Genomic DNA, 288,358 nt, shown 5'->3' with positions numbered 1-288,358 from the left:
CACAGTCACATTCATACCCATTCACTCACCTGTCACTAACCCAGACACTTTCACTCATCTTCTCTCCTATTCACACACACTGCATTCTCCACAGGGGCACCCACCCACCCAAAACATTCACAGTCACATTCATACCTATTTACCGATCAGTCACCCACCCATACACTTCCTCTCACATTGACTCACACCCACCGACCCAGAACAACATTAAGTCACATTCATACCGGTTCACTCACCTGCACACACCCATACACCTTCTCTTACACTGCATTCTCCACACAGGCACCCACCCAGAACATGGGAGGGAGTGATCAGAAGTGAGAAGGGTGCATAATGTTTCATGCCTTCTGACATAGTGGCTATGGCATTGAAACCCAAGGGGGATTTGTTAGGCTCACATTAATCTGCATGAAGCTATTGTAACTTTGCATGCAGGATGGGGAGAATACAACTAAAGCCATACTCCCATTGCTCAACATATTTCTATGACAATGTATATAATGTATGGAAATTACTATGAAAGGCTAGTTTATTAAGTAATGTGGTTCGTTTACAAAGCATTGCTATACATAATTATGTTATATGTTATATTTATTATAGAAATAATAAGCACATGAAATGTAAAGCAAAACCATAACAAATATCTATATCAACTAAGCCTGGAAAGATGTGTGCAGTAGCTTAAATGGTCCCCATCCCAGTTTCACCCTTTAAGTGTGTGATCCTGAGAAAATTATTCATCACATTGTCCCTTATCTGCAGCTCTGTAAGTGATTCTGATTCACTTTAAAGCTTATGTTAATGTATCATGCTATTATAATGGAAAAGCCTAATAACTATAGCGTTGCGCCACAAATAACAAAAGTGCAATTTAGATATTTTGCACCACAAAGTTATTTGTCACTTTCCTATGGCAACTTATTCTAAAGTCACTTCCATGGTGCCTCTAAATATCAAAGACTGATGATGCTCCTTGTAATGTCCTTTCTGTGAAGTCACTTCTATTGGTGCCATCTATATGCTAATTAGGAAGTTTGCATGTATTTTGCCTCAGAGGGCTTGGACAGATCTCTTCAACAAACGTACACAAACCCAATTAAAAACAATTAATTTTTGTTAAAAGGTACCTCTGCTATGCTTTCAAATGCCGCCCGGGCCACGTCTCATGGTACACCGACCTAACCTCTTTGCATTCACACACCTCCAGACAGAAACCAGGAAGCTGAATGAACTTCCTCGTTCCTGTCTGTGTGTCACACGAACACGAAGCCAGAAAGAGATGCTCTGTGCGGGGGGCCCCCGGAAATGCTGCTGCCAGCATGACAGCACAGGCGCCAGGCCCTGCAACACCCAGTTCAGTACCCTGGCTGCTGACTTTGAGCGAAGGCAAGCCAGGGTGAGTGACTGAGCCACACAGGGCATACCAGCCCTGAATGTGTTGTAGGGAAGCTGCCAGGCATCTCTGCATTATGTAATCAGACAGCACAAGCCTTGCTGGGCACCCCAGCCAGGCTCGCGCTGTCCAAGTACATAATTGATGATTGTGGCCTCCCTGCCCTCCCTCCACTTTTGGGGGGTGGGGGTCAAAAAGGCATGTCACAGAATTTGGAGGGGACAAAACCCCCAAACCCCACCTATAATTACACCCATGCTTGGACTTTCAAACCAATCCCCCATTCTTAAGATATCTAGTTGTCGTTTGACCTACCATACCAAAGCCAGGGGATCCTATCCGTCACATCACTTTTGCTTGCATCTTCTAGTGTGCTCTTTTTTTGATACATCGAGTGGTCGAAGTGAGCGGGAGCGGTCAGGAGCTCCTCTACTTTTTAAATTACCTTTTACAGCTCCTATATTTTTATTTGAAAAAGAAACCATTCTGGATGGTTTCGTTTTAAAATAAGAAGTGTAGGAAGAAGCTGAAACTTGCACTTTCAGTGCCCTGCACTCAACGTTCCCATAAAAGGCAGGTGCAAGTGTCTGGTGTGTGTATTGCGTGTGGGAGGGGGCGTGGTGATGGGGCTTGTGTGGAGCGAGAGCAGGTCAGCAGGGAACATAATTCTACTACTTCTTTTCGTACACTTCGACCACTGGATACATCTGAGGGTTGCTCCACACTGAGACCAATATCAAAAGTGGTTTAAGTCTCAAGTAGTCTTTCAGATGCATAACACCCAATTTGAGATGTACAGAGAAAGATGGGGCCTCCTGGAGGGCCTTAAGTACTTTTCTTAAAAAGTTGTTTTCACAAACTCCCATTGGATTGAACTTTGAGTATCCCCAAGCACCAGTCCCATATGCCATGTTTTCCACAGATTTTGTTCCAATCACATATAGCATAAGGTTCACTGGTGAGTACCCAATGGTCTTGTCAACAACGAAAGATGTCACCATTCGTTTGCTTGATACAAGTGGATGCTCTTTCGATAGGAACCCCCATGCTAGAGATTTGGAGAAGGTGAAATCCAAATAGCTGAAGTTCTCTACCCATTCCCTCTTTTCCTTTTTACACCAAAAACCCTGAGTCTTCAACTTCCTCCCGCCCAGCCTCATCAGTTTGGATTTAGTGGTGTTCACTGTCAGTCCACGCTTACCCATGTACTCCACATATTTTTCAAAAGGATTTGAAGCACCTATGGGGTATGTGCCAGAAGTACTGCATTGTATGCGTATAGCAATAGTGGAAGCGGGCGACCAGCCACCATTGGTACGCCCCCTACTCCATTTAGGTCCAATTGTAAATCATGAATATATAAATTAAAAAGAAGTGGGGCGAAAACACAGGCTTTTCACACTCCTCTCTACATGGGTAAAGACATTGACACCTCACAATTAGGGCCATTTCTCAGTTAGATCTCTCACACACACAAACACACACACACGCGCACACACTCGATCTCTCTCTTCTCTCTCTCTCTCTCTCTCTCTCTCTCTCTCTCTCTCTCTCTCTCTCTCTCTCTCTCTCTCTTATAGACATTCACCCACCGGTCACTCACCCATACACCTTCTTTCACATTTGCTCCCACTGCATTCCCTGTGCATGCAATACCCAGGAAAGTCACAGTCACATTTATACCAATTGAAACACCTGTCACTCCCCCATATACCTTCTCTCACATTCACACACACTGCATTCTACCCACAGGCACCCACACAGCACATTCACACACACACACACACTCACAATCACATGTATACCCATTCAACCACCAGTCATTCACCCATACACCTTCTCTTCCATTCAGCCAAAATAAATTACCCGTCCTTGCACCCACCCACCCAGAACATTCACAGTCAGATTCATACCCATTACCTCACCTGTCACTTACCCATTCATCTTCTCTCGTATTCACTCGAACTGCATTCTACACATGGGCACCAACCCATTACATTTACACATGCACATAATCACTTTCATATCCATTCACCCACCAGTCACTCACCCATACACCTTCTCTCATATTCAATAACACTGAATTCTACACATGCACACCCAGAACATTCACTCATATTATATTCTCAATCACATGACAAGTGCCCTCACCACTGAAACATATATGAAACATTCACATGCATGCATGCATGCATACACACACATGCATAGCATTACATACATTAATACGCAATCGCAATCACATCAGAGAAGTATGCAGGCACATACACCATTTTTTTAAGGCTTCCTCATCTGTTACATTAAGTGCAGGTTCTATCTCCATTGTCTCTCTAGACCCATAGGTCCCACACTGTATGCAGACAGGAACAGGGGATCTTGCTTCCTGGTTCCTGTCTTACATGCATACAGGAACCGGAGGCAGAACACCTCCTCCTGCACTGCCAGCTGCAATCTGCCCCATCCCAGCCCTCTGACTGACAATGGTCAGGGTGAGGGCTGGGCAGGGACCCTCCCATGTACACTGGTGATGACAAAAAAGACAAAGATGAGAACCAAAGAAGACTTGCTTGCTAAGAGCTGTTGTTCTAATACTTCAAAAGCATAGCACAATAGTGCTGGCAAAGCCAGGAGAGCCAAAGAGGAATTGCACACTGGGAACTGTGGTTCTGATACTCCAAAAGACCAGGGCAGTGGCATTGACATATTCAAGAGGACCAAAGAAGAATGCCACTTTGTAAGTTGTTGTTCTAACACTCTAGAAGCCTAGTGACAAAACAAATCAATACACATATGTCTATTGAAGTTGGTCTTAAAGCTCCACAACCTAGTGAATTGCCACTGTCAGAGTTAAGAAAACCAAAGTAGAATGGCCTATTGGGGGTGCTGTGATTCTAATATTCCAAATGCCTAGTGCAGTGCCATTGCCAGAGTTAAGAACACCAAAGAAGAATGACCTATTGGGAGCTGGGAGCTGTGCTTCTAGTACTCTGAAAGCCTAGTGCCATAGCACTATCAGAGTTAAGAGAGCCAAAGAAGAATTGCCTGTTGCGGGTGCTGTGGTTCTAATACTCCAAAGCACAGTGGTGCTGATGAATCCAAGAGAACTTCCAAGATGGGAGGAGTGATTGTAATGTAGAGAGGGACTACTTTACATATGTAATCTGACAAAATACTCCATAGCTGAGTAGAGACGGTGCAGGAAGAAACACATATTTGTTAAACCCCCACAGCTGGGAGAAGTCAATTCAGACAGCCCTGTAAGGTGAACAGGTTGACACGTTCTCAAACCCGCCTCCATTTGGAGCAACTTTTATAAACATGAACCACACAATTCATATAAAACACATTTATGTATGAATTTGACATTTGTATAGTGTGCTGAACGCACGGGCGTCTGGGTGCTGATTACATTGCAGACATGATACAGTAGATACAGTCAGGGCAGAAATAAGCTAGGTGGTGACCTGTACCTGAGACATGCGTAGTTAGGGGAAGTGTCCTAACATCGAAGAGCCATGTTTTGAGGCTTCTGCGGAAGGTCCAGTGGTAGGAATCTAATCTTAGGGACAGAGGGAGAGCATTCCAATGTTTAGCAGACATGACTGGGAAGCTGCGACCAACTGCCTTTTCTCGTTTGAATTTAGGTATAGTGAGGAGGTGCGAGTGGGCAGCCCGGATGGGTATGTTGGATTGGGATTGAGCAAACTTGTTAGAGCGATATTTGGGGACAGTGTTTGCTAGGAATTTATGAGTTTTGAATATGATGCTCTCTGGAACCGGCAGCCAATGGGCATTTCATCTGGCCGATGAGATCTGCTCTTTTTTTTTTTATATTCAATGCCGCTCTTAGGACATTATTTGGATGACTTGTAATTTTGTGATGTTGCCCGCGGTTGAGCCTGCGAAAAGGGCGTTGCAATAATCTATCCTTGACAGAATCAGTGCTCTAGCTAACGTGATGCAACTTTCGGGAGTCAGGAATGGTCTGCGGATGTTAATAAGTTTGGAGTTGTGCAGTGTTACATTTTTGGGCAGGTCAAAGAAGGGAATGGTGGAACATCATCTGGCCCCTATGGTTCAAATACATTGGCCCTTTCTGATTGAGCAAAAACATTTCCTGACACCGAAACCCACAACACCCCATATGATGTCATAATCCTACCCCCAGCAGCTCTCAGTTACATCATTTAAACTGACCAGCAGAAACAGTCTTTGCTCTGGTTGGCTGGCAAAGTCCAACATACAATTGGATGCACAGCTACAAACTAATTGACCCTTTGTTTGATTGAAGATAACACTAGGTGAGCAAGGCCACGAGTATTGCAGTTCTGTCCTCCTGAATGGCTCCCTGACCCTCGACCCACAGCCTCCACTTTCACTGCTCAGTTTGCAAAAAACAAAACACAGGAGAAATAGTTCCGGGAGTTTAGCTCAGGGGCAGTGCGCTTGCCTTGGAAACAAGATGACTTGGAGCAACACCACGGGTCTGCGCTTAGAAACCACTGGGAATTAACGCGTCATAAATAACCAATTACAATGATATAAATGAAATCTGCAGCACCATCAGGTGGTTTACAAGACAATATAAAATATCAAAGCAGCAATCATGCCCCACCACTACTGAGGGAAAGCAGAGATGAAAGGCCCTTTTTGCACTTACACCATGAGTGGACATTGGTGCTCTATAAAAATACAAACAAACAGAAGGAAAGCATATAGATGTAACATTTGCTACATGTGTGTTTTTACCCACTACTGTCGAGCACTTCTACTTTGCCCAATATACCTACTTCATATAATTTCTATGTCCCTGCCCAAATATTTCTCTGCGTAGTACCCTGCTCCCTAAAATGTTGCCCTCTAGGTGTCATTTTTGTGCATCGTGATATCATCCAACAAGTGACGCTTATGTTGAGCTGGTACGCGCGCCCCCACCCCCCTTTTGGACAATACATTAACATTCTTCACTAATACTCCAAACATCTTACAAAGAGGCACTGACAAACAATGAGAGACAATTAATCATCACATGTTCACATAGGTCACCCAATACTCAATGGCATCAATCAGTAACAACGAGACAGAACCAGACTAATTATGGCCCAAACCTTTCATGAATATATCCTGCTGATTCTGAGAAGTGAACAACCACCAGCACAGAATTGCAAGGTGGTAGATATGGTTGAGATTCTCCCACTGTGCAATAGAGAGTCAAGAATAGGTCAAAGGAAAGCCCCAGAGAAACCACAGACTGTAAGTAGTGGTTCCAACATTTTGGGGATGGGTTGACCGAAGCTAGTTGGGACTAGCACTGCAATCCTCTATGTTTTGAGCAACCTGAACCTTTGCTCTTGAGGCTAAACCAATGAGAACATTGCCAATTGTTGTTAAACTTGCAAAGAGAGGCATGGTTGACATTATCCCAGAGTCTAGGCAAATTTGCTAAGCGTGCCTTGTGTAATCTTGTGATCAGTTCTACTGCTGGAATTCACTGCAACTTGTTTACAGAAAGCATGTGGAGTAGCCCAAGTGGTAAGTGTTGCTAGCAAGTCACTGATTCTGGTATGGGTCAGCCATATCTTGTTGGTTACTGGAGCTCAGACGTCTGTGCAGTGAAACAGGTGTGCCTGTGACCCACCTGGAGATTTAACTCAGATACATCAATGCTTTGATCCCTGGGGAGGCTGGACCTTTTGGGGTTCACATGATATTGCCTTGGGTGAGGAAAGCCACGTCTCATCATTGGTTGGAGCCCAGGATCTTGGCCATTGACCAAGCCATGACCTTCTCGAGGAGACTAGCATGCAACCTAAGGTTCATAGAACCCTAATTATTAGGATTATCGAGATTAATTCAAAGCTGAAATGGTCGATGGAGAAAAAACAAAACATTATTTTACAGAAAATAACTTCTGGTTTTCTCTCCCATGAACATTTCAGACTATCCCCTTGCCCCCGCCCCCTTACTTACCTGTGGAGGGCACACCTCCTTGTGTGCCGCCGTCTCCAGCCTACCTCTGCAACGCCATTTCCCTTCACTTGATTGTATGGGAACCGACACTGCAGGGCCCGTTTTTCTTTTTTTTAACTTTATTGGGACGGGAGCAGGGCACACTCCCACAACCCCTGCTCACATTACAGTGAACAAGGGTGGGGAAGACACCCCCGCAACCGCCTTTGCCCTTGTTCACTGCAATGCAAACAAATGAGCGACTTTGTTAAAATTTTCGGCCGTGCATAATTTTTGTACAGCCAAAATGTGGTCAAATCTCCCATTCTTTTTCAATAATATTTATGAATTCCTAATGATTGTAGAGAGCCCTAGCTTGCATTGGTGGCTGGAGTCTGGGAGCCTGGGCAGTGACCCAGGTGTACCCAAGCCCTTCTCAAGCTGATGAGGACTCAGAGCTTGACCCCCTGAGGAGGCTGAGGCTCCTCCCATGGTTTGTGGAATTCATTTCTAAGCATAGACTTAAGCCTCTGGTCTGTTGCTGAAGCCACAACCCAGGACTTTCCTTCCAATGTCTAACTGGAACCAAGGAAACTTTCTGGTTCGCGTTTCTGCTCCCTTCCTCATTTCCCACAGTAATCCAGAGGAAGGTGACTGGGCTTTCTGGTAATCTCCATACCCTAGGCAACAGAGAGAGCCTAGTCAGGCCAGGTATCCAACCCCCTTCTCATCCTAAATAGATACATATTTCAAATGAGCCTTCATTGGGACATGCATGCAAGCAGTGACCTTCTTGAATAACAATGTATTCCAAAGGCTGCTCATATCTGGGCCCTGCTTGTGTTTCTTATGGTACCGTGCCTTGTACAGGAGCCAGCTCTTGGCTTGGGATGGGCATGGACATCTCACTGGATGAAACACTTGTGTATAGGCGCGTTATAAATGCCATATATTTTTCAATTTAATATATTTATTTGAATTAATATAGCGCACAGGGGCCCTGGGGCATCGTGGCGCTGTTACAAAGACATTTCCTTAGTACAGGTTTAACATAGTTGGAAGATCAATGCATACAAGAAAGACAGCAGAAGGAATATGCATGTTCTGAGGTTACTGAAGACCAATAAATCAAACCAATGAGAGATACAGGTAGCAAAAGAAGCATACTTAGTTGAACAGTTTGGTTTTTAGCAGTTTGCGGAAGACAGAATAACATTTTTCATTTCTGAGTGCCGTGGGGAGGGCATTGCAGTTTTTGGGGGCAAGATGTTGAAAGTTGGAGCCTCCTGCTTTTGCCCTTTTGAAGGTGGGGACATAAATTAAGTTAGAGAGATGTGCTCTAATGGGTCTGGAGGAGGGGATTCTGGTGATTCTCATATCATATCATATCATATCATATCATATCATATCATATCATGCCTTGATAAGCCTTAGGTTCTTCACTGTCACTGGATGTCCTCATGCCCCCAGATGAACCTGTGTGTCTTGCGGAGACCTGGCTTGCTGGGCCTGTGACTCAATGTCCTGACGTTGACATGCTGGGGTACCTTCCGTGGGACACGGTCAGTCATGGCCTCTATTTAGGCACTTTGAGTCAGTCGGGTATGGCCATCTTGTGCAGGCATGAGACACTTATGGTCGCTTTACAGCCCTAACTTATCATGGAATGAGCCTTCCTTCCCAGATATACCTGGGTGCCTTGTGCAGGTCCTAGGCCTGCCCACAGGAGACCCCACACAGGGTGCCTGGAAGACCAGGCCACTACTGTCATAAGAGCTGCTTTTGTCGTAACCGCTCCAGCCTCCACTGACACCCGGTGACCTGGGGTAGCTCTTTGAACTCTTGGCATGGAGGAAATACATCCAGCTCCTCAAAGATTATCTGCGTGGCCCTCTGAGACTAGCCATCACCACAGAGCAAGAAAGATAAGGTCTTAGGATTGACTTATGTTAGTTCCCCAAGAGTGGAACCCTTCCCCCTGGGCATCACCTTTTACTGAATGGAGGCTTTTGTCGTTTACGTCCATTCTGCTATTTGCCGACCTCCTGCTCAGCCCCTTGGAAAGTAGACATCAGGGAAGTGCACCAGGCCTCACTCTGTGCCAGAACACCACCAGCGGGCCAACTCTGTTTGGGCATCTCTGCCTTTCCCTCCGCCCAAAAGAGGCCACATGGCTGTGAGAGGAAGCAGAGCCCGCTGGACACAAGGGATGAAACCCCCCTGTGATTGCAGGGCGGGACCAGCACAGTCCTGACTCGTGCAGGAAGGCCATGACATTGCCAGCCCCCCAGCTCCCCTTACTCCACCAACTGCGACTAGGTGGCTTTGGTGTTGGTTTAATACTCTGGCCATTGAATAGAAACACCTGGACACTCAGGAAGGCCTATGCACACTCTGAGGAAGAAAAAAGCTATTGTGCTTGACTTTTGGCAGTCTACCGAGGATGCAGCTCTTTTCCTCGAGGCCTCTCCTTATGAAGAGAAGGCCCATGAGGCGGCAAGACCGAGCCCTGGTCAGGGTTTCGACCTACTGACTTTATTAGACACCAGCTGATACAATCGGTCAGCCAGACAAGGGTGCCAAGGTTTCTCACTACCCATTCTCAGAGTTACACTCAAACCTCCAGGTGGAGAGGGTGCATGGCTCGAAGCATGACAAAAAAAGAAGGGCACCGGGCTGGTTTGTTGTCTTTATGAAGCATGAGGAGGACGGAAAGTTCCAGGGGAGAAGATGGTGGGCAACTGGAGCCGTACGCACAGGGTTCAGTCTCCAGTTATCTGGAGGAAGACGACTAAGCTTTCCTGTAATAATTGAAGCTTGGTGACAAAAGGGAGTTGTTTGAAGAAGAGTATGAACCACCTTATCATTTCAAATCCACCCTCAATGGGACCTCCATAATCACCCATCCATCTAGTTGAACCTTTTAATCCCTTGGCCAAATACCTGATGGCCAGGCTGAGAGCTGGGACTCCTGGCAGTGCAATGTATTTCAGTGCGTGGTTATGGGCATGAAACCATGTTCGCTGGCAAACATACGGCAGCCTCCCAAAACCAACAGGGACCCTTAAGCAATCCAAGATGTGCGCCAGGGTTTCTTGGAGCTCGAACTCTGACACAATAGAGTGTTACATTGTCTACCCAACCGGAGCCTGTGACTCCTCCCACAGTTTGCAGAATCGGGCCCCGGATAGGGGCAGCCATTTTGGGTCAGTGGCTGAAATGGATGGACAAGGGAGGGACACAGGTAGACAAGCAGAACCCCTTGAAGGTATAACTTGGATGCGACACAGCTTGGTTCCAAGAAGGTGGCTGCCAGTTCCCATTTCCAGTATGTTCCCAGTTTCACCAAACCCAGTAAAGTCCCATTTTGGACAACCCCAGTACATATCCAGTTTACGAATTGTCATATCTTTCCAATTGGCAATATACCAGTATATTTGTGCTTCGATTAGCCCAATAGGTGCGCACTCTGCACAGTGTCCTGGTGTGCACTGCTGCAGTGTTGCCTGAGCGTTTGCAAGAGTTCTCCATTTTAAATTTCACATTCCCAGTACAATCCCAGGTTCATAACTAAAGCAGGCTCCAAGTCATTCAACCCTATGTATACTCAGTTTCTGGAATCCCATTGTATTACACATGTGGCAATTACAGAAAACACCCAGTGCATTCCCAGTCCAATGAACCCAGTAAAATGCATTGTGTGCACTCCTAGTATATTTCCAGTTTGCAGAACCACAATATTCTCCAGTTCACTGTTTGAGCAGCCCAGCGCATTCCTAATACATGTTCATTCTGCACATCTTACCATTACACTACCAGCTTCACATTTCCTGTGTTCACTATCCCGGGCATTACAGTTGCCCTACCTTCCCATGTTCCACTTTGTCCATACTTGGTATGTCCCAGTTTGGCTAACCACATTCTGCTCCCAGATTGCAGCATCCCGCTTTGCACAATTCCAGCATATTCCCTGTCTGACAAGACCAGTATATTCTCACTGTGCATTATGCCAGTGTAATTAATACCAGGTGCACTGTTTCGGTATATGCACACTATAGGCACAGTCTGCTACTGCACAGTGTTAGTGTACACCCAACTTACCCCTTCACAAGTCTACTGTATTGAAAGCTTTGCAAAATGCTGATATTTTCCCCTTTCCTTGTTTACCTTTGACAGTATATTCACCAGTGCCAGTTTATACAATCACAATGCTCTCCCAGTTTATAATCCCAGTAATCTACCAGTCCACAAAATCAAAGTATAAATTTACTTTTCAGAATGTCAGTATGTTCACAGTTATGCAATTCAATGTTAATAGCGTATTAATTGAGCGCGGACATAGCTTATAAAAGCAACAGAACAATGTACAAGTTGTAGAGTGGAGTACATGGCGGGAGCATATTTGAGAGCTCGCGTGGGGAACTAACAACAGGGGAGGGCGAGGACTGTCAATATGGAACCAAGGCATATATTCAAACAGCCAGGGATGGGAACAAGGGGGGCCAGAATGTCCAGTCTCAGGTCAGTTGGGGAGTGGAGGAGGTGTGGACCTAGGTCTAGCTGTATTTTTCTAGCTTGGCAGCCAGCAGGAGAATCTCAGTCTGCACAGACCTAGTTGAATAATTCTCTTAGGTTGTCTGTGCATTAGAAAGCGAGCTTGCGCACTACCATCCACACCCTGAGACTGGGTTACAAGTTTGTGCATGAAAAGGAAACATTATCTGCGGACAGAGAAGTCACAGGCATTTTATCCTCACTTCCAAGCCCTGAAGCTGCCTGAATCAGTGCTTGTGCTTGCAGGTTACAAACATTTTAATGTGAGAAGCAGTGTTGTGATACATTAAATGAGATCCTAGGCTAGTGTGCATTATGTACTAAGTGATTCATACATACAACCCTTTTATCACAGACATATTTGTCAAATATAAAGCTCTGTGATCATTCTTATGCTCCCAAAATGCTCTTCGATTTTATCCAAAGATGGCTTGAAGCTTCATTGATGCTACGTGTCCCCTTCCCTTTGTCACAGGAGTATTTCAAAGGCACACAATAGGAGTGCACCCGACTATGGGCCTCATCACGAGTTTGGGAATAATTCAGGGGTAATTCCACCGAATTACCACCAAGCACAATAACTGTTTCTGCCACTTGGTTTCATGGGGTTACCACAGGAATACAAGTGGTGGTAACTCCCCATTTTTGGAGTTCATAGGACCGAATGTGAGTTTTGGGTAGATTTACCACCAGCAGAATTACCATGCAGTAAATCCACCGATTTGTGGATGCAAAGTGGAGGATTTACCTCCACCAACAAGCTGGAGGTGAATCTGTCACTTTTCCTTCAAATACTGGTGGATTTTACACGTAGTAATTCGGCTCGCAATAAATCCGCCAACAATTATAACAGTGCTAATTTCCTTTCCACCAAAGAAAGTGGGAGTAACGGAATTACTGCCACTTTTGGCAGCCAGACTTGTTATGATGCTCTATATCTTGGTATGATGACGACCTTCAATCTGAAAATACATTTTATGGTTATTCTAGGTTTTCGTTACATGTTTTGCTCATTAAAACAAGTGTAACATTCTTAATTTTCTTATTATGACTTCAGTATATACTATAAGTGAGTATCACAAAAGCAATTTTAATACATTAATACTATTAAATAATGTCCTTTTTTTGTTTAATGTCTGCTTTTCTTTCGTTTCCTGTAAAATATATGTTTTTCCCTTAGTTGTGCCGCTGTCAGCAACAACTGGGGTTTCTCTAGCAAACACGTACCTGACTCCCACCTACATCCAGAGGTGTCCCAGTTAAGGGCAGTACAGTGAAGGGTGAAGACCAGCCATTGACCAGCCTCTTTGCCTCTTCGACCATGAGCCTTTGCCTTCCTCCCTCCTGCACCTGTGAGTACTGCACAATTCCTAATTACTGTGCAGTCTCTCCACACTGCGCTACTCAGCTATAATGCATTAACTCCTGTTCTTACTATTCACCACTCCCTAACCTTTCTCCAATCCCATTACAACTTCCTCCTTTCCTATCCCTCTCAAAAAACTCACATCTCCAAACTCCCACTACTCCATCTCTCGTAGACCTACTAGCACTTGCTAACTCCTCTAACACCTACCACCACACCTCTCTTCTACTGAGACTCAACTTCTCTACTCTTCCTTACCGCATCAACTAAAGATTGCACTCTTCCAACCACCATCGCCTTTCCACACTGTGACCTCTCTTCACCACTAGCCTCACCTATTACTAAAAGGAAATGTGAACCTTCTGCCAATCCTTCCTTTCACTCTGACCTACAGTTGTCACTCTCCTTCATCATACCTGGTGCCTCTTCCACCAATGCGGCCTTCACCAGCTTTGAATCCCTACGATATGACTCATTCTCCTCTCATTTCCCACTCCTCTTATACTTCTTTCACTTCCCACTGCTTACTTTCACCAATACTTCTCTGCATCCTCAACCATGGGTCACCCCATTCATACAATCCTCAGAGACATGTGTTTGCTGCTGCGCCAATGAAGGCATATCCATTCGCATGAGGACCTCTCTGCCCTGAACTCTCTCAAGTCCTCTCTTGATGGAGCGAAAATTAAATTCCACCTCGCCCTCATTGACTCTCACACCAACCATCCATGCCGGCTACAGTCAAGAGTGGGCTGAAAGTAGAAGCAAGAGAAGGCGGTGCAGTTGAAAAATGGAGACAGTTGTTGAAGAAAGAGGTGGAATGTGAGTGGGGAGAAAGAGGCTGAAGAAAAGAGGACAGTTATGATGAGGTGAAAACTGAGGGACAGGGTTACACAATTTCCATATGGAAATCCCCTACGACCCACCTAATCCCCCATTAGCACAGATTGTCCACTCTAGGGTTGGGGCAATAGGATTGTCTACAGAGTAAGACCCTTTTACAGGACCTTTGCCATCTATCCTTGGCTGGAACAATTCTAAATCCTCTTGGGCCCAGAATCATAACCTTGGACTGACCATCACAGCACTTACCTCTCAGTCAAGAACAAAGGATGTTATTTAAGAGTGGGTTAATTGTTATTTGGTACCGTAATAAATTAATATATTATAATCTCCTAGGTCATGACCTTTTAATGGGACATCTCTGCTGACATTTACAATATCACAATCTCATATTCTGAATTGTTTTATCACCAATGCAAAATATTCACCCCCTTTTTTGGACAACTCGGGTCTCTCTCTCTCTCTCTCTCTCTCTCTCTCTCTCTCTCTCTCTCTCTCTCTCTCTCTCAGTGGTGGCTTGCACATAGAGGGGGCTAGGGCAATGCTCCTCAGTTAATTTTCAGGACCATCTAGGTCCCTAAACGTAAGCACATAATATGAATTTGCATTATGGAGTGAGTGATTTTAATTGGATTCATAATGATGCAAATGTATTGTTTGCATTCAAGAACTTGTAGTCCTTGTTTTACAATTTGGATATCCAGGACTACAAGACGACTGGACTGGATAATGTCATGTTTGACAAGTTTTCTTATGGTGGCATGGCATTTTATACTGCTGTTCAGAGCAGAATCAACATGAGTGTTCTTGCATGGTTCAGGGAGCCTTTGTGCTGCCAGCAAAGACATGTTTTCTTAATATGGCTTGGTGTTTTCCTTAATGGTGTTGTGGGCATAGCCAACATAATGAGCGTTCTTACCTGCCAGCAAATAAATGTTTTCTTATTGTGGCTTTTGCAGGTTGTCATTGTTTTCTGGTGTTAAGGGCAAAGCCAACATGATGAGAGTTCTTACGTGGCCATGCTAACCTATATTGGTGCAACCAGTTTAGATGGAATTTCTTACTGTGGCATTTCATTTGTAACTGGTGGTTTAGGCAAATCCAATGTGATGAGTGTTCATACACATGGGAGTACATTTGTGCAGCTAGCAAGCAAGGGTATGTTATATTACTGTGGCATGATAATAATAATTCATTGGGGTGCACTACTGGTATATATACATTATAGTGTCACTTTATCAAATCAATATTAATCCTTCAATAGACTTCAGGTGCCCTGGGTGGTCCCAAGCTACCGGAACAAAATTTATCACAAAAAAAACGCTTGTTAAAAAATGGAGTTACCCAATCAATCCAATGGGACAAAAAGAAAAGAAATTCCCCTGTTACATTCCTCAAAAGAAATGTATTAGTATAGGAAATGATTTAGCATGTATATTAATAGCAAAACATTTCTTTTGAATCAGAATGTTTTCATTTTATCACAAAACATGGTTTAAAGAATTAGAGTAAAGATCACGTTCCGGATCAACAACTCCACCATAAAGAAGAAGAAAGAAGAAACACAGAAACAATAATAAAAAGGTTACAATTAATTAATATTGTCATTTATTTATTTATTTTTCATTTGTAAAGCACCTAAACCCTCAGGGATTGGGGCACTGTTGCAGACCAGTTACATTATACAAAAGATTACTTCAGGGCAAGTAGTGCATCAACAAACAATGGGGCACAAGCCATCAAGGAACAGATTACATGCAGATCACGTTCCCCCGTAAAGCGGGGATTATGCAAATAGGCAAGTTTCCAGGGCTTTGAGAAGGCGCAATATGAGTCCTCTGCTCTTAGTTCTGAAGGGAGGGAGTTCCAGTGGTTTACTGCGACTGCTCGGAAGCTTACCCCCCCTCCTTTGGCTCTTATCACTCTGGGTATGGAAAATGTGCGGGCATGGATGGATCTTACTGGTCTGTTAAATTTAGATCTCTTGATTTTTTGAGACAGGTACTGTGGGGCAGTCTTGCTCAAACATTTGTGTGTAATAAAGAGAGTCTTTAAGATAATCCTTTCCCTGACCGGGAGCCGGTGAGCCTTTTTCCTGGTGGCTGTGATGTGGTCCTTTTTTGGGATGTTCAGAGCTGCTCTGAGGGCATTTGGAGGTTCCCGCAAATATGACATTACAGTAATCCAGTCTTGCACTCTTGATTGCTCTGGCAATAGTCATGCAGCGTTCTGTGGTGAGGAATTGTCTTGCTGCGTTGCTGAGCCTAGCTGTGTAAACTGCTGAAGAAGCAACAGCACTGACTTATTTCTTGAGGTAAAGAGTGGCATCCAGGTGTACACCTAAGGTTTTTATCACGTCTGATACCAGAATATGGATTCCATCTATCTGGAAGGATGTGAATTGTGGGCTGAGTTTCTTTAGCACTGCGGGGGAGCCTACCAGTAGAATCTCAGTCTTCTCATCATTTAGGCACAGGTAGTTGGTTGCCATCCATGACTGGATTGTGGAGTCTACTTTGTTAAGCAATAAAATTAAGATTTTAGTGGATTGATACTTTGAGCTGTGCGCTATTCACCCAACCCGTTGAGTTGAAATCACAGAAAAAACTATGTAAAATGAACATCCAGCAGCGGGAGTCTCACAATCTGAGAACCCTCCACAAAAGGTTCACACTGCAATGAGACTAAATTGAAAACTGTTGCAAGACTGTCTCCGCGCTTGGAACTAGTATTCACAATCTATGATCACTAACTCTATCCAATTTCATCATGCTGGTTAGCTCAAATAATATAGTCCACACATTAAATCCAGAATAATATTTTCTTTATGCTTTAGTTGTGCAGTGATGTAATAGTATAGCCAACACGTGTTTCGGACCCTGTGTGGTCGTTCTCAAGGCTATATGAATCCATATGAACCATATTCAACCAAAAAAAAAAAAAAAACCACAAATGCATAATCATTGCCATATGATACGAAGTCAATTCAATTATTGCAATGAGAAACAAATCATAGTTTACCACGTTAAAAGAAAAAAAAGTATTTTGTTTCAAACATACCACCCAGGTTGATGTGGGTTTGGAGAGTGCAAGCATCCATGATAATTTGTGTAGAGAATTAAAAAAAAACATTTATAATTAACAATGGCATTTGCAACCACACTGTTACTCAATAAATCATTTCCATGCTAAATGAATTATTGTGAAGCATCGTAGTTAATAGATGTCTGTGCTTAATTAGGAGATGCATGCAGCCAGTGCAGCCGTCCAACCGTTCAGAAGTCCCCAGAGTAGTTTCAACATATGCACCCTTGTGTTAGATGACTGTATCTGTGTCTCCTCTGCCCATGCTCACAATCCTCCAAAGTGTACTTAGTGGGTGTTATCGCTATAGTGATTGGGATACACTTACCCTCTTCGTGATTTATTCTCTGCAATCTATACATTTAAATATAGTATTTGCAGTAAGTGATGGCTATACTAGAATGATACCAATCTGTACTGAACAGTATAGTATACTCAGTGTGATAGCCCATCTTATATTTTATTCGGTCTACCATCCGCGGTTGACAAAAATCTTCTAGTTGGTCCAAAAATTGATTGGGATAACTCCCTGTGCCCTTCAAAAAATCAGAGAGATATACTCAGTGATGTCACAACTATTGGGATTCAAAGTTTTCATAAGGTTCTAATCCTCCTTACCAGTTGAATGCGGGTCAATCCCTAGAACAAAATCCTCGTCCTGAGTTCAGCTTGCCAGTTCTGTAATGCCACGTTCAAGTAAATCGCAGCAAACCAAAATGGGGATGACGTTTAGCGTGATGATGTAACCCGCAATGACGCATGTGACGTCACTATGTAAACAAACATACGTCATGTGAGTTAATTAATTTGTCCGTGCTCCTCATTGGTACCATGTCGTTTTGTTTGAATGCTTTGATGCCTGGGCATCAGTGTGTGTGTGCCCTGTATTCCCCAAAATTATTTAAGGCACTAGCAACTACAGCCTAAATGCTGCGTTATCTGGTACATATTAGCCTTTTGGCGTTAGAGCACTTTTCAAAAGGTATTCTAAATAAATTGATAAGTGACAACCCTCATGGGTTGTGACAATGACAACCATCACAAATGTTGTAAAAGATCAAATGCTAACGGCAATTGTTATTGGACCGGTTAGTCAAATGGCCCTGATGTACTGCAGGTTGATAAATGGTAAGTGAAGCAAATCGTTCAATTCATACACGAAAAACTCTGGGGTCTTAAACGGTGGTCAGCTGCGTCAAACTCAGGCTCCCCTACAGATATGCAAAACTTTGTTCAGGAAATAGGCTTCCATATATTTATAAAAATACATACATCTCATGGTCCGAATTGAGTCCATGCTCCGTAGATCTTAAAAGACAAATTAACTTTGCTTCCATTTTGCGTAATGCCAGTTTTATGTCTCCCCCCTCTTTCCTTTTTTAACTTTCATCAGACCCAAGAATCTTAAATCCTCCACATTGTCCATTTGATGCTCTTTTTGCCAATGTATGGCTAGAGGTGTCTTAGGTTCTGTGCTCCTCAAACTCAACAAATGCTCCCTAATGCGTATCCACAGCTGTCTGATAGTACTGCCAACATAATGTTTACCACAAACACACTTTATTAGATAAACAACATAACATGTCTTACAATTAATATGATCATCAATACGAATTTCATTACCAAACTGATCTTTGAAAATGTTATACTTATCCAGTGCATATTTGCATTGGTTGCAATGTCCACATTTGTGAAAGCCACCTCCACTTTTAAGCCAATTAGATGCCTCTATTTCAGATGTTACATACAAAAAGGGCGGACATCATTTTTTCCTAATAGTTGGTGCTTGCGTAAAGTGAATTTAGGCCTGTCGGTGAGAAAAGGTGTCAAATCTTTATCAAGTTTGAGAATGTCCCAATGTTTGGCTGCCATTCAATACAATGTACTGCTGTCCTTGGTAAACTGTGTTATAATAGCAATAGGTGGTGTTTGGGACTTGTCTTTCCTGCTGTTGTTGACTAGTTCTTTCTGTTTGGTGTGCATGTATTTGTTGGCTGCTAGATTAACACTTCTGGGCTGTGTCCCCTTTCAAGAAACCTTTTAGTAAGCAGTTTACATTCTTGCTTATAATCACAATCTCGACTGCAGTTCCTACGTGACCTGTAGAATTCACCCCCAGGAATATTGTTAATAGTTCTCCGTTGGTGACAACTGCATGCATGCAATACCAAATTGACCTCAGTGGGTTTGCGATACGTTGTGGTATGTATTGAATTGTCTAAAATAAAAATGTGCAAATCCAAGAAATTAATCTGTAGCGGACTGGCATATCCTCATGAACTGGATACCAAATTAGTTGTTGTTAGCATATTTCAAAAAATCCTCAAAGGAGTTCAATGTACCGTTCCACACTACAATAATATCGTCTATAAATCTCTTCCAACCAATAATGTTGTTTCTAAAGACCTGATGCTTACATATGTGTTCCTCTTCATACTGAGACATAAAAAGATTTTCCAAGGATGGCACAAATTTAGCGCCCATTGCTACTCCTCTCTCCTGTAGAAAAAATATATTGTTAAATAAGCAAACATTGTTCTTCAATGTAAAAAGTAAAAATTCTTTCAACATGTCCACATGCTTCCAATGTGAAGCAGAGCTATCCCTGAAAGTAAATTCTAAAGCACTAACTGCTAAATCATGTGCAATGCTAGTATATAGCGTCGTAACATCCAAAGTTGCTAGTAGATAATGTGAGTGCCATTCTACAGAGTCTAAGAACTTCAACACATGTGTGTTATCTCTAATATAGGATTGTATTTCTACCACAAATGGTTTCAGAACCTCATCCAAATATTGGGAGAGGCCCTCTGTGGCCCACCCTATGCCACTCATAATTGTCCTAACCTCTGGCAGCTGCTTGTATGCTTTGTGTATTTTCGGTAGTAAATATATGGTTGGCATCGTAGGATTGGTAAAAATTAGGAACTTTTTTTCTTCATCCGTTAGGAGTCCCATAGTATGCCATTTAGAAATCAGATTATCCAATTCAATTATTATATTTTTGGTAGGATTTGTTTTCAAAATTGTGTAGCAATGTGGTGTATTTAAATGGTCCATGCCCATTTGAATATAGTCCTTTGTATTAAGTACAACAACATTCCCCCCTTTGTCGGCTTCTTTGATAGTAATCAAATGATTCACAGATAGGGAATTCAGAGCTGTGTGTTCTGCTTTGGTGAGATTATATGTTGGTTTGTTAAATTTCTTAGTTTTGGAATGCAAACATCTGTCCATTGTGGAATGTATTTCTTTAATTATAGATTTGTGAAAAATGTCTATAACATTTTCAGTTGTGATTTGTGGGGTGAATTTTGATGAGTTTTTTAATTCCCTAGTTTCCAAATTTCTAGGATGCACTCCTAAATCCAAACATATTGAATCCAAGTCTGAATTCCCTTCTGTGTTGAGTGAGGTCAAAATCTCAATATTCTTAAGGTCTGACAAAGTTAAAGTACTTAAGGGTTCTGGTGTTTCAGATGGTATGAACGTACGTACTTGGGTTGCAAAATGTTTTGTTAATTTTAGTTTGCGCACAAATTTGAACAGGTCAATTTGAAAATCAAAATAGTTAGTGTTTGTTACTGGTGCAAAAGAAAGGACCTTATTGAGTACAGTAATCTCTTCCCTAGTCAAGTTATGGTCTGACAGATACTCTACTAAGTCTGGTGCTGTTGTTGCGCTAGTCTCTTCTTGATGGTCGATGTCGTCAAAATTCCTGGTCGGCTTAAGTCTTCGTCTGAACTGCCACTTCAGCTTGCATCCCCCCCCCCATGCCCCTTGAGTGGTGTTGGCTGTTGGCATAGAGGTGCCTAGAGGGGTTTGAAATCTGACTTGTTTTTGAAGATAAGTCCTCTGGTCTCCTTTCTTGTGTCTTCAAATTTCTTCTAAAAAAGTAAAGCCATGTTGGTTTATTGTCTCCGATCTATTAGCTATACTGCTTGCAGATTCAAGGTTTTCACCTTCTGGACTCTCCTCCTCTGAATCAGGGTCAGAGCTAGCAGGAGTTGTGTCGGATGAGATTTGGGGCCACTATTGTCATATTTGGTTTGAAAAGTGTATATTCGGTATAGTCTGTAATCTTTGTCATCTCTGAAACACTTCCTGAATGTTCTCATTTTGATCTCATCTTGGTATTCTCGAAGGATCTCATTAATTTTCTCAAAATTCTTTGTTTAGTTATTTCTGCATTGGTCATACTCTTGATTTCCTCTTTTACTTGATTAATTTGCTCGATCACTTTTTCATGTTCTCTGGTAGCATGCGTCATGAGTAATTCTAGCATGTTTTTAGAACTAGAACTCAAATTGTGCTCCCATTTCTCTGCTAGATCTGCATCCTCATCTTTATCAAAGTTCGGGAAGATCAGAATTCTTAACTCACGGGGAATATTATTCTCCAAATAATTGGCTAATGATGAGTGTTCCCAATATTTATTAATTTCTCTTTTAGAAAGTCTTTCTAGTTTGATGAATTTCTGTCTCAAAGTCTCTACCGAGCTGTAGTTGCTCTTGAATGTATTTGCCGTACTACCTCTAGGTGCAAAAAGTGTGGCCCTATCCTCATCCCTATTGCACATGTAATCTGTCATGTTGTCCGTTGGTGGTTAGCCGGCACAGTGTTGTATCACATAAACAATAAAATTAGGATTTTAGTGGATTGATACTTTGAGCTGTGCGCTATTCACCCAACCCGTTGAGTTGAAATCACAGAAAAAACTATGTAAAATGAACATCCAGCAGCGGGAGTCTCACAATCTGAGAACCCTCCACAAAAGGTTCATACTGCAATAAGACTAAATTGAAAACTGTTGCAAGACTGTCACCGCGCTTGGAACTAGTATTCACAATCTATATTCACAAACTGTATGCAATTTCATCATGCTGTTTAGCTCAAATAATATGGTCCACACATTAAATCCAGAATAACATTTTCTTTATGCTTTAATTGTGCAGTGATGTAATAGTATGTAACAGGTATTTTCGACCGGTGTGGTCGTTCTCAAGGCTACATGAATCCATATGAACCATATTCTTCATTCAGTCTTGCAACAATTTTCAATTTAGTCTCATTACTTTGTTAAGCATAAGAGAGTCTTTGGGCCTCATTACGACCCTGGTGGTAGCTGTGCCCTTATTAAGGGCATGGCTGCAGCCGGTAATTATGTTTTACCGGAGCCCAGAAAAAGGAAAATAACCGGGTCATGCCGACCTTGGCGGACCCGGTAATTGCCCTTTTCTGGGCTCCGGTAAAAATGAATCTGCATTCCCATTTGAATCCCATAGGGCTCAATGGGAATGGGGAGGATGCTAACAATGGGCCCGTTGTTAGCATCCTGGTCTGCTAGCGGGTCCCTCTAAGGTCGCCTGGTCTGGCCAGGCGTCCTGAGCGGGACCCGCATCAGACTTCGTAATGAGGCGGCCCGGAATGAACGGTGCCGTACCCTTACCGGCACCATTCAGTCCGCGGCCGCCAGGGTCCTAAAGATGCCCTTTGTCATAAGAGCCTGACAAGGGTAGGGGGACCCAGGTGTCGTCAGCATATTTTGTGTAAGATATTCCAAGGTCATCCAGGAGATCAAATAAAGGTTTGTATACAGTGGGGATACACAGGAACCTTGGGGGACGCCGCATGGGATGGGCATAGGCAATGCACTAGCTGTGCCTGAGAAAACTCTCATAGACCTGCCCTTCTAACAAGGATTGCTGAAAGGTCCAGTAAGAGGAGAAGCGCTGGTTTTCCCTCATCCCTGAAGGAGTCCATTTGGATCTTCAAGTCCAATAGTGCAGACTCTGTGCCATGTCCAGGTCATAACCCTGATCAGCGCATCCGTAGGATGTGATACGATTCCAGATAGAATTGGATCTGGTTGTAGGCTGCTCTGTCTAGGATCTTAGGCAAGAAGGCTAGTATGGTGATCTGGCAGTAATTGCTGGGCATCGTAGGGTCAAGTGATGGTTATTTCAGCAATGGGAGAACCCACAATTCTTTGAGGCATGTCGGTACCAGCTTCTTGGCGAACAAGTCATTCATGAATTTCTTGATGAAAGGGACTAGAGCTGCTGAGCAACATTTTATGATTGTTGCTGGGAATATGTCTCTTTTGCATCTGGATGGGTTTAGGTTTCTGAGAATATTTCCAGTTCTGAGACTTCCCTAAAGTGGAAGGTGGGTATAGCATGTTTGTTAGTGGTGGCAGGCAGGTTGATGGGGCTGGTCCTGGCTTGTTTTTCTTATATTTATTTCTGTACACAATCATGGCGTTCTGGATGTTGGTACACCAAGTTTCGTCTTTACTGATGGAGGAGGGTGGTGTGATATGGGTTTCAAGCACTTTATGTATTCTGAATAGTCCTTGCGAATTACAATTCGCTTTGACTATTCTAGCATTGTAGATTTCGGCTTTAGCAGCCGTAATCGCCTGCTAATATTCTTTCGCAATCTTGTTGAAAGCCAATTTGGGGAGTTCTGAAGGGTTTTTTCTCTAGATAGCTTCCGCTTTTCTTTTCTTAGAGCGCAGTGCTTGGAGGTCAGCGGTGAAGCAACAGTTACGGTGGTCTGTGGGTTTCGACTTTCTAGGGTGGAGTGGGGCCACTGAATCTACTGCTTTGTTCATGGTACTTATATAGATATCTGCTAGGTTTTGAGGGTCAGCTGAGGCTAGGTTTTCCAGGGCCAAGGGCGGGAGGTAGGGAGAGATCGATTCTTTAGAAATGTTCTTACTGCTTTGAGCCCAGGGTGGTGGCACAGTTGATGGTGTATGGTGATCACCATATAATTTTGTATCTTATAAAATAGCAATAAAGCAGTATCTCACTGTGACATGACATTCTTTCCCGACATTGATTAAGGGCAAAGTCAACAGGAGTTTTCCCTTCAGAGGCATATATTGGTATAGCCAGGGATGACATGTTTTCCAATAGTTTATTTACTTTGGCTGCATTTTCAGTAATTATGAGTATGTTTGAATATTGACATATATTGGTGCAGCCAGCATGGACCTTTACAGGCGCAGTCCACATTCAAATGTATTTTTAATGGATTATACACTGTGCAGCTTTTTACCCAATTTTTCATAGAAAGTTTGCTTTTTAAATGCACCATATTGATCAATTACTTAAAACATTTCTCATGGGAAATAACCCTGCTGAAACCCACTTGGTTGCTTCAGTCTCCCTTGCTATGCTCGGTCACTCCTGAATATTTATAGTAAATATGTATGCCCAAACCCCAAATAAAAACATTTACCTTCCATCACTGCTCTCTCAATGTTTCAGGTTGCACAGTTGGAAGTAAGAACTACATATTTAATTTAAATTGTGTGAGTTTTATTTAAAGATATACTACATAAATGCTGCTGTTCGTAAAAGAAAATAAAGTTATAGACCATGGCTCGTAGCCCCCTAGGCTGCACAGCGTCTTGCCACTTAGATGGTAAGAAATGGAGTGCCAAATTCAATTCACATACAGCAGCCCGCTTGTCATTTAAAAGAAATGTGTCTTTATGATTTCCCAGTGACAGCTAGAAAGACGGTAGTTTCTATTCCAACTGGCTGAGTAACACTCTTACATATGCATTGTGGTGTTTAGACACTTTTCATTATGTCCCTGACAATTTTTGTGTGTGTGTGCACTAAATTGCGATTTCACCTGCTTCAAAAAGCTTCCCCCATCTCAGACACAATTGCATAGATGCGTACCGCAAAATTAACATCTCATTCTAATCTCAGATTTAATAAGTTCATTTCACACGTTAAATGAAAGCAATACCATCACACTACACTCCTTTCAAAAGGGCAGACCTGCCTCAAATAAAGGGCATGGAGAGTAGGCATCAGTCTGTCCTAGCTCCCTGGGCAAACATCCTTCCAATATGAAAAGGTTTTAAAAAAAATGAATACAGCTGTGGTGCAACTCTGAATGCATGTTATCTGACGCCTCAGTTGACTGTGTCCTTACACGCCCTTACATTAACGATCACAGATGCTAGGTGCCACATACACACCTAATCTATGAATACCATACTCTCCTTCAAGAATTAACATGTGGATAAGCAGTCCAGCTCAGCTCACACATGAGCAAAAAGACTAAGGGGGTAATTCATAGTCTGCACCAGCCGCATGCGCCAAAACCCATTTCAGCACACAGCGTATTCATGGATTTTAACATCCATAACCAACCGTGGTGCAGAGTGGCGCAGCGACCCTGCAGCAGCGCCAGTAACGCCCCCAATCCCGCCCCATGCACCAAAAACATTGCACACATCTCCTACGTGGCACAAAGTCCAGGGGACCAGCATACAGCCCCCCCAAGCACTAAAACGTGTGTAAAAGTCCACACGCACCCCTCGGAATACACGTACCGCTCTCGCGCTACCGAAAACATGTGTAAAAGTCCATGCGCACCCCTCGGAATACACGTACCGCTCTCGTGCTTTCGTAAATACGTGGAAAACTCCCTGCACACCCCTCGGAATACACGTACCCCGCTCGCGCTATCGAAAATGTGTGTAAAAGTCCACGCGCACCCCTTAAAATACACGTACCACCCTCGCGCTATGGGAAACGCGTGGAAAACTCCCCGCGCACCCCTCGGAATACATGTACCCTGCTCGTGCTTTCGTAAATGCATGTAAAAGTCCACGCGCACCCCTCGGAATACACATACCGCTCTCGCGTTATCGAAAACACGTGGAAACTCCCTGCGCACCCCTCAGAATACATGTACCCCGCTCGCACTATCGAAAATGCATGTAAAAGTCCACGCGCACCCCTTGGAATACACGTACCGCTCTCGTGCTATGGAAAATGCATGGAAAACTCCCCGTGCACCCCTCGGAATACACGTACCCCACTCGCGCTATCGAAAACGCATGTAAAAGTCCACGCGCACCCCTCGAAATACAAGTACCGCTCTTGCACTATCGAAAACGCATGTAAAAGTCCACGCGCACCCCTCGGAATACACGTACCCCTCTGCGCTATCGAAAACATGTGGAAAACTCCCTCTGCACCCCTTGGAATACACGTACCCCACCCGCACTATCGAAAATGCGTGTGAAAGTCCACACACACCCCTCGGAATACACATACCCCTCTCGCGCTATCGAAACGCATGGAAAACTCCCCGCGCACCCCTTGGAATACACATACCGTGCTCGCGCCTGCCAAAACGCGTGGAAAAGTCTATGCGCACCCTCGGAATTCACGTACCGCATCCCAGGAAGAGCAGGTACAGAGTGATGGAAACCCACGTGGGACCTTCAACCCATGGTGAGGGAAACACCCGCGCATGTTACGTTACAGACGCGCTTAAGCGCTAAGGGCCTTTCCTCGAATTACACGCTGATGTGATGTGCTGTTTTTTCAAGTGCCAAATCACTCTGTATCAAGCTCGCCACGCAACAACACACGGAAGACCCCACTCCTGCCCAGACGGCCGAATTACTGCCCCCAAGAGCCCGAGCAGCCTCCCACTTGCCATCTGCTGCTGCCTGCCTGCTGGCCACATGCCCTGCGATTTGGTAGCTGCACACCAGCCATCTGCAGGGGTCCAGTTGATGTGACCACCCCTGCTGGAACAGAAGACTCCCGACTGGAGTTCCAACGCTCCACAGCCCAGCACCAGGACCCAGTTGCCCACCCACACCTGTCGAGTAGGTTGAGAAGGTTGGGGTGTTGTGAAGCAGAGACTGGTTCCCAACAGCAGGAGATGAGCTATGATATTATCACAACCCAAAGACCAGTTCCGGTAGGTATTGCATGTGACTGGTATCCTGTATTGTAGCCATTTTTTAAATATACAATTTGCATACAGAATTCACAGAAGCGTTGTATAATGGAAAAACCCTGATCTGTGAATCAGGGCTACAGTGTCTATGCGGTGTAGATCCCCTCTGCATTATTACAGCTGTCGAATCTTAGTGATATGTGCACAGCTAGAGCAGAAGCACAGACCTGGAGCTCTGTGTTCAGATGATGCAACTACCTGAATGTTATCATCCAGGTGGCACAATCACCACACCCACAGCGATTCGTGGGTGAAGCGGGCGAAGATGGTACATTCAGCAGTATTCAATCAGCAGGCTGCTTTTGCGAGAAGCGACCCAGGAATGTATTATTGGCCTGACGTGGCAGTGGCGAACCCAACAGCACCCATGCAGCTGGGCGTACTGCATGCACACACTATGCAGCACACCCCTTCCTTTCAAGGTCTGGCTACAGTGGTGATGGGGCGGGACTCACCGTCCTTGTGGGGAGTTCTGGGTAGTGAGGCCGGGCTTGAGGAGTGGCGGGAAGGAGCCAGTGTCAAATGAGTGATTGCAGAAATCAGCCAGGGGGCAATGTTGTCCTTGATAGTTCAGGAGGAGCAAGGGACCACCTGTTTGGAAGAGACTTTCATAGAGAGGACTTGTCGAGAGACCTCATCGGGTGATATGGATGAGAAAGAGAAGAGTAGTAGGGACGGGGTCAGGGGGGCCAAGGGAGGCCTGAGAGCACTTGATAGGGTCACTGATGCAGTGCATCAAAGGTCTAGGGGAAACTGCAAGCAGACATGTGCAGTAACTAGGAAACAATGCCTAATGTGTCCCAGATAAACTAGACACAACACAGGACACAGCCACTAACGTTACACATTGTGGCCTAGGAGAAACAGCATGGAGACCAGTGCAATGTCTAGGCAACCATGACTAAAGAGTCTCAGGTAAACCGTACATAGCGCTGAACACAACCACCCATGTAATGCATTGGGGAGTCTTAGAGAGCCGTAGGCAGACCAGTGCAGTGACTAGACAAGGAGTCTCAGATAAACCGTACATAGCTTTGAACAGAGCCATTGATTGAATGCATCATGGGTCTAGGAGAAACAGCAGGCAGACCACTGCAAAGACTAGACAACCATCAATAAGGTGTGTCAGGTAAACTGTCCATAGCTTTGAGCAGAGCCACTGATGCAATTCATCATGGGTCTAGGAGAAACAGCAGGCAGACCAGTGCAATGACTAGACAACCATGCCTGAGGTGTCTCATATAAACCATACATAGCTTTGAACAGAGCTAGTTATGTAATGCATTGGGAGGTCTAGGAGAAACAGGAGGCAGACCAGTGCAAGGGCTAGACAACCATGCCTAAGGTGTCTCAGGTAAACCACACATAGCTCTAGCCAGAGCCAGTGATGTAATGCATCAGGAGGTCTAGGAGAAACAGGCAGACCAGTGCAATGACTAGACAACCATCAATAAGGTGTGTCAGGTAAACTGTCCATAGCTTTGAGCAGAGCCACTGATGCAATTCATCAGGGGTTTAGGAGAAACAGCAGGCAGACCAGTGCATGACTAGACAACCATGCCTGAGGCGCCTCAGGTAAACCATACATAGCTTTGAACAGAGCTAGTTATTTAATGCATTGGGAGGTCTAGGAGAAACAGGAGGCAGACCAGTGCGATGACTAGATAACCATCAATAAGGTGTCTCAGGTAAACTGTACATAGCTTTGAGCAGAGCCACTGATGCAATTCATCAGGGGTCTAGGAGAAACAGCAGGCAGATCAGTGCATGGCTAGACAACCATGCCTAGGGTGTCTCATGGAAACCGCACATAGCTCTGGACAATGCAACTGATGTAATGAATCAGGGCTCTAGTAGAAACAGCAGGCAGATCAGGACAATAAATAGACAACCATGCCTAGGTTCTCTCATACAAATCATGCATGGCTCTGGACAGAGCCACTAAAGTAATGTAGGAGGTGTCTGGGAGAAATAGCAGGCAAAGCAGTGTGATGACTCAAAAACTATGCGAATGTTGTCTCTGATAAACCACACATAGCTCCACACAGTGCTACTGAATTCACCAGGAATCAGGAATAAAAAGCAAACAGACCTTTTGAATTGAAAAGATGGCTTCAGAGTCTGTGATATACAGCACAGTACAGTGGGCCTCAGTACAAGTGTGGTGGTATTCCAGTGGAAAATCTGCAGGAATACTGCCGAATGCAATTATCCTTACCGCCACTTGGTCCTGCAGGTTTACTGTGGGATTGCAAGTGGTGTTAGGTGGTGTAAATCCCCCCTTTTTTTTTAGAGTCCATAGGACTGACTTCATGGGGATTTCAGCAGAATAACTAACAGCGGTAATTCTGCTGATTTTACTGATTTTTTGGTTAGTGAGGTGGGTGATTTTCTTCCACCTTACTTTTCTTGTGGTAATTGGCCAGTAACAGAATTACTGCCACGATACCGGCATTTATTATCCACATCGTAGTACTCGTACTACAGTGTCTAGAATACCCTGTGTCATGAGTCTGCGATGAACAACCAAGTTCAGTAAATATGAAACCATGCCCTGGCAGTCTGGAATAACTGAATTAATATAACCAGGCCAACACAGGATAAAATAATGACGTGGCCGGCTATGGGCTGAGATGACCCCCAAACCCCATCCCAGAGTACAGGGCCCATAGATCACCAGGTAGGGCCAAACTGTTTCAACCAGTTGCCAATACGAATGCTCCTTATTACCCCTGGTCATCTTCCTCAGCCCCCCATCCTCATGCATGAGGAGGATTACCCTTCTATGTCATAAATCCCCCTCCTCATCTATTTCACCTGCCCCTTACCTGGAGTGTGAGGCCTGTCTTCTGCAGATCAGCCTACAGGCTGGCAGCGGGGTGAGCTGTTAATCCGAAGATACCAAATATGGGTCATATGCCAGGAGAAATGGTAATTTCAAGTATCAGGTGACGATCCTTGAGTATAGAGTCCAGGCAGGACTTGGGTTCTTGGCGGAAGAGGGGAGAGAGCCAAAGTTACATGCTGACAAAGCCCAGAGAAACCCAGACCGACCACTTCACTTTTCTGCCTTATCCCATTGATTTTATCCCATTCTAAGATTGAGCTCAAATGCAACAAGGAGCCATTTCCATGTAAGCAGATGCATAGACCATAAACATGAAGAAAAGATGTTAACGTTGTGCCAGGCAACACTTGTTTCAACTCAACCCTTGCTGCTTTCATTCAGTTGGCCACCAGGCTGCTTCCTCTTTAACTCTTTCAGTTCCTACCCTCAGGCCTGCATTCCTCCTATTCCCTGGTAGCTGGACTGAGTTGATGACTATGCCTGTGTAACAGGTTGCAGCGTGGATCACTTATGTTCCGCTCCACCTTTCCACCAGATGGCTGCAGGAAACACTCCTGTCCCCTGGGTCTTCACCAAGGTCCTCTGAGGTCCCTACAGACTCAAAAAGAAGTAAGGATCAGGGGCTGGCAGTAAGTTTTTGTATTTGAGGTTCTTGGTGTTCCATAGTTTACTTTCTTCTTCCCGTCCTGCAGGGCTTTGGGACTAAGACTAAGACCCAGTCTCCAGCTTTTCTTTTCTTCTCCACATGCCTGATGTCCTTTCAACTATTTCATAGAGTCTGAGGGGCAGGAGATCATGGAAGTTGAGCTTAGGGCCCTTGAGGAGCATACATATGCAATGGATGGGATCATACAGAATAATTTTGAGTCCAAATAACTGAACCAACTCAGGAAGATGGCAAAGTACTGTTTTATTAACAATGATCTAAAACAGGGAGTTACAACAAACAACAATGGATGTACGCTCAGTCTCTCAGTGATCGTTACACAAAGCATGGTTTCTATAACAAAAATATGTCAAAAACGACATCATACTATGTGGCAATAAGGAAAAACAGAACAAGGGTTGGGATTGGCTAAGGGGAACATCTAAGTATACTTTCTATAGGAGCTAGGATTGTGATTGGCTACCCACTATCAGGTGGACAACATATGCCTACCTCTCAAACATGTTCTCTTCAAAAACATTAGATACACAGTTTCTCATTGGTCTTCAAACTATAAGGTCCTTTGTTATGTGGACTACTATAATTGGTTGGCACACTGGTGCCATGTCTTGAACATTCGGTCATTAGCCAGCATGTAAACCCAGCCCAGGTGCAAGGAGATGGGGCATGCCACTACCTCCCAACCCTGTTAGCCCAGCATCTCTCATCGTCCATGCCTTCTGCCATGAAGATTGTCTTTGAACTTGGCCTTGCAAGTATCCTTTTCTTTGAGAATGCACGGGAGGGATGGCACTCACTATACTCTCTGGGACTCAAAGTTCAAACTGAATTTTCATTCTTGGCTCAGGTAACAGGAGACCATGATTTGGTCCATTCTGCAGGTTTTAAATGCTCTAAATGAATTGAACTTGGCACCCTTGGTGTTGTTACTTTGCACCTTAACAAGGGATGATTCATCATCCACACATTCACTCCTTTCCAGAATGTATAGCTGACCTTGGCTGCATCAGTCTTGGACTCCTGGCCAAACAACCTTGCCATGCAGCTCCAGGATTCTACTTATTCTAGCTGCAACACTGTTTTCCTTTCCTGCTTCATGGGCCCTGGCTTACTAAATTTATGATACCGATGTCCAGCTTCTATATTATGGCTGCTTCGCTTTCGTTCTATTCACTACATATAGCCAGCTTCTATAATGACTTAGGCTACCTTGCATTTCGGCATATGTACATTTATTGAACGCTTGATTTTCTGCAGCACTTCATGCCTGAATAATCTTCTTTTTCGTATTTAAACATTCACTTGATTCTTACTTTGTCATTAGTTTCTTTAGGATCTATACATTCTCTTCAATCAGTATCTCGGGATGTCGTTCATACTTTTTATGACATCACTAGCTTTGAATCTTTGCTCTGTCTCATATTCCTTCAGCGAGTTGCTCCCTTAGGTTGTCCTCACTTCGGGGATACATTCGGAAAGGTTGTCTCAACGGGTATCTTCTTTCAAACACACGTTGTGGTATTGGCACAACGGCTGGTGCCAAACACGGCATGGTCTCATGCCTCCAACATATGGGAGGAAGGGGGCAGGTTCTCCTGCAGAGGTATACAGCTGCTGCTCTACAAAGCTAGGGGGCTGCCATCAGTTTTACATATGCTTCCGATGTCTAGTGACCAGAGATCACACCCTTTTGGGGCTGTGCCCCACATCGAAAAAACACGGGGTCACAGGTGTGATGTTATAGATGGAAGTAGCAGACCATGAAAGGAAACAGGCCTTCTTGTAAAGCTGGCAGGATACATGGATGGCTGTTCACTGGTGAGCAGCTGTTGACTCACATATCAGCAGTTTAAAGCCCTGATTATAGACGTTGAAAAAGGCTGACTGACTGTCCCCTTCTGGTCTCTAAGAGAAGATCACAAGACAGAACTTCACCCGAAGTGGTGATATGAGTCCTTGCAGAAACAACGCAGTGCATGGAGCGATCTCCCATACTGACATATTTTACACTCACCTCTTTTAGAAGATGAGGCAGGTAGCCTCCCGCCTCAGGGATAGCGGTGAAAGGCAATCTCGTGGCAGTGATCCTGAGTGCATCCCAGGAACAAGCAGAACTACAGAAGTTGATGGATAACACATCAGCTTCTGCAATTACTCAAGCAATCCAGAACTGAGACCTTGAAAAGAGGGCAAAAGAGGCGGGAAAAGACGTAAACCCGGACAAAAGGGAAGATGCATTTCGAAGGAGCTAAAGCCAAATATCATAGAACATATAAGGAAGGGCCTTTACTTTCCTGAAGAAGAGGGGTCCCCTTAGGATGAGAAAGTTTGTTTAAGTAGATATGATATGCCTCCTCTTTCACAGCTTCCGGTGCTGAGATCAGTGCACAAGATTCTCAAAAGGGGGGACATCACCAAGATAAGATGCTGATACCCAAGAGCTACATCTGGTAAGAAGCTGACACCAAGATGCCAGAGATATAAATCCTTCAGGAAAAGGACAGGGACTTTCTGATATCTACCTGCAGGTCAGCACCAGGCCTTGGATACCACAGACCCCACCACACCATCTAAAATGGCCCATAACTCCAGGCAATTGCAGGGAGACGAGTCCCCCGCCAGCTGCCAGTGGGAGGGCGACTAAAGATCTTCGCCCAGGCATGGACAATGGTGATGTGATATCCATGGGTCTGTTAGTTACTTCCAGAATAGAATAGAATTCACAGCACTTCCCTCAGAAATGGGAGTTGTCTGGACATCAACCCCCACAGTCCAGAATAAAGAATATGGCTATGTAAAAGATACAAGACCCACCGTTGCACAGTAACGTCATCAAACATGTTTCCATGTCAGCGGAAGGAAGAGGGTTTTTCTCAACTATATAATCTTGGCCCCAAAGGCCTCTGGGAATTCTGTCTGATTTTCAACCTAAAAGCTCTCAGTGATTGGGTCAAGAAGATTTGGTATATGATGGAGAGGATTCAGAATGCATTATAGTGTGTAGAAAGGGGATTACGCAGAGTGTCCCTCGACCTCCGGGTTCTTACCACAATTTTCCTAATCACCATCATCATAAGATGTTTTTCTAGTTTGGCGTGTTATGCAGCAAATACCGGTACGTGGTAGTTCTGTTTGACCTACAGTCCACCTATTGGCTATTCACAAACGCGCTGGCTCCTGTAGTGCAGTTATTACCTGCCGAGGGTGTTGCCATTCACATGTACCTCGAAGGCTGGCTTATTCTGTGGGCATCTCACAAACAAGCAGCAGTGATGATGGAGAGGGTTTGCAAGCTTCTCATGAACATGCGCTCCTGAGCAATCATTGCAAGTCCAATCCTTGAATTTCAGCACAGCAACTTTGGCCAAACATTTTGGTGCAGTTTCCCTGCCCCCTGCCATAGCTGCCAAACTTTGACAGGGACTGGAGCCATTACCGGTGGCTTATTCAGCCAGTGCCAGTGTTTAGGTAAGATTCCAGAAGGGCACAGTGGCTACGGTCTTTCGGGTTCTCTGGGTAAGGGCACACATGAATCCCCTGGCATTGTATACCTCGTGGATCACTCGAATCCTCTCATATCGGCACAAATGCAGAATCCTGGTGCCACAGGGATTACAACCCCAACTGGTATGGTGGGCGAGGAAGGAGACCCTCGAAAAAGGGCTTTAGCTGAGTCCAGGGTTGCAGCACTGTCACGACTGATGCAATCTAAGGTAATGGGGTGTCACATGGAGAGACTTGACATTGCAAGGAAGAGGCCGGTGGAAGAAAGCAACATGCCACCCAATCAGAGAGAGCTTCAGGCACTCTATCAGGTTGATATGCCATTTCCCCAGGAAATCCTGAACCAGAATGTGGTAATAAGGACAGAAAACACCACGAATGGAAGGCCTTACCTGCATTGCCCATAGGTTTATTCATGAAAAGACCTTACCCTGTTCTTGCTGATTCTGGAAGAGGTATGTTCTGTTTATGGTGGTCAATTGAAGTGTGGTGCTTAGGTGCTCTCTCCTGGGCGCCACATGCACAGGCATGTTCCTTTGTGCTGACCCTCCTATCCTCACTCATTGGCCCAATCAACCTCTCCAAAGTAACCGTCCAACCCACCTCCCCCACAATCTGCCCTCGGAACTACTCTATGGAGTTTGTAAATATGTAAATACTGGCCCCAGGATCTCAAGGTGCAAAAGGTTGTAATGTCACCCAGTCCCCGTCCCTGGTTTATGTTCCTATGCACACATCCTCACCATCCGGTGTGCGTCATTCAATCCAAAAAAGCTCCTATGTCAAGGCACTTTGTCCTAGGCCTGTGCTTGCTCTCTGTTATCACCTTATTTTGAAATGACACCGTGTTCTCAAATAAATACAAAAATACATAAACCGTCAGGCCCACATGTCTGCAGTTTGAATGGCCCAACAATTGCATTTGCCTGCGCTTACAGGGCTCAATTGAGTGTGACTGGCTGGATGTCAGCATCTGGACAGTCCTGCTGCCACTCGTCCACGTGGATGCATCGGTGTGTTGACGAGCTTGCAAACAGGCATGACCCTTTGCCATAGTCATTTCTCCCATCACCCTACTTGCCCACTCTCGGTGCACTGAAATTCTGGGTGATGACATCAGGTCACATGACAGCTGCTGGCCATTCGGAATGGGTCACCTCTCTCTCCTCTAAAGAACCTGACTCTGTGGGAAACAAATGAGATGGCAGGGAATGTTTACTGCTGCTTTTAACAGATTCGGAAGGACTGATGAAATGTAGGCCTTGATGCCTTGCTATATGAATAGCTGCTGACCAATCAGGTGGGCCACATCCTTCTCCGTAGTGTGTGGTGCAGACCATGTGGGAGTCGGTTGGAGGCAGCAGAGGCTTCGGGATAAGGGATTTGTGGAACACAGCCAGGTGGAGAACCTGTCCCACGTATCCTGTCTTGTCCTAATTATCACAAATGCAGCAGACCTGCTGAATTAGAGGATAGGATCTCACCATGTGACCCTGTCAGGTGACCGACTGCATGCCAGTAAAGTCGTGACATCTACCTCTCTGTTTGTTGAGCACAGTAACAGCACAGGTCAAGCCTGCACAAGTGGAGGAGTCTCTGCCTTATTTCTTGAGAGGGGGGTAAGTCACACGCAGGCTAGCTGAGGGAGCAGATGGCAAGCACACCCAGCAAAGTGGCATGCTGGTCTATAGTCAATTGTTATCATCATGTTTGTGTTTTATGGTTTGTTATCATTGCATCTAATATTGGGGCAGGTCTGCAATGGGCACAGTGATGCAGTGGCACAGCATTGCCGGAAGGACTATTTTCTGGCATTTCTAGGACAATCTTGTAGTGTGCTGATTGTTTGGTCATTATAGAAAGAGCAAGTAAAAAAGTACCACTGTATCCCACAGCCAAAACCTCACAGACACATTTGGTAGCTCAAGAGTTACCTGCATTCAAAAGAACAATACTTCATTAAAACCAGGGTTTTCTTTAGTAGTTGAAATACATGTTCTAACTCATCATATATAACAAGCTGAATGCCATTCTCAGAGCATGGCTAACAGTCACTATACGATGGGCTCTTTAATATCTGGTGGTCTTTATGTCTAGTACTAGATGAATTTAGCGAGTTCTCAAGCTGTACTGTAAAGCTGTTAGGCTATTCTGAGACTTTATACTCATATTAGATTGCTTTCTGGTACTTATAGTCTTACATTCATAGAGGGAAAACAAGTACATTACAGGACTGGAATAATCATATGATTAAAACGCGAAGGCTTGCATAACATCACTTGTGAGCTCTGTCTGCATAATTTTTACAAAGAATTGTAATTAATCAAAGAACGATTGCTACACCCAGGACTCACTCCGAGTACTGGAGATAAGGGGCCTCATAGGGGTTAACGGCAACGGTAAGGGTGCCGTTGCCGTTAACCCCTTACCGCCTCATTACGAGGTCCCTTAGTGGGAGCCGCTAACGGACCAGGGAGCTAATAACGGCCCGCTGTTAGCGGGCCCGTTATTAGCTCCTTCACCATTCCCGTTGAGCCCTATAGGGGCTCGAATGGGAATGGGGAATGGTTCTCAGAATGGGGATTTACCGGGTCCTCCAAGGTTAGAATGACCCCGTAAGTACCCATTCCGAGAACACGGACATCGGTATGCGGTAATGGGGTAGCCATGGTGCTAACAGCACCATGGCTACCTCCTACCTCGTAATGAGGCCCAAGGAATTCCTCCACCTCATCCTACTCTTCCTCATGATCCTCATCTGTATCTCTGCGCCTGTTCCCCTGTCCAGGCCCTCCAGGTTGTTAAGGTGGTGGTGGGGGTGGTTGGGAAATGAAATGAATGAAAAATGAAATTATATTTTATTTATATTGTGCTCGTACACAAGTGTTTCAGAGCACGACCAGGCAAAAGGAGGGGAACAGGGGAGAACAAAAACAACGTTCTTACTAGGCCCAGTGACATTGAGAATGCTCAAGTGCATGGGGAAGGGAAAAGGGGGAAAGTGCATGGAAGGGGGGAGAAATTGGAAAATGCAGAACAGAAGAGAGGACATAATAAATAATAATAAGTAAAATAAATCAATATAGGCGATAAACAGTGATAGCGCAGCCGGAAAGTGGCAAAGTGCTTGGTTAGTCAGACAGGGTGTATCTGATAAGTGCAGAAGAAGAGTGGGGGGGAGCTGTATGGGTACAGATACAGGCCTCAGTGCAAATGATTGCCCGAAGGCAGTGCAGGAGGGTGGCAGGGTGAGCAGGTACCTAGGCCTGAAGGACAAAGGGTGGCAAGGTGCACAGTGCCGGGAGAGAAAGCAAATCAGCAGGGGAGAAGAGGAGCAGGGGCAAAGGCAGAAGCGAAGAGGAAGGTCTTGAGGTGCTTCCAGAACCTTAGATGGTTTTCCTTAAATTTCAAGGTGGCAGGGAGGCTGTTCCAAAGGGAGGACCCAGCCAAAGACAGAGATCTACCCCCAGCTCGTTTCTTTGAAAAACGACTCATCCTGATGGAGTTAGAATTAGAGGAGCGAAGGGCTCGAGAGGGGAAGTATTTATGGAGGGATAGTTGAAGGTATTTTGGACCCAGGCACCAGAAAGCCTTGTGGACAATGCAGAGGGTTTTAAAGTTAATCTTTGCATCCACTGGGAGCCAACGAAGGGATTTCAGAGCTGGAGAGATACGATCCCAGGGCTTAATTGCAGTCCTGTTCTCCTGTTCTTGATTAGTTGTAGAGGGTGGAGAGTGGAGGCAGGTATATTTAGAAGGAGGCTGTTACAGTAATACAACCTAGAGAGAACCAGAGCTTGGGAGACGGTGATGGGCTTAGCAGATGCCATTGCAGCAAGTGTTTCCCAAATGCTCTCTCCTGGACAACCAGATTGAGAATGAGGAAAAGTAATGGTTGGGTCCCTTCAGAGGAATGTGAACACTGACATTTGTGATGTCATCTTTGATGTCCAGGGTGCTAGTGTAGGCAGTGCATGGAGGTGGTGTGATTTATGGTCACTTAGCTTACCATAACTGGTGAATTTCAGGGGTTTTTCAGTTTTACTTGTAACCATAACATCTCTTTAACAATTTTTTTTCAGTGATTATTAACGAATTCTGTTAATGCAACTTAACCATAACGTCCCTTTAACAATGTTTTTTCAGTGAATATATACATATATATATATATATATATATATATATATATATATATATATATATATATATATATATATTACATAGCCTGTGGCTGTGTAGTTATTATTAAATTGATCAACTCATAGAAAGAGCGCTTATTGGGTGGCTTGTAACTTTGCCCCCTGTAAACAAATCCTCACCAAACATTGCAAAAAAGGTATATAGCTGGCTCGGAATGCTTGTGTGAAGTTTGGTGCGGTTTTGATAAGGGGGCAAATTTACAGGGGGTCCCAATATCTTTGAAATCCTCATAGACGCAATGTAAAAATAAAATGTGCTCGTGCCTACAGCACAAACCACATGACAGATTATCACCAAACTTGCGGCAGAGTGGCGACTTGGTCCCAAAAGTGTGCTTTTGCAAATCTGGTGTAAATAAGTCCATTCTTTTTTTGCAAAATAGCCAAAAAGTAGGTCAAAATAAATAAGTGATATCTGGAACCTGTCAGCTGACTAATTTCCTGATTTGGAGTCCATGGACACCTCTGTACCAATCAGGGAGAAGCGTGATGTTCGCGGATATCGAACACACCCGCTGTTTGCTCAGTTAAAAACATGAGCTGTGTCATGATTTTTGAAACGGCTGTTATGTTGGATTTGCAGACAGCCACTGTAGTCTGCAGACAGCATGGTGAGGGTGAGGAAAAAGTCTGGAAAACATATCTAGGGTTATTTTTTGGCCGAAAAAGGGCCTGCAGAGTGCGAGGGAGTGGAAAAACGTTAATAGGGAGCTGTTTTTACAGGTGAAGAAAAGCTTTGCAGGTGCAGCCAAGTCTGCGGACACTGCAGTAGTCTGCAGACACGCACATGCCATCCACGTCTTTTAAGGATGTCTGCCATCTGCTAGGGTGTTTCAGTTTCAACGTTTACACTTCTAGAGCTCCTAGACCCTTTCTTTGTTGATCTGTCATCTTTTTTACAACTTTACAAGGCCTTTTTTTGGCACGGTAGTCTGCCGACTGAAGGGGCCCATTCATTACTTTTAGTCAGTATCAAACTGGCACACCGAGAGAGAGCATCTTTTGACTGCTACCTCCAGGAGACAATAATGTGTTTAAATAGGTATAAAGAATCCTTATTAACATGAAAACATCCTACTCCACCAACGGGGATATAGATATATGTAATACAATAAAGAGCAAGATGATACGTGTTGTTTACTTGCCTCCAACCCCCTCACACAGGAACTCTATAAGGTTTTCCAGCATCACTAGTCCTGAAAAAATGGACCGTCTGCTATAACTGATTTACACAAATGTATAACAAGTTTATTATTCAAATAATTCAAACTGAATTTAAACAAAAAACACTACCCTCACCTAACACAGTGTACTAAACATTAAAAAACAAATATAAAACAATTATAAAACATCAGATAACTTATTTATAGGACACAGAAGATATCACATAACACACAAAAAAATCTCAATGTGTCACTAAAACAACAAGCATCCCAACATGTTTCTGTTCTTAACTGCCCAGTTCAGGCGAGCATTCTTCAGGGGATAAATTTAAAAGCATCCACTAATCTCTTCCACACCGTGTTGAAAGGGTACATTCAGGCACCCAAGAGGGTAAAAGGAAAACAACCTCCAAGCCTCCACCCTCTTGGGTGCCTGAATCTACCCTTTCAACACGGTGTGGAAGAGATTAGTGGATGCTTTTAAATTCAGTTTGAATTATTTGAATAATAAACTTGTTATACATTTGTGTAAATCAGTTATAGCAGACGGTCCATTTTTTCAGGACTAGTGATGCTGGAAAACCTTATAGAGTTCCTGTGTGAGGGGGTTGGAGGCAAGTAAACAACAGGTATCATCTTGCTCTTTATTGTATTACATATATCTATATCCCCGTTGGTGGAGTAGGATGTTTTCATGTTAATAGGGATTCTTTATACCTATTTAAACACATTATATATAGAGGCTCCTGGTGGTCTTGTAGGTTGTTAATATAAAGGTATTGCACTACACTGTGACAATCCAGTATTGTATCCAGAACCACATTATGGCGACAGCCGCAGACAAGTGTTTGGCGTACAGTGAGGATCATATTAAGAAATTACTAGACTCACTTTCTGTGCTAGCAGGGACAGGTGAAAATGAGCTTAATGTAAATAACAATGACCAATGGGATGAATCTATCCCATTGGGCCACCACCAGCACCACCATCACCATGTGAGGGGCCCGGACAGGGAAACAGGCGCGATGACAGTGACGCCACACTCGCACAAACAACGCGGTGTTCTGAGAAAGACTGTTCCTTTCCTGACACACTGCTCTGCAGTGGGAAGCAGTTTAAGAATGCTTTCGAGGCCGTGGTCAAGGAGCACAACAAACACTACAACCGACCATAGATTGAAGGCACGGCCAACATCTTCCCCTGTTTGCCCCTCAGTTTCTGTGGTTGGTGCCCCTTTCATGCCTTCCCTCCCCCACCTTACCTCCTGGCCTGTCAAAAAAAACAAAAGCTCCCAAAAATATTAAAGCCAGAAAGACAAAAAAAGGTTCCTTTAGGAAGCCTCTTCACGGTTAAAAAATAGAACTAAAAGTACAAATCACAGAACATTTTGCAGTCTGCATAGTCCGCAGACAGTACGATAGTCCGCAGGCATCTGGAATATTCCAGGCGTGGGGTGAGAGAATTAAAATTAATTAAGTTGTTTTCCGTTCAAAATGGTGGCTCTTAAAAGAACCTTTTTAAAAACATTTTTTGAGGTTTTATATACTGAACTACCAAATGTTCTGCTGAATTGTTTTAACTTTCCTAAAAAATGCTTCTAATTTTTTTCTGTTTTTAATTTTTATTTACTACAACTACTAAAAAAATACTTCACTGCACATTTCACAAGTTCACAAACATTGTTTGTGCATTTTGCATATTCAAAAGTAAATTCTTATTGCCGACATCAGTCAAATGTCAAATGCACTCAATCTCCTAGAAAAATAGGTCCGCCATCCAACTTGATATTTTTGTTCTCAAAATATGCCATTCCGTAAGCATATAAAAAAGCAGATACACCTTTATTGACATGCTGTCTAGGGATACAGAGAACAGTCTTCAAGTGCGGGGGTTGCCAAGAGGGCAGTGCAGGTGTGCAACTGGCGGAGAAGGGGACTTGGGCCCGAGATCAGAGGGTGGCCAGGTAACCCAGTGCAGTTTCAGTATCAGCCAGGAAATCAGTAGGGGAGTAGGAGAAAAAGCAGAAGCAAAGAGAAAGGTTTTGAGGTGTTTCCAGAACCGCAGATGGTTCTCCTGAAGTTTCAGGGGGGCAAGGAGGCTGTTCCAGAGGGAGGCCCAGGCCGAAGAAAGTGATCTACCACCAACACGTTACTTGGAAAAGCGACTGACCCTGAAAGAATTGGAGGCGGATGAGCGAAGAGCTTGAGAAGGAAGATATTTAGGAAGAGAGAGTTGAAGGTATTGAGGCCCCAGGCCCCAGAAGGCCTTGTGGACAATGCAGAGGGTTTTGAACTTAATCCTCGCAGCCACTGGGAGCTAGTGCAGAGATTTCAGTCCTGGAGAGATACGATCTCTGGGCTTGTGGCCAAGGACAAGTCTCGCAGTCCGGTTCTGGATGAGCAGCAGAGTGCGGAGAGTAGAAGCAGGCAGATTTAGAAAGAGGCTGTTGCAATAGTGTAGCCTAGAGAGAACCAGAGCTGTGGAGACAGTGAGCTTCTGGGGGGGAAGGAGAGGAAAGGAAGAATACCTCTGAGGAGGTGGAGATGTTAGTGTGACTTCTTAGAGACATCAAAGATGTGAGGAGAGCAGGAAGACGGCCAAGAAAGGCCAGCCAGAGAGTGACAGGAAAGGAGGGTTTGGGTGTGCCGATGAGGAGAATCTCAGTCTTGCTGGTATTAAGGCAGAGATCATTGGCGGAACACCACTCCTGGATGGCGGACAGACAGTCAGAGATGAGAGAGGGAGAATATGATTTTTAACACAATTTAAAAGTTCTTTAAAGTCATTGCTAAATCCATCCAATTTTGAAGACATGATCATTATTTAATTTTGTACAGTTGGGGTTTGGGACTGAATTTCTTATTGTTGGGATTCTGCATAATGAATCTGTGGTGTAGTTCCTTCATGTAAACAATGTACTATAACCTAAGAAGAAATTATGTTTTCAATGAGCTCTCCATAAATTACATTATTTTTTTATATTTTAAAATGTATTGTTTACATTAGAGATTTACTTTTCACTCATTTCTTTGGGCAATGTTTTCTTCTGGCCACTGAAGTGTGTTTGCTATTTCTGTCAAAAAAGGAAATATTCATGAAAAATGTTTAATGGTAATATCATCATTGGTTAGTTTGCTTAACTTATAGAAAGAAAGAGTACTTTTTGGGCAGTTTATAACTTAGGCGCTGTTCAACGACTGGTCACTGTGACGTCTTGAACAGAAGGCGCGCATGCGCGAGCCTCGATATTACCCGCGCATGCGCCGTATGAATAAAGACGGTCTGTTCGGCAGTTGCCGCCGGGGCCCTGTACAGCACAGACGTGTTCCTCATTGTGTCAGTGAGTGTGTGCGTGTATATGCAAGTATTATGGGGCGGCCCGAGGAACGGGTGCGCCCATCACATTGGCGACAAGGACGGGTGTGGAAAGGGAGACATTCTGACACGCGCAGGCGTGTCAATGGCAGATTTCTTCCCCAACACACCACGGATCCGACACGAGTGATGGCGGCCATTTGCAATCTCACGCCTGAGGCAGTAGCGGCCCGCAAGGGTGCTTGTGCGCTGCCCGCGTGCTGAAGGAGATACATATCTTCAATTTTTGGAACCCCTGTGGTTCTCCAACACAGAGGACTGCAGAGAAGACTGGTGAGGAGGGGCTCTTCATGTTGGAGCGTTGGAGAGGCCTTTGAGGCCACATCTTGGTGCCTGTGGCAGGTGACAAGGCTGATGCACACCAGGGCAGTGTAGTACACACGACAAGGTACGTGCATGTCCGCGTGAAGTCAGGTTTGTGGCCTCCAGGACAGTGGGAGGTGCCTGTGCGACCTGTGAAAGAATGACGGACAGCGACGGAGAAGCTACCGCGCCGCCTAGAGTGATGCGTCAGCAACATGGCTCTTTGCTGCCAATGCAAGAATTTGACACGTCTGGTCCACCCTGTCAGGCTGAGAGGTCCTGCATCCGCGGAAGCTGCTGAACCCCCGACAATCCCCCTGAGATGTATTTCCCAGAACTCGATTTCTATTCAGCTCTGTAAACTACACCCCAAAGGGAAAGGGGGAATGGGATACCAAAACAACACCAGGCAGACTGCGTCAAGGCTAACCAGAGCTGAACCTGCAGAGGATAAAAGAATAGCAGATACACTTCGTTAATTCACTTACTTAACCTTATGAATGGGAAGACATTAATCCTTAACTAATAATTAAGATTCAGACCTGGTTCTTCTCTTGAAATTTCTTAGAGAAGCTGATAAAGAAGCTGAAAATCTCTCTTACTTGAGACACGTGAAATCACAGCTACTTCTTACGTTAGGCAAACTGGAAGTTTTACTTCATTGTCTTTTTTCCAAAATGCTCTGGATGTTCAGATAGATTGTCTTTAAAATATTCTTTCTTGTTCTTTCAAACTTTTCAAACTATTTATAATTGTATTGAGTTTTTTAATCCTTGAAGAGAAAACACGTGCTAAATGCACACGCAGGTTATTTCCATTCAGATTATGATGAACTTCACATAGAATTCTCCCTGGTTGATGAACACGCGCAAACGAATGAAGACGCGCGATCAAAATAATCCACACGCGCAAAAAATCCACACGCGCAATAATCCACACGCGTTATAAACCACACTCGCAATAATGTTCTCCTGCTAAACACGCGAAATAAAAACACACGCGCTCTTTGTTCCATACGCGACGTATTGATACTCACACGAAAAAACGCTCGCGCTATGAAATACACGCGCACTTACATCGCACGCGACAAACAGATTCTTGCGCACTGAAAACCCGCGCTAGAAATCACACGCGCTCTTTATTTCTCACGCGGCGTATAGTTTCTCGCGCTAAGGATCACCCACGCTATGAAATCGCACGCGCTCTTTAGTTCACACGCGGCGTATAGCTTCCTCGCGCTAAGGATCACCCGCACTATAAAATCGCACGCGCTCTTTAGTTCACACGCGGCGTATAGCTTCTCGCGCTAAGGATCACCCGCACTATAAAATCGCACGCGCTCTTTAGTTCACACGCGGCGTATAGCTTCTCGCGCTAAGGATCACCCGCGCTATGAAATCGCACGCGCTCGGAACATCCACGCTAGAAAGCACACGCGCACTTGAATTCGCACGCGACAGTCAGATTCTCGCGCTATGGAACAACGCACTGGAAACACACGCGCACTCCGGGAGTTCAATAGTTTTAGTAGAAACACAACTTTTCACGAATTTTCAAGGAGAAAGTTATTATGATGAACAGAGTTACAGTAAAATAAAGTCACTTATCTCCTGAGCGAATTCATAAGGATTTCCTGCTTTTCCTGTCTTCACAAAACGAATTCCTGCCAGCTGATGACTTCTCCTGTAACCCCAAAGAAAGTAGCCGCTCAACTACTGATGTCTGAAGGATAAAATCCCCCAGGCCTAAGACTAAAGCAGGAGCAGCCACTAAACACGTCCTCTCAGATGGGGTTTTGATGATGAAAGGCACAGAGTGACAGTTTAGAATGTTCATTGTTGTGCAGCATTGTCTTCTAACCAATCAGGGCTGTCACTGTGAGGCTCCATCTTGCCTTGGGTCAGAACCAGGATTCTGAATCAGTAAGTTAAGGCCAAACCAACTATAATGGAAAACTTCCCACCCACACAAAGCTAATCTAAAAAGGATAAATAAGGAGAAATAATGAAAAGGAAACTTGAATAAGGGAAGGAAACCTGACAGTACACCCCTCCTAATGCCAGTCTCTGGGCCTATCTTGTGTGGGTTTTTAGCGTGAAACTTAGCAACTAAACGGGGGGCATGTACATCAACTGAATCATCCCATGATCTTTCCTCCGGTCCATATCCCTCCCAATCAATCAAATACTGCAACCTTCCCCTCACTTTCCTAGAATCCAAAATTTGTTTAACCACAAATTCCTCAGATGAATCTTCCAAAATCACAGGGGAAGGTGGTGTTCTAAATCTAGTTCCTGAACAAACTGGTTTTAAAAGACTAACATGAAAAGTAGGATGTACCTTCAACTGCTTGGGTAATTTCAATCGAACTGCCACAGGGTTGATGATTTTCTCTACCTCAAAAGGGCCTACAAATCGTGGACTGAACTTATTCTTCCCCTTAATTTTCAGGTATCGGGTAGAAAGCCAAACTAATTCTCCCACCTTATATTCAGGACCAGCTTTTCTTCTTAAATCTGCACACCTTTTATATTTCAACTTATTTTCTCCCAGAACCTTTTTTGCTCTATCCAAGTTATTTTTCATTATCAACAAATGATCTTCCACTCTAGGATTCCCTGAATCCTCCAACACCTCAAAACTCAGAAAGCGAGGATGAAACCCACGACCCAACAAGAAAGGAGACATAGAAGTAGCATCTTTTCCACAATTGTTGTAAGAGAATTCTGCCAACCACACCAAATCCACCCATTCCTCTCTAGCTTGTAAATAACACCTTAAAAACTTCTCCAATTCTTGATTTACTCTCTCCACTTGTCCATTACTTTCCGGATGATACCCAGAAGTCAAACTAACATCCACTCCAAGTTTCTTACAGAAGGCCCTCCAGAATTTTGAAATAAATTGAGATCCCCTGTCAGAGATAACTTGACTTGGGAGTCCATGTAATCGAACTACACCTTGCAAAAAACTATGAACCAGTTTTTCCGCGGTAACCTCTCCCTCCATTGGTAAGAAATGTGCTTCTTTAGTAAGAAGATCGACCACAACAAGAATGGTAGTACAACCCTTATCTTGAGGGAGATCAACTATGAAATCCATAGAAATTGTGTGCCAAGGACGAGGAGGAACAGGTAATGGCTCCAATAAACCATGCGGCTTCCCAACTTGACTTTTCGCTTGTGCACCGACTACACAAGTTTTAACAAAGTTCAATGTGTCTTGGCGAATTTTTTCCCACCAAAAATTCCTTCGAACCAATTCCAGAGTTTTTCTGAAACCAGGATGTCCTGCTAAAATGGATTCATGACAATTTCTCAAAACCTTTTCTCTTAACTTATCAGTAGGTACATAAAGCTTGTTATCAAAAAAAGGAAGATCGTCTTTCAACCTTCTAGCTGGATCCAGTCTCACCCACTCCTCCATCTTCTGCAAGGACATATTTTGACGAACTTCATTCAAAAAATCCATTTCTTTAATGGCTCCAGCTAACAAAAAACGTTCTGGAGCAATTATAGGTTCTGGTTCTCGAATCTCTTTCTCCTCACTTCCTGGAAATTGGCGAGATAACGCATCAGCTTTTTTGTTCTGACTTCCGGGTTTAAAAGTCACAATGAAATCATAATCTGCAAAGAATAAAGACCAACGAAGTTGTCGTGGAGACAAAAGTTCTTGCAGATTTTAAAAACAATACATTTCGGGGATCAGTAAGGACCGTTACTGTATGTCTTGCTCCTTTTAAAAAATGTCTCCATTCTTCAAAAGCGGACTTTATTGCTAACAGTTCACGATCAGCTATTGTGTAGTTCACTTCAGCAGCAGAAAACTTCCTAGAAAAGAATGCAACTGGATGTATTTGACCAGTAGTTTCATTCCTTTGAGAAAGCACCGCCCCCAACGCTAAATTTGAAGCGTCCGCCTCCACAAAAAAAGGTTTAGAAAGATCTGGATGAATTAGAATTGGACTAGAAGTAAATCTTTGTTTTAACTCTTGAAAAGACTTTTCTGCTTCAAAGTCCCAGTCAAATTTCACTCCTTTTTTCAAATGTCTCGTTATAGGAGCAACCAGCCGAGAAAAACCTTCTATAAATCTCCTATAAAAATTGGCAAACCCTAAGAAACTTTGTATTTCCTTAACCTTAGTAGGAGGGGGCCATTCAAGAACGGCTTGCACTTTTTTAGGATTCATTTCTAAACCTTTAGGTGAAATTATAAAACCTAAAAACTCCACAGAATCGGTATGGAATTGACTTTTTTCCAATTTGGCAAACAAATGATTTTCTCGCAACTTTTGCAAAACCAAGCGCACATGTTTCTGATGTTGATCTAGGTCAGAAGAGAAAATCAAAATATCATCGATATAAACGACAACAAAAATATCCAAGTATTCTCTAAAAACCTCATCAATAAAAAATTGGAAAGCCGCTGGAGCATTACATAGACCGAATGGCATAACTTGATATTCAAACAGCCCAAATCTGGTCTTAAACGCTGTCTTCCATTCGTCCCCTTCCTGCACACGTACAAGATGGTAAGCTCCTCTCAGATCTAATTTAGAGAAAATATTTGCTCCTTGTATTTGATTAAGCATTTCTGAGATGAGAGGAAGAGGATACCGGTTCTTAACAGTGACTTTGTTAACTGCTCGATAATCTATGCAAGTTCTAAGCGTGCCATCCGGTTTTGGTACAAAAAATAAAGGAGAGGCCGCCGGTGATTTAGAATGACGAATAAATCCTTTGGCCAAATTTTCTGACAAATATTCTTTTAAATAATCATTCTCTTTCTCAGTAAGAGCATATACCCTACTACTAGGCAAAATTGTTCCTGGCTCCAGTTCTATTTTACAATCAAAGGGCCTATGGGGTGGTAATTCTCCTGCCACTTTCTCATCAAATACGTCCCAGAAATCTTTGTAACACTGGGGAAGTTGACCCACTACAGCTCCCACATCATGACCTCCAATTCCAGTCTCAGCCAGAAAACTAGACACGGAATTACTTTGTTTTACCTCTTCCTCTAAAAGACTTCCTAAAAAGCAATTCTCTTTACAAAAATCGGATTGCATGTCAATTGTCCTAGCACTCCAATCAATTAGGGGATTATGGAGAGTAAGCCAAGGCATGCCCAAAATAATCTTCAACAAAGGGGCATCAATTAACTCAAACGAAATTATCTCTCTGTGACCTCCTGATAACTCCAAAGTTAAAGAACCAGTTCTATGAGTAATTGGACCAGAAGATAAACACGTACCATCAACAGCCCTAGCCTGCTCTACAACCTCCTTCAGAATAATTGGAATTCCCAACGATTTGGCCAGACCCCAATCCATGAAATTCCCAGTCGCACCAGAGTCAATCATTACAGGACCATTTCCCTTACACTCCAAATCAAAAAATAAGGATACATTTATGGTTATATGAGGAACCGCTGTCTGCACCGTATTGGCGATCTGTTGTACCTTGACTGCTGAAGAAGAAGTCTTCTTGGGAGTGTAAGGACAGTTTCCTAAAAAGTGCCCACCTCTTCCACAGTATAAACACAGATTATTATCTCTCCTCCTAGTCTTTTCCTCCACTGTTAACGGGCCTCTGATTCTTGGAGATGAATTATTCCCTTTGGGTCTACTCTCTATTTTAGGTCTATCTACTCTAACTATAGACTTTACATCACTCTGACCATGACGTCTCTCTGCCTTCCTTTCACTCAAACGGAAGTCCAATTGAATAACCAAATCAATCAGACCTTCACAAGTAGAAGGGCGTTCAACTACTCCAGACAAAGCATCCTTTAACTCATCTCTAAGGCCCCGATAAAACAATGAGGCCTGTTTAACCTCGGGCCACTTGCTTTCTAACACCAGGGACTTAAATTGTGTTATATAAGCAATCAAGTCTCTATTACCTTGTTTTAATTCTAAAAGTTCACCATCCACTTCCTGAGATAACTGTCTCCTATCAAACATTTTTCGGAATATCTCTAAAAAACTGGTATAATTCCCTAAAACCGCACTCTTTTGACTCACCAACAACCCAGCCCAAGCAGATGCCTCCCCAGAAAGATATGACAACATAAATGTTATCTTAGAAGCATCCGATGGAAATAATTCTGGTCTACTCATAAAATGTAATTCACATTGTGTTAAAAACACCCTAAATCTCTTGGAATCCCCATGGTAACGTTCTGGGGGCGCTAAAGGAACTGGCATAATTATACTCCTTACCCCTTCTGCCACGGAGGCGCCCATGGTATGTGTGGTAACTGATCTTCTCTTTCTAACTCAGGTGGAGAACCTGCGCCCCCTGAAACCTCATCCTCTCTCCTTTCTCCCCTCTGTTGAATTTGTGTAACTTTAACACTTAAGTCATCCACCTTTTGACTAAGTAAGGCATTTTCATCCCGAGAAATTTTCAACTCCTCCCGTAACTCCCTGATCAAAGATCCTAACATCTCCATGGATTCGTCGGGGTTCATGACAGCTCGGGCGGACAAAATTGAAGGCCTTTCATTCTGTCAGGCTGAGAGGTCCTGCATCCGCGGAAGCTGCTGAACCCCCGACAATCCCCCTGAGATGTATTTCCCAGAACTCGATTTCTATTCAGCTCTATAAACTACACCCCAAAGGGAAAGGGGGAATGGGATAACAAAACAACACCAGGCAGACTGCGTCAAGGCTAACCAGAGCTGAACCTGCAGAGGATAAAAGAATAGCAGATACACTTCCTTAATTCACTTACTTAACCTTATGAATGGGAAGACATTAATCCTTAACTAATAATTAAGAATCATACCTGGTTCTTCTCTTGAAATTTCTTAGAGAAGCTGATAAAGAAGCTGAAAATCTCTCTTACTTGAGACACGTGAAATCACAGCTACTTCTTACGTTAGGCAAACTGGAAGTTTTACTTCATTGTCTTTTTTCCAAAATGCTCTGGATGTTCAGATAGATTGTCTTTAAAATATTCTTTCTTGTTCTTTCAAACTTTTCAAACTATTTATAATTGTATTGAGTTTTTTAATCCTTGAAGAGAAAACACGTGCTAAATGCACACGCAGGTTATTTCCATTCAGATTACGATGAACTTCACATAGAATTCTCCCTGGTTGATGAACACGCGCAAACGAATGAAGACGCGCGATCAAAATAATCCACACGCGCAAAAAATCCACACGCGCAATAATCCACACGCGTTATAAACCACACGCGCAATAATGTTCTCCTGCTAAACACGCGAAATAAAAACACACGCGCTCTTTGTTCCATACGCGACGTATTGATACTCACGCGAAAAAACGCTGGCGCTATGAAATACACGCGCACTTACATCGCACGCGACAAACAGCTTCTTGCGCACTGAAAACCCGCGCTAGAAATCACACGCGCTCTTTATTTCTCACGCGTCGTATAGTTTCTCGCGCTAAGGATCACCCGCGCTATGAAATCGCACGCGCTCTTTAGTTCACACGCGGCGTATAGCTTCCTCGCGCTAAGGATCACCCGCACTATAAAATCGCACGCGCTCTTTAGTTCACACGCGGCGTATAGCTTCTCGCGCTAAGGATCACCCGCACTATAAAATCGCACATGCTCTTTAGTTCACATGCGGCGTATAGCTTCTGGCACTAAGGATCACCCGCGCTATGAAATCGCACGCGCTCGGAACATCCACGCTAGAAAGCACACGCGCACTTGAATTCGCACGCGACAGTCAGATTCTCGCGCTATGGAACAACGCACTGGAAACACACGCGCACTCCGGGAGTTCAATAGTTTTAGTAGAAACACAACTTTTCACGAATTTTCAAGGAGAAAGTTATTATGATGAACAGAGTTACAGTAAAATAAAGTCACTTATCTCCTGAGCGAATTCATAAGGATTTCCTGCTTTTCCTGTCTTCACAAAACGAATTCCTGCCAGCTGATGACTTCTCCTGTAACCCCCAAGAAAGTAGCCGCTCAACTGCTGATGTCTGAAGGATAAAATCCCCCAGGCCTAAGACTAAAGCAGGAGCAGCCACTAAACACGTCCTCTCAGATGGGGTTTTGATGATGAAAGGCACAGAGTGACAGTTTAGAATGTTCATTGTTGTGCAGCATTGTCTTCTAACCAATCAGGGCTGTCACTGTGAGGCTCCATCTTGCCTTGGGTCAGAACCAGGATTCTGAATCAGTAAGTTAAGGCCAAACCAACTATAATGGAAAACTTCCCACCCACACAAAGCTAATCTAAAAAGGATAAATAAGGAGAAATAATGAAAAGGAAACTTGAATAAGGGAAGGAAACCTGACACACCCTCAAAATTGGGCCCAGAATGGCTCCTGTGGATCAACAAATTGGACATGTTTTTCACAGCCACCGGAGAGACCGATGATGATGCAAAAAGGGCCACTCTGCTCTATTCAGCAGGCATGGACGTTCTACGCATATACGAGTCCCTAAATTTGCAGGTGGTGATGTATGCAGCTGTCAAAACGGCGCTCCAGAACTATTTCATTCCGTTATCCAATGTTGACTTCGAGAGGTTTCTGTTTTGTTGTGAGAAGCAGCACGAGGATGAATCTCTCGACAAGTTTTGCACACGTCTGCGGCAAATGGCAAGCACCTGCAGGTGGGACAACAATGAAAACATGATCCACAATCAAGTAATCCAAGGTTGCAGTTCCTGCAAACTGCGCAGACAGATTCTGCGGGAGCCAGGTATGACTCTAACCCAAATATTAGACGGTGACAGGGTGTATGAGCTTGCCGAGACGAGGGGTGCGGAGATGGATGTGGCAGTGCGCCCTGGAAAATGTGAGGAGGCGTTTGCAGTGGGGAGGTAGGCCCCGTTGAAAACTTGCTGGAGTCAGAAGTGCCAGGAATTGGCTCCTGCGCAAGGGAATGCTGCCATATGCCAATAATGTGGGTATGATCTTCCCCACTCGGAGGACTGTCCGGCCAAAATGAGAGTCTGTGGAAGGTGCAACACTCCTGGTCACTATGCCAGGATATGTCGCGCAGCTGCCCCGGTAACCACCCATCGAGGGCCGGCGAGGGCGAGTGGAGGTGGCTTCAGGAGGCAACGTAGCATCGCCTCGCTGGAGCAGGACACTCAGAGGCTCAACATCGCTGAGGAGGAGGAAGATGAAGAGGACATTTTCTTCATTTCAAACCTCGCGACAGGAGTGAAGAAGAGGCGACAGCCCACATGCATCGTGGACATTCAAGGTGCCCCCACCCAGGTTTAGATTGACACTGGGGCCTCTGTCTGCCTACTGGCCACTGAACATTACAAGGCCATCCCGGGCCCGCCCCCACTGGACGTGTCAAGGGCCAAGATATTCACCTTTGGTGGTGACACACCGCTACCCATTCAGTGTGTGTTCGTTGCACCAGTGACTCTAGGGGACAGGTCCATCAAGGCAAGATTTCTTGTCACTGACATCAGCACACGCTCACTCCTGAGCTGTGCTGCGTCAGAGGCGCTGGACCTCGTGCATTTTGCCCTTGAAATTTACCAGGTAGACACGGATCAGCTCCTAGACAAGTTCTCCAGCATTTTTCAAGGGGTGGGCAAGTTGAAAGCTCCCCCAGTGTGTTTGCACATCGATGACACTATCCGGCTCACGGCCCTAAATCATCGACAAATTCCTTTTCACCTCCGGGCACAGGTGGAGAAGGAACTGCAGCTACTCGTAGAGATGGACATTATTGAGAGAGTAGAAGGACCGACGCCCTGGGTATCACCCATTGTAGTGGCGCCCAAACCTAAACAGCCAGGTGCCGTCCGCATCTGCGTGGACATACGTCTCCCGAATGCTGACATTAAATGGGAAAGGCACATTACACCCACGCTGGACGACATTGTGGGAGAGCTGCAAGGGGCCAGGGTGTTCTCCAAGCTGGATCTGAGGTCGGGGTATCACCAGCTGGTGCTCCACCCAGACTCAAGGTACATTACAACCTTTACTACTCATGAGGGCCTCTATCAGTTTAAACACCTAAGTTTTGGCATATCCTCGACGGCGGAAGTCTTCCAAAATGCCATCAGGGGAGCGCTGGCTGGTCTCAAAGGGGTACTCAATATGAGTGATGACATTCTGGTTTTTGCGGAGTACCGGGCCGAACACATGAAGAGACTGGAGTGCACGCTACAGAGGCTGAGTGAGCTAGGCCTTACTTTGCATAGAGGGAAGTGCAAATTTTTCAAGGATTGTATTGGATTCTTTGGATTCATATTCCATGCCAACGGCGTTTCGCCAGACCCTGAGAAAATTACGGACATCCGCGAGGCGGCGGGGTCCCAATCCCCCACGGAAGTACGTAGTTTCCTGGGGATGGAGAACTACTGTGGGCGATTTACCAAACGTCTGACGTCCCTGTCTGAACCTCTGTGAGCTTTCACCAAAAACGATGCTACGTGGGTGTGGGACAAGAGGGAACAGGATGCCTTCCTGGAGATTAAGCGTGCCCTCTCAGATCAAGACACAATGGCTTATTTTGACCCCATGGCCGAGTCGGAGATTGTCATTGATGCCAGCCTGGTGGGACTGGGTGCGGTTCTTATGCAGTCAGACACCAGAGGGGGCATGCGACTCATCGCCTACGCGAGTAAGGCCCTCACGGACACTGAGAGACGCTATTTACAGATTGAGAGGGAGGCATTGGCCATCCTATGGGGCTGCCAGCATTTTCACCTATCCATACTTGGAAAGCCCGTCACGGTCGTGATGGACCACAAACCGCTTCGGCCCATTCTGGCGGGTGTGTCATCGAAGCCTCCCCCGAGGATCGAGCGCTGGATGCTGGCACTTATTGAATATGGGGTCAAGCTCATGTACAGGCCGGGGACAAATAATCTGGCAGATTACCTGTCCCGCCACCCGAACTATGGGAGAGCGCAGGGATCCGATGAGCTGGTGGAGTGCCAGGTATTCATGAACAACATGGTGGAGAGCGCGATGCCGGTGGCGCTGTTTCGAGAGGTAGTGGCTGAAGAGTCGTCATCCGACCAGGTATTCCACATTATACAGGCGGCGATAAGAAGTGGAGATTGAAAAGAGCTGCTCCAGAACAACGCCAGGCGAGATGTCAGGGCCCAGAGAGATCTCCAGGCACTTTGGAGGGTAAGGGACGAGATCTTGTTATCGGACGATGGGTTGCTGCTGCGTGGACGGCAGATTGTCATTCCGCAGTCACTGAGGGCTCGAGTTCTGGAACTGGCGCACACGGGTCACCAGGGGGTTGTGTAAACCAAGGCGCGGCTAAGACCCAAAGTGTGGTTCCCGGACCTCGAAAACCTAGTGGAACTAGTCTCATTGAGAAAGCTCCACCCATCAGCTCCATGGAAAGAAGTGAAAGCCCACGGGGCATAGTCCACGCAGACTTTGGGTCGACCGGGAGCGGCATGTACTTTTTGGCCGTAGTCGACCAATGGTCGAGATATCCGGAGGTGGAGGTGGTGGAATCAATGGCGAGCGAACACACCATCGTGGCTTTGGACAAGATGTTGGCGACCTATGGCTTCCCGGAGATCCTATGCTCGGACAATGGGCCGCCGTTCACAGGGAACCAGTTTGCGCAGTACCTGCAAGAAAAAGGAATACAGCACTGCAAGGTATCGCCACTCTGGCCCAGGGCCAACAGAGAAGCTGAAAGACTCTTGATTACCCTGAACAAGGTGTTCAGAATATCGGCCAAAGAAGGGGGTGACCTGAATAGGAAACTGGTGGAATTGCTTCGGGAATATCGAACCACACCCCACCAGTCGACCGGAATTGCTCCGACAGAAGCTTTGTTTGGACGCTGCCTGAGAGGCCTCAACCCGGAAGTCGAAGGCCGCGAGCCCGGAGTCATCGATAATGACAAAGTCCGAGAGGAGAGAGCGGCGCGCAACGAGAAAGAGACTGTGCGGAGAGGTCTGCAGGAAAAGGAGATTGCAGTGGGAGACTCAGTGCTGGTGTGGAACCGTCGGCCAGAAGGGAAGCTATCACTCCCGTATGAGCCCTTACCGTGGACAGTTACCCATGTCAAGGGCACCATGGTCACCGCGGCCAACGAGAGAGGGACCGTCACCCACAACCAGTCCTTTTTCAAGAAGGTGGATGTGCACCGTCATGAGGAGGAACCGGAAGAGGTTTCCCCGCCTGAAACTGGGGCTGAGAGCCTGGAGGTAGACCTGCCTGCGGATACGCCGTCACCAATGGATAACCCGCTGCCGACCCCCAGGAGCAGCAGCCGGTATCCTGTGCGACATGGTCGCAGACTGCCTGTTCGTCTCAAGGACTACGTCATGGACTCAGGAGACTGAGCCGACGTTGCAGTCAGGTCAGCGACCCCCGTTGGGTCTGTTTATTGTTATCCTGTTACATGGTTGTTATCAGTTGTTTTTCTGTTTAAAGAAAAGGAGGGATGTGACGTCTTGAACTGAAGGCGCGCATGCGCGAGCCTCGCTATGGCCCGCGCATACGCCGTATGAATAAAGACGGTCCGCGCGGCAGTTGCCCCTGGGGCCCTGTACGGCACAGACGTGTTCCTCATTGTGTCAGTGAGTGTGTGCCTGTATATGCAAGTATGGGGTGGCCCGAGGCACGAGTGCGCCCATCACAGTCACCAAGCTTTGCATAGAGACGCATGGTGATTGGATGTTTGAAAACGTGAGGTGTGGCATAATTTTAGAAACGGTCTCCATATTGGAAGGGTGGATCATGTAGGTGAAAAAAAGCTGTTCATGTGTTGCTGTGTCTGCCGTTAATTTTTCTTTCTGCAGATGTCATCTGGATTGGGGGGGAGTCTGGGGGAGCATTGGCTTTTGAAGATGTATTGTACATATTTGTTATATGGTTTAATTCTATTGTGGTGGTTGTGGCCAGTGACCACATACACTATAGTAATATGGGTATACTTATGGTATGTACTAAAAGGGGAGTATATCATATTTGTAATATGGTGGAATGATATAATTGAAGTGTATATGGTATTTATGATCATAATACAATTGAGGATAGTGCTCTTCGATCTCTCCTCCACCTTTGCCATGGTCAAACAATCTATCCCCATTAAACGGCTACATAATACCTTCGGCATCACAGATCGGGCACTGGACTGGCTGACCTGTTTCCTCCCTAACCACCCTTCCCAGCTGCAACTGTGCCATTTCTGCTCCACCACCTCACTCTTTACTCCTGGGGTTTTATCCTATTGCTGTGGTTTTTCATTATCTATTGTGTCCCTGTGGCTCATCTGATCTCCTTCTTCTCTCCTAATTTCCAGTGTTATGCTGAGGACATACATAATTAATTTGATATGTGATGTTATCAGTGATGTCATCAATGCCATTTGTGATGTAATCTTTGATGTCCTGGTTGTTAGTATTAGCAGTGAACAGTGGTGGCATGGTTATGGCTGCTGAGCTTACCATAACTGGTGATTTTCTGGGGGGTTTCGGTTTTACTTGTAGCCATAAAGTCCCTTTAACATTGTTTTTTTACTGAATTGCATAGGTTTTTATTAGTACAATTTACCATAATGTCCCTTTGACAAAGTTGTTTCACTGAATATATATATATATATATATATATATATATATATAATTATTGGTGACAATATTGCAGATGACACATTGTTCAAGACAAAAGATTTGACATTTGGACAGGATATGGTTATTTATAATGCGCTTAATACCCAGAGGTTTCTAAGCGCAGACCCGGGGATCGACCTGTGCCGCTCCGTGTCGTCTTGCTTCCAAGGCGAGCATGTTGCCCCTGAGCTATCCTCCCAACATGCAAATAACTTGCAGACATAGGCTGTCCTTTAGGCGATAACCCTGTATTTCTGGTACAGTTCTGTCACATGTCAGCCCAAAGTTGATTTTGTCTGCCCAATACAAGAAACTTAAAAATGGTTAGATGGTATAACATACAGTTGACAATGAACAAAAGCCAAACAACCGTAGAATTCCTAGACTTGGAATTGTACATAGAAGGAGGAAACATCCAAACCGATTTGTTTACAAAAAAAAACGCAGTCAACAGCATACTACATGCGGCCAGTAATCACCCTGCACACATAATTAAAACATCCCTATAGAGAGTTACTAAGAGTGAAAAGGAATTGCATCTCACCAGAGAAATTTGAGAACTCGGAGAACAATCAATGAAGTTGAATTTGATGTGTGGTACTTTTGTAGTCTAATAAAGAACCAAAATAATATAAATACATGAGTATGTATTCTATGAACAAGTATAGCTAGCATCTGCTTGAATGGTTCAGATCTGAAGTATAAAGCTACATGGTTAGAGGGTGTTTGGTTGACAATTGCGATCAAAATGACTTGTATTTCAATGATTCACATAGTGTTTATTAGAGATTTCCTTTGGTTTGTTCAATTGCATTGCATTGAATTAAGACCTTGACACGTGTTTCACCACCATCTAGTGACTCTTCAGGGGGATTTACTAGTTGTATATGTACAACTGACATGAACTTAAAATATAAGTCTATGTCTGATCAGTTATATCACAAGATGTTATCAAAGTATTACTAGACATGACTGAATACGTGTGTATGTGTTTCACTCAACAAAAGCATTATGAAGTCTTATCAGTTTGCACCATCTGGTGAAGAATCTGAAAAATAGCAAATTATATATAAAGTATTTTTCCCCAAATAACCACTGATAACCATTTATGACATTTGACTTGAGTGACACGTCCGTAACATGAAACAAGTCTTTGCAAACAGGATGGCAAACACATGAAACTCACTTTTAGGAGCACTCAGGGGGGCAAACTCTGGATAGATCGAAAGAAAAATGAGAGCACGTTTGTCCATAGAGCTCTTTACAAGTGCCCGCTGCAATACTCGCTTTCCTTGTCATGGGTTGCACACCACAGACATTTAACATACAAAAAATAGTTCATAACCCGGACAGTGCACTCAAGTCCTTCCACCGAATCCCCCCCCCCCCCCCCCAAGAAAAAAGTCGAGGTCTACAGTACAGTAAGTTCCGCTGGTCACATGTTTTTTTGAGGAAGTAGCAAGGTTCTAAAACACGAGCGTTGGTGGGAGTCTTGCTTCCTCTCAGCAGACGCACCACAGCAGTCGCTGTGTGCCCCCTGTTCAGACACTTGGCGGGAAGGTGTCTCTACTCATCGCGCTTGCCATGGCAGGAGACGTGGTTTACGCCGATGTAAAAGGGGGAGCACTACACACCGGCCCCCATCCGAAAGCTGCTAGAAGATCCAGTAAGTGATGTGGGCTTTCTTTCTCATACTTTACAATCTTTTTTTTTTTTTAAATGCAAACTCACTGTCATTATCTGTGCTGTGGAGAAAATGATTCCCTGCTTGGACTATCTGCCCCCTTATGTCACTGGTTCCTCTTTAACAATATGTTGAGAAATTTGAAAGCGTACAGTTTGAACATAACTTCCCCTGGATCATGTTTGTGTTTTTTGACGCCACTCCTTATCTGTTACTCTGATCTGAGTCTCCAAATGCCAGTGTTTTTCTAAGAACTGAACCCCATGACAATCTTGCCTCTGCAATACCACTTTACCATCATTCAGGGAATAGTGAGAGATACCGCTTAAAGGTTCAACCTTGACTTCCATCGCGCCTTGAAACACTTGTGTATAGGTGCGTCATAGATGCAATATCATATCAGCAACCTTGACTTCCATCAGAAATGAGAGATACCGCTTCAAGCTTCAACCTTGACTTCCATCAGAAATGAGAGATACCGCTTCAAGCTTCAACCTTGACTTCCATCAGAAATGAGAGATACCGCTTCAAGCTTCAACCTTGACTTCCATCAGAAATGAGAGATACCGCTTCAAGCTTCAACCTTGACTGCCATCTGAAGTTACATTTTCTGTTGGCTTTTATCTTTGGTCTTCCTTGACCAATCTGTACCAAGGAGTACCCAGATAAGAATGTGTTTTAGAGGCCAGCCAAGAAGGCTCAAGGGGTACCTGCTTTTTTATTGGTGTACTGTAACTCGGTTCAGCGGTTCTGTAATCATATGCATATGTATTTATCTGCTGATTGGGAAATGTGGATTTAAATTCACAACCAAACCTGGGCGTTTTATTGCCTCAGATATCTGGACAATTTTCTGAAGGCATCTGGGATTTGCAGATCCCATGAGGGATTGCAAATCTCCAACATTACAAAGAACCCAAAAATTGAATATTTGATATAAATTAGTGATTCTAGTGCACCAGCGCTTGCTTGAATATTGCCATACAAAGTGTAAGAATTGGGCCATCATTTTAATTAGGGTGTGTGTTAAATGGAGGCATAAATGTGTGGCGTCATCGTTTTTTGCCGCCATTTCAGGCTCTGCTCCATTTTGAAGCAGTGACAAGATGGCGGAGGAGAACGGATCGGAGATAAGGTCTCTTCCGCGCATTGCGCCTCCATCTTGTGGGTGCGTTTCGGTTCACACCTGCATGACCTTTTCATGCAGATGTTGGATTGCTATGGAATCTGCCCCGGTTTTGCATCTGCTTATTAGTGACCACCACCTGCAAAAAAGAATTTGCAAGATGAGTTGACTTTTTCCGAAGACGGAGAGAGAAAGGAAAGCATATTAACTCTTGCCTTCTCTACGCCACCTTATGAATTTTTAAAATCGCATACATTGGTCACACCCTATGTTCGTCCTGTGCTTGGAATTAACATTCCTTACAATGGTATTTTGGTATGTCAGAATTGCATCTTTTATTTTGGAGGGTTTGCAGATATTGTTGGGATTTGCAGTGCCAGTTGAGATGATATCAAATGGTCTGTAATCCTTGACACACTTAGGGTCTCAGTAACACATGTGATATATATATTAAGTACTCTTCATTTTAAATATCAGCTAATTAGGAGTTAGATTGCAGGGGATATTTACTGACTAGGGCACATTACAAATATAATTCGAATTCTAATAATTGGTTATTTATAACGCGCTTAATATCTAGACGCTTCTAAGTGCTGACCTGGACCCGGGGGATCGAACCTGTGTTGCTCTGCATCGTCTTGGAAGACAAGTGTGTTGCCCCTGAGCTATCCCATGGATAATCCACTCTAAGCAGCACTCTCTAAATACCTCCTCTGCATCTGACCCATGCAATCCCAAGGCATAATTAGGTAGTATTTCAAAGACCAGTGGCATTTGAAGGAATGAGTGTGCCCAGTTCAATTCACAGCATTTTACTGATTGCACTGTGGGCAAGTATTTATATGGCAGTGGACCACATCCTCTTTTGGAAATTAATTACTTTGCTCCCCCAATCTCCTGTGGACCCCAGCAAGATTATATAAGGCACAAAAGCAGGACAGTCCTTGCCCCTGGCATCATAACTCCATGGAGAGCCCCCTGGAGCATAGGTTATCCACCTTCCCAACACTTGGTGTCTCTACTTGCCTCTTCAAGTAAACTTTAATGCTTACAAAAATAAGAACCCGGTGAGACAGACGTTAATTCCAAATGGGACCATTACATGTTGTTTGTTATCAGCGGCCTGATGCCCGAGCGCTGCCGGCGCTTTATAAGCACACATAACATACTGGCGGGAAAGATTCTTCTTAGATGAGAGGGCGTCACTTCATTTGGCACAATTACTTGCAAATCAGCTCTATGCCCTACCACTTCAAAATCAGTCACCTCGAATTGCTGGCAACAAATTGGTGGGCTGGCATCCAACCACCCAACTACATTTTAAGGTGGGACATTTTACTGCATTGTACTATGATAAATGTGGGGCGAAGGGGAGCAGGGGAAAAGGTAGAGGGTGTTAGAATGGGGAGCATGGACCTGCCCACTCCCCCATAGAAATGCTGTAGTAAAATGCAGTAAGATGTTCTGCGCGGCCTGGTGGACCTGAGGAACTTTCACAAGAAGTAGAAGCAAACTCTTTTCCTTACCAAGGACGCGGGCAAGGCCAAGATAGCAAGTACACACTGATGCTTACATTACCAGTAGTCTGAGTTACGTGTGATTGTCAATTGATTGGATGGCGATATGAATGATTATGTGTCGAAAAATCTGACCACAGCAGGAATCTTTTCTTACAGGATGTTTTGTTTTGATGATTGATCTTGTTTTAGTCTTTTGCATTGTATGGGTGGGAATTTTTTTTTATGTTGAAAGCGCTGACGTAGCTTGAGATCAGCAGAGCCAGCATGGGCAGCCAGCATTTGGGCTGCCATCTTTTAACAGTATCGCAATATTGTGAGGTCTGTGCATCAGTTTGTACATCCATTGGATTTCGTCCTTGGTCAGATGTTGAAAGAGCCATGTTTTGAGAGGATTGCAAAATTGGAGAATTGTGAGGGCTTTCTGAGCTGACACCGGGATTGATTTCCAGAGGGTGGGTGTGTGACAACAGAAGGATTGTTTGCAGGTCCTCTCTTTGTGGACGAATTGCGATTCAAGCCAGTTGGTCAATTTGCTGCGCAACGAGCGTGTGCCACCAGACAGCCACGACGTACGCAGGTGTGCTACTTGTGACTGCTTTGTAGATGATACATGCAGTCTTGAACAGCCTCCTAGCTTGGAGTGGCATATGTTATGCTACACATCTAGTAAGGTACATTCTCTACACTGCACGTCCATCCTATGTTGTGTCACCCATTGATTCTCTGCTTGTTTAAGTTGGCTTCCCTGCCCTCTACTGCCTGACTTCCCTTCTTTCTTCTCTTTGGTATATCATTCCCTTTCCTCTTCCCTGCTGCCACCTTATATACCAGCTTACAGGTATGTATTCTTACCACTTTGCCATTGCTCTATTTGATTAATATGTTTACAGTAGTGCTGAGAACACATGGACATACAATTTAAAGTTTCAGCAAAACAACTTACACAAAAAAAGACGATACCACTGCAATATCACCTGCCCCTAAGAGAATACATCACAGCGAGGTGTCATCCATGCAATGGGCTAAGGCCATAAGGCTACGCTGCCCATCCTGTCCGAACTTAGCTGAAAAGGCTTCTCTTTTTTTTGTTTTAAGTCTATTTTTGAACCCTCCAGACTATTAATGCCTACGGTATTAGGCATTTGCAAGTGTACATTTGATTAAGCAGAGGACAGGACAGTATATAATGTGGCATGCTGTGTAGGTCGAAACCTCGGAGTGGGAACATGGGCACCAGAGGGAAGCTTAATGAGTGAAACTTCTACACCAAAGCTGTTGCAGATGCTGGACTGTTTGGTTCAGATTGATACCGGTGTTTTAGACATGGGTCTTAAGATGTACGTGCATGCCTGTATCCTGCCACTCATTCCAATCATTCTCTTGATGCCTATTGTTGTACTTGGTTTAACAGGCCACTTCCTTTCCTGAAAGCAAACCCCCTTCCGGGACATCAACTATCTGGTCTGTTTGATGGTTGTAAAGAATCCATTATTCTCATAAGTGCGCAGCTGATCATGGTCGAGTGTTGGCAGCAATTGTGCTAAGGACTAACCACAGGAGCAGCAAATCATCCCCAGAATACGCGGCAGTCTCCCAATATGCATGCCGGTCCAATGAAACGCTAGCTTCTACATGCCCATACACCTGTGATAGGTGTGGATACATGGAAATTGGGTCTCTGAGCGTTTCCCCCATATCCACATAACATGACTCCTTAGGCACTGAAACCCTGCGCCCGAGCTCCTGCAGGAGTGTCTATGCTCGTGAGTGTTCACCACTCTGAATGCAGCAAAGAGTGTTCATGGAGATTGATTGTGTCCAATTTCCCACTGCCAGCAGGAACATTCCGCAATTCATGTAAATGATGCAGGCCAAAATGCGAACATAAATCTATGATCATACTCTTTTTGCTCAACTAATTATATCCTGGCAGGTCTATTTATCATGTGATTTGTGTACTTTGCAAGCAGTCACTATAAAGCAGCCAAGTATTTTAGACTTGCGAAACCAAACACTATTACATTAATCAACTAAACCTGGAAAGGTGTTTTGGGAAAGATTGTGGAAAAGATCCTGAGTTGCAGACAGGGTTCATACCCTTTCTCACCACGTAATCAAAGTGTGCAATCCTGGACAAATCCTTTTTTTCTTAATGTGCCTTATGTGCCAAAACTGTATCTATATGTGATTCAGTTTGCAATGTATGCTATTCAAACAGGCACTGGCAAATCCTGTAGATCTGGCTTTCTACACATACATGTTATTTGTCCCGCAGCTCAGGACAGGTTTTTAGCAAAATAACATCAATGAAATGCAGCATTAAAGTGAACATCACATCAGTGTGCCCAGCAGTATGGGAAACATGCTTTCAAAAGCATCATTCACAAAATACTTCCCAAACTCAGTTCCGCCAGCTCCTTAAAAATGTTCACTGCTAGGACAGCTTTGACCAAGATGCACATGTTCTGCATCAGGGAGCTATCAGCAGGGACCAGGGCCCCTGTGTAACATGAGGTCACTGAGGTCAAAGTGATGATTAGAGGCGGAGGCAACTTCCCCAGCAACAACTGGCCCTTCATTTACACGTTCCTGCTGGTAATAGCAAATGACCGAGCCCCACTCTCCACGTATTACACTGCTCCCATCTGCCAGAGAGACCCAGAGAGTGGATAGCTCCCTTCCAAGGGTAGGAAACACACACAGCTCTACCAGCAATAGGATTCCTCTGCCTTTCCTTCACATCAGGGGATGTGGTTTCCATGATGGACTGGGAATGGCCCCAAGCCTCAAGGGAACCAATGTATCAGAGAGAGAGAGAGAGAGAGAGAGAGAGAGAGAGAGAGAGAGAGAGAGAGAGAGAGAGAGAGAGAGAGAGAGAGAGAGAGAGAGAGAGAGAGAGAGAGAGAGAGAGAGAGAGAGAGAGAGAGAGAGAGAGAGAGAGAGAGAGAGAGAGAGAGAGAGAGAGAGAGAGAGAGAGAGAGAGAGAGAGAGAGAGAGAGAGAGAGAGAGAGAGAGAGAGAGAGAGAGAGAGAGAGAGAGAGAGAGAGAGAGAGAGAGAGATTTCAAAGGACAGAAAGTAGAGGTACTGCTGGCAATTCTTAGAGTTCTCCCTGCATTACCTTTTCAGGGAACACCTGTCTCTTTGATCATGCAGGATAAGTCAATATAAATTGAGGGGCTGACAATTTTGGAAGGTTTAGGGACTGGCAACACTGAGAGGTTAGGCAATACAAGATTAAATGAGATGCCCAGGATCACATATTGCTTAAGGGGTGAAGCTGGGATTTGTGCCAACTCTGCAATTTCTGCATTTGAACACTTTCTTTTCCAGCTCTTACCATGTACTAAAACAATCTAATTTTATAAAACTGACTTGAAAAGTACACAAATCACATTTCCAAACCTGACCATTTTTAAAACCAAAATATTACAGAAGGGTGTTACGCAAAATGGGAATGATTCTAGCTACATTCTATCCATCATCAAGGGAAGTGTGTAAGTACCAGCATACCAATCGATGTGATTTAACAGATTTTATTTAGGTAAGTCTTGTGTACTTTCAAGCTTTTAATACTTCCTAAACAATGGCTTGTGAAATTGTCATTCATAAACGTGCAGAAAAACCTTTGACTTTTATACAAAAAGCAAAATGTTGTTTGTGTCAAACAAACAGACCTTAAAATAGGCTTGTCCAATGTCTACACCATCTGGTCTGCACTCTCCTGTCTACCACCCCTTCCACTCAAATGGCCTACATAAGAAGAAATATCAAGTAATGAGCTAAACGATGCCACCAGCATGCAAGAAGGCAAACCTCACAGAAGACAGCACAGTAATGCAAGAGATATATGATTTGACCAGGATCACTGTATTGTCTGCTGGCAAAGCCAGGATTCAAGCATGAACACTTTGGTTCCACTGTCTTTTATTCACCTTTTGGACTAATCGTGTATGCCCATCTTTGGAGGGGATTGCCTAGGTTTTAGAACGCCCCATCTGAAAGGTTCAGCCAGCCTTGCTGCAATGTGCTCTTCGAATCTTTCATATGAACACACATCTCTGCAATTCGTGCTTAACACACTGAGCTAACGTCTGAACCATTGTGGCACTCAATTTATCAATATGGATTTCAACTATGGCTATTGCACATGATCAACATATTTCCCACAAGAAGGAAAGAATGCGACAGGAGTTGTGCAGTACGGAACACACAAACTATTTATTCCACAGTGAACACAGAAAGCATTACATGATTAATTGATCAAGGCAGAATGTACTTGTCAAAACAGACAGACAATAGGTTTAGCGCCTCCGGAGCATGCCATAAAATCTCCTGGTGTGTGCTATTTAAGTCTGGTGAACAATGGAATCTTACTTTAGATCAGGCAGCCTTATGGGGGCCCCCTCCAAGGTGGGGGCCGTGGGCAAGTGCCCCTTTTGCCCTCCCATAAAGACGTCTCTTATCAGATTGGCACTCAGGAACGGGGTACTCCCGACCTACACCCATTTACACCACAGGTTTCGCACCGGCCTCTCCCAATGTCCCACTGATAAACCCCAACCCACATTTGTTCTTACAGAGCCACGGGCAGCCACCAATAATGGCAGAGGAGCACTATACAAGACCACTTCCATTGCATTACTAACAGCCATATCAGAACAGGATTTGCCTTTAGCGATTTTAAAGAAGTTTCAAAAGGGTTTTTGTGTAACAAATCATGAAATGGAGGTTAGAATCTATTCACAGTGCCCTTGTTTAGTGAAAACCACAGTAAACAGATAATATGATCAATGTTACAGAAAGCAACGCCAATGTACATCCTTTATATATGAGTGGATTCGAAATTCCTAACATGCTTTGAAGAAATGAATAACTTGCCCTCCTAATTGTGATGGCCCAAATTAAGTGCTGCTTCTTGAATTAATGTACCTACAGTCCAGGCTCTAAATATCACAACTGTAGAAAAGGAAAAAATAACTTCAAGTATATAGTAATGTAACTCTTTTATAATGCATATGAATACTCTCCATGGCCAATACCAAATGGAATTGACTTCATAATACGTCTCTGAAGAGGTTGACTGCAATTAAAACATTGAAGTGTGGTCTACTTTCCATTTTTAGTTTTGGCTGTAAGGTGACATTTAAGCACCAGCTTTAAGACAAAACTGTCATATTGGAGTTCAGCTTTGAGAGAGATGACGTGGGACTGCTCATGGTCATGCAACATCATATGGCCATTCCCACCCACTTCCTCCCCCTCCTTGCCCAAAACATATCCTGTGATCTCTTTGATCTAGATCTATCAAGCAGTAACATCAGACTTTGGCTTTTTAGTGTCTGCTGAGAGGCAATGGCCTCCATTTTAAGTTTAGCAGTATCCTGGCAGTAATACGTAATGGTAATGGTGGCAACTCCCAATTCCATTGACTCCCGTAGGACTCCATGGGGGGATTTGCAGGTATTACTGGCACCGGTAATACTGGTGGCGGTAATACCCGTGTTTTTTTGCTGCTGGGTGCTGTGATGTCCTCCAGCTTTTAGCTGGAGGTAATTCCTGGCACCCCACTGGCAAACTTGTACTTTTCCAGTGTGGAAACGTGCCGGTATACAGTAATACCGACACATTATTTCCACGCCAGGCAAGTTGCAATGAGGCCCAATATTATGGATAAGTTTCAGCGGTTACTGTGCTATTGGTGTGATAAATATATCTTAACCAATTGTGCCTTCAGCCACTTGATATTTATCTATTCATTGCACTGAAGTCCTGCTAGAAACAAGTTTTGACAAAGCTAATATTTTGGCTTGTGTATGGGTTTATGGTTTGCATCTGCTATGATATACTATCATATGCCCAGGATATTACAACATGTCTTAGCTGTTGCCGTCTTATAAGCATTATGGCAGTGGCTGGCAAATTCATAACCCATGCCTACACAAAAGCCAAACCTAGTGGCTTTGCCAATGCTTCTTGTACTAGTATCCAAGCAGGCAGAGTATAGCTACCAGGAGACGGGCTGAGGAACCAAACGCTTTCCACGCTGCGCTCTGAGCAATCATAACGATGTGCCACAGAGACCACCCAGAGAAAGGTGGCATGCAAACAGCGGCTTGCGGAAGTCATTGTGCAAGATGCCGATTCTGTGTACCATCTGTGAGTGCATTGTAGCGGGATCACCATCTGTGAGTTCAACGTAGCAGGATCACCATCTGTGAGTGCAGCGTAGCAAGATCATCATCTGTGAGTGCAGTGTAGCAGGATCACCATCTGTGAGTGCAGTGTAGCAGGATCGCCATCTGTGAGTGCAGCGTAGCAGGATCATCATCTGTGAGTGCAGTGTAGCAGGATCACCATCTGTGAGCGCAGTGTAGCAGGATTGCCATCTGTGAGTGCTGCGTAGCAGGATCATCGTCTGTGAGTGCAGCGTAGCAGGATCATCATCTGTGAGTGCAGCATAGCAGGATCGCCATCTGTGAGTGCAGTGTAGCAGGATCGTCATGTGTGAGTGCATTGTAGCAGGATCGCCATCTCTGAGTGCAGTTTAGCAGGATCGCCATCTGTGAGTTCAACGTAGCAGGATCACCATCTGTGAGTGCAGTGTAGCAGGATCAATGATGCATCATCTGTGAGTGCAGTGTAGCAGGATCATCATATGTGAGTGCAGTGCAGAAGGATCGCCATCTGTGAGTGTAGTAGGATCATTACCTGTGAGTGCAGGGCAGCAGGATCGCCATCTGTGAGTGCAGTGCAGCAGGATCATCATCTGTGAGTGCAGTGCAGAAGGATCGCCATCTGTGAGTGTAGTAGGATCATTACCTGTGAGTGCAGGGCAGCAGGATCGCCATCTGTGAGTGCAGTGCAGCAGGATCATCATCTGTGAGTGCAGTGTAGCAGGATTTCCATCTCTTAGTGCAGTGCATCAGGATCGCCATCTGCGAGTGCAGTATGGCAGTATTGCCATCTGTGAGTGCAGTGTAGCAGGATCATCATCTGTGAGTGCAGTGTAGTAGGATCATCATCTGTCAGTGCAGTGTAGCAGGATCGCCATCTGTGAGTGCAGTGTAGCAGGATCGCCATGTGTGAGTGTAGTGTAGCAGGATCGCCATCTCTGAGTGCAGCTTAGCAGGATCGCATCTGTGAGTGTAGCATAGCAGGATCATCATCTGTGAGTGCAGTGTAGCAGGATCATCATCTGTGAGTGCAGAGTAGCAGGGTCGCCATGTGTGAGCGCAGTGTAGCAGGATCGCCATCTCTGAGTGCAATTTAGCATGATCGCATCTGTGAGTGCAACATAGCAGGATCATCATCTGTGAGTGCAGCATAGCAGGATCGCCATCTGTGAGTTCAGTGTAGCAGGATCGCCATGTGTGAGTGCAGTGTAGCAGGATCACCATCTCTGAGTGCAGTGTAGCAGTATCGCCAGGATCGCCATCTGTGTGAGCAGTGAAGCAGTATCGCCATCAGTGAGTGCAGTGTCGCAGGATCATCATCTGTGAGTGCAGAGTAGCTGGATCGCCATCTGTGAGTGCAGTGTAGCAGGATCGCCATGTGTCAGTGCAGCATAGCAGGATCACCAACTCTGCTTGCAGATTACCAGGATCGCCATCTGTGAGTGCAGCATAGCAGGATCGCCATCTGTGAGTGCAGTGTAGCAGGATAATCGTCTGTGAGTTCAGTGTAGCAGGATCGCCATCTGTGAGTGCAGCATAGCGTGAGTGCAGAGAAGCAGGATCGCCATATGTGAGTGCAGCGTAGCAGGATCGCCATGTGTGATTGCAGTGTAGCAGGATCGCCATCTGTGAGTGCAGTGTAGCAGGATCGCCATCTGTGAGTGCAGCGTAGCAGGATCATCGTCTGTGAGTGCGGCATAGCAGGATTGCCATCTGTGAGTGCAGTATAGCAGGATCGTCATGTGTGAGTGCAGGGTAGCAGGATCGCCATCTCTGAGCGCAGCTTAGCAGGATCGCCATATGTGAGTGCAACGTAGCAGGATCATCATCTGTGAGTGCAGTGTAGCAACATCATCATCTGTGAGGGCAGTATAGCAGGATCGCCATCTGTGAGTGCAGTATTGCAGGATCCTCATCTGTGAGTGCAGTGTAGCAGGATTACCATATGTGAGTGCAGTGTAGCAGGATCATCATATGTGAATGCAGTGTAGCAGGATCGTCATCTGTGAGTGCAGTGTATCAGGATCATCATCTGTGAGTGCAGCGTAGTAGTATCGCCATCTGTGAGGGCAGCGTAGCAGGATCATCATCCGTGAGTGCAGCGTAGCAGGATCGCCATCTGTGAGTGCAGCGTAGCAGGATCGCTATCTGTAAGTGCAGAATAGCAGGATCGCCATTTCTGAGTGCAGCGTAGCAGAACCATCATCTGCGAGTGCAGGGCAGCAGGATCACCATCTGTGAGTGCAGTGTAGCAGTATCACCATCTGTGAGTGCATTGTAGCAGGATCATCATCTGTGAGTGCAGCGTAGCAGGATCACCATCTGTGAGCTGCAGTGTAGCAGTATCCCCAGGTTCGCCATCTGTGAGAGCAGTGTAGCAGTATCGCCATCTGTGAGTGCAGTGTAGCAGGATCATCATCTATGAGTGCAGTGTAGCAGGATCGCCATCTGTGAGTGCAGTGTAGCAGGATCGCCATGTATCAGTGCAGCGTAGCAGGATCACCACCTCTGAGTTCAGCTTGCCAGGATCGCCATCTGTGAGTGCAGCATAGAAGGATCATCATCTGTGAGTGCAGTGTAGCAGGATCATCGTCTGTGAGTGCAGCGTAGCAAGATCATCATCTGTGAGTGCAGCGTAGCAGGATCATCATCTGTGAGTGCAGCATAACAGGATCACCATCTGAGAGTGCAGCGTAGCAAGATCATCATCTGTGAGTGCAGTGTAGCAGGATCACCATCTGTGAGTACAGTGTAGCAGTATCGCCATCTGTGAGTGCAGTGTAGCAGTATCACCATCTGTGAGTGCAGTTTAGCAGTATCACCTTCTGTGAGTGCAGCGTAGCAGGATCGCCATGTTTGAGTGCAGTGTAGCAGGATCGCCATTCTGAGTGCGGTGTAGCAGGATCGCCATCTGTGAGTGCAGCATAGCAGGTTCATCGTCTGTGAGTGCAGTGTAGCAGGATCGCCATCTGTGAGTGCAGTGTAGCAGGAGCGTTATGTGTGAGTGCAGTGTAGCAGGATCGCCATCTCTGAGTGCAGCTTAGCAGGATCGCCGCAGTATCGCCATATGTGAGTGCAACATAGCAGGATCATCATCTGTGAGTGCAGTGTAGCAGGATCATCATCTGTGAGGGCAGTATAGCAGGATCGCCATCTGTGAGTGCAGTATAGCAGGATCGCATCTGTGAGTGCAGTGTAGCAGGATCATCATATGTGAATGCAGTGCAGCAGGATTGTCATCTGTGAGTGCAGCATAGCAGGATCATCCTCCGTGAGTGCAGCGAAGCAGGATCGCCATCCGTGAGTGCAGTGTAGCAGGATCGCCATCCGTGAGTGCAGTGTAGCAGGATCGCCATCTGTGAGTGCAGCATAGCAGGATCGCCATCTCTAAGTGCAGTGCAGCAGGACCGCCATCTGTGAGTGCAGGGCAGCAGGATCATCATCTGTGAGTGCAGCGCAGAAGGATCGCCATCTGTGAGTTCAATGTAGCAGGATCGCCGACTGTGAGTGCAGTGTAGCAGTATCGCCATCTGTGAGTGCAGTGTAGCAGGATCATCATCTGTGAGTGCAGCGTAGCAGGATCGCCATCTGTGAGTGCAGTGTAGCAGGATCATCATGTATGAGTGCAGCGTAGCCGGATCGCCATGTGTGAGTGCAGCGTGGTAGGATCATCATCTATGAGTGCAGCATAGCAGGATCGCCATCTGTGAGTGCAGTGTAGCAGGATCATCATCTGTGAGTACAGCGTAGCAGGATCGCCATCTGTAAGTGCAGCGTAGCAGGATCGGCATCTGTGAATGCAGCGTAGCAGGATCATCATCTGTGAGTGTAGCGTAGCAGGATCGCCATCTGTGAGTGCAGCATAGCAAGATCGTCATCTGTGAGTGCAGCGCAGCAGGATCATCTTCTGTGAGTGCAGCACAGCAGGATCCTCTTCTGTGAGTGCAGCGTAGCGGGATCGCCATTTGTGAGTGCAGCACAGCAGGATCACCATCTGTGAGTGCAGCACAGCAGGATCGCCATCTGTGAGTGCAGCGTAGCAGAATCATCATTTGTGAGTGCAGTGTAGCAGGATTGCCATCTGTGAGTTTAGCATAGCAGGATCGCCATCTGTGAGTGCAGAATAGCAGGATCACCATCTGTGACTGCAGCGTTGCAAGATCATCATCTGTGAGTGCAGCGCAGCAGGATCATCTTCTGTGAGTGCCGCGTCGCAGGATCATCATCTGTGAGGGCAGTGTAACAGTATCGCCATCTGTGAGTGCAGTGCAGCAGGATCACCATCTGTGAGGGCAGTGTAGCAGGATCGCCATCTGTGAGTGCAGTGTTAGCAGGATCATCATCTGTGAGGTCAGTGTAGCAGGATCAACATCTGTGAGTGCAGTGTAGCAGTATCGCCAGCTGTTATTAGTACAGTGTAGCAGGATCCCCATCTGTGAGTGCAGCGTAGCAGGATGTGCAGTGTAGCAGGATCATCATCTGTGGGGGCAGTGTAACAGTATCGCCATCTGTGAGTGCAGCGCAGCAGGATCACCATCTGTGAGGGCAGTGTAGCAGGATTGCCATCTGTGAGTGCAGTGTAACAGGATCATCTGTGAGTGCAGTGCAGCAGGATCGCCATCTGTGAGTGCATTGTAACAGGATCATCATCTGTGAGTGCAGTGTATCAGGATTGCCATCTGTGAGTGCAGTGTAGCAGGATCCTCATCTGTGAGTGCAGTGTAGCAGGATTGCCATCTGTGAGAGCAGTGTAGTGGGCTCTTTGTGAGGGGATCAGGTGGTTCGGTGGAAAGGAGAGGACGGGAGGGTGCATGGGAGGGTCGTGAGAGGAGATGGGAATCATAGACACAGATGAGGGTGAAGGCTAATGCCAGCAGCCAAATGAGGTAGCAGCGTGGGCTATAGATGAAGGGCCATGAAGACAGCACCAATTTGTTTGGAGCTAACTCAATATTTCAAACCAAATAAAAGAAAAATCTGTGGCTGAAAGAGTCATCGCTGCCGCTGATTCTCTCCCCCAGGGCTGAAGATACATTCCATGATCTCACTCACCGCACCTATTTATTCTCCACTCGAATTGCTCCTTCAAAATCAATCTGCGTCACGGGGCATCTCTCACACCTTGGGGAAGTAGCTGTGGGCTTTCGTGTAAAGCACTGATGTCTTTCTCATTGCCTCATCCGAACGCACCTCGAGCTTTCCATTTGCGCATTTCCCCGATGTTAAAACTAAACTCGGCTGAGGACAGAGGAATGGCTTGGCTAAATATGCGCTCTAAGCTCAATCAGTGCCACAAACACAAATGATGCACTTTCATGCAAATATCAGACATCTCTGCTAAAGAAGCAACGTGCACAGTGGGGGTAGTGTACCCAGAAAAGTGGTGGAACGAACGGTGACCAGCACAGGGTAAGCTGGAGGGGTGCAAGGTAGAACACGTGTTTCTAGAGGTTGTGGGTGGGCTAGGTGAACAGCCAAGTGGGTGGAAGGGGTAACAGAAGACTGTTCCCGGTATTGTGCTTCTTAATTTCCCTCAGCTGGGACATTTATGGATCGCCTTTGTGAAATCTATCACCTCTACTGGCTGCTCTTAACTCCACTGAAACCCAAACGTTGCCTCTACTAGAAGAAATTCTTCAGCCAGGGCCTGCATCTAGAGAAATCTTGTGCTGTCATGAATCGAAATGGCAATTGGTTGTAAAACCTGGGCTCCACCCTTATATCGCCTCTGGTCTGACAAAGTCCTAGGGATCTCTGTGATCGGAGTCTCTGATCCCCCAGAGACCAAAGGTTCCATCCTGGGACATAGGATGTGATGACATCCTTGGGACAGGCAGCAGCAGCCTCATCAATTTATTTATTTATTAATGTAATTGTTTTCTTTTTAGGCGCTTATGAAATAAGAACATACTGTTTCAAAGCGCCCACAAGGCAGAGAGGGAGCAGGGTGGGAAAACCCATTAAAAAAACAAAATGGAAGCACAGGGGGAAGGTAGAAGGGACAAACCTACTATGCCTTGTGACTATTCAGAACGTGCAAGTGCAGCAAGGAGGAGGGAAGAGGGGCTAAGTGCTTGGGAGTCCGATCTCATGGGTGAGCCACAGATGAAGTGCTAGGCATGTTGAGTGCTACACGGAGTAGGGCCGTGGGAGGTGTAAGTGCAAACCTCCAGGGCAGAGGGTGTGCAAATGCAAGTGCTCTGGGATGCATTTAAAGATGAGGAAGTGCAGTTTAAAGCAACTTCTTTATTCTACTAAAAGCCGCAGCAAGTTCCTGCATGCAGCTTGGACATGATTCCTTTGTGTATGTCCAGAAACCAATTAGTGTTGTGCCATCTGGAGTCAGCTGATATGTTTCATAGGGAATTCCCAGGACTATGTTACACAGGTCCAAGGGAATAGTCACTAAAGCTCCTACTACAGCTCAGCTGCAGAATCATCCAGTGGCGTGCACGGGCAAATCCCACATAGCCACCCGGGCCCGATTACAGAAACTTTGCACCGGTGCAAGTGCAACGTTTGCACAGTATTAGCACTAGGGAAACGTTTGCCCTCATTTTAAAAACACTGGGACATATTAGAAAACCTTTGCACCATGACAAGTGCAGTTTGGCATGATATAAGCACCAGGGCAAAAATTACCCAAGTGCAAAAAAAAGATACATTTTCAATGCATTTTTGCAACAGAGCAAAGTTTGCCCTAGTGCTAATACGGAACGGTATTAGCACTAGGGAAAACTTTACCCTGGTGCAAAAATGCATACTACGTTATCATTTTTGCACTAGGGAAATGGTTGCCCTTGTGGTTTATTCCATGCCAAGCTGCATGGTACAATGGTTTTCTAATATATCCCACTGTTATTCAAAATAGGGTACACTTCGCCCTAGTGCTAATACTGTGCAACCTTGCACTTGCACCAGTGCAAAGTTTCTGTAATCTGGCCCCTGATCTTAAAATAATATTGCATTGAAATAGTCTTGACCTTTATCAACTATAACATCTAAGCTGTTAGTTTAGGGATGCATTATCCAAGTTGGCCCAACATTTTGATTTAAAAAAAAAAGGATTTTTTTTTCCAAAGTTAATTTGTTCAAAACATCATATTGTATTCAATAAATGGTTAGTTCAATAGTTCATCATTTGTTGTTGTAAGTATGCAAAATACAAATTGCTAAATTGCTGTTCCTTGTCAATTTAAAGAAAAAGTCTCTTTTCTGCTAGAAAATGTTCTATTTGTGAAAAGCCTTGACACGTGTTTCCCCACTTAAATGTCAGTGGTTCATCAGAAGGGTTAGTCTTGAGTATTCAATGATACTGGGCCTCATTACGACCCTGGCGGTAGCTGTGCCCTTATTAAGGGCACAGCTGCCGCCGGGAATGATTTAATGATTTTTTACCGGAGCTCAGAAAAGAATAATAACCGGTTATGCCAACGTTGGCAGACCCGGTAATTGCCCTTTTCTGGGCTCTGGTAAAAATGAATCCCCATACCCACTGAGCCCAATAAGGCTCAATGGGAATGGGGAGGATGCTAACAACGGACCCGTTGTTAGCATCCTGGTCTGCTAGCGTGTCCCGCTCAGGACGCCTGGTCTGGCCAGGCGTCCTGAGTGGGACACGTAGCAGACCTCAAAATGAGGCGGCCCGGAAGGAACGGTGCCGGTCCCTTACTGGCACCGTTCATTCCGCAGCCTCCAGGTTCCTAATGAGGCCCATTGTGTCTAGATTAAAGAAAAAATGGATAAAGAAAAATAAAAATCATTTTAAACTAAAAGAAAGCAGAATAAATGTACTGATATTGCACAGTTTGATTTCAAATTAAATAAATCTATAGCTTGCTAAAATGTATTTAGTATGCCTCTTGTGAGTCATTTTCTGTGTTTTATACTATTGAATGATTATTGAAAGGGCGACTTGCCCTGCTGTTCTGGGCAGGCTTGTAGCTCTTCATTAGCTTATCTATAGGTTCTCTTGGCTGTGGATTCAAGGCATGTGGATAGCGGAATACCTTTTGTGTAATATAACACCAAGTCATGATAAGTAGCAATGTTCCTTATAGCTCGGGATGCAGAGTAACATTATTTGGCATTTTAACTCACCTGTTTTTCACAAATAAATTGGGATATACGATTGTCCAGAAGCTGATTTTGCATCGGCATTGTGAAACGCAAACACAAAAAGGCACCGTTAAATGTTGCCACGTGATGATGTCAGCATGTTCATTATCGCGTTCACGTCATCACATTTTCATGCTGCGGCAGCCATCTTGTGTTGGACTTTAACTTTTAAACTTTTAATTACATGATCCGGTCAGTTTAATCCGGTGCTTGGTAAATGTAACAAAAGAAGAGGTGATGGAAATCACAAACTTACATTTGACAATATTTGCTGCTGCTGTGGACATTAGCAAAGGCAAGCTAATTATACAAAATATAAATAGATTCTAAGGTCTTTGTTTAGTGAGTAGTTTGTCAAAATATCAAGCAGTACCCAAGTTAGCTAAAATAATATAATTTCTTAAATGTTTTTGTAGTTGTTAAGAAATAAGTACAGGATATGTATTTTATGTGACTTGTATGGAAAATACCTAATCTAGCAGATGGTACACAACAATTCATTTTTTGTAGTTGCTTTTTAGAGCTCTAGAGGAAAATATCTCTATAGGTTGTCATGATTGGATTATTGGTGTTTCAAATTTCTAGTTAGAGCACCTCTCTCGCTCATAGATAATGGCGCATTTCTGTGTTGCAGTTCAGGCCTGAATTACAGGTGCCCATAATGCTTATCCAGTATGCTTCTTTTTATCTCAAAATGAGTTCCTTGTTTCCTTCTCTGGGTGGCATGTTGATTTTGTCTATACCATACAATGTAATATTGTCAATGTTTTCTTCATTATGTTCCATTTGAAAATGATAGGCTAGAGGATATTTGAGGTTCTTGTTCTTAATCATTCTCAAATGTTCCATAATTCTAATTTTGAGTGATCATATTGTGCTCCCAATGTAGATTTTATTGCATAAACACTTTATTCCATAAATCACATGTTTTGAGTTGCAGTTGATTAATTGCACACTTTTTCTAGTGCTTCCATTGGGTAACTGTATTTAATTTTTGACATTTTCAGATTGTGCACATATTCTACATTTACCACATTTGTAGTTGCCATGTATGGTTTGTACCTTCCACATTTTTTGGAGACTTATTGGGCTTTTTTTGTTTCTAAGTGGGATGGATTTATGATGCTCTTAATTGTTTTTGTTCGTTAGTCTGTTACTGATGGTTAAGAATCAAGGTGTTGGCTTATTTCATGGTCTTGTTTAGAATGCCCCATTGTTTTTTGAGAATTTGTCTAACTTTATAAGCATTGGAGTCATAGGTTGTAATAAATCTCACTTTAGATGCTGATTATTCAGAATTTTGTTCTATTTTGTTGGAGAGTAGATCTGTTCTCAACCTTTGTTTAGTTTTCTCTAGGGCTATTTGAGGTTTTTCTTATCATAGCCTTTTTGTGTGAATTTGTCAATCACTATTTCTGCGTGTTTCAGGAACTCTTCACTTTGTGTGCAGTTACTTTTGATTCTTAGTAGTTATCTGAAGGGGAATGTTGTTTATAGTATGCCTTGGATGGTTGCTATTTGCCTGGAGTACACCTTTTCCTGCAGTGGGTTTAGTGTATAGGGTTGTCCAAAAGGTTTTGTTCTCTACACATAGTTCCAAATCTAAAAGGCTTAATTGTGTTGTGCTCTCATTCATTGTCAGTTCGATGTTGTATTGATTTGTGTTCAAGTAGTTGGCATATTCTAAGAACGATGGTTTATATCCATCCCAGATGATAAGAATATCTTCAATGTAATGCCCGCAATATGCTATTTGGTTGCTATTTGGTTGTTGTTGGTAAATGCTGGATGTTGCCAAGCGTGTTCCGTCTCAAAATGTCCCATAAAAAGATTCGCATACGTGGGGGCAAATTTAGCTCCCATGGCTGTGCCTTGTTTCTGGCAATGAATCTGGTAGTTGAAACTGAAAATATTGTTATTGAGCGTAAAGTCAAGAATCTCAAGTATCATTCGGTTTTGAGAATTGTAAGATATAGATCTTGTTTTCAAAAAAGTGTTTTGTTGTTTCTATGCCCTGGTTGTGGTGTATACTGGTATATAGGGATGTTACATCCAGTGTAACTAATCTGAAGTTGGGTTCCCAGGAGCTAAGTTTCAGTTGTTGTATCACATGTTTCGTATATGAAGCCAGGCCTGAGGCTAACAGTTGTAAATTCAGGTCGATAAACTGAGAAATTCTTTCTGTTAATAAGCCTATGCCATTAATTATTGGTCTGCATGGTGGGAATTTGTGGAATTTGTTATGGATTTTTGGAGTAAAATAGATGGTTGCCATTATTGGAAATTGATTTTTCATATACTGATATTCTTCCTCTGTAAGCATCCCATTATCTAACCAATTTTGTCTCTCAGTATTTATTTATTTATTTATTTATTTATTTATTAAATTTATATAGCGCGCAGGCAGCCCAGGGGCATTGTGGCACTGTTACTTGCAGGAAGACTTAGTTACAATGTGAGCAGGTTGTGCCTTGGGTTACAGTAAGGCAGTGACCTGTGATCAGATATATCACATAATACATCATACAATACAATTATGAGGGCTAGGCCATGTAATTGTTAGATGAACAGGGTCGTTTTCAGGGTTTTCCGAAAGGCGGTCAGTGAGGGTTCAGAGCGCAGGGAGCTAAGGAGGGTGTTCCAGTGTACGGCAGCGAGGTACGGGAAACTGGAGCCCCCTGCTCTGGTCCTTTTTACCCTGGGTACTGAGAGCATGCTGGCATAGGGTGATCTAGTGGGTCTTGTGGAGGAGACCAGGTGGATCCTCTGCGAAAGGTACATTGGGGCGGCAAGATGGACACATTTGTGGGTGATGCTTAGAGCCTTGAATAGGATCCTCTCCTTTATGGGGAGCCAGTGGGAAGCTTTTCTGGCAGCGGTGATGTGCTCTCTCTTGGCAATGCCTTGTGCAGCGCGTAGGGCACTGTTCTGTATTACTTGGAGCTTCTCAAGATTTTTGTTGGAGGTCCCAAGGAAAAGAATATTGCAGTAATCAAGTCGAGAGCCGGTTATGGCCCTGGCTATGTTAGTGCAGGTGTCTTTTGACAGATAAGGTCTGATTGCGTTAAGGAGTTTTGCATGGTAAGCGGCAGAGGAGGCAATGGCGTTTACTTGTCTGGTCATGGATAGATTGGAGTCTAAGTAGACGCCTAGTGTTTTTACCGTGTCAAGTACTGGGATCGTGATTGAGTCAATGGTGAAATGGCTGAACTGAGCATCAAGTTTCTTGATGGTGTCTGGGGAGCCTACGAGTAGGAGCTCAGTTTTGTCGGAGTTAAGGCAGAGGCCATTGATAGCCATCCACATTTGAATTGTGTTGTAGATGTTGTTGAGGGTAGCAGAGTCCGTGTCATAGTTGCCTGTCAGAGTGAGAAGGATCTGTGTGTCGTCGGCGTAGTTGGTGTAAGAGATGCCCATGGCGTCAAGGATGAGGAAGAGGGGGCGGGTGAAGATGTTGTAGAGGGTGGGGGAGAGGCAGGAGCCTTGGGGCACCCCACATAGCATGATAGAGGGTGATGCAGTGGCTAGGTCGGAGAAGACCTGCATGGTCCTGCCTTGGAGGAAGGAGGCGATCCATGTAATGGCTTCTTGAGAGAAGTTGGCTGTGGAGGAGAGGTGGTGGCAGAGGATGTCGTGGTCTACAAGATCAAAGGCTGCCGACAGATCCAGGAGAAGGAGCAAGGCAGGTTTGCCTTGGTCCCTTGCGTCGTCCATTTGGTTTTTTAGGTCGAGTAGGGCGGTCTCTGTCCCATGCCTAGGGCGAAAGCCGGATTGTCTCAGTCCAAGGAGGTTCTGTTCTTCGAGGAAGTGCTGGACCTGCAGGTAGGCTGCTTTGTCTAGAATCTTGAGGAGGAAAGGGACAGTGGTGATGGGGCGGTAGTTATTAGGGGAGGTGGGGTCAAGTGTGGGTTTCTTTATGAGGGGTCGGACCCATGCTTCCTTTAGGCAGGCGGGGACTCTCCCCGTGGTGAAGGAGGCGTTGACGAAGGCTGTTAGAAAAGGGGCCAAGGTGTCTGCGCAGTCTTTGATGATGGAGGCAGGACAGGGGTCGCCTTTGCAATTGGAGGGTTTTATGTTTTTCATAATGTTGATCATGTCGTTTTCTTGGACGGTTTTAAACAAGAAGGTGGGTGGGGCCTCAGTGGGTGATGGGGCAGTGGTGGTGGGGAGGGTGTAGTGTGGGTGGAGAGTGTTAGTTTGGTGTTCAAGATTTTGGCTTGGAGAGAGCTGATCTTATTGCGCATGGCTGTTTGGATGTTGTCACACCATTCTTTGTCCTTAGTGAAGTTTTGGGGGGTGGGTGTGGGGTTCTCAAGTTCCCTGAAAATGGCGAACATTTCCTTGGTGTTCGACTTGGCCTCAGCAATTCTCTCTTCGAAGGATTTAGCTTTGGCTTTAATGATGGCTTTCTTGTAATTAATTGCAAGGGATTTGAAGTTGAGTTTGTCTTTCTCATCCCGTGATGTTTGCCAGAGAGCTAATGCTGCCCGTTTGTCGGAGCGTAGTTTTAGAAGGTCTTGGGTGAACCACGCATTAGCGTGTCTAGTGGGTTTGGTTTTCCGAAGTTTAAGTGGGGCGATGGTATTGATTGCTGCTGTGATGGCCGTATCATAATTTTTTGCCAGAGTTTCCGGGTCGTTGGAGAATGGGGCTGTGAAGGCGGGTCCCTGTGAGAAGGGTAGGAGTCTTTCTTTGGTCAGTTGACGGGCACTCCTTGTAAGGGCAGGAGGCAAGGGAGGAGGGGGGTGGGATGTGGTTGTAGTGGTGGGGATGTTAAAGGTGATGGTGTGGTGGTCGGACCATGGGGTGGGGGTGTTGCCCGTGACTGTGATGGGGCAATTGTGGTGGGCGATCCAGTCTAGTGATCTGCCTAGGGCGTGTGTGGGGTTGTTGATGGTGTTGACGAATCCTAGGGTGGCTAGAGCTGTGTCAAGTGCTTTGGCTGTAGGGTCTTTGGCGTCATTCAGGCCAAGGTTGATGTCTCCAAGGAGAATGGCTTTGGATGACTTTTTGAGGTTGTCCGCCAGGAGGTGGGTGATGGAGGCCTGGAAGTCTCCTAGGGGGCCTGGTGGTCGATAGATGAGGTATAGGGTGATGGTGCATTGGTGCGAGATGGTGAGTTTTAATTGAAGGTAGTCGCTGTTATTGTTGATAGTTTTGTCAGCCCTTCTGATGGTGATTGAGTCTTTGGCTATGAGTGCGACACCGCCTCCAGTGGTCATGCGATCTTGTCTCGTGATGGCATAGCCAGGTGGGAGAGCGAGGGATAGGGCGGGGCCTGAGGCTTCATGTAGCCAAGTTTCGGTGACCATTAGAAGATCTAGATCTAGGGTGGTAATAAGGTCGTGGATGTCTAGTGCATGCGCATTGATGGAGCGGGCGTTGATGAGGGCACATTTGAGGTGCGGTTCAGGGGTGACATTGATGGTCGGGGGTGGCCTATCCGAACCGGTGGGAGGCATGTTTCCTGGGGTCATAGACACAGATAAAGTGGCATTTGCATCATTAGGTAGCAAGGCAGTGGTAGAAGAATTGCAAATAGCGGTAATTTCATTCAAACCAGTGGGGGGCATGTTTTCTGGAGTCATAGACACAGATAAAGTGGCATTTGCATCATTAAGTAGCAAGGCAGTGGTAGAAGAATTGCAAATAGCGGTAATTTCATTCAAACCAGTGGGGGGCATGTTTTCTGGAGTCATAGACACAGATAAAGTGGCATTTGCATCATTAGGTAGCAAGGCAGTGGTAGAAGAATTGCAAATAGCGGTAATTTCATTCAAACCAGTGGGGGGCATGTTTTCTGGAGTCATAGACACAGATAAAGTGGCATTTGCATCATTAGGTAGCAAGGCAGTGGTAGAAGAATTGCAAATAGCGGTAATTTCATTCAAACCAGTGGGGGGCATGTTTTCTGGAGTCATAGACACAGATAAAGTGGCATTTGCATCATTAGGTAGCAAGGCAGTGGTAGAAGAATTGCAAATAGCGGTAATTTCATTCAAACCAGTGGGGGGCATGTTTTCTGGAGTCATAGACACAGATAAAGTGGCATTTGCATCATTAGGTAGCAAGGCAGTGGTAGAAGAATTGCAAATAGCGGTAATTTCATTCAAACCAGTGGGGGGCATGTTTTCTGGAGTCATAGACACAGATAAAGTGGCATTTGCATCATTAGGTAGCAAGGCAGTGGTAGAAGAATTGCTAATAGCGGTAATTTCATCCATACGTGTGAGTGACACATTAACAAGAGTCTTAGACATTGTATCCAACGCAAGTGGCTCACGGTGGTGCTTGATAAGTGGGGTCAGCTTCGTTGTGTGGATTAGTTTGTGGTATAGATGCAGTACTGGGGAGGTGGCCTTTCGGTTAGTTGTAGCTAAGGTTCTCGACTGTAGTCGTGCATTGCGTGCACTTGTGGGGATGGGCAGAGTGACCAATACGCTAGGTAAAGTACGTGTGCGTAGACGGTCTCGCCTTTTTGCGAGTGTGTGGGGTAGTTCCGGAGTGCGGGACTCCTTACCTTGAGATTCCAGCAAGAGTCCGTGGTAAACGGCAGACTTCGAGCAGCGAAGAGCTGCAAAGAGGAGTGCAGGCCTTGTCCTCTGGCCTTCTCCTTGCCATTCCCTCATTAGTGTTGGTATGGGATTGGTTGCTAGCTTTTCATAGCATTTAGTATCATTAAGATGGAGTTCTACTGATCTTATATATCTAACTGTCACAACCCTCATCCCAGATCCCCACTGGCAAGCCCACTGGCCAGGTGGGATCAGGACTCGGGTCTCTAATAAGGCCTGGCATCCACTTCCAAAGCCCTCTTGGGCCAGTCCTGGTGCCTATGGCACCATGCTCATAAACCGTGAAAGACATGTGTTCAGGGAACTACTTTATTGAGGCTTTCAGCCAACATGGAGGCATCCACATAGCTTGGCTCCTAGGAACCAAGCTATGCAGTATAGTGTTTTGGGTGTGGTGGCCTAGGGATTATTTTACATGGACTACTTTGTTGAGGCTATTTAAACCACACCCGAACTAGACAACACTCTTTGCATTACTTTGCAGTCTGCAACGTGATGCTCACCGTGTCCAGCTATACCCACAAGCCTCGAAGAAACAGAACCTGCAAGGAGACAAAAGGAACATCGTTAGCAGCAGCATCTTACCTGCAATATCCATCTTTATCCGCTTGCAGCTCCTGTGATCAGCTCCCTTTGGATCTGCACGCCTCCCGGACCGAAAGACCTGAAAGAGGAAGGAATCAACAACATTAAAGAAGGCATTAGAGACATTACAAAACTACAAACTGCTCAAACGGCTTACCTGGCTGGTCGCCTCTCGGCCGGCATCGCTCCGGAATTCCACACGCGCTGGGAGAACACTCCAACCTACGAGAAAAGAAGCAAAACAGGTTAGCAAAGGCAAGACATCACAACGCTGTGCATAGCGCTTACTTACCGCATCATAATGCTCATTACGCGCCATCATTTACTGGCGAGGCCCAACTCAGCCAATTCGCCACGTTGAAGCTCTGCATATCTAAGGGAGAAAAGAGACATTATTTAACCAAGAAAGGCATGCAGGAATAACAGCACAATATGAAAAAACAGCAATAAGACCTACCTGAAAGACATCAAACGGGCCGGCGTCAGTGAAGTAACTGGACCGCACACGCCCACGAAAGACAATGCGCCCCTGCCAAGAAGGCAGGATGGAGAGCACGCATAATTCTACAACAAGGTGAGTAGAGGGCCTAGAGGGGCTGAAATCATACGGGGTGGTGGGAGGACACTTACCTCGGTCGGCCAGTCTTGAACACAGCTCTCCTGTATTTTCAGGCATAACCTTCCCCGCAGGCCACATCTGGGAACCACTGAGAAGGATACCAGCGACCATCCGGCTGGGTGGCGTCCCCGTGGATACCAGGTGAGCGTAATAATAACATCTATGCAATTAACCTGAGAAAACAACTTGACAAGGTTTCAAAAAACTTGAGGAAGATGGGCTGTAAGGAAAGATAGATGTTAGCAGGACCTACCACATCTTCCTGTGGCTAAAATGAAGCCAGCCTTGCAGGTTAAGATCTCATTCAGGCTTTGTGAAATTACAGTCAAACAGATATCAGTTTAACTGTAAACTGCTAACTGGTAAAAAAAATGAAGTGATATACTTTAACTCAAAAAGAACAGGTCTGCAATGGTAAAAATATTTCTTAAAAAGTATTAGTACCTGGCGAGGGACAATCAGATTGTTTCAAATAATCTGATTGGCCCACCCTGGGTCATTACCGGGCCGGGAAAGACTAACTTGCTGCCGTTCCCGAACTCTGCGTTCCACAGAGCTTCTTCACTTTCTTCCTACGTTTAGTCTGTTCACACCAATGCAATGGTGGCCATTGTTTTTTTTCCATATCTTTTCTATTGCCCGCCATGCAAAGGGAGAAGGAGAAGGGATTACACATAGTCCCTTCTCCCTTTCCATGGCGGCCATTGAAAAGTAAAGGAACAAAATAGTTACCATGGAAAGGGATAAGGGACTATATATAGCCCTTCCTCCTCAATCACTAGCAGGCATTTATTGTTGCCTTTTTTCTCAAATTGATAAACGCTCACAATGCTATGTCTCAACTCAAGAAAAATTACTATTAGTACCCTGGTACAACATGCCAGGTTACTAATAGCAATAGAACCCTCAGAGGTATTTTTGTATTTGTATTTATTACATTTTTATATTCCTCTTTAAACCAAAGCACTTGGGGCATTACCAGTCGGGTAATGCCCCTGAGGCCATGTTAAAGCCCTTGTTTTGCTCAGGCTTCTAACTATTGCCACATGGGCATTAACCTACCAGTAATGCCCCTCCTCCGGTTGGATTTCTTCAGTAGAACTATTAACAATAAAAAATAAAAAGTAGTGGAACTCAGTCCCCAATAGTTCTCGGTCACTTCAACCTTTGATTATGCTTGTATGAATCAGGGCATGCACACTACCAGCTTCTAACATTTTAGTGTCCGGTTGTTTGGAGAGTGTTTTACGTAACATAAACAAGCATAGCAGGAATCATTGTAGGGCTCAAATGATGGGTAGTCATGGATAAAGACGCTCAACTGATAAAGTTCCATGCTACTGCCCTGAAGTATATCAAGTATGCAACCTTGGAGTCTTATCAGTGCGAGAGAGGGAGCGCTGCACGTAGCGTGAGCACTGTGAGTGATTTTGGACTTCCCAACCGACCAATGTTTGTTTGTTTGTTTATTCGCTTATTACGCGCTCCAGACCCATGGGTAATAGGGCGCCACAATATGAAAATGCAAGGCTTACAGAGTTATACAGTATACACAGAAATGCAATTATATTAATAATTACAGTAGATACAGCACACAGTTCGGGGTGCAGGTATTGAGGCTATATAGTTACAATAATATATAATGTACAGATATGCAAGTTACGGATGAAACACTCTGTGGAGCCCTCGGACTCAGGGTAGAGTAGAGACATATGATTTCCAGCAGTACACAGAGTTCAAATATACAAAATGCAATATAACCGCTGCCATATAGCAATTGGTCTCACAGGTAGAACAGATTCCTCATGTAATTCAAAGGTACTATATCGTTACGTGAGGATAGTAGGTATAAGGACTGAAGGGGTGGGAGACTATGGGTCAGTCAGGATAATGTGTTTGATGACATTTTTCCTAAAGGATGGGAAAGGTTGGTCCCTACGCAGGTCTTGAGGTATAGTATTCCAAAATGTCGCTGCCTTTACAGGGAAACTGTTGCCACCAATGGTGGTGAGCCTGTATCTAGTTATAGTCAGACAACTGGTGTTACCAGCTCTAATTGGTCTAGCAGAGATTCTTCTATGGAATTTATCTGAAAGGTAACTAGGGGCAGCGTTTTAAGCTGAATTTTGTTACCTGTAGATAGCCATTATGTTGGCGTCTGAGAGATGAAATATGGGTTCGTTTATTAGTACCTAGGGCTGCTCTTAAGGCATTATTTTGTAGTAGCTTCCAGATAGTGGTTTTATTAGCCCCACTATAAAAGGGCATTACAATAGTCAATTCTGGAGAGTATTAGAGCTCTGTCCAGAATCAGACAGCTATCATCCGAGAGGAAAGGTTTGCCTGCTCTTAACAGTTTGCAGGTGTAAGCCGTGGATGAGTTTAGAGTTTTTATCTGTTTGTCAAAAGATACTGTGGAATCCAGATAGAAGCCCAGAGTTTTTACCTCCTTGGAGACTTTAATGGAGTTCCCATGGATGTTGAAAGAGGTGAACTCCTGCCCTAGTTTATTGATACTCGCCTGGGAACCCAGAATCAACATATCATTGTTCAAGCATAGGCCATGAGTAGCCATCCATGCTTGGATGATAACATATACCTTATTCACCAACTCTGTGTCCTTACTGTAATCCCCAGAAAGCGGGAGGAGAATCTGAGTGTCATCTGCATAGTTCATGTAGGTGACAACCAGAAGGTCCAGATCATCAAACAAAGGCTTGGTGAAAATATTGTAAAGTGTTGGTGAGACACACAAGCCCTTAGGAACACCCCACAGAATGGGGGTCGGGTCAGCGGCTGCCGATGGGGAGAACACGCTCACCGTTCTCTCGCTCAGGAAGGATTCAATCCAACTGATAGCTTCCTGGGAACAATGGGCAGAGTCAAGGTGTCTGCAGAGTATCTTATGATCAACCAGATCGAATGCGGCTGAGAGATCAAGTAAGAGCAGAAGTACTGTCCTCCCTTTGTCTCTCAGCTCATCTATTTGTGTTTTTAAATCGATTAGGGCTGTTTCAGTTCCATGTAATGGGCGGAAACCAGATTGTCTATTGCCTAGGGGTGTTTGGCATTCAAGGTGTTGTTGGATTTGATTATAGGCAGCTTTGTCCAATATTTTGAGTAGAAATGGAACCATAGTGATGGGACGGTAGTTAGTCGGAATGAGGAGATCTAATGTCTGTTTCTTGAGGAGAGGGAGCACCCAAGATTGTTTGAGATTAGCCATGATGGTGCCTGTGGCAAAGGAGGCATTGATTAATTTATTGATGAATAGATATAATTCTCTAGCCGCATCTTTTATTAGTTGTGCTGGACAGATGTCACCTTTGCAGTTGGAAGGCTTCAGTGACAAGTTTATTATTTCTACTTCCAGAGTAGACATTTTAGAGAAGTGCAATGTATTATTGTGTGCTGTCAGTGGTACGCTAGGCAAATGGTTATTGACGAGCACTGTAAATGTAATGCTTCTTTTTTCTGTAGAATTTTATTTTGGAGCATGTTAATTTTATTAGCTAGTGCCTGTTGAAATGCTGCACACCATGTTTTGTCTTTAATGCAGATAACCGGTATCGCTATTGGAGATTCTAATTCTTTTAGAATAGAGAAAAGTTCTTTCATACTGGAGTTTGATTTAGCAATTCGCTCATCGTAGGAATTACGTTTAGCTTTGTAAATTTCCTTCTTGTAATGCGAGGAGAGTGAAGATAGTTTAGCTTTATTCTCGTTGGAGGGGCAGAGTCTCCAGTTGACTTCACTCTTTCTCTTCAAAGTGCGAAGGTCGTTAAGTTGTGGTGTAAACCATTTGTTTAAGTGAGCTCTAAGTTTGCTGGCTCTTAATTTAGTGGTGGCAATTTTATCCAGATTTCGAGAGCATAATGTTATTATATTCATGTACTAGGGTGCTGTGATCAAGATTTTCAGACAGAGCGTTGAGAGTAGGGAGGATAGCAGGGATTACTTTCTCAGCTGTTATACTTTTTTTTATTTCTAGTGATGCAAGGTGGTGCTTGAGGGGGAGCTGGGGAGTGGGTCTTGTAGTAGATAAATGGGAGGACACCACTGAATTGTCTGTCCATGAAAGAGGCAAAATGGATGAGATGGTGACTAAGCAGTTGTAGTCTACTATCCAGTCTAAGATTCTCCCTTTTTGGTGGGTAGGCTTATTTACTTTTTGAGATAGTCCTAGTGAACTAATTATGTTGGCTACGTCTGATGCATTTTTGTCCAATTGTTCATTGAAACCTAAGTTAAAATCACCTAATAAGAGTAATTGTGAAGATGGTTTGAGATTGTGCAAATCTTCCTCGAAGGTGCCAATAGGACCAGGAGGTCTGTAAATTAAAAGGATTGTGAGTTTATCTGGAATTTGGCAGAGAGGAATTCACATGATTGTGACATGAGAGTAGGAGCCAATCTTAAGGAGAGACATGTTTTAGAAATGATGGCAATACCGCCACCTCGGGCACCGTCTCGGTCTTGTCTCACTATCGTATAAACATCCGGGATAGCTAGCATGAGTGAAGGTCCTGCTGCATTATGAAGCCATGTCTCAGTAATAGCAAGGAAATCAAGGTTACCTTCTGTGATGATGTCAGCTTTGTCAATAGCATGGGCGACAAGCGATCTAGCATTAAGAAGCGCACCTTTTAGATGAGGAGTCTCACTAGCTTCTTTGACTAGGCTAAGGCGAGCTGCGTTGTTATCAACCTGTAATTTGCACTTGTAATTGTTAATCTGGGGGACATTTATGTTAAAATTAGACAAGGATTGGTATCGGTTAGGATAACTCAGTTTCAGGCTAGGCTTGTAGTTAGTTTTAGGATTTGTAGGTGGTAGAGATCTTCTCAGTGGGTCGTGTAATTTAGTTAACCTTGCACGGAGTCTAATATTTCTATAAGATGTGGCCCATGGTAGTGATGTATAGGTTACTACCTCAGAGGCACCGGGGGCTTTATTAGTGGCTACGTTTGTTGGTGTAAGGAGGGTAAGGGCTCAGATAGCTGCTAACGGGAGCTCGGCAGATTCTGCCAGGCTTCTAGTGCCCATGTATGTATTGGCCGTCATTATACAGAGCAGAACTGCTGTTAACGTTAACATCTTTTCAATTGGGGTGTTAGGATATTAATCGTTACTCATGGGCACCCAGGCGAGAGTTATGACTATGTAACATGCGGAATGTCTACAGTAGTCAGCATAAAAATGGAATACCTAGCAGTCAGCTAGTAATTTAGGCCTAAACATAGTTTGGCAGTGGAGTTAGGACTAAGCACTGGTGCAAATCGGATGCCACAGTAAGTGTGGCAGCTGAATATTAGTGCAAGATCTAGCGACTGTAATGAGGCGGCTAAACTCTAGTGTCAAGAGCAAATGGCACATACACAACGTTACTGCAATGGTGCAATCCGGGCCAGTATGGGGTGTGCTTGGGCAAAATTAGGTGACACAGTGATGAGCAAAGTAGGGCAGCTAAACATTAATACAGCACCTGACAACACAATAAGAAAGGCGGCTGAGCATTAGTGCGAGGTCTAACGACCGTAATAAGGTGGCTAAACTCTAGTATCAATAACAAATGGCACATACACAACGTTACTGCAATGGCACAATCCGAGCCAGTATGGGGTGCACTTAGGATTGATTACAGATCACAATTGCGCAACTTAAGTGAGATCTTGTATTGAGCGCCCGTTTGAGTCTGTAAATACTGCATATGGGCGTAGTAGAGGACAGCTAACTAGCCAAGTTGCCTACATACAATCACATGGCTAAGCCGTGAGGTTGGAAGGCAATGGAGCAGACAGCAAGCACAATTTCAGGTGGCCAATATCAGCGGCGGCAAGAATATACATTAGAATGGTCGGGTATAGTGTTAACAGCACTTTGTAGTTTATGCAGCGTAACGAGGCTATATTTTAGAGAAGCCTATTGGTGGCAGTTTGTAGAGCGCTGCTTACCCAGCTAGATGGGACAAGGAATATAAATGTCTTACGGTCGCTTCTACGGAGGGTACAAACACTATCCCCCTTTCTGAATAGAGTTGGCTTGTGAATGTTTCTGCTTGCAGTATTAGCCAAAGAGGGTAGTAGCGCCCGTCGCTGACTAAGACTGGGTGCTGCCTAAAGAAATCCCAGCGGTAGCTGGAGCTGGGGGCCTAAGGTGGGTCTGCTATGATGTGGGGAGCGTTGCACCATGGGATTTGGATGATATGTTCGGTTATTTGTACCGCGCTTAATACCCAGAGGTTTCTAAGCACGGATCTGGGGATCGAACCTGTGTTGCTCCGTGTTGTCTTGCTTGCAATGCATGCACGTCGCCCCTGTGCTATTTTCCCGAGACGGATGTTGCCCTGTCGTAGGGGTTGCCAAGATCAGATGCTGATACTGGGCTGGAGATGGTGTACTGTGCTTGAATTTGTCCGTAAGAAGAGCCGTGGCGGAGTGCCGTGCCTAGTAGCCCTGCAAGAGGTACAGTGATCAGTGGGTGGAATTAGCATCAGTGGTGCTGTGAGCACATTGTGAGTGGGGGCGTCCCCACTGAACCCAGAGGATAAAGACCTGCAGATTGGACACAAGATGGGGTCAATGTAATTGTGATAGAAGCTGACTTTGCAATGTTGTGCGACCCTCGTAGTAGACCCAAAGATCTTTGGGGATTAATCAGGCGGTTGAGTGGAGTAACAAACACACATGTTCATCAAGAGGGATAGGCATGCTGCGTCAATACAATGATATGGGTAAGAGGAAGGCATCTTGTACACTGCAGGTGAAGTAAATATGCATTCCCCCTCCGGAGCGGGAACGCCTGAGTAAGCCGTTGAATGCCTAAATGGCACTGCGTCTTCCAGGAACCATCATTTGGAAAATTAAGTTGGCATGGGTACTGTTACTTTTGTTTGGATTGTTGGATTGTGTTTCTTTCAATTTCCGCAATGAGAGTTGTGTATATAAGCAAAGAGAAATGGCGTTGTGTAGAACTGGACAGAGTCAAACAAGGACACCGGCTCACCCTAGGACGAAATGGGTTGAAATAAGGATAATCTGGCAAGAGAATTAGGTACTGGGACAAACTGCGTGCGGCGTCACTACCGTAAGAAAAACGTATCTAAATTGTGTGCTAAAAAAGAACTTCACTGCTTCTGTGTTCCTTTATCTAAGTGCTTTAAAAAAATAACACATACATTCGAATAAATCCATACTGAGCTGATGTCAGCAATGGCAGTTCGGTTTGAATGCATTTGTTCATCTGCTGCTAATGTGATATTAACTCTGCTCAGGAAGCTTCTTTTTGCTATCAGAACTGCCGATCAGATCAGGCTGCCAGTTCTGCTATAAACCCCCTTGCCCCCCCCCGCGCTTCCTTGATAAGTGAAGCAGGAGCAAGGGTCGCCTGCCAGAGGAGCCCGACTTCCGGGGTACTGTTGCATGGCACCCCTGTGAGGGGCCATGGTACGTTCCATGGAGGTATGTGGTCACATGGTTACCCATGTGACCAACCTAATAAAAGGTCCGAGCCGCTTCCGGCTCGGCAGTCACGAGTGAACCTGACTCCGCGTGGTGTGTTGTGTTGGTGCCTGGGGGGTGCCTCGCCACGTGTGCTGGGCCCAAGGTCGGGGCCCAGCTGGAGGACGGTGCCCCTGCCGGGCAACACCGTCCGGACGGTGCCCCTGCCGGGCAACGCCGTCCCTGTGAGTCCCCCAACCATGTGAGGCGGGTTGGGGAGGCGACCCCGGCCTGGGTGCCCCCAGAGCCGGGGCCGCGGTAAGCCGGTGGCCAGCCGGTCATGTGTGGCGCTCCGGTGTCCCGGAGCGGGTGGGCTGAACCCCCACCCTTCATCTTGCGGCGTGATCGCCGCACTGCAGCGTGTGGTGTCGGGCGCTGCCCGACACGAGTATGGGGCTGCCCGGTGGACCGGAGCAGCCCCCAACAATGGCGACGAAGGTGCTCCGCCCGCAGGCTGGAGCTTGTGGGCTGGGAGCCCACGTGTGCAATGGCGGCGTCGGCCGCTTTGCGGGAGGCCCAGCGCCCGCGTACACCATGGGTGCGGCCCACCTGCAGGTTGAGTGATGTGAAGCGGGGGGCTGCCGACCAGCTGAGGCGGCCCCATTACCAGCGGCGTCGGCAGGGGCCGCCGGAAAGCTGAGGCAGCCCCGGAGAAGATTGAGGCCCCGTTCCCACCTGGGCCGCGGCAGAAGGCAGGGATCCCGCGTGCCCCCAGGAGGTTGTGGTGCGGGCCCATTTCCAACGGGGCCCGCACCGGAGAAATGGCGTGGCGGGCCCAACACCAGCTGGGCCCGCGGAAAAGGAAGATGGCGTGCTGCCTTCCCGTCCCCTGAGGGAGATGAGGAAGGAGGCCCGCGGCATCGGCCGCGGTGAGGAGGCGCTGCCCCTCCCCCACCCGCGACGGCGAGCAGTGCCAAAATAAAGATGCGGGCCCATCTCCAACGGGGCCCGCAGAGGGAAACGAGGGGCCGCGGAACAGCTGAGGCGGCCCCGACAGAGGAGCGGCATCGGCCGTGGCACGGAGTTGGGGTGGGGCCGCCCAACAGCTGACGCGGCCCCCCACGGAAGGCGGGCCCATCATCAGCTGGGCCCGCGACGGAAAAAAAAAAAAAGGAACGAAGGAGGCGGGCCCAGCACCAGCTGGGCTCGCAAGCACAATAGAGTGCTCGCCCCGAGGAGCGGGCGGAGAGTTGCCTGCCCCCCCACCCGCAGGCCGCGGCAAACATCGCCGCCGGAAAAAAAATAAGGCAGCGGGCCCAACACCAGCTGGGCTCGCAAGGAAGCTGCCCGCCCCGTGTGGGGTGATCCTGCGGCGTCGCAGCACCGTGAGGTGGGCTGTCTGCCCCCCCAACTGGAGGAAAGCATGCGGCAGTGCCCTTCAAGAGCATGGGCCTGCCGTGCAGAGAAAAGGGGAAACGAGAATGCAGGCCCCCAGGCCCCTGCAAGGAGGAACAGGGTTTTCTCTGCCACCCTGCCACGATCTCCTCTCCGTGCAAGTGGACTTAGCCGATGTGGCCCCTGGGCCTCCCCAGGTGCGGCTTTGCCGGTGTTTTGTGTAATTGTGTAGTAACTGTCCTAAATGAACTCTGGTGAGGGTGCGAGCTGGTTTCCGGCGACTCCATACGGAAGGTGGACCTCATGAGTGACATTCCCCCGGAAGACTGTGAGCCGGCAGACATGGACTTGCTTAAAATGGTCCAGTTAGTGGGCAATGTTGTGTGGTGCCCACCTTCAGGCTCCGAGTGCTTTATGTGGTGCCAGTAGCCCTCACTGGTGCCGTTTAGTGACATGAGAGCCACTCACCCAGGTTAATAAAGGGTGTGTAAAGTAGTCGAGTGGCTCCAGTAGTAGTAGTGGTAGTCGTGGTGGAATTTTGGAGTTTTTGCATTGTGTTATGAAAAAGGAGGAGTGTTGCATGGCACCCCTGTGAGGGGCCATGGTACGTTCCATGGAGGTATGTGGTCACATGGTTACCCATGTGACCAACCTAATAAAAGGTCCGAGCCGCTTCCGGCTCGGCAGTCACGAGTGAACCTGACTCCGCGTGGTGTGTTGTGTTGGTGCCTGGGGGGTGCCTCGCCACGTGTGCTGGGCCCAAGGTCGGGGCCCAGCTGGAGGACGGTGCCCCTGCCGGGCAACACCGTCCGGACGGTGCCCCTGCCGGGCAACGCCGTCCCTGTGAGTCCCCCAACCATGTGAGGCGGGTTGGGGAGGCGACCCCGGCCTGGGTGCCCCCAGAGCCGGGGCCGCGGTAAGCCGGTGGCCAGCCGGTCATGTGTGGCGCTCCGGTGTCCCGGAGCGGGTGGGCTGAACCCCCACCCTTCATCTTGCGGCGTGATCGCCGCACTGCAGCGTGTGGTGTCGGGCGCTGCCCGACACGAGTATGGGGCTGCCCGGTGGACCGGAGCAGCCCCCAACAGGTACAGGCCAGCACGACTTCCGGTGTACAGGACAGCCCGACTTCCGGGTACACGACAGCTGGTTCATTCTTCACCTGAGCGCCGTGTTAGTATGTTCCAGTGTGGCTGGAGAGATGAGGAAGAGAACGCTGTACCTCTGCTGACCAGAGAACATCGCCACTTTCTAGGAGGGCCTCAGAAGTGACTCCAGCTTGCATCCACACCTTGCGGCGTGAGGAGCCAGGGGTCCTGCTCATGGAAAGTGCTGCGCTGCAAGGTTGGGTGGAGGGCTGTGTTCAGAGTTAAAAGCAGGCTACATTCCTGCTCTTGTTTTTGTTACATTGCCTCAGATGGGGGAAGTAGCAATAACAGCATGTAGGACAACAACATTGGGTAGAACTGATGCTGGGGGTGCAAACCAGTGCCCAACATGTAAATAAATAAGGGCCATGGCCCAAATATTTTCGAGTGCACCTGGGACACATCGGGCAGCCAACACCTGGTCCACTGCTGCCTACACGCAGAATTGTTCCCCCACAGTGCTGGCATATCTGGGAGGATAGCTCAGCGGCAACATGCTCGCCTTGGAAACAAGACGACATGAAACAACACAGGTTCGATCCCCCGGGTCCACGCTTAGAAACCTCTGGGTATTTAAGCGCATTACAAATTCGCAACTAAGACAAAAAAAAATACAATTACGCAACTAGAAAACAAACAATTCCTACAACAGCGCCTTGATGCCCGCGGACTGTGTGAGTGCTTTAAAAATGTAAATAAATAAAACATATTAAGGGTTTACACTGCAACTCCCACTGGCTATTGTGGGTGAAAGATGCACTACCCATGGTAGATGTGCAATGTACAGATGCCAAATAACATTACATACTAGTTTAAGACAAATGTTTAAGTGCTTCTTTAATCATCATTCTTAATTTTGCTCTGATTGCGTAGGTGGCAATTGGAACATGGTGACTATCTATTCACAGAAAAACGAGCAAACCTGCTTTCCTGCTAAGTTTAATTGATTGACAAATGCAGGAAAAAATGTTACTGAACTGTTAAACTTGTCCGTCAAGCATTGCAGTAAATCCTTTGTGTTAAGTTGGCATTCATGAAAGGCACTCCTCTTAGACAGGGGCTTTTTCCCTGCCTTCCCCTGTGTTAGTGCTACTGGCTGGTGACTGTCCTCTTGTTGCAGTGTTGCCTCATATTGCACTAGTGGAAGACCTCCAATGTTATGCAAGAGGACTGGAGAAGTGTGCAGGTGTGGCCAGCACAAGCACCCAGCAATGTCACCTTCCAAGTCTTTGTTATCAATAAAAATGGATAACCACCACGCTGCTGTCTGTGTGGGTCAAGTTCATGAATAACGATGCACTTTCAAAGGGTTAAGAGACTGGGACCAGTGCACATGGTTGTTGGTTGTTGTGTGACAACTGCTGAATAAGATTTAATTTTTTTTTTTTTTTGTAACATCTAGTTTTATTATACAAACTTTTATTACAACTCGTCACAATTTGTTTTTTTTTTTTGTTTTTTTGTTTGTGTCCCACTTTGCATTTGCTGTTACGTTCTTGACTTTTTAGTTTAAGGCCTTGTCTAGGAAGTTTATCACTGAGCAGGTTAGATGTACCGAGCTTCCACTCAGTATCCGAATCCACAGATCTTCCATCATATCGTTTGCAGGCTTGAATTTGCTCAAATGGATGGATCTCAACTCACTTATAGCCACACATTCGGTTATTAGATGTTTTAATGACTCTACGTGGTTATTACAATGCCGACATGCTTCATCAGAGACATACTTCATTTTTCTCATCACCATCATCTTGTTTGTTTTCAGTATGTTCATTCTAAGTCTGAGAAATGTATCTCTATGATATCTCGAAGGGAATTGGCACAGATATTTTGGCATTTTATCCACTTCATTCTTTGTCGGACCTAAGTCTTGAGCTGCCGGCATTTTCTCGTACATGTCCAAGTTGTCTATCCATAACCGCTCTTTCAGCTTTATTCTCGCAATTTGTGGGCGATGTATCAGAGTGTCCATTGAGATGTTTGCATTTTGCATGATGGCTTTCACTTTATCTGACCATTTTAAGAGCAAGCCTTTGTGTTGATGTAATCCTTCTGATCTCAATATTTTGTAGGCTGGTTCAAAATTCAGCATTTCCATCTTACGTAACAATGACAAGGATTTCCACAGTACTGTTCCAAAAAGACTTTCCAGGGCTAGTTAGTGACGTATTATGGTCATTGAGAGATATTTAGGTAATCTCAAGGCTTGGCGCCAGAATAAGCTTTCCAATTTAGACCAGATCTTATGGTCTAAATTCCAGCCGGCTTCTGCGCCAAAAGTTATTGTGGGGACCACTTTTTGAAGGTAGAATGTACGGAGCAGTATTACAGAAAATTTTCCATATAGAGTGTGTAGTCTCGCTCCTTGTAAGGCAAGTATGTGGGTCCGATGAAACAGATCTCGAACCCAACTCCACTCACGTATCGAGGTTTCATCAGTATTCCTAGATAACAAATTTCTTTAACTTCCTCAATGGGTTTGTTATCAATTCGCCATATAAAGTTCTTGTTTTTAGCGAATTGGCTACTGCCAACCTTCATGATTTTGGTTTTCTTAACATTGATTGACAAGTCATTGTCAGTCATATAAGTTTCAAGTTTCAACAGAAGCCGCTGTAGCCCTATCCGAGTCTTGTCGAAGAGTACTATATTGTCAGCGTAAATTGCATAACTTATATGATGTCCATTGATTTTGGGAGGGAAACAGTTAACACTTGCTAGGGCTGCGGGGATGTCAGCAATATAGAGTTTAAACAAAATGGCAGCAAGTGGACATCCCTGTTTCACCCCTCTGGTGGTATTGATAGATTTGGACAGGTCTCCACTTGCATTTAGTCTTATTTTAATTGTTGTATTGGAGTGCAATGCCTTTATAGGTGACAACAAAGCATTTGGGCAGTTTCTTTTTTCCAGCTTCTCCCATTATTTGTTTCGATTTATTGAGTCGAAAGCCTGCTGCAGATCTATGAAGGCCATGAATAGCTGCTCCTTATTGTTCAGTGCTTCAAGCTTCAGCAGGTTCATCAAGGCTAGGTTGTTCTCAGTACCTACGCCTTTAGTGAATCCTGTTTGTCTGACGTCCGATAGATCTATTTCCTTTGCCCATGCAGTTAGCTTTTTTTGTAGAAATGTCGCCAACACTTTTCCGATAGTATCCAAGAGGGCAATCGGGCGATAGTTGGCAGGATCGTCCCGACTGCCCTTCTTGTACACTGGTACTACTATTGCTTCAGTCCAAGATCTTGGGACCTGCTTTCTATCAGCTATTTCCACAAATAGCTTTCTAATGAAGGTTGTCCATGCATGCCTTTGTTCTTTTAGCATCGTGTTACTGATGCCATCGGGGCCAGCAGCTCTCGATGTTTTTAATTTGGATATGGCCATAAGAATGTCTTCGTAGGTCTCAATTACGTTCCAGGTTGTGCCATCATTTCCACTTTCTGCAAGATGTGTCATCTCCATTCCTGTGAAAACCCTTTGATAATGCGCCACCCAGTCATTTTCAGTTACTCCATTTGTCATTAAGGCGTTTTGATTAACTGTTCCTTTATTCAGGATTCCCCAAATTTCCCTTGAGTTGTTTTTTTTTATCATTGCCAGGATTTCTTCACCACGCTCTTGATCTCTCTGATGGGAAAAGATTTCAGCCAATTCCGATATCGTTGTTTTCTCAGTTTTAGAAGACTCAAGGCATTCATTCCATGCTGTTTTTTCAATTTGATTAGGTCTTTCCTTAGCAGCTTTTTTTGATTTATCAGGGTGGCACTCCATTTATGCTTATGCTCGGTGTTACGTTGGCCAATTTTCCTGGAGAAACCTGTTTTCAGAGGAGGAAGCAGCGGTATATAGTCAAACGAATCAGCAATATGATTGTGTATCTCTTGGATTTCTTTTCACATTTTAATGATTTGATGATCCTTTATTCGTAACCGATTTCGCCCGTGATTTACTTCTAGTGCTTGACTATTGCTGACAAGTTGCTTTTTGCACATTAGCGGGCAGGACAAAACTAATGGACAATGATCACTATTTGGAGTTGGTATGATCTGTAATTTGTTAATTGTTACAAATACATTTCTTGATGTCCAGAAATAATCTATGGTCTTTTTATTTCCCATGTTTTCCCAGGTGTGATTCGGTGGTATATCACCTTTAACATGTCCATTTACCATCATACAGTCTCGAGCTTCCAGCTTTTCACTCCATTGCGATCTTCTTGCATTTCCTAGGCATCTTTCACTCGAATTAGCTTTGATTAGCATCCTATGTTCGTCAAACCAGGAGATGTTCAAGTCTCCACACAAGATAATGGCAATGTCTAAGCAGGTCCTTTGATAGTTATCTATTATTTCCATTACTGCAGATATGAATTGTGGGATGTATTTACCCATGCATCCTAGCCCTACCTCAAAACTGTGCAGTACTGACATGAAAACATCATGATGACCATAGCTTCCCAGAAAATGCACCGGGAAATGCAGGAAGAATAGGCTGCCACCCATTTTTGCCGATGTTATGGGCACAGAAGGACGCTGCCTAAAACCACCATTGGACTACCCGCACAGTAGTCTGAAACCATTGTTTTGACCCATGTGGAATCATTAGACGGGGTAAATATGGGGATTAAGCTGTCGCTGCCCATCATTTTGCCCCAGAACAAAAATAAATAATTGGAGTGGGTAAAGATGGGGATGCGCTGTCGCCGCCCATCATTTCATCCCAGAATCCAGGACAGCTGCGCAGTTGTGCGCCCACCAAAATGGTTGCCTCACTTGCCACCCACCAGTGCGAGAATGAAAGGCCGGGTTGCCATGAGGGAAATGGGTTGCCAAAGGAAAAACAGTAGCGCCGGTTAGCTTCAAAGCGCTTTAAAACCACCATTGGACTACCCGCACAGTAGTCTGAAACCATTGGGAATGGCAATGCTGATTGCCAAATGCAACCTAGAAGTGTGGGGAATTCATTTCTTAAATCCCAAAAATGAGTGCAGTACCAGTACTCACCACTATCCAAAAGCCGGCGTTTTAAAACCACTCTGTGTGTTTCTGAAGGCAAGTCAAAATGCCTATTTTCAAACATTGCAACATGTGCAAAATATTCACTGAACACCAGCAGACATTTGGCAGAATGGAGTTTTGTGTGCCTACAAAATCTGGGAAATGAAGAGCCCAAAAACAATGCTTATAACAAAAATGCTATGGAGTCAGCAGCTTAAGCCTAACTACAACTGGATTTAAAACCACCAAAATCGAAAATGTTAAATTAAATGAGTGACCTATGTTTGGTGTCACATGCCTTTGTAACTGTTGAAATGTCATAGTTTTGCGCTTAGAATCAGCATTCTAGCTGCATGTGTAAAATTACAAGTTATTTTAAAAGCAACAAAAAGTTAGCTGAAGGTCTGGCTTAAGGAACTTGATTTTGCCTAGCAACTACCCATCAGCAGTGAAACTTGAGTCACCACTGTGTTCCCAGGCCAACCTTCCTTTTGCTGCCCAGGCTAAGGATATGCCATCTATCTGATAATTGAATTTCCTGTGCTCTGCCAGAGAGTGAACAAAGCCCTCTCCACTCAGGCAAAGGTTTTTTATTACAGACGTCGTAAAAAGTGGCTTCCTCCTGGAGAAGCTGGGAGGAGCACTGCCTGTGAGAAGCAAGCTGGCTTGGCAGAAACTGGAAAGACTGGTTTCTGTACCATGTGACCTGAAAAGACACACCCCTGCAGCAAGGATATGGTTTTATAAAAAGGGGGATAATTCATAGAGCGGACATGTGAAAATTTTATAAATGATACCATAATTCTTGTGATTTTTCTGCCCACAGTTTAAGACGTGGTAGGAACCGGTGGTATGTTCAGGGGGGTTTTAGCGGAAAAGTGGATATTACTCTAAATGTGTGCATGTTAAAAATCTGAAACTTCATCAGTTAATGTCCCTACCCCCTGCACACATGTATGTAAAGTTGGGTCCATGTCGGAAATTGGAAAAGCAGTTAAAAAGTCAATTATGTACACTCTTTGAATGCAAGCTCCGAGAATGAGCAGATTTGGACATAGACATGGCTAAATTCAGCCACACCATGTATATGTAATTTTAAACAAATGTGTACCTGTGCAAATATGTTTTTAGGTCAGATATAGATTGTGTGTAAAGTTGACAGGGGTGGGTTCTCTGTATCATAAACAGACCTCATCATGATGACACTTCATTTCATTCCCCCAATCAAGTAAGGAATGAAAGTTTGACCAATTAGAAGCTGAGAGAGAGGTAGGGTCAGTGATGCTAGAACACACCCACATTCTAAACACATAAAGGCAGACAGACAGGACAGATAGAGGATTCATTTTTCATCTGCCGCTGAAAGCTCTGCCGGAAAAATCCATACTTACCTCCATCAAACTCCAGAAAGCCAAACTAGAGACTTCAATCTATCCAGAGCAGAGAGACCCAAAGAACCGGTGCCTAGCAGAGACCAGACCCCTGTGAGCAGTTCCAGAGGCCAGGCGCTGTGAGCAGAACCCGGAAAGACCTGACCAGACTGAAGTCCGTGACCAAGTCGCTTTCCTGTTCAAAATCTCTTGTGAGTACTTAGCAAAACTCAGAACACATCTCTTAGTTTAAATTCATCTAATTCAATCTATTTAACCTAAGTAGAACTGCCTCCTAGCTGTCACCTGTCATTCTAGCTGCAAAAATTTGTCACTTGTCATTTTGAAAAAGTGTGCGTTTAAAATTTACAAAACCAAAAACGACCTTTACTAAATCGCTCATATCTCCGCGACCGTTTGAGCTAGAGACTTGCAATAACTTTTATTTGATAGCTTAGAATCGTAGCTTTGAATCGCACCAAGAACCGCATTCCTAGCCCTTATAGTTTTACCGCAATCGCGGAACACGCATCCGCGAATTTTGCCGCGATTTGCAATTTCTTCACATGTAAAAAAAAACTGCTGCTGCCTGATTTCATTGCCAGAAATTCGTTTAACCTGCTAATCATTCCTGCATCATTGCTAGTGTGAGCCTGGACTAATATTAACTAGATACCACTCACCCTGAACCTCTATAAGGGAATTAAAAGCAAATTTAGCATATTTCTCATTCATTGCCAGCACATATCCAAGCATTGCCTGTGTTTTCAAAACTCCTATCTGTTTTCTGTAAGCTTGCTGGGATTGAACTGATTACATTGATTGCATTTCTGAGAACTGTGTGCTTCCTCCCATTTCCTTGCATTGCATAAAGAGGGGGGGAGTGAATAGCCAGAGAAAAGTGATTACATTGTTGGGTTGAAATCACATTGAGTATTTTCTGTATTGCATTCAGTGAATATTGCATCCACCTGAGCTACATAAAGCATCCTCTACCACAGTATACTTTTGTTCCTATTTCCCAGTGTGCTACCTTATCCATTTCATGTTAACTCATTAGTCATTATAAAGAAGTGTGCTAGTGCCAGATTCTCCGTTGTTAATATTTCCCATATCAGATTAAGTGTGATATTCAATTATTAATTTATTATAAAGTGTGATATCTATATTTTAATTTATCAAATAAACCTTTTAAACTTGCAAAACAGAACTACTTCTTGGCTCAGTGGGGTCAGGGGGATTCCAAGAGAGGGGTGTCATACAAGGGTAGTCATCCAGAACGCATGAACTGGACCTAAGGATATATCAATAAGGGTTTTCATTCAGTATTATAGACTAGGTGTTAATTTGGCTGTAGTGCTGAATTGAATCCTCTTACAAAGTGGGGGCTCGTATCCGGGATTCTGGGTTAGAATACCACTTGTGCAGCTTAATACAGTGTGCTAACTGACGGGATACATACATCCAGTCGGATCACCACGCTGCATTACGCTGTGAAGCATTCCTCAAAAGGGACACTCCAAGAAAAGTTCTGTTCTGCAAAACTAAAATACTAACTTCCGTAAGTCAGGACAGAGACCAATCTCTAGAATGACGACCTTGGTAGATATGAAAATAGCCAGAGAGCACTTCTTACACAAACTATTTGTGAGAGGTGAATGGACTCACCAGGACCAAACGGTCTGGTTGCAGGCCATCACGCAACAGGTCACTGAAACAGGGTCAGATATATATAGAGATCAGGGTCCATTACATGTGGCCCTGAGTGAACTATATATGGCTCCTAAAGCCAAAGAGGAACACAATAAGATTGCCAGGATAGCAGCATACCTGTACCTATATATGGGAGACATGCAGGATAGATGTGCTGAAAGCCAAAATCTGGCAAATAGGCAACAGATGGTGTTAGAGAAGGTCCAATCTGACCTGGCCTCTTCTGAGCAGATGCTGCAGAGGAGCCAGGAGTCAGAAAATGACAGCAGACTGTACATCACTAAAATAAAGGAGGATATGGATGTGCTGCAAAAGGAAAAGTCAGAACAGGATACCAGATTTCTGGCCTTGCAGAAGGAACACCAAGAAGGTTTGGACTCCCTACTGCAAAGCCAGAAAAAGCTGGAGCAACAACTGGACTTCAACAGGGTATGTGCTGAGCAGGTAGTCACCCTGCAAGGCCACCTAGATAGAGTGAAGGCAGAGAGCAACAAACTAATTCTGAAAGACCTGGATACCCAGGCGGAGTTTGATCAGGAGCGCCAGAATGCTGGTGCCTTCCAAAGGCAAAGGGACGACCTGGCGGCACAAATGCAGGCTCTTAGTCAGGAAAGAGACGCCTTAGGCCAGGAAGTCTGCCATTTAAAAAGAAAAATGGAAGAAAATCACCTGGCCCACCAGGGACTGGGTGACCTCCAAAAAGAAAACCAGAACTTGGTAGAGCACACCAGAAGGGTGGAGGATGCTCTAGCAAGAAAGGAGCAGGCCAATAGGGACATTGCCCAGGAGGTAACCCTCCTGCAGCAAAGACTGGCCCAGTTCTCCAGGACCAACCAGGAAGCACAGAGGCAAAATGAGGCCCTCTGCCAGCACAATGATAGGCTCCAACAGCAGGTAGCGATGCAGGAGAAACTGATAGAGTCGAGTAAGGCCTTAACAGAGGAACTGAAAGCACAAATGCAGGCTCTTGCATTGCAACAGGGAGCAGGGGCGGATAGAGATGAGGTTCGCTGGGAAATGGAAACTCCGGAGCATAACCTCAGGAGCCCTAGTACCAGAGGCCCTCATACCTCTCAGTCCCTGGACTCTGCCACCCCCATGCCCCCTGGCGCACATGAGCACAGGGCCACAGGGGTGGCAGATTACTATCCAGCTAAGAGTATGGGGCTCATAGGCCAGTACCACTCAGGAATGGAGGGGTGGGCATCCGGGCATGGGCACCCAAGTACAGTACAGTTCAATGGGGAACCCCAGGAGAGTAGGCCCATTAAGGGCATCCTGAAAACCTCTGCCCAGTTAGGTCAGTGGAGGGGGTACCCATCAAATCCTGGCAGCAAGGAGGAATCTGAAGACTCCTCTGAACTGCGCAGGACACAGGAGACCAGGTCCCCACATTCTGCCAGCCATTCCCAGGCTCGCAGAATCCGGGAAAACCTGGAAGAACAGACGGGAACCTCTGGGAGCAGTGCCTCTGAGTCCGACGAAGAATGGACAAGGGTTACCCGAACCAAAAAGGCCAATAAGGCAAAAAGGGCCTTGCGTAAGGACCCCTTAAAGCAGATTAAGGCGATCAGGGGCGTCATCACGCCTTACCATAAGAACGCTAAGTATTCTGTTTGGGAGCACTTAGAGTTGTTTGAACAAATGATGGAGACTTTCCATTTGAAGGACAGCCAAAGCTGCATTCAATATGTAAAATGGACATTCTCCCCAGAATACTCCGGTTTCTTTGCGGGGCTGGAGGACCAGAATCATTTAAGATGGTCCACCTATAAGGCGGCCATCCTGAAACATTTTTCTGTTCACAGAAATCCTCAAGAGGCTCGCAAGGCAGCCTACAATTTGCAATGTGGGGAGGATCAGGCCCCACAAGAATTTGTGCAGGAGTTAAAGCGGGCTTTTGCACAGACCACAAGAAGGGTGTGCACGGATAGCCGTGAATTCATCAACACGTTTTTCCATGCCTTGCCCAAATATATCATGACCCAGCTCGTGAGGGATTTTCACGAGAAAAGATCTTTAGACTGGGTCATTGAACAGGCTACCCGCATCTATGAGGTGCAGAAGCCCATAGAAAATAAAAGCAACGCCCAGAAAAACCCCAAAGCCAACAGCACCCCTGCTGCTGCCAAGGTGGCAGAGGTAAAGGTCACCCCCGTTTTGGATTTGGAGATGGGGGGGCCTAAAAACCTACCTGCACCTAATAATGCTAGGCCCAGAAGGTCCTCGGGCCAGTCACAGACAGGGAGCCAGGGAGGCAGCCCCACAAATGGGGTCCCTCGCTCTCCTGACTATGTAAGTCCTCGCTACAAAGGTAATCGACCCATCCTGGGTTATGTGTGGACTCCTCCAGCCCAAGGGGGGGGATCCAGACAAGCACCTAACCCAGGGAACTTCCCTCCAAACTTCCCACAGGAGGGCAGAAATTTACCAAACCCTGGGCAGAACTTTTTCCCCAGATATCCACCCGACTTCCAACCCCAAAATCATCCATCCTTCTTTCCTCAATTCCCTGAGCCCAGACCACTGAATCCGGGAGAGGGGAGGCCAAGGGTGGAGGGGTACCAAAATCTTCCCAACCAGGGGTACTACCAGAGGAGGGACAGCTACCCTTCCCGGGATCAGCCCAGGGGAGAAAACAGGGCCCCGTATCAGCCTGAGCGGGTTTCCCAGTTAGAGCGCCAGGTTCAAAACATGGCGCGGGATATGGGTCATATACTGAGGGCACAGCAGAACCCTCAGATCAGCATGCCGGCGCAGAACGCACCCAACTCTGGACCTGGTGCTCCAGAACAATGACGGGGGCAGCACCCCGATAAATCACCGGTTCCCAGGGAGGAGGCACAAAGGGAAGGGGGATGTAAAGCCTTGGAGGAAGCTTCCTTCCTCACTTGTAAACAGCCCCTGGAAACCCAGGAACCGGAAACAAAATCTCTTGCCCCGGAAAGTCTGCCTCCTAAGGAGCAGAGGGGGGGTAGGAGAAACAAAAGACCCAAACAGACTCAGTTTGAGGAGGAGGTACAGATCTTCCAATTTGAGGGAGAGGGATCCTCAGAGGATCCTGGGAAAAGGATCTTCTCCTTCAGAGAGGGGGGAACTCCTCCCAAAGAAAAATGGGTCCCTAGGGATGCAAATCCAGACTGGGGAGATGTGGAGACTGAGCTACCGCCGCCCACCATCTCATCCCAGAACCAACAGCCAGAAAATCCCCTGGTCCAAACCCATCCTGGGGACTGCCTCCAAAAAGGGGGGGGCGGCCCAGAACCGGAACCAGGGGAACCCACAATGGCTCTGATCTCCAGTTGCAAAATTTTTCTTTCAGATTCCCAAGGCTTTCCACAAGATTCTGCCCAAAATTCTTCTCTCGCGATGTCCAAACCCAGAAAGTTAGCCCACCAGTTGTCCAAAAATGTACATTATCTGTGCCCCCTTGAGGAGAAGGAGGGAAGATATTATGCCCCGGTACAAGTACAGGGGCAGGGTACAATCTCGGCACTGGTGGACACTGGATCTCAAGCTACCCTTCTGTCCAGAAGGGCCTTTGATGAACTGAATGCAGGAAGGGGAGAGAATTACCAAATTCCTCTCACCTCACTTCCTGGACAACTCCAGAACTTTGACGGGAAGGAAATTCCCGTTGAGGGGACTGCCGATTTGGACATTAAAATTGGGCGACATAAGTTGAAACACCCGGTCATAGTTGTGACCCCAGAGGGCACCCCTTGTTTACTAGGGAATGACCTCCTGAGAAGGTTGTCACCCCTAATAGATTGTGTAAACAAGGTCCTCTGGACCCAGACTAGCCGACCAATAAAATTAAAACAGAGTGTCAACCATGTTAGTTTAAACGGCACATGCCACATGGTTGAACAAAAATCTGACCAAGTAGAATTTCACTTCCAGAACAACCAAATTCCAGACGTGACAGTAATAGCAGTAGGACAACAGACTGGTGATGGGGGGTCCTCTCTATTTCTGAAAATCAACCTTCCTTCCAGTCTAAAGTGGTATTCCACGCTGGAAGGAAACACTCTGAAATTCTATACCAATCCACAATCTGAAACTCCCACTCCTATAGTCCAGAAAGATGTGAAATCAGCTCAAAGCCTGGCTGATATTCAGCAAATTGGAGAGCAGTTGTTCATCCCTGTTCAGTTAAATGATGGGAAGGACTCTGTTCTCGCTCGAGTGTGTGTGAACAACGGTAAGAGCTTCATCAGCGAAGCCATGTTCCGCCAACTCCCAAAAGATCCAACCATTCCCACCTTCAAACTGATAGACAAATGGGAAATGGACCTGGAAGCACCTGACTCCAAACATCTCCTGCCAAGCAGGTGTATGCTCAAAATCTCCATTGGCAACAAGAGCATAGTCCATAATTGTTGGGTCGTGCGAGACGTCACTGCCGCCTTTTACTTAGGCAGTGACATTCTCAATCGCTTTGCCATTAGTTTGGACCTAATAAACTTCAAAGCTTGGTCCCGATTAGCGGATAATCCCATGGGCTTTGATGATCCAGAAAAAGCATTTAGGTCAGCTCAATTGCTACCTTATGCAGTTGAAATTCAGGTTAAAGAGGAAGTCACCATCCCAGAAAGGACCCGACAATTCTCCCTGGAAGTGAAAGTTAAAAGGGGACAAGAGTTGAAAAACCCTGATGCTTACATACATCTAAATGCTTCTCTCCAACAGCAAGGGTTGGGGGTAAACCCAACTCCATTAGTCAACATAGAACATGACACCATTCTAATAGAGGTGGATAACAGCGACTTAAAGAGTATTACTCTAGCCGCAGGCACCATTATTGGACTGGCGGTTGATGACCGACATTTCTCCATTGATCTTGTAAATGAACTGTTAGGACCCATCCCCAAGGACTGTTTTGACAGTGACAGTGATGACAACGCAACACCAGACAGGATTTTCACCCGGCATGGGGGGAACTTCCTGGTGTACACTTCCTGCCCCTATGGTAAGGAAGATGTGACTTGTGACTTCAGGAGGGATGAGGTGATTTTCCAAGTCCATGAGGGCTGCCTTTCCCACCTGAGGCCTCCGGTCCAAATCAGCACTCTGACCAGGGACTTCTCCACCCAGCTGGAGGAGGCCGCGGAGATAGCCAAACCAGAAGTCTTTCCAGGCTTCAGGCAGATGGTGGAAGAGAGAGTCAACCTAGCTGATGCCTGTGTGACGCTGGAACAAAAGCAAAAGTTGAAACAAGTTTTCTTGGACTTCCAAGATCTCTTTGCGGTAGACTCATATGACTGTGGTCGCACTGACATCCACACAACAACAATCCCCACGGACCCTGGCATGACTCCTGTGTTTGTGAAGCAATATCGCTTGCCTCTCGCATCAATGGAGTCCCTTACTGAAATAATTAAGAACCTTGAGTCCCGGGGAATAATCCGTCCAGTCCACAGCACCTTCAATAATCCGGTGCTGGGAATATTGAAGCCAAACGGCCAGTGGAGACTCTGCGCTGACCTCAGGGAGCTCAACAAACGGGTCCACACTTCCCGATGGCCTCTTCCCTACATTGACCAAGGGCTGGCCCAGATTCAGGGGTCACAGGTATTCACTGCAATAGACCTGACCAATGGATACTGGACCGTGCCTGTCAGTAGGGAGGACCAATACAAGCTGGCTTTTACCTTTGGGGGCCAGCAGTATACATGGACACGGACTCCCTTCGGATACCTCAACTCCGGCAATGAATTCAACATTTTTCTACACAAGGCCATGCCCGACTTGGGTGCAAGGGGTAACCTGGCTTATGTAGATGATGTCCTCATCAAAAGTTCATCTGTGGAGGAACACATAGCGGAGATCCGTTATGTTCTGACGCAGTTGAGGGCCGCCGGAGCAAAACTTTCCTTTCAGAAAGCACAGTGGTGTAGAACCCGTGTTAATTTCTTGGGGCATGAGATTACTCCTCAGGGCCTCTGTCCCCAGGAAAAGAAAGTGGAAGCACTTCAGAAACTGAAAGACCCCACAACTCTGCGAGAACTAAGGAGCCTCCTTGGACTGACTAATTACAGCAGAAAGTTCATTGAGGGATACGCAGAGATCACCAGACCCCTGATTCATCTCCTGAAGGGGGGGGTCAAGTGGGAATGGGGTCCAGAACAAGCCGAGGCAGTAAAACAACTCAAGAGAAGCCTCTCACAAGCGCCTTGCCTAGCTTACCCTGTCAGAAACAAGGAGTTCTTCCTGGAGACAGGGTTCTCTAATACGTGCTTGACGGCAGTATTATACCAAAAGCATGACAAGGTCAATAAAGTAATCTCCTATGCGAGCAAAACTTTATCCTCTGTGGAGGAAAAATTCAACGATTGTGAGAAGGCACTCCTGGCAACGGTGTGGGCATTGAAGAATTACCGCCCGTTTATCCAGGGGGAACACATCATAGTGGAGACTCCACACCAGCCTCTGCAATATCTCCAAAGTGACAGAATCCGGGCCGGAAATGTGAGTAATTCCCGAATTACTTCCTGGATTCTGTCAATGCAAGGCTTTCCTGTGGAGGTCAGATATGGCCAAAACAAGAAGAGTCCCCTCGCGCAAGGTCTGGCTGACTTGCATGATTGTGCCAGAGAAAACTGTCTCGAGGACGAAAGTCTAAAAATCAAGGACAACATGGAGGCATACCTTAATTCCCCCCACAAAGTCTTTGAAGAAGACAAGTGTGAGGGAATGCCCACTGTCTATGTGGATGGATGCTCTTACCATGTTGACAACGACGGGGAGAAAGAATTGGTGGCCGGCGTAGGGAATGCATGGGTGAATGAGTCCCCAGAACCCTCCGCTGGATACAAAATTGGCCCCCGAAGTAGTCAGGTGGCAGAATTGATGGCTGTGCATCAGGCCATCCTCACTGCTGTCCAGCATCAACTCCACGAACTGGTCATAATCACAGATTCGGATTATGTACGGAACGGGTTCGTGGAGCACCTGGTTAATTGGAAAACCAGAGGCATGTTATGTGCTAACAACAAACCCTTGAAACATGGGAAGTTGATCCAAAACATTGATGATCTGGTCACATCGAATGGGATGACCATCTATTGGAAAAAGATCAAGGGTCATTCCAAAGTAGAGGGACCAGACAAAACTGGAAATGACTTAGCCGATCAGCTGGCCAAAACCGGAGCCATCCAAGGGGATCTAATTGAGATTGAGTCCCTGTTGGGGGAAATCCAGGTCACTGCCATCACTAGGTCCCAGACAAATGCTCACAACGACCTTTCAATTGCACAATGGAGTAAGGAGACCCCTGATGCTGATTTGATTACCGCTCAGAAGGGGGATCCAATTATTGGTAAATTTTACCAGCACCTTGAGGACCCTGAGAACTTTCCCCTGACGGATACCGATTACATTGGGAAAGAGGACCTAAGAGTGTTGATGAAATGTCCAAAAATGTTCCGGATCCAAGACGGTTTGCTGGTAAGGAAATCCAAAGCTGGCCACGATCAGTGGGTGGTTCCTACCTCATTCCGAAGCCTGATGTTAAGTCACGCCCATGATGCGGCCACCGCCGGTCATAGGGGGTTTCACACAACACTGGAAATCTTAAGAGAGGTTGCATACTGGCCACACATGGGCCAGGACCTCAACCAATATTTGAAGGGTTGTCTTGTGTGTGCACAATTTCAGCCGACATCCCTCACACACCGGGCACCTTTACAAAAGCGGGGAATGACACTGCCATGGTCAGATTTACAAATCGACTTTGTAGGCCCTGTGATTCGCTCGGCTAGGGGGAATAAGTACATGTTGACCGTGACATGCTTGTTTACCAAGTGGGTGGAATGTCTCCCAGCCCCAAATTGCAAGGCAGAAACTGCAGCTGCCTTGATGATTAACCACATCTTTTCCCGTTTTGGTCTACCTCAAAGGATTGAGTCAGACAGAGGTAGCCACTTCACTAGTGAAGTAATGACAAAGATGTGGGAGATACTGGGGGTCAAGAGAAAGCTGCATATTGCTTACAGACCAGCTTCTTCTGGGGCAGTAGAGAGATATAACCGGACAATTGTGAGCATCTTAAAAAAGTTTGTGGCAGATTCTGGGCCAAGTTGGGATATCCGATTACCTCTGGTCCTAATGGCCATCAGATCTACCCCTTCATCTGCAACCAAAATGTCACCATTTGAGTTGATGACTGGGCGCAAGATGGTGCTTCCTCAGCATTTGCTCTATAGGACCCAAGAGCAGACACTGATAAATGCCTCCACTACTCATGAGTATGTAGAGAATTTAAGGAAACACCTCCAACATGCTTTTGCTTATGCTCAGCGGAATCTAGAAAGATCGACTGATAGCATGAAGACCCATTATGACCTGAAAACTTCCAGGAAGGAATATCAGGTGGGAGACCGGGTCTATCTATACAACTTCCAAAGGAACCAGGCCAAGCAGCGCAAATTTTTGCCTACATGGAAGGGACCCTTTGAGATCGTCGATAAGATCTCCCCTGTGGCCTACAAAATCCACATCCCCAAAGGCGGTTCGGCAGAGGGGGAAGACAAGTGGGTACACATAAACCAGTTGAAGTGTTGCCATCCCAGGCACACTCTGCAACAACTGGAGGAATCCTCTGGAATCCTAGCGGGTACTGTATCAGACTAATTCAGTTCCAATCATAAAACATACCACATCTAGTCTCTAAAATATTGTGATTTGCATGAAACTGTCTCTTAGTTATACTGTTTTCTTTATCAAAATAAGAATGTAATGTTTTGTCATGATGAAATGCATATGCTGTCCCACCATCTCAACAGTGGTGGAAAAACGTCTATGAGTAGGTATTGCCGCTCTTCCTTTGTCGTCCTAGGAGAAAGAAAACCTTGAGACGGGCCAAGGAGGACGATCCGGAGACCGGGAGCTGAGACGCAACGGGCTCGGGGTACCGCCCAATATTCCCATCAGGACCGGCGAGGAGAACCGATCGATCAGTACCGGATGGAGGAAAAGATGCTGAACTATGCCATCTATTGGAAGAAGATGAGGAAACATCCCAGATCTTGCGAGTCCCATTCGTGAAATAGGATGGCCATCGCAAGAGGGGGGCTTGTGGGATGTATTTACCCATGCATCCTAGCCCTACCTCAAAACTGTGCAGTACTGACATGAAAACATCATGATGACCATAGCTTCCCAGAAAATGCACCGGGAAATGCAGGAAGAATAGGCTGCCACCCATTTTTGCCGATGTTATGGGCACAGAAGGACGCTGCCTAAAACCACCATTGGACTACCCGCACAGTAGTCTGAAACCATTGTTTTGACCCATGTGGAATCATTAGACGGGGTAAATATGGGGATTAAGCTGTCGCTGCCCATCATTTTGCCCCAGAACAAAAATAAATAATTGGAGTGGGTAAAGATGGGGATGCGCTGTCGCCGCCCATCATTTCATCCCAGAATCCAGGACAGCTGCGCAGTTGTGCGCCCACCAAAATGGTTGCCTCACTTGCCACCCACCAGTGCGAGAATGAAAGGCCGGGTTGCCATGAGGGAAATGGGTTGCCAAAGGAAAAACAGTAGCGCCGGTTAGCTTCAAAGCGCTTTAAAACCACCATTGGACTACCCGCACAGTAGTCTGAAACCATTGGGAATGGCAATGCTGATTGCCAAATGCAACCTAGAAGTGTGGGGAATTCATTTCTTAAATCCCAAAAATGAGTGCAGTACCAGTACTCACCACTATCCAAAAGCCGGCGTTTTAAAACCACTCTGTGTGTTTCTGAAGGCAAGTCAAAATGCCTATTTTCAAACATTGCAACATGTGCAAAATATTCACTGAACACCAGCAGACATTTGGCAGAATGGAGTTTTGTGTGCCTACAAAATCTGGGAAATGAAGAGCCCAAAAACAATGCTTATAACAAAAATGCTATGGAGTCAGCAGCTTAAGCCTAACTACAACTGGATTTAAAACCACCAAAATCGAAAATGTTAAATTAAATGAGTGACCTATGTTTGGTGTCACATGCCTTTGTAACTGTTGAAATGTCATAGTTTTGCGCTTAGAATCAGCATTCTAGCTGCATGTGTAAAATTACAAGTTATTTTAAAAGCAACAAAAAGTTAGCTGAAGGTCTGGCTTAAGGAACTTGATTTTGCCTAGCAACTACCCATCAGCAGTGAAACTTGAGTCACCACTGTGTTCCCAGGCCAACCTTCCTTTTGCTGCCCAGGCTAAGGATATGCCATCTATCTGATAATTGAATTTCCTGTGCTCTGCCAGAGAGTGAACAAAGCCCTCTCCACTCAGGCAAAGGTTTTTTATTACAGACGTCGTAAAAAGTGGCTTCCTCCTGGAGAAGCTGGGAGGAGCACTGCCTGTGAGAAGCAAGCTGGCTTGGCAGAAACTGGAAAGACTGGTTTCTGTACCATGTGACCTGAAAAGACACACCCCTGCAGCAAGGATATGGTTTTATAAAAAGGGGGATAATTCATAGAGCGGACATGTGAAAATTTTATAAATGATACCATAATTCTTGTGATTTTTCTGCCCACAGTTTAAGACGTGGTAGGAACCGGTGGTATGTTCAGGGGGGTTTTAGCGGAAAAGTGGATATTACTCTAAATGTGTGCATGTTAAAAATCTGAAACTTCATCAGTTAATGTCCCTACCCCCTGCACACATGTATGTAAAGTTGGGTCCATGTCGGAAATTGGAAAAGCAGTTAAAAAGTCAATTATGTACACTCTTTGAATGCAAGCTCCGAGAATGAGCAGATTTGGACATAGACATGGCTAAATTCAGCCACACCATGTATATGTAATTTTAAACAAATGTGTACCTGTGCAAATATGTTTTTAGGTCAGATATAGATTGTGTGTAAAGTTGACAGGGGTGGGTTCTCTGTATCATAAACAGACCTCATCATGATGACACTTCATTTCATTCCCCCAATCAAGTAAGGAATGAAAGTTTGACCAATTAGAAGCTGAGAGAGAGGTAGGGTCAGTGATGCTAGAACACACCCACATTCTAAACACATAAAGGCAGACAGACAGGACAGATAGAGGATTCATTTTTCATCTGCCGCTGAAAGCTCTGCCGGAAAAATCCATACTTACCTCCATCAAACTCCAGAAAGCCAAACTAGAGACTTCAATCTATCCAGAGCAGAGAGACCCAAAGAACCGGTGCCTAGCAGAGACCAGACCCCTGTGAGCAGTTCCAGAGGCCAGGCGCTGTGAGCAGAACCCGGAAAGACCTGACCAGACTGAAGTCCGTGACCAAGTCGCTTTCCTGTTCAAAATCTCTTGTGAGTACTTAGCAAAACTCAGAACACATCTCTTAGTTTAAATTCATCTAATTCAATCTATTTAACCTAAGTAGAACTGCCTCCTAGCTGTCACCTGTCATTCTAGCTGCAAAAATTTGTCACTTGTCATTTTGAAAAAGTGTGCGTTTAAAATTTACAAAACCAAAAACGACCTTTACTAAATCGCTCATATCTCCGCGACCGTTTGAGCTAGAGACTTGCAATAACTTTTATTTGATAGCTTAGAATCGTAGCTTTGAATCGCACCAAGAACCGCATTCCTAGCCCTTATAGTTTTACCGCAATCGCGGAACACGCATCCGCGAATTTTGCCGCGATTTGCAATTTCTTCACATGTAAAAAAAAACTGCTGCTGCCTGATTTCATTGCCAGAAATTCGTTTAACCTGCTAATCATTCCTGCATCATTGCTAGTGTGAGCCTGGACTAATATTAACTAGATACCACTCACCCTGAACCTCTATAAGGGAATTAAAAGCAAATTTAGCATATTTCTCATTCATTGCCAGCACATATCCAAGCATTGCCTGTGTTTTCAAAACTCCTATCTGTTTTCTGTAAGCTTGCTGGGATTGAACTGATTACATTGATTGCATTTCTGAGAACTGTGTGCTTCCTCCCATTTCCTTGCATTGCATAAAGAGGGGGGGAGTGAATAGCCAGAGAAAAGTGATTACATTGTTGGGTTGAAATCACATTGAGTATTTTCTGTATTGCATTCAGTGAATATTGCATCCACCTGAGCTACATAAAGCATCCTCTACCACAGTATACTTTTGTTCCTATTTCCCAGTGTGCTACCTTATCCATTTCATGTTAACTCATTAGTCATTATAAAGAAGTGTGCTAGTGCCAGATTCTCCGTTGTTAATATTTCCCATATCAGATTAAGTGTGATATTCAATTATTAATTTATTATAAAGTGTGATATCTATATTTTAATTTATCAAATAAACCTTTTAAACTTGCAAAACAGAACTACTTCTTGGCTCAGTGGGGTCAGGGGGATTCCAAGAGAGGGGTGTCATACAAGGGTAGTCATCCAGAACGCATGAACTGGACCTAAGGATATATCAATAAGGGTTTTCATTCAGTATTATAGACTAGGTGTTAATTTGGCTGTAGTGCTGAATTGAATCCTCTTACAGAATGCATCAGCCGAGATTTTCGATGGGTTCCAGTACACGTTCAACAATAACAGATATTTTTTGTTATTGTGAACGTTCATGGTTTGGAGTAATGTTCCTTGGACGTAACTGTTGGGATTTATTTTTTCAATTACTTCCCAGTTAGTTCCTGATTTTATCATGGTGTTTAGACCAGAGAATGGGCATCCCTTGTTGTTTTTCACTGCAGGATTTAACAATGTTACATAGCCATCCTTAACCGGTGGCACACGCATCCAGGTTTCCTGGAGACAACTTACAAAGTTGTCAGTTAGATCTACCGGAAAATTGTTATATAAGTGACTGAAGCCCCTAGTGTTCCACGAAATCACAGTCACAGGAGCATCGATTTCCACTTTCGTGAGCTAATGCTTAGTTGACTTGACTACAGCATTCCCCTTCTTTGAGTATAACAGTAGTACAATTTTTAGCTGTCTCCTTAGGTCTTCACGTCGCTCAGCTAAACGTTGTTTTACACTTTTGGAATCCGATGTCTCGATTACGCCTTGTTTCATTGTTAAGTCATAAGACGAGATCTCAAACCCTAAGCACAAGAGATCTTGCTTCGCGGACATTAGCATGTTTCGTACCGCTTGGGAGTTGATATGCAGTAATACAATATCTACTCGATCGTCTGATAAGTATTCAACAATGCGGATGTCGTCCGACGTTATGGTCCGTAGCACTGGTACTGCATGCAGTAGACACATGATGTTTGCACGGTTCAAAATGACATCCAGTTCATTTCTGAATATGTTTTCAATCATAATTTTTTGGGAGAGAGCCTTGGGTGCATTTCGAGTAACTTCATGAGATTTTAAGGGAGAATTACAGCTGTGCGCTGTTGTGTGTTTCGGGTTCATTACAGAGCGCCAGTTATTTGATGGCTTGAAGCTAGAATCCGTAGGTCCTTTCTTTCGTTCGATGTGGTTTTCATAGGAGGAACTTTCTTTCTTCCAGCTCTCTCCTTTTTTGTTTTTCTGACAATTTATTTTCCTTAAAGGAGGTTTCTCTTGTTGAGTCTGGCTTAATGAATCAGAACTGCTAGTGGATATGTTTGAACAGTCTACCACAGATCCTCTGGCACAATCCTCATCTTCACCCTCTGAATATGTGGACAAGTTGCATAGTTCTTCCATTAGATCACCAGAGGAAGATGAACTCAAGTCAGATTCAATTCTCATCCGCTTTCTTGGGTTTGCAATCACTTTGCTTGTTGGTCTAGCTTTTTTTTCTTCATTTCCCTCTTTATTATTTCTGTATGATCTGTCAAGTGTTTTATTTTCAGCTGACTTAGTTTTCACAGGTGTGGTCAAATTTCTTATGAATTGCTTTGTGTTACTTCTGTGTTTTGTTAAAGTCTGAATATTCTTTTTTTTGTCTGGCTTTTTCTTTGCATTGCCAATTAACTGTGAAGTTAATTTTCCTTTACTCGCCGTGATCTCAAGGTTTTTAGCGGGGCCACTGAATATGCCATATGATGCTTTTGCAGAGGAACACGATGGCGTCTCAGAAGACTTGTCTGATATAGTATTTACCTTGCTACCCTTTTTGCTGATTTCAGCTATAGGGTCTTTAGTACCTATCACTGATAATAGTTTTGAACTGTCAGTGATCTCCTTTGCTTCAAGGGCAGTATCAATTGTCATTGACTTAGATGTCGTTTTTCAACTTTTTCCTGTTAAGTCAGTGAGAATGTGTGGGTTAGACCCATTAACTGATGTATTTTTGTCAATTGGATTACCTGCTACAGAAGTGTCGACTTCTATTTTGCATTGAATCCCTACATCTATTCCTCCGAGAGTGTTATTTACCGGAGAGGCTCGTTTGCCCAGTGATTGAATTGGCATTTGTTTTATATTGCCCAGTATTTCATCTAGGAGCAGTTTGGTTCCTTTATGTTCCGACAGCAACTGCTCGAAATGTCTGCTCATGTATTCAGCAGACTGCATGTTTTCAGCTTCTTGTCTTGTTTGGAATGCCACAAATTGCGTTTCAATTTTGTTTATATTATCATCTAAGTGCCTCATTATTGCTCCGTTGTTTTGGGAAGATTCGTTTAATCTTTCATATAGCTTTATAAATGGTATCAAAGCCAGTGATGTGGCAGCCAAAACGTTGTTGTGAATCTGTATAGCAGCCGCAACTGATAAATTCGATTTTTGGTCAGGGTCTTTGCTTTGCGGATTGCAGTTATTCTCCTTGCTTGGGAAGCTCTGGTCGCTTCTCCTATTTACTGGGATGCTTTTCCGCCGTTGCTGCATGTGCACATTTGGAGCATAACCTCTCTTGGTTTTCGTTTTTGAGCTGGTGTCAGCCTTAGTAAAGGAATACTTTCCTTGACTTTTTGGGCTTAGCGCCGTTTCGTTTGCCAGATTTGAGTCCGAGCCATCAGTAACGCTCTTCAGCTCGATGGATTTCTGATTTAAGCCTGTCATTTTGCCACTGGTAGTACACTCATGTTCGCCTTCCTTGTTTTGTCCAATGGCTATTTCCATTGTATTGATGTCGCTTGAGGTACCAAGAGAGAAACTTGCTGAGAATCTCTCTTTCATTTCCTCGAAATCAGCTAAGAGTCTCTTGGTCAAGCGTGCTTCTCTCGCTGCCAAGTCGATCTCCTTTGATGGTAACTCCTTGCGGAGACCCTGTTGTATTCCATTAATAAGTTTTCCGGTTACTACTCCGGACGATGTGTCATCACTGTTTAATAAGGATAAACCATTAATCACTCTGCTGTTACTATTGCATGCAAAAGTTGACGTCTTGGTTTGGTTAATATTCTTCTGACCGTTAGCACATTTTTGTATTGGCGTGCTTTCCTGACGTTGGTTTGCATGCAGTTTGGCAGACAATGGAAATGTGAATTTCAGCAAGCTTGGATCTAGTGCTGTGTTCGGTACTTTGAGCGCAAGCAATTCGTTATCAGTTACATCAAAGGCAGATTGAAATGCCTCTGCATTTATCTCAATCACCACTGCTTCAGCAATGTCTCTATTTGAGTCATGTTCCCAGTGATTTGTCCCATTACTCAACCTTGCGCTTGAAATAATGCTATCCCTTGCAATTCTAGCATTAGTGTTATGCAGGTTCGTGGGCTCAGGGTGATGGTCGACAAATGCTGTTTCCTTGCTGACCATTTCATTTTGCAGGACAGCAGTACTCGCGCTGGCCACACATGCAATTTCTTTCTTAGCTCGGTCACACAAGTATAATTGTTGCGGTATTGTGATTATTTCAACATCAAGATTCACTATAATTTTTGCCTCAGGGACCGCAACCGAAGCCTGGGCTAAACCCTGGTCAGCCGCCAAGTTATCGGAGGTCATTGCAGACGCCGCAGACGCCAACTCGAGCTCTGCATGAGTGGAAGCCTCTGTAGGGCTCGGCGCTGCTACTGTTGTTTGTCTGCAAGACGCCTCCTCTTGCACAACAGGAATTGTGTCTGTTGAACATTGTACGTTGAGAAAAGCGGGAATAGCGGGATGTGCCAATTCAAGCCCGCAACTTTCCTCTCCAACTTCAATTACGTCAAGGGATAAACACTGCCTTTGTGCGCTGTCGATTTCGTTTTCGGAGTCACTCCATATAACACTATTTAAATGCAAGTCTGTGTCCATAAAGTTTCCGGACATGAGGGTCATTGATTTCTGAGCTTGTTTTAGCTTGAGCCATGTCAGCGGCCCATTGTCCCCCATGAATGCCTCTTACCTCTAAACTTCTGTCCCGCTGCTGGCCGCTGCGGACTGCTGCAGACTGGACTCTGCGCACGGACTCTGCGCGCGCTCAGCGCTCTTCTGCAGTTTTTAAAGGAGATTGTGCTTTTTTTTCCCTTAAAGGCACATAGACGCTGGAAACACTGGAAACGAAGGTTGTGCACCGTAGCTGCAGCTCCTCTCTCCTGCTCACACTGCTGCAGACTGGACTCTGCGCACGGACTCCGTTAAACCTGAGATTTATTAATAAAGTTGCCAAAACACAAAATCATAATCAGAGTATGAGAAAATAAGTGCCGGTGCTCAGAAATTGGTCCCAGGGCCCACCCCCACAAATTAAGCACTGTAATAACACTCTTAATCCCCAGAGGCTTCTAAGTGCGGACCCGGGGATCGAACATGTGCTGCTCTGCATCGTCTTGCTTCCAAGGCGAGCATGTTGCCCCTGAGCTATCTTCTGGTGGAAACACATGAATCTCAGGGGAACAAAAGACACAATGTAATGCAGAACACATGGAAAACACATCAATATACCAAGCAGCAGGGAAACAAACGTTGCCATGGAAAGCATCATTTAACAAATGTTTCCCCAACTTAGACATATCTACTGGCGGCTCTTACATATGGTCTCTGCTTCAGCAAAGCTTTCAGAAGATCCACTCATGCTGCGTGATGGAGAAGCTGACTGGCTTTGGGGCCCCTCTCTAATATCAATGTCAAAAGTCTGTCAGAGAGCTTGCACTCTCTCCAGGCAAACCTAAAACAAAGCCTCACTTATGGTTTATTAGACTATAATGTAGCATTGACAAAAACAACAGTTATTGCCTGTGGATAAAGAAAATGTTTTTTTTTTGTCTCAACTTATCCGTCACACAAATACACATTTGTCACCTGCAAATATGTGGGTCGGCCTTAGGATTGTGGTTGCAGATGATGTTGCTGGCTTCTGCAAAGTGTTTCAGGAAATGGAAAGTGCGAAAAACACGTATTTGGGGTCTTTTAACGCTGAAAACAGACTTTTGGATCCAGGTATCTTTGAGAGAAAAATGATTGAAAGAAAGATATTGTGCTACATCAATTAATGCTTAGGCTGTCATGTTGCCTAGAAAATATCTGTCTGGTTATAATCCATCAGGAAAATCCACCAGGGCTGTAATGAGGCCCTAGTCTAGGGTTTATGTCTTCTTCATTTGTGGTCCAATCACTGCACGCTTTACAATTGCCTGGCGCTTCTCTAGAACCTGTGCAATCCTCACATTTTAATTTTATAGATTAGACACTAGAGTCATTTAAGGTAAACATAATGTATTAAGCCGGCACTGCACTTAAACTTAAACTGCACTAAAAACCTCTCCGCGAAATACTGAGTTCGACAATACAGGGAGTACAGAGAAGCCCTTTGAGGAAGTAAGAGCATTCTACAAAACGAGGGCACGAGGGAGTCACGCTTTCCCTTTCTGGGCCTGGTCCAGCAGTCGCTTCCTGTGCCTCAGTGCAGGCGCGGGCAGGGAGGGTTCTCTCCACATACACACTTGCCATAGCAAGAGATGTCGTAACACCGATATAAAAGTACGAGGGGGTGCTACATACAGTGACCCCTCCCCTCCCCAATCCACCCCGGAGCAGTGTTAAAAGATTCGGTAAGGGGGGTAGGCTTTCATTTTCACACTTTAAATATACCAAAACAAAAGGAAATATTATCTGTCCTGCACTGAAAATGATTCCCTGCAGTGACAATCCGCTCTTTATGGAAGAGGTCATGCCACACGAAGCTGACGACTTTGAAATGGCACAGCTTGAATGCAGCTTTCCTTTATTTATATTTGTGTTTTTTTATTTTGTGTCATACTGAGACGAAGTTGCCCAATACCTGTTACTTTGATGATTTTCTTCTAAACCCAAGACATTTGAAACCCCTGTTTTGATGTGCGTCCCATTTTTCCTTCAGCAACACATTAATGTGTGTACTCTTTAGGGCAAACAGCTGATTTGCTAAATAATTATTTGATAACATCAAATAGTAAAGAAAGGTGACACAAATCAGAACAAGGGGGGGCAGCAAACAATTTAATGTGGGCTGCCTTAGCTCTTTTCCATTGTGAACTTAAAATGTGCACGCAAACCATTGCAACAACAAAACAATTAAGAGGCTCAAATGAAACAAAGGCATATTTCACAATTTTCTATTTTGTACACTTCGTTCATTGTGTAGGGTGTTGTAAGCCAGACATGTTTCAGTCCCCCTCTGGGTGTGGGACCTTCTTCAGAACAAGTGACGTGCTGGTGGTGGTGTAGATAGAGTCAGCACACGAGTAACAGATTTTACTAATTGCTGTCGGAGGCAGCCTCCTAGAATCCATACTTTTTCAGATGGACCTCAAAAAGCTATTTTTCTAAGAGAACTGCAACAATTGTCTCCTCACGATGATTTGCACTCCACAGCAGTCCAATATAAAAATTTAGGGGGCATTCAACCCAGGAGTAAGACAAAAACAGCTTGAAGATCCTAACAGTGGCAATCTTTTGAAAACAAGTGAGTGACCAACATATGTTTCTTTAGAGGCCATTGAGGCAGGCTTCACGGGCCAACGCTTTTTTCCATTAATATTGCAATAGATTCATGGGTCAACGACAACACAACAATGAGTGAACTCTAGAACCCCTAAATCCACATGCATTTTGAGGTTACTGAGAAGAATACACTTTTTAATAGTTTAATGTAACTCTTTTTGTATTGTTAATTGGTTAAATAAAAGTTTAACAGAAAACAATTACACTGATTAATATTACATTATGCTCTCTAAAAACATAAGAATCGAATTATATCACAAAAAAGAAGCAAAAAAACAAAAAGACAAGAAACAATTTAAAAAAATTAAAATCTCACTCTAACTCAACTTCACACTATCCCAATTTCAGTGATCTTAAAAATCACACGACTGCCAACATGTAACTCAGTTCACTGATTGTAGACATATGTGATGGCACTTATCTGCTGATTTCAAAAGTTAGAGTTATATTCACGTTGAAATCCTGGGCATTTTATTGTTTTAGACACCTTGACGATTTTCTGATACAAAGGGCTTAAGGATTTCTAGATCCCGTGAAGAATTCCAAATCCCCAATGATAGAAAGCGCACAAAGGCTCTACATTTGACATAAAGGTCTTGCACCAGGTTAGCCTGATTATTGTAGTTTTGACATAAGGATCTTGCACTAGGTTGGCCTGATTATTGTAGTTTTGACATAAGGATCTTGCACTAGGTTGGCCTGATTATTGTAGTTTTGACATAAGGATCTTGCACTAGGTTGGCCTGATTATTGTAGTTTTGACATAAGGATCTTGCACTAGGTTGGCCTGATTATTGCAGTTTTGACATAAGGATCTTCCACTAGGTTGGCCTGATTATTGTAGTAAATTGCAGGATAAGACATTGTTGATTGGGGATTCACATCTCTACAGGAATATGCAAACACAAGTGAAATGAAATGCAAATGTTCTGAACTCCGAATGGTAACAACCTCTGGTATTTTAATGAACACCTGCTTTTAAATTCCACCTAATTATGATTGGGGATTGCATGGTTTATTGTCTGAATGGGGTACATAGAACGCACTGCCTGGGGTAAATTACCATATGCAGCACCTCCTATTTGCCCCAGTGACTCAAAACCCCCATGCGATCCACTCTCTTAATTAGGTGGTATTTTAAAAACAAGAGGCATTTAAAGCAACTCTGTTCTAACCATTACCACTGTGATCTTAAGGAAGCCCCACGTGTCAGAATATTGCCCTCCTTGGTGGGCACATAGTTGGCATATCTTGACCAATCTGCCCCAAGCTTTTCGAAGATTGCTTGAGGAACAGAAATGTCTGTGCTGAGTTTTGTTTTAATTGGAACCATGGAGCAAGAACCGCTGGTGCTCCCATAAGATTCTTCCCCATTCATGTCTCCATGCCCATTGATTGGGAAGCAAGAGTGCGGAATAGACTGAATGAAGCATCGTCAAATTTAGCAGACGCTCAGGGCCATGTTGCAGGCCCTTTGCACCCATGCATGCGCAAATAGCGCCGGCACAAAAATCCCCAGAGTGCTGAAAAGAAATTCTTTCATTGCATGTTTTCACTAGGGAACATTTCACACTAGAGCTATAAGAAGGGAAAATGTTTCCCTGCGGAGGAATGCATCAGAAATGCTTGGAATACTTTACCGGAACATCTGCGTAAAGAAGAAAACCATCTGACCTTCGGAAAGCAGCTGAAGTCCATTCTGTTCGAGTAATAAGAGGATCTCGCTGTCTGTTTCTGTTTCTTTCTCTCTTACTATCCTATCGTTCCCCCTTTTTGGTTAGCCATCACTCTCCAGCTCTCCCTATCTTACCTGCATAGGTGGCTGTCCTACCTTCAGAACCAATTTGGACTCCGAGTTCTCAGGATCGTGCCTCTTCCAGGAGGTACAGCTAGTACGCCATTACACCGAAGCTGACCTGGGTCCACTGCATACTCCGGTTAAGGATTTGGATCTTTCCTCCGAAGCAAGATCTACATCTGCATGTTGATTCCGCTCAGGGTTTTTTGCGCCTTACCAGGCTTTTTCCCTGCATTTTGGGGGCGAGCTCCCTTGGGTCCGCCTGACGATTCTCAAATCATTGTCAAGGTGGCCTCGGGTGGAGAGCGTCCTTTTCTCTACGAACGAAGGAAGGGGAAGAAGGCGGAAAAAGGTGAAGAAGTACGCAGAAAGGAAAGAAGAAGAGATAGAGAGTCTAACCTAACCCTTACACCGGAGGTCACAGGTGAGGAGACACAGGGGGAGGCTTCTGCAGATTTTGACAAGGGTGCAGCTGTGGACAGGTCCTTGCATTCCGGCCTCCTGCAACTTCATAGGGGCACAATTGGATGCGTTCTCTGCAATCTGCTGTGCATATTAGTCTCGGGAGGATAGCTCAGCGGCAACATGCTCGCCTTGGAAGCAAGGCAACACGGAGCACCACAGGTTTGATCCCCGGATTTGAACTTAGAAACCTCTGGGTATTAAGTGCGTTATAAATAACTATCATATCATATTGAACAGGTATACTATTGTCTTAATACAGTGTGGTAAAGCTGCAGTTGAGCCACAATGGCATTAGGATTCCCTGCATATATATTACAGATTTAAGTATGTCTATTCACACTTCCGGTATCCTCACCATCTTTATTTGTGAAAAGGCCTTATCCAACGGATACGAAACAGAAGTCAAACATCCCATCTCTTAGTCTGAAATTGTTTCCCTCTGCTGGAGAATTCAGAATTTCAGATTCAGTTTTTGGTGGTAATTTCTTGGAATGCCAAAATGCTATCGTGTGTACACTTGTGCACATGCGCATTATAAACGACATATCATATATTGCCTTATCAGATTCCAGTCATATCCCCACTGGCCTCTTCCATCATTCTTCAGAGCTGGGAAGGAGAGTGAGGAAACATTCACTGTCCAATAATATGGGATTGATTATAAATGTATGATTATATCCTTGCATTTGCAGTACTGGGTTGGTACATGGTAAACTAAAATGTACTGGTGAGATTAAGAGGCCGATTCATGGAACAAACATGCGTCGAAAATCTTGGCGCAAGCAGGCGCAAGCAGGCACAAGCATAAAAAAACAGGCGCTCGCGTGCGATTATTGGAAGATGGGATGTGGGATGTGCACAAAACCCGAGCGTGGCGCAAACAGGTGCACACGTCATTGCAACAGCTCAAACGCAGTGCGCGATGCGCACAGGGAAAGCGCACAACGTCTGCTCACACACCAAAAAGGGGGCGGGACATGGGGCGTAACACGCGGAATGGGGAACAATGCGTGAAAAAGAAGGCGTAACTGGGGAAGTACTGCTGGGAAGTACACGGAACGCCCACACGCACGCGAACCACAGGTATTCATGGAATCGAATAGGGCAAACCCGCGCACGGGCAAAGACACGCACAGGCCTAAACACGTCCGCCACACGAAGGCAGGCGGTAGCCTCCCTGCGCATTACAAACGTGTGCGCAAACAAAAAGCAGGTATATACAGCTATGATGAATGTCCCATACTGTGGCCCCCTAGGATAAATGACGTGCACGCAACACACAGGCACCCCATAAAAAGAAGAAAAAGAGACAAGCGCCCCCCCAGTAGCCCACGTGCGTGCAAAAATGACACACGTAGTACGGTGTGGCAGCCAGGAGCAAAAACGTACAATCAACAAGCAGGCCAGTATGGCCGTAAAAAAAGGGGTACGCGACAAACACGTACCCCCGCTGTGTGAAAAATAGCGTGTGCGTGTATTTCGGGGGTGAGCAGGAAGTTTCACATGTGATAGGCCCTGTGCGAGTGTGGTACGTGTATTACTGGGGTTCGCGGGAAGTTTTACACGCGAAGGGCCCTGTGCGAGAGGGGTACGTGTATTACTGGGGTTCGTGGGAAGTTTTACACGTGAAGGGCCCTGTGCGAGTGGGGTTCGTGTATTACTGGGGGTCGCGGGAAGTTTCACACGCGAAAGGGTCCTGTGCGAGTGTGGTACGTGTATTACTGGGGTTCGCGGGAAGTTTTACATGCGATTGGCCCTGTGTGGGAGGGGTACATGTATTACCGGGGTTCGCGGGAAGTTTTACACACGATTGGCCCTGTGTGAGAGGGGTACGTGTATTACTGGGGTTCACGGGTAGTTTCACACGCGATCGGCCCTGGGCGAGCGGGATACCACTCACCGTCTGCCTTGTGTGTAGAAGAACGCGTCGCCAACACCCACCCGCTGTGAAGTAATAGCGTGTGAACCCCAACGGCTGGAAAACACATGCACCGCACCCCACGAAAAGCACGCACAGAGCAATGGAAAGGCACGTGGGATCTTCAACCCGTGCCAAGGCTAGGCCCGTGCGCGATACGTTACAGACGCACTTACGAGCTAAGGGCCTTTGGTCCAATGAAACCGCATACATGTGCTGACGCGCTTATGCGCAAAGGGCCTTTCCTCGAATTACACGCTGACATGCAAGATTTTCACGTGCCAAATCACTCAGTATCAAGCTGGCCACGCAACAACATACGGAAGACCACACTCCTGCCCAGAAGGCCGAATTACTGCCCCCCAGAGCCCCGAGCACGCTCCCACCTGCCATCTGCTGCTGCCTGACTGCCTGCTGCCCACATGCCCTGCTATTTGCTGCCTGCATGTCAGCCAGGGGTGCAGTTGCTGTGACCACCCCTGCTGGAACTGAAGACTCCCGACTGGGATACCATCACTCCACAGCCCAGCCCCAGGACCCAGTTGCCCACCCACTCCTGCCTCTGGGGTTGCCATATCGGGCACAACACCATCTGGCACCACTGGCAACCCCCAGCCAGAGAGGCAGAGGGCCACCAGCTTCAGTGCCAGGGAAGTTGGTGTCCTGGTGGAGCAAGTCCTGGGGCAGTATGATGCCCTCTTTGGAAGTTTGCGCGCCAACAAGGAAGGACGGACAAGGATCTGGATGGACATCATGACTGCCATCAACGCAGAGGGGGTGGCAGTCCGTGACTTACATCATGTCAAGTAGCACTGGGAGGACTACAGGTCCAGGACCCTCAACAAGGCCCAGCGTCTCGCTAAGGCAGCGGATGCCAAGGGGCGCCGGGTCCAGCTGTCGGACCACCAAATGAGGGTCCTGGAATGCATATGCCCAGCGCTCTACGTCCAGATCCTTGAGAGGCAGACCCGTCTGGAGTCGAGCGGTAAGTGTACATGCATGGTGATTGGACGATGTGCGTATCGCGGTGTGCCTGTAGTGTGCAGGTTGCACATGCGTTTTTGTAGGGCCATGTAGGGATGTGTATGAACATGGGCGTGATGCTGCCACATGTGAGTCCTCTCAGGTGTGAGACACATTGATGGTGTATGTGTTGGTAAGCATGCTGGGCAAATGCAGGTGTGGGAGCACACATGTTTGAATTTCTGTGTATGTACATTGGCATGGTTGTGGCATGGATGTTGGTTCATTATGCATGTATCTGCACTGTGTACATGTGCATGTATGTGTATATGATAAGTGTGCAACTGTGATGCAACATGGATGCACGTGACACTGATATGTAGAAGGCTGAATGTCAGATGTGAAATGTATGGCGATCTCATCACTGCAACAGTTGGATATGTACACATGCATGTAACTGTGGTGGCGTGTGTGCATGTCTAGTGCACTCCCATTGTTTCATGTGATGTCCGGTTCACTTTTAGCTGTACATGCTGTTGAATGTGTATGGATGCTGCTGCCTGGTGCAATATTGCTGTGGAAATGCTCATGTGTGTGAGTTAAAATGACATGTGTATCGTGGAGTGTGATGCCGTGTCTGAATTTTGACTATGCCACTCATGTACAACTGTCATGTGTGTATCAGTCCAGTGTATGAAGCCTGTGTTTTATCTCTCCCTGTCTGCAGCTTCGACTGATGAAGTGGGCGGAGAGGGTGATGTGGAGCACAGAGGCAGGGATCGCACCACCAGCCGGAGATGCAAGGCCCGGCTCCCCTCCCAGATTGTCATCTCGTCGGGGAGTGAGGAGTCTGGTGCCGCATCCCAGGCCGCAGCTGCCGAGGGTAGGTCCAAGAGGCGGAGGTTGGAGGTGGACTCCTCGGCAACAGAAAGGGCAACTGAGAACCCACAGGGTCCGACAGAGGAAGATGGCATGGAGTCATCCAGGTTGGTGGGGGGTTTGGTGGAGGAGGAGGCCGTGGAAGGGAAACACACGGTGTCTGGAGGTGGGGATTCCACTGGTGCTAGTGGTGCAGTGCAGGACCAGGGACAGGAGGCAGCACAGGCCGCCTTGGAGGACCTGTGTGCAATCCTGTCCCTGATCCTGTCACTGCATCATCTGGCTCCAGCAGGGATGTCTACGTCCAGACCCGTTTTCAGGGAGGGGATGAGCGCACAACAACTGGCCTTCCTCTACCTGCGGACGTGGCTATCCAGGACCGGGTTGAGCCTGTCCTGGGTGGGGTGGCGTTGCGTCAACGGGCCATGCGAGGTGACTTGCAGTCTTTTCATGTGGAGACTGCACGTCATCTCGAATGGCTTGTTGACCGCATTGACCTACTGGGACAGCTCACCAGGGCCGGATTACTCCGTTTGCTGGACCTTGTTCCGTCCCCCTCCTCACCTGAACCCCCTATGCGCCAGTCGTCCTCCATGCCATCTTCCCACCCATGTATCACCTCGGTACCCTGTGGAGCTGCCTCTGACCCTGCGGCCAGGCTGGTGGAGGACACATCCCTGCCACAGCCGGGAGTCGGACGTCCAGCAGGGGTGACCACCTCAACAACTGCACCCCATCCGGGATGTGCAGGCAGTAAGAGCCAGGGCACAGGCAGAGGCACAGCAGCAGCAGCAGCAACAAGGTGGGAGCCATGATGGCTCTGGGCCTTCAACATCGGAGGGGCAGGCATCGGCCATAGGGCAGGAGGACCCTGGATTTCAAGTGTCTTCCGTGTGGCAGCGGTTCGGCCACGCCATAGATGAGGAGCGGCAGTGGGCAGAAGAGGCACGGCTCACAATGGTCAGGGCGGAGAACTCCATGTGGACGGCCCTGAGGAGGGCCGAGTGCCTCGAGGCAATTCGCAGGGAGTTGGAGGTGAACATGTCGTCGTCCCTGCGAACCCTGGGGGCCATGGAAGAGGTCCGCCTCCAGGACATTGAGCGGGAGTTCGATGATGCCCTTGCCCGGGACATCCAAAAGTGAGCCGTCGGACTAGCCCGCTGCCATTGTAAATAGTTTTTAGAGTTAGGTTTCCTTTTCCTTTTCCTTTTATTTGTGGTCAATGGACAATGCCACACACATTTAATTACAGTTTTATTTTTAGGTAGTTTCTTAGGTAGGTTTCATTTGTTTGGTTGAGCTCATGGACCCTTTTCATCGTTGGACAATGGATTCATTTGCTATCTTTTTTGGAATTTTGCACATGGATTAATGGATTTTTATTTTGGACCATGTATTGTATATAGTTTGATCATGGATTAATTTGGAATTTTTTTTTCATTATGGCATGGAGAAATTGATTTTTTTTTTCCAGACAATGTATTCTAAATAGTTGGTCTATGGATTGATTTATCTTTTTTAGTTTTCATTATGAACATGAAACAATGGATATCATTTTTTTACCTTTCCTTTGGATTTGCGTTGGTGGAGGGAAAGTTATGACTGTTTTTCTTTCAAATTTTTTTGGATTGGTTATCATTTTCATTCACTCATCTTTTTCACATGCTTTTCATTTCATGTTTGATATTTTGGTATGCTTTCATTTCATTTATTTATTTATGTACATAATACATTTTCATATGTTAGTTCCATATGTTTGATTCACTCATTGGGTTGATGCATGTGAAAATGTGGGTTTACACAAGCAATGCCAACCAGTGTATGTGTGTGATGGAGATGTGTTCATGTACATATTTGAGTTTTGGTTTGTGTCTTGAGATGGGCATGTCAGTGTGGGGTGGATTGGGAAATCATTGTGTCTCAAGAATGGTGTGGCAGCATATGTTTTTTTGGTGTAGAAGTGGGCCATGATTGTGCATCTTTATTTCGTGTAGGGGGGGACATGAGTGGGACATGAGTGGGGGCCTGCTGGCAGGTGCCCCGCACTGCTGGGGGTTGGCGGTGCAGGGGGACATGAGTGGGACATCAGTGGGGACCTGCTGGCAGGTGCCCCGCACTACTGGGGGGTGGGGGTGCAGGGGGACATGAGTGGGACATGAGTGGGGGCCTGCTGGCAGGTGCCCCGCACTGCTGGGGGATGGGGGTGCAGGGGAACATGAGTGGGACATGAGTGGGGGCCTGCTGGCAGGTGCCCCACACTGCTGGGGGTGGGGGTGCAGGGGGACATGAGTGGGGGCCTGCTGGCAGGTGCCCCGCACTGCTGGGGGGTGAGGGTGCAGGGGGACATGAGTGGGGGCCTGCTGGCAGGTGCCCCGCACTGCTGGGGGTTGGGGGTGCAGGGGGACATGAGTGGGACATGAGTGGGGGCCTGCTGGCAGGTGCCCCGCACTGCTGAGGGGTGGGGGTGCAGGGGGACATGAGTGGGACATGAGTGGGGGCCTGCTGGCAGGTGCCCCGCACTGCTGGGAGGTGGGGGTACAGGGGGACATGAGTGGGACATGAGTGGGGGCCTGCTGGCAGGTGCCCCGCACTGCTGGGGGGTAGGGGTGCAGGGGGACATGAGTGGGACATGAGTGGGGACCTGCTGGCAGGTGCCCCGCACTACTGAGGGGTGGGGGTGCAGGGGGACATGAGTGGGACATGACTGGGGGCCTGCTGGCAGGTGCCCCGCACTGCTGGGGGGTGGGGGTGCAGGGGAACATTAGTGGGGGCCTGCTGGCAGGTGCCCCGCACTGCTGGGGGTCGGGGGTGCAGGGGTACATGAGTGGGGACCTGCTGGCAGGTGCCCCGCACTACTGGGGGGTGCGGGTGCAGGGGGACATGAGTGGGACATGAGTGGGGCCTGCTGGCAGGTGCCTCGCACTGCTGGGGGGTGGGGGTGCAGGGGAACATGATTGGGACATGAGTGGGGGCCTGCTGGCAGGTGCCCCGCACTGCTGGGGGTGGGGGTGCAGGGGGGCATGAGTGGGGGCCTCCTGGCAGGTGCCCCGCACTTCTGGGGGGTGGGGGTGCAGGGGGACATGAGTGGGGGCCTGCTGGCAGGTGCCCCGCACTGCTGGGGGGTGGGGGTGCAGGGAGACATGAGAGGGACATACCGTGCTCAAATCGCGTTTGAAACTTCTCGCGAACCCCAGTTATACACGTACCCCACTCGCACAGGGTCAATCGTGTGTGAAACTTCCCGCGCACCCCTGAAATACATGTACCATGCTCAAATCGCGTGTGAGACTTCCCGCGGACCCCAGTTATACACATACCCCACTCGCACAGGGCCAATTGCGTGTGAAACTTCCCGCAAACCTGAGTTATACATGTACCCCACTCGCACAGGGCCAATCACGTGTGAAACTTCCCGCGAACCCCAGTAATACCCGTACCCCACTCGCACAAGGCCAATCGCGTGTGAAACTTCCAGCGAACCCCACTAATACACGTACCCCACTCGCACAGGGCCAATCGCGTGTGAAACTTCCTGCGCACCCCAGTAATATACGTACCCCACTCGCACAGGGCCAATCGCGTGTGAAACTTCCCGCGAACCCCAGTAATACACATACTCCACTCGCACAGGGCCCTTTCGCATGTGAAACTTCCCGCGAACCCCAGTAATACACGTACCCCACTCACACAGGGCCAATCGCGTGTGAAACTTCCCACGCACCCCAGTAATACGCGTTTCCCGCTTGCCATGTGCTGTGTGGAGGCCATGTATACTGGTACAGGGTTAGCGCAGCCCTTTGCACAGGATTGGGGATTTTGACGGCTTTTCCCTGCGCTAGGGGTGTTCTTGGGGGTGTAACTGGCGCTGCTGCAGGGTCGCTGCGCCACTGTGCGCCACGGCTGGTTTTGGTAGCTAAAATCCATGAATACGCTGTGTGCGGAAATGGATTTTAGCGCAGGCGGCTGGCGCAGACCCGCGCACACTGTGCGCCAGCCGCGTGCGCCACTTATGCGCTCAATTCTATGAATTATCCCCTTATTCTTGAAAATGCTGTGTACTGGTACACGTGAAGACCAGTCCAACTACCAATGTTCATTATTCGCAGCATTCATTTCATTGGCTCAGCGTGGCCACGTGCTGGCAGATATCAGCATTTCAGGTGGAAAAACCCATATCGCCGTCTTCCAGGGCACTGCCGCATATTGACCCGATACAACTGGTAATGGCCTAGTTATATCTTTTCACAAGTGAGAGTTAGGAATTGGGACTCTGACCCCCACAATCAGCCACTATTGACTGCACTGCTCGGGGCTGATGGGAATTGTAGGAGAAAGCATGTGGAGACTGCCTGCTCCTGCCCTGGACAAATATTAGCATTTAGAAGTATATTCATCTTGATAACGTTGACTCTTTCAATCAATGTGGGAGTCTGACTCTGCCATCATTTTTAAATATCTTTCTATTCATTATAAATAATACATTGCATTATTTTTCTTTGAGCACACGTTTTTGAAGTGCCCATATGACCTTTTAGCAGATCGTTGTGTATGGGTAGATAGGAAGGTTGGCTGGTAGTGTTTGGGTTTTCAATCTATCCCTCCAATATCCTGAGATGTTTCCACAACTGACAGCTGCTTCCTATATTGCTGGCATTACAATGCCTGGAAGAGGTGAATCAATAACTACACTGTCATCAAAGTCTAAAAGAAAAGATTTTATACTTGAAGTGAGTTTCAAAATACAGATGGATGAAGCTTCAATGTGGACAGATGTTTTCAAAGATGTTGAGCAGTGGTTAAGTGGCAGTGCCTGAATGAAACCTAATCCAGATGTTCTGCAGAGATGGCTTTTGCCAGTCCCAATCTGGACTCATGCACCAGTGAAAATAACATGCCCATGACACTACAGGCGACAGTGAGCTGGATAGTAACTTTACTGATCCCCTTGCAAGGTAGTCCTACGCCTTTCAGCGGAATCACAATATTAGCTGGAAGGGTTCAGCAGAGAGGTGTTGGGGCCCAGATCCTCTCTAGAGCAATTCCGGCAACACAGACTTCAATAGGAAGTACAAGGAAATGTGCAAAAATAAATACTAGTCACTAAGACTTGCAGTAATTTCGGAAGGATGCTTGAAGCTAGAGTTTCAGTCAACATCAGGCAAAACAGATTCAGGTAAGCCCCCAACCTGTCCCTAAAACAAAAGTATACCTATAAAGGAATTCACCTTTTTTTGCCAGGAAACTCCAGCAGTGCCAAAATCAGCAGCTCGGCTCCCATTGGGGCATCACCGCGAAGATCATTTCAGAATTCCAGCGGTGATAGTTGCATTGCCAGGAAAATATAGGAAGTCCGGCCTTCTGATAGAAGGGCATACGTCATAGAGTTTTATTGAGCGCGCTTCCTTAGGGGTGTACGCCCCCCATACATTCTCACATCTCCTTTACACATGAGTATTCAGAGCGTATATGAAGTGTAGCCATTTTGAGTCCTACAAAATCTTTCGAAAGCCTTTTGTTCATAAAACGTATTCCAGTTCTGTCAATCATGAGGTTTACTTCAAATGTGTGGGGAGGATACCTCCCAGTGTGAGCCATAGGGCAGTACTGTTCTCTTAGAACGACATCTGGGTTTCATCAGAGCCTCAGCTACCCTGCTCTGCTGTCAGTAGGAGCTTGCACCACTTCCAGAGCTAGCAGTGGTCGCACGGGTGCATAATCGCAAAAGCCTGGAACAGGTACTGTACCCTGCCATGTGCAACTCTGACCAAACTATGCTCTCTCTCAGATCATATTAGCATTCCGTTAGATCAGAAGTCTTCAATGTTTGGCACTCCAGATATTTTAAACTACATCTCCCATCGGTCAGAGCCAGCATAGTGAATGGTGATGGATTATGGGATTCATAGTAGGGTGACCAGACGTCCATGTTTTCCCGGGACAGTCCGGGGAAATCACCTGACGTCCCGGGGTCCCGGGAGTTTTTTTATTTTATAAACCCCGTATGTGGTTTCGCCTACGGTCCCTTTTTTTTGCCGGGACCCAATTTCGAAACCCCGAACACGGGTCCCGCCACAACTCTTCCTCCCCCTTCCCCTTCCCGGCGCTCTCTTCCAATGAGAAGAGTGCGCCTGTTAGCACAACCCCTTCCACACCCCCCATCCGCAACGGCCAGCAACATAGAAGTAGGACTAAAGCTGTATGTGTATTTACGTTAGTCCTACTTCTATTTCCAAGGCCCGTCCCGGGTTGTTTTTTTTTTAAATCTGGTCACCTTAGAGTCATAGTCCTAATCAACTGGAGTGCCGCTCCTTCCAGACCTCTGAATTAAACTCTCTGAGTATCAAAGAATCTGAGCTCTCTTGCACTGAATATATTTTAGGGACAGTATCCCAACTCTAGTGCTTCTGATAACCAGCCTCTTAAATAGTGAGTATTTTTATTAGGTGACACAGGTGAAAGAGGAACAGAGCCAAGAGGACACTTTTAAAATGTCCTCTGGTCCCAGTGGCGGTCGGTAGTAGGAAAGGCAAGATCAGAAGGGCCACTATGGCTGAAGCATTGTTGGATGAGAGAGGACACCTGGAAGGACAGCAATATGAAGCTGATAATTACTTACCAAAGCATATCCAGTAGCGAGCAGCTGGGTCTGTACTCATGCTCCAAAACCCGGGAGCGAGGGCAAAGTAGACCATATAGACACATCTCTCCACAGCTGTTGTACTGGTCCCTAGAATTGACCAAAGAAACAACAGAAAGCATCCGCCACACAACTACATGAGTGCTTTGTCCAAGGAGTTATTTATTGCCTCAGAACTATTTCACAGCACATTGTTGCACTGATGTCCACTTCATGACGACAACCAATCATTGCGTTTGGCATATATGTAGTAGGAAAGGTTTATTTCGGGAATAAAAACCGTTTCCATAAAAACAACAATTAATAACATAACTAAACATCACACAGTAAAAAAATGTAAAAAATATTCCCTGCTCAATCAAACCAAGACACATATTTAAATACAAAAGCATTTGATTCAAACAATTTTCATAAAATATTTCTTCAACGGTAGCGCATTCTTTAAAAACCATAATAAACCCCAAACGGAGTCCACCCATAGCAGGTAGCCCAGTGCCGCTTCGTACTGAAGGAACCCCTGGCCACGCAAAAGCGGTTTAAGTCTACGCTCTCTAATGAAGGAGAAAGCTGGACAAAACAGTAGGAAATGGGCCAAGTCTTTCCTGGGCGCATCGCAAAAAACACACGATTGGTTTTCATTGCCATTCGACCAGGCCGCCACCACTGCTCTCAGATTAATACAATTAAAGTGTGCACTGGGGATGGCAACACGCTGAGAGGGATTCTGTGCCCAAAGCAAATATTTCTGCAGACCTGGGATTGCGATAATCACATGTTTCTTGTTAGCAGGCCTCTGGATCTCCGAAGACTCCCTATTGTCCATAATATGCTGGAACACCCTTACTTTTGTACGGGAGAGGGAGTGACCCCTGACCGGTCCATAGAGTCAGAGCACACTCTTTAGTACTTTAGGATGAGATAGCTGCACCTTGAGGTGGAAGGGGTGCAGGATTTCTTACTCCAACACCAATCAATAAGGACAACTCAATGGTTTGGCAAAGGGGAGTCCGTTTAATGACAAGTACAAAAAACGGAGACACATGGAAATCAACAGTGATGCGATAGCCCGTTTCGCTTCAACTCCCAACAAGCTTCATTCAAACAGTAACAGTTATACCCAAAATTCGTCATCATTGACGTGTAACGTTCATAAATTTGTCATGCTATTCTATTGGATGGAAAAGGTAACTTAAGTATGGGTGGTATATCAGTATATGTTAACGGAGTGAAAGGATTGGTTAATCCTTATCAGGTGGGGTCTACCCCCTTTCCTCTAACATTACTCATGTAGACGATGTTAAAAGACATCCCATTGGTTCTACTATCTATAGGACCCTAGATTATTTGGCCCATTGTGATTGGGTAGGCTATAACCCCAAGCATAAATCTCCACTTTAATTAGCAGCATGCAGAATGGTGAACCAGGTGCAGGATGCCCCAAGATTCACCCAGCCACCCTTCCATCAATCAGTACTCGAATGGCTATGTGTCAATTAGTTGGCTGTGGTTGACCTCGAAACTGTAGCTTCTTGTCAGGAAAAGTTATGATATCTCCTGTTTTGGGTGACATCAGACGTTGGTGCCTCTGCGCGCTTGGCTGGTCACGTGTTAGCACACCATGAATTTGCTTCGTTTTCCTTCTATTTGTGCATTTAATTCTCACTTCGGCCTGCCACCTGTCTGGGCCTCCTTATCTCTACCTTCACGGGGCAGGCTGCTCTGCTCTTAAGTTTTGATTCTCTGAAGCTAATGTCCGCCTCCCTCTCTTGGTTTGACCTCGATTTCCCAGGCATGAGCTGCTTCTTGCTGGGTTTCGATTCCGCCGTCTCTTTTCTTGTTTTAGCTGGAATAAGAATCCTGTCCTGTTTGACCCTTAGAAACCTGGGTTAGTTCTGCTTTTGTATAAAGTGGACTCACACTTATATAGTGTGTTTCGTTGAGGTAGATATGTAGTTTGCACTTGCCGCTCTATTCTTCTACTAAGCATAGCAAGCCGCACTGTTTTCTTAGCTTCTTGCGGTTACAAGCATATGTACAGGCGTTAGCTGGTTGAATCTCTTCATCCTGCTTTAGAGTTTAAGTTTCTTTATATTTCAACATCGTCTCTCCTTCTAAGTTCATGATATCCTTATTCACGACATTTTGTCTTTGTGTGTCATCTTTTGGTTGTCGTTTCATCTATCTGTGACTCTGTCCGGGCCCTTGTGTCATCACCATTCGTCTTCAATTAAGGCCTTTTGAGTTCCTTCTGGGACAGTGTTTAAGCATCCTTTTTCCGTGTCATTTGTTGGTAGGGTTGTCTCAATGGATAACTTACTGGCACTTCAATAGGTATTGCTCTCCTGATGGGCACTGGGCAGAGCCCTAAGGCGGCTCTCTGCTGGTTTATTTGCTCATCATACATCACATATCTTGGTGTGAACATTCCTGGTACTTCAAAATGGGAGGCTATATTTGGGACCTCCTCTACACTTTTATAGCTCTTGAAACAGTACGCGGCATAACAACCCTCATGAGAAAATATTGAGCCGTATCCCCTTCTGGCAACATTGCCTTTATATACCTTAAACGGGGAATCTTCAGGAAAGGGTCACTGGGAGCCAAGTGTCAAATTAGGTCGTGTGTTAAACCAGCTTTGCTGTTACCTCATATTCTAAGCCAATGTTTCACAGGCTGCGCTGCCATGGAGTCACTAATAAACCTGAAGCCCAATTCCTGATGGACTGCAAAATTAGGGGCTGAATGAGGAAGCCCCAAAGCCTCTTTTCAGGAAATTATTCTCTACCACATGGATGGCTTCAACCTTGCTGTATCCCCACAACTCCATGCCATTCCTGGCAACAGAAATAGCGTTCCCATTATAAACCTTGAGTGCCAGCTGGACCGGTTTGGCCTTAAACATACCCATGGCTCGTGCCACCCCCCCTATAGCCTGATTAAACCTGGCAGTCTGCTTGACATCATGGGCTTCCACTCTAAAGTATGAAGGAAATCTAACCCCCAGATAGTCAAATCTAGAGACTCTCGGAATCAAGACCCCTTTGCTATACATCGGCTGAAATTTTGGGGGGGGGCACTTGTGGCTGCTACAAACCCTACCTGTCAATTTCTGGGCATTAACCAGTGAATCCATGAATGAGGAGTAATCATCAATCAGGCGCTGCAAGGCTCTGGGAGTATTGGCCAGTAAGACTGTATCGTCTGCATAAGCCAGTAATAGCACGCATGAACTACACAGCCTGGGGACATCCAGAGTACAATTAAGTAAATGGGTATAAAGCCCATTAATATACAAACCAAAAAGCGCACAACCCTGGCACACCCCCTGGTCCACCTGGAAAAAAGCAGTGCACCGACCCTGCACGCCGCTCCTTACACAGGCCACCGTGAATTAATGCAGTCTCTCCAGAAGATCCACCAGTGCACTTGGACAATTCATGGATCTCAGCACACACCACAATTTGTTATGATTGATTTTGTCAAAGGCGGTACTCAGATCCATGAACGCAAGGCCAATGGGTTCATCCTTAATATATAAAGAGTGAGCCACCGCCAGATAGAGGTTCAAGGACTGCTCCACTGTTCCAAGACCTGGTCTTAACCCCAACTGAATGGGGCAAAGAATATTATTACATTCCGCCCAAGAGTCCAATCTGCCCAGAAGTATCCTCCCCATGATCTTAAACATGGAATCTAAAAGCGAAATAGGTCTATAAAACGCTACTAGCGCCCTGGGCCCCTTCTTATATATTGGCTGAATCACTGCACACAAACAGGAGATGGGGTGCAGACCCCCAGCACAGATAACGTTAAAACCCATAGTCAAAATCAGGTCCCAGAGGTCCGGTTCAGATAAGAACAGGTCTGCTGGAACATTATCAGGACCTGGAGCCCTATTTCTTTTCTGAGGTTTTATGGCTGAAACAATTGCCCCTACTTTTAAAACACTGTTTCCATTCACTGAGTGTGGCAAATGCTGGTGATCTGTGGTCCGCGATCGTTCTCTGGATCCGACCGCCTCACCAACACTATATAGGGCAGAAGAATTAGCCACACATGCCTGCTCAGAAACCATGACCTCAGCACCTCTTAACGTACATTTATAGAGAGGCCCACCGTTCACTATATCCCCAAAAACGTGTGCTCATTAGTGACTTAAATTGACCCAGGCCTCCCAAGACTCAGCTTCAATGTCAGTCTTCCTGACGGCGATAGCCCTCTTAAAAACAGTCTGGGCACCAACTATGTCCCTTTTTGAAGACAGAGGATTCTTCAGGGTTTCAAGCAAGATACTCTTGGATTTTGAGCAATCTGAGTTAAACCAACCCTGCTGCCTCTTTGCTAGTAATTTGCTAGTCTTCTGAGGAAATTAAGCAGATAGATTAGACAGCAGTGATGCAAAATGAGTTAGTGCCTAAAAAGAAGTTATCCAATTCCCGCCAGTTGTTGATGACAATGTCCCTCTGCAACCTCTCGCTCTCTGCTAACTACCATCTTAATCTAAACTTTTGGCTATCCAGGATCACCACCATCATATATGATATGATCTCCTTCTAGAAATATTTGTATCATTTCACAATGTCCTCCAATCAGTTGACTGATTCCTAAATTGAGCTCCACAAACCTCTTTAAATCGTCCTGAAAAAAAATACATATAACCATTTACAAAATATGTAGGCTACAAAAAAGCGAAATATAAATAAAGGACAAACAAGCCCAAATAACCTTTTCTCTGGTGGGTGGAGGGGCACAGTGTGTTAAAATGTGATTGTAGATACTTATGAGTGGGAACCGTCCCACAGAACAGGGTATTTGGCTGCTGAGTAGGGGGCTCTCCCAATGTTGGCAAATGTTAAAATGCTTGGTGATTCACCCTACTATTAATGCAGCTGTTGATCGCTTGCACACTGTGCCTCAGAGATGCTGCACCTCAGCCATACCTCACTCATGATGAAACATGTCTCTGGAGTTGTAGGTGGTACGCGTCTTCAGAGGACTGCCTGGCATTTTGGTACTGAACTGGTCTTGTGGGTGGGACCAGAATGATATGTATTTTTCTATTACTCCTCTGTCAAGGCACAGTGGGCTAGATCATAATTGCAGACCCTTGTTGCCAGGAAAGATACCACAGTACAGGTCATTGTTTTTGGTTGTTCTTGGCAGAGTTTCTTTGCCAATGTAGGCACACATTTGACAAGTTGTTCCCCTCAATATCATGAACACATGATCTGTGGTGAGTCAAGCATGTTAAGGTGTTCAATTCCATTTGTGTGTATTTCCAGTAACATTCCCTACAACAAGTTTGTCCCTTGCTTAAGTAAAGCACCAATCATGTTTTCTGAACGTTAACCATACATCAATGAATGTGGTGGACAGCAAACCTAATATCCATCTCTTCCATATCATATGAAAACATATTAAAAATAAATTGGCCAAGAGGCAGCTTTGGAGAACTCCAGGTATTCCTGAAAATTAGACTCTCGTCTCTCCATATGGTTCAAGCGGTACCAGGCTTGATTTTCACTATGCAAATTTCACAATGAAATCTAGACATCTTCTCCTGCCCCTTTCGACTCAATACCTCCTCATAAAAGCTATGGTCAACTGAGTCAAAATCCGTTTTGAAATCAATAGATACAACCAATAAATTTGACTTTTTCACTGTCATGTGCTTTGCCACTAGCAACGATAAGCTTATGCACTGTTCTATAGATAACTTTCCTGAAACCTGGCTGGGAAACTGTTTTAAAGCCCTATTCCTTGTCCCATGCCAGAATCCGGGTTAGTAGCATTTTCCAAAATGACTCACAGCATGTAGAAGGGAGAGAGGATGGTAATTGACAGGCTCGTCCATCACACCATCTTGCAGATGGGGACTATTGATGATGATTTCCACGAGTAATGCATGACCTCTGCAGTCAATACCTGCAGGGGTATTTCTGAGTGCCATTCTGAGGTGCATTTCAACATCCTGCACACCACCCCAGTCAATTGCTCCAAGCAGAAACCCATCAGGTAAACCTGCAGGTCCTTCAAGAACTTCCTGGTGGAAGCCCTCATGGAAGACCTCACCAGCCTCAACCTCACACAGACCAAACACTGCCAACTGATCTGTGACACTCTACTGGAAGCACTCAACGCCACCCTCTCAGCCTCCATTGACTGATACGCTGCTCTGAAACAACACACCTGCAAACTGAAACTGTCAGCACCCTGGTACATGCAAGAACTCAACCTCAGAAAAACAGTCATCAGGAAACAAGAACAAACCTGGCGCTGCTCCAGAACCACATCCAACCTGGTGCTCCTCAAGGAGCTCTGAGTAACCCGCCGACAACTAATCAACATAGCCAAGGCCTCCTACTATCAGAACACCAAAGCAGAAGTCGACAACAAAAGAAGAGACCACTTAAATGTGGTCAAGCAATGTGCCAACCGGCGACCCCACCATGCCATAGCACACTCCATCAAATAATCCACTGACGTCAACATCTTCTTCATTGACAAAATCAGCAGGATTTCCCAGTACATAGATTCCAACTCAACATCCACAGATACGGCTCACATCCCTCCTTGTGCAATCACACTGTATAACATTCAAGACACTCTCTGCAGAGGACCTAGTTAAAACCCTGACCCCCCTCAAAGCCACAATGCACACAGACAACATCCTCTCAGCATCCATCCTCAAGACCCTCCCTGCGGAAGCTCTCCTTCTCTACCTGGAGATCATCAACAGCTCCCACACTCAGGGCAATGTGAGAAACCAGAAGGTGTCTCACCCACTAGTCCCCGAGGATCTGTCATCCAGGAGGCCAGGAAACGGCCATCACTTTTGGATGCAGTTCCTGGGAGTGGACCAGTGCTGGAGGATCACCTGGATGAGGGGTCTTCGGGGAGTGGGACACGGGATGGTGGGACGCAGTATCCTTTCCGTGTAACACCTTTTCCACATCCTACCTGGTAGGATACTTAGGAACTTTTCCCCCTCCCCATTTCCCAACACAAACACTTTCTCAGGGACAGCCCACTGTGAGAGAAAACGGACTGACACCCGAGCCATATACCTGAAATGTCCCAACGCATGGGTCAGGCAGAGTCAGGCAATTACTGATAATTACACACACACCTAACATCCATCACACTTGCCCACATTGATAAAAGGCGGAGCACGAAAGCACACTCTGAGGAAGGCAAAACAAATGAGGAAGCAGCGGTTCCAAGATGTCACTTTAATATGAGAAGAAAGATGGTAAGGTCAGAGATGGTTGCAAGGAGGGAAGTACGCTTGACCTTTTCGGAGAAGAACCACTGCTTTCAAGAGCCATTAAATATCCAAGGACTGACTGAACTTTTAAAACCAATCTAGATACATATACAGAGTGGTCCGACACCATGTGGGTGCTCATTGCAAGGTCTCTGCTAGCTATCCAACTGAGCGTGTAAAATTGTGAACTGTGAAATTGAAGTGGTCCTGCAACGGGTCAAGCTGATACAAACTGCAATTGGTCCAAGCCCGGATGAGGGTGATTAATTGTGTAATAAAAGGGATTGGATCCCAGCTGAGGGGGACCCTGAGTGAACCGTGAGTCACCCGAGAAAAGGTATTCTACAAGCATTGGAGAAGAGGCTCTGATCCCGGAAGAGGGGGATCCCAACTAAAAAACTGTGGTATAAAAAGGATCTGAGACCGGCTGAGGGGGATCCAGGGTGAAGAGTTACTCACCTGACTTGAGTAGTTATGAAGGAACTTTTTGTATGTTTTTGTACATCAGGCCCCCTGAATACAGAGACTGTGATAACTTAAGAGACTTGGGGCCTCATTACACATTAGGCGATAGGGGGTTAACGGGGCCAGTAGAGCTGCCGGCCCCGTTAACCCCCTACCGCCTCATTATGAGGTCTCCTCGCGGGACCCACTAAGGACGCCTGGGAAAACCAGGCGTCCTTAGTGGGTCCCACGTGCAGGCCAGGATGCAAACAACGGGCCCATCATTAACGGGCCCGTTGTTTGCATCCCCCCCATTCCCATTGAGCCCTTTGGGGGCTCAAATGGGAATGGGGATGTACCTGATCCGGGTTCCCTGAATGGGGAAATACTGGGCCCTCCAAGGTCGAAACGGCCTGGTATTTCCCCATGCAGGGAACCCAGAGCAAGTACCCGGAATGGGGGTAGCCATGCCGCAAAAAGCGGCATGGTTACCTCCAGGGTCGTAATGAGGCCCATGGGCACAGAAGGCCCTGATGTTGGTAATGGAACAGTGTTCTCATGCTCAAGAAGCCAAAAGAGTGTGCTATGCTCAAGTGAACTGCTTTGTCCCGTGCTGAAAACATGGGGAAGGGAGGCCAACGGCCTGAACATCCTGACTCATCATGTTGTGAACAGTTCTTTCTTTTTCATGAACATTATCCCACACTATTTGTATTTAGATGTAAGGAGTGGCAATAGTTTTGTTTTAGTATAGGGCCTTTTATTTTGACGAGACTCCACTAGGACTGTGTTATTATTATTTGATGGTCGTAGCTTGCTCCCATCTTAGATTGGTTATACCCTTGTCATAATTCAATAAACACCCTTGAACTGTGGTCACTTGTGTCTGTCTTACTTTGATACCATGCCTTCCTTACAGCACCTTCCCCTCGACCATAAAGACAGGACAAATCCTCCTACTAAAGAAACACACAGTGGATCCTGACAATTTAGGTAATTATTGCCCTTCCCTAGGTAAAATCATCAAGAAAGCGGTAGTCGTGCAACTGCAGCAACACATCCAAGACTGAATTCCTACTCCTCACCAACAACACTGAAAAGCCAGACATACAGACCTGGCTATCAACCATGAACTCTAGTGGCCTTATTTAAGGGGCACTGTGAATCCTGTCTGGGCCTGTCCAGGTCCTGGAGAGTTCTTGGGGCTCACCCTTGCCACCTGCAGTGGCTGCATTATATGGATCATCCATCATTTGCTTGCTGATATAACCCATTGTACCCTGTGATGAGGATTTGCCTGTCTGCATAACCACTCCACTTTGACTACTATGCTGCCTGATGTAGCCCCCCACAACAAGAGGTGAGGCTTTGCCTGTCTGTGTAACCACTCCACTTTGACTACTATGCTGCCAGATGTAGTCCCCCGCAACAAGAGGCGAGGCTTTGCCTGTCTGTGTACCCATTACAACATACAAATGTAACCGTACGCGATGCCTTGCATTTGACCAATGTACCATGCAATTTGTAACTAGCGCCTCAATACCTCAGGGTTTTGTGTGCTGGAATAAATGCCTCAACCATTCTATCCTCACAACACAGCTCTGTGATACCCTCTGCATCACGGACCAGGCACTGGATTGGCTAACCTCCTTCCTAGCTAACTGCCCTTCCCATGTGCAACTGGGCCCTTTCTCCTACACCGCTTCACGTTGCCCCTGCAGTATTCCCCAGGACTCTATCCTCTCATTGTGGCTCTTCAATATCAACCTCACCCCTCTTGCCCACTTGATCTCTGCCTTCCCTCCTCATTTCCAGTGCTATGCTGATGACACACAGCTTTCCTTCAAACTTCCCTCTAATACCTCCTCTTCCTCCTCTCTCATTCCTGATTGTCTTACTGCTATTCAGGCATGGTGTGCTGCTAATGATCTCTGGCTTAATGACAGTAAGACTGAGGTCCTTCTGAATGGGACAGCTGCACCCTGTGTCCCTCCTGCCCTCTGGCCACCCTCCTTAGGTCCTCCAACCTCACCTTCCAGTGAGGCCAAAATTCTCTTAATCATCTTTGACTCCTCTCTGTCCTTTACCCCTCACATCTTGGACCTTGCCAAGAAGGCCCATTTTCAGCCTCACCTCCTTAGAGGCATTCTCCCTTTCCTTACCTTTTCCTAGAAGCTCAATCTCTTCAGAGCTCTGGTCCTCTCCAGGCTGGACTACTGCAACAGTCTCTTTCTCAATCTGCCTCTTTCCTCCCTCCGCCCCCTTCAACTAATCCAGAATAGGGAGGCAAGACTTATCGTTGGCCTCAAGTCCAGGGACCACATCTCTCCAGCCCTAAAATCGTTCCACTGGCTCCAGGTGGCCGCAAGGATCAAATTCAAGACCCTCTGCATAATTCACACTGCTTTCTGGGGTCAGGGACCCTGCTATGTCCACCGCTCTCACCCCAAATACCTCCCAGCTGGAGCCCTCCACTCTTATAACTCAAACTCTCTGCTAATCAAATGCTTCTCCAAGCAGTGAGTGGGGGGCTGGCGCTTCTCTTTGGAACAGCCTCCCTGCCCCTCTCAAACTTGAGCCAGACTGCCTTAAGTTCTGGAAACTTCTTAAAACCCTTCTTTTCCCTACCTCCTTCCCTCTCACCTTCCACTGCTAATCCCCCTCATCCCCCCGCTGCTGAGACTGGCAGCCTGGTCCTTCATATGTCCCACAGGTTACAAGGCCCTCTGCCCAGTGGACACCAGCTACCCCCTTTTGCTATTGATTAATTAATCCCCTTGTTGCCTTCCCTCTTTTCCTTGTGGCACCTGGAAACACCATTGGGTATACAGGCGCCTAACACATGTTCAATCAATAAATAAATAAAAGTGCTACGTTGCTTCTCAAAGCTAGGTCCGTGCCCAGTAAACATACTAATAATAATCATAATAACTATAACAATAATGATAATAATAAGGCATTGAACAGTGTTAGCAGAACAAGAGCTCACATGACCATGTCCAGCCTCTACATGCCAAGCCGTGTTAGTTTAAGACGGGAACATTATTTTTATTTTGATGCTTTAGTGCTACGAAGACTTCATTCAGCTTGAATGGGAATGTTACTACTGCTCTCCTTGTTTCCTTACCAGGAATAATAATTGGGGGTCGCTGAACCCACTAGATCAGACGGGGCATGATCGAGGCAAAATTGGACATTGTTGCCTCCATCAGTTTCTTCCAGGTCCTCTCCTATGTTTCTCTCTTTTTCTTGAATATTCATTTTTTCTGTAGGGATCTTGGGGCGGAAACCTGAGACGAGCCTCTCAATTCATCATTTACTGTATCCCACATCAGCCTTGTCAATAGCGCGTTCTCTCCTAACTTCCGTTGTCAAACGATCCATGGCTATCGCCTGATCAAGCCTTTTACGCTGTATCTGTATGAAATAATACTCATGGCGAGCGGCAGGACACGGATTTCCATGCGCCTACTCCTTTTTCCAAAACACCTGGGGCTTGGATCTATGTGTTCCACACGAATGCGGACACACTCTACTCCCTGCAATTACATCATGAACAGGGATCACCAAATTAAAGGCTCCCTCTCAAATTGATCCAGCCTCACGGCACAATCGTCTTGGGGGTAACGTATATACATTTCCAACTGTCGTACCATTACTCTCTCAATATGGTCTGTTCCTAACTCTTTTTTTGACTGAACCGATTGATGGGAGTAGAAGACTGTCCTGATGAAAGTGGCCTCAACTACATGTTTGCCATTGAAACCGGTCAACGGTGGTTGCTACATACAAGAGGCATAAACTGTGCCTACCTTGTAGTTTGAGCATACCTTTTAGCAATGGCCCACAACCCGTCACACTAACACTACCCTAAGACGGAGTATGGGACTTGGTGTCTTCTTTGTTGAATGTTCTGTTCAACATTGTCTGTCACTGTGTTTGTGTCATTTTTAGACTTGAGTCCACCATGGTGAGATAGACAATCTAGTGGTCAATAAACTGGTTGATACCCCACTAGATGCCTTTTCAGTTGACCATTGGTGTATCTTTTTAAGTTATCATTGAGTACTTCTCTTCCTATACACATTTGCACATAGTGGGAGAGAGTGGAATAGGGCCAACAAGGCTGAAAGCATTACCCATTTAGAAGTGGTAAGCTTACCTCTTTTTTTATCCCATGTTTGTAAGCGGCACAGCACCGTTACCTAGTGGAGGCATTGCACTTAGGCAGGATTAGTTAGATACTCACTCTATCCCTTTTCTGTCTTTCTACCACAGCCTTGTAGTACATGCACCCTCTCTTTGGGTTCTAGTACACGGTCCTTGCCCACATAGGCCTTTGGATTTACATGAGCTATAACCAAATTTCCTCACAGTGGTTTTTGACGTATTTTGTGTGTTAAAACTAGTTAAGAGTAAGGGCCATACCCTGTTAACTCTCCCTCCCACCCTTGCGTTTTTTCAAAACATCTGTATGAAATGAGTCAGAGGGGTTTGGCACTAGTGTCAAAAATTCCAAGAGTACATACAGTCTTTGGATGGGACTGTCTGGGGGCACAGGAAAATGGATTTTAGATGTTCTGGTAAGAATGGCCTAAATATCAGAAATATTCAGCGAGGACCACCTCATGGCATGTAGGTTAGATAGCAGTATCAGGCCTGGAACAGTTGCAGAATTGCCTATATGAGAAGTAATTTGCGGCTCTATTACCAAGGAATAGTTTGAAACCAACATAACAACAGGGTCATGGTAACTCTCCAGCCTTCTCTTTACCTCCATTGCTGGAATACACAATCACCAAGTGGTATTATTGCATTATCCAACATGGATGAGCTATCATGGAACCGGAATGCCGATGCTGCAGGAGAATCAAATGAAAATTGGGCATTTCACTTGTACAGGGAAAACAGGTTTGCATTTCTGAGAATTTATTCCCTGTAATGGTTGGAGTTCGTATCCCAGATATAACATATCTTGCCCCCAAGATCGGTGTTAGAGAAGAAGCATTCTTCTTCAACTAGATAACAGGGATACAAGCGACCTTTGCAATCTATGCATGTGTGGGAAACCTAACTGGGAAGAACATGAGAGCTGTACATGGGGGATGCAGTCAGGGAATTACACGTAAGGATGAAAGAGGAGCAGGGATTTAATGGCAGCAAAAGAGGGATGGAGCTCCAGAAAGGAAGAACTAGGGTTGAGTGATCCATTATTGGAGAGTTGTTCTTTGAAGATGAGCTCTTTAGGTCCCTCCTGAAGTGGCGAATCGAGGGAGCACCTTTATTTGCATTGGTAATTTGTCCCAGAGACAGGGTGCATAGCAAGAAAAGACCTGTTGCCGTTTTTTCTTTCTTGCAGTTCTTTGGTTCTAGCTTGGCGATGTTGTGGCTTCTGGTACTGGCCGTGACTCTGGAGATGATGAGTTTGTCAGCCTGGCACAGTGGTGTTTTGGTTGTGACTGCTTATAACTGGTGGTTTGAACTCCTTGAGGATAGGGGATGTGGTTGGGTTATAAGTGATCTTACTGACGGAAAATTCAAAGTGGTACAGTTCATTGCGACCAAAATAACAAGAAATATTGTGACCATTTTTTTTTTATTTGGGGTGCCCCCTGCCCCTCAAGCCTCCCAATCTTTTTTCCTTAGAACACCACCCTGACCCATTTTAACCCCTTACCCCACTACCCTATATATATTTATTTCATATTTTCGGTATTTTTCAGTGTTATGGTTTTCGGTGAAATATACCACCCTGAATTATTTCGGTAAATTAACTGGGTACCTGTGGTTGCAGTTCCTTTCTCCTTTGAGGCATGCTGCAGCGTGCAGGACAGCTTCAGACGGGCCAAGTTGGCATCAGACTCCTCGGAATGGGGATTGGACAACTCTTCTGAAACTTGCAGCAGGGATGAAAGGTTTGACTTTACGAAGGAGTACAACATGGTACCATGCGGTTCAGGTCTTCCTGTCATTGTGTGTTTTGAATGAGGGGTCACAGTCGATAGCAAAGCCAAGAGATTTTTAACTGTGTCACAGTTGAGGCATGAATGCATCGAGCTTCATGTCAGTCTGACAGTTTTTGGAATTGGACATGCTTGGTGGGATTACATAGGAGTTTGAATACAACGTTTGTTGTGTTGAGCTTTGGACGGTTGCTTGATATGCAGTATTGGATGATGGGTAGACAGTACCTGAACAGATGGATCTCAATGATACAATTGGACACTAGTTAAAGGTGTGTGCCATCCATGTAAAGGTGTATCTTGATGTCGGTATTGGCTAGGAGTTCCCCTAGAGATTCTATTTACATTTTGGAGAACACAGGAGACTTGTGGAACTCCACAGGTTACTGCACAGTGATGGAATCTTATGGGGCCCACCTGGATGAGTTGGTCCAAGTTGGAGAGGTAGGAGGGTTGGTGGTTCAGAGGAAGGAGACACAGATTGGACATTTTTGTAATGTTTACTCAATAAAGAAAAGGCCTATCTCACCCTATTTCTAAAGGTATGTTCCTTACCTATCCAAACTAACTAAAGTGCTCATCTGTCATCAGGAAGTCTAACGCAAAATGCCCTCTGTCCAAAACCTAATCTACCTGACGCTACCACTATTACTAATAACAAAAAATTGCAAGAAAAATGTCTCTCTCCTGGCTGATTCCCTTCGGTCATCAGTCTTCAGCTATGAAAATGTCATCCTACAGAACTAAGTGGGCTATGATGGTCTCTTCTGGTTTTCAGTGTCTTATTTTTTAGCTCCTAGCTCCTTTAGCTCCTGCCAACTATTCATAGGTCTGGTCTTCCAGGCGGTGCATTGCTTATCAATATTCTCAGTATGTCCTAAATGGTTTTCTTAAAATAGTCTCTTACAGGCCTTCCTCTGACTTTGAGTATTTCATTCTCTTTCCACTCGACCCTTCTGGGGTTTGTTATATGATTATCATCGGGGAGACACCACCACTCCTGGGGTCTCTCAACTAGTCTCTTTCTTTAAGTTTCAGCAATGCACCCACCTGAGTAACTGGAGTAGCATATGAAGAAGGCCGTGCCACTGCTGTGATCCTGAGTGCAACGGTAATGTGGCTCCACTGAGGAACAAACCTCTAGGCGAAAACCTCACATCCGGGAGACAAAAACTCAATGAGATGATGTCTCCGTTCATGACCTGGCAGGAGCCGTGGCGAGTTGAATCAGAAGAGACTGTAGCTAGGAGCATGAGGCAGGAACTGTGAACAGTAGGGCCAGCAGTAACTCTTGGAGGATCCGAAAAGACGGTAACAAGGAGCAGGAAGCAGGAGCAACCACTCGACGGAGGAAACATGCAGAGAAATGGAGCTAGCAGTGGAGAACAAGGGAAAGAGAAACAATAAGTCCAGCACAACAAGGAAGTTGCAGCACATATTACCAGAGAAAAGTTGCGCTTTTTATGAATGGAGTAGCAGCGGCTTAGTGTTACGTCAATGCCATGAGACGGACCAGGAGCTGTGGTTGCTGAAACACTAGACCGCTGCTGCAATGTTCTAGATAACGTCCTATACAGCTGAAAGGAAAGTCCTGGTGTCAGCCTTCAGTGATTCCATAAGTCACGGATGACTGAATCTAAGCCCATGGCGATTAGCATTCTCTGTATTTCCCTTAAGGAGGTTCTTAAGATAGTCTATTACAGTCTTTCCTTTGACTTTGAGCATTTCACTCTCTTTCCACTAGACCCTTCTGGGGTTTGCTATTTTTTTTATCACGGATGAGACCCCACCACTCTTAAGGTCGCTCTAGCACGCTCTTTATCTGAGCCTTTGGCACAATATGTAATCTTGACTCATATTGATTTTCAAAGACTTTCATTAAGGGATTCCCCCAATCATCAACAGTTAATTCTGGCAACTTCTTCCATCTGACATAGGATACTCTTTCTGTTTTTCTCAAAGCCTCATGCTTATAACCATCCCCTTGGTTTCTGGTTTTATATATATTTATGGTTCTCTCTCCTCTCTTCTGTGCCACCTGTCCTTCTTACATCAAGTCTGTTCTTAAAGGGTTATTCCCTTTTCCTTCAAGCGTCACAGTTGATCGAGCATTGCGTATAGCCAAACAAAAGGAGGGCGCGTTACTCATTACTAGAAGCAGTCCCATATAAGCAGGTAAGGTGGCTTGCATAGGAACTTCCTTGTGAGAATGAGAGTCTTTGTCCCCTAAGGGCGAGTCACTCCCTGAGAGGTTCCATTTGCCAAGAGCGCTAAGGAGGGTCTTGCACAGCTGGCTCATTTCCCTTGCCTCAAAGTGGGTGGTTCCTCCCTGGGAAGAAGGGATGAATACTCTCGATTTTTCACAGAAGTGATCGACAGCAGGATTGTTCCAGAAAAGCCCATGAGTGTGGCAAGGATGTGCTATAGCACCTTGAGCCTTCTCTTGTGCTAGATGGGATTACCAATAAAGGCTTCAGACCAACTAATTGGACAGACTCAAAAAATATGGCAATTATTCTCAATTTAATAAAGTGGCAGACCTCGGACTGATGCATGCACACTCACACAGGTTATGTATATGCGTCATTTATGATGTCCTACGTGGCAAACTGTGAAAACTATTGACGGAAGTGATTGGTTAGGGGAATATATCTACTTTATAGAATACATATGAGTTAGTACTTCATTGGCAGTCTCTTATCTGTGAGACACGCCTAGAACTACCTCTAAATACTAATAACACTGATTATAGCGGACAAAATGGCAGCGGATTGATCTATGCAACATTGTATAGCAGGTTGCTCCATAGACCCACTGATTGGTTGGCATTCCCTCCCAACCCTGGACTTCCGTCTCAGCTAGCAGCACAAAAGCAAAATGAAACCCAGATGCTTCATCCACGTTCCCAATTAGTCCATCATCTCTCAGCGGTCGGGCCATAAGCCAAAGTTTCCCATTTGTAGTTGACCTTGTAGTCTGCTCTCTGTTCCTGGACATTCAAGGGAGTGTAAGCACATCACTATCTTCATTCACAGCTTAATGAATAGCCCTTGTTTTCAACTTCTGGATCACTTGTGAGGAGACCGCATATGTGTCCCATTTACTGCTATTTGATTTAATTATGCTAGGTGTCATTGCTCCTCTTGGCCTCTAGAGACTTCCTCATCCATCGCGTAGGAGCCTTATTCATTGTTCATTTTCCAATACTTCAGCTTTTGCAAATGTTTTCTTCTTTAATATGTCTCATGTCCATGGCTTATCTGTCTGCCGTCCTTTGTGCTTTGCAGCTATTCCTTGCCATAGCATCCTTGATCCCAGGCCAACATAGACTCCTCTTTGTTTTGGAAATTAAGCTAATTCTCCAACATATCCTGACTCTGCAGCCCTGGTCTGTTTCTGAGGTAGCTGAATTGAATCTTTGCACGAGCCAGCTCCCATTTTCCTATCATGGCCGTCCTTGCCACGTTATATTTTCCTCTATAGCAAGCTTCTATATGTATCATCTACCTTACGTTGCTGAGTATTTACACTTATTGATCAACAATGTACTTCATTCTTCTTTGGATTTATGATTACTTTATCGTTTCGTACATGTTTCTCTTATCACTTCAGTTACATTGTTACTCTTCAGTATTTTCATATCGTTTCAGTATGTCCTCGTACAGCTTCTTGATGACATCACTCTGCCCACTTCAGATTTCACTCAGCACTACATGATATCCAGTGGTGCATGCTGACAACCCTCGACACAATATCCTTCCACTCCTTCAGCGCGAGGATACATTAGATACGGTTGTCTGAGTTCATATCATCTCTTGTGCACTCGATGTGGTATATGCATAACACACTGAGTCCCATTTAGGGCCCTTCTCCTGATGTTCCAGTAATCTGGCGGTGAGGGGGTGGGAGTTAGGGATAATGCGTCCACCTGCTCTTCTGCAAGGTTGTTGATGAGGGCTCCCTGGACAATGGTATCGAAGGCTGCAAGGAGGTTGAGTAGGAACATTAAGCATGAGTCTCCATTGTCCAGGATGTGCAGATTACCTGTATGGTGGCTGTCTCTTAGCTGCACTGTGGTCAGGAACCAGATTGAGATATAGGATTTAATAGTATTGAGAATGAGGTTGTTGTTTGATATCCACTCTTGGACAGCAATTAAATAATTAGGTAGGTTCGCAAGGGTGACACGCTTTTTGGATAGTTTGAACCACATCTCTATATTCTCCACATTTAGCTAAAGTGATGCAGACAATGAATAAAGCAAAGAGTGTTATGGTCAAATGTAACTATTATTTAGCCACAGTGACAGGATTGACCCTTAGATGAACCCTAATAGCAAGCCAAATGGATTGGATGCTAACTCACCCAGCGTCACTGAAGTGCTGTGTTCCCTAAGGAAGGAGGATAACCACGCAAGGGCAGTGCTGTCAATAACCAGGTTGCCATAGAGACGATCTAGCAAGATAGTGTGAACTATGGCACTAGGCTGATAACAGGTCTAGCAAGACGGGACAGCAATTTTATGTAAAGCATTTAGGATTGGTTCTTTCATAAAGAAGAGGGTCATTTCAGAATGTGTAAACTACTGAAACCCTGATTGGTTGTTATCCATCTGGGGGTTATATCTCACTGTATTCTCACAATACCTGTCTTCTCCGTTTGCCAATGCTTTGCCCATTAAGGGTGTATTCAAGATTGAGAAAATTGGGGCCTACATTAATTTTCTTCAGTATGGAGGTCACTGTGACATGTTTCAAGGATTGGGGTGTTGCCCCGGGTTTACAGAAGCACTGATCATTCTTATCATGGGAGTGGCTAGCTTCACAGAGCAGTCCTTCAATATAGTGGCTGGGCCTGGTTCTGTTTGGCCACCTGATGCTCGCATGATTTTGACCATTCTGGTATATCTTCTGGGGAACAGCATCTAAGCGCATCTATCCATTGGCTTCCAGTCCTGTTTCTACATTATATTTTATCTGTAGCAATCCTGATTATATTTTCCAGGTAGGCCTAATATCTGGCCTACTTCCGATAGAGTATTATTGGCATTGGGCAGTAATCACTGGCAACCTGTGCAATGTGCCCTCTTCGACACGTGTGCAATGGTCATTAAATAGAGAAACATCAATTAAGGGGAGTGCTCCATGCAGTAACAAAGTTTTGGCACAAAGCCGGGGGTCTGCTTCGCTGGAGGAGGGTACTAACAAACAGGCAGCCATGATAGATTGGTTACTAAACAATTCTTCAAAGTGTAATTTTCTTTTAAACGCTGCAGAACTGGTACAAATTCTCTCCTAAATAAAGTCACTTGCTAGTGCTTGCTGCATGAAAGGTGTATTGGTGCACGGCTTCATCATTACGTAGCACAGACAGCAGTATGGGTGTTGTGTACACACGCGCTAATTATCAATGCATCTCTCACTCATTGCATTTTGCAGAGGAGTCACAGTGTCCCCGGTGGCATCAAGGGTTCTTGTGGCTCACGGGAAGCCTGCACGTTCTGGAAGTCTTGGCTTTCATAGGTCTCGGTGTTTGGGGTAAGTAACTAAATCTTGTGTCGAAAGTCAGGGGTCATGGGGGGACTGTGGCTAATGGCACACGCTGTGTAAGGCACAAGCTGGGGGTCCTCTCTGCAGCAAAAAAGGGGATGCAGGGAATTTATCTTGGAAATTGATTGTCGTATGTCAGACATAAACTGGACTCTATAAGGAAAAGAAGCGGACAAAAAGAGAGAAACAGGGTTGGGAAGCTGACAGTGGGGCAGGTGGTGTGCTGTACCAATGCAGAGCAGTGCATTATACTAGGGAGGCAAACCAGAGAAGTGTATTATACTAGGGAGCCAAACCAAATGAGTGCGTTAAACTAGGAAAGGGGGGCCGATTTACAGTGGCTAAAATCAGAACCAACGAAGCAAGAAAGATCGCAGAGGCCAGGCATTCTTTGGACTGTGGTCTAATGAAGAAAACATCAAGGGAAACATTGGGAACAGGCAGCTCCATCACTGGACATTGTAATCAAACTAAGCTTGCGTAATGCCGGAGTACAGCCTCTAAGTGTGGGATCAGGTATCCACCACTGTCTTGCTTCCAAGGCACGAGCATTGCCCCTTAGCTGTCCACCCAGCCTGGGGCAGCTGCTGAAAAGAAATGTCTCTCCAATGAGAGGGAGACAGGGTTTGGATCCCCTCTTCCCCTCAATCCCATGGACCATAAGTAAGGTTTTACCCAATCAATGCACTGGAATGCCCAGTCTGAGATATATTCTTTGTAAAAAAAAAAAGAAAAAAGAAACAACTCTTATCATACATCAAATTAACATTCAGTCAACATGGTAGGATTACAAGAAAGCCAGCAATCTCTACCCCGAGCCATTGAAAACTCCTCAACCAAAACAGTATCATAAACAAGAATTGGCAATGCCAACAGTTTGGGCTTTTATGTAAGCATGGGACATTCACTTGCCAGGCACTGCCGTAGTGGTATTCATTGCCCATTGATGGTAGCAGGTGCAAAACGCTGCGAGTTCGAGGGTATCTCATAGCAGTGTCTGGCAAATGCCTAATATTTATACACAAGCCAAAAGTGTTGGCCTTGCCCATGCTGGCTTTTAACAGGACTTCAGTGAAGGACACGCACAGTGCTTATAAATGGAGTGACTGAAGGCAGACCTGGTTTGGGCATTTGTATTACACCTGTAGCTGATTTACACCTCCATATAAGATAATACACCTCAGAAGACTGCTTTGAGAAAACACCGGCAGGCACTTCGGGTGCAAAGTTTGATGGTAAGGCTTAATAAAGATAGCTCAAAGAGATCCCATAAAGAGGTGTTTTGTGCGGGAGGGGCAGGAACTGGGTGGGAATGGCAGTAGGGATTAGAATGGCCATGGGCAGTCAATGGATGGGCAAATACCCAAACCGCTCCTACGAGCTGTGTGCCCCTCCTCGTGCCAATTTCTCCCTATCTGTACTGTAATGCCATAGTTTTGGCTTATAGGTGGCGCAGGTGCCACCTAACAGCCGAAATTACAAATGTAAACAATAGCGGCATAGAACAGAAATGTGCAAATATGTCATTTCCTTGCATTGGGGAAAACGCGCATGCGTGAAATGACAGTCCTGACATGACGTTGGTTCTGTGAGGAGGTCACACACCCTATCAAATTAAAAATCTGTGACCATTCAAAGCATTGTGTCTTATTTATATATTGGGGCTCAAACACATAGGACTTTTTTGTGCAAACAGATCCTTTTTTTAATGTGTGGCCAAGAATACTGGCGATTCCCTGATAGAGTAAAGCAGTCTGAAATAAATACAAGGCCAGCTTCCTGGAGAGCTTGGTGACCTCATCGCATACAATGATCTCTCTGTAGGGGGACAACTGTTGTTGGGGAACCCAGTAGGCATCACTACCTTTACAGACACTAATATGTTCACCAAAAACTGCTAAAATACCTGCAACCAATCCGTCTCCCAAACTTTTCAGATGTGTCTAGGCGCCTGCAATAAAAGGGGTGCACATATTGCTTTGCCACTATGCCACGTCCGTGGGGTTCAGAGCTTGGGTGGTACAATTCAGAACTGGGTAGCATTGCAGGAATATTGATGCCACATGCCTAGAGCGTAGCACAGCCATTATCAAGCTATGCCTTCTGGGACCTGGAAGGACCTGAGTGAAGCATGCTGGGTGCTCAAGTCAAAATCTGTGTTCTCAATGCTGCTTCTCAACTGTCCCTGTGCATTCAAATAATCCCCTTCTCCTCTTGTTTGCCTTTTCTGTTTCAGCGGCATTCAGGCCACATCAGGAAAAGCACGAAATCAGGAGACTGTGTGGAAATGGCTGCGATTCCAACATGTCTGGTAAACGTGCTCGTATGTTCTATCTCCTGTGCATCATGTGTTCGAAACTCAACAATGGAGTGAGGGTGGTGGCAATTTGGTTTCAGTAGTACCCGCTGCTTTTTATCTGTAGAATGTATTTTTGTGTAAAAAGTCAAAATTCTGACTAATATCACAATAAATAAAAACAATAATTAAAAAGTAGTACCCGCTGCCAGAGCTCAGAAGGAACAGAGACAGCCAGGCCCATGTATTTTTCTAAAGTCATTCAGCGGCCCTTTTTATGAGTGTGTGGTAACGTAAAACCTGTGGTAGATTAAGAAATACCGCCCGTTTTACCACTGTGCCCAATTATGTGTGTTAAAGCCCATGATATAAAAATCATTAGGTTCTCAGTGGGAAAGTTAACTTCGGTTAAAATGGTGGCATGATGGACCCATGCAGTCGTTTTCCAAAATGGGGGCTCGCTGTCCCACTAAATAATCCATGAGTGTTACTGCAAGCGTTAACTCTAATTCATGTGACGGTAATAGCACAGAGAATAACGGCCAAAACATAATAAGGTAAACATGTATTCATGTGGAGTTCGGAGGTTGGCAAAAGCAACACATCTTTATCAAGGCAGCAAATCTGCTCCCTGGAGGTGTGTCAAAGGGTAATTTAAGGGATATGGCAAAGGGCACATGTACAATCCGGCATTGAAAGACACATCAGGATTGATATGCGTGTGAGGTATTAATTATTGCCCAGCCCCACCGGCCGATCAGGCAATCAACCATTGTCCCTGCGTAGCAGTCTCTTTCTTCCATAAAAACTCACATAACACATAAACAAGTATTGTGTTTAGCAAGACTGCCCTCTTTTAAGTGATTTATGGTTAGTGGTTGCACAACTACACTACCATTTAGTGTAAAAACCCAAATGGGAAATATAAAATGCCAAAAAAATGAATCCATTTTTCAAATGTTAGCCAATTAGCTACATCTATACCAAGCCACACATTTAGATAATGTCTATGTTGTTGGAAGCGTAGAATCGGGAGCAATTAATAAGATGGTCTTGACATTTCAGAGCGGTGAATAATAGGATATGTTATTTAAAAAAAAAAACGATACCTATTAAATGGAAACTACATACTACACATTCAAAGTAAACAGGAAGCTCAAAGACTGTTACATAAAGATTTGAAATAAAAGTTTTCAAATGCTTTTTGAACTCCAGAGACACTGTGATATTTCTCATCTCTGCAGGTAATTTGTTCTAGATGGTGAAGAAACATCCTAAGAAAAGACCCTCATTATGGGTTTGGCGGTATTAGTTATGGTAATACCGCCAAACTCAATTTCCATCAAGACATGCCGTAACAGTCACCTTCCAGAGTATTTAGAGTCCCACCTATTCCCCATTTTACATTGGACTCCATTGGGGTCATGCTACCGCACAGGGTGGTACTGCGTGATTCAGTTCCGCCATTAGTACCTCCATTTACAGCCTGGTTTTTTTTTATGGGTTTCAAAACCCATATATATTTATTTTTATTGTGCATTTAGTTAACTTAAACTTTAAGAACATTTGAATACATAAAATACAGTAAAATACAATACATTGAAATTTAGATATTGTAATGTAATAGCTAAGTAAAATAGTACAAAACAAATAAAACAAAAAAAACAAAAAAGGCTTTAAACGAACTATAGGGGACCTCTAAAGGGCAAAAGAAATTAGTTAATCCCATAGTTGGGAAATCTTCTCGAAAGATACCCGGATTTGTGAGAGGTTTTCCAAAATCGGTACTTTGGTGTGTTTTTAGAGAGAAAGTTAAAACATCAAGGCAGCAGCCTTCCAGATATGCTGAGCTGCAGCGACTAATACCATTGATGTAGCACCCTTGATGTTGGACCAGAATTGGTCAGTTTCTATGGAATCGATATTTGACACAGCCTGTGAATAGCCCCTCACATAATGAGGTTTTAGTACTGGACATGAGGTCAGGAGGTGTTGTTGGGTCTCTGTTGATTTTTTACATAAAAGACAGTTCCGCTGCTCAGGTGTAATTCCTGAGCATGCACCAGTTAGTTCTCTGGTGGAGAGACGATTTAATCTGAGGCACAGAGTAAATCATTTAAGTTCAAAGTTCAATTGAGCTATATCTGGTTAGGTAGCTGCAAGGGGCATTAGCTAAAAAGCTCTGATGTGAGTATTCCCTATATCTAGAGGTCGAGTTTAACTTGTCGAGACGTTGTAGCTCGGTTTATAGTCATTCCATCGACAGCCAAAGCATCCAATGCCATACCATCTAAAAAAAAGCATCTAAAAAAATGCAACTAATGCATTTGTTTTTCTTTTTTTTTTAATGGGGGGATCCCCCAACGCTCTTTTTTAACCTTTAAAACTCATTTTTATTAAACTAAACCCTTTAACATCTAAAAAAAATGCATTAGATGCTTTTTTTTAAGATGCTTTTTTTAGATGGTATGGCATTAGATGCTTTGGTTGTCGATGCAATGACCGGATATCTGTAGGCTATTATCATAGCCCTTCACCTTTTCTTTTACTAAGATTTTCATATCTAGATTTAGTAAAGTAGCCATGTCAAAAGCGTCCTAGTGAAGTTCCATCAAATAATAGTTTTTGTGTCCTGATAGCATCTTTTCACATAACAGATTCAGGATGTGATTTGTGTTATTATACGTGGGCATAAGTTTGATATAAAGGAGTAAGCGCTCTATGCCCCAAGTAGTGATAAGTGAGTCATAGTGCCTCAACTACAATGGAAGAAGGGAGGTTGATAATGGTTTGAAGGATTTTTGCCTCAATTCTGTCTATTCTACGAGGCGATATGGAGGAGCTGATAGTCCATATGTTATACTAAGGACTATACTGGTATGGGTGATCTCCAATAGGGCTTGAACATTATGCCCTCCACTTTAACAATAAATTGTTTTGCCACCATACATTTTTTCCATGCCTTAATGAAGGTGGTGTCCATATATTAGTTCTTCGTGGGGTCAGATTTTATCGAAAAGCCTAAATATTTATATTCCATCACTGTTTCCAGTTTTGGGCTGCCAAGCCTCCAAATCATTAGTGGTTTCCTATTGGTTTTGCCCGCTAGGTGCATCAATTTTGTTTTCCCTGTGTTTATTTGGATTTTATTTGTTCTTGTGTAGTCCAGGAGGGCATTTATGGTGCGTTGGAGTCCTATCAGGGTCTTGTCTAATAGGATTGTATCGTCTGCGTATGTGATACAGGCAATTATCTCACCCTTTATTTTAGGAGAAAGGTTTCTGGCCAATGCTACATGGGCTTTTATATTTGAAGTAAACAGATTATATAATATTGGGGCTAGTGGACAGCCTTGTTTTAGACCCCTTGTGGTCAGAATTAAGCTGGAATAAGATCCTGATTGGCATTGGCTCATGTGAATCAACACAGTAGTATCTGTGTAAAGTTGTTGTATATGATGTAAGAGAAGTGGATCGATCCCCCATTTAAGTAATTTTTCCCAGAGTAGAGGGCGTGGGATCATGTTGAAGGCCTTGCTAAAATCGACGTAGCAGCAATATAATTGATTATTGTTTTTTTTTTTTTGGTTTGGTGTCTTCTATGAGGAATTGGATAAGGAATATGTTATTGATGGAATTGTAACCTTTTCGAAAGCCTGTCTGTAGTGGGGGAAACCCATATTTTGGGCAGAGCAGTAAACAGGTGTTATTCCCAAATTCAGCCCGTTCCAGAGTTACCACTGTAAAGACTGGAGGAGGGGTATCGGTATTTCCGCCCCATATATGGTAGGGTAGAGACACAGAGCACCTCAGCCAAGGTTCTCTATGTGGTAGCTATGTACAAGCAACAAAGGCTTAAGCTCTCAGGAGGTGATGCAGGCTGGTTCTTAAGTACAGTGAGTGCCTAAGCCCCCACAAAGGAATGTCCACACACTATGTTATGTGCTAGCACAGTTCTTTATATAAAAATAAGGTTCAGAGATATATACACAATTAAATAACATACTTTGTACTTTGGTAATTCTATAATGACACATCTATAAAATTGTATGTGGTACCACACTTAGACTTTAGATTCCTTTAACATGCATCAACTGCTGACAGTTATAATAGAGCATACAAATCATTCAGTAAGGTGTATCAGCATAGATAATAAGGAAGGAAGGTAGGTTAAGGTTAATCGATTGCAGAATGCTTTCTTTGGAGAGAGATGCACAATTCTGAATGAGGATCCCCCCACCTGGGCAACTTCGAATAAAAGAATTAACAAGGCCAGTCCATAAATGCTCAATAATCCTTCTTCTTGCTTAAAAAGTTCAACCACCTCAATGTACCGGAAGTGGAAGTGTTTCTTCAATGGTATCCTTTGAGGATGGACCCCTTTTGAAGAAGGAGTCACTGAGGGTCGAGATCCTCGAAGAAAAGTGAAACACTGGTGCTAATACAGCAGCTTCGACCTTCGCGGTGCTCTTTGACGATAGTTTCCTCGATGGTGGAAGTCCTGGGAAGGTGAGGCGTGTGGTAGACCTCGATGCAAAGTGTTCGGTGTCGCAAGATCCTGTGGACTTGAAAGACCTTCAGTGGTGATGGATGCATGCCCGGCAGTGGGAGTCAGGAGTTGCGTTCGGCGGTCCTCTGGCTTGTTGGTACAGCAGTCGCAGGACATACCTCAGGATAGCTTCAGTGATCAGGATTCAACCACGGGCTGGACCTCGGATCTTCACTCCGTCAGTGTCCTCGGGACATCTTTGGCAGCTTATGGTGGCAGGAAACCCACTTTCCTTGGTAGCCGGCAACCTTGACTTTTTTCCGGCGGGACAAAGTGGTTGACGGTGATGGCAAGGGAGCCCTCGTTCAAATGTTCTTATGCAATGCCAAGCTTTTTGACTCTGGGCGTCGATCAGCATGGTGTCAAGGTGTCCACGCTTCTGGGCGACACGATTCGACTTGGCTTCCAGCGGTCAAGGAAATCTTCCGAACTCCGGTCGATGCCAATGGACTTCGATAATCCTCGATATCCAGGCGCTCTCTTCAGGTTTCTCAGAGAACCCCTTCTCCGGACATCAGACTCACAGAACTGGCTTCCAGGGTGCCTCGATGAAGAACAGCAGTTTTTGCACAATGTTCCCTCATAGCTCGGGGAGAGGTCTCCTAGCCAGGTCCTCTCTTGAATCAGTCCTCGACACACTCAACAGTTCTTGGATTACATTGAAGGAAATGCAGGAGCAATCTTCTTCCTCCAGCTCTGCTTCAAGGATCCGCTTCAAGTTTCAACTTCAGCTTCTGAACAAATTGGTAAGTGAGAGGTCCCCAGATATACACATCTGTCCCTCATTCACTCTGGCTAAGCCAGGCTCAGTCAGCCAATCACATAGAAGGGCATTCATTCAGGCAGGCAGCCAATCAAGCTCACCGGCATTCAGGCCATTCACTTCCACCCAGACACCCATAACAAGGAATGTGGATTGGGGCAAGTACTCAGCCTTTCAGCACACTGCGCTGCATTCATGTCAGTTTCAGGCAGAGCTGTCTCATTGATTGTGTCACACACACAGAATACCGACACCCATAACATAGAATGGTCACACACTCTATTCACACAGGTCCCGCCCCAAGGGTGTACCCACAACATACAGTGGACATAGGGTGGCTCTGGGTAGTTGCACTAGCCTCGAAAGTAGTATTCTCTTAGCAAAGATAAGTTGATAGGCTTCCATTCTTATTCAATGTAAATCAACACAAGTATCTTGATGCGCTTGATGAGCTGCAATTTAATTCTTTGTGCATCAACAATTCAGCGTTCGGAATTGTTGATGCACTCTTCCGTGGTCTATGCTCATTTGTGAAGTCTAACCCTTCCAGGCTAATGGACCACCGGAGCAGTCTAGGGTTTTCACCCTTCTCTTAGGAAGGCCTTTAAAGCGTATGGTTGGTTTGGACCATGAAGGTAGACCCAATAAGGTAGGGCCTAAAATGCTTAAGGCTCCAAACTATGCTGAAACATTCCTTTTCAACAGTGCCCACCTAAGTTATATATGTTTGAGTTGTCAACTGATGAATATAATGGGATGTTCTCTCCCTTTGTCATCTAGCTGGGACAAGACAGCTCCAATTCCGGTGTCACAGGCACCAGTTTGAACAATGAAGGGTTTGCTGTAATTAGGAGTACACAACACAGGTGCCCTGCACACATTTTCCTTCATGCCAACAAAGGCCTTCTGACAGTCTTCAGCCCAATTAACCTTTCTATGTTGCTTGGGTGATGTCAGAGCTGTCAGAGGGGCAGCTGTGGTGCCATAGTCTGCCATGCAGTTTCGGTAGTACCCATTGAGGCCCAAAAAAGCTCTCACTTGGGTTTGAGTATTGGGAGTCTCCCAGTCACGTACATCCTGTACCTAACTGAGGAGAGGTTGGATTTGACCCCCTCCTACCTCATGACCAAGGTAAGTGACTTTCCCCTGAGCTATCTGTCCCTTGCTGGCCTTGATAGTGAGGTTAGCCCTTTTCAAAGCCTGCAACACCTGTCCAAATTAGTCAAATGCTCACCCGAGGTGGAACTATAGACAGCAATGTCATCTAGATATGCGACACAAAAGGCCTCCAGCCCATTGAGTGCATGGTTGACCAACCTTTGGAAGGTGGCAGGGGCATTCTTCAACCCAAAAGGCATGACTCTAAACTGGCAGAGTCCCTCAGGTGTTGAGAGCACATTTTTTCCTTGGCCTGGTCCTTCAGAGCTATTACCCAATAGCCTGATGTGAGGTCAAAGGTGCATACAAATTTGGTAGCACCTATGGTGTCCACAAGCTCACCAGCCCTGGGCAATGGGTGAAAATCAATCTTGGTGACTGTGTTGACTCCTCTGTAGTCCAATCCTCCAACCCTTGATACCTGCCTGGGAACTTGCCTTAGGGACAAGGACAACTGGGCTGGACCAGGGGCTGGTTGAGGGTTCAATTACACCCGGATCCAACATCTTGGCGACCTCTGCCTGGATGTGGTTCCTAGCAGTGTCTGACATCCGACAGCATCTACCTTTGACAGGTACACTGTCACCAGTGTCAATTTCATGCCTACACCACGGGGTGAGGCCTGGTGTCAATGAGATCAGAGGGGCATACTGCCGGATCAAAGCCCTGCAGGCCCACTGCTGCTCTGGTGTCAGATCTGAAGAGAGATGTACTCACTCCACTGAGCCATCCTGTGGGTTGCTATGCAGCAAATCAGGAATCAGCTCACTCTCATGCTCCTCTTGCTCTGAAGCTAGCAGAAAACATGAGACGTCCTCTCTTCTGTGGAATGGCTTGAGCCTGTTAATATGGATTACCTATGGGGCTACCCCACGGACTCCCATGTCAACCAGATAGTTGACCTCCTCCATCGTGGATATTATCCAGAAGGTCCAGTCCACTTATCTGGCAGAACTCTAGGTTTGGTAGGCTCCATCACAAGGATTTCCTGGTCTGGGGTCCAATCCACTTGAGAGGATTAAAGGGCATGCCAGTATTTATTTAATTCTTGGCTTGCCTTAATATTTGCTGATGCCTGGCCCATCATCTGTGCCATCCTCCTTCTGAGGTGAAAAAATATTCACCCACTTGCTTGTCAGGACCTGGAGGGGTGGCTTCCAAACCTTCTCTGATTAAGGCAAGGGGCCCCTTCACTGAATGTCAAAAGAGAAGCTCAAAGGGGCTGAAACCAACACCTTCTTGAGTCACCTCTGTAGGTAAACAGCAGGCATGGTAGGAGGAGATCCCATTTCCTCCCTAGGGGCTCTTCCAAAGCACACAGCATGCCATTGAGAGTCGTATTAAACCTCTTAACCAGACCATTGGTCTGGGGAAGTAGGAGGTGGAGAACGTATGTGTTACACCACATTCCTTCCACATTGCTTGCATGTAACTAGACATGAAGTTGGATCCTCTGTCAGAGACCACCTGTTTAGAGAAACCAACTCTGGTAAAAATGCCCAGGAGAGCCCTGGCAACCACCTTGGCAGTTACGGTCTGAAGGGGTATAGCCTCAGGGTACCTGGGGGCATGATCAACCAATATCAGGATGAACCTGTGTCCACCTGATGTGGGAGGGTCCAAGGGACCGACAATGTTGATGCCAACCCTCTCAAATGGTGTGCCAACCACTGGCAAAGACTGCATTGGGGCAATGACACTGCCTGCAGTCTTGCCAGATATCTAACAAGTGGGACGAGTCCGGCAGTGGGACTCCACTTCTGCTCCCATCCAGGGCCAGTAGAAATGTGCAGAGAGCCTTTCCTTGGTCCTCTTAGTGCCAAGATGACCAGCTAAGGGCACCTCATGTGCCAACTGCAGAAGGAAGGGCCTGTAAACCTTGGGTACCAACAACCTTTTGAGGGCACCAGGTTCAGGCTTAGCGTGCTCACTACAAAGGAGCTCACCCCCCCCACCCCCAATAGATCTTGAATGACCTAGGTACTTCACCTTGTATTGGGCATTTTCTCTTAGACCATAGAGAGAGTGGCACTCTCTCTGACCCTTACAGAAGTCTCCCCTAGAGGGCCCACCTTCAGCCAGCAGGCATTGAAGGCCAGGGTGATCCTCTGGGTTGAGTACCTCTCCATGAGAAGGGTCTTCTGGCTCTTCTCCCTCAGCAGTTGAGTCTAGGGTTATCACTGGGCGTAACCCATCCGGAGCTTGGATCCCAGTGGGTGTTGCTGAAACAGCAGGAAGAGAAGGAGCATCCTTCACAGAGGTGGTCTCTTGCTCTTCTGTTCTGCCTTGGGTCTCCCCTTTGGCGTGGGTAACTGACTAGCAGTCAGACCCTGATTGACCAGGGACCTAGTGACTGCAGCAGCAGTCAGCGGTAGCCCATCAGAGATCAACCCCAACTCTACTAAGTCATTACCCAGTAATATATGGGCAGGCACATTGTCCTGAACCAGGACAGGAAGCTTTGCTGTCTTGTCCTCAATCTGTATGATGACTAGAGGGATAGGAGATACTGTGGGAGGCCCACCAGCTAACCTGGTAGTTCTCAGAGGAGAACCTACATAGTCATCTGGCATGAACAGGGTCCTGTCCACCACTGTCATGCTTGCCCCAGTGTCTCTCAAACCAGTGGAAGGCTGGCCATTCAGGAGGACACTTTGTAAAAATCGGTGGGTATTCTGTGAGATGGTAGCCAGTACTTCTGAGTACTGGTCCCAGGCCTTAAGGGACACTAGGGAAATCTCTGCAGGAGCACTGACGGGGGATTCCTGGAGAGGAGGGGAGGACAGTGGTCTCCACCTCAGGCATGAAGCAAGTGTAGGTCAGGCTGACAGCCTGGACTCCAAGTGCCTTACCTTTACACTTGGGGTCACCCTTCTTGTGGTCCAGAGTCCCAGAGTCCCAACAAGTGCCAGGAATGTGAGGTACTGTACTGGAGCCACTGGGAGCCTGCTTTGCTGCAGAAGAACTGCTACTCTTGCTCCCACACCCATGAGACTTATCGCCACTAGAAATTTGGGTCTTAGGAGAGGGGTGTTTAGGTTTACTTGACAGTGATTGCTTATTGGACTCCTCAGCCTTCTGAGAGGTCCCTTTCTTTTTGTCCTTGTCCTTTACACTGGGATCCTTAAGGGACATCCGGTGGGAGACCCACTTGTCAGCCAGCTAGGCCAGCTTAAAGGCATCCAAAATGTTCTGGTCAGCAATGTACAGATGCAGCTCTGGTGAACGGGCTTCAGAAAAAGCTCAAAAAACAAAAGGTGGGACAATTCAACTAACGTTTTCACCTTGTATCCATCAATCCACCCCATCATGTTAATATGTGCGGCCCTCACCCAGTCAACCCAAGACAAATTCTCTCTCTTTTTATATTCCTTGAACCTTTTAAGTATTGGGTAGGTGTCTTGCCAACATTGGCAACCAAAGCAGCTTTCATGCACTCATAATGGCCCCTTTCACCCATGCTCAACCTCAGAATGCAGTCATAACTAGTCTAATGCACTCTACTTAACAAACTCTTAACCTAATCCTGTCAGTCTACATAATTGATTTCACAAGCCATCTCAAAGGCTTAGAACCCTTGGAGAATATCTGATCTCTCCACATAAACATTTAATAAATCTGTCACAAATTTAATGGCATGAGACAGACACACCCAACTGGTCTAGCTGAAGTCTCCACTGTAGCTTTCTCTAGCTGGAGTCTTTGATGTTCAGTGTCTCTATCCTTGAGTACTGCTTGTTTTGCCGGTTCCTCTTTTTTCAACTCCGCTTCTGTTTCCAACGTTTTGTATTGAAATGCTAACTGTTCCCTTTGTAGCTCCAATTTTAAAAGTTCAATCTTCAGGGCCTCCACCTGAAGAGTAGTGTGAGGTTTAGAAATAGAGGCGACAGGAGAGGTGACAATCCCAGAAACAGATTCAGTAATTACCCAAGTGGTAGGGTCCTCATTGGTTCCATCCCCCCCTTTATCAAGAGCATCACCTTCAGTCTGGCAGTCCACAAGGCAGCTATAAGCTCTGCCCTAGACATATCCTCAAAGTCTAACTCTCTGGCTTCACAAGCACTCTGGAGAGCCTCTAAGCTCATCCTTGTCAGTTTGCCATTTGCAATAGATTCCATTACTTGTAATGTAAGTATACTACCATACACAACTAAACCTCAAATCAAGTGTGGATATTTTGAAGGTGGCAAGGTTACGCACTGAGCTTAAAACCATTAGCATCCCCCACTGCCACCAATGTGAAGACTGGAGGGGGGGTATCTGTATTTCTGCCCCCTATATGGTAGAGTAGAGACACAGAGCACCCCAGCCAAGGTTCTCTATATGGTAGCTATGGATGAGCAACCAAGGCTTAAACGATCAGGAGGTGATGCAGGCTAGTTCTTAAGTACAGTGAGTGCCTAAACCCCTTCAAAGGAATGTCCACACACTATGTTAGTCACTAACTCAGTTCTTTATATAAAAATAAGATTCAGAGATATATACACAATTCAATAACATACTTTGTGCTTTAGTAATTCTATAATAACAAATCTATACAATTCTATGTGGTACCACACTTAGGGCCTCATTACACGGTAGGTGGTAAGGGTTTACTGGTACCGGTAAGGGCACCGGTACCGGTAAACCCTTACCGCCTTACTACGAGGTCCCTTTGCGGGACCCGACCTTAACGGCTGGTGTAGACCAGCCGTTAAAGTTGGGACCCGCAAAGGGACCTTGGTGCTAATTAGGGTACCACAATTTGCGGTACCGTAATTAGCTCCTTCCCCATTCCTATTGAGCCCTATGGGGCAAAAATGGGAATGGGGAAGGGCCATGGAGAAAGGGGGAATTAACGCCCCGCCAACCTTGGAATGGGGTGGTAATTCCACTTTTCTCCACGGTGGTACCAGTATACCGGCGGCAACCATGGTGCTATTAACACCATGGTTTACCGCATAACGTGTAATGAGGTCCTTAGACTTTAGATTTCTTTAACATGCATCAACTGCTGACAGTTATAATAGAGCATACAAACCATTCAGTAAGGTGTATCAGCATAGATAATAAGGAAGGAAGGCAGGTAAGGTTAAGTAAGGCAGAATGTTTTCTTTGGATACAGATGCACAATTCTGAATGAGGAACACGCCCACCTGGGTAGCCTGTAATAAAAGAATTAACTAGCCAGTCCATAAATGCTCAATAAGTCTTGCTTCTTGGTTAAAAGTTCATCCACCTCAATGTGCCTGAAGTGGAAGAGTTTCTTTGATGGATCATCAACAGTATCCTTCGAGGATGGACCCCTTTTGAAGAAGGAGCCACTGGGCGTCGAGATTCTCACAGAAAAGTGGAACACTGCACTGGTGCCGATACAGCAGCTTCAACCTTTGTGGTGCTCTTCGACAATTGTTTTCTTGATGGTGGAAGCCCTAGGAAGGTGAGGCATGCAGTAGACCTCCATGCAAAGTGTTCAGTGCCGCAAGTAAGATCCTGTGGACTTTAAAGACCTTCGGCAGTGATGAATGCAGGCCAAGCAGCGGGCGTCAGGAGTTGTATTCAGCGGTCCTCTGGTTTGTCGGTGCTGCAGATGCATCACCTACCTCGGGATAGCTTTGCCGATCAGGAATCAACCACAGGCTGGACCTCGGACCTTCGCTCCCTCAGTGTCTTTGTGACCTCTTTGTCAGCTTCTGGTGGGGGGAAACTCACCGGCGGACTTATCTTGGTAGCCGGCGACCTCAACCTTCTCCGGCGGGACAAAGTGGTCGACGTTGATGGCAAGGGATCCCTCGTTCAAATGTTCTTAGGCAATGCAGAGCTTTTTGGTTCTGGCCGTCGAGCAGCATGGCATCAAGGTGTCCCCTCTTCTGGGTGACACGATTGAACTTTGCTTCCAGCGGTCATGGAAATCTTCCGAAACCCAGTCGACACCAATGGACTTCGACGATCCTCGATGTCAAGGCGCTCTCTTCAGGATTCTCGGCGGACTCCTTCTCCGGATGTCAGACTCATAGAACTGGCTTCCAGGGTCCCTCAATGAAGAAAAAACGTTTTCCATGATGGTCCCTCGTAGCTCGGGGAGCGGTCTCCTAAAAAGGTCCACTCTTGGATCAGTCCTCGACAGATTCAACAGTTCTTGGATTACATCGAATTAAATGCAGCAGCAATCTTCTTCCTCCAGCTCAGCTTCAATGATCAGCTTCAAGTTTCAACATCAGCTTCTGAACAAATTGGAAAGTGGGGGGTCTCCAGATATACACATCTGTCTTTCATTCACTCTGGCTGAGCCACGCTCAGTCATCCAATCACACAGAAGGGCATTCATGTAGGTAGGCAGCCGATCAGGCTCACCGGCAATTAGACCATTCACCTCCACCCAGACACCCATAACAATGAATGTGGATTTTCAGCACACCACACTGTATTCATGTCAGTTTCAGGCAGGGCTGTCTCATTCATTGTATCACACACACAGAACCCAGGCACCCGTAACATAGAATGCATATTGGTCACATACTCTATTCACACAGGTTGCACCCCAAGGGTGTACCCACAACATACATTCACGGGGAAGGCTCCAGCCAGTCTAGCCTGGACGTCCCCACATACCATATATGGTTCTTCCACCCAACAGCTAGTCAGGGGAAGGAACAGAGTCAGAGCTTCCCAGGACTTTGGGAAAACAAGGTAACAGCAATAGAAACCAATCGGCCACAGGTGCCATCTTGCCTTCTATCAGGAATCCACTGATTCTTATGGCCGGGCCTGGGTATCCCAAAATGGAGGATACTCAGAGCGCCTGTCATATCAGCATGAAGCTGCCAACAGCCCATACCCTGCTCTGTGGGCAACACACAGGTGCCCAAAAACATACACTAAGGGTACAGGGCTGTACCCCCCACCCCTGGGTGCCATAAGGGTATCCCAAGGGTCTCTGTTCACCACAAACAAAAAGAAAAGAGGAGAGCTGCACTGCCAAGGGTCCCAACTAGACTCCTGTGCAGAAAATAAAACAGAACACACATGATAAGGGCGTACAGGACAAGGACATGGAGGCCCTGTCCCTCCAATGCATTTCCAACATCACAACCACACAACACATAATGAGGCGCAAAGTGTGTTAAAGGTGATCAGCACCCTTTGAAATATTGCTGATTCTCAAGTCAACATGTCTCTACTGCATATAGTCATAATACCACCCACTGGAAGGGGAACATTCTTGTTATTTTCCAAAGCAATGTGATGTTTGAGAATACACAGAATTAACATACAGTGAAGGTTAGGCTCTGCGGACAAGGACATCACACTCTGTTTTTTTTCAGTTTATATGATTAATCTCACTTTAAAGGCAACATGAGGGTTGACTCTTTCTCTTAAGCATTTACAATGTGTGGTTAGGCATCCACGCGATTAGCAGAGTTTCATAGGGCCAGTGAGAAGGCCATCAGTTCTGGTTCAGTTTGGAATTCTGGGACTTGCAGATTTCCTACATTTTAAACGGGAAATTATAAACAAGTCCCAGAATCCAATGAGTCAAATACAAGACTGGATGGCCTTCTCAAACATGGCCACAGAAAATTTGAGTGTTCTGCATAAGGATCATTGCAACCTCAAAACAAAGCAGAATCAGGAAGCAAGGCCCGTGCCATTGTGGCTTCATTTGTGTGATTTTATGCAGCAAACTTTGTCTATTAGCTGTCTGTTCCAATTGCAATATGTCAGCAGAATGGAAAAGCAGGCCTGTTGCCTCAGTCGGGAGTGGCCCCACAGAGAGTGAGAAGCCGAACAAACAGATAAAGAATCCTAAGCAGTTAGTCAGGATCCAAGCCCACTTTTGTGATTACTGAGTCATCATGAGGCAGGAAGATGAGTGTGATAATAATCAGCCAGCAATGAAGAATACTTGTATTTCTAATAATAAACTAAACCTTACTTCGATCATAACTCGATAAAACCTCCTACGTACGTTCCAGAGAACAGGAACTCGCCCAGGAAAAACCTTTTACATTGGGGAACTACTGTTTTGTCTACATTGAAGTTTAGCCTAGTTCCCTGCAGGTTTCACTTGCTCAAGAAACTGACATCTATCTTGAAGAAAATGTTTATTTTTGTCTGAAAGCGATCTAAACAGCCTAATACTTAAAGTGAGTGTTAAGTTCCGCCCTGCGTCCCGCTACGCGGTGACGCAGGGCGTCCTAAATAAAAGCCCCGCCCCCGCGTTCGGGAGGCAGTTCGGGGGCCGACCAGCAACCTGTGTGGGTGTATGATTCTTCGGCTCCCGCTGGAGCTGCGCAACAGGCCGCGCGGCCTACCAGCATTCTGCCAGCCCCCGCGCGCGCAGGCCGAGGGCTGCCAACATAACAGTGAGTGTTAAGGTTGGATGTGTAGTAGGATGTAGTGAGTGTTATACTTGGAGTTTCAAGTTGCATTTGTTGTGGTATACAGTGAGTGTTTCTTCCTTAACGTTGTTTTCCCACTCCTTGTAGATGTACTTTTAGTTTTATTACCTAAACTCTTTTAAAAAACGTTTTTTTAAATACTGAATTCCATTTTTTTTGTGGAGATGTTGGGAGTATGACATATAACCTATGCGGTATGAGTGTTTGCCTTATGAGTGTATCAGCATATGAACTTGTCATATGACTCACATGGTTTCGATTTCATACATGTGCGCAATTTAAATCGCAAATGCCTTAGGTGCATATGAACATTCACATCAAACTTAGTCCTGACTTTAATGTAAGTTTTTATAGTTATAGTAGTGTATGCATATATGTACATAATGTTAATTTCATGTACATGCAAGTCCAGTTAGAGTATAGGATGGCCATTCATTTAGTGCATGTCTTTTAGCCTTTATATACATAGGTGATTGTGTAGTAAAAGCGTGTATCATACAAATCTATGGTGTAAGGCATATGAGTGTTTGGTGTGTGCCTGCCATGATTGTATGTTTGGTGTGAAGTCACTTTAATGTGAGTTTGTATACATTTAGGAGGCATATAAAAGTGTTACAGTTCATACATGTACACACTTTGCATCTCCTGCTCGTTTGCTAAACATATAAAAAGTGACTTCCATATCAGTTCTGACTTTGATATGAGTTTTCATATGTACATTAGTGTATATGCTGAACATGGACATCTCCTGCATGTACTTGTACGGTTCGTATAGAAGATGTACAATGCTTCTGAGTGTGTGTCATAATATCATGTGCCACAAGAGTGTGTGCCGTAAGAGTGTGTGTCGTGTGTGTGTGCCATAAGTGTGTGTGTTTCATAAGTGAGTGCCGTGAGAGTGTGTGTGGCAAGAGAGTGTATCAGGAACTTACTTTTACTTCTGTCTTCCTTGTTAGGGAGGGACAAGAGCTGCCCCTTGTTTCTAGAAAATACACAAAGAATGGTGCAACGGTATCCGTTTCAGTGTGAGCCTAAACAGCAGGTAACTTCTGGCTGTCCTTTCCCAGCAGCGTCTACGCCTACAGTGATTGACAACCAATGGGAGCTGCATGCAGGAAAGTGCTATCACTTCTCAGCACGAGCGGAGAACTGGAGCCAGAGCAATGAAGACTGCGCTTCCAGAGGATCCCGGCTGCTATTGGTGCATGATAAGGAAGAGCGGGTAAGGCATTGGGGTACTGGGCCTGGCAGAGCTGGTGGGTCCATTTTACTACTGGATCATACAGGGACAGTAAGGCATTACTTGTGCATAGGCACAGCTGGTAAAGCATCAGTGATCCATTATTAAGTACATCCAGTAAGGCACCAGGGCTAAAGGGCTATCACAGAAGCTTGTTATATCCTCTTAAACGAGTTCACTATCGCACATAGGGCTGGATTGCCATAGCTAGCCAATGATTCCCTTTCCCATTCCCTGTTCTCCCTACCGTAACCACTTCAGTGCCAAAGACATTTCTGTGAATATCTGCAGAAATGCTTGCGAGGCACACATCTGCAACTCTGATGACTGCCCCATAACCCAAAACTACAGCTGCCTGTGTGGCGCGACCCCTGCGTCTAACTATGTATCTCAGGGCTATCTAAGAAAGCTTCAATTCCTTACAGGTGTTTTTGTTCAGAGGGACTGTGTTATTATTTGGTAGCATGGGAACCAGAGAATTCTACCAGGGCTAGGCACAGTCTTTTCTCGACATGTCCTTCTGTGATGGGTGCATCCCTCCTGCTGATGTACAGCCACTCCCATGCCTTGCAAATGGGTTTCAAGAATGAGACTGACGTAACTTGTCCAGAATAGTGGCTCCTTGAGAACAAGGGCTGTATATAATGTGAGGAAGGGGGTGTTCAGGCAGCTGCATTGGGATCCCTTCTTAGTAGATTCATTTATTGCATAGCTCTACAAGTACCCGGAAGACAGTCCATCAATATGACACTTTTCCTGATTGTTAGTTTCCTTCTATGGCATTGAGCGGCCAGTGGTTCAGAGAATGTTGGGATGCAGGTGCAACATCCTATACATGGGAAATAATACAAGCTGCGGAAATTCTATTAGCATAAAGATTGGGTAATTTTTAGTGTAAGTGTGTCTGTCTTTTACCACAGCATTTCAGGTCATTTTCAAATTGGATTCAGTATTGCCATATACTAGAGATCACTGTGTACGGGAGGGAAAGTGACCCCTGACCGGCCCATAGAGTCAGAGCTCACCCTCGAGTACCTTTAAGACAAGATAGCTGCACCTTGAGGTGGAAGGGGTGCAGGATTTCTTACTCCGACACCAATCAATAAGGACAACTCAATGGTTTGGCAAAGGGGAATCCGTTTAATGACAAGTACAAAAAACGGGGAAACATTGGAAATCAGCAGTGGTGCGATTGCCCGTCTCGCTTCAACTCCCAACAATCTTCATTCAAACAGTAACTGTTATACTCAAAATTCGTCATCAATTGACGTGTAACACTCATAAATTTGTCATGCAATTCTATTGGTTGGAAAAGGTAACTTATGTATAGGTGCTATATCTGTATATGGTAATGGATTGCGAGGATTGGTTAACTCTTATCAGGAGGGAGTCTACACCCTTCCCTCTAACATTACTCATATAGACGTCACTAAAAGTACGACGTCCCATTGGTTCTACTATCTGTAGGACCCTAGATTATCTGGTCCATTGTGATTGGGTAGGTTACACCCCCAACCATAAATATCCACTTTAATTAGCAGCATGCGGAATGGTCACCCAAATGCTGGATGCCCCGGCCTCCCTTCCATCAATCAGTACTCGAATGGCTATGTGTCATTTAGTTGGCTGTGGTCGACCGCAAAACTGTATCTTCTTGTCAGGAAAAGTTATGGTATCTCCTGTTTTGGGTGACATCAGACATTGGTACCTCTTCGCGCTTGGCTGGTCACGTGTTAGCACAACATGAATCTGCTTCTTTTTCCTTCTATTTGCGCATTTAATTCTCATTTTGGTCTGCCACCTGCCTGGGCCTCCTTATCTCGACCTTCACGGGGCAGGCTGCTCTGCTCCTAAGATTCGATTCTCCGGAGCTGCTTTCTGCCTCCCTTTCTTGTTTTGGCCTCGACTTCCCAGGCACGGCCTGCTCTTTGCTGAGTTTTGATTCCGCTGTCTTCCTCTTGTTTTAGCTGGAATATGAGTTCAGTCCTCTTCGACCCTTAGTAACCTCAGTTAATTCTGCTTTTGTATAAAGTGGACTCGCACTTACATAGCGTGCTTTGTTGAGGTAGATATATATATATAAGTGGCACTTGCCGCTCTATTCTTCGACTAAGCATAGCAAGCCTTGCTGCTTTCTTAGCTTCTTGCATTCTTGCGTTACAAGCATATGTACAGGCGTTAGCTGGTTGAATATCTTAATCCTGCTTACGGTTTAAGTTTCCTTATGTTTCAACATTGTCTCTCCTTCTAAGTTCATGCTGTCCTTATTCATGATATTTCGTCTCTGTGTGCCATTCATTGATTGTCGTTTCTTTCATTTGTGAGTCTGTCCGGGCCCTCGTGACATCACCATACATCTTCAATTAATGCCTTTTGAGTTTCCGCTGGAACAATATTTAAGCAATGTTCATTTCGTGTCATTTGCTGGTAGGGTTGCCTTAATGGATACCTCACTGTCCATGGTTGTCAGGTTATTGGCATTTCAATGGGTGTTGCTCTTCTGATAGGCACTGGACAGAGTCCTAACGCGCCTCTCTGCTGGTTTATTTGTTCATCATACGTCACATAACTTGGTGTGAGCATTCCTGGTATTTCAAAATGGGTGGCTGGAGTGCAGGCCATATTTGGGACCTCTTCTATACTCCCCCCTCTGGTCGGTTCATCAACCACTTCCGCTTCCTCTTTTGGAATCGTCTTACTTGGTTCTTCTGTATCCATTTCTTCTTCGTCTTCCAGGTTTGTACATGATGGCGTGAAGGAGTGTCTTTTTGGAGTCCATATTTTTATCACTCCTTTTAGGCTTCCCATTGTCTTTACATGTTCGTCCTTTTTCCATGTCATTAGCTGGCATTGTCCATTTGGGCTGCAATAGATCCATTTTCCTTCATATTTTCTGCGTTTCCTAGAGTACAAGAACTTTGTACCTTCTGGCGCATGCTCGCTTGCCTTCACAAAGTCTCTTATTTCATCATCAGTTAGGTCTCTGGGCTTCCATCCTGGTTTGACATCAATCATGATCTTCATCCCTATGGCTTCCTTTGCAGTTTTCTGGCATTGTGAAATTATTATCTTCATAACACAAAATACTAGTAATATCATTACTAGCAGGGCTCCTAGGAACGTGAATGCATTTGTCTTTATATGTTCGTCCTTGTTCCATGTCATTAGCTGGCATTGTCCATTTGGGCTGCAATAGATCCATTTTCCTTCATATTTTCTGCGTTTCCTGGGGTACAAGAACTTCGTACCTTCTGGCGCATGCTCGCTTGCCTTCACAAAGTCTCTTATTTCATCATCAGTTAGATCTCTGGGCTTCCATCCTGGTTTGACATCAATCATGATCTTCATCCCTATGGCTTCCTTTGCAGTTTTCTGGCATTGTGAAATTATTATCTTGATAACACAAAATACTAGTAATATCATTACTAGCAGGGCTCCCAGGAACTTGAATGCATTTGCCATCCATTGTGGAACCCATGAAAATAGCGATCCAAACCAGCTGTCATCATCAACTTCGTCTGTTTCCATGATCATCTGGTTCTGTAGATTTGTTAGCATACCTATGGCTTCTGTTAAAGTTCTGTTTTCGTCGTCGTGAGAAGGTATAAATGTGCAACATTATTCTCCAATTTTTGTACAAACACCTCCAGCCATATCTGTGATCATGTCAAGTACATATCTGTTCTGGAGGGTCATCAGTCGATTGCTCTTAACTTTCCTTGATTGCGTTGAATCCTTTTATTGTTGAGTTGATGGTTTGCAGTAACTCCCATCTGGTTATCTGCAACCATTTAGTATTTGCTTTAGTATTTGCTCCAACTTGGAATCTTGGCTTGAGGATTGTCTCGCGCACTGATGAGGTGAGGCTGAACAGCCTGTGTTCATATGGGATTGCATGAAATGCTTCTTCTGACTTGGCAGAGAAATAGTTTTCTCTCTTTACTCTAGCTGTCAGTTCCACAGATCTCTTCTTCCTCAGGTGAGCATCTGCTTTCGGGAAAATGTCAATATTCAGGTCACCTCTCGGAATCACTAGTGCTGGAAAGGGACATTCACTATCGTGCATATGCCTCTCCAGTTTTTCGGCAGTCTGATGTATGTCTTTGATCCACATGCCCAATAATGATCCATAATTACTGCAGTTCTGTGAGTCATATCTGGAGCTTAAAAAATGTGTCCGCAGTTCTGATTCTCTCCCATCTTCCTTGTGCCATTGTTCCTGAAACACAAATTCAGGCTTTCCAGTGGCAATATCTGCAGGGGTCCTCCTCTGTCTTCTACCCATGTCAGTAATATTGTGAGTTTCGGCCAGTAGGGTTTGCACAGTCTCTGTGAGTTCTCTATTGCTTCCTTGCAGGCTCCAAGGACCATCCATGCTCGGCAGATCGCCACTCCTTCCCATCCATTTGGTGAAAGCACTGTTCCCCAAATCTGCATTTGGCCTCTGTTCTTCCAACTTTGAGCCTCATCTGGAGTTTTCCTTGGACATTTAGCTTTGGGTTCACTTCCCATCTGATTGCTGCTCCTTTAACTCCAGGCTTCTCATACCTGATCACGTGATTCCTAATATGGGCTCTTTTTCTCGTCTTAATGTCCTGTATATAATCATATTCATTGGGGTTAATCTTTCTTAGTTGTCCATATCAATGAGGCATCACTCCCCATGAACTGGCCTCTGGTATTGCACATTGCTACATGTGACAGACAATGGGTCTCATTACAAGTCAGGTGTTAAGGGGTTAACGGCGCCGTAAACGGCGCCGACCCTTAACGCCTGATTCCGAGGTCCCTCTGCGCCATGGTGAGTTTAACGCCTGCTTTTTGCAGGCGTTAAAATCCATGGCGCTAAGGGACCATGGTGCTAATTACGCCACCGTAATTTACGGTGGCGTAATTAGCGCCTTCCCCACTCCCATTATGCCCTATGGGGCAAAAATGGGAATGGAGAAGGGTAAATGGGAAATGGGGATTTACCGCCCCCCTCACCTTGGAATGGGGCGGTAAATCCGCCATCCACCATGGTGTAAACGTAGTTTACACCATGGTGGTAAGGGTACAACCCAGGCGGTAACTTACCGCCTGGGTCGTAATGAGGCCCAATGTGTTGTCGGGACATCAATTTCTACAGCCACGAAGATCTTGGATTTCCTCATGCTGTACGATAGAAGTGCACAAACGAAGCATTCTCCTTCTGAATTTCGTCTTCCAACTTCCTTCATGTGCTGGTACCAAATGTTATTCCCTAGATGTGCTGTGCTGTCCAGGTAGTCATTGAGTTCATTATTATCTTCATACATGCTTCTCTTGATTCTTAATGTTTTCCTGTAGTTTGCTACAACTGAAAGCATCTGTATGGCTCTTCTTTGTGGGAAGGTTCTCAGGTATTTTGGTCCATGGTACAGGCTTCTTCATCTGTGCCATTTGAGTGGACAAGAGTCTGGAAGCTCTTTCCTGGTCCTTGCGCATTTTTTCTCTCCTGCATGCAAGTGCCCAGGCCAACCAGCCTAGCACTGGTCCGGTATATGATTGTATTGTGGACCTGGTACTTGCCCTTTGTGTTGGACTATGCGTGCTGGGTAATACAGCCTCTGTCATTCTGTTCTCCAGTTCCTCTTGTCGCTTTCTAGCTCTGATCAGGTGTGGGAATAGACCGCCTGCTAACATGTGCGTCCTTGAAGAAAGTCCTTCTGCGGCCACTTCTGTTTTCTTTAGGGCTTCTGACAGGACTGCTTCTGTTGGCTCGCCTCTTAATTCTTTTTGTTTCTTCTCACTATCTCTTGTGAGCATTCTTTCGGTAGGCAGTCTTGGTTTTTTTGCTGCTTTCGTTTGAGGTTCTGTGCTTCTTGACATCAGCCTGGTTCATGTGCATTCAGTGTGTGTGTGCGTGTAGTTGTCAGTGTTTTTTCTTCATTCATTTCATGCCGACCCTGTCTCCGGCTTTCCTGCTCATTCGTTACCACAAGTGTGTGTGTATCACTATTAATCACATTCATCTCGAGTTCATTTACTTTACCATCAAAACTCCTAGGGCCTGGAATGACTATATAAGGTCTGGGTCCCTTTGTGGATTTCATGCGTACATCATCAGTTGGGTGCATTGAAATAGGAACGCTTCGTGCACCACTGAAAAATGCAGTTCTGATCGTTAATGACAGTAAAATAATGATAAACACAATGCATAAGTACATTATAGTTTGATATGTAAGGCGACAGAATTTTCTTCCTGAGAAGCGGGGGTGCCTCTCTGTTTGTGGGAGGACCAGGTTACTGTTCTGAGCCCCCATCTTGATCCTTTACCAAATGTCAATGTTATTGTTCCCTCACCCAATATCGTTCTTTGAACAGTTTTGCGTTGAAAGTGTCAAGTGTTTCACAAGTGTCCCTCCTCTTGCGGGAGGTAATTGTCTTTTAATACAGGATACAGTTCCTTTGCTAAACTATGGAAAAATATATTAAAATAACACATCGATTAGACACCTTCACTGTGTATGTTCGAAACGTGCAGGTTCCCAGTTCACTCCTTTAGTCTAGTTCAGTCCGTGGACACATTGGACGCTAGTCAGTGTGAAGAAATATAGGAAAATAATGACAACAAATATAATAATTAAAGTTCTTGACTCTGCTCCCTCGATCTGTCCCTCAGCGGAAGGTTTCTTCAGGATCTCCTCAGATAATTTCTGTGAAGGTTGGAACGTTCCAATTGGAGAATGATTCTGTGCAGGAGCATTCCCATCTGTGCGATATTAGCTGGACCTCTGATGAAGGTGAGGATGTCAACATCGATGGGTCTCCCAACCAGTTCTGGAAAGTCAGAAACTAAGCGAAAAAGGACATTATGTGCTAATCTGCTATCTTCTGGTGATAGAGACATTCGTCCTGTCTTTGTTGGGATTCAGGATTAAATGTTCTTTCTTTGAGCGTGGAGTGCGACCAAGATTCTAATTTTATTTAACAGATGACTCAAATGTTCAGTGTTTGCTGGATCTCGGAGAAAAGTCAACGTATCTGTGGTTCTTCTGACAATAGATGGGCACTCTTCATTATGTGAAAGAAAAGTGTATTGATGAGTTCATCTAGTATCGCCTGCGGTGGAAGCATTTGCGACCTTCTAACTGTACTCCGGGACTACAATGAATGCTTCTGCAATGACAGTAAGCAGGTGTCTGATCACCTTTTCGTTGTTGGGATCTTGAAGAAAGTCTGTGACACTTGTGAGCCTCCCTACCAGTGACGGGTAGGATATTAACACTAATTGGAAATACGTGACCACGTCCTTGGGATATCTCTATTGTGGGACACCATGAGTGCTGCAAAACAAAGTCTCGGTGCTGGATGAATCTGGATGCTGTGTTTGTTTCCAATGTAAATGTATTTGATCAAAGTTTGCTTATAGTTTATTTTTTCTTTTTTTTCCCACTTCATCCAGGCTTAGGTGAGACTTGGTTAAAAAGTTTGTGTCAACCGATGTGTTGTGGCTTATATGTGCAATTATCTTCTTCACCCTGCAACTAGGATGCACAGAGCAGAATACGTAGATTCTGAGCTGTGACTGATGTGTTTTCTTTTTCTGTGTCCTGCGCTGCAGCTGGTTTGGCTTGGGGATGACTCCTCTCATTACTTTTAATGTGTGCCCAGTGGTGAATTGCTGGCAGATTATGCAGCTCAGCATAAAGAATGCAATATTGCTCAGCTAAATTCGGTATAAACCAGTCTTCCCCAAGCATTGCTGCCAGATTATCTCTTGACATGTGTGTCGGGTAATGCAATTGCTCTAGCGCTATTTTTAGTAGGGCTAAAGGCATTACTGGTTTACCAGTGTTGTCTTGTCACCACAAGCTGTCAGAGGGGTTTAATGAACACCCTCAACGTCTCCACAGGTTTTTCTTTTCATGTGGTGCCTCCCCCTGGAGTTCCATCAATTGCGTTTGCCCAGGATTACTATAGGCTTCTGGTGTGCTTCGTGCTATCATCATCCTTTCATGGGTGCACGCCACTTCTACTTCCATGACCGTCTCACTTTTGGAGGCCATACGTTTAGCTTCCGTGTCTGCTGCATGGTTTCCGCGTGACACAAAATCTGTCCCCTTGGTGTGGGCGGCTCATTTCATGACTGCTATGCCCACTGGGAGCTGTAGTGCTTTTATCAGCCTGTCCAATAAGTCTGCATGCTGCACTGGCGTGCCGTCAACATGGAGGTAGCCCCTCCTTTTCTAGCGCGCTAATCTTGCGTGCACTGTTGACGTCACATAGGCGGAGTCACTGTACACCGTTACTTCCTGGTCTGCGTGATTCTCAATGGTGAGTATCAACGCCAATAATTCTGTGGCCTGTGCTGAGTAATGAGATGGTATTCGTGCACTAAAAAGTACTGGAAACGCTCCATTTGCTGTGTGTTTTATCACAGCAATGCCTGTGTATCTTTGCCCATCACTTTGTTTGATTCTCGAAGACCCGTCAATAAAGATGATCACTTCATAGGCAGAAGATCTCTGAGATATCAATATGCCCTTTGGTTTTTATAAGATGGAAAATAATGAGTGCTCGACGTATAACGTTATGGGACATCCCATTACAATGGTTGTCGCTTTCTCTATGGTGAACGCTGCGGCAGCTAAACTCTGTTTGCATGGTAAGTGACCTTTCACAACTGGGTTCAGGTTCCTGCTATAATATGCTAAGGGCTTGTACCTCAGCGACATTCTTTGGGCGAGCACTGCCGTCATAACGCTGCAATCTGTATGTGAAAACAGGTAAAATTCCTCTGCATAATCGGGAATTCCGAGAACTGGAGCCGTACAAATCACTCTCTTGAGTTCAGCAAACCCTTTCTCCATCGCCTCAGACCATTCAATCTTTTCCTTTGTCACCTGGGCCTTCTTTAGGGCCTGAAGTAAAGGCTTAGTATACAAGCTATAATTGAAAACCCATGCCCTAACATAGTTGCACAGGCCTAGAAAGCTCTGCATTTGTTTAATCGTGTGTGGCTTAGCCATGTTCAATATGGCTTCAGACCTTTCTGGGGTCACCTTCTTCCCTTCATGAGATATTAGCTGGCCTATGTACAGCACTTCCTGTTGACAATATTGTAACTTTTCCATGTCAACCTTATAACCTTTTTCAGCCAGTATAGTCAATAGCTGAACAAAATCATGCCTGCATTGCACTTCTGTAGTACTGCAGATTAGGATGTCATCCACATACTGCAAGACAACAATTTCTAATGCAATATTGCTAAGGTCCATTTGCAGGACTCTGTTAAAAATAGATGGGGACTCACAGTATCCCTGTGGCAGCCTCATTCTTTTAAGATGCATTTGTCTGAATGTGAATGACGTCAGATCTTGTGAGTCATGGTGCAGCAGGATTGAGAAAAAGGCATTTTTTAAATCAATCACCGTGAAATATTTTGCCTCGACAGGTATATTACATAGAATTGTAGATGGATTAGGGACTAAAGGGAACTCGGCTTCAACAATATCGTTTAATGCTCGGAAATCCTGGATTAAACGGCACAACCCCCCCTTTGATTTCTTTACAGGATAAACCGACATATTACATGGCGACTCTGACGTCACTAAAATGCCCTGGTCCATCATCACAGAGATTGTCTTAAAAATCCCTTCGTCTGCCTCTCTGGACGTGGGATATTGTCGGACTCTCGGCAGAATTGCTCCTAAATTAAGTTTAATTTTCACTTCTCCGACTCCCTTCAAGAGGCCTACGTCATAGGGTCCTGTAGTCCACACTGAGACAGCTACTTTAGCTATATCCTCATCAAAATATTCCGGGTGTTTTAGTGCCAACATCATTCTCTGGGGCACTTCTCTTTTGATCATTTTTACCCAAAATACGAGACTCACTTCCACCATTGACTCTCCCATGTCTGATTGTTCTTCAAACAGATCGTCATAGGTGACGTCAGTCACTCGATACCCTTCTTCGATGGCGATGATTGAGCACCATTGTCTGCCTTCATCATCGTATCCGTCAACCAACACTACTTTCCCTCACACTGCTGCGGCGTGTTTTATCAAGGGAAATACTTGTCTCTCCTCCTCATGCATAGGTATCCTTGGTCTAAATAAAAACTCATCATGGGTTCTCATGGTTCTATCTGCAAGGCCTGGCAATCCTGTCATAAGTACACGCATGCCATATGCGAACATTTCTGGCTCCAATGGTATGGCCCTCATGGCTATATGTCCTGAGTATGCTCTAATCATTTCGTATACATTAGAATAATGCATTCCTGGAGAGGAGCATACTATGCCTTCCTCCGTGAATGAAATCGTCATGTTCAATTTTGTCATTAAGTCTCGACCCAAAATGTTTACTGGGGTCTGACGTGAATACAACAAAGGTACATTCATTTCGCACTCTCCTATGGAGACTGGGAGAGCATCTGTAAAGGGAACTCGACTGTGAGCGCCTGCAAAACTCTGAGTATCTATGGCCTCGCCGGACAAGGAAAATTTGCCTTCACATATGCATGAGCATGTTGCACCTGTGTCCACTAGGAAGGAATATTCTTTACCCCCTATAACAACAACCACCCTAGATTCCCTATGAGGGTCTGCTGTCACTAATAGGATAGAGCACATCAGGGTTCCCAGTGAGCTGTCCTAGTTTATATATAAGTTTGGACCACTGTGCACTTGCGGATTTTCCCCATTTCCAGTGTTGCTTCTCCTTCCAAAATTCTGGACCTGCCATGTGCTCATCGTGTGTGACACGTGCAATGGTATCTGTTGGGATTGTCCTTGTGTCCTTGTGAAAAATTCCCCATGTTCTGTGGTTGCACCCCTTGTTGCGCACCTTGCTGCACTCCGGGAGCTTGCTGTTGCACCGTGTGATTCTGTGCAATGCCCTGTTGTGAGGTTGCAGGTGAATTTGCTGCGCCTGCCCCCATTCCTTGGCCATTCTGCAACATGCCTATACTTCTGCACGTGTGCGCCAAATACCCTGTCATTCCACACAACCAACATACTGGTGGTGATCAGATTATCTGTCCATTTGACATATCTGGACTACCATTCTGCACATTTTGAAAACATCCTTGATTATTTTGGAAACCTCCCTGATTGCTCTGCCATCCTCTTTCTCTAAAACCTCTTTCCCTCGGGTAAAATCCTACATTACCCTGGTTATTCTGTTGCGGGTTAATCACCTGCTGCATGTCCTGTTCGGCTGTGTTAGTTAACATGGCTCTATTAAGAGCATACTTTGATATTTTTTTTTGCACCAGCTTCGCTTCCTCACCCATTCGAGTTGCCTCTTTTTTCTGATTCTTTTCTTGCAACAGTCTACAGTAATGTGCGATGGTCAATTGTATTTCAGCCCTAGATTTAGCCTAAACTCCTACCAATTTCTTGAGCTGTTTCTGCACTTATTCTGGCAGCCCTTCGCACAATATGTGGTAAAACACAGGTATTGATTTCGTCCAAGATTCATGTGTTTCGAGTACCCACGCATCTTGGAAATTCTGGATATAAATTAACGGATCTTCTGACTCCTTCATTTTTCGAGTCATTATAGCTCCCATATCAGAAGTGTCTGGGTAAAGCACTTGTAGCGCTTTCCATAATGATGGCTCTGCAGTTGTTAAATGGCGGTCCGTCATGCGCAGTATTAATTGTGGTAACACCAGGATAGCCTGCCCGTGTCCACACATCGTCGGCTCTTTCACCAAGTATGGCGATCAGGAGACCCTTAATGTCCCCTATTGCTGACGTGTTTCCTCCTGTCATTTTTTCTAACTCATGTATCCATTTTCCGGTTCCCGATGTCAGCATTGGAAGCTTGTTCTTTAGGTTTTCTCGAACCATATGTGGCCATGGAATATATTGTGGTCCTGCTCCCCCTTTCTCTAGTAGTGGAAATTGGAATGCACAGTCCTCTTTTTCTTCCCTCATAGCTCTCCTGTTTATCGCAGGGGCAATATTCCTGCATCGCTGTCTACCTGGCAATGTCCTCAATCTGTCTACATAGGTTGGTGATGACACCCCCCTCTCACCATGCGGTGTTCCTTCATGCCGGTCAGATTCTGATGTCCTCGGCGCGGACTCGCTAGCATCTGACCATTGAACCCCTCTTTCCCTTGGGTGTCGGTTTTCACACCGTCTGCCTTCTGCATTTGCCTCGCGCTCCTCCTCAGACATTTGTTGTTCCCAATTCATGCAACTCCTTGTGTCCTCATCGTTTCTATTGATTTCTAACCTATCCAGGGACAGTTTCCTACTCCCACTGCTTCGGGTGACATCCTCAGTGTCATACAGCTGAGTGCTCTCTAGGCGCTCGTCCCCCCCCTTGAGGTAATCGTTCTAGCCCCATTTCGTCATATATTTTTTCGATCATTTCCCGGATGCTTCTGGTGTCAAAGTCATCTTCAATATTTGCCCTAGATGTGCCTGGTACTGGATCGTACGCAGGAAAGAATTCTTCAATGTCTTCCCAGTCTACAACTGGATCGAGTTTTTTAACTTCCCTTTCCAAATATTTGAGATTGCGTGCCCTCTGTCTCTTCTTACATTCAATATCATCATTAAATTCTTTGCGCTTCCTTGCCTCTTCTCTGACCCTATCTTCTTCCTTTATCTTTTCATTTCTATGTTCATCTGCCCTTTGAATTTCCTCATCTCTTCCTCTCCTTATCCTTTTTTCACATACCCTTTGCTCTTCTTCTAACCTTTGCAGTTTCTGTCTGTCTTGATCATAGGCTGCTCTCGGGTTGCGATTGAGCTGTTTTTCTTGCTCTTCGCAATATAACTGTTATAGCCTTAGCCTATCTTTCCTTCGTGTCCTTTCGTCCCTTAACTCCTTCTCCTTCTCCTTTCTCTGTGCCTCATCTAACCTCCCTCTAGGTCTCACGTCATCATTTCCTATCCCATCAAGTTTCAATAAGATTTGTCCTCCCATCTATTCATTCCTTGCTAATGCTATCTCATCAGTTCTGTCTTCGCTTTCCTTCCGCTTCTTACCCTCTCTCTCTTTGTCGAGAGATGCACTTGTCTGTGCCTGATCCTTTCTTTCATCATCGCATCTCCTCTTGTCCCTTGGGACTGCAGAGGTAAGATTCTTGTCCTTATCCATCCCTTGGTTTTCGTCACTACTATATGTAGGTGTCTCATATGCGGGGTTGCTGTAGCCTGTGGCTGCTTTGAGGTCTCTTAATGGGTAGAGTCTCTCAGTCTTACTCTCTTCGGTTTCTGTTTCAGGTGGGGCAGGTGACACGGTGGGCGTCTCACCCCTCTCTGTGCATACATTATGCATCCAATCTGCTGGCGGCTCTTCCTCCTTCGCTTTTTCAAACATCTTCCACAGTTCTAGAACAGCAAGACGTTTCTCTAGCCTTTTGCCTGTATATGTGGCGTGCAAATATGTGGTCATGTGTTGTAAAACGGCTTTAGATAAGGACCCATTTTGCAGCCATGGCATAAACGTCTTGTGGGCAGTTCCTTTGACCCACTCGGTGCTATACTTCTTTAGCATGGGTGCGTGTTTCGGTAACTGTTTGCATAAGTGTGCTAATGGAGTTACGTCTTCCATGTTAATACTTGTTTTCTTTCCTTATACAACACCTTGAACAATATGAGCGAGCACCAAACACCGCAAGTTCCAAACCAAATTTTTCGCCTAGCAAAATCTCATATATCACCACTTTGCTCAAAAATAATTAGTTCAGGTACAATTCAATCTTAATTATTGCATTGCTCAAATCTTTCAACCAGGTTTTTCGTAATAAAAATTTCACAAATGATGCCACATAAAACATGTAGGACAGACACTTAACATACGAGACAGACATCAGCTGTACACAAATATCTCTGCCTCTAATCATTACCCCTACATGGAGTTTAAACAAACCCCGTTCATGACATCTTTAACCGTGGTGGTAGCCTAGTTGTTCCTCATTATGTGGGGCTCTGAGTTCATGTTTCTTCTGACCGCTATTTTAAAGCGCAGAAATAAGGCGTATCCTCTCACTTCTCAGGTGTTCACCCTGGTATCCTCTCTCCTCTTGGGTGTCCGCCCCGGTATCCTCTATTTTCTCTGGTGTCTATCCCGGTATCCTCTATTTCCTCAGGTGTCCGCCCAGGTATTCTCTATCGTCTCAATTATTTTTGGGTCATTATCCCCTTATATATATATACAGTCTTCTCTACTTCTGACTATTTTGTTTTTCCTCCTCCCTCCGTTACCTTTTCCCTTTACTTGTTCTAAGCCGCACGTCATTTGACAAAGCACTCAATTTTTTGTTTCACTCACCATTCGCACCATTCGTCTCTAGGCTCTCGGGATCACTGCCTCCATTACCGCCACCTTCAGGTTTTTCGTCCGATTAGCTGCCCGTAGGAATGGGAAGGGATGTCTACTCAGCCGAATGGCGAAGGACTTGTGATATTGCTGAAGAACCGAAGTTACTTCGTGTCGGTGGTCAATAGGTGTCTTATCTGAATCGATAATCAATAATCGATGGTTTCCAACCATCCTCTGCTACCAAGTGTACGGGAGGGAAAGTGACCCCTGACCGGCCCATAGAGTCAGAGCTCACCCTCGAGTACCTTTAAGACAAGATAGCTGCACCCTGAGGTGGAAGGGGTGCAGGATTTCTTACTCCGACACCAATCAATAAGGACAACTCAATGGTTTGGTAAAGGGGAATCTGTTTAATGACAAGTACAAAAAACGGGGAAACATTGGAAATCGGCAGTGGTGCGATCGCCCGTCTCGCTTCAACTCCCAACAATCTTCATTCAAACAGTAACTGTTATACCCAAAATTTGTCATCAATTGACGTGTAACAGTCATAAATTTGTCATGTAATTCTATTGGTTTGGAAAGGTAACTTATGCATAGGTGCTATATCTGTATATGGTAATGGATAGCGAGGATTGGTTAACTCTTATCAGGAGGGCATCTACGCCCTTCCCTCTAACATTACACATGTAGACGTCACTAAAAGTACGACGTCCCATTGGTTCTACTATCTATAGGACCCTAGATTATTTGGTCCATTGTGATTGGGTCGGTTACACCCCCAAGCATAAATCTCCACTTTAATTAGCAGCATGCAGAATGGTCACCCAAATGCCGGATGCCCCTACATTCACCCAGCCTCCCTTGCATCAATCAGTACTCGAATGGCTATGTGTCAATTAGTTGGCGGTGGTCGGCCACGAAACTGTATCTTCTTGTCAGGAAAAGTTATGGTATCTCCTGTTTTGGGTGACATCAGATGTTTGTACCTCTTCGCGCTTAGCTGGTCACGTGTTAGCACACCGTGAATCTGCTTCTTTTTCCTTCTATTTGTGCATTTAATTCTCATTTTGGTCTGCCTCCTGCCTGGGCCTGCTTATCTAGACCTTCACGGGGCAGGCTGCTCTGCTCCTAAGTTTCGATTCTCCGGAGCTGCTTTTCGCCTCCCTTTCTTGGTTTGACCTCGATTTCCCAGGCACCACTGGCGTAACAGGGCCCCCCACACACTCTGCGGTGCGGGGGGCCCCGTGACCACATGTTCTGGAAGGGGGCCCCACTTGGAGTAAAAAAAAAATGTTTTTTTTTTTACATTTTCTTTTTGAATTCACTCTGCATTTCTATAGAAATGATTTCTGTAACAGAAATAATTTCTTTATGAAGGCAGAGTAAATTCAAAAAGTCCAGTAGCTACCCCCACCCATGACAAGAAGACCTTAGGCTGGAGTCTTCCATGTCATGGGGTGGGGGAAGCCCTATGACTTCAAAAATAAATAGTTTATTTTTGAAGTCACTCTGCCTTCATAAAGAAATTATTTCCGTTATGGTTCAGTCCTTAACGGAAATATTTTCTTTATGAAGTAAGAGTTATTTCAAAAATAAACAATGGGCCTCATTACGAGCATGGCGGTAGCCGTGCATTTTATGGCAGACACGGCTACCAGCACCACCTCCCGTGATTGGGCAATAACCGGCCCATTACAAGATGAATGGGCCGGTAATTGCCCATTCGAGGGTGGCGGTATTATCGCCAATAGGGCAGAATGGGGGTGGGGAGCATGGTTGCGCCGGCACCGTTGATAACCGTTGATAGGTAAGACCTGGCGAGCTGTCAGGAACCGGCGAGCAGAACTCGTAATGCAGCGGGACGGTATAAACGGTGCCAGTGCCTTACCGGCATTATTCATACCGTCACCGCCAGGGTCCTAATGAGGCCCAATGTATTTTTGAAGTATTATGGCTCCCGTCAACCCATGACGTGTGCGTGTTTGAGTGTATGGTGAAAGGATGCACATTGAAATGTATGGGTGGCTGCCTGGGTGTGCCTGTATGGTGAAAATGTCCACACTTAAGTGTATAGGTGACTGTGACTGTCTGTGTGAGGGTATGGTGAAAGGGTGCACACAAATGTATGGGTGGCTGGGTGTGCGTGTACGGTGAAAGGATGCACACTTAAATGTGTGGGTGGCTGCCTGGGTGTGCCTGTATGGTGAAAATGTCCACATTTAAATGTATAGGTGACAGCCTGTGTGAGTGTATGGTGAAAGGGTGCACACAAATGTATGGGTGGCTGGGTGTGCATGTACGGTGAAAGGATGCACACTTAAATGTGTGGGTGGCTGCCTGGGTGTGCCTGTATGGTGAAAGGGTGCACACTTAAATGTATGGGTTGGTGCTTGGGTGTGTGTGCCTGTGTGGTGAAAGGTTGCACACTTAAATGTACGGGTGGCTGCCTGGGTGTGCCTGTGTGGTGAAAGGATGCACACTTAAATAGATGGATGGCTGGGTGTGCGTTTGTATATATGGTTAATGGGGTGTGTGCTTGTGTTCAGGGGTGCAACAAAACCTACATTTCAGGGGGGCTAACTTTTCAAATGTTGGAAGAGGTGCTAACTTCACGTGTGGTGGGGAGGAGCAAACTTATTTGTGTGGGGGCATCTAACTTCTTTACGCATTTTAATGAGACTATTCTAGTGCAGCTTCAATGTTACAAGCAGTTAACTCTCTCCTATAGGTCTGAAAGCACCCACTTATGGGCTGCTGTGAGAATGACTGGTCTCCTGTTTCCGCTCTACCCTTCGAATTACTCCCCGGGCATGCAAGTACTAAACCCACATCACAATTTCAATTGCTTAAAAAATGTGGCATTTTAATGCAGGTACTAACAGTGAAATGATGTACATTAGTAATTGCTGGGCTGGGCCCTTGTTAATGGCAAAACCCAGGTGCTGTTTAACATCTGTGTCTTTTTCTGTCCGGCAACTGCTCTGAAGGTTAGCCAGGTCAAGTCAACATAGCCCACAATTTCAGTGGGAGGGTCGAAGGGGAGTGCTGAAGCCCAGTCACCTCAATGGTGTTCCACCCCTACTTGTGTCTAATGCCTTTATTAATTATTGGTAATCTTCTTTACACCTAGTCCTATTTTTCCTCATCCCAGTACTTGTGTATGAGGCAGTACTTGTGTATGAGGCACTGTGCCTCATACACAAGTACTGGGATAAGGTAGAGGTACATGAAGGTAATGCCTGACTTAGCTACCTGTAATCTTCATTACTCCTAGTCCCACTTCCTCCAGTACTTACCAGTGAGGCAAGGAGCCTCATAGGTAAGCACTGGGACAAGGAAGAGGGACGTGGAGGTAATTCTGGGCCAATGAGCCGATTTTGGAGGTTGGGGTAGGGGATGACAGGGAGAAGAGATGTGTGGGGGGGTGTCGGGTTGTGCAATAAATCATAATGGTCGTCCATGTCCATGCTAAGCAGGCATGATATGTGGTATTAGTGGCTAGAGAGGCATTTTGGTGCAGCCAGTTTAGTCATTCCTCAGTTTGGTATGACTTTTTTTTTACTGGGAATTTCTGATAAAGCAGTCCTGCTAAGTGTAATTAACTAGCTAGACTGGCATTTGGGTTCTGCCAGTCTGCCTTTTCTTACTGTGGCACTGTATATTGTTCTGGGCATCTGTGATAAAATGATATGTTATGATATGATAAGTCATATATAACGCACCTGTACACAAGTGTTTTTTAGTCACGACAAGACAAGAGACGGAAAACTGAGGGAGGACAAGACAAATCATCTTACTAAGCCTTGTGTCATCCAGATCGAGAACGAGAATTGAAAGGGGAAAGGGAGGGTGGAAGTGCAAGGGAGAAGAGAAGGGAAAACAGGGCAGCAATGCACTGAGTAAGTGCCGCCAGGGCAGTGTGGCTCTGGGTAGTGCAAGGAGAACAAGGGACTGTAGGGTTACAGTTACAGCCCCTAACTGCGTGGTGGGGCTGGAGGCAGTGCAAGGGTGACTGATCAAGAAAGAGCCTGGACTCAGTGAGACAGAGGGTAGCCATGCAACCTGTTGCTACAGCGGACAGGTAGGTCAGCAGGCGAGGGAGAGAGAGAAAGCAGAGGACAAGAGGAACTTTTGAGTTGCTTCCGGAACCTCAGGTGTTCCGGCTCAAGTTTGGGAGGGTCATGTAGGCCCTTTCAGAGGGAGGCGCCTGCAGGGGAGAAGGATCTACCCCCCCACTCTCTGCCAGGAGAAGTATCTAACCCTTAGGGCTCGAGAAGGAAGGTATTTTGGAAGATAGCGTTGGATGTAGTGCAGATACCAGCCCCAGAAAGCCTTGTGGACAATGAAAAGGGTCTTGAACTTGATCCTTGCAGCCACCGAGAGCCAGTGGAGAGATTTCATGGCTGGAGAGATACAGTCCCTGGGCTTGAGGCCAAGGATAAGTCTCGCAGTCCTGGTCTGGATTAGTTGCAGAGGGTGCAGAGTAGAGGAAGGCAGATTGAGAAAGTGGCTGTTGCAGTAGTCCAGCCTAGAGAGAAAAGGAGCTCTGGAGACAGTGAGCTTCTGGGGGAAAGTGAGAAATGGAAGAGTCCCTTTGAGGAGGTGCAGCTGGTAGTGGGATTTCTTGGCGATGTCTGAGATGTGAGGAGAGAAAGAGCGAGTGGATTTGAAGATGACACCAGGAATGAGCGAGAGAGCAGAGTAGGCTGAGGGGAGACTGAAGGAAAGCGGAGTGTCATCCGCACAACACTGTAAGTTAGAGGAGAAGGTAGAGATCAGGTGGGTCAAAGGAGCCAAGTAGAGGTTGAAAAACCAGGGTGAGAGGATAGAGCCCTGAAGAACGCCACATGTAGAGAGAGGTGGCGGAGTGAACGGGACAAAGTTGGTCCTGGGAGGGGCGGTTCAAGAGGAAGGAGGTCAGCCACTCCAGGGCCTGATCCATGATGCCCAGGTTCTCATGAAGTCAATTGATCAGGATGGCGTGGTTGACCGTGTCGAAAGCAGAGGAAATTCCAGGATGATGAGGACATAAGTAATGCTGGAATCAAGGTTAGAGATCAGACCTTCACAGGTGTTCAGGAGAGCAGTTTCCATGCCTCTGGCAGCTCCTAAGCCAGACTGATGGTCATGGAGACAACCAACAGATTCAGTGTGGAGTGTAAGCTGGCAGTTGGCCAGCTTTTCTAAGAATTTGGGAGAGGGGAAGTTCCAGTGGCAAAAGAAGGATCACAGAAATCGGACAAGGCTGGATCGTGTCAATGTGGTCCTTGATGGTTCTGGAGGAGCAGGTGAGCACCTGTTTCGACGACACTTCCATGGATGGGACTTGTCTAGAAACCTTGTCAGGTGTTAGAGAGAAAGAGGAGAAAGGAGGAGGAGAGGGAGAGATGGCCAAAGGGGGCCGAGAGAGGAAGAGGGAGAGGAAGAGGAGATAGTGGACAGGATGTCCTGAGCTTTAGCGGAGAAGCGAGAGGCCAAAGCCGTACAGAGGGCCTGTTGAGGGAACAGGAGAGGTAGAAACCACAACAGGATTGGCCAGTTCTTTGCAGATTTTAAAGAGTTTGGCTATGTTGTTAGAGCCCGTAGAGGCGCCGGCTTGAATGTGTGCTGTGTCCTTGATGAGTCTTATTGCTTCGACTGGCATTTCTGTGCAACCAGTCTAGGTATGTCTAAATGTTACTGTAATGTTATTATGTGTCTACACTGGCCTACATTGTGCAGCCAGTTGGACATGTTTTTATTGTGGCATGGCATTTTTAATAGCAAAGCATTAATGTTCATGTGCACTGTTGGTGACTTGCATGTTTTGGATTGCTGTAACCCTACACAACAATGGCAAACACTGTGGCTTTTTAGTCAATTTTTCTCAGAAAGTGTGCTGTATATTGCATTAAAACACATATTTATATCTTTCTCCTAGTACAGTGTGTGGCATACCCCTTCAGCAACCCGTTTGTGCGTAGTGCGCAAGCGTTGTAATCTAGGGCGGCCCAGAGTGAGGCGCGACTCGTGATTTGTTGCCGAGTTGGGGGGCCCCCTCTGCATGGCTTGCAGGGGGGCCCCCAGAGCTTGTGTTACGCCACTGCTAGGCACGGCCTGCTCTTTGCTGAGTTTCGATTCCAATGTCTTCCTCTTGTATTAGCTGGAATAAGAGTTCTGTCCTCTTCAACCCTTAGTAACTTGGGTTAATTCTGCTTTCTTATAAAGTGGACTTGCACTTATATAGCGTGCTTTGTTGAGGTAGATATATATATAAGTGGTGCTTGCCGCTCTATTCTTCTACTAAGCATAGCAAGCCTTGCTCCTTTCTTAGCTTCTTGCATTCTTGTGTTACAAGCATATGTACAGGCGTTAGCTGGTTGAATATCTTCATCCTGTGTACAGTTCAAGTTTCCTTATGTTTCAACATCGTCTCTCCTTCTAAATTCATGCTGTCCTTATTTATGATATTTCATCTCTGTGTGCCATTCATTGATTGTCGTTTCTTTCATTTGTGAGTCTGTCTGGGCCCTCGTGATGTCACCATACGTCTTCAATTAAGGCCTGTTGAGTTTCCTCTGGAACAATATTAAAGCAATCTTCATTTTGTGTCATTTGCTGGTAGGATTGCCTTAATGGATACCTTACTGTCCATGGTTGCTGGGTTATTGGCATTTCAATGGGTGTTGCTCTTCTGATGGGCACTGGACTGTCCTAACAAGGCTCTGTGCTGGTTTATTTGTTTGTCATACGTCACATATATTGGTGTGAGCGTTCCTTGTACTTCAAAATGGGTGGCTGGAGTGCAGGCCATATTTGGGACCTGCTCTACAACTGGGCCACTGAGTATGTGGTGGAACGATGGGCATCAAAAGATATTGTTACTGGTTTTCATTTGCAAAAGGACCTCTTACCACATTAGCCAGAATTCTGCCTTTTTGAAGTTGAGCGCAGATCTGGGGCTCTGTCTTTTCAGTTAATTAAACCTCATTTCTTCTTTTCTCAGTAAGTGTTCAGTGTGTCCTCCTTGGAGAGGGTGAGGTGCAGTACACATATTAGTTATTGTTGGAGGGTTTAGTTGTTCTCAGGAGCCTTGTGTGAAATGTAGAATGATAGTTTGTGTTCTCGGCGATGGATCATGAATACAATGGCATAGTAGAATGAGTAAATGTGAGAAATTAGTTTTCAACTCAGTTATGTTTTCATGGAGCAACCTGGTTCCCAAGAGATAGCTAGGAGAATGCGTGCCAGGGGTACAAACATGCTTCAAAATGGGAGTTGCAAAGAGTGATGCTACAAGGCCTGGGAGCTCTCTGGTTGCCAAATTAACTGAGGTTAAGGGAGCTGGATTCACTGTCCATACTCACTACATGATTTTGTCATTTTGAGGGGACTGCACATTTGCAGTTGCATGAATTTGTTTTGAACAATGAGGGTCTGGCATTTTAGTAAATGTTACATGTATAACTCCAGCCAATCAGGACAGAGTATGTCCTGCTGACTGCATAATTGGGTCATTTGTAGGTGCTGTACTTAGGATAGTGATGGGTAATATACTAACCACTAAAACATGCTAGTGTAGGTTGTTTTTAGGTTCTTATATAGGTGGAGCCAATAGGGAACATGGGATTATTGTTCGATATTTTGAAATGTATTCAAATTTGGTGGTTTCTGTTTTTAAATACTGTAACTCAATCTGGGTTGGTCTGTTATAACTGTTATGGACTTAAAAGCCTGTCACACATATAGAAGTCGATGGCACTGACCTGATGTAGTTGCCTAGATCAAAACTGAAGACTGAAAGGAACGCCCCGAAACTTCTCTTACCCTGATGTTAAAATGCAGGGAGAATAGAAATCTCAGAGAAACCCTCTGCGGTAGAAAACCCTGACGACTGGTGGTGAGGTCTTCGGTTTGTAGCAGGATCAAGCAAAAACCCCATTCATGTGAATCGGAGCAGACGTGGGAAAGCAGCAGTGTGGAGCAGATCAAGGGAAGCAGACACGGGGAGCGCTGTTGATAACAGAAGGACAGCCAAATGCTGAGTGCAAGTCAGAAGGCAAAAGTACAAAAAGGCAAACAAGAGAGGAGAGCATGGAGAATTTACGAGAGTGTCAGTGGCGGAAGAATAGCAATGAATCAGGCTTCATGTTGGTGTGACTTATGTTGGATTCGTTGGTCGGGAACCAGTTTCCTGGAAAAGTCATCAATCCTCTCCCTTGAAAATGTCTAAACTGCTGCACATGAATGTGGAATACGCATCGGAAACATCCGGCATAGGAGAAATTAACATGCACTGGATGTGTTTCCAATTATGCCAGATAGACGATTGCCTGGGATGGGGGTGTAACAGTATGCCGCTGCATAAGAGGTGAAAACCCAGGCTTTGCTGAATGAAATTGGTGAAAGAGTCAAACCAATCTTGAAGCATGGACATGAGCAGCAGGTTCCCAAGTGCGTTCTGAAGGTCCATATCCCTTCCAATCCAATATAATCTCCCCCTTAAATGAGGAGAGTCACAAATGCTGGATACCTCATGTTCAGGTCCCTAAGCCTTCTCTATTGAAGGTGGTTGACATCTCGGATTCCTCTGGAAATGATCAGACACATGTGGCTTTAGTTGGGAGATATGAAATACTGGATGGATCCGGAACCAGGATGACGGCCAATGCAACTTGTAAGCAAGAGCACCCCTTGCAGCCTGAATCTTGAAGGGAGCGAAATACATTGGAGAGAGCTTTGAGGCAATCAAGTGATAAGGAATAAATCGAGATGCCAACCAAACCGAATCCACCAGCCAAAGGACAGATGCCTAGGTGCGTTTCAGATCAGCATATTGCTTAGCATGAACATGTGAAGCGGCGAGAGCCATAAAATCAGCGTTGTGACCCTTCTGGATGTCTGATATCAATGCAGTGACTTCAGGAAATTTGACAGAAGACAGCAATACCCAAGTAAAGCAGGTGGGATCATAACCATAAGTGCATCGAAAGGGACTGAACCTCACAGCAGACTGTGGAGAATTGTTACAAACAAATTCTGCGAGGGGGAGGAGGTCTGTCCAATTTTTCTGTGCAGCTGAAATAAAATATCAGAGATAGCTTTCAAGGGTCTGGTTGAGTCTCTCAGTCTGGCCATTGGTGTGGTGATGATGGAACCCAGAACTGAGAGCTCTGTGAATCCCAAATATTTTGCATACAATACGCCCGTATGCAGATATATACTGTGCCCCACAATCTGAGAGTATGGAATCTGGAAGTCCATGATGAGAGAAGACAGAGCATAGGAAAGGACATGCCATCTGAGGAGAGGTAGGTTTCTCGGGGAACATCAAAAAGTGTGCCATCTTGGTGAATCGATGGTCACATGATACTCATGAGGGCATTAGAGGAAGGTAGATCAAGCAGAAAGTCAATATATATCATGTGCTATGGTTGAGATGGTAAACCAGTTTGCACTAATTGTCCCAAGAGGTGTTTGTAAGGGGTCTTGGATTGAAGACAAACGATACAGGAGAAAATATAGTCACAGGCATCAGTGGTAACACCTGGCCACCAAAAATTACGCTGACTGAGATCCAAGGTGGTCTTCACTCCACCGTTTCCTGCCACCAGAGAATCATGACACATTTGTAGGATGCTTTTTTGCAGTGCTACTGTAGGAATTAAAACCTTTTGGCCGTGAAAGAACAGATCTCCTTCTTGCTTGAGTCCATGTTTGTCCACCATGGATTAACAGTAATGTGCTTGTGACCGGAAGTCTTGGCGAAGATTTTGTAGAAAATCTGACACAAAATACATGCTTTGGGGAACAGTTTTTCAAGACAAGGCATCTGCCATAACATTGGAATCACAGTAAATATGAATTTGTAGGGCAAAAAGAAATAGACCAGCATGCATGTTGACTCTTCTGGGCCTCTGCATGTTGAAGACTCCTTAGATTAAATGGACAGCTCTTACTTCTATAGGGAATCGAGAACCCAATAGGAGATGCCTCCACTCTTGGATGGCCCTCTTTTTTGTCAAAAGCTCTTTTTCCAAGACAGTATAATTAAGTTCTGAAGGAGATGCTACTGGAGACAAATATGCCACCAGGTATTCATCACCATCCAACTCCTTTGCTTAAGAAGAGTCCCCAAAGCACTTTGTGAGGCATCCGATTCAACAATAAACCCTCTGTTTTGATCTGTAATCTGTAGGATGGCGGCTGAGGTGAAGGCAAATTTAAGGGTACAAAATGCATTTTGGGATTCAGGCATCCAAACAAATCAGACTCCCTTCTTGAGTAGTGCAATGAAAGGCAGCAGTTTGCGTGAAAGGTTCTAGATAAACATTCTATACAATTTGGTGAATCCTAAAAAATTTTGAAGTTCTTTAAAAGACATAGGAATAGGCCAGTTTTGAACCGCTGAATCCTTGTCAGGATCCATTTCTGAACCCTGAGCAGACAATATGTAGCCTAGATAGGAGACTTCAGGCTGGTGAAAGACACACTTTTTAAGAAGAAGATAATGGAATGGAGAATGCGGTTCGCAATTACATGGTCCATAAAATGCTGGAACACCGCAGGGGCATTTGAGAGACCGAATGTCATGGCCCAGTAGTCATAGGGCCTCATTCCGAGTATGGCGGTAAGGGATACCGCTCACCGTTAACGAGACCGGTGCCGGTAATCCCTTACCGCCACATTCCGAGTTCCCTTTGCGCCCTCGTCCTTAACGCCTGCTTTTAGCAGGCGTTAGGGACGAGGACGCAAAAGGGCTTTTTAGCCAATAACGGTGACCGTAAAGTACGGTCACCGTTATTTGCAATTTCCCCATTCCCATTGAGTCCTATGGGGGCTCATTTGGGAATGGGGAAGAGCCCTGGGGAATGGGAAATTACCGCCCTGGTCAACTCGGAATAGGGCGGTAATTTCCCATTCCACCAGGGCGGTGCCGGTACGGGTCCGGTGCCGACCAAGGCGCTACTACCGCCATTGGTTAGCGCCGGACTCGGAATGAGGCCCATAGTGTCAAAAGGGGGTTCAGAAATCTGTCTTCCATCGTCTCCGAGATGGATGCATATAAGGTGGTAAGCCCCCCTGAGGTCCAGTTTAGTGTAAACGGACGCACCCTTGATGCCCTCCAAAATGTCAGGAAAGAGTGGCATGGGATAGCTATTGGGCACAGAGATCTGGTTAAGAATGTGAAAATCAACACAGCGGGGATTTCTCTGCTATTCTTCTTTAGAATAAATAATATAGATGCCCCTGCAGGTGATTTAGACTCTGTGATAAGAACGTTTTCAAGGTTAGTTAGTAGATATTAGTAATATAGTAGTAATATTCTCGAAGGGTGATTTTGTACCCGCGTCCAAAGGGTACTGGCTTGTCAGGTTGTAGGTCAATCGCTTATTGGTGTTCCGAAAATATGTAGTGAAAACAATGGTACGGCTCAAAAATGGATTAAACATTGTCAACCAGGGGGGCAGAGGTGATTTGAGGAACTGTTAGTGATCCCTTCATCAAACAATGAGAGACGCAATAGTCCGAGCAAAGAAACAATGAACCTGCCATCCAATTAACAAAGGGGTTGTGGCATTGCAACCATGGCAATCCCAAAATTACCAGATAATGGGTGGCTTTAATGAGATCAAAAGAAATCTGTTGTAATTGTAATTGTTTATTTCTACATCGCTTATACACAGGTGGAGTGCACTTCAAGGCGGGAACGGAACAAGGGAATACAGTAATCAGTCTTAGGCCTTGAAATTTCCGAAAGATCTAAACAGAAAAACTAGCATACTAGGCCTGACGGCATTTCTACTAGTGCAAGTGCATGAAGTGTTACAGTTGCGACCACGTTAGGGGGGATGACAGAAAAAAGAGGGGCTGGGGGACAGACAAACTAGTCCTAGTACATTTAGGCCATGAATGCATACAGACAGAGGTGCGAGGAGGGGGGGGTGGGGGGAGTCAAACACGTTCATTCCAACAGGCCAATGGGTTAAGTGCAGAGAGATTACCTCGCTCATGGTGCCTAAGTTGAAAAGTGCAGCAATGCTGAACCTAGTGCCATGGCCCGGAGGCAAGTGCAAAGACTGGCGGGGGGGCCTGGGGCCTATAAGGCCCTGGAGGTGAACCAAGAAACCAGTCGGCAAAAATTGAACAGACCAGGGAAGAGAAGGAGGAAGGAGAGTGGAGAGAAAAAGACGGGAGATTAGCAGTGGGAGAGGGAGAGAGAAGGAGGAAGAGAAGAGGAAGGTCTTGAGGAGTTTCCAGAACTTAAGGTGCTCCGACTCAAGACGGGGAGAGGCAGGGAGGCTGTTCCAGAGGGAGGCACCTGCAGAGGATAATGATCTACCCCCAAATCTCTGTTTGTGAAAGCGGCTCACCCACAGTGAGATGGAGGAGGACGAGCGGAGGACTCTAGAGGGAGAGTTTTTGGAAGAGAGCGTTGTACATAGTGCGGGCCCCAGAAAGACTTGTGGATTATACAAAAAATACAACGTAAAGTAAAGTATTATGCAGGGCGTCTTGAACTTGATCCTTGCAGCCAAAGGGAGCCAGTGGAGGGATTTTAGTGCCAGAGAGATGAAATCCCTGGGCTTGAGGCCAAGTATAAGTCTTGCAGTTCTGTTCTGGATGAGCTGGAGAGGATGGAGAGTAGAAGTAGGAAGATTGAGAAAGAAGCTGTTGCAATAGTCCAGCCTAGAGAGAACCAGGGCTCTTGACGTGGTGAGCCTTGGAGGAAAGTGAGAAAAGGTAGAATACCTCTGAGGAGGTACAGTTGGTAATGGGACTTTTTGCAGATGTGTGAGATGTGAGAAGAGAATGAGAGAGTGGAGTCAAAGATGACCCCAAGGTATTTAGCCTCATTGGTAGGTGAGGGCGTAGGGCCAAGGGAGGCCAGCCAGTGCGAAAGTGGGAGAGCAGGAGCAGGGGTCCCAATGAGGACAAACTCTGTTTTACTGGTGTTCAGGCAGAGATCATTAGCAGCACACCAAGACTGAATTGCAGATAGACAGTCAGGGATAAGTGAGGAGGAGGAGGCTGAGGGTAGCCTGAAAGAGAGCTGCATGTCATCCACGTAACACTGAAAGTTAGAGGTAAAGTTAGAGATCCTGTGGTTTGGACCAAGGGGGCCATGTATGTATTTAAGAACTAGGGGGAAAGGTTAGATCCCTGGAGGACACCACAAGGAGAGAGAGTGATAGATGAGAGAAAACAGGCATCAGAAACAATGCAGAATATGCCCACAGCTAAATTTGATTTTTAAAACAAGCATCACGACCAATGCAGGATGTGAGCACAGCTAAATTTGATTTTTAAACAGGCATTAGAAACAATGCAGGATATGGCCACAACTAAATTCGATTTTTTTAAACAGGCATCAGAAACAATGCAGGATATGCCCACAGCTAAATCCGATTTTTAAAACAAGCATCACAACCAATGCAGGATGTGGGCACAGATAAATTTGATTTTAAAATAGGCTTCAGAAACAATGCAGGATGTGAGCTAAATGTGGTTTATTTGTTTTGGTAGCAGGTATAGCGCACAAAGTACAGGGCTGTAGGTAGTGAAAGTGAAATCTAGGATGGAAGTGAGTGTTATGGCCTGGTGCCTCTAAATAAAAAAGGAGAAAGAGGTGTCTTCTGAGATAAATTATAGAGATAGTCAGGAGAGGCACAGGCACAGAGTCCAGAGGATGATGCAGGCAAATATAGCAACAGTTCACACTTACGTGATAGCTCAGGGGGGGATCCCATAGCCCAATGCTTCCTCGGTGAGATTCCCAGTCTCATGATGCATATTGATGTTTGGAGAAAGTAGAGGGGCCCACAACGCCCAACCAGATGCGGACAGGCTCAGACAAGAGCCTTGGGAGGTGGGTCGGCATTAGCCTGCCGGCTTGCTGATTGGGCCTAAGCCAGGAGAGGGGCCCAATCGAAGCCTTGCACCCAGAAGGCCAGGCACTCCAGGGCCTTGACAAAGGGGAGAGCCATCCTGGGAAGGCAGACAGTGCTGCCAAAAACATTGGAATCCGGAAACAAAATGGCCTAAAAATGAGGCCAGCAATCTAGGAGGCACACACAATTAAATATTTTCTTTTCTTCTTTGCATGAAATGAAAAGCTTTTTTCTTTCCGTTTTCTTTTTCTTTGTGCGCCAATTGTGCAATGCAGTGGTTATGGCCCCATGAAAGCTCAAGCGGGCTTACCTGAGCATGGAGAGGGAGTCCCGCCTCAGGAACAACCTTGTTTCAGTGTTCTTTGTCAATTAAATGTTCAGTATGAGAGGCTATGGACATGGTTCACAGAGAAGCATGTTGCTTGATAGGACCTGAAACCAAAGGGGATCCGTCAACCCCTTGCACAGGGAAGCCCACAGGGTAAGAGGGTGCAGGGTGTTAGCATCCCGCAGGGGTGTTCGCAGACTCACAGGGGGTTCGAGGTCCTTCCATTTTGTCCTGTTCTTGGAGCTGAATATAGGCCCCTACAGGCGTCCAGGCTTGCTGTTTCTGCCTGGAGTTTGCTGGTCGAGGACTACTGGGACTCCTGAGAGCACAGCTGCACTGTAATGGTGTTGGCTGCACAGGAACTATAAGTACTGTGCAAATATTGCTCAATACTGTTAAGGATTGCCCAAAAAGGGTTTGTCAAGTGCTAATGTACAATAGACTGCCTGTTTGTAACTTATTTGGGGTTAATTACGGTCAACTATGGTCCCCAGGTGAGGAATTACACCTAACATGTGGGAGCCCGTTGCAAGGGGACCTGCCTGCACGATCAGGGAGTTGGATTGTAAATTGACCCCCGTATAAAGGGTAGCAGCAACAGAGGGCGGCAGGTGGTAGAAAGCCGCCAGCCATAGGGTCTGAAATTTTATTGGGCAGCCCCATCAGCGTTGTGCCTCCATTCAGCATGTAATTTGCAAACAGTGCTGCAGGACTGGGGGGGGGGGACAGACTACAGAAGCCCCAAGCTGTCACAGGAGTTTTTATTGTTGAACTATTTTTGCATGGAACACTGACTGTTATCGGGGAGAGTCTGCCTCCCCCTCGTGCACTTGCTTTGTGGGTACTTCGGGCATTTTGTTGACTGGGCTGTGATCGAGGAAACAGGATTTTAAACAAAACATTTTATTGTTAGCAACCACAACGTTTTACTATGGTTTAACACTTTCAAATTGTTATAGGTTTTGCTGGTTCATCTTGGCTATCGCTTCTTTGCACAAATCATTCATTCAACCAAGTTGACTTGGGCTTGGGTCCTATTTGTCCTCTGATCATCTTGAAATTCCTCCACATTGGAAGCACTTTTCTATTGACTTTGCCCATAATTTGCTTGCTATTGTGATATTCACATTATTTCTAGTACGTTTGAAGTAAGCGCATACAGCTTATGTTTCTTTACCCATAGCATTCCAGTATGTCTAAACGGAAGGCTGCTAGGTCACCGCTCAACCATGTTGCTAGGAAAAGAGCCTCAAAGTTTGTAGATCGAATCGATGAGGCCAACGCTATGGTTAATGGAATCGCTGGGCTCCTATATATAAATTCAATTCCAAGGAGACCAGTCACCCCAGCAAGGTGATTACTAATTTTGGGAAAGGGGAAGGCGGGGGCAGCTGTAAGGCAACTAAAATCGACTCTAATTGTAGTGTGGTTATCAAAAGGAATTGGGTGCCCCCACAGGCCCAAATCTGATCAATTTTCCACCACACAAATTTAGTATTGAGGAGATGTGCATTAAGCTACAAAATAACTTGGGAACACCTAAAATTACTATGGCTGCTTTATTGGAAGTGGGGAATATCTTGCCTGGCTATGAGATCCCCAACCATCCTAATCAGCAGGATGGGAAATCCTTTTATGTTCCTGTAGAGGTAAACCACCCACTGACAATTGTCCCCTTACGTGGGGGTAAGGGAGTGGGGGAGAGGGTTTGGGTGGGGAGGGAGATGTGCCTGACCCAGTCATAACGGAATGTATAACTTACCTCCCTGAGCTCCAATTAGAAATAGGTTAGAAATTCAGAGAGACCACGGGACAGTAGAAGGAGAACTCCGTATTAAGGCTGCATCATAACAGTCGACTGAGGGACCGATTGGTATAGACATAGGGATGGACAGCTTTGCGGCTGCAAGTGGGTACACCTGATGGTGAATAAATAAAATGTGGAATTGAGAACTGAATTGAGAAAGCTCAACAGGGTGGTATCGGAGTTGGCCCTATGTGAGCAGACTGTCCTGGAGCAGGCTGTGACAAAGGCAATGATGTTGGATAGGGGCCCTGAACTTGGAAGGGGGGCAAAGGGAGTCGTGCAAGAGCTTTTGCAGCAATTGGACGGGCTCGCGCAGTGAGCCAGCAAGGTCAAATAACTCAACCTTCACAATCTCTTGGGCAGGGCTATGAAACAAAAAAGATTAAAGGTAGGCTCTCAGGTACCCGTCCCATGACAAGCTGAGTCCTGATTAGGAATATCATGCCCAATGGTTTCATTTTGAGGAATGTACCAAACACTTGAATGTACACCATGAGCAGGGGGATAGCTTGAACAAAGTCACCCGTAGGCTGATGGTGAAAGGGGATTCTTATCCATCATTTAAAATAAAATGCAGCTTGCGTAGTAAGAATGGCAGGTCTGCATGACCAGGATTGAATTAAAGTACAAATGAAATATCCAAAGATGGTTCAGGACATACTGGTAATGGAGCAGCGATCTCTACCTCTGTGGGGTGTAGCCATCAGAATCAAAATGTTGCCACCCCAGGGGTACCATGGGTTTGGGGGGGTCTTAATGACGGTGCCCGGGTAGGAGATTGTGGCTTGCTATGTCAGCTGCCAGCCCGCCGGTCCTTGGGTCAGTTGGGTGGAAGGAATTCACCTCAGCACATGCAAGTTAAACCCTCAGAAAGAGGTTTTTGCTCGAGTACGCGTTATAGGCCATGAAAATGCGAAACCCCACTTGGAGCGGCAAACTAGGCTGCAGAGTAGGCTGATTGAACATAAGCTGGGAGTCTTCCGGGAACACAGTGGGCTGAGGGCTGGGCACCCAGACCAGGGTAGGGTCCCAGTACCACTGTCAAGGGTACTGGAGATCATAGATGTAGGCGTGGGTGGACATGAAATGTTGCATTGTCCTGGCAGCCTTGATCACCAAAGGCCAAGGGTGCGTGTTTGACCTTGGAACATCGCTGGGGTAAATAAGGGCTTGATTGACAATGATTGGCTGACTATTATCCAGGGATATGGGAACATAAGTCTCCAGGAAACCTCGGCTACTAAGGCCCCATATTTTCAAGGGTCTGCTACTTTTGTAATTAAGCAAGGAAAGGAAATAAGGGCTGTCCAAGTGGGGGGTTGTTGACTTGGGTGGATGTGGAACTCTTTAAATCAATACAGTGCAGGACACCAGACATATCGGAACTGCAACTGAAACATAAGGACAACTCTATTATCAACACACATATACATATTTATAACAGGACCCTGCCTGGAGCAGGCCTTGATCTCATATTAAACGTTACTGAGCACATCCATTTGTGGTGAATTTGCTCACCTGGCTCTATGAGGATCCTAGCTCTGGGGGATTTGAATGTCCAGTATGAGCCCCTGGAGTCTATGGGTGATATCCTTGATGAGGAAGATAGCCAATGGGGAATAGGTAGTCTCAACTCAGTGAAACCAATGAGACAGCATAAGAATGCAGAGGAAGTGGCTAATCTTAGGGCATGGAATGGGTGCTTTGCCAGGGATGCCCCTGCGATGCCTACGTTTGAAAATGTGCTGGCCCAAAGCAAAACAGATTATATTCTGTTGAACATTGAGGCATGGCACTTTATTAATAGTGTTAGAGAGAAGTGCAGGGTTGAAAGTGACCATCCTCCACTAGTCCTGGAGGTAAAGGGATACTTATGGGCCAGTTGGATGTTGGAGAATCCACTAATATAGAGGAGGGCATCCCAATGGCATTTAGTGGCCACGCCAGATGTAACATTAGATGGGGAAACCTTCATTTGGACAATACTTTGCCCTTGGTACATCTGGATATTATTCCATTGCTAGATGAGTTTGCCCGAAAGCATCGGCAGGATTCTGCTTCGCGAATGAACGTACAAGAAAGGTTGAATGGGAAGCTGGGGCTCTTGTTCTCCAAACTGTAGAAATTCGTACAAAAAGGTAAGGAGGGTAGGAACCCTTTGGTACAATTCTGATTGTAGGCGTGCCAAAGGTAAGTAAGTAAGTGAGGGTCGGATACGAAGCACACTAGGGACTTCACATTTGCGGGGAGTTAGAACTGAGTATTGCATCCTTTCATGGGACAAGAAAAGGGCCAGGTGAGAAGGTAACTGGGATGCTTTTCTGATGCAATAGACAAAGGGGACTCAAGGGGCTTTTGGAGCCAAATTGGGATGGGTCAAAAAAACGGGTACAACTCCCCACAGGGATGTATCACTGAATCCAAGTGGGTAGACCATTTTGCTGGTTTAAATAGGGAAGAGAGAATGTCATCTGATGGTACCAGAGAGGACAGGGTGACTAGTGCGAGGAAGGTTGCACATGATTATCCACTGCTTATGTTCACAAATGAGGAAGTAGGCAGAGCCTTGCTCAGCCAGAAAATGTGGAAAACCCCAGGCTTCCAATACACTTGTATGCTACCAAACCAGTCATTTGGCTACCCTACTTGACCAAGCTGTTCAATGACATATTGACACACAATGCAGTATCAGAATCATGGACACAGGCTGAGATAGTGCCTATTCATAAAAAGGGGACAAGCGAAGTCCCTACTAATTATCATCCAATATCACTGCCGGATGCGGGGGTCAAAATCAATGCAAGAGCCATACTCTCTCATCTCGAATCCTGGATTGCCAAATAATTTCATCATGAACAGTCGACAAGTGGCTTTCTATTGTGGGCTGAGCACTGTTGACCAGAGTTTACGATTGAGATTGGTGTGCGATAAGTATGCTGCCCTCAGGAAAATTAGGGTCTATGCAACATATGTAGACCTGCGGACAACATTCAACAGAGTCGCCAGGTGTTGACTGTGGGAGGTCTTAAAAGGGTTGCAAATTCTGGCACAACTGCTGGATGCTATCCAGAAGCTATACTCCGGCAATTCAGCAGTGGTCTGCTGGGGTATAATAGTAGTACCTCAAGGAGCTTCACCATTGAGAAAGGGGTACGCCAGGGGTGTGTATTGGTCCCCAAGTTATTCTGTATATTTATCAATGGAGTGCTGAATGATCTCCTTGCACATCAGCCTGATGCACCCACTCTAGCTGGTGACAAGATTCTGGCCATATTGTTTGCCGATGACGTGGTAATGTTATCTTTAACTCTTACCGGAGTGGGCAAACGATTGGGGATTGTTGGGTAATTTTGTAAGGACAATGGTTTGGCACTCAATGTGTCTAAAACTAAATCAATGTTATTTTGTGCCGGAAAAAGGAAACAGCCAAGAGGTCTGGTGATGGTATTGGATGAGGGTGTGATTGAATAGGTTGACTCATATGATTATATAGGGGTGAGGGTAATGTCATCTGTAGTTGGAAATTGCACTTTGATGAAGCAAGGATAACATAGCCAGGTATAGCGGTGCTCTGGCAAGCTACATGGTTGAACAGGGCAACGGCGCAGTACGCGTCTCATTGGAGGCTTACAAAGACTAGGCAAGACAGGCCGCAACATATGGCGCAGAGTTATAGGGGCATGCAAGTGTTAGTTCACTTGCTGTTGTAGAAAATAGTTATCTCAAAAATATTTTGGGGTTACCATCCTCCACGCCAATTCTCCCAGTTCTTTTAGAACAGGGATGCAGAGGATAGAATCAATTTGCCAACTGCAACTGGTTTACTACTTGGTTCGATTGTGGTCAAATTCCCAGCTACAAAAGTACAAAGATGCCCTGATGGATGTTGTTAATCAAGCATGGGGCGTATCCCGGCCGTGGGTTGTGCATGTTAAGAGGATGCTGAGTGATTTGGGCCTGGGGGAGTACTGGGCCATTCCCTGCAGCATAACCAAATCCAGCAACGCAGTGATCAAGGCTGTCACATTGGCAAAGCTGGGTCATAAGAAAAAGTGACAGGATCATCATAGTTGACACACTTCTGCAGTACAAAGGTGTGGATGGTTATGAAAATTACTTAGATTAGGTTTACCCAAAATCAGAAAGATCTCACTACACTAAACTGCTGATGGGAATACTACCAACGGCAGGTCTTCGCCATAGCTGAAATGAAAATGTATCTTCTGCGTGCCCGGTGTGTGGTAATGCAAATGAAAATATGGTCCACTTCCTATTGATATGTCTGTAACACTCCCACTGAGGGTACGATACGTAAAGCATCAGTTTTTGGCCTGAGGTTGTTGGTCAACCAATGAGGCCATTTTTAACTTGTCTGAATTCTAGCAATGTGTTAGCAGTTTATGATAGTTGAAAGTATTTGGTGTGGGCATGTAGAGTGAGATTGAAAAAGATGCTGACCCACTGACAATGTTCCGGGGGTGCTCTAATTGTATCATTATGATTGATATTGTTTTGATAGCTGTGATTCTCAATTTTTTCTTATGTATTGTTTTATAAATTCTTATTCCTGAGATTGTTTTGTATGGTATTATGTAATATTGAATTGTATTGTTGAATGTCGGTTTTAGGACTTTTATTCTCGAAATAAAATGTAATTAAATGAAATGTATGGAATGACAATATCTTTTAGGATTCTGAATATTCCTTTTGCCAAGGTCCATTGATAGTTCATAAATAAGCCAACGGCCCCACAGTCGATCAATTCGGGCATGCTAACCAGAACACGATCGAGCAGGAGTAGAGCGATTTTGATGACCACCATAGATTGCATCTTGATGGGAAAATCAGGTGGAGGGGAACACAGCTGACCTTCCCGGATTGTGTTTCCCTATACGACTGGGAGCTGGCATTTACTGGATGTCTTGGGGATTACAGGTCTATCACTAATCAAATGGTCTTTAGACACACAGTACATACAAGGTCCCTGCATGTGCCTCCTATTCCTCTCCTCTGAGCAGAGCCGACCATGAGCCATTCCCAGCTGCATGGATTCTTCTTTTTCGTTGCCCTTGACTATTGATCGGGACATATCACTGGACTGGCGCACTGAACATCCCTTTGTATGTTCTGCCTGACATTCTTGAAGGCAACAGTCCAGTTGCATGACCAAGGTAATCATTGTGGCTAAATTAATGGGTCAGGAAACCTGAGAGACCTCATCTTTAAGCTCTTCTGAAAGACCTCTCTTAAATAAGGTAATTAAAGCATTGTTGGGCCAGGTAGTATCTGTTGCCAATTGTTTGAAATGAGTCACCTAGGCCAGAATGTCTGTAGAACCTTTTCTAAAAAACAAAATCTATTCCTGGGCTGACACCATAATCTTCTGGCAAGCAAACATAGCTTGAATACTATTCACAAAGGCTTGGTAGAAATATAAAATTGGTTTGTAAGTAGTCACTTATGGAGTAGCCCTTGCCAAAGCCCCACCAGCAAGGTTAGACATCATGTAGCCTACTTTATCATGTTCTGCTGGAAAACAAGCTGCCTTATATGTGAATTGGGCAGTGCAAGCATCCAGGAATTCCTTAGGTTTATGAGGGTTACCATCAAACTTGCCTCCAAGCAGTGGTCCTGGTGGAAAACTCACCGGGCCATGCGCACAATTGATCTGTTGGCATAAAGCCACGGTTTCAGGTTTCAGTGTCTGAACCTCTACAGCTAGGTTCTTGACTGCAGCAACCAATTGCTGCATTTAATCCATTAAGATATCAGGCATCGCTAATTGTTACAACTGTCATGAACTCAAAAGCCTGTCACAAATATACAAGACGATGGCACTGACCTGATATATTTGCTTGGATCAAAACTGAAGACTGTATAGAACACCTTGAAACATATCTTACCCTGATGTTAAAATGAAGGGAGAAGAGAAATCTAAGAGGAAACCCACTGAGGTAGAAAACCGTGAAGTCCTGGTGGTGAGGTCTTCAGTTTGTAGCAGAATCAAGCGAAAACCGCTTTCAAGCGAATCAGAGTAGGCTCAGAAAAGCAGCAGTGCAGAGCAGATCATGGGAAGCGCTGTTGAGGAGAGAAGGACAGACAAACACTGAGTGCAAGTGGAATTTCAGAAGGGGAAAGTACAAAAATGCAAAGGAGGGCAGACAGGGTACAGATAACTTACGAGAATGTCAGTTGCTGAAGAGTAGCGATGCATCAAGCTCTGTGGTTGTGCGGCTTACATTGGATTCTTCGGTCTGGAACAAGCTTCCAGGAAAAATAATCACACTGCTTCCTGGAAACATCATCATGCTGCATAGGATCGGTTAGACCGCTGCACATGAATGTAAAATGTGTGTTAGGAACACCCAGCATAGGAGAACGGAACATGCACTGGTTGTGTTTCCAAAGATGCCAGATGTGACGTGGTGTAACAGGGTCAAGAGCATTTTCAGTTTTCAATTCCAAGGAGCTGACTGAGCCCCTCGCAGCCATAATAACATGTATTAAGACTGTTTTTTCTTGCAAATTGTGTACTCCATTATTGATATGTTTTTGATTTTTGAACTTATATAGTGCAACCCGCAGTGGAACCATGCAGAATCTGCATCTGGGCGCAGATGGTGAAAGTAGTTGAACAGGGAGCTAAGACACATCAGGTCGTTATTCAAAAAGATATGTTTTAAGCCTTTTCCTGAAGATACAGAGAGAATCAATTTTTTGTAAGTCAATTGGCAACATATTCCTGGTCCGTGGCCCTATAGAGGAGAAACATCTATCTCCCCAAGAGACGGACCTGGATGATGGAACCATCAAAAGACATTGTACCAAAGATCAAACTGATCGATTTGGGTGATAGACTGTGATCTTCGAAGAGAAATAGGTGGGATCCAGGACATGAATGCATTTAAAAACCAGACAGAGAGGTCTTAATCTGTGCTGCCCCAGGAGCGAATGGAGGCTCCTACGAAACTGATAAAGAGCGGATATTCTGGGCAAATAAATAATTAACATAACATCTGAATTCTGGGCAACTTAAAGTCTTTGTATTATTTTTTTGGATGCCAGCATTACAATAATCTAACTTTGAGCTAGTTAATGCTCCAACTACCACTCGATGGCCACTCTCTGCAATAAGAGATAGCAGAGGCTTCAACAATTTAAGTTGAAAGTAGACTGATTTAACAGTTCGATTAACCTGCAGATTGCAGTTCAAATTTGACTGCCAAAAGCAGCCAATATTCTTTACCTTGAGTGAAAACTTTGTTGCAACTGCAAAAAGTGCTGGATATAATACCAATTGTAGGATGTTAGCAAGTTTTTTCTTTGAGCCGAATAAAATGAATACAGTTTTCAAAGGTTTTAACTGGTTTGTTTTCCAGCATCCAATGTTTTATTTTGTCTGCACGGGACAAAACTTGGTCAATTGCTTCCACTGGTTGTTTTAGCCGGACGTAAATTTGTGTGCCTTTGGCATCGGAATGATATTGCAGATCAAATGGAGAATAAATATTGAGCAATGGACGTATATAAACTTTAAATAGTAGTGGAGACAAAAAGGACCCTGGGGCGCACCACACCTAAATGGTGAAGAGTCAGACAAGTGTAGACCCAGCTTACTTTGCTGAGATCAATCAGTTAAGAAGGAGGTAAACCTTTTCAGGGAGTCATCAGACACCCAAGCCACCCTAGTCAGTCTGGAAATAAGGATGTCAAAATCGACCGTGTCAAAGGCTGCCGACAGGTCGACCAGCAGGCACCCTCGTCGTCAGCCCTCAAATTATCGTCCCATACAGAGATAAGCACTGTCTCAGTACTGTGTCTTGGACTGAATCCTGATTGATACACATCCAGAATATTGTGCTTTTCCAAAAACCTCTGGAGTTGCATGTTGACCATTTTTTCGAGAATCTTTTCAGGCCACAAAAGGCCTGCAATTGGTTGGCAGTTAGAGAGCACGTCATGATCTAAAGTGGATTTTCTTAAGAGTGGCGTGAGGTAGGAATTTCTTAGGTCTACTGGCACAGAATCCCGGGCTAGTGAGGCATTTATGACTGATTGAATAGTCCCTCTCAGTGCTGACACATGTTGTCTGGCCAGGTATGCTGGGATAGGGTCATAGCTGAAATTAGTGTGCTTGAATTTGAAAATCGGATTAGAAACTATCTCTAGATTGACAGGAGATAATGCAAACACAGGCAGAGTTGATTCTGCTACTGGTGTAACCTCCATATGTAGTGTGGTGGCCTGTTTGTCAATTGGCTGGGAGTCCTTTTATATCTGAATAGAATTTATTTTGTCCATAAATAAAATATTGCATTAATTCGCCAGATTGAGTGACATAGGAAGACTAGGGAGTGTGCACATGGGAGAGGCAAAGTTCCTTATGGTTGCAAATAATGTGTTGGGTCTATTTTGTGCAAGATCGATCTGCTTATGTAGGCATTACGATTTGGCTGAAATTATTCCTTTCAACGCTAACTTTGCCTCCTGACAGTCATTAATGTCTCTAGTCTCTAACTAAATATTTGTTTCGATAGTCTTTCTTGGGTATTTTTAATGAGTCGTTATACCATTGATTATTTTAGTTTCTTGGTTTTGCAGACCATTTAAGAGGGGCAATAGAATCACAGTTTTTTTGTAAACATGACATGTAGGTTGTGTAAAGTTGGTCACATTTTGAATGTGATGGCAAAGGGTTCAGGTCACTTTATAGGTGATCACTAGTAATGAGATCAGCTTTTTTTCACAGGGTAAGAGTTGTGTGTTAGTACCCAGGGAATTCCCAGGCGGTGCGTGGAGTCATGGGATCGTAAAAGTTACCAGAAAATGGTCTGATGTAGAGACAGGGATATTTTCCTGATGGAGCAAGATTTGTCTCCTAAATATCACGGGATCCAGACAGTGGCCCCCTATTGAGTTACAGAGTCAGTCAGGAGCTGAAGACTATGGGATTGTAAAATGTCTTTGGGATGGAAACAATACAGGTTCTCAGGCTTATTGCACCAGATATTAAGGTCCCCCAATATAATCATATTTGAGTAGCATAATGCTTCCATGCCAAGGCATCCAGACCATTCAAGAAAGAGCCAGCAGGACCTGGGGCTCAGTAGCGAAGAATCAACTGGCATTATTCATTAGGAGATATATGATATGTACAGGCACAGCTCTGAGAGATGGAGTCCCAAGTTAGTGTTTCAAAGTTCAGTAGCTCCATAGAGGATCTTGCAATAATAGCAACTCCTCCCCATTTATGAATTCCTCTATGTAGTCACTTGACAAGCTTTTTCTGGAACTAATAAGTGAAAGTGTGCTATAGGGCTGACTATAAACCAGGATTCTGTTACAAAGAGAATATCTAGTTTCAGGGTAGTAATGAGCTAGTTGAGTGCAACAGAGATTTTAATTGCTGGTCTTGCATTAATTGAAGCAGCCTGCAGTGATGGCTTCAAGCCATGCACGGATAACAAAGGTTCATTATAAAAGATGCCTAGGTGTCTGATTTTGTCGAGAGCGTGTAAAGTGAGTGTGCCATGCTCCTTTTGTCTGAAAGTCTGCAGAAAATGTGTTGTATAATGTGGTGCCATATTGACACCAGACAGGGTTATGTGCACTCCAAACAATGACAATCACGGAAAGTACCTATTATTCATTTTATACTATGGGTCTTTTATAGGAACATCATATGAACTTACAAGGTCAGTGGGTATATCACCACTAAGAAGTAGTATGCCCTACACGGACGCCATAGACCGGCACAGACCACACCTGACGCGCCAGCACGGGCACACCAGGGGGGGAAGAAGTAGCGTGTAGAGCTACAAAACTCTTGGTAGTTGTAGTTCTATAGCCTTATTGAGCGGGAAGTTGAATAATTTCAAATCTAGACAGTTTCAATAAAGTGATGCAGCAGGTTAGGGCAATTCAAAAAGCTAATGTAGAAGCTGATTTAAAATGATTATAAAAACCTTTAAAGTAGTTCCTAAGAAGCACATTTAAATACAATTCAATCACATAATGATAGTAAAATAGCTCTGAATTTAAACCGAAGATAATACAGTTAATACATTGAACGCTGCAAAAAGAGGGCTATCTATTTATAGATGCACAGGCTGGTTTGCCTCTGATGTACCGGCGCTGATGCACCTGAGGGGAAAGAAGTAGTGTATAGAACTATAATACTCTTGGTAGTTGTAGGTCTATAGTGTTACTTAGCGGGAAGTTGAATAACTTCAAATCTAAGCAGTTTCACTCAACTCTTATAGCAATAATGTGATGCAGCAGGTCAGGGCAATTCAAAAAGCTAACTTAGAAGCGAATTTAAAATGATCATAACAACATTAACATTCATTCCTCAAAATCAAGTTTAAATACAATTCAATCACATAATGATGGTAAAATAGCTCCCAATTAATACAATGCTTCCATGGATAGATTTATTTATCGTTTTTAGGCCTACTGTACTTTTTTGTGACCCCAATGTGATCTCCAGTGCCTCCCAAAGACACTGAGGGTCCTCTGGTCACACGGCCCGGCCGCACAGCCCTACCTCCCAAGAACAGTTTATTTATTTTAGTTTTTATAACACGCCACATGCCCATGGGCCTCAGAGCGCACATAGAGGACAGACAGGGATCAGGCAACGGAGGGGGGATCAAGGGGGTGAAAGAAAAAACTAAGTTCGGCCTGGGTTGATGTTGAACAGGTAAGTTTGTATTTTCTACTTGAATAACGCCAGGTCTTCAGCCAGGCGTATATGCCTGGGGATTGAGTTCCATTGTAATGGTGCCTGCATATCAAAGGAGGACCCTCCAAAGCATGCCAGCTTGTGTCTGGACTGAACAAATGTAGGATAAATGGAGGTGCAGAGCTGTCTCCCGTCCACAGGGAGTTTTACTTGATCGTTTAGATATATTGGGCAAGTATTGGAGCGACATTTGAATGACAGCATCAGGATCTTATGAGTAATTCTGTGCTGGATAGGCAGCCAATGAAGTGCCCTACTGTCATCTGAGATGTGCGCACATTTGGACATACCATGGATGGGCAGAACTGCATTGTTCTGTGCAACCTGCAGAGCTTGTATAGTTGAGTGTGTTGTACCTGCCAGAAGACTATTGCAGTAGTCGAGTCTGGAATTTATTAGTGTAGAAGCAAGGAGCTAACAGTTCTGAGCAGTTAGAAATGGGTGGATGCAGTTTATTTGCTTAGTAATGAGGCTATAAGAGGATCGAATGAAGGAGACATGCGGTCTCAGGGATATTTCGTCATCCAAGACAACCCCAAATCTCTCCACTTTCTTGGACTCCATGATGATATTACCTGCAATGCAGAAGTTTGTGTAGGCCGGGGCTAGTTTACCAAGGTGGGCTCTAGATGCCACGATCAGATGCTTGGTTTTATTACAATTCAAGGCAAGTGAATTGCTTACATCCATGCTTGGATGGTGTTGTAGATTTTGTTTATCGCAGCCAGACCCTGTCCATAGTTCCCGCTGAGCTCAAGGACGATCTGAGCGTCATCAGCATAATTCATATACCGGACACCTAGGGTGTCCAATAAGTCCAGCAGGGGCCTGATGTATATGTGGAACAGGGTAGACGACAAGCAGGAGCCTTGAGGGATGCCACATGCTTGAAGGACGGGGTTAAAGCTTTCTGCACCGTTGGATACCCAGACGGTCCGAGGACCTAAGAAAGAGGATATCCACTGGGATGCTTGATCGGAGCAATGTGTGATTTTCCCCAGACTTGTCACCACTAGAGAGTGATTCACCAGATCGAAAGCTGCATAGAGGTCCAAAAACATCAGCAGGGCGGGATGACCTCTATCCACTATGCCAGCCAAGATGGATTTAAGGTCCAGCATTGCGGTCTCCGTCACATGCTGAGCTCTAAAGCCTGATTGGCGTGGGCCAAGAATTTGGTGGTCTTCAGTATGCTTCCGTAGTTGTAAATAGGCCAATTTGTCAATGATCTTTAAGACAAATGGCACATTTAGAATGGGTTGATAGTTGCTAGTAACACGTGGGTCTAGATTAGCCTTTTTTAGTAATGGTGCAATCCAAGCCTCCTTGAGAGAAGATGGAACCACACCCTCATCAAAGGAGGGGTTAATGAGTTTGGTCTTCCAGGGGGCCAATAGCTCAATTGAGTCTTTAAAAACATCTGCCGGACAGCAGTCACCAAGGCATGAGGTGGGTTTGAGATCAGGAATGATCTTAGTGACTTCTTCCTCTGAGAAGTGGGAGAAGCTAAAGTAGGGTTGAGCAGATGCTCTGTTATCGTAAATGTCTGTCTGATCCCTGCAGTGTGGGCTGCTGGGCTATGGTGGGCTGTGCTGTACAAGCAGTTTGCGGGGGACGAAGCATTTGGGGAAATCGGAGGACATATAGAATGTGCACTTGAATGCCTGTGAATGTATGGTTAATTGGGGTAGGAAAACACCCTATATTCCTCTTGAAACTCCATATGTAAGTCACCCCAGACGATCATGCATCAGAATACAGACAGCCAGTGAGGTTGGTGGTGTGTTCATAACTAAAGGGCTGTATATGTTGAGCAAGAACATGTGTGTGTGATGTATCTGTGTAAGACCTGCATTGTGCAAGGTAACTATTTGCAAAGGAAAGAGAAAAGGTGATAGGAGATGTGCATGGAACATAGGAGGAAAATGATCATGTGTCTCGTATGTATAGAGGTGACCAGAAGAATTTATTGTGGAAAGCAGGTTTCAAAGGATCAGTACAGGCTAAAGCACCTACTCAGCCCTCACACTTCTACAAACCAAGATCCAATTCAATCATAAAGGTAACATAGGCACAGTTAAGTGATATGCCTCCTTCATCTTTTGTGGTAACGTGGGCTGAGGGAAGGCTATACTCTCAAGATGGGTGTAAATGTGTTTCAGTAGCAACCCAAACAGCAAAGCACAACAGTCTACAATTAAGAAATGCCCAATCAAGGTCCTACAAAAATATATATACTTTAATTAAATACACTATATACAATAATGACTAAATAGAAAACAATACAAAAAAACACCCTGGAGGAGGCACACAGAATATGCAAGATAGCAAGATGCAGCACTCTGGAAAATGAAACAAGGGGGGAAAAGGCAATGTAACCCACAATGTTCTTCAAAAAGGATGTTTTCATAGGTTGTAAAAAGGGGTATATGTGACCAGTTTCTAGGACCAAAAATGGACCAGGGGGCAGTTAGCAGAGAATAATACCTTTTACAGTGTCTTGGCTGTTTGATAATGCTGAACCAGGCTTCTCATCGCTATTCGGGAGTTCGAGTCAGTTTGAGATGCAGCATCATGGTCCTCCAGCAGCAAGCAGATGTTGAGGTGGGGTCAAATCATGGAGGGCTGTGGTTCGAAGCGTTACTCAAGAGATGTGGATCATGGCGGTCACCAGATTCAGTTCAGCGGTCAAGGTTCAACAGCAGTTGAGATGGAAATGGGATGCACAGGTGAATCGATTTGATAGAAGGGCTAGAGGAACGTGGCTTGAAGAGAACACCAGGGTCACTTTGGTCATCGATTCAATAGGCAGTGTGGGATGTTTTTAACCATGCATCCAAGCCCTACCATAAAACTGTGCGTTACTGGCATTGAAAACATCATGATGGCCAGAACTCCCCAGAGACTGCAGAGGGAAAACATGAAGAATAGGCTGCCACCCATTTTTGCCTATGTTGTGAGCACAGGAGGGCACTGCCTAAAACCACCATTGGGCTACACACACAGTAGCCTGAAACCATTGGGAATGGCAATGCTGATTGCCAAAAGCAACCCAGAACTGTGGGAATTCATTTTCTGAATGTCAAAAATGGATGCAATACCGGTGCTCACCACTATCAGAAAGCCGGCGTTTTAAAACCACCAGACTTTGGTGTAAAACTGAACAAATGAACCCAAACCAGGCCAAGGAAAGACTTGCTAAGAGGTGGATACAATGTAAAACTATATTCTGAAATTACTTGAAGGAAGTAATTATTTAATGTATATATAAAAAAATAGCTGCATGTAAGTTGGATTTGAATGTAGAAAACTGGGAACTAAAGTGACATTTAGCTGAATTCTGCCTGACAACTACCCCCGACAGGAGAAACCTGCTCAGCCACTCTTTCCAGGCCTAGCTGCATCCTGCTGCCCCTGCCAAAAGGAGATGACACCTCTCTTATTGGGTTAGGGGAGGAGCACCTGGGGACTGCAGGAAGTTGAACAAAGCCCTGTCTGGACTCAGGCAAATGTTATATTGGGGGGGTCGTAAATGGCTTCCTCTTGGGAGAAACTGGGAGGGGCAGTGCCTCTGCTAGCAAACTGAGCTTGGGGGAATTGGATAAACCAGTTATTCCACCATGTGATGTGGGAAGCCACACCCCTTTTTGACCAGGGCATAATTTTAAAAAGATAGATAACTCATAGTGCGGACTGGTCAAAATTATATAAATAATATAATTATTCTTGTGATTTTTCGTTGCACATTTTAAGAGGTGTTGGGACCCTGTGGTATGTTCTAGGGAGTAGTAGCAGAAATAAGGTTGTTACTCCAAATGTCTGCATGTTAAAAATCTGACACTTCATCAATTAATGTCCATACTCCTTGCGCACATTTGTGTAATTTTTGGTAAATGTCCGATATTGGTAAACCGACGAAAAAGCGCAAAATGTTGTCATTTCTGAATCCCAGCTCGCAGGAACATGGGGCTTGAACAGAGACCTGTCTTAATTCATCTGTAATATGTACATGTAATGTCAACCACTTGTGTATCTGGGAAATATGTATTTGAATCAAATTTGTGGGCAAATTGACCAGGAGAGGATCCTCTGACCCATAAACAGACCTCATCATGATGACAATCCATTTCCTTCCCCCAATCATGGGAGAGGGGAGAATTGGGCCAGTGACAAGTAGAGAGGGGCAGGCTCAGTTATGCCACTCACAAACCCACTTTCTAAACACATAAAAGCAGACAGTGCAGGACAGGTAGGGACATTCACTTTCCACTTTCTTGCGGGACGCTTTGCCGGGAGACTCCAGACTTCAAATCCATCAAACTCCAGAGACCAGAGATCCAGAGAGACCAGAGATCCAGAGAGACCAGAACTGTGCAGTGTTGTGAGCAGAACCGGTGCTTGACAGACCCAGAGAGCAGAGCTGACCCAGGTAGCCGGGACTTCAGAACCACCCGCTGGAAGCCCCGTCCAACCTGACCAGACCTTGACGGCTTATTTCAAAAATATAGTGTGAGTACTCACTGTGCCAAAACCCATCTCTTAGATTTTAAAGAATCTAATCCAAACTATTTTAGCCTATTAGATCTGCCTCCTAGAATCATGTCATTCTGTCATCTTTAAAACTGAAAACTGCCATCTATCATTCTGAGCTTTAAAATTTCAAATCCGAAAAACTACCTTGACTAAATCGGCCGTATCTCCCGGAACCGTTTGTGCTACGATTGAGTGAAATTTAACTGTCATCTTAAAGCTAAGATTCTAAGCTTTCCAATGAGCCTAGAACCGACTTCCTACTCCTTATAGTGCCTCCGTAATTACTCTCGACGCACGCGATAAAATGTGCCGCGATTTGACATTTTGCACAATTTCAGCCACGTGTAAAAATCAGCAGCTCCTTGCTTTCCTTTGCTAAAATTCGTTTTAACCTGCTAGTTACTCATAGAGCATTGCTAAAGTGAGCCTGAACTAATATAAACTAGATATCACCCACCCTGAACCTCTAGAGGGAATTAAAAGCATTTTAGCACATTTCTCACTTCATTTTCATCACATTCAAAGCATTTTGGGCCTGTGTTTTAAAATCATACCTGTTTTTCTCTAAGCTTGCTAGGGGGGAACTGCGTTTCGTATTGCATTTTGTTGGGATTCTTGACGACTGTGTGCTCTCAATTATTAATTTATTATAAAAGTGTGATATATATATATATATATATATATATATATATATATATATATATATTGTTTAATTTTTCAAATAAACCTATAAACCTTTTAAATTTGCAAAACAAATCTACTTCTTGGCTCAGTGGGGTCAGGGGGATTTTAAGAGAGGGGTGTTATACAAGGGTTCATCATCCAGATTATAACTTGCCATAAAAATATATAAATAAGGGCTTCCCTTGGGCATCCCAGACAAGGCACTGACTTAGTGGGATTGCTTGATGGGAGTTACTTGCAGCAGTGATAAGGCTGGAGGTTCAAATGGCGGTTAAGAGCAATGCAAGTGCAGCAGCACTTCTTGAGCTGCCCTGAATGACTAATGAATTGTCAATAGGGTGAAATTCAAGGTACATGACTCTGCCACTCAATAGTTGTTAAGAAGTGCCATATCCCAAGACCTTTACGCAATCTAACCCCTGAAGAATGACCACACAATAGAAGATCGCGGTTGAAATGGAAAGAAACATGTTGGGTTCTCTGACTGGTCTTATTGATTATGACCTAACAATGTACACCAGATAGATTCTTCTAGTTAGGGAGTCATTGTATTTACCTGTGTTTCATTTTTTCGAGTTTTATATTTATTTTGTGTCATTGGTTCATGGTAACAGGTGAACCTGGTTATGAGCATGTATGTTTGATTTATTTCTGCATTTGTGATATATTTGTTTAGTTGTGTTTAATTTATCATTTTGTACAAATATGCCGTGTAGATGATGGTTGTGTGAGTGCTTGTGAGGTATATGTATTACTTTAACTTGTTGGTTTTGAGGATGATTTGATGATTTGAAGTTTAATAATTGTGTTGCATTACCTACATTAAGTATCTGAGGTTTGTAACAGATTATTCTTACCAATATTATTTGACATATTGCATTTATATAATTAATTTTTAGTATTCCATCAATGGATTCTTTTTAGTATAAGAAGTTTACAATATCATTGATGAACAGGATATAAATATCATGTGTTCATGTCCAAATGCTGGTTTACTGTCTGGTTTCTATTGAGATGTGACCTTTGTAAGTAGTGGAGAGCCTTGTTACCTTGCGTTTCCCATTTTAGATGCATTATGACCCCGGTCTCCTTTTGTACCTCTATATACACTAGTATTCACCAGGTATGACCATAGTTTGTTATACCTGGTGTCCCTGTTTTTGCGTTTTTTGATTACATGCTAAGGTTCTGTGGTTCTAACTGGGACAAACACACTTGAAACATGGCTTGCAGCGGTTTGATAGTGAAGTTGAAGAAATCCTGACTGTCTTGGCTTTCAGGAGCTGTGAGACCTACTTTAGAGTGTCAAGGACAAGATGGTCCTTTTCTTGGTCTCCCATACCTGAGAGAGGCTGGAACACACCTTCAAGGGTCCATCAATAAGGTGAGGGCCTGGGTAGTAGTGTGGCTGGCAGAATTGCAGTTACTGTTCAAGGAGCAGTTCACTCCCAGTGCTGCCTGAGGGTGGTAGGGGATGGAACTTGCCTCTGCCATGGAACACCGGCCTGCACCTCATACGTAGAGGGCTTCAGGAAGGACTGCTCTCCCAACAGGATCCAGCAAAATGTTCTTGAAGGCTTGACGTCTAGGGTTGATTCAAAGAAGTGGTGGGAGGCACCTTATTTTAAAGGCAAAGGCCCCCATGTGACTGAACTAAGCTAGCCTGATTTTGGGGTCCAATCCCTGTTCTTGGAACAAGTGGACTTTGACTTCTGACATCACAACTGAAGTGATTTGTGCTACAGGAAGTGTATGGGAGAGGAATGAAAGATAGAGGCAAAGAGAAACAAGATGGTCGAACCTTCCTCCAGCTGTAAATATCTCCCTATGTCTACACTAACACCACCCCTTCCCTTCTCAATAGAATCAAAGGCCTTTTGATATGCAGCACACACTGGTGTGAGGCTACTACCTTTAAGAATGGGTGTGCCCTTTGATTCCTGTTCCCAGGACAACTTCCTGTTAAGTGGCTGTCTCTCCAGGGGTGGTGTTACCTGCCCTCACAAAGGAACAAAGAGAGGCAATCCCCAAGGGAACAGGCTATCCGTGCTGCTGCTAGCCGGACTGTGGTGGTAAGAATGTACAGAACCCTTCCACAGCTGAGCAAGGCTCACCAGGCTGACATGTGTGATATCAAATTGATGTGGCTTGGATAACTGACAGCCTATATTTACAGTTTTGTGAGCCACCAGGACAGCAATCTCACAGTTATGTCATTTTTGGCACAGCTGTGCTTATCTTAAATGCAGCTCCTGTGCTGCATAGACTTGGCTGTCACTGCAGCTGTCAGGTAGGCACCTGAGAGTTCTGAACCTGCTCTGTGCCACTGGAGAGCAGGCACTTCATATCAAGTTAACGATTCAGCAGGGCACACGTGTACACTATGCTTTTGGCATTTATCTTATGAAAGGGGAATCTGGTTAGCAGATTACTCGTTCATAGATAGAATTATCCAAATCATTTCATTAATGCAGATCAAAAAAGCCAGGCTTGTACACCCTTTCCAGATGGCCATCCCTCACACTCACTACTGCTCACTGATGCTCAGCACTGACACCTTTCATCTGTCCTGCTCCTTGATCTCTCTGCTGCCTTCAGCGCTGTTGACCCAGAGTGGCTTTTCCATTGCTGCTGTTAGGGCACCCCTTAAAGATTTGGAACCATCTGTCCAGCAGAGACAATCTAAAAATATTTAGATGTGTTGCAAATGCAAAGCCTGATAACGACGCTAATTACCTGCTAAGCGGTGGGCGTGGGACAGGACCAGGGCATACTAGTGCCTAGACCTGACACATAAACAGATACTATGAAAGGCATTAAGGAGTCCTGGCTGATCCCCTTCTCTTTATTACCCACCAATCTGATAGAATTGCCCCAATAATTTCAGTCTGTGGGAAGCATCAATATCATAAAAAATGTGTTCCCTTTCTAGGCTTTGGCAGGATGCTTCCAATCTGTCCATTGCGGAGCCTAGAAGGAACTCTTTGCTATTCGTGTGATGGAGGAACTACATGTTCTTCGTCACCTCTAAAAATAGAATACATGGTTTTATTTTCTGGATCTTTGTACATAAAAACGTTTGCTTCATTTCACCTGATCAACTGGTTGCAGAATGGGCAGAGTGGATGGCCAGCGGCGACTTCATGAGATAGAAGGCAACACTTTGATTTGGAAGCACAGGATGCAAAGCAGGTTAGGTGGGATGGAGCAGGTGTGCTTGTTCAAGGTGTCATGACACAGGGCCATTCATAGACAAACTGTTAGCTCCTTACGGCAGACTGTGCTGAGGCCTCCTCCATAGTAAAGGAGTTAATTGCATGTATGTATTCAGTTACTATGTTTTAATGTGCCCATGAAATCCAATGTTTACATCAGAGCCCATAAACAGGATAAGGAGAACTCTGGAGGAGAAGAGAGCTGGGAAGGCTAGGGAGTGGAAGCAGAGGAGGCAGGGGAGTGAGGAAGAGATGGAGGTAGCATGTTAAAAAGTGATGGCCAGCAGATTAGTCCTGTGGCACTGCCTCGGTGGAATTCAGAGGTTTAGTTTGCTGGTTACGTCTGATGTCATTTAGTAGATATGTTGGTCATTGATGGTGGAGTTCCACGCAGTCAAAGCTTGATCTGGGAGGACACAGAAAGCAAAATAAGTTAGGCAAGTGCTGTGGGACAGGTGGTTGTGCGGCCTCAAATTCATACCATAGTGGCAGTTTTGTTTTGTATGACTAGCAGTGTCTCCAAGCCAGTCAGTGAAAGACTAACGTACCGGGCATTGGCCTAGTCAAGTGTGGATATGATGTTTTTTTTGTGGAAAGAGGCCCTGTGGTGAGTTGTAGGTAGTGATGTTGACAGCCGGCTTCCGTTGTAAACACCTTGATATCAAGAGTTGGATCACTTTCTGTGAAATGCGAGTTTGTTATCAAAGACGACACCCAGTTTTGAACTTATTTTGATGGAATAGAGGACCTTGTGGGAGAGGCCAGATTGGCTAAGCGGTGGGGTGTAAGGTGGCATGCCTAGGGCTAGGATTTCTAATGTCTCCCCATTGAGAACAAGTTTGCTGGGTTCTACGTGATATTTCCACATTTTAAAGGCAAACACAAAAAGGAAAAATTTGTTTAGGCCGTTTTTTTGTGGTCCTCAAAATGTCTAAATACCCTGCCCTCCCCTTAATGCCCCTGCCCTCAGAAGCCGATCCCCTCCGCATACCCACCCACTCAGTCTAGCTTTCTATTAAATTGGGGGAGTTTAACTCCCCAAACCCTCCAATATCCTACCCCAACACCTCTCACCATGCCCAATACACACTCACTCCCAAAACACACATGCACACGAACAAAACGTTCAACACTTACCTCACGCAATCCTCCTTTCCTCTCTCTTATCCGCACATATCAGCCACTACGGGCACTCGTGTGCGGCAGTGGCTTGACAGTTCGATTTAGACAGACCGCTATGTGCGGTTACAGGGTGGTCTTTCTAAATCAACAAAACTAAAACTATTATTTCACTTATTATCAGTTTGCTGAAGTTATGAAGTTCGTCCATCATAATAGTGCTTTGAGTAATCTGGGAAGGAGATGAAAGGCAAGGATTGGATGCTGTGGGTCGAAATTGAGTTCTGTTAGGCTCTGATTGCAAGTTAGAGTTAGCGTACACTTCATATTGCAGGTTAAAGAATCTGAATATGTTCGCTACGTGACACAGGCGTGGGGGATAGGAAGGAACCTTGGAGTACTCCACATTTGGCTTGCTGAGCCTTGCCATAGAGTTAGCCGTTTAAGAACTGAAACTAGTATCAAACCAGTAACAGGGATGGTCGAGGACAGTGGAACGATGAACGGAATTGAAGGCCTATGTAAGAGGATTAATGGCAGAGGTTGGTCTTTTAGAACTTCACCATTTGGAAACTCTCTAATGTCCAGGAGAGCTGTTTCCATTCTGTAGACAGTCTGAGATTTGTGGAAAAGATTTCCACTTTCAACACATTTTTAAAGTTGTTTGAGCACCAGATTTTCGATAATCTTCACGAGGGGAAGAGGCATGAAATAGGGTGGTAGGTGTGGGGTGGAGCCGGGTCAAGAGTTTGCTTCTTAAGTGAGGTCATTATCCCAAGCTTTGGTCTCAAAGGAAAGCAACCATCTTCAAAAGAATTGCTATTGATGAACAGGAGGGAGATTGTGTGCAAGTGGTTCTGAAAAAAAGATGGATTTAGGAGCCAGACAAGGGCTTAGTCTGTTTAGTAAGGTCCGAAATTGGAGAAGTAGCCAGAAAACGTGCATGGAGGGAGTGAATTGGGCACATCACATGGAAGGGCGTTGCAGATTTTGCTTTTAAGCTTACAGATTTTGGAGCAGAAAAGATTTGAAAGTAGGCTGCATAAGTTGACCAGCATGTGGTGTAGCACATAATGGCACCAGTGCTGTTCCCAGCCTCAGGGAGTCCAATGATTTGTTGGGAGAGATTTGTCTGTGAAGAAATGCACAGCTTGCCATGGATTTGGGGTGTGCATTTGCATTTGATACATGTGCACCGACAAGTTCTTGCTGTGTGGTCACGTGGAAGGGATTTATTCACTAGTGAGTGCATGAAGGACCGCCTTCCCATTCCAACCAGAATACTCATTATGCCTACCTGTAGCCTCTTCTTTCACATCTGCCAGCCTACCTCAATGCAAACCGCTCTAGGTCGCTGCTTCTCGAGACAGCTCATCATTAGGCTTGTGAAGAAACTAGAGGGCAATAAAGAAGAAACAGGGCACAAGCCTTCTCTAGCTATGGCAGTGCCTACTGGAGCAACATCCCTGGGGCAGTTTGGACTAGTCCAATCCTCTTGCATTTCAGGAAGGAACTCAAACCTTACTCCTTTGTCAATACTGAGGTGGCACCAAGGCTCCTTGTGTTCATGAGATCCCATCCCCACAGCCGCAACATCCAATGCCTCATAGTGTAACTCCACTTCTTTCCTCGTATGTTACCCTCAACGGCATGTACAGCACTCTGTTTCTTCCTATCTATGGATGCGCTATACAAAATCCCAAATACAAATAAATGTTCTTGCCATTTGTTTGCATAAGGTATATCTAGACCGGTCTCAAATTGTCTAAAACTGTCTGCTTCCAAGTTTAACAACCTTTTATGTTCTCCCATTCCATAGATAGTGTTAAAAATGTAAGGGGCATCTGGGTTTGTAACAAATTACCCTGTTATGGATTTTCTAATGTGGAAGAGGGCTGCAGAGAGGGCATTTTTTGGATGCTCTGTTTTAACTTTCAGATGAATGCAACACACTGTAACATTTAGGAAGTTCTATTCTCTGGCAGAGAGGGTGACATGGAGTCTGTCATGGAGTGGATTATATTGGGCATGCTGAGTGGGGCACGGTCTCATATGTTTTTGAAGAGTAACATAGATCATTAATCTAGTGGCTGGCAGCACAACACTAAAACTCCCTCTAGTGCTGGTATTCAGTTTTGATGCATTCTTGATGCCATCGGGAAGGAGTCACAGGGGAATAACAGCCTAATTCTGCAGAATAAAGTGCAAGCTAGAAGAAGATGTATGCTTTCACGACCTCGAGAGGCTATCAGCTATTCAGAAAGTGTTTGGATATAGCCATTCCACACATATTTTTCTTGTCATTTGAAGTAACTGTGTATAAGATCCGTGCTGCCGGGCTGGGTGTGCGCGTGCCTGGTGCGCTTGGGATTAAGGTGAACATGGGACTGCTTTATTCACGTGCTTCGAGTGCCTACATCAACTGCGGTCATGTGACCATGCTCAGCGTACAGCCGTGTGTTCCCTGGTCAGGTGACCACAGACAACGCTACATCTACCCACAAAATAACATTGTCCACATTTCTTCGATCCATCGTCTTGGCTTTCGAATGGTGCAGCATGGTCTGCCCTCAGCATGGGGTTGGGCTCCTTCTAGAGCCTGTGCTTCTTCAAGAGGGGCTTGTTCCTCTTAATCCGAGTTGTCCTAATCTCCAGAGTACTCAGATGTCTCTTCGTACGGGCTTCGTCCTCAGTCCATGTCTGATCGCTCTGAGGCATACCATTGCATGTCTTCCTGAAGAATGAGCTGCTCCTTGTCACTGTCCACTCGGTTCTCTCGGCCGTTACCATGGATCCTTTCATGCTGGTGATGGTTAAAGGCAAGGGGTCAAACAGTGCCGTGTCCTTGTGGAACCGGGGGTGTCATACCAGGATGTGATCACCTACTCTTAAATTGGCTTCCAAGCCCGGCTCCTGTAGTCTGCGTATTCCTTCATTTTGTCTTTGGCTTTGTCATCTCCTTCTCACTTCCTGTTCTCTTTGGTACACCTCAGTATGCTGGTCTTCATGGGGTATCCTTGATCGCACGGGGTGACCAAACATCAATTCAGCCGGACATGCCACTGTGGAGTAGTGGGGCATGCTCCGATAGTCTTGTAGGAGCTGGTACAGTGATTGTTCGATGGGCATATGGGTGATGTTGGCAATGCTGATGGCCCGCTTGACGTTTGCCATGAATCGCTCGATGGCCCCGTTTGCCTGGGGCCATATCAGCGTAAACTTCCGGTGGTGGAATCCCATGTAGTTGGGGAAGTATATGTAGTCTTTACTGCTGAACGGGGGCCGTTGTCAGACTTGACCGCCTTGGGGACCCCCTATGCAGAGAATATTCGGTCCAATGCCAGAATCACCGCTGCAGTGGCTGTGGATGACACTATCTCCATTTCAGGATATTTTGAATGTTCATCCAGTACCACTAGCACATTTACTCCTGACCTCAGTGGGCTGTAAAAGTCAACCACAACCTCTTCCCATATTCCCTCGGGGGGGGGTGTCATGCGCAGTGACTCAAGGAACACTGGCCTGCAGGCTGAGGCATATATGACAAGACTTTAGGGTTGTCTCAATCATTTTGTCCATGCGCTTCATCAACACTATACCTCTGTGATTTTCATGTGCGATGTCAACCGCTCGCTGGTGTAGGGATGCCGGCAGCATGAACTGGTCTCCTTTGAGTATTAGTGATGAAGGAGGCAGGGATAGTTCCTCCTTAGATCTTGCAAGGGACATGAACAAGAGTCCAGCAAGTGCCTGGTTGTTCTGTATCAATGACTCAGCTAAGTTCCACCATCCATTCAGGAGGCATGAGGTTGCAAGGGCTAGGGTTGTGTCTTCCGCAGTGCATTTAGTAAGTTCTGCCATTGCGATGGTTTATAGCACTGCGTGGTGAATGATGTAATTGATGTACCCATCTGCACAGTTGCTTGATGTCTGGGATCCGGCTAGCGGGTGGTGGGAAAAGAAATCTGATGGATTTTCATCTGTTCCCAGTTTGTGAATGATGGTGTACTTATTCTCCTGCAGGCAGAGTCCCCATCTCCTTATCCTGGTTGTCATTTGAGCGGTCGGCTCTCCGTAAATGGTGATCTGTGATCATAGTTAAGGATTTGCCATATAGAAACAAGTGGAAATGCGTGCATGCCCAGGCGACCACTAGGGATTCTTTCTCAGCCTGTGAGTATCGCTGTTCTTCCTTAGTGAGGCTCTTGCTGGCATATGAAACTATCCGCCTCTGTGCAAGGCCACTCCCCGAGTGTTGGACAAGGATTGTTCCTGGAACGACGGGGCTAGCCTCTACTGTCACTTCAGTGTGCATTTTGGGGTTGGACATGCAGACGGCTGCGGCAATGTCCCTCTGGATTTTCTCAAAGGCATCCTGGTGGGTCTGTCCGCACTCGAAAAGGTGTTCCTGCTTCATAAGGGGGCGCAGAGGGGCGCCAGTGGTGGCCAAATCTGGCAGGTAGCGAGTACAGTAACTTGCCAGGCCCAGGAAGGATCTCACTTGTTCAATGTTAGCTGGGCGAGGGGTCTCCGTTAACACTTGGATCTTGTCCGGGTCTGGCTGGATTCACTTTTCAGAAAAGATGTGTCCAAAGAATTTGAGTGTGGCCTTGTTAAACTGGCACGTGTCTTTATCAAGTGTCCGGTTTCCATCGCTGAGGGCTGAACAGACTTTCATCAGCATGGCATCGTGGGCTTCCTGGGATTGTCCGAATATCAAGATATCATCACTGTAATTAATACAGTGCGGTATGTGGCAGATGATTTTCCAGATCTCTTTCTGGAAAATCTCTGTGGCTGAAAATATTCCAAAGCTCAGGCGTTTATAGCGTAATAATCCCAGGTGGGGGGTGAAGGTTGTGATGTACCGCGATTCTTCACAGAGTTCAATTTGGTGGTATTCTTTATTTAGGTCTAAATGGGAGAAGACTTTGGCTCTGTTGAGCAGATGCATCATATCAGTTATTCGTGGGGATTGATGGTGCTCTCTGACTACGTCTTGGTTCGGCACACGCATATCTACGCAGTCTTATTCGTGCTTCCAGTCCCTTTTCTGGCACTGGGACCACCGGGAGTCCCATGGTGTCAGTCCCGACACTGATTCTATTATGTCGACATCAACCAGAGTAGTTCCTTTTCCACCAGGTGTTGGATGTTAAATGGGATGCCACAGAAGTGCTTTGCTATCGGCTTTACTGTCTGGTCTATATGCAACCGAATCTTTATCCCTTTCAGTTTCTCGATACCTTTGAAGAGTTTGGGAAAGTTTGCCAATATCCTGTCGGCGGGCAAGATGTATTTGTCCACCATTACCTGATACAAAATATGAATTATTCCCAACTGAATGGCCGATTGGAAACTAATCACACACCCACTGGCAACTTCGGTGGCAAGGACATGGGTGAGTATGTGGTCCTGCTTGTTCTTGTGTCGACAGGAGGTTGTGAAGGCACCTAGGCATGGATGTGTTTTTTTTACCCCATATGCAACACTTGCTTTCTTAAGTCTAGGGCTTCGTGCAAGTTTTCGGTATTCACATTCCGGCATTGCGTTGATCGTAGCCCCCAAATCAACGAGGAAGTAGAAGTCATTTCCTTGAATTGTATCAGTAACGTGGGGCTATGTTCTGAGGCAAGACCCTCTGAATGCCCACAAGGCTCTGTGGGGCCTGAGACTGCTCGACCTCCAACTTCCAAAACATCTTCCTTCTCGAGCTCTCCGCTCATCCACCTCCAACTCTCTGAGGGTCAGATTCTTCTCCAAAGAGAGAGTTGGGGGCAGATCTATCTCGTCGGCTGGGTCCACCCTCTGGAACAGCCTCCCTGCCTCTCTCAAACTTGAGCAGAACCACCTCCGGTTCCGGAAGCAACTCAAGAGCTTCCTTCGCTTCTGCATTCTCTCTTCCTCTCCCCTGCTGATGCACCTGACTGCTCCGTGCACTGGTCACCTGGCCACCCTCTGAACTCGGGCCCAGGCTCCTGCATGTCCAGTTGCCCTCGCACTGCCTCCGGATTCCCCAGCACTTAAGGGTCTGTACCTGCAATCCTACAGTTCCTTCTCTCTGCACTTATGAGCCACCCGCTGGCTGCACTTGTGAGTTAACTTCACTTCCCTATTCACCTCCCCCCTGGCACTTCTCCCCTTCCCTCTTCCCCGCACTTGTGCGATCTGGATGGCACAAGGCCTATTAAGATCATAATTTTGTCCTCCCTTCTTTCCCTCTCCTAGTCTTGTCACACCTACAAACACTTGTGTAGAGGTGCGTTATAAATGCCAGCTCATTTAATATCATATCATTTTATACGGGGTTGCCCAGGGCATTCAGGTATCCTCTCTTCCTCCGCTCTTTCCTGGACTGGGATTTAGACTCGCTCGTGGATGGCGTGTTCATGTGAAGGTGGTGTATCCGCCTCTTTACCTTACGGCGGTTGTCCCGTGATGTAGAGTTCTTTTTCTAGGTGTGGTATCTCTCTTTGTGGTGTCGTGTCTCAGAGATCCTGGCCCTTTCTTCACGGTATTGCCGGGGATGAGACTTGTGCCAGTGTGATTTTGGGACCATTGGACTAGTCCTAGAGGTTTTGGAGTTCCGGCACATTACGCGAAAGTGATCTTCACCCCCACAGGCAGAGCATAGCGGGCCAATGGCTAGGTAGGATCCGTGGTGTGGGAAGTAGTACCCACATCAAAAACACTGCCGTTTCTCCTGGCGGATGTCTTGTGTCCAGTGTTGGTGCACCGTGAGTTTGCGCATGGCTTCTTCTTTGATGGTAGGTGCTGAGGAAATATGTGTTTTACTCAGAGTGGATATTTAAAGATCTAATGCTGAGGTGGTTCTTGCTAGGATGAGGATTTCAGCTAGCATGTGTGACACTTGCAGCAGTTTCTTTTTTAAGGATATAGATTCAGACCGCGTGATGACTTGTGACTTGATGGCTCCTCATTGGTGTGTAGATGGAATTCATAATGTTTGCCCTTGGATTTGAGGCGCGTTACAAACTGTTCCATAGTCTCGCCAGGGAGTTGCATCGTGGTATGGAACACGTGCCTCCCGTAGTCGACGTTTCAATGTATTGCAAATTGTTCATACAGTATTTCTTTGAGGTCTTGTTACTCGTACTTGATATCTTCTGGCAGCTCAAAAATGATGTCCTGCACTTCTGGGCCAGCCATAAGGATGAGGAGCCTTATTTTGCGCTTGTCCTCCTGTGGGCGGACGCATCAAGGTTGGTATCAAACTCCTTCATCCACCTGGTCCATCTAGGTCCTAGGCTGGTGGTATCTGTAGTGTCGAATGGGAGCAGAGATAGGAATGTTTCCCCCCATTTTTACGTTGGCACGGCCTGATCCTGGCCTTGCGCTGGGTCAGACATGTTGCTGGTGACAGGTTGGGCTGGCCTACCCTTTTGGATCACTTGGGCGTGGACACTGGATAGTCCTTTCTAGGCACACCTGCATGGTCACAGTGGGTTGAGGGCAGGCTGACATGGTGCCCTCAGGCATCCTTAATCATCCCTTGGATCCCATGGGTGACCCTGGTGGCTGGGAGCCCACTGCGGGGTATCTGCGTGGGGCTTGTTGTCTGGGGCTTGCTGAACCTGCTTCTGTTCCTTGGCATCGAGTGGATTCGCCGTCAGCTGGGCCGCTAACTATACCCCTGGAGATCGCCGTGTCCTCCTGCTTTGATGCAAGGCTTGAAGCCAGCAGGTGCCACTGCTGGCTGGTTTCAGTCCCCTTCCTTGGTGACAATGTTGCGCTGGTACTTCCATGTACAGCGCTGCGGGCGAGCAGCGAGATGACTGAGCCCCCAAAGTGTAGGCGTGCTGCTGGGCCAGCAAGGGAGGAGGCTTCCTCCGTGCGAAGCAGGTGCATTGTCCTGCCAGTATAAGATCCCTGCTCCAGGGGTGGTGCTGCGTGCGCCCGGGTGCGCCTGCCGCAACAAACATAACCGCTCAGGATTATGGTGAACATGGGACTGCTTTATTCACGTGCTAACCACAACTGCGGACCGTGCTCAGCGTGCCGCCGTGTCTCCTATGGTCAGGTGATCACGGACGACGCTACACTGTGTAGAGTTCTATGCCACCTGACTGACTTGATTAAACCTTGCGGTTTAGCGCTGCTGTATTGTCTGCTTGCATTTTCTGTGGTCTGCCGCTCCCCCTACATTCACATCAGTCCCCTTCCTTATCCGAGTAAGTTAGATATGTACAGAAAAAGGATCTGGGTACTTTAATGATCCTTTTAGAGCAGCAACAGACTCTATGGGATCATATGATTTGTGCCTATGTATAGAGTGCAATGTACTGGCCGGAGGATCAACAGACAAATAAGGACAGATCTGGGCTTAACTTTCTTCTTCATTAGTTTGGGTTATGACATGTGTGGGTGGGGAGTGAGGCCTATGGGGGCTTTCTACAGGAGAACAAAGAAAAGGGAGTGATGTCTAAACAAAGCCTGTGGTCAGGTCTAGGCCCAGCACAAAGTATGATGTCTGTGCTTTCCATGGAGCTGCATGCTCAGTCTGTCTCTATCGCCATGAGTATGTCAGACAGTCACTCACAGTTTCTGCTGGGTCACAGGGCTCGAGTACATTTATTTCTTGGTTGTCTATGGTCTTAATGCATAGGCCTGCTTCTTTGTCCTTTGCTACCTGTATTCTGGGTCATCTGGCTGGGGGCAAGCATCAGACGTCGGTACCACAAGTTGCGGTTACATTTGTTCTCTATTAAGACACTCTTAACTCTCCTTTTACACTTCTTTTGTACATGGTTGGAATTTCTCCCACTGGGCCTGTTGAAGGAGTCTTGTATGGCCAGCAGGACTACAACTGGCTCCACAAACTTTGAATCACTCTATGGGCCCACTCAGAACATGTGCTAACAGGTGGGCTTCCTTGAACTCATCCCCCTCCTCTCTATTTCTTGCCAAGGCCCTTCATCCTGATTTCCTCCCAGAATTCTTTGATTTCTGCCCTAGTACTTTCTTTCCTTCTTCAGGTGTTCTAACTCCACCTCCATTTTATCTTTCTCAATCCTCATTCTATTTCCAGGTGTTTTCCTCTCTCTCCCTCCTGTCCCCTGTTTCCCCCTTTCCTCTGTTACTACAGGTTTCCCCTCCTATGATGCTGACCTTCACCTTTCCTTGCCTCCTCTATTCTTTCAGGTGTCCTCTGCTCTCATTGCCTCCCTCCTCTCTCCTTTTCTTTATCATTCATTCCACCACGTTTTCTTCTCTCTGTGTTCCTACCCTCATGGCACTTCATCTCTCTTCTAAGCTTCTTCCTTCAAGGTTGTTCTTCTCTCCTCCTACATTTGTCCTCTTTCCTACTATCAGGCATTTCTGTCCCACCTTATTTTCTCTGTTCTGTTTTTATATCTCTCCCCTATCACCTCCTTGACTTCAATCTCTCTGTTTCTCCTTATCTTCTTTTCACAGTCACTCTCTTTCCATCTCTCTCCTATTTCCTCATTGCCTCCATTCTCTCTCTGTCCCTCTCTCATGTCCTCCTTGACTCCTATGTGGATTGGGTTTTCACCTCAATTCCTGTTCCCCAACCCAAGAGTCAAAGCTAGTTGGTTAAACCTGTTAGGTAGCCCGAGGCTTCAGGGGCCAAACCATAAACGAGGGATCTGCCATTATGGAGTCAGAGGGCTCTGTCAAGGCTGCTGCTTAGCTCTCTTATGTTACAGCCTGGCTACTTCTTTGCCAAGCTTGACTGTCATAACCCATCCTGCTGACCCGGCCCTTTGTTTGCCTCCAGATGCAGGTTTCTTTCCACATGCGTGGCTTGCTTCATGAACTACACACCATATATAGTGTGTCATTTGTCTAGTATTTTGTGGGCCAAGTGAAAAGAGGTACGTAGTCGAAGAAACATTTGATGAAGCTTTAATCATAGCGGGCCCACCTCCTCACAGCTCCACCAACCGTTCAACATTGAATCCCACATTCCAGTTCCACGAGCCATGCAGAAGGCATCACAAGGCTCGTGAAACTGGAACGCGGAAGTTCTTTACTTATCTTCCCTCTTATAACAGAAAGTAAACCACACAAAAGTAAAATACCGCAATGCAAAAGATATAATAATAGCTAAACATTAGGAAAATAAAAACTAACTGATATTATACTAAGAACTCTAGATATACACCATGGATTAAGTAACACAGGATTAAAGAGAAGGAAAGTACATTCACTGAACAAAGTCCTTTATCCAACCAGGTTTGCGTATGGGTCTCTTATTACCATCACAATTTTTGGCTGCTTGGACAAGTACGGTTGCAGAATCACAAATTTCTTTAAGTTGTCTTGTCACTCGCACCTCACTCTCATTTAGCTTTTCCTTACCCACTCCACCTCCAAGATTTTCGGCTCTTGCCAACCTGCCATGCAACCAGACTTCTCCTCCTTCCATAATAACAACACTGCCACGTACTGAGGCAATTCTTTTAGGTCCCAAGAATTTACTTTCCACACACTTTAATGTGGACCTGGGATTTTTTACCCATACTCAATCTCCAACCTTCCACACTCTTTTCTTGACACACTCCCTCCTGTCAAATGACTCTTTGCTCCTAGTTTGACTTCTAGCAATCAACCTCATAATGGTGTCTCTATCAACTGCCACTGTCCCTGCCAAACATAGCCATCCAGGACACAATTTCATTGCAGGCTCTCTTCCCTTAAGTGCAACAAAGGGAGATATATTGGTAGTAGAATTAGGAGTCGTTAGGTAACTCCACATCATATGATTCATTACCTCCCTCCAGGGTTGTCCATTGCACATTGCAAGTTGAATCCCCCGTTTGATATATCTATTTACTCTCTCTACCAACCCCTTCGCTCTTGGGTGATACAGTGCTGTTCTGATATGTTTGATGCCATAATCCTCCAAAAATGTCCTCATGAAATGAGACACAAATTGTACCCCATTGTCTGAAACCAATTCAGCAGGGCAACCTTCCCTGAGAAAAACTCTTTCCAAGAAAGAAACCAATTAAATTGCCGTTACTTCTTTGACTGCTTCCCACTCCACCAATTTAGAATGGAAATCCAATAGGACAAAAATGTATTTAAGCTCATCCCCTAAACCAGCCACAGGTCCTAAAATAGCTTCTGCCACGGTTGATCGGGTACCACATTAGGTATCAAAGGTACTTCCCGCACTACCTTGTTTTTGTCACTTAGTTGACAAGCATTGCACTGTTTCACCAGATCCTCTGCCATTCTGTCACCAGTAACTATGTCTCACTCTCCTTTTTGTAGCTCCCTCACCCAGATGACCTTGGTGAGCTAACTCCAACAAGCTTCTTCTCACACCTTCGGGAGGCACTATGCAACTCCCCCTCCTTAGCCTGTCACCCACTAGACTTAATTCATCTCGTATTTCCCACCATATCATATCTCAATTTATTTTCAAGCAATTCCTTATCAGGCCACCCTACAACCATCCATTGTTTAAGAAGTCTTGCTCTGCCAGCTCAGCTTCTTCCCACTCCTCTTGATCCACACTCACCAATTCAGCAACAACATACTCGTCTTCATTATCCTGTACATGAACTGTTTGAGCTTGATCTACTGGCAATCTCGATAGGCAATCTGCTACCAGATTTGATTTTCCTGGCACATAACAAACTTCAAAATTGTAAAGCTGGAGGCCGAGTCCCTATCTGCTTATTCTTGGTGATCCTGTAGCCCACCTGCCACTATTAAATAACTGTACTAAAGATTTGTGATCTGACCGTACTGTGTACCTCCTTCCTCAAAGAAAATATTTGAAATGGTTGACTGCCCAGAACATGGCCAACGCCTCACGCTCAATTACAGAGTACCTCTCCTCAGCCCCTCTGAGTGATCTGGAGGCAAAGGCTATCACCCTTACAACTTTGTTAACATCAGATTGTAGTAACGTAGCTCCCAAACCTAAAGTACTGGCATCGACCACAAGCACCGTACTATCATTGGCATCAAATTTTCCTATGGAGGGAGCCTGTACAATCCCTTGCTTGATCAATTTGAAAGCTTCCTCACATTGTGTGGACCATTGGAATCTTACCCTTTTTTTAATAAGGCCCTTAATGGTGTTGAAATACAAGCAAAATCCCTCACAAACTTGTGGTAATATTCCGCTTACCCCAAGAAGGACCTGACTTGATGTTTATCTCTGGGACAGGGAGTTTTCTGAATGGCATCCACTAGGTTTAGCTTGGGTTTAATACCTTGCCTAGACACTACATGCCCGAGGTATTCCACACTATCTACTGACAGTCCACATTTACTCCTTTTCATGGTGAGACCAGCTTCACCCAGCTTTGTCAAGACAACTCTCAACAGCTTGTCATACTCTTTACTAGACTCTGCATACACCAATATGTCATCCTGCAAAATGAATAGATTCTGAACACCCTCCATCACCATCTCCATCACCCTCTGAAAAACAGCAGCCGCTGAAGCCAACCCAAATGGCATTCTGCAGTATTTGAATGTTCCAACAGTGGTGAGGAAAGAAGATAGGTGTTGACAGTCTTCAGAGAGTGAAATTTGATGATATGCTTGTGATAAGTCAATTACAGGAAAGTTATTTGCCTTGTTCAACATGGCCAACTCCTCGCTGATGATGGGTAGAGGGTGACGATCCACCAAAATATTCTTATTAAGGTCTCTCAGGTCAAAACAAAGGGCCTCATTACACGGATGGCGGAGAACCCTGGCGCTATTAGCGCCATGGTTCATGCCGGTAAAATACCGGCACCGCCTTGGCGAAAAGGGGAATTACCGCCCCATTCCAAGGTTGGCGGGGCGGTAATTCCCTCTTCCACCATTGCCCTTCCCCATTCCCATTTTTGCCCCATAGGGCTCAATGGGAATGGGGAAGGCGCTAATTGCGGTACTGCAAATTGCGGTACCGTAATTAGCTCCCTGGGTCCCTTTGCGGGTTGGTTTTTAACGCCTGCAAAAAGCAGGCGATAAATACCCCAACCCGCTAAGGGACCTCGTAGTAAGGCGGTAAGGACTTACCGGTACCAGTATTTTACCGGTACCGGTAAATCCTTACCGCCATCCGTGTTATGAGGCCCCAAGTCTTATGTCTCCACTGGCTTTGGTAGCTACAATGACTGGCGACAACCACTCTGATCCTTCCACTCTCCCTATGATGCCCCTTTGAAGTAATGTTTCGATCTCCTCCTTCACTTTGTGTTTGAGATTCTGTGGAACCAGCCTGACTTTGTGTATTTTGGTAATAGCTCCCTTCTTTAACCTAATTTATTTATTTATTTATTTATTTGTGTATGGTTTGTTTAAACCTTTACAAAAAGAGATCACATAGAAAACAAAGAAAAACACTATAAATATTACATAAAGAATCGTTTTAAAACTATGGTAATAAATTATCATTTGATTTTCCTAAAACAAACCTAATATCATAATTTTATGAATTTATGAATTTAAAATTTCATAGTATAACATATCATGAAAGTGCACAAAAATTATTTAAAAAGGCAATGATTCTTAATTTCAGGACTGTTGAGTTGTTATGTCGAATCTGGAACCATAACAACTCAGTATCTACACAATGTAAGTAACTTATAAATTGCTCAAAATATCGTATTCTTTCTTTCAGGAGTGCAGGACAAACAAAATAAGGTGCTTCAAGGTTTCTTCCACCCCTTCTTTTTTACAGTATTTACACCAACGCCATTCATCCTTCAGCATATTCCATCTTTTTAAGACATAGTTAGTTTTAAGCACATCAAAGCGGATTCTCATTTGAGTTTTTCTAAAATTTCTTGACGGGTATTTTTCCAAGTAATACTCCAACCAGGGTTTAAATTTCCAGCATGAATAGGCTTGATTCGCAGTTTTAGATTGCGCTACTGCGTCCAGAGTCTGTTGCCAATCATTACATTTCAAGATGTTTTTTACTTTCAGAGGATTATTAGCGAGCAGTTCAAGAGATATACCTGCATCCCCCAGGATTTCTTCAATTTCTTCTTTCAAATTTGTACAAAACACATTTGTTGTATCTTTCCCTGCTACCGTATAGGGTGAATATATATTGATCAGTGAACATTTCCTCCATAATAGTATTTTCTTCCACACAATAATAGATTTCAACGACTGTAAGCCAAATTCGTATCTGATTAATTCAATCGATATACACTTGGGAATAAAGTATAGCACACCTTTCCAAATTATACTTTCTAATTTTTTCATCAGGTCAGTTTTTTCCAAGTGATAGAATTCTAGACCATATACTAATTTAGGAATACCAGACATGGTGTAAAACTGTTTTAGCGGTGTAGCTGTAAATCTCCCAAATTTCGCGTCAAATTTACGCATCTGTCTTAAAATCATGTCAGCTTTAGTTCTTAACTGTCTTTTCACAATTGCCATGGAACCGTTGCCTGTAAAATGGTATCCCAGGTATTTAAAAGACTTTTGAAAAGTAATTTTTTTCCCTTGACAATACCAAGATAAACGTGAAAGATTTTTCCAACACTTACCTAGACACATAATCATTGTTTTATCCGCATTAATTTTTAACCGAATGCTAGCGATAAACAGTACAAAAGCATTTATGAGTCTCTGCAAACCGACCGTAGTGCAGTCGAGAAGTAAAAAATCATCAGCATAAGCTAGCCATTCTATAGTGATAACACCTAATTTGGGTGCTATCAAACCTTTCCCTTTGATTTCATAACCCGCTCTGCAAACATAAAAGTTAAATAAAGTGGCAGCCAGTTTACATCCCTGTCTCAGCCCATTTGGAATTACCTGTTCATAAGATAACCTCCCTTCTGAATTTAGTCTGATTTTAATTTTAGTGTTAGAGTATAGCTCTATAATCATTTCAAGGAGATGTGCAGGAATCGCTAAATTTCTTAACATTTCCCATAGCGTGTGTCGGTCCACCAGGTCAAACGCTTTAGAGAGGTCCATTGCCGCCACAAAAATTGTGGCACCTTGTGTTTTGAGAGCTTTAGATTGCAGACTTTTCAATACCAAACCACCACAATCTGTGCCCAATTTCTTTCTGAAACCGATTTGTTTAATATCAAGGATTTTACATCTGCTAATCCAATCGTCCAATTCTTTTAATATAATAGACGTAAAAATCTTATAGTCAGGGTCGGATATTGCTATAGGCCTATAACTTTCCGGAGCAGACCTCAGGCCTTTTTTATATATAGGAATCACTATGGCGAGTTTCCATGATTCTGGTATTAATTTGTTGGTAATTATGTCAGTAAACAGTATATGTAAAATGTCTCCCCACAGGTGAATATCAGTTTTCATTATCAAACTTGATAAGTTATTTGGCCCCGGGGCTCCCGATTTTTTAGCTTTCCCAATCAACTTATTGTGAGGCGAGATATCCAAATCCCATTTAACCGTTTCCTTTTCTTGTATAGTGTTGGTGTTCAGTATATTTTCATCCCAAGATACCTCATATAAAGCTACAAAGTGCCTTTTCCACATATCTTCGCTGATTTGCGCAAACAGGATCTCTTTTTGCGTAATCAAAGTGTCATTTAGTAATAACCAGAAATTGGAAGTATTTTTACTTTTACATATCGCCAACATTTTTTCGCCATCCATTTGATCTCTGTACACTTTACTAGCAATTTGCCAATTCTTGTATGCTTGTTTCAATTTTTTAATTTGAATACTTTTCTTTGCTATTGGGTCAGACCCATTTTTTAGCTTACAAATTTCTTGTCTCAACTCTTTTTTTTTAGATAAGGTTTGATTGTCAAACACATGTATGTTTGTCTTTTTCTTAGAGTTGCTTATTTTGTTTATACATGATTTTTGTGTAATTGTATTTATATAATGAGTAAACCCATTAGTTGACAGATTTATTATTTTCTCTTCATTCGACATGTGTCCCCAGTCTTTATACAATGCGGAAGTTAATTTTTTTGTTTTATTGTAAGACCATCGAATCCTCGTACCTTTGCTATTGGTACGCATTTCTTCATCATAGACTGAATATTTGTTTTAATTTTCAGTGTGTGGAATTTCAATTGCAAGTAAGTTATGGTCACTTGTAGGCATTTCTACCACAGTTAGCTGTGACATACAGCATTCAAAACCTTGAGTTACAAAAAGGTAATCTACTATAGAGCCAAACCCCCTTGCGTGCCATGTCTGTTTGTAGTTGTACATTTTGGTTAAACCCATAATTTTCATAAAGTTCAACCAAATCGCACCTCTTCGTTTACTGCTAGGTAACATGGATCTTGATTTATTGTCTGCCGCGTCTATATCCCATAACAACTCATCAATCTCCACCTTGTTGAGATTGCAATCAGCATTTAGGTCCCCAGCAAGTAACACAAAATTATTCGACATAGTTTCCCTCCATACATCAATTTTGTTTATAAGAGTGTTAATTTCTTTCAGCAATTGAATTTCAGTGTATTTAAGAGGGTTCCAGTAAATATTAATAGTACATATATTCATACGAGTATTTCCTGATCTGATGTTACACGTAACAGCAAGGAAGATTTCTAGATCTGCCCATACATCTACATTCACCGGATCCAAAGTGAATTTACATGCAGTAAGTAGGCCACCCATAGGTCTTCCTTTATCGCCTTTTACCGCGTGTATCTGCCAAGTATAATAGTTCTCCCAGGACAGTTGTGTGGTTGCCCAAGTTTCTTGAAAGAACACAACATCAAAGTTACTCAAAAAATCAGTTACTTCTGTGTTATGCAACAGCTGTGAATGACCTCTTGAATTCCAGGATGCTATCGAGGCTTTACCATTGTCGCTAAAGTGGCTTCGCCAAAGTCTTTAGGGATTCAATTGCATTTTTTAAGGCAAGGGTCAAGCCTCTTAGTTCCACCTTGTCAGAGCGAACATCAACCATTTCCGATGTTTTATTTATTTCTGGGTTGGAATAAGCGTTTCTCCCCTGAGTCGAATTATTACAACCTTGCTTACGGTCAGGACAGTTATATTGATATATGTCAAAGCCTTTGCATTGCAAAGTTTCGGCTTCTTTCAGCAACTGCATTCTGACTAACGCTGATGGAATTACCAATCGAACGTAGTCAAATCTTTTTCTATGAATGAAGTCTACCAAAACAATTTCAGCAGGGGATATCATCTCCAGTGTCGGGATCATAGCAAATAAGGACATGATATAGGGGCGGTTCAAGGTTAACATTCTACCCTCAGGAAATAATGTAGTGAGTATTCGACTTGGTAAGTCAGCCCTAGCTGGGTTTTTTAAATCTAGTACTTCTTTGTTGTCTTCGTAATTTTCATACCACCTTTGTGTCTTTCTCACTTCTAAGTAAGGTTTAGTATCTTCAACTGGATTTTTATCATAGTTTTGTTCTTCAAGAATTTTTCTTACTATCTTATTAATATCTTGTTGATTAAGAGTCTTTTCAGCCTCAATTTCACCTTTGCCATTAGCACATTCGATCTTCGATTCTAGATTGTCGTTGATATCTTCTAATAGTGCGTTCAGGATTTCACTATCAGAAATTCGCGTTTCATTTTGCACCAAGGTATTGTCTTCGCTAGTTCTGTCATTGCTAGTGGTTTGTTTCGGGCTAATATTTTCTTGTATATTTTTTTGCTGTTGCATATGTCCAGAATTAGCCGAAATAATTGGGCCAGACGGTTTAATCTTGAGACTTAGATTCGAGTTTGAGACTTGTTTGACTTTATGGTCTTCTAAAATCATGATTGGACCTACAGCAGTGCCTCCCAGAGAATCATCAGTCTCAGTTGTCATGTTTTTAGATTTCGACATTGCAATTGGTTTTGTGGCATTGGCTTTAAACATTTCAAAGATGTCGGTTATGCCAGATTTTAATGAGGACAATTGTGAAGCGATATCTAAGGATTCCTTTTTTCTTTTCATCGTTTCAGAGATGGTTTTTTCAGAGGCGTATTATTTTTCCTGCTGCCCATACTGGGTAGCATTAAACTCATCACCTCTTACATTTGTGGCCTCTTCCATATCTGTTTGTTTTTTTGTGTGTTCCGTCTTGTCCAGACTGGTTAGATCTTGCCGTTCCGTTTCTATCATATTTTTAAAGTTCACATCTCTTAGGAATTTACGCGATGTCTTGGCAAAATGCTTGTTTTTGTTTTTGTTTTGCATCTGTAGTAGCTTTTTTTTTTTTTTTCGATATATTAGGTTTTTCTCCTAGTTTTTCACCGTTTGACGGTAAGCCATGTTCCTGAGTCTGGGCCGATGTCTTGGTCCCTGGTGAGTTTATTTCGATTGGATTACCTTGTGTCTGCGAGTCTTCTGTGACAATTGCTATGGGAATAGATATTTTTTCTGAATTCCTAGGATTCTCCTCTGTTTTTTTATCATTTGATGGTATCACTGCGGGTTTTACTACAGGTTTGGCTAGGATTTCATTAAGCTTAGCCGGTCCCTGCTGTACCGATATGTTAATTTGTAGTAGTAGATCCGTTTGTCTTTTTAATTCACTCAAGAGTAGGCGATTGAAAATCCCCATCAAAGTGCAGATATCTGTATTATCTGTTTTATCCAAAAATAGCTCATTATTAGAGTCTCTTCCATTGGAGATTTCTGAGACAGAGGTATCATTCGGTTGAAAGGTGTCCAATTCAGCTGTTCTGAATACATTAGGGGTGTCGTCGTACTGTTGTTCAATTGTATCTACTTCCCTTTGTGTATTGGCTAACTCATTCCACAAACCTTTCAAAGCCTCTTTTTGAGGAAGGTCAGTTAGTTCTTCAGCAAATAGGGACTGCGAGTTAACATTCAATTGTACCTCTTCAATTCCCTTATCTTTGCTTGCTTTTAGATTATTTGAACAGTTAATCGCACATTCTATTAATGCCTCTTCCTCATCAGATTGTTGTGGAGGGAGCGGTAAGGCAGCAGCTCTCGCTAAACTGGCTCTGCGCGTGGATACTGCTGCAAAGAAGTCAGCCCGTGGGTCTTTCATGACAGTTGGGAGTTTAGATCTTTTGTTTTTCATAATTACAATTCCCTTTTTTGTCAAAAGAAGTCAACTTTTAATACCTGTAATCTGTAGTTCCCTCTTTATTACCTGTGCTAGCTTCGATCTATGTTCCTTGAAAAGATGTTCAGCTGAAAGATGGCTATCGTAGTGTAGCTAACTGTTAATAGTGAACAGTAAACAGTCCTTTGTCGTCCTTCGAGGTGCGCGCGCAGGTGCGCTGCACCTTCGATAGTTATAGAGTGTGGGTGGGGTTAAAGGGGGAGTGTCACACAACACCAGACCAATGGGAGCTGCCTAGAAAGAAGGAAAATACCCTTTTGAAGTAGTTATAGAAACACAGGCAGTTTGTAAACAGGCTTGTAAACAGGCAGTCCATTACATGTCCATAAACTAACACACTCTATGCAGGCAGTCTCTAGCCAACTTTCATCAGTCACCGCCAGGCAGCTTCCTGTGTTGCACGATGAGACGTCCTCCTTCTATTATTCGTGGAAGCTGCACGGTGAGTTCTAAGCGGCGCTGGCGTATTCACACGAACGGCAATTCACTCCAATGTTAATTCCCCACAGTAAACAGTCCTTTGTCGTCCTTCGAGGTGCGCCTAATACAATGTTCATAACCTTTCAATCTTCCTAGATCCTCAGTGAACACGTGAAACTCTTTTTCCCACTGGTCTCTCACTTCTGCAATCGTGACAGGACTCTCTGCATTGGCTTGAATCCTTATAACAAGCTTCTTCTGCTCGCTCCAGCCTAACAATGAAGATCCTTCCTTGGTGACAAACACATCAGCTTCACAACTCCTTCCCTTGAATTTGATGATGGTTGGAAACTTTCCTAGCAAATCTATTTTGACATTGCCATACGCATGGGTTCTATGCCCGGATGTTTTAATTGTTCAATATTACCATTTACACAGTTCTCGAAGGTTTGTCTAGACATTATAGTCCATGGGGAACAACTTTCCACTTTCATGGTAACAACCCTGCCATTCACCATGAAGACCTCAATCGGCCCTTTGTCACTATTGGATACATCTCCAATTTCCAAAACATGTTTAACTTATTGATACTCTCCAACACTTTCTTCCTGTTCTGGGCACCTCACATTGGCATTGACCTCTATGTTATCCACTGAGGAATTCTCCCTACACACTCTGGCGAAATGCCCTTTCTTCTTACACTTGAGGCAATTTGCATTTCGTGCTGGATAACATGGATTTGACGAAACATGTCTATTGCTGCCACAATTAAAACACTTAATATTTCTTACATTATTGGACTTCTTGCTATTCCTGATCGTTGCCACCTCATTAATTTGTTGGTCCCTCCTCATACTAGCCATGTATTTGGACGTCTCTTCCATGCCCTTGCCACTTCCACTCTTTGCTCAAGGGGTAGGTCTTTTGACAGCAGCTTTTCTTGCACTCTGCTATTGTTAGTGCAGCGCACCAACTGATCACGAATGAGCGATGCTGGCAAGGGTTCAAATTCACACGAATGGCTGAGAGTTTCAAGTGCAGCAATAAAGGTTTCAACAGGTTCCTGGAGGTCTTGGCTCCTTGAAAAGAACTTGTGTCTCTCAAAGGTGACATTTTTCCTTGGCTCAAAATGTAATTATAGATTCCTGATTGCCACAGAGAACTGATCCTCCCCTGCTTGACCTCTCTTCGTGGGTTCTGACAGACCTTCGAAGACACTGCGTCCTTCGGTTCACAAGTTGAGTAGCAACACGGCCTCCTTCCTGGCAGGAGCAAACTTATCCCCCCCAATGGGAATCAAGTAAGTATCGAACAATTTCTTCCATCTGTCCCATCTGATGGGCGGGGTACCTGGTTCTGACAGAAAAGCTGGAGGGGGAGACATGCTGGCAGCCGCCATGTTTGCTATCGAGGTACAAATACTCTTGAGGTCCCTGTTTTATTGCGTTAATCTGGGCTGAAGCTGTGTATAACACTCTTCTTGTTTTATGGTATCTGTAAGATTAACTTTAAACTTAAGGTATGCCAAATGTGTCCCCCATAATCTTTTTGCCTCAAGTACTGGTAGGTCAATTCAACAACTTTACTTGCCACTCTACTACAGTTTCTACGGTAAAAGAAAAGCTAATATGTGTTGTCACTGTAGTACAGTTAATACGGTATCTGTTAGGCTGATTCCACACTTGCTTGCCACTCTAATACAGTTATTGCAGTAATGGAACACTCTGTTACAATCAATGCGGCATCTGGTTCAGCATTAGTAATTGTCACTTTTTTATAGTGATTACTGTAAAAGGGAAGCCCGTTTTCTCTTGTTGCCCTGCAGCTTTGCTGGTCTTCCTGTCAACCTATATATGTTACGTTGTAACTGGGGATCTCTTGTGCCTCATTATAATATCCCACATTGGAAACTCGGCAAGTGTGCGGGGCAAGACGGGGCAAACGATACTGCCTTACGTTGGCCGCCTCAACGCCCAGGGGAAGGGTGGAGCGGCTTGTGTAGGAACAGCAGTCAGCTGTTCCCAGTCTGATCTGTAGCGCGCGTGAGTCCCGTTGGCCGCTTCTACGCATAAGGGAAAGGCGGAGCAGCTTGTATATGGGAACAGTGGCAGCAGCTGTTCCCTTCCTGTATTACCGTCATTGCTCAGGCCAACGGCGTCTCTCTGCAGGAGTGTCTCTCCGCGCAGCCATCTGTTGCTGACTCGCACTGCCCATCCAGGACCTCCAGTGCCAGGCAGCGTGTGGTGGGCCTGCTCTGGACTATAAAACTTATCGCCAATGAAAAGAGGTACAGAGTCCAAGAAACATTTGATTAAGCTTTAATCATAGCGGGCCCACCTCCTCTCAGCTCACCAACCGTTCTACATTGAATCCTGCATTCCAGTTCCACGAGCCACGCAGAAGGCATCACAAGGCTCGTGAAACTGGAACGAGGAATTCTTTACACCAAGCCCACAATCTCTGCAGCCTTACTCATGCTGGAGTGTTGCTTCTGGGTGTCATAACCGGGCCAGTTGATTGTGCCCCCTTGTCTACGTAACAGGCTTAGGATAGGGTGGAGGCCTTAGGGGAGCCCCATATATTGCCTTAGGAGCTAGAATAGCTCTGCGGGTGATGCTCCTCAACCCCCAGCCTTTCCAGGGTACCATGCCCTAGCTTCTCCTCAGCTGCATCATCACATGTCCCACTGTGTTCCTTTGGAAGGTGCCTGAAAATGCATTGGTACTGAGACTGATGTTCACCATAAGAGATTTGCCACTACCGAGACATTTTTCATAAATGCTTTTGTTCTTCAGTTCAGTTTGTATATTCAATTTACTTTGCCTGATTAAACCATTATATATCAACCTAATATTTGAATATCTGCTAATGCATCTACCTCTTTTGTTTGTTTAATTCAGGATTTTATAGGCTCCAAAATAAATGACAAGGCTTGGATTGGACTTTTCAGCACAACACCAGGAAAGCTCTGGACCTGGGTGAATGGATCCACTTTCAAAGCAAAGTCGTAAGTCTCTCTCTAGTATAGTTAATGCTCAAGTGGAAGTCTAGCTCAAGGGGGCCACCACCAATCAGAGGCTTAGTCTTCCGCATCTCAATTTTCACCCATGCGCTCACTCCCTTTCGATTGGCTGCATGTTCAGACATGTGACCCGTATCCAGCAAACCCAATCCGACTAATGGGGCTATCAATGCCTAATTATATACAGTACCAGCTGCTGTGTAATGGGAGGCGGGACCTGCACTCTTTGGAATCCTCTAGGTCCTGGTAGAATTGCATTTGCATTATGGAGTGAGTGCCTTTCACACACCCGATAATGAAGCATTTTTCACACCACCGATACAATTCAAGTAGAACAGCTTCCTACAAAAGCACCCGCCCTCTTGTGTTGCAATTTCCAGAGGTCCATAGGAAGTCAGGTGAGGGTAGAGCAATGCAGAAATAGCAGACATAAAGATGGTGGAGGCAAGCTTTACTTTGTCATCTCCTTATGGCTGCCTAAAGTCCACCCATGCGCTGTATCCTTGGATGATCAAAGAGTCACCCCATGATGCAGGTCCAACTACATCAGTCCATTTATTCTTCCCTTCAACCCTTACAAACCAGCTGCCCACACATGTGAAATTCTCAAACTAAGCAGAGCGAAAGGTTTCTTGGATGTAACTGAAGTCACAGGCCAGCTGGGAGGGAGGTCAGAGTTGGTAAAAAGAAATCAGCAAATTAGGACTGGATCATAAAATGTTTTCACTGCACAACTCCTTATCCTCCTTTTGAAGGATAGGGCCTTGCAGTTAGACTTGCCTTCCCTCCAGTTTGTAGGAGGGTACAACTCTGCCAGCAGGCATGCAAGGATATTGAAAAGTAAAATGTGAGTTAACATGGGGTTGTAGAAATTAAAGTTAAAAAAACACATTACTGTCGGGCCAATGAATGCATCAATTAATCATCTTTCTCCAACTCTACGTGTTAGCACTGGTGTAATTAGATGCACCACTGGATATTAGTATGATATTAGCCTTCTCCCAAGTGCCAAAGTGCCTTTCGAGTGCTAAAATTGCATGGAAAATTGATTTCCAAAGTTAAATGCACAATTGGCCATAACTTTGCTTATTTACATACTGCATCTAAATCCTTGCAAAATAATTTTCAAACAAGCCATATTATGTTAACATGTGTCTACCCTCCAGGTCTGGCAGTGCAATACCACCAGTTAAGACAGGCAAAACAACACGACTTGTATTTATATGAAGGGACTTCACTTTGAAAACAAACCCAATTTGGTGTAGCCCAAACTTTGACTTATATTCATTAAAGGTTATTATGTACTTTCCCTGAGTAGTACCTTTGGTGTGCCCACCACCAGGACTGCCACTTGAGACTGGTATATTATTAATTTGCTTTCTGAATGGCAGGAGGCATTTCACAGAATGTGTGTGGCTTGTGTATCAGCCGGCCATGCACATATTATTTTGCTGAAACATTCCCTGAAAGTTGGCCTTGCTTCCTAACTGTTGCTGGCATGTTGATGGGCAGTGCACAGCAGAACGTGTACATATGTATCTTGACAGGCAGGTGAGTGAGTCAGTTATTCATCCTCTTAGCCAGCAACAACACCTGTGAAATCTTGCAAGGCACAGCACCATTATAACACTGAGGATAATTGATTGATTTGTTATTTATGCAGAATCCCTTTACTTGAGCTCCTGAAAATTTGCAAAAACTAGGATGGTTTCTGTTAACAGATGGGAATTCCTCACACCCAGCTGAGCAATGGTGAGCTAAACCTCCACTGGGTTAGTATCATTGCTCTAGTGATTTGACTTCAGTCAGGCATTTGTGATTGAATATCTTTCTCCCAGTTCATGTATGATGTCCATACTGAATCCCAGTAAAGATTCTGGAGCATTGAATGTGCCCTGAGCATCCATTGTACCTAGGTATGACACCAATGTGGGTCTGTGGATTTCCCAGATACACTTAATACCACTAGGCTAGAACACTGCCAGTGACAAGATCTCCTTGCCCCAGAGTAACCCCAATCCCAAGGTTCTCATTGCAGGTAATGTACAGTCTAGTGTGGTTCAGGTACATCCCTGAACAGGTCTGCTGTCCCGCTGTACCAATAGGGACATGTGAGCCCTGTCTCCATGCTCCCCTTCCACTTTTGGTGTAGAGTTGGGGCCATGCCTAGAACAGTCATGGCACAGACAGCTCAGAAGCCGCACTAGCAGCTCCCCTCAGGAGAATGTTCACCTGCATAGAAGATATCAGATTGGCAAAATATAGTGGCTAGTCCACATTCTCATGGAGTGGGGGGTGAAAGCCTCCTTTTGTGGTTCCACAGGCCAATCCTCTCTCATGGCAAGCCCATCAGGTTCTCTTAGTGCGGGGGGGGGGGGGGTGGGGGTACTCATCTCTAGCATATGTTTAAATGGCTTATGTCGCTACCTATAGGAGCTGATCCAACCATCCATGTAAAGGGGAGTGAGAGGATAACACCCTTCCCTCCATCCTGCTTAGTATATGTCAAGCGAACAGGTTAACCACCTTAATTCCCATCATCATGAAACCCTGGCCTCCTGGTACAGGAACAGACTGCAGGAAGTTTTGCCAGGACCTCTCTTCCTGCCTGGGTGTAGTTCCATGACAAAGGAAAAGGGAAGTAGAAAATCTTGGGGGTATCTCTCTATTTAGTCACTCCCCACCCCCCCTCTTCCAAGAGCTCAAAGTACATAATCGATGTCCAGGGGCCTCACTGGATATATGAGAGGTTCTGCTTTACACGTGGCAGGAAATTCCTGTCCATCTTCAATTAGTGATCCCTCTCCAGTTCATATGGCATTACCCATGGGAACCCTGCAAGGCCCTACACAAATCTTGGTAATCTCAGTGGGCGGGTCTATAGCCATAACAGCAAGGCACCTCACCCTGGGACTTATCTCATGCAGTGCAGAAGTCCCCTTTTAGGAATGGGTAGCTATATCCTTGGCCTGCCTTTCACATGGGAAAACAAGAGTCTGTTTTCTTATCCAGGGGTTGGATAGCACAACTGCACCCACAGCAGTCATCTCTGTGGTTGGTTCAGCCATATCCTGACATGTCTCATTAAGAGGAATCTGTCGACCTATGTTGAAAATCACAGGGACCCATTTGAGAGTAACAATCTCTGGACTGCTGTTCTCTCTCTCATGGGGGATGCTGATGGGCAGTTTCCCTATCGATGGGCAGCAAAGCACAAATGGATGTGCTACAGGAAACTCACTCTGAGAATTCCTATATTCTGCGACCATTTGAGGCAGCAGCTTTCCAGGTGTTCTGAAAGTAGGTGTCTCCAGTCAAAGTGTGTTGCTTCTTACATCCCTTCTCACTTTATCCAGTCCTAAATTCTCCTTATGGAATTGGATATCATGTGGGCACGGATCTGTTAGAACAGTGTTCTCTCACAGGATTCTGCTCTGGTCCTTCTGATGACCGTGGCTAAGTCAAAAAAGGCTGGGCCTCAAATGATAAAATATGGAGTGCTAGAGCCAGCTCAGACCCCTTTTTTGTAAAAGTGGGGAATTCTGTGGCCAATAACCCCACTCCCTCCTTCAGGAGCTGGAAAATCAGGGGCCACTGGCTTTTGTGCTCCAACTGCATGTTCAACCTGCCTTTTAACTTTCCTGACCTCTGGACACAGGAAATTAAGTACAACAAAAAGGAAATCTGTAACACAGTAGTCTGCTTGGTCCTATGTTCTTCTGCACAGATAACGCAGAGGGGCCCTCTCTCAGAAAACTTGGAATATCCTATCCTGTTTGCCCTTCCTCAGTAGAAAGCAACATAGAGGCCACTTTCCCCTCTCCCTTAGGAGTAGGAAACGCAGTGCACACTGATCGACGGGGCCCACCCATAAAAGGGAACTGTGGGGGACAGGCCTCAAATAATTTGAGGGCAAACCCCTCAACCTCCATGTTATCATAAGGAATCCACCGGCATGATGCTTTTTTAGGGCCTTCCAGGTTTCCTAACAGACATAACAGCATCAACTTTCATGATTTCTTCTGGTGAATTTTAATTCAGGCATCTACACAAATTAGCAATTCAGCCAGTGGGAGGGGGATGCAGGGGCGGAGGGGATGTTCAAGCAGACTCCCAGCCAATCCTCTAGGTGTATCATTTATGTCAGTCAGAATGGCACTATCATGTCCCAGGGCTCTCAGCCCAATCACCTCCTTCTTGATAGGTGTCTCCCATCTCTCATTAACTTCCTCTTTTCTCCTGCTGCTCTTTCCTCCACCTTCCATCTGGCCTCTCCACCCCCTCTGAGGGTTGTACCCCACTGCTGTACCCCTCCTTGGAAGACCTTCAAGGGGGGCAATCAGATTCACTTAGCTACTCTCAACTCATGCTCTGCTGTCAAACGCTCCTCTGCCATTTGTATCTCCATGAAGACATTGACCTTGACATCCTCTCTCTCAGTGAGACGTGGTTCAAGACCAGCTCTGTCACTGCTTTTGACACTCTTCTCCCAGATGGATACAAGATATTCTCCAAGCCCAACCCCTATCAGTCTTGGGAGGAGTGGCCCTGAGTTTCACTGAATAGGTCCTGCTTATTATCATTCCCACTCAATCCTGATCTTCCTTTGAATGCCTCATCTGTAGACTAGGTGTCTCTCCTACCCTCTGCCTCACTCTTGCCACTATCTATAGCCCCCTTGCACCTACCCCCTGTTCCTCTCTGAATGGGCTGATATCTCCTCCTCTTTCCCGACCTGCTCCCCCAACCATCTCTTCATTAGTGACTTTAACATTCATCTTGACTCTCTGGATGCGGCCACTGTACTTTACGATTCATCTTGACTCTCTGGAATGCGACCACTGTACATTAACATTCATCTTGACTTTTCGGTTGCAGCCACTGTACTTTAACATTCATCTTGACTCTCCGGATGCAGCCACTTTACTCTTACATGACCTCTGTGATTCTCTTTCCCTCAGAATTCTTCCCTCTGGTTTGACCTACTCTGCTGGACACACCTTGGATACGCTTATCTCCTCAGACATCCCTCTCTACAACCATCTAACTACTCATCTCTCCTGGTCTGACTACTCTCTCCTCTCCTCCCATCTGGAGCTCCCGGGTCCCCCAGCGATGCCTCTGTCCACACTGCCAGTCTCCTTCTCCATCTTTCGACCTATGAAGCATGTGTCAGTCACTGCATTTGCAACCATCTTCATTCCTCCTCCCACCCCTGCTATTGACTCTCATATTGACTCAACATGTTCTAACCTTCATCTCTCCATCCCCAACACTCTGGACATCCTTGCCCCTGTCATGAGGATTCACATGAAGCCTGCCTCCAAGTGCAACTCTTGGTATGACTGCCACTTGGCCACTCTCAAACGCAAGTGCAGAGTAGCTGAGCGGAACTGGCAGGCTTCAAGCACATGCTCTGACAAACTTGCCTGCCACATGCTCCAAAGGCAATATCCACTCTCCATCCACTCTAAGATGAGGGCCCATGCCGAAGCCCGCATCTCTGGTGCCACCAATAACACGACTGAACTTTTCAAAATCTGCAATGAACTTGCCAATCTTAATGCAGTCTCCTCTTCCCTCCTAGGCCCTCTGCACTGCACTGGCGTCTCACTTCCTCACCAAATCTCAGGGTATCCTGTCCGCACTCTTCTCTACTCCCCTCGCCACAACCCCTCCTCTCGGGCCCTTGGCCCCCTTTCACTCTCCCCCATACTCTCCTCATGCTCGTCCATTGCACTGGATGAGTTCTTTAAAGTAGTCCGCTCTATGAAAGTCTCCTCCAAACAGGTGCTCCCCTTCTCTTCCAGAACTATTAAGGACAACATCTTCTCTCTCGCTCCTGCCTTGGTTGACTTTTGTAACCATTCCTTTGCCACTGGCACTTTCCCACAACCCCTCAAGCACTCCCTTGTGCACTCTCTCCTAAAAAGCTGTCTGCTGACCCTTCCTGTCCGGCTAACTATCACCCCTGACTTGGTCAAACTCCTGGAAAAGTTGGTCAACCCCTAACCGACCCATCACACTGAATCTGCTGGATGTCTCCACGACCACTAGTCTGGCTTCAAAGCATCCACAGGCACAGAAACTGTTCTCCTGAACACTCGGATTCCAATTCTCCCTCCGTTCTGATCCTTCTCGATCTTTCCTTCCCCTTGACACAGACAATTATACCATCCTCATAAATGTTCTCCATGATACCCTAGGCATCACAGGCTGGGCACTGACCTGGCTGACCTCCGTCCTTCCTAACCGACCTTCTCAAGTGCAACCGGGCCCTTTCCTCTCCTCCACCTCAGTCTCTACCTGCAGTGTGCCTCAGGGTTATATCCTATCACCCTGGCACTTCAATATCTTCTTTGCCGCTCTGGACCACTTGATCTCCACCTTCTCTCCTCACTTCCAGTGTTATGCTGATTTCACACAGCTCTCCTTTAAACTTCCCTCATCTACTGCCTCTTTTTCCACTCTCATTCTTGATTTCCTGACTGCTATTCAGGCATGGTGTGCTGCTAATGATCTCTGCCTTAATGCCAGTAAGACAGAGATCCTTCTCAATGGGACCCCTGCTCCCTGCTTCCCTCGCACTCTCTGGCTGCCCTCTGTGGCTTCCCTCCACTCACCCTCTTGTGAGGCAAAAAACCTTGGGGTCATCTTCGACTCCTCTCTCTCCTTCTCTCCTCACATCACGGACCTTGCCAAGACGTCCAACTTTCAGCTCCACCTCCTCAGAGGCATTCTCCCTTTTCTCACCTTTGCCCAGAAGCTCAATGTCTCCAGAACTCTGGTTCTCTCTAGGCTGGACTACTGCAACAGCCTCTTCTTCAATCTGCCGCTTTCCTCCCTTCTTCCTCTCAACTAATCCACAATAGGGTTACAAGATATATCCTTGGCCTCAAGCCCATGGACTGCATCTCTCCAGCCTTAAAATCTCTCCACTGGCACCCGGTGGCTGCAAGGATCAAATTCAAGACCCTCTGCTTCATCGACAGGGCTTTCTGGGACCTGGGACTCCGCTACATCCAACTTTCTCCGCCTAAATACCTCCCTGCTAAAAAAAACCTTTCGTCCTCTGGCTTCAACTCTCTGCAGATCAGACGTTTCTCCAAGCAGTGAGTGCGGAGTAGATCTCTTTCTTCGGCAGGAGCCTCCCTCTGGAACAGCCATCATGCCCCTCTCAGACTTGAGCCAGATCTCCTTAAGTTCTGTAAGCGTCTCAAGACTTTCCTTTTCTCCTCCTCCTTCCCTCTCCCCCTCCCTTGCTAATGTTCCCCTGCTGTTGCAACTGGTGCCAGATCCCTTATGAGTCTTACAGGGGCCAGGGCCTCCTCAACCAGTCTATCCCATCACAACTTAACCAGCACTAGCCGTCGGGCATTCTTCCCTGACCAACATGCATCTGGTCCACCCCGTACCTGAACTAGCTGACCCTTACCCATGGTTCCCCAGGCACTTGGACTCCTGGGCTCCCCTCAGCACTTTCCCAGCCCCTGGGGCCCACTCTTTCCTGCACTCCCTCCTCTCCCCCCTTCCCTTATCGCAGCCCTTCCCCCCTGACCTGCCCCCTCCCCTTGCACTAATTGTCACTGTACTAGCGTGGTCCGAATATCACAAGGCCTAGTAGGACCGTTTATTGTTGTTGTTTTTCTCCTTTGTCTCCCCACCTTTTTGTCTTGTGGCACCTAGAAACACTTGTGTATAGTATGTCCAACAAAAAGAATTTGATAAAAATAAATCAAGAAATTCAGAACAGAGTTTTTACTTGATGGCAAAGCTACTGTTCCGAGGCTCCTCAGAAGTGGGAGGGCACCATCTTCCCGGGATGAAGGTGAGTGCACCCCTGTGGTCATCTTTCTAGCCAGGATGAAGGCAAGTGCACCCCAACGCCCAATTTCCACATCCCTCACCCACCTCCACCCCACTTACCTGCAGCTTTCATTTTCCTCACCGGCACAAGGAACGCTGAGCATTCTGGGCGCATCCCTGTCACAGTAATGGCCTCCATGGAATGGGAGAAAGGACTATGTGTAGTTCCCTTCACCCTTGTCCATGGCAGCCATCTTGTTTTGGAGTTTTTTTCAAGTTCAGAAATGGCAAACACGCCGTTTCTCTACTTGAAAAAAGAACGATTAGCATCCCAGTAAAACATACTAGGATGATAAAAGCAATGAATCCCTCTGGGTGTGGGCATTACTGGGTCTGGTAATGTCCCAGGACTAACATTCGCTCGGGCCTGTAACTTGGGCCTAGGGCATTAGCTGACCTGTTAGTGGACCCACCTGTTGGGGTTTATTGCTTAACTGTTTCTGCCAAACAAAAAGAGACAGTCATAGCCTAGTAAGAGCCATTACTTATGCATCAGATGCACTCATTCTTGGGGTAAATAAATTTGAGTATAATCTACAATTGTTACCCTTTGAAGCCTGAATTCAATTAAAATTGCAACATTTCTCTTTTACTTCTATTAAAATCTGAAAAACGTTACATCTGCAATACCCTCCAATAGTGGCCGGGGGATATCTTCAGGCTGGTCTGGACATCCTGCCTGACCTCCTCTTTGCATTACTTGCAGCAAAATTTGATATCTCATCAAAAAGAAAGGTATGACAGTCTGTGTCTTGTTACAGTTCTTTGACTGGAGTAACCTATGCTACCCAAAGTTTGCCAGTTACCCCTGTTGCTTTGCATATTGGCACATTACAAAACACAAATAAAATGAAACTGATAGCTTAGCACTGAAGGTGGTATGATCACATGGCTCAATACTGTTTGAAACTTAATCATCACCACAGCGAAGGTGATCAGGGCCTTAAATCAAGTATTTTCTTCTGAATCTCCAAAGCCCTGGAACTTGTTCTTGGCCAGGTGTTAGCAACCACCTTTCTTTCTAGAATAGCTTGAACATCTGTTCCTCCAAAGATACATGCTGTAGAGAAACTATAACTGTTTACTCCTTGATTGCTTATAAATTCCTATTATGGTATGTTTATCACTAACTAAAGAGATATCTTGCTTTTGTAGGCCAGTACTGAACTAAAATAGATATACACCACTGCGTAACAAATTTGTGTATAGTCGTAATAAAGATTTGTGACTGGGATAGTGCTCCTCAGTCTAGAGTGAGCACTGCTAACCAGGATTAAAAATGGTGTGGGCATTTGAGGTCGTTTTGAAGAATTTGTCAACTTATTTCAAGCAGGGATTTCAAGAATGAGAGTCAGTACCCAGATCCTCCCTTGTATAGGCCAGGAAAGGATTGCATAATTTGAGATTAAAAGATTCAGAAGAACTGACTCTGAACCTTCAACAACATAGAGCTACAGCTCCTCATGCAAAAGAAGATGAAAGCATTACTTGTCAGCAAGTCTGCAGACTGGCAGGTTTCAGCGGTTCTGACATGTGATGGAGGGGACCTGACTCCGGAGATCTCTCTCTCCCTTCACGTATGTTTTTCTAGACTACAAGAGCAGTTTTGAAGAGGGGAGGCCGGAATCTACTACTGACAACCTTCCCCCAGACACATAATCAGGAAGAAGAGCAGAATGGATAATGAGCACACTCACCATTTTGCACCAGTCCACAGTGTGCCAATGGGTGACAAATATGCTGAAAGATGCACACTTCACCAACACTGCAACCTAAAAGCAACACAAACCTTGCCCAGAGTGGATGAAGAGCTTATGGGTGCTAGCAAGTATTGACTAAAATCGCTAAGAAGACATGCTACACTAGTCTCAATTCAGCAATACCGCCATGCATAATCTTCAAAACACAAGAGTTCCTATTTAAAGTCTTGCAGATGCTCACATGAATTAACCATATGGAAAAGCAAAGACATATGGACAACCTAACAGCGCTATAACTAATACATTCATGCATATAAAATGGCACAGTGGGAGCCATGACTGGCTTCAGGAACATTACAATCAAATACACTTGTCTCAGTGAAGACCAGAAGCATTGGGATCCGTGTGGACAACAGGAATGCACCTCGCAAATCCAGGATCTCAGCCAAGGTTGTTTAAGAGATAAAATTCCTTTTTCTGAATGGCAGTGGACTGAAGCGCAGACAGCATAAATCATTTTGATAAAATACAGCTATTTCCAAGCTGGAAAAACCGAGATTATGAATACAGGACACGTGACTCAGTGGACCTGACAGCAAGCCAAGGACCTGTCTTGAGAACGAAAGACAATTTCGCAAAGCCCAGACTTGATTTGCAACAACAGTGTAACAAGAACACCTGCTTGTTGCATTTGAAAGCAAGAACACTCAAAACGCAGTGTTGATTCACACATAATTATGATGCAGAAAGCAAACAGTTACCTTTACTTGGGGAGATACATTCGAGCTGAGAGGAAATTATGTCTCAGGGATGTTGCTCCAGCTAAACCGATGGGAAGACCTTCACAATGCACCAGTTTAGAATTAGGTAATGGGGAGACAGCCAGGCCAGCCACTGGCAACGTGGGACCAATACAAATGATTCCTACAAGAGAACTATATGTGACCTATCACTCAGCACCCAATCACAGGGTGAGACAGGTTCTGGGAACTGACCCCAGCTGTGATGTCAGCAGGGCACTGTGTCTTAGAAAAGAGCTTGCAGCCAGGCTCTGAGTGAGATAGCGTTTGGATTGGTTTCCCTGCGCAGATCCCTGTGTGTTTTCTGGCCAGAATAAAACCACAGTTTAAACTTGCTGTTTGCTTGGACTCCTGCTGCATTCATTTTGGCATCGAAGGGAGTTGTTGGGCTTCCGATGAGTTCTGGAATCAGGGACCCCCAGTAGTCCTACCCTACCTGAGGATTCCCTCTTACCCAACAATTTCATAAACCCTAAGGCACTGATCTTATGTAATGCCTTTTTTATCACTTACTCTGTGTCATAACAAAGTAATTGAGCGTGCCTCATGCAAAATATGACAAGAGGGAGCCCTGTGGTCCCTGCCACACAGAGAACTGCATAGCCCTTTTGCCAATCCAGGGGCATGTGACCAGTGGGGGAAACCCCACGCCTCTTGTTGCCGCTCAATTTGAAAGGACACTCTCTCTCTGCTGGAGAGAATCGACAAGCTATACAGCCACTTGTCAACAGTAGGCTTAACATCATCACTCTCCCAAAGCTTCACCATATGTTTTTTAACCACCAATAGACTCTATAAACTCAGAAGAGCTTACTAGCAGGCTAATTAATACCAGAAGGCTACAGACCCAACACACAGATCATAGACGTACGAGCAGAGTTGTAGTCAGAATTGTCTAATGAGTGGGGTGTGAAGCTAATGTAGTTGGGCCCAGCACAGTGACATAACATTTGTAAATACCCACAGAGTGCTGCTGAGTGGGCATTTACAGATTGTGGGTTGTCCTTGCCCACTCAGGCCCTACCCTGTCTACGCCTCTGCCTATGAGGGAGAGAAAGACCCAACACAAGATCTATATGCTGAAGGAGCTCCCCCCCAAAACAATTCAACCTTCTGACATAACCAAAACATCACTTTTGGAGTTCTAACAGATATCGTCCTGACCTAACTTACAGGACCACATTTTCCACTGGACCAGTAAACATAATGAGTAATCCTTTACTGTGCGTACCGCAGCTCCAAATAAATCTCAAATCTGCTGGGACCTGCGCAAATACGATTCCACTCAATATCCGACATCTTTCACCCTAAGTCTAAATACCAACTGTTCCTATTATGCTGAGAATCCATGTTGAGTCCAAAAGGTGTACAAAGTTTATAGAACAAGGAGGCAGAGAGCGACATACTTTTAGCTAAATGTAAAATATGGGGTGTGAACCATGCAAACTAGCATTTTAGAGTCAAAATACATCAACAAGATTCCTCAAAGCCAGATAGAGACGGGTCTCTCATGACTTCAGCTTATACTTGAAACATAAAAACTCAAAGTGAAGCATAGACTGGCCATCAGAAGAATTTTCTATAGAGGGTTTTGACACAAATGTGTTCTAATACAGCATAATCCTACCTACCAACTGTGGCTAGCAAATAACATGTATTGGTTTTGCTGTAGATCCAACGGAAGGAAAATGATGTACATGTATGTATGAGCCTTAATTTTTTGTGAAGAGACTAGTCGCTCACTTATTACCTCTGTTCCTTGCAGGTGGTTGAAAGAGCCAGACCAGTCTGAAAATGGATGTGGCACAGTAGCCTCGTATACCATTGGATCAGCCAATTGCAGTACCAGACTGCCATGGGTTTGCAAAAAGGAGGCTTTGAAGACCTAACCTGCCGCACAATCAGAAATGTGCCATCTGCTCTGAAGAAAATAGCATATAATACAACTATACAAATGCATTAACATTTTGGTCTGGTAGGCCTTCCTTGGACACTTTTGGATGGACACACACACACAGACACACACACACACTCTCAGACCTAGCCCAAATAAGGACAATTAGTGTCTGCATATCCATCTCTTTATTGTACTTCATTGACTTTTATGGACTTCATTGACATACGGTGCGTTACCCACTCCCAACTCTCATGCTGGATTTCTCCTGCATCTTGTACACATGGTGGTCCTGAATCATGCTGTTTAAATTTTCATCTTGAATCCTGGCTTGTATGTGCTGTTCTCTCGCAACATTATGTGTTACTACTGACTTCTGAAATTGTATTCGCTCTCCCCTCTTGCTTCTCCACTTTTTCGCTGCTCACTCTCTGTTCTCTCCTCCTCTCCCTTTCTCCCTTTTCTAGCTCCTTCCCTTACTTTCTTCTATGCAATTACTCTATCAGAATTGTCCTTGACCTAGTATGATAGCAACCTTCTTTGTCTCCTCCCCCTCTACCTATTCCCCCCTTCCCCCCAGCAGTATCTAAAATGTCATCAGGCCTAGTACGATAGTCGCTTGTTTTGTTCCTCCACTCCCTTTCTGTACCCCTCTCCCTCACCTTTTGCTTTCTCCCTGGCTCTACCAGAAATGTCATCTAGTACGGTAGTCGCCTGTCTGTTTCCATGTCCTTCTCACATGGCCGCCTCCCTTCCTTATCTATGTCTTATCTCTTGTACTATCTGAAATGTCACCAGGCCTAGTACGATAGTTAATTTCACATTCTTATTGTTCTTGGCCTGTAAGAATGTCATTGTATTTTCCCTTATTCCCTCCCTTGCCTTGAAGCGCTTTGAAACACATTATGTACAGGCCCTATATAAATAAACTATCATATCATATCATGTCATACTTAATCACCATCTTCAGATTACTAAGTCCATCTAATAAGTATCTAATGGAAACAGAACAAGCGTGCATGCATGTTCTGTGCCACAGGGATGAATGGACACACACAATTCAAGAAACACCAAAAATTGGGGGTCTGAACTGAAGGCTTGCGGATTCTCTACACAATTCTTGCCCAGAATTCTGATGGACGTTGAACTTTCCTAAACTGTTGATTTGTTTTTCCATCGAACATAGATGCATATCATAACTGCTCAATAACAGGTAACATTATGTTTAGCGTATCCCTCCTCCTCGTTGAATGTTCATTCACCCCTCCCCTCAATTTCTGTAAATCAAACCATCACAAAACTCATTTTATCGTAGGACAATCAAGATTCTGGCAGTGTTCTGCTGCTTTTTTTAGGATTGGTGGCCATCACTGTGGATGCTTCAACCTGCAGAATATATGATAGGTGCTCCATGATGAACGTAGTTCAAACTCTTGACAACCACAAACCTTTTGTAGGGGGCTCGGGCATTCTCCATAATGTACTGAGGGGCCGTTCTACAGCCAGTAATAGGTTAAGAGTCTTACTTGCCCTTGATCATATCTCTGTAAACCCAATAGGATTAAACAGGTTGTATCCAACAACATCTTGGCCTGCCATCGCTGTGAAAGACCTCGGTTTTAAACGATCCACCTCTTTGTCGAGGTTCAAGTTAGTGCAGTCTGTCAGAAGTGTTATTCCAAACTCAAGCTACTGTGAAAAACGTCCTTCCTTTTCTTCCTGTCCACTCTCACACTCTGGTGGTTTCCTCTTCCATGTCTGGTATCTTCGACTATTATAATCTCTTTGCCTTTCTCCGCCTGCTTACCTCCTGCATCAGCGTTAGATCCTACAGAACCCATCCGCTAGGGCTGCTGCTACCCTCTCTGCGCTCATGTTTCCCCGGTACTTCGTTTCTAAATAGGTGGAGTTTAAAGCCCCTTGCATTGTGCATCGCTCTTTTTACCATGTTGGCTCTGAATATCTGCATGCAAAGTTGTGCCATTATACTTATTGTTTCCTTTTTAATTCCAATCATGTTTTTCCAGTGTTTTCTTATCAGTGTTTTCCTGTTTACCCTCCGGATAACTGTTTTTCCAGTGTAAACACACAAATATTAATGTATTGTCTCATTGCGTGCATAAGTAGGGTAATATCTCTCAGAGCAAGATCTTATGAACACTTTCTGGAGAATACAGATGAATAGGTTAATCGGGTAATATTTAACATTTAAAAATTATTCTAGCAAATCATGCAATACTTATTTAGGAACTCTTTGCTCAGACTTTGATTTGTGAAAACAACATTTTCTGCATTGTAGTGGATTATAATTCTAGCAGGTAAGGCATATTGTGATAAAAAGAATTTACCCGGGAGCACTGACTTTGGTTGAGATAAGGATAATTTTGACTGTCAAAAGAAATAAACTCCAAGTAAATAATAACTAGGTTTATCAAGTGCTGCTCACTCCAAAATGAGAAGGGAGTCTCATTAATGTACCTCAGAGCCTTGATTAGAGCAAGTGAGCAGACCAAAACTGTTTGCTGTGTGCGGGAATATCAGGGGATCCTATAGCAGAATGTCATAAAGGCAACTCAGTAGGTCTGGCGATTGTTGCTGATATGTTATATTTTACTAACTTCCTTCAAATCATATTACTTTTTTCTTATTCCTGCTGCAACATGTGCTGTAAAATGTATTGTTTTGACTGGGGATGAGCATGGTTCTCTCACTTCACTCTGTGTGGGAACTTTTGCCCCATACCTAAAATCAAAAGCTGGCACCAATGAATGTACATACAAACAGTAAGTGAACATATCTCACAGTGAAATATTGCATCCACTATCTGAAAAATAAGTTGCGCCGTCCACCCACATGTATCCTTTACTTGTGCATTGAAAATCAGCCACAATTATTGGAAAATAACTGCACCAGTCTCCAGGATCGCAGCCTCTTTTTCCACATCCTGTGCAAATATTCATGACTCACTTGCCCTCTCATCATTTCCCCTCGACACCCCCATGTCTGGCTTTCAACAACACGCTGCTTTGTAAAGATAACTTGAAAAGTACACATACCATAGTAAGGTACTCACTCAAGTATATAAATCCTTATAGAACTATGCTAGGGAAAAAGTGTACAATTGTTGCATTATTCCCCCCATATTTACTGGGAGACTACAGATACCAGAATGCTATTCAGCACAATGCTAATAAATGGCCTTTGGGTTTTGAAGGGCTTTTAACAAAATGTAATGTGTGAAAGGGTTACCTGTTTGTGTTTCACTGTTCGACAAATTTCTATTTATTATATTTATTTTTGCATTTATAAAGCGCACAAAGTCCAGGGGAAACTAGGCACTGGTTACAGAGTAACAATCAGTGTTGGGGTAAGTGAGTATAACAGAGCAGTTAATTGAAAAGTCAGGTCTTGAGCTGTTTCCTGATGGTGTGATACGATAGTTCAGAATGCAGAGGGAGTGGCATCGAGTTCCAGAGGGTGTCAGCAGAGACTGGGGAACTTGACCCTTGATTCTGTTGTGCTTGAACCTGGGACAGTGAGGCCGTGGCTGTGGGTAGAGCGTAGAGGTCTGGTGACACTGTGTCTGCTGATTCTCTGTGAAAGGTAGGATGGGGCTCTGTTTGCAAGGCAACGGTGAGTGATGGAGAGGACTTTGAATTGATCCTTTCTCTGATGGGGAGCCAATGGACTCTCCTTCTTGAGTCTGAGATGTGGTCATGCTTGCCAAGGTTGAAGGCAGCGCAGAGTGTGTTGTTGTGTTTAACTTGGAACTTGTTCGGGTTCCTGTCTGTAGTGCCACATAGGAGTGCATTACAATAATCTATTTTTGAGCCGATGATGGCCTGGGCAATAGTGAGGCGATTGTAAGTGGAGAGCAATGGTTTGTTTGCATTAATGAGTTTGGTGGCATTGGCTGCAGTGGACGCGATGTGATGTGTGCTGAGATTAGCGTCTAAATAGACACCAAGTGTTTTCACATCTGGGGATATGGTAATAGTGTGGCCATCAATGTTGATTGATTGGAAGGCTGGGTTGAGTTTGGCAAGTCGTGCAGGAGTTTCAACAAGTGGAAATTCCATTTTGTCATAGTTGAGGCAGATACGATGGCAGGCCATCCAGGTTTGGATGGTTTTGTAAATGGTATTTCTCTTGATAGAGTCATGATGGTGGTCAACAGAGAGGGGGATGAGGATTTGGGTGTCATCCGAGTAGTTTGTATATGTGATTCAGAGGGAGTTCAGGTGGTCGAAATCAGGGTTTTGTTTATAAGTTGTTGAGGGTGGGGGGAACACAAGATTCTTGAGGGAGATGGGCGTGGCCGGGGGACTCACCAGAGAAGACCTTCGATGTTCTGTTAGTGAGAAAGGAGGAAAACCATTTAGCAGCTTCAGGAGCTTCAGGAGAGAAGTTGGCGGAGGTGATGAGATGGTGGCAAAGTGTAGGGTTGTCGAAAAGGTCGAAGGCTGTTGAAAGGACTAGCAGCAGGAGAAGTGCAGGTTTGCCAGAGTCTCTGGAATCATCAAGTTGGTTCTTTAGGTCGAGTAGTGCTGTTTCAGTACCATAGCCAGGGCAGAAGCTGAATTGGCAGAGCCTGAGGATGTGGTGTTCCTCCTGGAATTTTCTGGATCTCCATATAGGCATCTCTGTCGATGATGTTTAGGAGGAAGCGGACAGTGGTGATGCTGCGATAGTTGGTTGGGATGGATGGGTCAAGTGTAGGTTTTTTAAGGAGAGGAGTGATCCAGGATTCATTGAGGAAAGAGGGGATGGAACAGGAGGTGAAGACAGCATTGATAATGAAGGTGTTGAGAGGTAGTAGTGGTTCAGCGAATTCCTTGATGTGAGTGGCTGGCCCGATATCGCCTTTGATTTGTTTGGAGTTGATTTTGTTTTGCAGTTTGGCAAATTTGCCTACGATGGCATCTTGTACTTTACTGCACCAGAAATCAACTTTCACAAAGGTGGAGGGGGGCTGCAGGAGATGCAAAGAGTTCTCGTGAACTTGAGTTAGAGGCAGTGATTCTTCGAGGTATCGGAGAAATTAGAGTTGTTGGCGATCATTGGGGATGAAGGCCAGTGTACTTCAATTGCATGTTTTTTATGATGGATGGCTTGGAGGTCAGGGGTGAACCAAGATCTTTTTCATCTGGTGTGTTTGGGTTTGTGTAGCTTGAGCAGGGCACGGTTGTTAACAGCCTAGAGAGCAGGGTGTTGTAGTGGTCGATAAGGATGTTGGCATCTGGCAAAGAGTTGAAAGGGAGGTTAGAGTTGCTGAGGAAGAGCAAGAGTCGGTCACTATTGAGGTTGCAAGTGCAACATGAGGTGTTAGAGGGGCGGATGTGAGGTTTAAGAGTAGGGATGGAGAAGGTAATGATATGGTGGTCTGACCATGGACAGGGTGTGTTGGAGAACAGGGTGGTGTAACAATTGTGACCCACGAGCCAGTAGAGTGTGCACCCTCCAGAGTGAGTAGGGATGCATTGGGTGCAGCCTAGGGCAGAAGTGACGTTAGCAAGTGCAGTGGCATCTTTGTCTGTAGGGTTGTTGAAGCCGAGATTGAAGTCACCTAGGATGAGGAGCTTGGATTTGGGTTTGAGGTTAGTGGAGAGGAGTTTTGAGAGATCATCTTTGAAGGTGGTTGGAGGCCCTGGTGGGCGGTAGATGAGGTTGATGGAGATGGTGGTGTTAGGGGATAAGGTGAGTTTTGCAGTGAGGATCTCACAGTTAGGCGGGAGCTGATGGTTACTGAGTGAGTGGGGATAGAGTCCATGTAAATGATTGCAATACCACCGCCTTTGATGATGATCCTGTCTGTATGGAGCATTGCATAGTCTGAAAGAATGGCAAAGGAGAGTGCCACTGCAGAGGCAGTGTGGAGCCAGAATTCGGTGATGGCCAGCAGGTCAATGTCACTAATAGTTTGATCAAAATGTCAGGAGTCTGTGCAGTCAATGATCTGGCGTTAAATCAAGGTGCAGTGGAAGTGTTGGGGGTGTAGGAAGTGTAAGTAATGGGGGTGTTATGAAATAGAGGTGGAGCAGGGGGTGTGTGGGAAGTAGTGCTGGAGGTGAGAGCAGGTGAGAGCAGGTGTTGGTAGCTCAGAGCAGGAGTTTAAGGTTTATGTGCAGAAGTTAATATTGCGAGTGGGTGGAAGAGGGGAAAGCAGGCAGAAGGTGGTGTAGGATGTTGGGTGCAAGAGGAGAGGTGATGGGAGCAGTCAGGTCCTGTGCACGGCTGGGTTGGATCAAGGGGTGGTAGGTATGAACATGTAGGAGGGGAAGAAAAGGTTGGGCAGTGGCTGCTGGCGGTGCAGCAGTGGTTGAGGGTTTGTCTGGAGAGGTGTAGACTTGGGTGTGGGAGATGGCTGGTAGGTGGATCTGGGTTGTTGTAGATGTCTGTAGGATCTGTGAGAGGAGAGGGGTAGGTGAGGAGATGGGAAGCAGTGGTGGTAAGAAGTATATTGGGGGACATAGACATGTTTGCTCTGCAGGCAAATTTCAATAAGCAATAAGGACATGAAACCGCATTATCAGGCGACATAAGCAAAAGCTTAACTTCACAGGGCTGGTGGAGGAGGTCAAGGAGGCTATTTGGGAGCGTGGGGACAGCTGCTAGGTGAGCTGGGTGCCAGCCAGTCCGGCTCAGACAGGCAGAGGCAGGCACTGGCAGTCTTGTGCTTCTGCCTTTTGTGAGGGCCTTGTGTGTGGGCACTGTGCAGGGTTCATCTATGATGTGATAAATATATTACATTCTACCAAAAATAAATACTTTTTATCATCATCAAAATCACTTTTATCCAGCACAAACAAGTACGTATGTAATACGATTTGCATACAAATATAAAAACTCTCCTCCACATTCATCTGATATTACAGAGTGTGTCTTGTATTTTTCCTTTTTATTTAAAAATAGATTTAGAAAAATTGTTTTCACAAGTTATATAACTACAGATGATATGCCTAATAAAACTAGCTACAAAAGTTATGATACATTGGTTGCAATCGCATATATAAATAAAAACAAATGTCATCAATAAGACATTAAAATCAATTAAAATACACAATATAATTTAAAAAAAAAACGATTTTCCATATATTACAAATCCACAAAGGTTGTACTTTACAATGTGGCATCTGTTCAATATAAGCAGATTATGCGAATGCAATGTAACTAAAAATAAGTAATTCGATTGCACACTACACAAATGGGGGAGAGCAATGCATCTCGCAGCCCCGTAAAGCAGTAATTTGAAGCATTAATCTGTCCTCGGCAAATATTACAGGAAATATAAAAATGACTCACTGCTCTTTTGATCTTAATAGCCAGTCACGATGAATACATTTAGTGACACATTAAACAATATTCACCTCTTCTGTACTTTTACATATCAACAGTGCTTCTGAGGCTATGCTAATGCTAACAGATCTAAATATAGGTATCAAATGGAGAACTTGCAGAGCTCCCAATCGAAGGCAAAATAATAGAAAGTGATACACTGTATCCTCACTGGTACCGCAAAGTGGGTAGATGGCCGAACCATTGGTATCCCAGGATTTGGTGAAAGAAACCAACCTAAGAATACCCATCCTGAAGTTGGGGTGTAGCATGCAACCATACGAAGAGGGCCAGGGCGTTGATAACTCCTGTTTGCTCCTCAAATAACCTGGACCCAATTTCAGGCGCTGGCAATCTTCCACCATACTCTTCCTAATAGTGTCCACAAGCAATCGCTTAATGCAACCAGACATGGTTTTAGTAGTATACAATGGATGCTACCATAGGCCATACTGCCCTAAATTATAATGGGTATCATAATGGGTGGTCTTGATATGTGCAGCCGATGGTAAACACACTCTTCCTTCTAAGCTCAACAGATGAATCAGTGCATTACGATACATGTCCAGGCTGGGAGCATACCATAGCCATAGCCAAAACAACACTGGTTTAATGGAGGTCATAGACATAGATCTACTTCAAGATGGATAAGCATATTAGGGGGCCCCCAGGATAGCATGAGAATATCCTTGAGAAATGTGTTTTCTACTCTATCCAGTGCTGCAGAATTCACATTTCCCCAAAGTTCTGCCCCAAAAAGAGCAGAGGTAACAGCTTGGTTCTTATACAGCTCCACTGCAAATGTCCCCCCTTCCATGCCGGTCAAAAAAAGCTTGCGCAGCACCGCTATGTTTTCCTAAAGTGACACATGATTTATACAACTGCACTGTGGAGAACCCATCCTCATGGAAGCTGCTCACTAGATAGTCAGATATCTTAACTTGTTCTAGTCTACAATTTGCTACCCTAATATTGGTAGTTTGTTATTTAGCAAACCTAGGCTTAAAAACCACTGCTTTGGTTTTATCAGTATTTAGGAGCAGTTTCAACTCCCTGGACTTTGTCATAAATTACACCATGGTAGCACTGAGCCCCATGTGGAGAAGTGGATAGTAAAACAGTGTCACCTGCGAAGAAGAGCGATGGATATTTCTCAGAACCCATCCTCGGGGGATCAAAGCATTCATTGAGTAAAGCTGAAATTACCTCCTCTATAAATATGCAAAATGGAAGAGGGGCAAGGACACACCCTTGTCTCACCCCATTGGTGACGTTCAATTGGGGTGTGACCTCGCCAGCTAACCCAAAATGAACAACTGCCTTGTTATTATGAAGCGATTCAATGGTCGCTATAAGATGATACAGTATATTGCTGCTAGCTAGAACCCGCCAAAGCATGTCCCGGGGAACACTGTCGAATGCCGTTTTACGGTCTACAAAGACGGCATATATTTTGACTTTTCGTAAGACTGTATACTTCTAAATATGAAAAAACAAACAAAGCTTTGATTGACCGTAGCCTTTCTCTTTTGAAAGCCAGCCTGGAGAGTGCTAATGATGTTATTATCTTTGGTCCATGTTTTAAGATGCCCCTAGCAAAAAGGTTTGCCAGAGCTGTCCAAAAGTGAAATTGGGCGATAATTTGCCAGATGTTCTCTCCCTCCCTTTTTATAAATTGGCACAATCTCGGTATGACGCCACGACTTCAGCACTATATTCAAATTAATACATGCTGAGAAAAAGTCCACAAAACAGGAGCCCATATAACTAGTGTGTCCGTAAATAGATCAATTGGCACCCAGTCAGGACCTGAAGCCTACCCCACCTTCTGGCAGAAGTAATGTCATCTAACCCAAGAACTAGCCTATCCCCTTCTGTCGCAAAACTGGCGTTGGCCTCACTGCCAGATCCTCATCCCTGCAAATGTATTTGGTGTTAAATATAAACATTTGAAAATAACTTAGTAAGTAATTATTTAATTATAACTGTTCTGTGTCATATTGGCCTGGAGGAGGGCATAGATTTAGGAGGAGGGCATAGATTTAGGCAACTAACTATTCTATGTACTTTCAGGATGAAATGCCCATTTGCATTTCTTTTTCTTCACATGGAAAGGTTATGAGCATATTGTCTTAATTTAAAAACTCTCCTTGAAGAAAGAAAGTGCTAAGCAGCAATTAAGGTGCCTGTAGCGTCTTATGGGCTGCTGGGTGCGGTTGCTCTAGAGAGCCACAAGAGGTTGGAGGTGACCATGACTTACATGAAAGTTTCACATAACTTTCCTTTTAAAACCATCAGGCAGCTGACACTTTGCTGCTCTCCTCTGGTCAGATACACATACACAGTCTGTGGGCACAAACTGTGGCCACAAACAGACACTGAGAAATCCATGTTGAACCATTTTTTGCAAATATGTGTCAGTGGTCAAGGGCTATTTGGAGTAATTTTAGCCAATTTGTAGACGTGAAGCAGCAACCACAAAAATGGCTCAAATGTGTCTACAATTCCTCAAAATAGCTCTGACCACTGATGAATAAACATTTCTTTTTTACAAAAAAACTGATGTAACATTGAATGTGCAGTGGTTTTTAATACGGTCAGGGGACAGGAGGGGAAGAAATTGAAGAAAGCAAACAGGCATAGATGTGTGGGAGTAGGGCCCTTTTGCTATTGTCTGACAAGCCCCCTCTCCAGCCACCCCTTCACCACACAAACCTCCTCCCATCCTTGCTCACACTAATGCACGACTGGAATAGGGCAAACAGTGTTTTTTCAGTTAAAACCTAGTAGGCACTTTTTCTTCCGGGGGTGTTTTTCCAATGTTTATCGAGTTTCACTAAAAATTGAAAATACTACATTTATACTACATCTCATTCTCTTTGTTCCTTTGAAGCACTCCTGATTCAGGTTCCACGGTTTAACCGAGCAAGATTTGGTGTCCGATCCTTTTCTGTGGCGGCTCTTCATCGGTTGTACAAATTACCACTGTCCATTGAGCATCTCAGCCACAACCTACACCTGCAAACTCATAAACGCATGCAGACAATTCCTATCACCCGACAGCTGCATCACTTTGGCCAGAGCCCTAGTCCTATTCCGACTCGATTACTGTAACAAATTATATGCTGTCACTAATATACACAACATCCATAAACTCCAGGTCCTTCAAAATAACGACCTCAGAGCTGCGCTCAACATCCCTAGATCTGCGCATATCTCCTCAACAAGACAAAAACTCCATTGGCTACTGATAAAATATATCACAATCAAAAGACTAACCTTGACACACAAATATCTCCACTTGGTGGCCCTCGCCTACTTATCAGACAAATTCACAATACCACACCTCACAAGACCCACAAGAACTGCCTACCTACACCCCCTCAAAACACTGAGATTCAAGCTCCAAAAAGAAGGCGGCAGTAGCTTACCCACGATTGCCAGCAAACAATGGCACACCCTGCCAGTCCTGCTTAGAGCGCAAGAATCCTAATTCTGTAGACAACTCAAAATGCACCTCTTCACTAAATGCCTGGGTAATTAATGCCCCCACCCACGTCTGCTGAACTCTTCGAACCACCACCATCCATCCTTGTCCTGCCAAATGTAACTATGTAAAATCTATATCAATAATAATGCATTTGAACTGTATATACAATGCCCTTTTAATATGTAACCTCTGCAACAATTGTAACTTTTTTTCTGCAAGAAAGCGCACAGATGCCTTCAGGCTCGAAGCGCTATATAAGTGTCAAAATAAATAAATAAATCATTTATCCTTCTGTTGTCTGTTGAAACCGTTATTGATTATATTCACTTTTCTCTTTTTCTGCTCCATGTCCTCAGTTTCTGAGCACCAATATGCCCGTTTTGGTAATTGTAGCATTGTATAAATAGGCATAACATAACATTTTGTATGGCCGATCGTATTTTAAGCCAGGGGTCTCTCAGGGCCGGGCATGACACCAAATATACAAAAGCGATCCCCTTGTACCACCTGCTCTCCAACATAATGCTATAGTATTTGATTATATATTATGTAGTCGTTTCCAGGATCTATACTATCTATATAGAAGTGTATATTGGTCCTCTAGAACCTCTGTAGATTAAAGCCCAATCTTTTTCCTCCCACTGACCATTCAATTCTGTTTTCCAAACTTGTGTAAATCCAGGGTGCCCAAATAGTTTAGGCTTAAGTGATTCCTTGCGTATGGCTGTTATCCATCCATTTTGGGGAGGTAGTAACATTAATAATTCTCTTCCTGGGAGCAAGCTCTCAACTAGCTTCTATCTCTTACTCGGGGAATGCAATGGCCAATGTCACAATTGGAAGAACTCCATGTGGTCTAGTTTGTTAAACCCAATGGGCCTCATTCCGAGTATGGCGGTAAGGGATAGCGGCCACCGCTAACGAGAGCGGTGGCGGTAATCCCTTACCGCCATACTCCGAGTTCCCTTTGCGCCATGGAGGTTTTAACACCTGCTTTTAGCAGGTGTTAAAATCCATGGCGCTAAGGGACCTTGATGTTAATTACGCCACCGTAATTTACGGTGGCGTAATTAACGCCTTCCCCACTCCCATTATGCCCTATGGGGCAAGAATGGGAATGGGGAAGGGTAAATGGGGATTGGGGAATTACCGCCCCGCCAACCTTGGAATGGGGCGGTAATTCCGCCATCCACCAAGGCGCTGCCGGTCCGGGTACGGCGTCAACCAAGGCGTTAATAGCGCCATTGGTTAGCGCCGTACTCGGAATGAGGCCCAATGTCCGCTTCACATCTTTCAAAACTCTTGATCCCCCCAACCAACCTTATCTGCCATCATGGTGCATCAACCTTTTCTCCATGTAATAACTGGTTGACATTTGCATAAAATTGGCGTCGATAGACTCCATCAACATTCTGACGATTTGCACTTGAATAACAGCCCTATATAAACATTGCAAAGAAGTAGTTTCTCTTAGGTTTTGTATTGTCCGACTTGATTCTAAACAAAGTTTTGCTTTGTGTCAAATTTCATGTTAATGGCTGTGTATTTTATACATGACTCCCTTCCAGCCAATCAGCCACCGTAGGGGTCTGTGATCAGTTCTGAGAGGGAAGCAAGGGCTGGGAATGTAAGACCTGAACATTCTTAATATCCCAATGACTGTGAAACATTCTTTCTCCATTGGCAGCACCCCCTCTAGTGTGTCACACACTATCTCTCTGCTGTTCAGAGCCAGGAGTTGATCTTCACCTGCACCAACATTTGAGAAAGCACAGACCTGCCTCTGATTCGGATGCATGCGTTTGAACAATGACTATCTGACTGTAGTCAGGAGCTCTGCGGGAAGAAGCTGCAAACCCTTGCAGCAAGCTTCTGCTCAGACTGCTTCTGGTGTATTTGTATGGATTACTCTTGCTTTCACAGTGGTATCAGGCGGATTGAATATTGATACCAGAAATGTTCAGATGTGATCCAGCTGTTAGAACCTACTCCTGCTTTCTTAGTTGTCCAGGTAGGCTGCAGATCACTTTCCCACATGGCGCATTTACTAGCATTTAGGTTTCAGCTTGGCTACATTAAGCAACTGAACCAAAATGTCCAATTTATGTTGAAGTCTGTCCCAGCTGACAATGAGCCTCTATTTATATCATATTGATGATCAACATTGAATCTTAGGCACCAGGCCTGTCATCCGATGTGACAGGGATATGCCGCAAGACAAAGGTAGCCTTCTAAACTGGTAAAGGCAGCCTGGAGTGCAGAATACTCACTTCTCCTTTGCTTCACCTGTAAGGGCAATTTGCCACTTTCCAAAATTGAGGCGGATAAAAGCCAGTAGGTTACCAGCCCCTAGGTTGCCAGTTGTGGACATGGGTAGCAGCATTCAGTCATTTATAATCTAAATGAAGTCTGTGCTTTGTCTAGTTTGGCCTTTTAACTAGAGCCACTAAGCTACTCCACAAACTAAAAGTTCCATCAACCCTACCTAGGACAAAGACAGCTCTTTCTCAATGTTGTGACATGCATTCATCCTTTCTATGAACCTGTCGAGTTAGGACTTGACAGTAATGTTGTGCCCAGTATATCTATGGTGGTTCAACCAATCAGTCAGACCAGAAGTAAATTTGAGATCAGCGGGAACTATCGAATGTGTGATGGATGACCACCCTGTGTATTACCCATTACTCCCTTTTGCTGTTAACTTTGTCCCCTTAAACTTAGTGACTTCGGGATGGATTACAGGGCCAGTTCTATCTAGTGTGACATATTTGGTTGTTGGTAATAGCATAATATCCTGTTTGACCAATCGTATTCTGCTTAGGTCTATGCAATATTTGAGACAGTGATCTTGACTGGGACCTATAGTTTTATTTTTCAAATTACAACATCCCAGAAAAGATACCAGCACAAAACAAAGTCGGGGCAAAGTAAGAGCATTCAATCGTAACAGTGCAGTGCAAATAAACAGCAACCAAATGCATGCTTATTATTTAGGGTTTATTAATTTGTATACTCAACCATCTTGGTCTTCTGGCCATGCCAATGCTTGAATAGTGCCTGATTTTGTTTAAGTTCAGCAATTGTTTGGCCTTTATTTTCCTCTGACCCAGAAAGCAGTGAAATGTTTTTTCGGGATCTGTGACATCCTTTCCAGACTCCCTTCCACACAAAGAGGGGTGGACAGAGGGGTGGACAAAGAGCAATGACATTAGGCCAAACATGGTTTTATGTGTCATCTCCCTGTAGGCACACAACTAGGAAGAAGAAGCAGTGCATCACTAAACCCTTGTCAAATTCTTTAATTACAAGACCATCTGGGTTGGGATGGAAAGCCATAGAAATCTTGAACGTAGCTTTACCCAATCCACATGGGCTTCTTGCATTCCGGACAGGCGGGAGCCTGATTGGGTGCTGGACATCGAACGTTGGATGGCTTTGCAATTCTTAAACCAAAACACTTCAAAAACTGAATTTCTATAATTTTCACATGTGAAGCCTGATCTGTCGACTATACACATGTTCCATGAAGCAAATATTGTAGGGGCCCCCTTGCAGTGTGTTTCTTTAGTAAAAGCTGTGAGCCTTACACTGGATACCCATCTATCTTTGCTCCCTCAGATGAATTCACTGGTGAAGTCAGACCATGTCCTTGAATTCTCACTAAGATTGGTTAAGCCTTTTGTTTTGGTGTCTCATTTTCGCTCCCTAGTCCTTTCACAGATTGATACCGTAAATTCTTTGTTATCAGGGCTCTCAAAAACAACACTTATGCCATTGAAGTCCTTTTTAATTGCAGCTGCTGGTTTAGTCTGTGGGGCAAGGACATATGCATCGCTGCCTGTGGAATTCAGGATGGACTTCAAACTGCTCTTTATTGTCTATAAAGCATTATGCTTTCGGTCGCCGGAGCACGAATTTAGGAAAGGTAAGTCTCGGGAGGTCAGAGGGGGCTGCGCAGCCGCAGTCTCTTGAGCTCGAGGTGCCAAATTTCAATGAATAGGTCTTTCTCAAGGGCTGCTGCGAGCCTTTGGAATGCCCTCCCAAAAGGACTCCTCCCGATCAAAGATTACTTGAACATCAGAAAGATGTTAAAAGCTTGGCTTTGGGATCAAGCATCTTGGATTTTACGTGTTGTACAGTACGTTTTATGAACAAGGTTGAGGCATGTTAGAGATTTTAGGATCTGTGATTGGGTTTTTTTGAGTATAATGTGGTTTTAGATAGTGGGTATCTTGGGGGATTAATTTTAGGTGAGGTCATTTGTACTCATTGTTATTGCATGATGTATTTGCTGTTTGTTATTGTGAATTATACATTTTGTGTATGGTTGTTTTGTAAAGCGCTCCAACACTTTTGTTCGCTGTTTTCACGCTATGGAAACATTGTTCAATAAATAAATAAATGCACTTGACCATACAGGCGAGTTCTGGGTTCTGTTAATGCTCATCTCCGAATGTGCACCTGATGTTTCCCTCCACAGATATAGCATTTATACTATTATATTGGTATTCTATCACACTACTATCCACCTGGAGTTAGCAAAAATGAGGTGACAGTCCTTCAGCTGTCTTCCTCATCATAAACTCACACCCGGCAGGACGGCGTGTACTAAATGGAAGATTATGCCACTGTGGCACGGGGGGTTCAACGTGCCTATGGTGGTGCATTCTGCAAGATGATTTGCCACACTGTACAAAAGAGGCAATTCTTTCAGGCGACCTCAAAGGACTAAACACCTCCACCTCATCATTACTGGAATCTCTCTCTACCTTCAGACCTGGTAGGCCCTGTTTGTCTGAAGTTAAGAATCCTTCCTCACCTACCTCTGGGTCCTCACCACCAAAAGAGGTTGGCAATTACTGGGGTCCTCCTTGTTGTGAAAAGAAGCATGCAGTGGTTGCCAGTCCGTGAGTGTATTCTTTTTTTAAAAAACTAGCCATTACCCACAAATGTCTTGCAAATGTCTCCCCAAGATACCTTTCGCATGAAGTTCACTAAAGAGAACTCAACCAGACCTACCCACCCTATGAACACTCACAGACTCATCACCACTAGAATGAGACTACAATGAGCTGGGGGCTCAGAGCGGAACAGTCGCATTGGATCTTCCGTAAGCAACTCAAAACTCTGCTATTCGACCAGGAACTGTCCTCCGTAATACCCTTCTCTCAATGAAACTGTGAACTATCCAATGGTACTTCCCGACTAGTGTACCACTCTACCGTGCTCTTATGCTTCTGTATCCTATGTTTACCTGCTTGCACTAACTAGCTGCGTTACTTAGCCCAGGTGAAACCATATCTGTTTAATGTACTTCCCTTCCGTATTCTTATGCCTTTGTGTCCTGTGCAAACGTCGCCTTGAGGCCTATTGGGTTTAGCTCCCATTACAAACGATTAATAAATAAATAATTATCACATGTGAAATGGCTACATGTGGAGGACACTTAATGGGTATCCTGGGAATCCGTTTCTCAGCTCCAGTCAAGCTTTTGACTATTCCACCAGGTTGCCTACGTTCATCAGAGGCAGTCAAGTAAAGGTTATTTTAATCCCTTCAAGAAACATATCTCCAACCTAATGCAAGGGTCTGTGAACTGCTCACAGCCCAAAATACAATTCCCCAGAGGAATGGATCACCAATCCACGTGTAGATTAACTGAAGCAAGGGATTAGTGTATTGCAAGACCTCCGTTAGGAGCCCATCCTAGCCACTTCTTATTGTAGTGTCTTCTATGTTCCGCTGTCATTCCCAAAGGCCTAAGTCTTCAGGAAGTCATGCGTGCTAGGACGAAGGGATGCAGGAAATAATCCAAAATGTTGGAATGTTTCTTTCCTGTACCATTTTCTCACTAGCTACTCCTAGTTGTTCCCATTGAAGCACACATAGTTCAGCCATTCCAAGGAACTCAGCCCCTATGAGGTGAGCTGCTAGATCCTCACTTGAGGGACAAAGGATTTCCTGGGCATAGCCTTAGCAAGCGGCTTTAATCCTCAACTTAAAGAATACAAAGATTTTGGGGAATTTCTTTTTTTGTATTAAGTATTATATATTAACAATGACAACTTTTAATACATTACATAGAATACAAACACATTTCCAAAATAAAACAAAAACAATGACATCAAGATCCAAAGTCATCCACAAATATTTAGATTGTCATAGCACTCCCCCCAGAACCTATTTGGGATGGTGAAGCCTTAATGCATGAGAAGGTGAAGAGCCCAACCGCACAGACTGCACTAATAGACAATAGATCACAACGGTGCATGGAGGAAGCAGTATTCAGCAGCCAAACAGTGATTTATAAATACAAGATTGTCTATATTTAAATGGATTTAGAAGCAGAAGCAAAACAATAATAAATACTTTAAGATATAAATTCATGAAGTTCGAATGCCTGAGCAAAAATGAAATGGCAAAAGATTTGGAATGGGTCAATTTAGAAAAATATATTGAAGTGGACCGAACTCCAAGAGATTTAAGATTTTTTAATCGTACCACCGTTTTATGAAAAATTACTATTTTCATTAAGGATTTCTTTGAAAATGTTCATTTAAGACAATCTCTTAAAGAAAATCAAGTATTTTTAGTAAGAATTACTTTAAGACCATTCATTTAAGGATTTCAATACATTTTCCCAAGAATTAGGAACACATGGATAAGGACCATGTTCAATATAGAATGATTTCGTTTTTTGACTTTTTGCACCACTAAGCTCCAGACTCTTGCAATTGGAGCTAAAATGTTCTAAATAACAGAGCTCTAGGAAGATTATATTTAAACATTGATATTTGTTGACCGTTTTTGCCCTGTATTAATTGCACTTGCACTGATGCACATTTTCTTTACTATGGGACTTCTACATTTGAACGAATGACAGCTGATATACGTACACAATTAGACCATGGATTCCTCTTCTTTTTAAGTAGATCATCATATGGTCGCTGGTTTACTTCTGGTCCCAATAACTCTAACATATATTGGAATGTGCTGGCACTAAAAGAAAGATTTTATTTTGATGTTTCTTTTTACTTGCTACATTGTTGGATGTGATTAATGTATTGTTGTGTTCAATAGAAAATATTTAATTTAAAAAAAAAATGTATCCAGTTTTTAAACCACCTAGTGGTGTGTTTTTGTGTGCATTATTTAGCAATTTTTCAATGCACCAAAATAAGTGAGGCACACATGTGATGTCATCAATGATATTTGTGATGTCATCTTTGATGTCCTGGGTGTTAGTCTTAGCAATACACGTAGATGGTGCGAGTTATGGTTGCTTAGTTTACTATAATGGGGGAATGTGCAGTGGTGTGTGTTTACACTGTGAAGTATAACATTCCTTTAGTGAAATCTTTTTACTGAATTTACATATATATGTATGGCAGGGAAGGAAAAGAAAGGGGCTAAACAAGTGATGCCATTGATGTCATCATTGACATTTGAGATGACATCTTTCATGGTCTGGGTGTAAGTGTTACCAGTGCACAGGGGTGGTGGCAGGGTTGGGGGCTTAGTTTACCATAACTGTCGAATTTCAGGGGTTTTCCGGTTTTAATTTGAAGCATAAAGTGGAGGAGGAAATTTTTTTTGTTTAGTGAAGTGTACAGGTTTTTGTTAGGGCAACTTAACCATAACGTCCCCTCAACAAAGTTTTTTTTGTAGTGAATTTCACTGGTTTTTGGGAGGGCAACTGAACCATAACGTCCCCTTAACAAAGTTTGTTTTGTAGGGAATTGTATAGGTTTTTGGAAGGTGGAACTTAAGCATGAAATTGTGGCAATGTAGTTTTTGAGCAGAATATAGACTATAATCATGTGATTTTGGGAGATACGTAGTATAATGTACGTACTTGACATACATTTAACATAGAACATACAGAACCCCCTCCCTATTGATATTGGAAAGGGACGGACTGAGCTCCTGTTTGCGGATGGGGTTGGACAGGATCAACATTACCCAAAGAGGAGGGGGGTAGCTGAAAATGTACTATTGTCTTATGCAAAAAGTGTGCAACGTAGAAGAAGAACATACACATATTGTAAGTAGTAATAAGTCAATATGGAAACCTGAAGCTGGGAAAAAAAAACAAACACATTTAATAACCATGTAGAATGAAGTGGATGGTACCATTAAAAAAAGGAGGCCTCCAGCGTATTCACTTCACAGAAACTCGGCAGCCAGGAACGACAGTGGACGGACGCAGTAGGACGAAGGGACATTACAGCAAAAGAGTGAGTGCAGGTCATTTTTTTATGTGGGTGAGTTTTCTTTTGGTATGTGGTGCAGAAATAATATAATAATTTCTTTCTGTTGTTTTGACTCAGAAATGGCTAGTACGTTGGAGTGGCTGGAGGAGTATTTCCCGCCTGGGGAAATGTCTGAAGACAGCGACAATAATGGTACACGTTGCTCTGCATATGCAAAATAGTGACCAGTATTTTAGAGGCATTGGGCCTCATTACGACTCAGACGGTAAGGGGTTTACGGCGGCGTAAACAGCGCCGACCCTTACCGCCTGATTCCGAGGTCCCTTAGCGCCATGGAGCTTTTAACGCCTGCTTTTAGCAGGTGTTAAAATCCATGGCGCTAAGGGACCTTGATGTTAATTACGCCACCGTAATTTACGGTGGCGTAATTAACGCCTTCCCCACTCCCATTATACCCTATGGGGCAAAAATGGGAATGGGGAAGGGTAAATGGGGATTGGGGACTTACCGCCCCCGCCAACCTCGGAATGGGGCGGTAAGTCCGCCAACCACCATGGCGTAAACGTAGTTTACGCCATGGTGGTAAAGGTACGACCCAGGCGGTAACTTACCGCCTGGGTCGTAATGAGGCCCATTGTATGTATGTTTTTTTTTTTTTTTTTAACAGACCAGGAAAGAAAAGAATAAAGGGCAACAAATGAGACAGAAGAAGATAGGATAAAAAGGATAGAGCAGAAAATGGACATGTTGAATGAGAATTTTAAAAGTTTATGGGAGTGAGTTTGTGGAGGACTGTGTGAGAGGAAAAGTTTGTTATCATTGCCCCACCTGCACCTGCCCTGCTTCTCCATTCCCTAGTGAACCATCCCCAAACCTTGAACAGGAAAATTGTCATTTTGATGAAATATCCATCCCTTCTTCCCCTCACAAATCTTTTCCTCATAACCAGCCCGTGTTGAATCCTAATTCCCCCATACTTGTTTCAGTGTCCGCTTCCCCCGCTATTTCTTTAGAATGATGTGTGTGTGTGTGTTTTAAATGTTTTTGTACAGTAGTTGTAGAGAAAGAGTTTGTGTGTAGAATTTTTTTTTAAAAGACATAAAATGTTTGCGAACAGCGCACCTGTTCGACCTATCCGCAAGGAATGGAATGTGGGCGCTGTAAAGGCAGTACACCTACCCTTACTAATGTGAAGTAAGACGGATGTGATGTGTGACTGCACCATCTGTTGAAATCGTGCGTACAGAAAGATAAAGGGGTGTCCAAAGGATATAGTACTTCGCCGTACCGCTTGGAAACGAGATGATACATGTTCGTAGAACACACCAGATGTCCGGAATGGGTGCAAAATGGGAGTGTGTCAAGGGCAGTATAGCGGTCCGTATCGGGCGCAGCCAAAATGGTGCCGTCCAGGCGCGGTGGCCGGCAAGTTCATAGGCAAACAAAATGGAGTTGTTGTTGTCCTAAGGACACTGGAACTGTCCGTACAGTGAACATAGCATGCGTGCACATGCGCAGTACAAACATAAGTACAGGGAACATCGCGCCTGTTCCTAACTGTCCTTCTCACTTGTGTCGCACTTTGAATTAGTTTGAGAACCCGAACACTGTTCGTAGGACACTTTGCATTTGCTGTCCCGGGGACTGTTATTACTGGTGCGGATCTGTTGAGGACGTCATCATGTGACCGCACCTACACTGAGTGTGGGGACTAATTTGCTTGGTTTGTGTGCTTACGCAACAATACAAAAGAACTTGTGAACACAAGGCAAAGTATTGTAGAGTGTAAAAATGTAATTTCACACATCCTAGACAATAGCGCACCTCAGGACTTGCTGTGTGAAATTTGTGTACCGCTTTGTGGGGATGAAGACGGTCACGAGGCACACCTCTGCACTCCTACAAAAGGCCACATCCCCGAGCTCATCTTCATTGTCCTTGTAGCTATATCAGATTGAGGTGTGCTGCCTTTACTGCTGTAGTGACCAAAGGAAACTAATTGGTATGGCTTCCATGGCTGCTGTTGGCCTCTGCACCACCCCCAAACCCGCCACCACCACCACCACCTCACCAAGGGCATGCAGAGAAATATATGGGTGAGGATGTAGAGATCGAGGAAGAAGATGAGGAAGAGAATGAAGTGGTGTACGGTGGTTGTTTTCTGTTTATGGGAAAGTTCCAAAAGCAGGCGCGAACCTGGTGAAGTGTAACCAGTGCGAGGTGGTGCTGAGCCACGGGAGATTTGGTGCATACAGTTTTGGTATGACAACCATGAAGCGACACCTCAATTAGTTCCACACTGCGGACATTCGCAAGGTGGTGCCATGTGAAGAGCGTAGTCGTTTGAGCTCCTCCCTCCACAGCATCCTCGGTATCCGATCCTCCCACCACAAGAGACACTCCTGTGGGGGAGCGCCTCCTTCCAGCTGCCTCACAAGCCATTCGCAATACTGTTGACCCTTACCTTTCAAAGGTGACAGTAGTGTGCACGTATTGTGATGCAGTACTCTGCAGTGGGGAGAGTTTTCAAAGTGCTTTTGAGGCTGCAGTCACAGAGCACCAGAAGATCTGCTCCTTACCTAATTAAAGTTCACCCTAAATCTTTCTCTGTTCAGTTGCCCTTTTTTATCCCCGTGACTGGTGTCCCTTCCTTACCCTCCTTTGGCCTCTTCTCCTAGTGTGCCGTGTGCTGTTAAGCAATGAACATACAAACAACAAAAATTACAGAAAAGGCTCTTTTAAGAGCCGCCTTTCTCAGTATAAAAATAGAATATGAAGTGACGGTCGTAGATCCCTGCGGAGTTCTGAAACAGTTTGCAGAAAGTCGTAGGGGAAAAAAGGGAGGGTGCAAGCAGAGCAAACGCAAAAAAGTGTACGTTGGGAGTAAGTGGCGGCTCTGAAAAGAGCCTTTCGGTGGTGTGTTGTGTGGGGCAAAAACAGTGGATTGGTGAAAACGGATTGTCAGATAGTTTAGTGTGATTGCAAAAGAGGTCGCAATGCATTTTGTACATTGCGAAGAAAAATCTGATTGCCAGCATATGTGAGGTGGACTCCATCTCTGCGGAAAATGAAAGTGCTGCGAAACAAAATGTTTTCACTGTGGAAGGAGGACATGCCAACATCTCTTAAAAAGGCACAAACAGCCTTATCCACATTGCGCCTCGCTTTCTCCATTTGTGGACCAAACACAGAAAAACGCAGCCATATTTGTCTTTGTGCAATACGGGAAAAAAGTATTTCACAATTTGGAAACATGTCCATGAGCTTTGCGAGTCCTCCCTTCATTGCAACATGGCTTAAACTGGTTCCTCCGTAATGAATGATCAGTATATCTGGAGGGCGCTCTTTCAGTAAAGTAACACAGAGAGGTACAAAGTCCAGCCATCTCATGCCACGAATGCCATGCCAGTGCACTTCCGCATGAGGAAATCCGAGATTTGTAGATAAACTGCAGCTTTCTGCATGCACCTTCAACCAATCTATTCATAAGTCTCCCAAAATCCAGATAATCTGTTTTCGAGCATGGAAAGCCATGGCTGTGTGGTCTCCTGTGAGGGAGAAGATGGACTTACTAAAGTACGTCGGTCAGAACACACCTACTGAACTTTATGGACCAATCCCTAGCTCCGCTCATTCTCATTTACATGCGGCTCCATCCTTGAGTACCCGGTGGTCATATGTGCTGGCTGCTAACTACCGCCATGTTCGTAGACGTGTACAGGATCAGAGCGTGACGACGGTACATTAAAATACTATTCCCCTTTTTCCCCTTTAAGGTAGCCTCTGAAAAGAGCTTTTTTTCTTTTTTTTTTTGGCCAGATACCGTACAGACATCTGGTATTTGATGTTTTTTTTTGTATTTTTTGTTCTTGCTTTACTCTTGCAAACATTACAGTATCTTCTCGAAAGCAAGCCTTACGTTCCAAAAGAACATCGCATTTCCCAAAGAAGATAGAGCAACACCATCTCCTTCAAAGTAATCCGCATTGCTTGGAGCAATGTTATCGTGGCTGCAAAAAAACATACCAGCTCGAAGCATGAATGCACGCATGCCGCGATTGATGATACACCTCCTGATACTTTGATCTGGACAGAAAACAGAAGTGTTGTTCCATTGTACTCTCGTGAGTAAAGCAGATAAAATTACTTTTGTTGTTGGGAAGATGGTCATGAGTGCTTCAACCAACTGTGCCAAATCTGCCAACAAAGTACGTGAAGTCACGTATCCCAAATGGAAAGCACCGTAGTTAAAAATTACCACATTAGGAGTGGTCATTCTACGCATGTCTCTACAAACTTGCAGAATTGCCGAAGCATTGGCATCAGTGTCAGCGTTCCACAACACCTCCACTCCTCTCACATCGAAATGGTGTGCCACAGGCCTACTCTCGGCATAGTGTTGTAAGCTTTGCACAAAAATGTCTCCAAGCATTCAAAACGCTGACCCTCTCCACCTCTGCCATCTTCAGTGTGTGCATCGTCTTTCGACATAAATGAGTAATATGAACATCTGATTGGCTGATGCCTACAGTCACCTTTCCATGCAGGATTTGCTGTAGAAACCTGTATGTGACACGTCCTATCAGCGGACAAGTGTTGCCTACATGCGGCACGTAACTCTAATCCAGTCCTTCCACCATTTCTACAGCGGTACCAAAGCGAGTCCCTCATTGGACACAACTAAGCGGTCGCATAATCATCCACCAATCACATAGAACATCGCTAATTTTAACTCCGTCATCAAAATTGTGCACTTCAAAATGGTTACCAGACATTTGATCGAAAAAAATTGGTCGACCGGACAAATGGTCGAACCAATTTGGTCGAAAACCAAAGGGTCGAATTTTTTATTTTTTTATTTTTACCCCTTTTTTTGGGGGGGGGGGGTCCCCCAACCCCATTTTTTTTCTAAAAAACCCTTTTTTTCCCTAAACTACAACCTTAAAAATATATATATAAATAAAAATAAAAATTCGTCCATTTGGTTTTCAACGAAATTACGTCGACCAAATGTCCTGTCGACGAATTTTGTTTGATGAAATGTCCGGACACCCTTCAAAATTACTGTCCATAATTGTGAATGGAAGTCGCATACCATTGCAAAGCACCTACTTCACAAGCTACTGTGCAAGGATTGCAAATTTCTACATACATCTCCATGCCTGTCCACATGCATGAGTATAGAGTACAGGAATGTATATTTCAATCAGAGAACATGTGGAAGTGTTATGATTTAATTTAGACAAAATAATGCTGCTAAATGTCCATAGGGAATACTTAACAACGCTCCCCCTTTAAAGTGCAAGATTTCCGATTTGTCATTCACAAATTGCACGACTACTTACTGTCTTCCGCATAAGCTGTGCATATGTTGAAAGCATGCCTATTTAGGGCAGGACTCAATTTTTTACGCGAAAATGTCGGAGTTGTGTACTCTGTATGGCCTACAGTAATGTTACTTGCAATGTGATCGTATGAGAATAGTGAGTGCTCCCGTTTGTGGTGGTGACATTTCCTTCTGAGGGTCTCCCGATTTTTCGACTTCGTGCTTTTCATTTATAAGTACAAAATGTTTCCCCATCTAGTACTATGCCCTATCTCTTACAAAGCTCTCTCCTATGCATAGTACACTTTGTAAACAACAAGGCATTTCCACACCCTTAAAAGTTTTAATTATTTTGAAGGCCTTTCAACTACCATATTGCAAGTACTATGCAAAGACTGCACAGAGTGAGGTGAAATGTACACATGCACTGGGTTGAAATATGGCAGTTGAATGCTCTGCCGAAAGAAGCACAAATAATGTCTGCAGTATCATCACTGCTGCAAACACACAAAGTAATTGATTTTGTTTTTATAATTCGCAGTGAAGACTACTCTCCTGAGAATCAACAGCATCTACACTGCAGACAACATAACCGAAGAAACCTGGTCATCTTGCAGAAAAAAGTAAGTACAGTACAACCTTTATATTGTAACTACTCATCAAAGAGGCTGGGTGGGTTATTTGTTTCTTTTGGGCATCAAAGCAAGCATTGATTTGTAAACCATTCTACCTACAAATATCCATTTATTGAACAAAGAATAACAGCCAGAATGGCTGACAAATCCCTGTGTGTTTGGTACTCAAATAACATACTTAATCCTTAGAAGGTTAGATTGTGAAAAGAAGTTGCTGTAGCAAGTTTTTGGCATTTCGGTTATTAATATGGTTCTCGTCACAAGTAGGCCACTTTGTACTCTCATCTGTAGCACATTGTAGTAGTATACAAACAGTAAAGTAGCCTTACCAAATAATTGCGAGAGTTCACTGCACGTTGACACACCATGACAAAGAGCTTCCCCATCAGACTTATGCACACATGCACACTGCACACATGCATTGGACAACAGACCAAAGTATATATTTTTTCTCAACAGGCACCAAAGAATGCCTACCAAAAAGCAACTCTGTAGAAAGGAACGCAGAATTAGAGCAAATAAAAATAAAGGTGCCCAATGTAAGCATCCTCCTGTGTAGAGTTTGTAGAGAATCTTGGTACAAACCAGCTAATGCAGTTGGGCAACAAAATAAAGGAAGTCTCAACTACCGAAACTGTACCCCCTCCATCAAAAAGTTTCACAAAACACAGAAATATTTTCAAGAAAACGGCTGCCAGTACAGTGAACAATGTTCCTAATAATCCTGATAGTGTAAGAAGAACCCATAGTAAAAAAAGTATTTTAGCAAAAATGTTTCGGCACAGAGTCCTCCAGAATCTACTAAAAAAGACGACCAAAATCATCCTCACCCCTTAAAACCTACCATAGAAAGTTAATTCTACAAGCGCTCGTGGACTGTGCAATCCTTCTCAAAAGGAAGTTGTTCATATTATTGTTAAATAGGATGAAAGCACTAACAAAACTAAGTACCAAACTACAAAAGAAACTCAGCAATAAACGGAATGTGAACAAAAATAATTTCTTGCATGTTTGTGGTGGTGAATGGAGTCACACAACAACCACAGAGCCATATTTTAATGAAGAAGCATACAAACAAAATCAAACAAACACAATTGGCATCCATAGCAGTGGACGAGGGTATGAGAAAAACAATACTACCATCATGGAACAAGAAACACTGCTTTCAAAACTATCTCCTGAAAACTCAGAATTACTCTCGATTCAGCAGAACCACACCGTCCAGTATACAAATGGCCGTCCACATCAATGTGTGCCATTCCAAACAAAGCTTTCAAATCTTTACGTCAGTTCCTCAATCAATATGTAAAAGGTAAAGACAAAAGTAAAATGAAAGTGCTGCAAAATATGGATATTTGTCCTGTTCGGAAAGACACAGGACTAAAAGGACATTCATTAGCCTGCATTTCTGGGCCTATTTGCAAAAGTACCTTCCATGATATGAAAAGAATATCAGTACATCATTCCATGTAAGAAATTTAGTATATAAAATATGCTATGCAAAAAGTCCATCTTCAGAATTACGCAATTTAAATACCACTCTTCTGCATGGTACACACACATATTTACAAGAAAAAATTGACCGTATTCAGAAAAAGTATTTTGGAAGCGAGAGCCACATACAAAATGCAACAGTTTTAGAACATAGTAGCGACAATTCTGCACATAGCAACCTTCTATTACACACATACAGAAAAGAAATAGTAAAATTTAAAAGGTCATCGGCTGAAGTACCAACCCATGTGTGTGTGTGTTGCCGCAGAACGTTTTACAAAAGGAACACAAAAAATGTGGATATAACATACAAAATAGAAGACAATGAAGACTCTAAATGGTTTGAATTAGCTTTGTACCTTTTAGCTGAAAACAAATATGAAATAACTGAATGCCTAATATGTTGCAGTTACTGTACTGCAAAATTAGACAACAACTACACTCCTTCACGTGCTATTACAAATAATTTGGAATTGTTTCCATTACCAAAAATCCTGCAACAGCTCAATTTGTATGAGAGCATAATAATTCAAACAGGTCACCCATTTCAAGCAATTATACGCCTTCATCCAAAAACAGCAAAATTACCTATCTCTGAATTGGTGAAAGGCATTTGTGGCAAAGTAGTTTATTTGCCATTAGATCTAACGGAAAATGTACACACTCTAGGAATGGAACGTTCAATAGAGTATTCTTTAATAGTCTTGGTAAATGGAGTACCAACAAAGGACAAAAACAATTTGTGGACTTGCACAAAGTTAGACAGGCATTGCAATATCTAAAAGACAATAATGAGTATTACAAGGAAATAAATATTGATGAAAGCTTAAGGAAAACAACTGAAATAATTCAAGAGCCATCAGAAACTGGACAATTCGAACTTCTGGATCCAGCTACAGTATCCACTCTTTTGGACCATTACACAATTCATCTATTGCATTCCAATGAAAGCATAGATGATGCACTAGAAACTTATCAAATGTGACAAACCAAAGGGTCACCAATGAGTATTTGGGAAAAAAGTATAGAAGCACATGCTTATCCACTGCTATTTCCTACTGGCAAAGGTGGAAGATACGATGATAGACCCACTCAGATTGGGGTATCAGAATACCGCTCATTACGAATGTATTCGCAAGATCCCAGATTTAGACAAAATGTGGAATACATATTCCACCTACTCTATGAAAGTGAATTGGCAACACTATGTTATCTGGAACCCACTTTCAAAATATGCCAGCTACCCAGTTAATACAAAAAGTACAGGAAAAAGATGAGGTTTTACAATCAAGTATAACAGATTTGTTTGCAAACATGCATGGTACAAAGGAATACTGGTTCAGACGGCATGGAGACGTGCGTTGCATGAACAGAAACCTTGGACCACCAACTTCGTTTGTTACGCTAAGTTGTGCAGAATATACATGGGGAGATTTACATGAGTTCCTACGCATAGCAAACAGTAAACAAAAACAACATAGATATATTAACACCTGGAGAACTTTGCTCTCTAGATCCAGTTAATGTCTCAAGATATTTCCATCATCGTTTCATTGCAATGCTACACTTTATTTGCAATAAAACTGTTCCTCCCCTTGGAGAAGTGCAGCACCTCTTTTGAAGAAAAGAATATCAAGCGAGAGGAGCACCACATATTCACATGCTGTTATGGATCAAAGGTGCACCGAAATTTGGGCACGACAGTGATAGCACTGTTTTGCAGTTTATCCAAAAATATGTCACATGTGAAATCCCTTCACAACAGACACATAGTGAGCTGCATGGGCAGATTTTACAATTTCAAATACACAAATGTGGCAAATATTGTCGCCGCAAATACAAAAACAAAGGTAAATACTACACCAAATGCCGCTTTGGTTTCCGTAGACCAGGTACAGAAACAGGTGAAGTAAACAACTTCATGTCTTCAGTTCGACATAGTGTTAAAGGTAAATCACCTAAAATCACGTATTACATAAAAAGAAGGGAAGTATCAAAATATATCAATGATTACAATGCAATCATTGCCCTGTTATGGAATGCAAACATAGATGTGCAGTACATTGCAGACAATTCAACTGCTGTTGCATGATATGTTACAGCCTACTTAACAAAAGCAGAAAAAACAGAGCTTCAAGACCTCTGGGATGCCCTAGCATCAGACAAAACATTATCACAGAAATTGTACAGCCTAGGCATAAAAATGCTCTCTCGTAGAGAATGTGGGGCCTACGAAGCAGCAGATCGTTTAACCGGCACTGCTTTGTATGGAAAATCAGACAACATAGTATGGCTCTGTCTTGGTCCTGCAAAATCTAGAAAAAGAGTGCTAAATTCATATGAGGACATAGAAACAATTGCCAGAAATTATTCCAACAATCAAGACATTCTAAAAAACAATTTACTAGACACATACTATCCGAACAGGAGTACCATGCTGGAAAGCATGTGTCTATACCACATAGGTCAAAACTTTGCATACAAAAATAATGTAAAACCCGATGAAAGCAAACGGAGATATAGAGTGACCGATTGTGAAGGGAGCTTAGTGAAACTTAACAAACAAACTTAATTAATCATGTGAAATTTTCGACCCGATACGAACCTGCCCCATAGTAACGCAAATGCTCATCCGATACGGTGAATTCAGTGGGCTGAGAATTAACTGGGACAAATCTATCCTTTTCCCGGTAAAGGGCAGTACACAGGCCATCCCTCAGGAATGCCCATACAATGTGGAACCAAGCGGCTTCGGTATCTTGGGATTTGGATATCGGAGGACCTGACGCGCTACGCAGCCCATAACCTCCAGCCGATCATGGACCGTTTTAAAGACGATGTCCGCCACTGGAGGCTTCTCCCCCTGACACTAATGGGTAGAGCCGCCCTCTTTAAGATGATAACCCTGCCCAGATTTCCCTATGTACTACAAAACACACCACTGGAGATTCAAGACACTGAATTTGACCACCTTGACTCCCTCCTTAGAGAACTCATATGGGGAGGGGCACAGCCTCGTATTGCACTGGCCACACTCCAGAGATCGGTTTGGAAAGGGGGTATTGGCGTGCCCTGTCTTCGGGCTTACTACTGGGCCTCCCAGCTGGCGGTGGTTAATGACCTACTACACGGGGAAAGGGAACTCCCGCACATAAGGGCACTAATTGCAGCCATCCACAACACTCACCCATTATACCTGCTCTACCAGCCCCTCCACAGACCCTCACCCCAAACAATGGCAGCACATGTCTCAAGGGTCTGGAGACGGGCCCACGCCTTTGTGGAATGGAAAGACAAGATCACCACTGCACAACCCCTGTGGCTTAATAGTAACCTGGCCAAATTGGGGAAACTCAGTCCATGGCCCAAATGGGAGGAGGCTGGAATCACAAAGATCGGGGATATACTGATAGATGGGGAAATCGCCTCCTTTGCAGCACTGCAGCAGAAATTCCAGCTCCCAACAACCGAACGCTATCACCATACTCAACTGACTCAGGCCCTACGGACATACATCCAGTTGGACCCCGCTATTCCCGAGTACACACCCATAGAGCGCAATATACTTCCAACACACATCCCTACTAAAGTCACTTCTATATTATACAATGCCATGTCCTCCTTTGCTACTCCGGAACTTCCTTGTCTTAAATCCAAACGGGAGGACGATGTGGGAGCCATAGACCTGGAAGACTGGATCCAGATCCTAATGCATCCCAGGGAGATTGCTATCTACTCCAGACTCCGCCTGGTTCAACTAAAAATCCTCCACAGAATATACTATTCAAGTGCTATGATGCATGGCTGGAAACGAGCCCCGAACTGCCTCCGATGTGGGGGAGAGGTTGGAACATTCATACACATCCTCTGGGAATGTCCGCGAATCCAGACTTTCTGGGGGAAATGCTGCAATGAACTATCCAGGGTGCTAGGCCGCAATATAACACTGGACCCGAAGGTGTTGTTGTTGGGTACCCCGACGAGAACACTACTAATAAATGGAAAGGACTGCTCCTATCTACGGCCGTAGGACTGATGAAGCTGAACATTGCACAAAAATGGGGTGCATTGGATCATTGGACAGACGATATGGACACACTTGCAATGTTAGAGCACAGAGTTTATAAAGCAAGAGGCTGCCCTACCAAAGCTTCTAAGATATGGGGCAAATGGGAGGAGAGGGAATCCCAGTAATTTCATGATGCTCTAAGACACAAGACTAAATTGTAGATGGAATGGGCGACAAGTGGAGACCAACTGACTCTTACCATGCCTTCACTTACTGATTTGTTCCTTGAATGCGTATGTTTTGAGTTTGTTTTTCTTTTGGTTTTCGTTGATTGTATTGTTGTTTAAATCCAATAAAATGCAATATATAAAATAATCATGTGAAATTATCATTAAAAACTCCTCAACAGAAAGAACTATATTACATGTCTCTGTTACAACTTTTCAAACCATGGAGAAAAGAGGAAGACATACTAGATAATTATGAGTGCTATGAAGATGATTTCAAAGCAAATGAAAGCACTATCACCAATGTGAACTTTACGCAGTACAAAACAATGTTACACAATGAGCCAACAACAGGAAGAAGAACTTCAGGCCCACTAGATAAAGACTCTTCCGACAGTAGTCAACCTTCTGTAACAGGAAGTCAAGAACCATTAGGACAACCACTAATAGCAAATGAGGCTGAAGTAGCTATGGCAGAAGTATAAAACACCATGTATCAGTATCAAGAAGATACAGAAGACTTAACTGTACAACAAGCAAAACTTAACAACGTTCAGCGCACCATTTTTGAAGAGGTAACAAAACAAATTGTACATGGTATACAACACGAAAATAAAGAATGTACCTGCCAAAATTACAAACCTATACTGCTGTACGTCAGTGGTGAAGCTGGATCAGGGAAAACATTCTTAATCAAAATCATCAGCAAGTTCCTTCAACAATTGACAAACAACAAACTGTCAGCTGTTGTAACGGCCCCCACAGGTTTAGCTGCCTCCAACATAGGCGGTGTGAATTTATACCGATTACTACTGCTTCCAGTAGAGGATCAAAATAAATTAGACTACTACAAACTTTCTGCAGAAGCTGCAATGGAATTACGTAGAGTATTGAAACACATGAAAATGCTACTAATAGATGAGGTGAGCATGGTTTCCAACCTAATGTTGGCTTTGATTCATCTCAGATTGCAAGAAGTACTTAAAAATAATAACAAAGAACTCTTTGCAGGGAAATACATTATCGTTTTCGGAGATCTTCTACAATTGACACCAGTGAAAGGTGAACTGATTTTTAAAACCTTAGGCCACAAACCCTGCCGGAAAACTGTTGGCAGCATAGGTAATGTTAACCTTTGGCAACATTTCCAATACAGAGAATTAACTGAGAACATGTGGCAATCTGCAGATCTCACTTATGCCAACATCTTAAAAAGTATTAGAGTTGGAGTATTATCGCAAGAAGCACAAGTTGTATTGAAAAACCGGCATATACATGCACTTTATGGCAATAATGCATGTGCAACTGATGTTATGGAACAAATAGCGCACACAAATGTCAATTGTATGACCTTAATGCCAACTCTTGCAAGCTGTTTCAAATTCCATGAAACAATGTTAAAGAAAGAAATGCAACCAATAATAGAAATTAGCGCCACAGACAAACTAGATGTACATGGTATGACAGTACCCATGTGTGAGCAAGCCACAAGACTAAATAGTTTAGAAAATTCAATCTCCGACACAGCTGGGTTGGAAGAAATATTGAAATTATCCTTAAATTGTAGAGTAATGCTTAGACGTAACCTTGACGTAGAGCAAGGGCCAGTTAATGGAGCACTGGGCACAGTTGTTGGCTTTCAATCATACCCACGTGATAGCAACATTCAGTTTGTAAATATTCGCTTTGATAACTTTTCAGAAGTGAAAAGGATAGGGCGCTCAATTGCTCGATTCCTTCTCTTCAAAAGCATGTATGTACGTAGAGAGCAATTTTCTCTAACTCTTGCATATGCAGTTACCATTCATAAATCCCAAGGTCTTACCTTAGACAAAGTATTGATAGATATAGGAAACACAGTGTTTAAGGAAGGCATGAGCTACGTAGCATTATCACGCTTACGTACACTTGACGGTCTATTGCTAATAAACTTTGATTCAAGTGAAGTCAAAGCTGATATTCCTTGCATTCTAGAATACAATAGATTGCGTTCACTGTACACCCCTCATCTGAAACAATACCCTATTCCAGATAAAGTGAAACGTGGTTAAAAAAAAGTAAATGAAACAGAAATGCAACAGAATGCAACAGCAAATTCCGAAAAGAAGCTAAAGTTTCATCAATTGCCGCAAACATAGAAGAACCTATTAGGGATTGTAAACCAGGGACGTCGGCAAATAAGCAACAGAAGTTCCAATACAGAATTTACTGGCCCATTCAAATTTGCAAATGTAAGTGAGGTAAATTGCTATGCAAAT

The 288,358-nt window shown here is 44.9% G+C and overlaps 1 protein-coding gene across 7 annotated transcripts; it reads left to right on the top strand.

Moving 5' to 3' along the window:
* Positions 1–58,058: 58,058 nt before the first annotated feature.
* On the top strand, positions 58,059–266,488 carry LOC138580197 (killer cell lectin-like receptor subfamily B member 1B allele B). 7 transcript variants are annotated; one of them, XM_069650539.1, is made up of 6 exons: positions 58,059–58,263; positions 151,585–151,683; positions 153,932–154,006; positions 169,798–170,063; positions 242,990–243,096; positions 255,243–266,488. In XM_069650539.1, the coding sequence occupies exons 1-6, from the start codon at positions 58,182–58,184 to the stop codon at positions 255,364–255,366; spliced, it is 753 nt and encodes a 250-aa protein (XP_069506640.1). In that variant the 5' UTR covers positions 58,059–58,181; the 3' UTR covers positions 255,367–266,488. The 7 variants fall into 7 exon arrangements, with proteins under 7 accessions (XP_069506640.1, XP_069506646.1, XP_069506645.1 ...); XM_069650544.1 differs by having other exon boundaries at positions 58,083–58,263; positions 169,912–170,063; XM_069650541.1 differs by having other exon boundaries at positions 58,083–58,263; positions 153,932–154,018; positions 169,912–170,063.
* Positions 266,489–288,358: the final 21,870 nt, after the last annotated feature.

The sequence above is a fragment of the Ambystoma mexicanum genome, chromosome 3p (genome assembly GCF_040938575.1).
Source record: "Ambystoma mexicanum isolate Mex_15411 chromosome 3p, UKY_AmexF1_1, whole genome shotgun sequence".
Taxonomy (NCBI): domain Eukaryota; kingdom Metazoa; phylum Chordata; class Amphibia; order Caudata; family Ambystomatidae; genus Ambystoma; species Ambystoma mexicanum.
Note: the sequence above shows the minus strand (reverse complement) of the source record. Positions and strands in the feature narration are given on the sequence as shown.

Bases quoted from the DNA above. Each gene is read 5' to 3' on its own strand.
- LOC138580197 (XM_069650539.1), top strand. From the start codon at position 58,182: ATGGCAGGAGACGTGGTTTACGCCGATGTAAAAGGGGGAGCACTACAC. The intron at 58,264-151,584 runs GTAAGTGATGTG...TGCATTTTGCAG, and splicing joins GAAAGCTGCTAGAAGATCCA to AGGAGTCACAGTGTCCCCGG. The intron at 154,007-169,797 runs GTAAACGTGCTC...CTTCCTTGTTAG, and splicing joins CTGCGATTCCAACATGTCTG to GGAGGGACAAGAGCTGCCCC.